Below are 288358 nucleotides of genomic sequence, written 5' to 3' on the forward strand. Positions count from 1 at the left end.
TAACATGCATGTTGATAAAGAGAGGTGAGTGTTTAAGCATATACTGCCACGTGTTCCTTATAAGATGCATATTCTGCTTGATTAGTGTTGTGGATTCAATATGGTAATTCAGTTTTGATTACCATCCAAGTATCCAATAAATGCTTCCTGCTAGTGAGATGTGCTGATTAATTAAGATGAAGGTGATAATTGGTTTGGAAATATTCCTTGTTACTCCTCAGCAGTGTCCATATTTTGTCTATGTTTGTATTGTTGTGGCTTCAACTTGGTATGATTTGGTGAAATGTCAAGTCAGCACATTTTAGTATATCCGTGTAATGTGATGCTGAGGCTGTTCAAGCCATTAGGATAAATAAAAGTCATGCAGCTAATCAAATTGTAAACTGGAGTCTCAGCTGCTCCTTAAACTTTTCTTTCCTGAAGGGACAGAATTTAGGGTGCAGTGCTTTTCCCTTAGCAAACCCCAGTACTGAGCTTGATACAGCTTCTGTAGAGGCTCGGTCAAAGGCATCCTCCCGTCAGCCCAGGTTCCATGACTGCTACTGCTGCCATGTGACTGCAATAGTCCCACTGTCCCAAAGCACCTGCAGCATCGAGGCAATGGCCAGTGGATCAACTGGGCTTGTCTCCCAAACTGAGCTGTGTCCCTGAGCTCCCTAGCACATGAGAAATATGGGCCCCTGTCCAGTCTCCTCAAATCCTACTTATACAACAGGAGTATACTGGATCCTCTGTGGCTGTTGAGGAGGTGGTGAGATTTGCCCTTTGGTTAGCTCAGCACTCAATTTTACAGTGATGCCATCTTGCGCACCAAGGGGGAAGGTAGATTACTATGTCACAATCAAACTGCAGTCATAGCTCCTCATGTGACTCATCCCTTCCTGCATGCTGGCCAACCACCTTCAGCCTTTTAACCTGGCCTAAACCTGATGCTTGCTTCTGGGCTGTTACCTCCCACAGGACCTGTGCTCCCATTCTTGGAATAGTAGTAGTAATTTACTTATATTTGGTGTATTACATACAATGAATCCCACCAAAATGTTTGGCTTGGTGCACAGCTCGCATTTTTCTCAAATTCAGCTGAAAAAAGGGCTTTTGGCTAAACCTCAGTGATGTGAACTCTCTGACACTAAGGATTGGAGTCAAACTTCATTCATTGCAGGCAACTCCATGCATGTCACAATGTCAGTGTGAAGCTCTGTGCAGGGACACTGGGGTGAGGAATCTATTTTTGACAGGCTTTGGTCAACAATGGAGTAAAATCCAGTGCAAGGCATGGGGTATTGGCCCATGTTACTCCTGTTAATAATGGCTTCAGACCTTGAGTTGGGAATTAACTTTATTTTATAAGGCATTACAAATCTAGGGGTCAACAGCCCAAATTTTGTACATAAACTGTAATTCAGAATTGGAAATGAAAATATATTTGACCATGGTGAAATGAGAACCAGTTCCAAACTTAACCTGCCTTTCCCACCCAGTTCACTGAATAACATCACAGTGCATTTTTGTGTCCTCACAGTTCATTGCCATGGAAGCAATTGTAATCTAAACCTTGGACTGTCATCCCCAAATGAATCTAATCCGCCTGTTCCTCTCATCAAAGTGACAATAGAAACTAACTCTCAAACCCACCAATGCAAAGTAGGGAATTAAATTCTATATTAAATTCTATGGTGTGTGCCTTACTGTAGTAGATCTCAATTAAAGAAGAGAACTACTTAAATCTCTTCATTCTAATTACATTTCTTGCTGTAGAATTACTTAAGCAGTGCAGGACTTCAGTTTAGCATTTCACCTCAAAGCTATTATATTAGTCCAAACACTAACGTACTGATAGCACCTCTCCTGTTTCTCTGCATGTGCAACTTGCGACGGATACTTTCAAATGTTTGAATTCTACAATATGAACCTTTGGCTGCCTATGAGAAAATGAACAGTCAGTCCAAATGGGCAGACACTGCTATGTCTTAGAAGGCAGCATTGTCACATGATGATTGCAGTCACTAATGTGTTGTGGGTGATATGGGGGTAGGGAATACATATGTGCAATGAGGGAGGGAGGTGAGCTCGCTAACATTCCCAGAGAAATGCTGGGAACACTTCCAGAGATTGTTCGGAAAATATTTTTTCTCTTTATTCTAGCACTTTTACCCAGGCATCTCGGAGCACTTCACAATCACTAATGGATTCAGACTCATGGGATATACATCTCAGAAAGGAAAAGAATTGTGGCATACAGATTAAGTGAATTTGACCAGGTTCATGCAGGAAATCTGGCAGAACCAGTATTGGAACCCAGTTCTTTGTACAGACAGTCCATTAGCAAAGTAGCCAGTATGCTCTGGCTTAGAGAGAAGCTGTCCATTCCAGTGACTGATAATGGAGTGGTGGAAGATAGATGAGTCAATTATATTACAAAGACCTCAGAAAAACTAGCTTTTAATACTGAATAGATGATAAATTTTAACTGGTGTGAAGTCCACGGCCTAGACTATTTGAAGTTTTCACTGTACAATAACGAACGGGAATATTTTCCTCCGCTAAATATGAGCGATCCAACTTCTAGTATCTTGTTCATTAAATTATTTGATAGCTGCATCAAATTGTTCCTGGTCGGGAGAGAAAAGGAAACCCAAAACAATTGTGACATTGTTTTTGGCCTTTAATCTTTGAATTTAAGAGCAGCTGCCTCTTTTGATTTAGCAGATGTTTTCAACTATACCAAACAATGCCAAATCACATCTTCGTAATTAATCACCTTAGAAACAGGGAGGCATGGTTGAGGAATAAACTTGCACTTCAGGGAATAGTCGGGGTTTTTGAATATTTCCAACTAGTTCAGGTGGAGCCTCACTTTACCTGACCATTGTGGAGAGTTCTTCTGGTGAGCAACATGTTTCAGCCACAATAGCACAGTTAAAAGGAGCAGATGAGAGGGAAGTGCCTTCATGCAAAGTAAACCAGCTGCTTTAGTTCATGTTGTACTACCCAGAAGAGTCATTGGTCATTCGGTACACTGGATTAAGCCAGCACCAAATGACACCATGTGAAAAGAATCCTGTTCTTTGTCAAGAATTCAACAGAGGAGATTAGGTTATAGTTTAATACAATTTTTCCTGAACAGCAATAGTGGATATGAACTTGTATACTATCTGGGCCTGTTTGCACCTTTTGTACTCAGTTTTACTATTGCAAAATGCCAACAGTTTTGCATTAGTCTAAATCACTCACAAGGAGCAATGGAGAAGCAGGCCCTGTATAATTTTGTAAGTGTCTAATTCTGCCAGCCTCACTCAAATGAAGTAGTACTGTACTCTGAGCAATCCCATTAAGATAAATGGGACTACTCACACAATATGGTTCCTCTCAGCATACATAACGGTGGCAGAATCAGGCCCTCTATTTTCACTGGATACAAGCATTCAACTGATTGCTTATATGCAGTTGTATAATAGATGATATAAGTGTTCAGTTCAGACTGCCGTGCATGATACTGTAGAGGCTTCTAGTCCTATGATTATAACCAATGAATTGGAGCACATCTGTGCTATATGAAGTATAATGTTGCTTCCAGGATGTTTGGTCCATGAATATTAAAATGCGTTGAAATCCTTGAACAGAAGGCATTATATAGAAGTGCATCAGTTTATTGTCTAATCACAGCTATATACCTCATAGTACTAATGGCGCTCTAAAATTGATCATAGGCTGTAATCCGAGGGTTCTCAACTGTGCTAAAGAGCAATGACTTTGAAATAATAAATGTCTAACATTTCTGATCTTCATGGGCACTGGCTACCTCATTGCATGGTGCTGAATGTATTAACTCCCATTGATTTCAGTGGTAAGTGAAGGCTCAACACCTTCCAAGTTATGCCAATCATTCAAATGCTTTATGAAACAGTGTGATACAAGCAATGAGGAAGCCAGTAGCTCTCACAGCCCTGGATGTCAAACCTGCTTTCTTTAATTTTATACAAACATAATTGTATTGTTTTTAAACCTGGAAGGAGGTCACACACCAGTTAGATTTACATGTAGTATAATATAGTTGCCGATTGAAGAGTGCATCTAATTGTGCTGGGAGAAACTCCATTTTATTATTTGGCACTATCTCCAAAAGCCGGGGGTCAGAATGAAAACTTGCAATTCACTTTCTGATTATTGCAGTCCTTTACGGAGCACTTGGCAATACTACAGCTATATACTAATGAGGTCTGCAGCCACTTTGTGGGGGATAGGCACTGTGCACGGAGAAGGCAAGCAGGCCAATTTACAAAATTGGTATTTTCTTAATCTGAACTGAGTACAAGTGTTAGAATCTCTAGTCCCATGCATTGCTTTGAAAGGCACGGTTGGTGCTTTGTAATTAAATCAAATTATTCCCATTTTGAAAAAATCAGAGACTTGAAAACCCAGGTTGTACAATAATTCATTTGCTCTTGAGCTTTTTGTTGGAGACTGGTGTGTAAGGAGTATCCAAAGATTATCCAGGGTCATATTGTGGCTAGGGTGACCAGACAGCAAGTGTGAAAAATCAGGATGGGGTGGAGGGTAATAGGAGCCTATATAAGAAAAAGACCCAAAAATCAGGACTGTCCCTGTAAAATCAGGACATCTGGTCACCCTAATTGTGGCTAACTCTGCACAGGTGTGCTTGGGGGAACAAGGACACAAGGAATTCCTTCCTGCCTCACAACCCAGGGCAGCTGAGATGGAGGTAGCTGTAATTTGGTGCAAAGGGTCTGGTAGGCCAGCTAGCTCTGAAAATAGTGCTGTCAGGCCCACAGATGTGTCTTGGTGGACCTATGGCCAAGCCACTTAACTCCCTTTCCTGTCAATGAAGCATGAGCAGTGGAGCACTGAAGTTTGTAACTTCCGAAGGTATAACAGTTGTCAGTCTCATCTCTGTTCTTCCCTCACCCAACGCATCATGGAGATGTGATGGCTGCTTTCGACACTGTTACACTATAAGCTCTCCCAAGACCCCGGAGAATCACCGGCTTCCAGAGGTTCATACTGTAACACCTTAAAAGGTATAATTTGGAGAGAAATCTTCGCTCCTAAATGGCTTTAATTTCTATTCTTGGTGGATAAGTAAACATCCAATCATGAAGGACTGTGGCAAAAAAAGTGTTCCTGTCTTTAATTCTAAGTTCTAGCACAGCAGCCCAAGTGACATGCACATGATGCAGTGACCAGCCATCACAATGCTATGCTATGACGTTTGCTTCAGTTGGTCTGAATTCTGTATCTGGCTGGCTTGGACCACTTGTTACTGTGTGAATTCAATATTCCAAAATATCCTGTGTTTAGTCACATCATCTGAAAGGACTATTTTATTGATGATTAATCTGGAAGGGGCTGGATGCGACTATCTTTTGAGACGTCTGCATGAACTAACTTTGCTGTTGCTGTTTTCTATAGGCTGCCATGAAATAAAACACGGGCCACTGATGTCTAAGTGCCAGCCATAACAGGAGGGGTGGGGCATGCTCAGAATCCCAATTTTGAGCCAATTGTTGGTTTGAAATAAAGAAATTAGTTACCTTTGTGTTACAACTGTACCTTTATTGTAGAGACTGAACATTATAGGTTGTGTACCCATTTTCAACATGGAATTTGCATTGTATCATTTTGGAGTGATCATTCAGTTCCTTATATGCAGGAAGAAAAAAATTATGTAAATTCTGTCCCTTAGCTAAATAGTTTGGAGATCTGTGCATCTGGTTCTTAGGGGTTTGAGATGAGTGGTGAGTATGCCTTTACAATCTAGAAATCTGTTGAGCACTGCAGGATTTAAATCTGCAGAATGGAGCATTTTTAAAGGCTTCTATAGGGAATCCAGAAGAGGCTGATGTATTTTTATACATTGCTCAGATGGGAGGGAGGTTTAGTGGAACGCTGAGAACTGTTCACAAACCAGCATAAAAACAAATTTTTGAATTTATAAAATGCTTTGTGTGCATTTAGAGTATGTTACTAACCTAGAATTTCACAGTGCGAGGTCAGCAAAGTGACACACGCTGTTTCTAGCTAAGAATATATCACAGTGTAAATTAGCATAATACAAAATGTACTATACTGTGCTTTGTGTAAGCCAGAAGAACCGACAGAGATAGTATTTCTAGGCAGTTAATGACTAGTTAAGAGGAGGCTAGGGCTCAAGGAAATTGGGCCATTCACTATAAACCAATAATTAACAGCTTCTGTAAGAACTTCTTGGCCTGAAGGGCCCTATTGTTGCTATAAGTCGTGCAAAATTATGTCATTAAATTCTGAAACAATTACTATTTTTAATGTCTGTTTTGCGTGTCTTGGAACAGGAATCAGAGGGGAACCAGAACCTTATTCTTAGTATTCTGCATATAATGGATAAGATAGGTCTAGGCAGAAATGATCCCAGGTGACCATAAATTAGTCTCCCCTTACACTGCCAACCACTCAGTTCAGAGTTGCAGTGAGATTGTTCCCACAAAGTCACTTGGGAAATAAAAGAACTGACTTTTACCAATGGAGATGACCCCACACAGCCTCCTCCTTCGGTGTTTGCTTTTCCATTCCTGCTCACTACTCTGCCCCAGTTTAAATCTCCAGGTTTGTGCCTGTAAAAAGCATGGAGAATTGCACTAGCATTTTGCTATAAAAATTTTCTGATATCCTCCCCATAAAATTGTTCCCAACAGGTGCATCTGCTGCTGTGGTACAGGGCTACTGGTAAACACATCCAGGGGCCACGCAGGGGTGAGACAAGTAATGGAAAATCAATGCTTTCCTTCACAAAGGTTTTGTTCTCCCCACAGTTGCTATAGAAGCTATTAGTGAGTGCAGTACTTTAAATTGGGTGACACCCCAGAAACCCCATTGTCTTGTAGGAGCAGCAAGGTCACACAGGGTCAAAAGCTGCTGTAAGAGTTAATTGCCAAGCCATCGGGATTCCACAGCATTCAGCAGCAGTCATGGAGATGTTCAGCATTCACTGTATTCTGTAGCTGCACTTACTGTCGCTAGCTGCTGTAGCTATGAGGCTATGCAATCGCGGGGGTGGGGAGGAACCAGGATGAAACTTGACAAATGCTATTAATAGGATTGTCAATCTGTGGAGCTGTCAGCAGCACACAGCCAAGAAAGGGGTTGAGGAAAGAGTCACAACCAGTTTCAGATACTATCAAATCACAGTGAATGATGTTTAAACTCATATTTCACCATGAATTTGCATTGCACCTGTGAATTTGTTGTCACATATTCAGAGTACAGACAGTAGGCATTAAATAGCCAGATAATGAAATAGGAGAGAACCTAAGGAAATGAAGGTTTAGTAGTGAAATAGTGAATAAAGGTCTCTGCAAACATGCCCAAGTCCATTTATTAGCTGCTAGTGCCATAGAACTGCCCAGTTGCTATTTAGTCTTCAAATTAGCAAACTACTTTTCAGTCCTAGGGGCTGCTAGAGCATATCCATGTGGCCTGTTCCTTGCTGACCTATACTGGGATGTATTTGTCTGGTTATATACCCTGAGACAAATTGTAAAACTTAAAATCGCAGTATAAAGAAGATAGTGGTTTTGCTGATAGGCCATCATAAATATAAGGCAGAACCTGTGACACATTAAACATGGAAGATAAGACAAAAACCAGCAACTTCCTTGCGTTTAATAAACTTAGTATGTATTATAACTAATGTAATATTGTGTCTCAGACATTGATAGTAGAAATGAGAGGTCTCCTCTCCTCTGCCTCTTTTGCAAGCCAATTGTAATTAGTGTTAACAAGCTGCTATTCACATTGTCACACCAAAGCTGAGCAAGATTAAGCTTCAAAAAAGATAGTCTAAAAGTTCACATTTACCACTAAGCCCAATTCTCCTCTTGCTTGCACTGGTAAATAAGGGATTCCCTTAAAGCTGGTGGATTTTGACCAATGTAAAATTGAGAAAGGATGTAGAGAACTGGGTCCATGTATGCAGGTTTGTCACTGGTGCAGCAGTTTGTAGATGTGAAGCTTTAGTTAAGACTTTGTGCTAGGTATTAGTGTGACAGTTTTAATAATAACTGCAGTCACTTGGCATAACTCTCCTCCTCAGTAAGGCTCTGTCCATGCTAGGCCACCACTTAGCACCACATTTAAAAGCCACATTAAAAGTCCCAGTGTAGATAAAGGTACAGGCTGCAGTTGGCATTTAACACCATGTCAGTTTATACCAGGAGTGTGCAAACTACGGCCCAGGGCCACATCCAGACTTTCAGACATTTTAATCTGGTCCTTGAGCTCCTGCTGGGGAGCAGGGTCCAGGGCTTGCCCTACTCTGATGCTCTAGCCAGGGAGCGGGGTTGGGGGCTTTCCCCTCTCCACATGTGTTTTGGCTCCACACAGCTCCTGGAAGCAGTGGCATGTCCCCCCTCCAGCTCCTACACATAAGGGCTCCACATGCTGCCCCCGCCCCAAGCACTGCCTCCACAGCTCCCATTGGCTGGGAACTGTGGCCAATGGGAGCTGCCTGGTCGCGCCTCCATGTAGGAGCCAGAGGGTGGGCATGCCGCTGCTTCCAGGAGCTGCTTGAGGTAAGTGCCAACCGGAGCCTGACCACCTCCCGCGCTCCAACCCCCTGCCCCAGCCCTGATTCCCCCTTCTCCCCTCCAAACCCCTCGATCCCAGCCTGGAGCACCCTCCTGCTCCCAGAACCCCTCTTCCGCAGCCCCACAACAGAGCCCACACACCCAGGCAGAGCTGCACCCCCCACCGCACCCCAACTCCCTGCCCCAGCCCGGAGCCCCCTCTCGCACCCTGAACTCCTAATTTCTAGCTTCACCCCCTCCCAAGCCCCAAGCCCCAATTTCATGAGCATTCATGGCCCACCATACAATTTCCATACCTAGATGTGGCCCTTGGGCCAAAAAGTTTGCCCACCCCTGGTTTAGACCTATTACAAGCAAAGTTCCTTTGACAATGTTCAAAATGCGAGTGGCAACTGATGGTTCATCTTCACTAGAGCTCCCAATATTGCTAACACTGGCAGAACTGAAATTAGATGAAGGTTTCTAGCCATCAGAGGAGTGAAGTTCTGGAACAGCTTTCCAAGGAGAGCAGTGGGGGCAAAAGACATATCTAGCTTCAAGACTAAGCTTGATAAGTTTATGGAGGGGATGGTATGATGGGATAGCCTAATTTTGGCAATTAATTGATCTTTGACTATTATCAGTAAATATGCCCAGTGGCCTGTGATGGGATGTTAGATGGGGTGGGATCTGAGTTACTATAGAGAATTCTTTCCTGGGTTTCTGGCTGGTGAGTCTTGCCCACATGCTCAGGGTTTAGCTGATTGCCATCTTTGGGGTCGGGAAGGCATTTTCCTCCAGATTGGCAGAGGCCCTGGAGGTTTTTCGCCTTCCTCTGCAGCGTGGAGCATGGGTCACTTGCTGGAGAATTCTCTGCACCTTGAAGTCTTTAAACCATGATTTGAGGACTTCAATAGCTCAGACATAGGTTAGGGGTTTATTGCAGGAGTGGGTGGGTGAGATTCTGTGGCCTGCGTTGTGCAGGAGGTCAGACTAGACGATCATAATGGTCCCGTCTGACCTTAAAGTCTATGACTCTAACTGAACCAGTGTTGGTGGTGGGGAACTTTTTAGACAACTATCTCTGATGTACACAGGGCCAATGTGCTCCTGCAATGGTAGCATCCAGAATACATCTGTACACACTGCAACATACTGACCTTTATTTGAGGTCATATTTTTGCTTCACTCTGGCCTAGTGGTCCAGAAGGTTCTAATCTTTTTCTGCCACAGACTTGCTATGTGGCGGTGGGCAAACCACTGAAGCTCGATCTGTTATCCTGCCTGTAATATAGGGAGACAAGGTGCGGGAGGTAATATCTTTTATTGGACCAACATCTGTTGGAGAGAGACACAAGCTTTCAAGCTACACAGAGCTCTTATTCACACCTGAGCCTAAAACAGGGGTAATAGATTTGAGAGGGAATAGTCCATTCCCTACCAAATCAGTGTTGCCATCACTCTATTGATGGCTTATTATGAAAAATGCTTGAAAGAATGTACCGGTTCCTTTTCCCTCCTCTTTTGTCTCCTATTTCTCTGCACTGAACTCCCCTGTCTTTATGTTAGAGTTGTCTATTTTTCCATAAATTAGATTATAGTGGGGATGCTCTGTTTTCCTTTGGCAATAATCCAGACCTACCTGAAGACTTTGAATATTAACTTCACAAGAACATAATGAATGTCTTTAAAAAAGGGGCAACTTTTCTAATATTTAAGCAATAAGAAAAAAGGCATTTTGGATGGCTTAATGAGATGGTGTTAGCCCCGTGCAGCTAGTTACCAGAAAATGTCCTCTATGAATATTATGTAATTAAACTTACAGAACAAAACATGAAGCATTGCCTATTTACAGCTTGATAAAGCTTCAGCCGATATATTCAAGTCCACTCTACAGAATTAATCCTGTTCATTAGCCAATTGGATTACTCCATTCAACTCTCCTTTGCGCCATAGCAGATGGCTTCTGATTTGCTGTGTGACATTGAGCAAGTCACATGCAAACAAATTTTCAAAAGTGGCCACTACTCTTGGTGCCTCATCTAGAAAATCCAGATTCAAGGCCTTTTCTGAAAACTTCGGCAATCATCCTCTCTAAACCTGTTTTCTTATCTGTGGAATGAGGTTAATGGTTAGATTTGGGGCAGGAAGAGAACTGTGAATGTCTTGGAATTTTTTTCCAGTTTTCATTGGAGTTTTTTGACCAGCTGTAATATCTCTGTTTCAGAGATGAAAAGCCGAGGCACAGAGAGATAAATGACTTGCATGGGATGGAGCTAGTGGGACTCAGAAGACCCAACTACTAATCATGGTGCTAACTCATTTACTATCGTGGCCAAGGCACTTAAAGTTTCTGAGCTTCTGTTTCCCCATATGTGCAATGGGGAATACTGATCTAGGGATGTTGTGAGGCCTAACTGAGGCCTTGTCTACACTACGACTAAATCGGCACTGCTGCATCAATTTAGCAGGTCTGGCAAAGAAGCGATAAGTCAACGGGAGAGCGCTCTCCTGTCGACTTAATTAACTCACCTCGATGAGAGGTGGAAGCTATGTCAACGGGAGAGCGCTCTCCTGTCGACTTAATTAACTCACCTCGATGAGAGGTGGAAGCTATGTCAACAGGAGAGCGTCTCCCATCGACGTAGCGTGGCACAGACACTGTGTTAAGTCAATGTAAGTTACTTTGACTTGAATTACGTAACTTACGTAGCTTAAGTAGCGTAATTTACATCGATTTACATCACTAGCATAGACTAGGCCTCTATATTAAATCCAAGCAGTACCAGATTTCTGGGATCCCAACTCCATAATTCTAGGCCAGATAGTCTTCTTCAAAAATTCACATGATTGACAGAACTCACTCACTTCAAACCAAATACCATTCGAAATTATGCATTATCAAAGCTTCACAAACTCTAAAGACAGCAAATTGTGTCAAAATCAAATTTCATGAATTATTTCGCCTAGTTCTAATAAACGCCTGTCCGTAGTTTTACGTGATGCAAAATTCAGCAGGAAAGCTTTGGGGTTGAATATTGTCCTTTTGCCTATCTTTGCTCTGAATGAAACTATTGTGGTCATTTTTTGTCTGTCTTGACCTATTGTCTTCCTGTAGTCTCTTTGTGCCTTTTTATATCTGATTTAGAACCATTTGAAGATACCTCTTGACCACATTCACTTCTATGAGGAGATCTGAGAGTGTTGTTTGAAACTTTGCTAACTATGGGGATGTTCATGGTTGGCTTGTGACCATTTTACTGCAGCCCTGGTGGCATAAACCAGCTGGATGATGCCTTCAGTAGGGGGTCTCCTCAGCAGATGTAAAGCCTGTATAAGTACCTGTATGTCTGTCTCCCGCTCCCTGGCCATAGGCCCTGGTGCAGGGGACATTTTGGGAATGATGCAGGAGACTGCATCAATGGCCTATAAAGCCATTGCAGACAGGATTAAGCTGCACATGGGCTGAACCAGTGCCTTGCCTCGCCTTCCAGGATAGCGGCCATTTGGTCTGCATGCTGGACTCACTTCCCTGCTCTGAGCCCATGCAAGCCAGTGAGTTGTTTAGGTATGACTGAAATGTCAAACAATGTAACTAATTGTTCTGATTGCCCTGGTAGTTTTAATCTTGCATGGCTGTGCACAAGGCCAGATTCCTACCTACATCTCCTCTAGTCAATATTGCATGTTGTCAGTGAAATCTCCTCTAGAGGATAAAATAGCAATCTTTTTTGAGTGAATTTAGAGTAGCAGAAAATTGAAGTTCATTAGGACTCCAGGTGAAGCTGAGGACATTCCCATAAACATAAACAAATCTACTGTTGTCACTATGACTGAGCCTAACTCACAGTGTTATTTATGACAGTGTCTTGTGAAGAGCTGGGATGAGACAGTACAGACTCATTTTCCCTAAATCTGCCTTCAGTCAGTTGCTGGAACAATCCATTTTAATCCTGATTGAAAAATGCAAAGGCAGGTGAGTAATCCAGTGAGCCATCCGGTTCCAAGCTTGTAACATGGGTAGCTCCCTATGAATCAACTGAGATGCTCCTGTGAAAGAGGGAAGGTGCAATTAGTAATGGTTCATTCAGATTCAGTCCTGCACCCAGAGTCCTGAAGGTTCAGGGATGAAGTTCTTGCCTAGTTTGGAAAGCTGTTGGTCAAAACATATGCCACACAACTCTCTTCACAAAGTATTTTAATACTGTTGGCCAGATCCTCATTTGATGTATCGGCTAGAAACTTCAGTGGAGCTATGCCAATTTAAACCAGCTGAGCATCTGTGAACCCATCTTTCTTAAAAGATTTCGAACAGTTTGTTCTGAAATTATTGTGGTATCTTTCCCCATTTCTGTCCATTTGCCTCACATTTCACCTGCTTCCTAGCGGGTTTTTTCAGAGAGTTCCACTCTGCTGATGAAGTGGTTTACCTTAATCACAGCTTGAGAGATTTCAAAAGAGGGATGTGATAAAAATGGTGCTTATGGCTTGATTCTTCAACATCTGACATCTTGTAGTGTAGTTTACACCTGTGCAAAGTGGGTACAAAATGCTACTAACTTAATCTTCACTATTATGCTGGTGGCATTTTGTACCCACTTTGCAATCACTTGCACTTGTACAGTATGCAAAGGTTCAGGGCAGTGGATCATCTGGCTCATAGTCTTTCCCATTCCTGTTTTGGGAAGAGGTAGTGCTGCTAAAGCAAATTATGACTATTAGCCCTCTAGAAAAGTGCAGAGATGTTGTCGTCTGTGTTAGTTTAGAGAACTTTTTCCTGGATTTTCTTCAGTCCAGGATAATCCAGAGTCACCTGCTAGTTAATGCTTTATTCCATCCTCATCTATGGTAAAAATCATGTCACCTGTGGAAGTTCCCTACACTGCTGCATGTAAAATTCTTTGTCTAATGAGGTGTGTGATCTTTGTATTCAGAAATAGACCAATTGTATGAACTAATGGGGTTTAGTTAATGGAGGAGTTTGTTGAGAAAGTGGATCTTAAAACCATTTGCAGGATGTATGCAAAACTCATGCTGGTGAAAGACTTGGATGTGCTTGTGGTATGACTTTCCAATATGGCTTGCAAGCCAGACTTTTGAAAGGCTTTTTTCCCTTCGTATTGTACCAGTAATGGAATGCTGCACTGTAACTGGAACGGTCCCCAGAATTTGGAATGACACTACATGTGCTTGTGTAAAAACCAAAAATGCCACATTAAGGCTATTGTATAGCAGCAGTATCTAATAACTTGATATTTGGTGGAATACACTATATTTATTTTTACTGTGTTTTCCATACTCTTTGGTTCTTTCCAGTGGAATGCCATCTACTGTCTTGATGATTTCTCCATATTTCATAGGAAGGAACAACACTTTTCCCATGTACTGACTTGCAAGCCTGATGTAGGAAAGGGTGGGGAAGGAAGGAGGTTTGGTTGAAAATTGCTGTACATATTGCTTTGTCACATGTGCTATACACAGTAAATAGCAACATATTCTCTGACAACTGGTGTCTTGAAATACAAACCAATGAATATGGCGCCTGTGAGTCTTTTACAGCACCATGGAATTTAGCAGACACTTGGCTAAAATATGAAAAATCCTAAAACTTATAATACAGGAACAAAATGTTACCTTAGCCCAAGGAAAGAATCCATGAGGGACTGAATCTCCACTCTTTAGGCAAATGGATGGTCCAAAATACAGCAAGTCCATTTTAAATACTTGGACAGGGGAAGGCTGGCAGGTCCAGTTCTAGCAGGTTGGGAGTGTGAGAGAAGGATCTCCATTTTACACACATACACACACACGTTTTGTAAGTGTGCACATATTTGTGATGGGATATCCAGGCCTCACCCATTCATTGGCATGGAAAGGATTAATGCTCTTTGTCTGAGCTGAGAGAGCAGCCCAGCTGCTTGTGTTGAATGCAGGGATTGCCATGAACCCCAGCCATGAAAGAACTGTGGCTATGCTTCACTGAGTGAGCTGGGATGGGATCCTCAAAGGGGATTTCTCTTTGCTAGCCAGGCCCGCATTATAAGACCATAAGAATAGTCCTACTAGGTTAGTCAATCTAGCCCAGTTCCTGTCTTCTGACTGTGGCCAGTGTCAGATGCTTTAGGGAGAATGAACAGAACAGGGCAATTTTGAGTGATCCATCCCCTGCCATCCAGTTCCAGCTTCTGGCAGTCAGAGCTTTAGGGACACCCACAGCATGGGGTTGCACCCCTGAACATCTTGACTAATAGCCATTGATGGACCTATCCTCTGTGAACTTATCTACTTCTTTTTTGAACCCAGTTATACTGTTGACGTTCACACCGTACCCTGGCAATGAGTTCCACAGGTTGTGCGTTGTGTGAAGAAGGACTTCCTTATGTTTGTTTTAAACCTGCTGCCTGTTAATTTCATTGGGTGACCCCTGTGTGAAGGAGTAAATAATGCTTCCCTATTAATTTTCTCCAGACCATTCATGATTTTATAGACTTCTATTGCAGCTTAGTCATCTTTTTTCTAAGCTAACCAGTCCTAGTGTTTTTATCTCTACTCTTATGAAAGCTGTTCCATACCCATAATCATTTTTGTTGCCCTTCTCTGTACCTTTTCCAGTTCTAATATATCTTTTTTGAGATGGGGTGACAGAACTGCATGCAGTATTCGAGGTGTGGACATACGATGGATTTATAAAGTGTCATTATGGTATTTTCTGTTTTATTTTCTATCCCTTTCCTAATGGTTCTTAACATTCTCTTAGCTTTTTTGAATGCTGCTGACACTGAGCAGATGTTTTCAGAGAACTATCCATGATGACCCCAAAATCCCTTTCTTGAATGCTAATAGCTAATTTAAAACCCATCATTTTGTATGTGTAGTTGGGATTGTGTTTTCCAGTGTGCATTACTGTGCATTTATCAACATTGAATTTCATCTTCCATTTTGTCTCCCAGTTACCCAGTTTTGTGAGATCCCTTTGTAACTTTTCACAGTCTGCTTTGGCCTTAGCTGTCTTGAATAATTTTGTATCATCAGCAAACTTTAGCACCTAACTGTTTACCACCTTTTCCAGATCATTTAAGAATATGTTCAACTCCACAGGTCCAAATACAGATCCTCGGGGAACACCATTATTTTGTGTAGTCTAAACAGGATCTGTTGTGTTTTTTTTTTTTTACTACTGTCTAAGTCTAAGAGTTGATAACTGAGTCCAGTATAGAAACAAACCAGAAGATTAACTGATTTGAAGCTCAAAGCAATCACGCAGCAGAGTGCAAGTGGGCAACTAGATTCAGCAGCAGGCATGGATCAAGGGGTCCCACTAGCTGGCTTAGATGACAAAGTGGAAAAACTGACTGAATCCTGTCAACACTACAGCTGCACCAATGGTGAACTATACTGACTTTGTGCCATTGTAGACACCCCCATGGTTTCCTGGTTTCCAGTCCTATTCTTCTACCTTTGGTCATGCTCCCATTCTGTTGCTATATTGTTGCAAAGATGGGTTATCTCCCAGCAAAATCCAACAAAAGATCACAGAAAGGCCTCTAAATTGAGATCCCACAGTTAATAGCTGACCCTAGCTTTGGAGATACAAATATTTCTGATTATATTTTATAATGGGAGATCATTTATATCATGCTTAGTCTGGGCTATTTTTAGACAAGGATGTGGGTGGCATGTGACACACATGCCTTGTCATCCTATGAAAATCACACACATACGCATAGGTATGTTGCAGCCTGCTGGAGAAGCACTCTTCTTGGTGATTGAGTATAATCAGAGTGTTATAGAAATGGAAGATTCTTTCCTTGGACTTAAAAAAGAGTGAGGACAAATGAAATGATAGTAATATTTCTAAATGCAAAGGCTGTGGCACAAGGTGACATCTTACATGGGGGGAAAGGTGAATTAGGGCTTCCAGAAGCAAAGGTCTGAAAGCTAGGATCTGTGACATTGAAAGTAGGACAGCTGTCGCTTTGAATCCCCAGTCACTGCAGCCCTGCTCTTCTAGCCCCCGTCTCTTGGTAAGAAGCATGCCTCAGTGACATTTGGGGATTGTTTTGCTGTGCTGTGGGTGATCATGAGAAATTAGTGTAGAACCAGTAAACTTGGATTTCTCGTGTGATGCCATTTAAAAGTTTAGCAAGTTTAGGTTTAGGATTTTGGGGCCATACAACAAAACTGCTTTGGAGGAGTGTTGGCATTTCTTACAGCTCTTTTCCCGCATCAAATCCATTCATTTGCCTTCTCTTCCCTTACTCCTTTTCCCTCCTTCCCTGTTGTCAGAAAGGGAGGAACAATGCTATTTCCGGTTCAGTAGTGTTCAGGGCAATGAGGCGTTAAAGGGTGGGGTTTTCAGATTACAAGGTGTGGATCAGATGATAGGGAGTGACTGTAATATGTCACTATGCTGACTAGACCAACTCTTGCACAGAGATGGTGGGAGTTACTATACGCTACACAACATTTTGACAATGAAGACGGAGGACTCAAACCATCTCCTACCACTGGCATTTTTGCCAGGCCCAGGAGAGCCCCCAGTACCCTGGTCTAATTGGCTGAGGGCTTTTGAGACATGGCTGAGGGCAGCTGGATTGGAAAAAGCAGAGGATGCCCAAAAAAGAGCTCTTCTCGGTCACTCTTTGGGCACAGAAGGTCAGAGGGTTTTTGCAATGCTGGGATCGGCGGCCTCCTTTGAGGAGGCGGTGAGGAAGCTTTCGGAGCACTTCCAAGGCAGGCGAAATGTGATGGTACAGAGGTTCCAGTTCCGACAGCGAGCACAACTGCCTGGGGAAACCTTTGTGGTTTTTGCCTCAGTGCTGCGGCGGCTGGCGGCGGCCTGTGATTTTGGACCTCTGCAGGATCAGCTGATCCTGGGTCAGCTAATTGAGAAAGCAGCAGACTGGCGAATTCGGGAGCAGCTCTTGTTGGAACCTAACTCACTGACTCTGGCCAGGGCAGTGGAGCTGGGGTCACAGATGGAGGAGGCGTTCAAGGAGGTGCACACCAGGGTGATTTCAGTCGCAGTAAAGAAGTGGGAAAGCTGGAGCAGTGGTAACAAGAACTGGGGTATCAGAGATTTCAGCTACTCTAAATTATTGCACCCCCGCGGAGGGGAAAAAACTCTACCATTTGCAAAACAAAGCTGCCAGAGTAAGCAAACTCGATCCATCCTGTATTCACACAGCATGGGGCCAGCCACAGCATCAACAGCGATGAGATGTTTGGGCCAGAAGGAGGGATGTCATGCCCCAGCAAAGACCGCACGCCTGGGAGTAAAGAACTTCCAGGTAGGTCATTGTTTGGTAAATGAAAAGAGTGGGAACAGATCCTGCAAACTGAGGTATGCTGCTAGTGGAACAATCTAACCAATTATAAGAAGGTAACAATAGTTCCGGTTAGAGAAGGGCTAGTGGCTGTTAAAATCATCTTCATTTGGAGTGGGATGCGGGTAGGGTTTGTAATTCTGAGGCAGCGATACAGACTTTTGGCACTGGGAATAGGATGCGTTTTCTCTCCCTCCTTTGTGGACAGGTTCAGACGTCACTTGAAGGCTTTGGGAGTGCGTGAGCTGATAGATCTAGTCCAGCAACACTTAAAAGCAAATAGCTGCCTCACAGCACCTGCAGCAATATCTGCTGCTGCGTCTGGCAATGATGCATCACTGAGTTAACTGGAGGCTTCTGCTAAAACAATCAGCAATGCAATAGTTAATTGTATTAAGTTTGAGTTATTACACACCTCTCTGCTATTTGATGGGTCTGTCTGAAGTCTCAAGGAAGCTCTTCAGTTTACACTGGGAAGGCTTTCTTTGCGGGTTAAGAGTTTCCTTTCTGCAGGGGTAACTTCACAGCTGTGGAATGATGGAGCACAGCGCCTTGCTAACAAAATGAGATGGTATGAGCTAGATTGGGTGGAAGTGTGGGGAAGAAGGGGAATTATAGAGAACTGTAAGTACAGTATTAGCATGGCAGGGAGCGGAGGATGGACAAGAACGAGAGGGAGGGACTAACAGGTGTCATATTTTTGAGTCCATATTATACTGGAGATGTCTAGGGCACAAGATTCAACCTTAGAAGCTCCTCTGGGGCATATCCCTATCCAGAGTAATCTGCCTTACAGCCGAGCACTCCATTTGCTCCTTTTTAGCTCAAATGCTTGATGAAACTTCCTCTTTCTAAGCAATGACAGAAGGAAGAGCCAAATTCCTCTCCTGTCTGCTTCTTGCTCAGTAAGAGGCATAGATGAAGTTGGCACCTTCCTCCTCAACTCTAACAGACACCAACAGGCTGGGGGAGAACTGGACTAGTGGTGTGAACAAAACAGGATGCAGAAAGATCTGAGAACAAGGAAGTCTGAATGAAGAATGTTGGCGAAATTAGAGGCCTATAAACTCAATAGCTGAAATAGTTCTCCTTAAAGACTAGGTGCCCTCAAATAGGCTGTGCAGAAATAATACACGGCTTATCTCTCTCTGAAGGCCTAGAACACAGCAATGTGGAAGAGTTTGATTAGAATCATAGAATATCAGGGTTGGAAGGGACCTCATGAATCATCTAGTCCAGCCCCCTGCTCAAAGCAGGACCAATCCCCAATTTTTGCCCCAGATAGATCCCTAAATGGCCCCCTCAAGGACTGAACTCACAACCCTGAGTTTAGCAGGCTAATTAGTTTCTCCTACTACTACTTGATCTGACCTCTTTCCCATTAATAGAAGAGGTACACTGCTGTCTCTCACAGAAGCCCCCTCTGGAGAATTCCCCCAAGGCAATTATATGGGAACTACCATGAGGAGAACCCTTAGGCTGACCCAAACAATTGAGTATCTTGCCTATAACGCAACCAAATGTAATTATTCCGTGACATGCAGCAAAAAGTCTACTGAAATTAGAAGGAGGGTATAAATATTCAGTGCGCTTTCCAAATTGTGCTTTGAGGCTGGTGAAAAGGCTGGTTGAAGAGAAATGAACTGTATTGAATGCCACCCTAATCTGAGGCAACGTTGGCAGTTTCCTCAAAGAACTGAAGATGCAGGATTTGCATGTTTTGTTTAATGCTGCTCTCTCTCTTTCTGGTTAAAATGAAGCTGACAGCTGTCTCCTTAGCTAAAGTGTATGTCTTTTTGGATATTTGATAGCCATGTGTGCCATTTGCCTCAAAAAGACCTTGAAAAGGGTAGCAAATGAGATGCAGTTTCTGCAAGTCATTTGTTGCCCTGGTCATGCATGTAACTCAGTGCTTTGACAAACAAAATTGCCTGTTGGTACATTATGGTTATTTTGTTCCTGATTCCTTAATGCAGTTGCTGAGAGCTGGACTTTGACTTAAATAGCATTACTTTGGTTGACAAGATGATAAACTACTGAACCTTTTAGCATGTTTTGGTTTAGCATTGGCTCTCTGAGCTGTCTGTCTGACTGGGCATCCATGGTATGGGGCATGCTGCTGTTAAAAGTATATCACTCCCTATATGCTGGATTTTGGTCCCATTTGAATGTGTATTTCTTGACAGATCTTCTGTATATAATACCTGGGTGGTTACTTACCTGACTCATTGCAGAGTTCTCGCATGTAAAAGGTAATTTTGAAGTCTGGAATGTGCGAGGGCTGATTTAAGCACACCCACTTTAGCAAGGGACTTCCTTGCCGCACAGCCAGTCAAGCTGAAAAGGCTGTGGGTGGGGCAGATCATTGGAACTTCACTTGCCTCTCATTCCAGAGAGGTCGGGGAGGGGAGGGTTGCACTTAAAGCCAGATCCTTTCCTGTGACCGAAGTAGTTTCTGGTCCCAGGAGGCGATATATTCTCACAAATGGCACCTTGTTCAGACAGCAGCTTCTCTTTAGTCTGTCCTTTAGGACTACAAATGAAGGCTGCACAGGTCAGCACTGAAGTCTGCAGATGCCAAAGCTGAGGTTGCACTTGTAATCTTAAGGGCTAGATTCTTGCTCGATGTGGGATGGGGAGGGAGCAGGCGTTGGAGCACGGTCCAGCTTCCTGATATTCCGGGCCAGTGCAAGTCCAATTTCTGCCATTAGCTTAGGGTCCATAATACCGCCTTGCCTGTGAAGAATTACTGTGGCAGAACTCCGCCATGCCCACTATTCCCAGTGCACCCCTTACACAGGGGTGGGGGCAGAAGTGTCATACTGCGGTGCAAATGCACCAACAGGGAGTTCCCCTACACCAAGGGAATTCTCTGTTGGGCATTTGCAGCCAGACTACAGCTTCTCTACACCACCCAATAGCATGAAGGAGCTGTCCCCTTGTGCCAATACATTACAGTAGAGTAATGGCATGACCACATACTACTTCTCAAATACAGTATAATGGAACTTCCTCCTGCAGCCTTAGATTCCCAGGTCTACTATCTTAGTGCTGTGTGCCGCTGGATGTCAGACAGTACAGGAAGGTCACATTAAACAGAAGATGCATAGCAAAGGAGGCAAGGGATCCTATGACAACTGTGCAATAGCTCTGTGACTGCCTGTACCTCAAAGTATTGCCATGGTACCCCGGTGCAGCAACTAGATAGGAATCATATACATACAGTAACCTTACTGACACCTGTGCAAGACGCACCTATTAACAGTCAATGGGGTTGCACAATATTCTGTGAGGACATAGACTAAGGACAAAAGGGTTACAAAGGGGAACCCTAAAGATGAAGGACTTTGCTATAAAAAAGAGAAACTGGTTTAATTATCAGCTCCCAGGCTGACAGTGTCAGGCAGGAAATGATTTAAATTTACTTACAAACAGTGCAAACTGGAGTTGGAAGTCATCAGGACAACCGTGAAATGCTGTAATGCTCCTTTTAGTCACATTCCATGGTAGAACTGCACTTGAGACATTTGGTCCTAGTAAGCTGACTAAACCCATCCCTCCAGGTACACGATAAAATACTCCATTTGCTTCATTTAATCTCTGCCTCAGATCCCTATCTGGAAGATGAAGATAGTACTTCCTGACACCCTCCCTTTAACTTTTCTAATTAGCCTGTAACTCCTTAGGACAGAGACTCTTAGCATGGATGTACAGTAAACAATGGGGCTGTGAACTTTGTTGTGGCATTTAGTTGCTATGTCTTGTGCTCCAAGAAGCGTATTTTAAATTTTCAGAGGATCGTTGGTATTGAATATTTTATATCTGCAGATCTGTCAAAACAGTACAGCATCCAGCATGATGGAAATAGGCAGTGTGATCAGGATAAATCATTTGAAGAGAAAACAAATGTAAGCAGGAGTGGAATGTGTTAATAAGTGTATGCAGCAGACTTCCTTGATGGGCAATAGGAGGTGAAGGTTCCTGTTAAAGAATCAGGGAGGTTATGAAATGCAGCATTCTACAGTCTCACAGTGCTTCTTTCTCCTTGCCCACATGTCCCTCCTTTCAAAGTGTTTTAAGAAAGAATGTGAATGAGTTGTCACTTTCTGCCTGAATTAAAGCGATATTGCATATATGGGGTCAATGGCTGGACTCATGTATAATACAAGCAGGCCTGTGCGAGCTTCCACACGCAATTTGTCACTCCATTGGTGCTCCAAGCCTGGGTCTCTCCTGATCAGACTGCCAGTCATGCAGGGAAACTTAGCATTCTGCACAGGGATACTCAAGAGAAAAGGGACTCCCTGCACCCACCCTCAGTTCCCACAGTACATATACACATGGGCAGTGCTTTGAAAATACTAGGCTCTTTGACTCTGCTCCAACTAATCTGAAAACCCAAAGCAATCCAGGTAGGAGTCTTCTCCCTAGTTCAAACCACTAGTTGTACTGAAGGAGTTATGTGGAAAGCTAACTCTTTAAAACAAAACAATGTATGGGAAATTCTCTGGAGTCTGATGGCAGAGACATAGTTCTGTTAAACTCTGCACAGTTCCCTTAGGCATTCTATGAAGGATATTCTGGATTTCATTCTCAAGGTCTAGAAGAATTCTTGTAACACTCTGTTGGCTTTGGACCTGTTAAATTATGTAGGATATTTCCATATCAGAAGGAGGAAGGATGGTCTCATGAACTGGCACTAACTGAAGACAGGGATTCAGTTTTTGGTTCCACCATGGATTTCCTTTGTGTTCTCAGGCAAGTCAATGAAACTCTGTTCCCAGTCAGTAAAATGTGCATAGTACTTTCTCTCTCTTACCCTTTCTTACCTATGTAGATGGTAACTCCTTACGGCAAGGATTGTCTCCCTGGGTGCACAGTGCCTCACATAATGCGGCCTTGCTCTCTTGGGGTTCTAGGTGTTATGGTAATTTAAATAAAATAGTAAAGCTATGGAAAATGTATTTGTAAGGCAAAATCTTGCATGGTGCTTAGTAGCCTTATCACTGGTGCCCTATAATGGATTAAAAAGCAAATGTGATTCGGGGAGAGGAGAGGAGGAAGAGGGCAAGAGAAGACTAAAGAGCATAAATGAACAAAATAGCTGGCATAAGACTACCAGGTATATTAGTGTTGGGGGCTGCACAGTTCATTTAAATTTATTGGGATGCCTTACTAATGAACCATTCTTTAATGCAATTTTCTTGAACTTTTGGCAATTAACATAGCTAGCTGCTGAGCCTTTTTCATGGATCTGACATGTTGGAGCAGATTGTTGGTATATTGAGAACTGTCACATTCATGTTATTGGTCTGATTTTCTGTCTTTAGCATTTCAGAAAATTATCCCACCAGGATATTGAAGAAAACACACCAAACATTTCACATAAGGAAGGCGGTTAAAAAACTACTAGTCATATCAAGATTTATTTTCAAAAAAAGGTTCAACAAGGTTTAAGAAAATGGATAAGCCATCAGCCATTTAAATGCCTCGCTTGCTTTGGTTCACCAGAATCTATAGACCCACATTTATTTTACCCTGGCCAGTTAAGGCCTCAGTTACACAAAGTATTTAGGCATGTCGTTAAGTGCTTTGAAAAAATACAAGAGTGTTTTATTCATTAAGGCTCCAATTCAGCACACAGCAATAGGCCTAGTATAAGGGGACTGTTGCCCCCTTACTAACATTCAGTGGGGGTGTTTTAGTTGCTAGCTCCCAGTACTAAAAGGGGAAGGGTCTATGGGAAATCAGGACCCTGAGACTGACAGTCCCCAGGAACAATGGGGAGAGGCCAATGCTCCAGGTCAGCCTGAATGACAGGGCCAGCAGGCTAATCAGGGAGTCAGGAGGCCAGGGAGGTCCCATCCTCTGTGTGAGCTGGATTTGCCTGGGTCAGACAGAGGTGGGGCCGAGCTAAGGAGAAAGCAGGGGCCCAAGCTGAGTTGGGGAGTAGAGCTGTGCCAGATCCAGAGGGATCAGAAAAACAGCCCAGAGAGAGCAGACCCTGTGCTGGGAGCAGAGTCACAGAAGCAGCCTGCAGAGCAGACCTGTCCTGGGAGCAGAGCTGCAGCAACCAGAGTCAGAGGGGCCAAAGAAGCAGACCAGGGAGCTGGAGGCAGAGCAGCAGAGACAGAGTGGTGGAGCTGGGGCTGGAGCAGTCTAGAGCTGGGTGTGGTGAGCAGCTGGGAAGACCAAGGGGGACCCCTGGGCAGCACAGGGAGATGCCTCAGCCAAGAGGCTCTGCAGGCCAGGCTTGGATCGTAACTCCCACAGGGCGGGGATGACACTGGGAAGAAGGATCCTACCACTTAGAGTCTGAGAGCGTGTGGCCACCACTAGAGCCAGTGTCCAACCCACAGCATCCCTGTAGCACAGCCAGGGCCTGAGAAGAAGGCCTGGGACTTACAAGGAACAGACTGTGAACTGCCCTGACATTCCAGAGACACCATTTGTGATGTTCCCTGCCACAGAGCGGGGTGATGTGTTTCCTTTAACCTTTCCCATTATTTCTTATTCTTTTTAAAATTAATTGTTGATTAAATAACTTCATTTGCTTTAAATTGTATGTAATGGTCAGTGGGTCAGAGAAGTGCTCAGTGCAGAGAGAGTACCCCGGAGTGGGGACACCCTAGCCCCTGTCCTAGGTGACCACAACAGGGTTGGGGGTCAAGCCCCCCATGAATCCTGGGCCCAGCCTTGTTGGGGTTACGAGGACTCTGCCAGACAGGAGAGTGGAAGGGGAGTCCTCAAGGGCAGGGAAGCCACTGGGTAAAGGAAGTGGGAGCGAGGACGCAGATCCTTTCGCTAGCCCACTTCACCGGGGTAGTGCAGAAGCCAGGAAAGTTCCCCGCAATATTGGGACTATTCCCCCACTTACACTAGGGTAACAATTTCAAAAAGGCTAAAATGATGAAGGCCAGGTGCGCACACATAGAACTTTTGATGGGATAAGTGATATCTTGTAGGGGTGGTGGTGGTATTTTTACAACATTTTTATACCAGAAAAAACTCTAGTGTAGATACAATTGTACTGGCAAAGTCCCTTTATTGGTAGAGCTTATTTCTTTCTGAATCTGGTGTAAGCTATATGGCAAAAGCATGCTAGGCACACAAGTACTTTTGCTGATCTATGCTGCGTCTACACTGGGGGTTTGCCAGTATAGTATACCAGGATAGCTGTAGTGCACACCTTTTCTAGCCTAGACTAGGCCTTATGTCACTCTTGCAAATGGGACTTAGGTCTCCTAGATCATGTAAACACTTATGAAAATGTTAGCCTCTATCTTTAGGCTGAACTGTTACTTCCAGCATGACTCCTTTAATCATGTCTTGGCTATTTTTGGAGTATTTCTTGAAGAAAAAAGAGAATTTACTCAGTATCATATTGTATGCAAAAATATTGTTAGTTTTAAAAAAAAATAAAGATAGACGCTAAGAATGGAAACCTTGCTGTGTATTAAAGCTGGAATTAAGATGTCAAAACATTTTCTTGTTTTAAATTACCCAGCAGAGGCAGCTATTGCAGGGCAACGAACGCATCAAAACAATTCAAATTGAAGACAAGTTGTGTTAAACGTTCAAATTCCCCAAATGTATGTGTACCAATTTTTATTTTACTATCTTTTTGACTAATAAGACTGGCTGATAAAAAAACCAACAACTCAGAACAGTTCAGGTGCTGATTATTGGTATAACTTGGAATTCTTTACTGTGAATTGATCTGCTGAATTTCTTCTGATCTTTTTCCTCCCATTACTTAAGCCTTGATCTTGCAAACAGGTCATCCAGCTCGGAGCCCTGCATCTTGTGCCAAATACCATTGAAGTACCTCGGGCTCCTCACTGGCCCAAGAGTTTGGCTCTCCAGATCCGATTCCAGCACTGGGGCCTTACTTAACAATATCAATATTTTAAAAACAGCACTTCTGAGTCTCATTGCAAATATTTTGCACAGCTTTAGAGTTTTGCATATCATTGTAACTTTGCCAAATAGCCTAATTTTTCCCAAAACCTCTGCTTTTGCTAAAATATAAAGTCATTTTTGAGTGAAAATGAGCAGTTGTTCTTGGCTGGAGCTGTTTGAATAAACATAGCAAATATTTTTTTATAATATTTGCATTTGAAAGTTCCTGTAGTTGAAGATCAACTTTGGCACTGAAAAATATTAAAAAGGAATATTTACACATTTCAGTGCAAAAAACCAGCTAGTGAAGCTTAATGCAAAACAAAACTAGGCAGTCCTAGAATTGTCCAAAACACAATTGCAAAAATATATGAAATATTTAAGGAAACAGTTTTGCACAGCCCTATTTTACAGTTTCTCCGTAGCACCACAGGATGTGAATTTGATTATTTTAATTCTCACATAGTTGTGTTGATAGCTTAGCTCATGGTACCTTGTGCTTAACACACATGTGTGTACACTCCTTTGTGGATCCTCCACCTGCTCTGCCAGATGATCATTATTCTGTTAACGCTGATGTAGTCAGTGGGATGGTAGGAAGTATCTTTATGTCCGGCAGGACGGGATGTGGCTGGAGTGCAGTCAGTATTTACTAGAAAAGTTTTAGTCCACTAGGTAAACTGAGCTCAGACTGTCACCTCATCCCAGCCTCTACCTGGCACCCATGGGTATTAGTAGCAGAGACTCCTAGAGCCTGTCTGAGAGAGTACACCTGGCAGCGGCACAATTAGGGTCAATGAGGGCAGTAATGTCTCTGGCCTCACGGGAGAGGAGCAGCTTCTAGGTGTGGAGTTAGTTTGCTGAGTGGAGTCTGAGGGAAGCTGCATGGTGTCTGCTATAGTACAACAAGGCTCTCACCTGTGGTCTTTCACTGATGCCAGCACATGGCAGCAGTCCGCCATGTATCAAATGGCTCTTCTGCATCAAGATATTGCTTGGGTCACAGCAATCCTGCACCCCACAGGGGAGTGTCAACTTTTGGGGCTTGCCCAGCAGCCCACTATAAACTAACCTGCATTGTGTTGGATTCTAACTCATCAGCATAACCAAGTGTAATTTAGCCAGCTCCTAACCATCTGCTGTGCATAAACGGGATGCTGTGACTACAGCTTGTGGGAGAGGGAAATCCATTTTTACTGAAGTTGGGATGATAGTATTTTGAGATTTCCCACTGCTTTACATCTGATTCAAATTCTTTGTGCTCCCCACCCTCATTCAATAAACATACACCTTATAGGATGGCACTTGTTAATAGCTAAAGGCACTGCTTGCAGATTGTAATTATTCTGCGACAGTCCACTCCATTTGGTAGTTAATTCTGGAGACTTTCCAGTGAGGGCACCAGGTGCAGTTTAGATTGTATCAAAGGATCACTTACCCAATGACCCTAACTTTGTAACATCACCCCTTCCCCTCCTCCCCACTGGTTGTCAAAGAACCCAGGACCTGCAGCATCAAGAGGCCAGGCTTTGTGAGTTACTTCTAGCTCAAAAGGTTGCTAGCTGGCAGTGGTAGTAGACTGTTATCCTCTATGAACCAACCACTAGAGACCTAAGTAATGTAATAGTTTAGTGATTTGATACATGAATGGCTAAATTTTCAGAGACTATAGCTTCAGCATGCATTACAATGCAAATAAGTACACAACTCTACATAAACATATAAATTAAACTAAACAGTATAGTCACAAAACTGTTGAAGATCTTACGGTCAAATTTAGCTCTTGGATGCCTATATACATCTCCCACTGACTTCAGCAGGAATCTGTCAAGGGGAATGTTACTTTCCTGCTCTGATTCTGTGGATCACTGAGCTCTTATTAGTCCCATTAAGTTCAGGCAGCTGCTTGGAATCAAATTTAGTGCAACTGGAAGGAATATTTCACCACTTAATTAAGTGCACAATGCTTTGAAGATTTCAAAGTGAGCATTCTTGAATATTCGCTGTACATCTACCATCTCCAGCATCTGCAGCAGAGACATGTTGGGAGGGGCAAAAGATGTGGCCAGGTATCCGTTATTCCCTGGCACTGCCTAGTAGCCAGAGTGGCTCCGCTTGTGTAAATCAGAGCATCCTGAAAGAGTGCTGGACCAATGCCAGGAAGGCCCCAGCATAAGGGGCTCAGAAATGTCTTGAAGCCACTTTTTTGCTCCCCTCCCTGTGCTTACAAAGCACTTAGAATTCCATTGGCGTGCATTTGGCACACTTAATTAATTTGGGTTTGTTGGTGGGGGTTGACTTGCTTTTAACTTTGCCAGGGTCCAAGTCTACTGACACCCAGAGCTGTAGAGATCTCTGCCATTAGCAGGACTCCGAATAAACATAGGATACCTTACAGCTATGCTTCTCTTCAACCCAGCTCAGCATGCCTATGGGAAGCCCTTCCCAAAGAATCCCATTTTATCCTCTCCAGTGGATGAAGCTTTTCTCTGGAATTCATTCCTCACCCAGAAACCCCGGTGTCTGACCTCTCAGACCATGAATAATTGTGTGTGAGACTGTTGCCCAATTTGTTCTGAAGGATGACTGTAAAAGAGCCACATTTCGTTTCAATGTGGGGAGGGATGGTGAATTGAGACCACAGTTGTATCTCTGTGGCCCTTGCACAAGTCTGTTTAAAGGACTCTTTCACCTTCAGTTATCTTCCTGTGGTGACTGAGGCAGTGTGATGTGTGCAGAGAGGGCAGCCGTGCTCCATGGTTCCCAGGAACCACATTTGAACTCGGTGACTGAATTGCTTGTGAAGGGAACTTTCTTTATTGTGCGTAAAAAGAGGCAGGTGCTTGCCTGGAATCTAAGAGGCTAATCTGATCCCCAAAGTCATTACTATGGCGGCTTTTCAGAAACTTGTTTGAAGGAGTTGGTGGTCTTGGGCCCTGTAGTCCATTTGCTACTCAACAGGTGTCCAAGTCACCACAAAGCACCATTACTTTTGGCACCCTTTGACAGTCCCAGCTGAGAGACCAAGACTTAAATAGAGCCTGGAGATTGAACTTCCCCCTGACATTCAGGGCCTGGTAAGTCTGGGCCAGAGCTGACAGGTGTTAAAGGTGTGATGTGGGGAAGCTGCCGTGGCCCATGCTGTGCCTGTTCCGTGGATATACAAGACTTCATTCTTCACAGAGTGCCCTCAATCCAGCAGCGTTCACAAGCACTAACTAAAGGGTGCTGGGGCCAGTGCTTTCACATTGGATTATCTAGATGAATTTAGGCCCCATAATCCATATTTAGTTGGGGATTGGTCCTGCTTTGAGCAGAGGGTTGGACTAGATGACCTCCTGAGGTCCCTTCCAACCCTGATATTGTATGATTCTATGATATTTAGGCACCTAAATAAATAGTCTGATTCTTAAATGCTGTTGAGCATCCACAACTCATTTTGACTTCGATGCTACCTGTGGGTGCATAGGGGCTACTTTTTTAGGTGTCTAAATATGGGTTTAAAAGCCTAATTTAGGCACCTTTTGAGAAATCTGTCCTGGCTCATTATCTTTGGGGAAACAAAGAAGGATTGTAAATGCTTACAATCTTTGTAAAAATCCCATTTATAAAATGCAAATTAGATCAAACTGTAGTTCCATACCACAGTTCTCAACTAATGCTGTCTGTCATGTCAGGAACTTCAGGTTGCCAGACAGTCTTCAGACACATCTACTTTTCATTCTATTCTTTTTTTCTGTCTAATAATAATAATAATAGCACTGTCCTTCTCAAAGAGGGAGGGAGAGAGAAAGCTCCCATTGGCCTGGAGCAGCGAACCGGGGCCACTGGGAGCCGCGATCGGCAGAACCTGCGGACGCGGCAGCTAAACAAACCGGCCCCGCCTGGCAGGGGCTTTCCCCGCACAAGCGGCGGAGCAAGTTTGGGAACCACTGTACTAGATAACCCATAAGCAGACAGTTGAGGGCAGTGGTGCAAGTAGATTTTAACTCTTTCCGGTACTGTACCAATCCCAACCCCCCTCACAAAAACTGTTCTGTGACTAGAGCCCTGCGCGGATACCGATTTACCTGTGGATGTGGTTATCCACAGATAGAAGTCAGTATCTGCTGAACTGCCGGGCTCTCCTGGGAACCGCCGCGGTGAAAGGAGCAGAATGTGGGGCTGCCGCTCCCGGGAGCCAGCGCCCCGCACCGGCAGCTCCTCCAGCACGGCTGTCCTGCCTCCAGCCCTGTCCTCCGGTGGGGCTGTACAGACCCCAGACAAGAGATGCAGCTGCATGGAAGGGCTGGGGGCGGGGCTGGGGATGGTACAGCTGTGCCGGAGGAGCTGCCGGCCCAGGGCTCCTTTTGCCACTGTGGTTCCTGGGAAAGCCCTGGGGTTCTGAAAATGTGCCTTTCCGGTACGGCATACTGGCATAAATGGCTTAATGGTATGGCATACCTGACCATACTGGCTTACTTGCACCGCTAGTTGGGGGCTTTCTCTGTGTTGTTCTGGTTTTGGTGCTGAGTTTTCTCTCACACTGATAACAGTGGTGGTAAGAATGCATAGCACCACACAGGATTGGGCCATTGGTAAACAATACCCATATGCCGATCTTTATTTGCTTAATCCAATGACAAGTGTAGAGGCTCAATGAGCAAAGAGGATAGTTTAGGGTTACCAATTTTGGTTGACTGTGTTCTTGGAGATTTCATCACATGACATAGTCTTTAATTAAAGATTAATCTTTAATTCCTGGAGGCTCCAGGCCAATCCTGGAGGGTTGGCAACCCCATGATAGCTGGCTGTGGTGCTATTAAGTATTGCATTTCAGTCTTATCTCATGATGAACTATAAAAACAACCTTATTATTAGAGAGTGGTGTCTGCACGTGAAGCAGTGCCGGGTTTATTACCTCGTTCAGTGCAGGTGGTAAGTATGCAACAGTGCCACACACCGTCTTCCATTCACGCAAGGAATAATAAGGATTTGTGCACTGTAATGGGCTAATTCAGGAGCGGTGGTTACCATCATATCCATTGGGAACAATGGCCATCAGAAGGGTCAGTTGCCACGTTATAATGAAAACGTTTTCACATTGTTCTGACTTGGCACGAAGAACTGACCTGTACCTGTCACTGCAGTAGTAAGACAACGTGTAGGTGGGAGTGCAGTCTAGTGCTTAGGGTAGGGGTCTGTGTCAGACTTGCTCTGGGACTCAGAATAAAATGGATACAGTAATATTTACCTCCCGGGATGGATGTGAGTCTGAATTGCAAAAACAAATCTGTTAGGCTAAGTGACAAGTGTCACTGGATCCCATTGATTTCAAAACAGAGGAAAGCTAGGAAACGGATAGTTAAGGACTTACAATGCTCACATCATGAACACATTTTTCCTATCAAGTATACAGAAATGGTGCAAGTGGAGAATGTGATCCATAGAAATTCAGCCCATTCCACTGCAATCAATGGCAAAAATATCTGATTGTCATTGATGAGAGCGGATGTAACATACTGGCAGTGTTCTGTCCCATTCAAAGTGGTGGTCTGCATAGTTGTACCAAGAGTAGTCCCTTCTCTTCCTACAGTTATTCCAAACCTCAGGTGTTAGAAGCCTTCACTGCAAGGCTCAAGGTAGGTCATGCTTATGCATGGTTATGCATTTTACAGGGTTGCATCCACAACACCATCCCCAACAAAAACATTAACTCTGTTAATTTCAATCTGTTTTCTTCACACATGTAAGGTCCATCAGTTTTATCTGTATGGAGTAGTGACAAGGCATTGTAGAGCTAGAGGAAGACACGGAGATATTAGACAAGTGAAAACTTTCAATCAGTCCATTTTTTGCCATGACCTGTCACTCAAAACCCATTGGCAAATGTTCCTCAAATGCTGCTGTCAGGGTTCCCTCCCCACTCTGAATTCTAGGGTACAGATGTTGGGACCCACATGAAAGACCCCCTATGCTTATTTCTACCAGTCTAGGTTAAAAACTTCCCCAAGGCACAAATTTTTCCTTGTCCTTGGACGTTATTGCTGCCACCACCAAGTGAGCTAGCAAAGATTTAAGAAAAGGACCACTTGGAGTTCCTGTTTCCCCAAAATATCCCCCCAAGCCCCTTCACCCCTTTCCCTGGGGAGGCTTGAGAGTAAACAAGGTGAGCACAGACCAGACCCTTGAGTTTTTAGGACACTAAAAACCCCGATCAGATTCTTAAAAACAGAACTTTATTATAAAGAAAGAAAGTAAAAGATGCACCTCTGTAAAATCAGGATGGAAGGTAATTTTACAGGTTAATAAGATTTAAAACACAGAGGATTCCCCTCTAGGCAAAACTTTTAAAGTTACAAAATCCAGGAATAAACCTTCCTCTTAGCATAGGGAAAATTCACAAGCTAAAACAAAAGATACTCTAACGCATTTCCTTGCTATTACTTACTATTTCTGTAATTTTAGATGTATCGTTCAGTAGGAGCTGGATTACTTGCTTGGTCTCTCTCTTTGTCTTGGAGAGAACAAACAAAAACCTCCCTTCCCCCCCCCCAGATTTGAAAGTATCTTCTTTCCCCATTGGTCCTTCTGGTCAGGTGCCAGCTAGGTTAGTGGAACTGATCAACCCTTTACAGGTAAAGGAGGGATTTTATGCTACCCTTAGCTGTATGTTTATGACAGCTGCAGAAACATTCTCCTGTTCCTGGATGCTCCCTGAAGGCGTCCTTAAACCAAAATAACTTTCTTTGAACTAGCATGCTCCAGTTCAAATGAAGATTTTAGCAAGAATAAATATAACTTATTTCAAAAGGGGAACAATTAAGCAGCACGATTCTTGCATCTTAAAATGCAATCAGCAATTGTATCCTGTGTTTTCCTTGCAGAATGTCACTAAAAGGTAACATTTTATTCCTAGTAAAGTGAGTGTTTTGAATGGAGCTATGTGAATAACTGATTTTTTGGTTTGGTAGCTGAGATGAAAACTAGAAAAATAACAACAAAGAGTTTAGGGTTAACAGGAAGTTTAAATTTTTTTAGTATTTTTTGTGAACTAAAAGTTTATAAAAAATTAATTCCAGGTCAAACATAACATTCTGTTTAACCTGAAATGAGATATTTAGTTTAGTGTTTGAGATTATTTTTACTTCAATTTTATTAATTTTTTTAGAAGTAAAATTTGAAACAAAGTCGTTTTGAATCAAAAAGTCAACATGTTGCATTTAGAAAAGGTTGAAACATTTTGACTTCTTTGGAATTTTTTTTGACTGAAACAACGTGGCAAATTTGACATGGTTTGGTGAGACACTTCAGTCGACTCGAATCTGCATTTTTCAGTGAAAAAAAATTTACACTGAAAATATTTTCCCAGCTCTAGCGGACGTGCAAAAGCTTTATATTGCTTTTAGTCTTTGCACTCTTGATAATATGTCTCGTCAAACTGAGAGGATGAGCCGCCTTGAGAACCTTTTCCTATTGGCTGGATACATGTGGTGCTTTAGCAAGTCCCTCCACTACGTACAAGTCAATGAGCCAACTATCTCCCTCTGAGGCATCTTCTTTTCTCTTTCCTATGAAACTATCTTATTTCCATCATATCCACCTTTTCAGCCTGTGAATTTATGCCCCTGCCCTTCAGAGTGTCGCTAATGTACTGTTGCTCGCCCCTCAGTACATGCTATTTTACTGCTATTTCTTTTTTTGACGCTAGGTAGCTATTTCGATACAATCTATCCCCCGCCTTCAAAGCTTGCTAGTTTTTTCTTTTCACAAGTTTACCGTCGCTTGCCTGGTTGATGCATCTTCAACAATAGGAGGAATGTCTGTTGAGTTTCTGATACTGGTGGAAATGAGAAAATAATGCACGTCACAGCTGGTCAGGATTGTAAACCTTTTGCAAGCCAAGGGTCTAACTGTGCTGCTGCTACAGGTTATTCTCAGAAAAGACCAGTGTCAAACAGTGTCACAATGTGGTTCTAACCATGAGTCTTGCATATTTCTTCCATACCCTTGCCTTTACATTGCTTCTCTATTTTTACATTTCACATAAATGCTTAGGGCCACATTCTGTCCTTAGAATTTCAGTAAGGAGCCCTCTGGGTCTGATTTGGGAGCATCATTTGAATCCTGAAACAGCTGGTCCTATTGAATTTACTGGCATCCTAACTCACTGTTGATCAGCTCATTGTTTGAGGAGTAGTACTACATGGCTTGTGTTGTCAGTTCTCAAACCTGTTGCTTGGGATTGTCACCGCAGGGGGGAGGAACTTGTACTCACTACAGGAACTAAGGGCCATTAGAAACCTCACCACCTTCTGTTCCAAGTGCAAGAAACACTTCTCCAATATAAACGCATAGCATATACATAGTAAAATAAAAACATTTCCAAAGGCTTACCAAAGCACACCCCTCCACTCTACATACAGTTCTCTCCCTGAGAAGAGGAGAGAGAGAACAAACCATGTGTGATACATGTTAATCATGCAGATTAATGCACCACTGGAATGCACTCAGATTCTATAATGGTGGGGTGGTATAAGAACCTATGTAGAATAGAATACTTGCTGTTGAGGTATTTACATAAATACTTGTTTGTTTGCATATTTGCATATAATTGCTCTGTGGATGTTCATGCTGGTGCATGCATAACAGAGCTGGAGAATGAAGCCCACCACACTATACTTGCCCCAATCTGTCTTCCTTTCCTCATCACCACAGAAAGTGCTGCTGCCCCATGACAGTCCAGGGTAGAAGGCAGCAGTTCTGGGCCTGCTCTCAAGCATTGCGGGGGTGGCTGCTGCGACAGACACGGGAGGAGGTATGGCCTCTGAGCCACCCTTCCCACTAGTGTGCAGTAGCTGGCTCTGCCCCAGCCCTGTACATGTCTCCACAAAGTGGCTGCCAGCTAAAATCTGGACTTCAGCAGTCCCAATCAGCAGCTCTGTGGGACAGAGCACAGGTCATGCAATTTTGGGACTCTCCCATGAACTATGAATGAAAACAGTAATCCATGCCCTTTGTATCTGGAACTGTCTTCCTCATTTGGTATGTGGACTGAAGTCAATAGAAGGGCTTGTCGACCTTGGTGCATATTGAGTAAGGCCCATAAACACCAAAACCAAAATCGGGATACACTGGCACATCTGTATTTGTAGTGTAGATGGACTCTAATTGATCTGTGTCATAATTTGGGTGTAATTTAATTCATAATTATTCTCAGGACTATCAGGTGTCCTCATTACTCAGACCCCACTTGCTTGAATAGTTTGTAGCTGACCTCAGTGCCATCTGTAAATTTGTTTAGTGCATCATTCAAGATTCAGCTTTGCTAATGCTGAGCAGCTGCTCCTGTATTCATTGCTGCGTGAGCCAACTGCTCCTGATGGCCGACTGCACCATTGATCAGCATGTGACATGTAAGCCTGTACTGTTGGAATGCTGGTCATTTCTGTCCTGTTAATAGCAGGGCTTGACATTTATTGAAAGACCTCAAATGACACAAACCTCCTCCCATCTCCTCTAGCCATACTTTCATCAGGTTCCAGTCTGTTCAGACAAGGATCTCCTTCCTCTGCCGAATAACCCCATTTTACTAGCTTCCCTAGTTAACCTCCAGCTTTGTCCCTAAACCATCTTAATCTCTGTGTCGTGGTGGCAGGGCTCAGAAACTCTGGCATTTCTCCTTTGGCTCTGTTTTTTTAAATTTGGTTCTTCTCTAGGGCTTCCATTGAGTTGTGCCCCAATGGAGCAGCTGTGGACATCCCTCAAAGCTATATTGACCCGGAATCCTGAGTTCTAATTGCACCTCTGCTATTCATCTTCTGTTTTGTCCCCACCTCTTCTTGCCTCTGTTTTTCCATTTGGAAAGGTCTGAGGTATAAGAACCTAGGGAGCCATCTACCTCACAGGTGTGCTGTGTGAGAGTTAACAGGATACAGATTATATGGAGCTTAATTTGTTGAAGTACATACATAGATATATGAGTCTGAAACCATATGTACCTTGATCAGTCTCAACCATGTAGAATCGTTGGATGCAGCTATAACCAGTGATGGCAGTGGGTGTTAGCTAACATTTCCCCCTCATCCAGCTTTATCAGGATTGGCTCTTCTCCTTTCAGTTTGGGGAAGTTTCAGCTTGCATTCTGATGGTAAAAAACGGAAAAAGACGAGACCTCTGAGATTTGGCCCTTTAAGCAGGGTCATTTAGGACAAAGACTTATCCCTGAGGTTGACAGTGTTGTTTTGATCTCTCTTCCTGTAAGCAGCTGAGCTGGGCTTGATTCACTACTTGGTATCTTCCCTGAACTGAGTTCAAACATCACTTTCAAACTTGGTTCACATTCCAGTGTCCAAATAACTAACTACACTGTGTTCTAAAGAGTGTTTAAAGTGGTCTGAAAAAAGTAGGGGGTCTCTGATAATCTCGGAGCATCAGCTTTGGTAAGACAGTGCTTAAAGTGCACCCTTGAGTGATTGGCTTGATTAAAAAAAAAAAAAAGTCAGGTCTGCCCCACCCACATGAAGCACTGGTTACATATTTGGGTAGTAATATCTATGCCCATGATTTGTGCAGTAAATCTCTACTGAGATTCAAAGGTGGATTCACTAATAGTTTTTACATGGAAGGAATTATGTTAATTTAATTTATGTAAAATGTGAAAAGTGCCCTCGGATTGGAAGGGTGCAAAAGATCATAAGTCTTTGGAGCTTCTGCTGCATTTTGGATGCTATATTAAAAATAGTTTATAGTAAAGCTGTAAGGGCATCAAGTCCAACCCTGTGTAAACATCAGATATAATCCCTGAGGAAAGGGGTATACTTGTATTAAATGTATCTTTATTGTGTTTAAATCCCAACACGTTATTTTTTTCTAGAAATATCAGAGAGAGAAACATTCCACTGAATGCATCCGATGCAGTGGGCTGTAGCTCACGAAAGCTTATGCTCAAATAAATTGGTTAGTCTCTAAGGTGCCACTAGTATTCCTCATCTTTCTCTCTGATACTCAGCTGCTGAATTCATTCTTGACTAATTTTGGTCTCTTTATTTGCAGACCCCAGAGCCAACTGAAAACTACATCACTGAAGGAGAGTTTGAAGATGACCAGAGTTCTTCTGCCCCAAGCACGGTAGAGTTGGAGATACGCGGGTCAAGCCAGGAAACAGATGAAGATTATTTTGAGACACAGTCGCATCAAAGTGAATCCTTGTCAGACATAAAGACTGAGCCTTATGAAAGTGTGTCAGACACAGAGTCTGTTGCCAGTGACATAAGTGGAGAAACTTGCTTTAGTTCAGACTGCCTTTCCTCTGGAAAAAAAGAACCATGCCATACTTTTCCTGATACCAATGCACAAATACCCCCTCATAAACTTCATTGCATGAGCCAACTGGAGTTGAGTCAAAAGGCACAATTGGAGTTGTCTTCTGACTTAAAAGTAGCACCAAGTAGAAGTGAACTTTGGATACACACTACAAAATCGAGAAAAGAAGAGGAAGAACTAATATTAACTAGTGATCCCTCCAATACAGGGTCTGGCACTAGTGGCGAGGACACTATATCTAAGACAGAGACTAAATTGGTAGTGGATGGATTGCAAGGTGAAGCAAAGTCTGAAAACAATAAAGTGCAATCCTGTGTCAGCTCAGAACCAGCTGAAGATGCTATTGCAAGGAGTAAAAAAAGTCCAGCAGGATTAAGCATTGCTTGTCTGAAAGCAAACTCTGAAAGCTGTTTGACTTTTCCCGAGACTCAGCAATTTCCTTTGCAGCCAGATGTAGGATCAAGCCATAGTTTGCCTAATATTAATTTTGAAACAAATAGAACTGACAGTAAAAGAAACTCTGAGGCATTTGAATTTCACTGTGAACTAGATTCTAGACCCCACATAAAATGCAATTGGAGGAACTCAGTTAACAATGAGGAAACTACAGCTATAAAGACAAGAAACAGAACTCCCGGGGCCACCCTTAAATCAGAATCACTCTTATACCAGCACTGCCTAAAATCCAAATTTCAGCTTCCACACACAAGGCCAGAGATGACAGAAAGTAAAACATGGCACAGTGCACCTGAAAACATAAATGTCGGGGGTGAGAGAGGCTACTTGGGTAACTGCATTAAGCTTACAGATAAATTAAGGTTGTCATGTTCCAGGATACATCTTGAAGGGTTGGGGTTTGAGTACACCTGGAAAAACATAGAAAGGGTTGGTGGGAGCTCTGAAAAAGCAATAAAAGTGGAGGGGAAATTTGGCATAAAAGGATCACTTCTTAGTACCTGCCTAGACTCAAATAACAGTAAGCTATCTCATCCAGTGAGCTCCCAGCAAAGTGCTGAAGTTAATTTGCACACTGAATCAGAGACATGTGGCCTTAACACCGAAGCAGACATGTGTGCTGATGGCTTATCTTCAGCACAGGTCCAGCTGAGAGAGATCTCTGAGTGGGATTCAATAGAAAGGGAGACTCCCTCTGCCTTGGCTTCAGAGCCAATGAGCGTAAATGCTGAAGGAGAGGTAAGAAAAGCTAAATGCAAATCTGAAAGGGGTTTCAAAGTGCATGGGTTCTCTCACAGCATTAACTCTGAATCTGGCATCAGTGAGGACCAAGCAACTTGTCTTGTAGCTGTTTCTGCTGTTGCAGAAAACAAAGGTGATAACCATTTAGCAAACTATGGCCCAGCTGGTAGAACACAGCTGAACAACTTGGAGGAGATCGGCCCTGAATCACCAGGTACTGAGGCTTGTGTGGGAGAAAGAGGTTCAGAGGATTCTTCTGAACTGAATTTGGGTTGGAAATCCCTGGAGACTACACTGAACTCCGGTGGCCAAGACATTGCAGGAGAGCAGAATGCTTCAGTGCTGCAAAACTTGAATTGCAAAAACAATGCCTTACAGAATCACTCTGAGCTTGTAGCAATAAATGGACATCTCGCTGTTGCAGGAAAAAAGGATGAGAATGATGGTGGTGATGCCTGTTCTGTTGAAATAACTACTAAACCACATTACATGCACCAGGGGAAAAAGTTGATGCAACTTTCAGAGTTAAAACCTGCTCTGATTATAATATCTGTGGAGGAGAAAGGCTTGCAGTCCAAGATGCTGAATGATGACCGTCCTGCTGAAATAATAACTGGAACATTAGGAGAACTAGCCAATGAGGATTTGGGGTCTCATCCCATTGCCATCAAAGAACCCAGTGAGTCACAGAGAGGTCTGAATGCATATTCCAGCTGTGAAGAGCACACTCTGCCTGTACAGCCCCTCTCTGGCAGTGAAGAGGTGAGCGCTGCTGGGAGCACAGGGCAAGAAGAATCCAAAATTGCGCTGCAGCAAGTGGAGAGAACCGATCCAGATTTGTCTTTAAAACTCCGCTGCAGTGGCTTCCCAGTAACCACTATAAAAAATGAATCCAGTGGAGTAAATTTACAGTTGGAAGATGCTACCGTTCCCTTGAAAGAAAAGGCAGGTGCACGCACTGGAGCACATTTGAAATCACCTCGCCTAACTAGTGGGGGAATCTCTCAGGTAGAGCCCTGCAGAACTAACGGTGGGGTGCAGTCAGAAATGGAGCTGCTAAAAAAATCACGCTTCGAAACAAGAGACAGCGAAGTGACTGAGGAAAATGAGTTCAATATAAGTCAAGGCCTAGAGCAAGACATATGTGGAACTAGCGCAACAGCACTGGAAACTGACAGGATTAGTGGCCTGTGTCAGGGAGATGGTGCGGATGGTGACACCTTCGGGAGCATTGTCTCTTGCGTACAAAGGCTAGAAAAGAAAGAAACTGAAAGCTGTAATATGTCAAAGGAACAAATAGGCATTGGTGAAGAGTCTCCCAGCAGAGAACTAAAGCTGGGCTCTGCTGTGGGGGAGCTGGTGAGCCTTAACAAAGACAATGAACAGAATCCAAATGTGACCGATGCCTTTAACTGTATAGTGAAAACAGAGAGCCAAGAGGCCTCTGCCCTGGGTCTAGACAATGTGAGCACTAGCAGTGCTAACAGTGAGGAGATGGATGAGAATTTGTCCCATTTCTTGGGGAGTAACAGCAGTCTCTATAAAGCTGTGCAGAAACAGACCAAGACTGGGAAACCTTCCAAATTTTTAGTGTTCTCAAAAATGGCATCCTTCAAGAAAACCAAGACAGTGGATGCTGAAAACCAAGGTAGCAGTAGCTTCTTTGGCAGCAAGACAAAGACAGAAGAACTTGACACTGGGAAAGAGGATGAAGACACAGAAAGCTTGCAGTCTTTTAAAAGCAGTTCATCCAGTTCTACCTTCCAAAGAAAGGAAAGCTACACCTCTGAATATTCTGACGATGATGACTTATTTTATGTAAGACCTGCTGGATTGTTCAGCAGAATCAGTCTGAGGAAGGCTTCTGGCTCTGGTCGGATACTGATGGACAACATAGACACAAATTCTACTTCCCCCTCATTGTTGAATGTCAAACACTCTGAAGCACGAGTCTTAGAATCAGTTGAAAATAAGGACAGTGAAGTGCCACAGTATTCTGGGGTGAGGAAATCCCTGAGTGAGAATGAGTGTAAAAGAAACAAAAACCCAGAGGGTAAAAAATTCAGGACAAGGCTGGCCTTGGCGCATAAATCCTTCTCAAATTTCTTTGAATCCAAATCCCTAGAGAAGGAAAATCCTGAACAAAGCCCCAAAGGACCACTGAAACTTGAAAAGGAGAAAGCCAAGCTTCGCCAGAGCTCCTGGAAAGCATTTCTGAAAAGCAGGGAGGCTGATGGACTGAAAAAGCCCAGCCTTGCAAGTTTATCGCCATCACAGGAGAGTCTTAAAACAACCAGGGGCCACCAGCAAGGTCCTGGTAATGTTATAAGAAGAACATCCACAGAGAAGCAGGAGATCTCTAATGGACAAGCATTTTTGAGATCATATGAGTCTAATGCCACCTTCACAGATGCCAACCATTCTGACACCTCTGTGGAATCCATTGAGGTCTATACACCTATAGATATGAGAAGAAAAAGAGTACTATCCTATGATCTGACTGTCAAATGTCCAGAATATCCAGACTATGCTGAGCAGCAGGAAACAATGGTCAACAGTTTAGATACTTCTGAGGAATACTGGCTGAGATCTCCCTTTAGCCCCAGTGACCCCCAATCACCGTTTACTCAGCTAAGCCCCTCTTGCCCCCAGTTATTGATATATGAAGGTAAAGACATGCCCTGTCGGCCCATGAGCCCTAAACCACAAAGTCCAAGACCCAGCTCTCAACGCAAGAGTTTCCGTTATCCCGGGAGAATAAGTGCCACTTCCATGATTTCTCTTGGGAACAGCTCTGCTATTGACAGCAATTTAGAGGCACCCGAGAGGCCAAAGACACTGAAGCCCAGAGGTACTCTCTTGCTTTCTGTGCACTCATTGGACAATGAGTACCTGAGAGAAGACAGTGGGATAAGCAGCCAGTCACAGATCAGCTTAAACACTGCTTCTTCAGTTAGCGATATACTCAGAGATGAGGTGAGTTGCTCTGTAGGAATTATCAGACTTAGTTATGGTTTGCTTTGCAGTGCTCTCCTGCTGGGGTTAAGGAATCCCAAATGCCAAGAGTGGTATTCCGTTAATAGAAGAATGAGCAAATTAGTTAGATTTTAGGATAAACACATCTTTGTGTAAATACAGTAGTTCAACGCTAGTGATTGTTCCTTGCGAATAGTGGGAGATGCTTCTTTGCATCTAAGCTCATTTACATCTCCTTAAAGTGAAGCTTTACTTCAAATGGTGACTGTGTGAAATTGGCATCATGATTCTTTATATTTATTGCCTCGCAATGCCTTTAGATTAGAATTTACTCCTCTTACAAGTAAAAAGCTCAGGGTTCTTTCTGGCTTATGCATCATACAAATTGCACAGATCAAATACTTCCCTCTGTTACACCCATGCTAAGCCATTGTCTTCAGTCAGGTCTTCAAGGCAAAACTGGGCCCTGTAATTGGCACCTGTAAACAATTCTATTGATTCATAAGGCAAAATAGAAATTGACTCACTGTTAGCTGTGTTGCTTTTGCAGGCTAACAGGAGCAAAAAGAAGTGAAATCTTATTTTAAACAGTAAGCTGCTATCATTCAGAATACCACAAGGATCTTACTGTCACTATGGCTTCTCTTTAAATACCCTATATGGACACTCCCCTGCCATCCCTGCAGCAAAAAGAAAATAAATATGGGCTGTATCTCCAGCTGATGTGTGTGGATAATTCTAATACTGGTAATGAGAGAGGTATATAATGGCTGGAGAATGGGCCTCAAAGTGAAGAATATATTTCCAATAGGGACAGAAGAAGGGGTTTCTATTGAAACAGTTTGGAGCCAATGCAAGTGCAATTCTTGTGTTTCCATTGGTTCCTAATCACCCATTTGATTTTCCTCATTGGCAAAGCAAAGAGCATACAGGAGAATGCTTGCACTAGATCCGTCTGCGGAATGCTTCGGAGCAGGGTGTTCAGAAGCTGGTGTGGCTGAGCTTCATCTTACAGTTATGCTGAGGCTGAGAGGACTTGCTAAAACTCTGTGTTGTTTAAGAAAAAAGCAACATGATTTTGTTGAACCGTGTTTTCAGCACCAGCGCCACTACAGGGTTTAGATGTCAGATTTTCTGTCTTGTCCACCAGCTCTGGCCAATGTGCATGCACATACAGTTCTGAGTCTAAAATTTGTTGATCCGCCCTGTAACCCAGGGTTTGTTGTGTCAATCCCATCTCAGCAAGTGGCTCTTTGCAAAGGACTCTTACTGGCCCTTGTGTGGGTGCACGCTGATCTAAAGCATTGATCTTTCACTGCTGCTGTCCCAATTCAAAATCTGAGTTTGAGATGTATAAAATGAGTTTGCCTGGCCTCCTCCCAGTGGACATTTCATTTGTGTTCCAAACAACTGCAAGATTTTGCAGCTAATGCTACCTGGAAACTGGGAAAGGAAGCTGGTTGCATGTCACAATGAGGGGCACAGTACTGGAAAAGCAGTGTGTAGGAATTTGCACATCCCCAAGTTACTCTATGCCTTACTCTAGCCAGTACTGTGGGACTCTTGTTTTCACGAGCATAAATTCCTTCACACAAAATGTGTAATAAATACAATATGTTTCAGGTAACAGAAGGATCTCCAAACACTCCGCAAATAAGGGTAAATTCACATCTCTCCAAAACATTTCAATAGCGACTCAAGAAAGAGCCTCTAAGGGGCTATTAACGCACATTGCCAACAGATGAGAGCCTTCTGGAGGCTGAACAAAAAAGCACTGGTAAATGATCCCAAAGATCATATAGCTAGGATGGCGAGAGAAGGCATGTAAAGCCTTGACTGTGTGAGCCTAAACTCTGAAATCCAACCATTAGGAGCAAATAAATAATTACTTAAAACTGGGGCTAAATTAAATAATTGAAAGGGAAGTATGGAAATTAAAATTGCTCCCAGGCTATAGTTCGGATGGTTTGGAGCAGTTATATTCTTCCCTCTGGTGGCTGTTCTTCATACTGCAGAATATAAATAGGTGGAGTTATATTGTCTTAAAGAAATTAAAGTCCTAGCTTCCAAGATATGAATTCTGACACATGAAAGTACATAGGACCTTTGACTGCTACCAAGGTAGATTTATTTTATGCACTGTGGTTTGATTTGGGACATTGTGAAATGAGGGTAGCCCTGAACCCTGCATTATGGCTAAGGGGGTTCAACATGCAGGGTGATTTTCACAGGGGAACTCTGAATATCCAGGACAGGTGCCGAACAAAGTAAATGTTAATAAGATACATATTGTAATAAAATAATAGAATTAAATCTCTCCAATATGGGTTTGCCAATTAAATATATATTCAGGACTATATCTCTGGACATCTGTTGCTATATAAAAATGTCAGAAAATACAGCCAACAATAGATTAAGACTACACCCCCCCCCACCCGTATCTGATTAGTGGGTGTTATAACTGGAGGGATGGCTAGACAGATGGATAAATGTAGAATTCTTGTGTAAAACAAAACAAAAAACCCCAAAACCTCCAACTTCCCCTCAAAAATTGTTAACAATTTCAAACTTATTTCTAAGACAGAAGAATTTATGCTGAAAGTATAGAATGACTCACTTCTGCACTGCTGACAGTTTGCCCTGTGGGCAGAGTATCACATTAGATGGGTCTTCGAGTGACTTAATCAATCTGAATGATTGTTTTTGACATGCTTTTACTTATTTATGTAACTGTGTTCTCAGCAGGCAATAAAAGGCAGTCCCGATACATCTCCTCTTCCCCTCTGCAGCCCTTCCTTAAGGCACTGGGGTCTAGGGCCTCATATATCTCAGGCAGATACTTCTTTCTCTGCATTCCCATTGGTGTTGGTAAGGATGTATACTGTTGCCAGGCTGTGGCATCACATGCCACTTGGAAGCAAGAACTGAGTGGGCACAGCGCTATTTATGTGGGGGCCTGGTTTAAGAACAGATGGAAAATTACTATTTTTTTAAAGTTTTCCATACTTGAGTTCTTCAAACAAACTGGGGGATAGCAGGGAGACCCCAGTCACTCTAGAAATCAACCCTCCCTAACATGGAGGATAAACTTCACCTCCTTTGCTCTGAGATGATTCCTGCCCTAAAGTCGCTAATCTCTTACCTTTCATATTATCAAACTTTCATTGATATGGCATGGATTAATGGTGAAATGCCTTGTAACAGCTCCATTTTTACGTAGCTCCTATGTAAAAGCTGGGGGGTAGCCAGGGTTTTCCCCAGGAATTGAAATTAGGTGCAGTGTTCAAATTGATGGGGGGGGGGGGTGTCAATGAGGGGTGAGACCGTGAGGGTGAAGGTGGGCTGTATGGCACCATAGTAAAAAACTAAAAAATGTTTCATGACTATTTTATTAGATTTTAAAATCCTCACACAAACTAACGTTGGCTATTCAAGCCTTCTATGAAGCAGTACATCTACATCCTTCTTGGTTTCTTGTTATAATTTTGCACAACTCTGTTAATAAACTTCTTGAATGCAATGCATTCATCTTTGGTGGCTTCTCCTGTGTCCGGTACTTCCATTCCTTCAGTTGATATGCTCATTAGTTCATTCACATGATCAGGCAGAAGGCGACTTCTTTCAAAACACAAAATTCTATTCAATGATGAAAAAGAATGCTCAACTGTAGCTGTTGTGACTGGGAGTAGCAAGAGATGAATTCCTACTTCTTTCAGCCCAGGAAATATAGCATAAAGATCGGGTCGAGCCACTAGTAATGATAACAAAGAAGCTGAAGTGAAATCTTCATTCATTCATCGTATGATGTTCCACTCTGTGTTCAAATTCTCTGTTCTGTCCTGAGCACATGGCAGCCCCATTACTGGTAGTGCCTTACTCCACTCAACAGTCGGTGTTTTATAAGACAGGGATCTGTAAAAGCTAAGTAGCCGTTGAGTAGAATCTAGAAGTTGCTGTTGTAGATTTTTAAGAATCAAGTCTGTGTACTTTTTCAGTTGTCTTAAAAAAACACTTCTTGTCCTCTTCACTTAAGGATTCAGTATAAATGCCTTCATTTGTCAACTTCTGGAGTGAAGTCTTTGCTTCTTCCAATACTTTTTCAATGGATAGCTCTCTGATTGATCCAAATGTAGCTTCTATTGCTGGACAAAGATCTACTACTGTTGTAGCAGATGCCTGGATGGCATTTTTAATGACCCAAGTGGTTTCAACACTAGACTTAGAAGAGAGCGAATGGCAATTGTCTTCTCTGAATGTAGTAGCAAAAGTAATCCACCAGCCTCACTACTTAGATCCATCCCATCTTGGTAGATACTTTCCAAAGCCAGTAATAATGGCTGGAGTAATTTTAAGACAACAGCCAAGGATCGCTCATGAGAAAGCCAGAGGGTTTTCCCAGGTTGGACTAATTTGAACTTCAGTCCCAATGTATCTTCCATATTTTCCAAAATATTAAGTCTTTTGGACTCTTGCTGAAAAAAGAATATAATGAAGACATTAAATTTCTAGCGTTTTAAATGTCTTTTGAAGAGTCTGCAGCTCGTACTAGTTGGAGTAGATGTCCTCTGCAGTGTGTATAGGAGAGACTAGGGTTACACTTTTCTCTGAGCAAAGCTTGTGCTCCACCAAGTCTTCCAGAGAAGTTTGCAGCTCCATCAAATGCACAGGCAGCCATCTGTTTGGGGTCCCATTGACAAGCATGTAACTCTTCTGAGATGTGGGTTATCACAGATGCAGCCAATCTGTCTTCTATAACTTGAACGTCTAGAAATGCATCTATTAGCCTACAACTGACATCAAGATAACATACACAATGACTTAATACTTGATGACCATTTGCATTGGTGCATTCATCAGCCATGTATGCAAATTTTTTGAATATGGTGAGAGGTCTTTCACTGTTGCACCACATGCGTCTAGCCAGTCAGTTGAGTTTCTTGCAGAAAGATAGTGAGCATTTGCTGGTCTTGTTCGGAACCAGTGTTCAGCTTCAGGATGAACAAGTGACAATGCACTTAACGTTGGCCTCCAGTTTGTTGTGTGTGGTATCTCTTGCCTAAATAGAAAGTATGATGCCACAGCCATGTTTGTTCGCATGAACTATGTTGTGTAACAGCCTCATTAACGCTCACCGGTGTTGTCCTGGGTCAGTGGAGACTCAGAGTTCAGAGGTGGGCGGCAAGAAGGCACCTTGCTCGTTCCTCCAACTGCTCACTGTTCACTCTGGCCACTATTGTTCATTGTGCCACCGTTCACTCCATTGCTTTGTTGCCAATGGCCCTGCGCCGTCACCTTCTGCTGCCACTGTGACCTCTGCAAGTTGGTCTCTTGAGGTTCCACCCAGCTCTCAGTGATTTCAGCTGAGCTCTCAGTGGGGGAACCTCACTGCTAGTGCAGTCTGGGCCGTCTCTTCCACAGAAACACTGTCCCACAGCAGGTCTTAGCACTTAGACCTGATTATCAGTGATTTCAGCTGTAGTGGTCACTTAACACAACGAAAGACTATCTATGGAGCCTAATCAGCTCTGTCTTTAGACAGTGGAGAGGGCCAGGTCAAATAGTACTTGTGACTCAGGCAGACTATCAAGCAAAACACCTGTTCCCCACTCTCTCTCTTGATGCCCTCAATCAGCACAGGCTAAGTACAGTTCTGCTGCCCTTTACTCATACAATAAGAATAACAACATTTCATTAACACTCGCATTCAAGTGATTTATAACCCAACCCCAACCAAAATCTATCACTTGGGCAACACAGCTCTGTTTGCTGGATACCTAGGTAGATTAGGTGTGAATGTAAATACAAACTGGTCCTGAAGCCTTTCCCCCCAGCTCATCACTAGCTGTCAGGGAGAGCTCATTTAGACTTTGCTTACAAATCATAATATGAAATTATTAGGTTGGCCAACATCACCGAAATGAATGCACTGACATGGTCATAAAAACAACAGCTGTATAAGGAAGCTAGTCTATGTTCATACTTTTAAAATCTATTATACTTTTTCAGATACGTGTATTTTTTCATACACTGTATATACTTTTAAAGTGTGTATTAATGTTTCAATTTCAATTCAAATTTCCTAACGATCACTAAATTGGCAACACTGTATGTAACTAGTTCACAAAACTGGGGGGGTGGTGTTGGGGAAATTCAGGGAGGGTGAACACTCCCATGGGGGGCGTGTAGGGAAATCCCTGCTGGTAGCACGATTGTAATAAACCACAGGACTACCATTGTGACTGGCCCTGTATGAGTGCACAAAGATGAGTATACATGATGATTCTTTCCCTGGTGGCTCTGCGCAGGGAGCAGAGGCCATGCACTCAGCTAGTGGGGGTTGAGGGAGGTATCGCTCAGGGCAGAAGGGAACCTGCGTTACACTCTATCAAAGGACAGCAAAGCTGCCGCTCCAGGGTGCAGTTCCTTGAAAGCCCTGAAGCACTCCTAGCTAAGTGAGTCAAGCTTCCTCTACTGTCTACTTCCCCTGCATGTTGGCTGTCATTTGTTGTCTCAATCTGGCCTATAGTGTGTGAGGCAGCTACTAAACGGTATTTTAAAAGGGGAAAATTTTGGCAGGCTCAGAACATTACTGATCATTTTCCCCATTAACTCTCTTTTCCAAAGCCAGCAAATGACCCATTAGGTGATTTTTGTTTTAACGCCACAGTGTTTTTCCTTCCTTCCCACTTATGGAACCCGATTTCAGCTTTAAGCTTCTGCTGGGCCTTTAAAATAAACCAGAAAAATCAAATCTGTGCAAAACCTTGGTAGCTACCTCTGTACGATGCAATCGTTGCTGCTCTGGTCAGGTTCTCAGGTTTGTGTGTGGAGGTGGGGTGGGTAGGGTGGGATTTCAGTCTTCCAGAGCTCAAGTAAAGACTCAGCCCTCCAAGTGGTTCTGGGCCCTGGCACTGAGCTTTGCTGTTCAGTCATGATAAAAAAAACCACCCTGTGTTTTCACCTGCTGCTTATAACACAGGATCCCCAACAGCAAAGTCAAACGCCACCTGAAAAGAGGCCCAGTGAGAAATGGGTTCTACATCGCAAAAAGAGGTCTCCTCAGATCCTGCTGTCCCCACGGCCATTTTCCAGCATTGAGAGCAAAGTCTGGATGCTCCCCTTCCTCGCCCCAGATGGAAAAGCCAAGAAAACATCGCAGAGGAAGAGACTCAAACCCCTGTACAAGCGCTTCAGCTGTGACGATATGTGGCTGGACAGGTATCGGAAAAGAAATCTAGAGAAGGAGACGCAGCCGGAGAGAGAGATTCAATTGAGGAACCTCCCAGAGGACCAGTTAAAAGTAAGCAATCGGACACCATCCTTCCTCTCTTCTCTGGCACTGTCCTCCTCCTCCTCCTCTTCAGCTGCTTCTTTCTGCTGTCATCTTCTCTCTTCAGGCTGCGTCTCGTGGCAGCACTGTCTGCTTCCCTTTGGGCCTCTGGTCTGTGGCAACCAAGCATGTAAAACGAAACTCTCACCAGCCCAGTGACTGTCTTGAAGACAGGAGGCTTCTGTTGTTGCTAAAAGCATGCAGCTTCTGCTCTGTCACATGGTGTGTGATGGGGAGCGACAGCATCAAATCTTTCTCTCGGCGGGTGGGGAGATGGAAGGAGGGGGGAACAAATCAGTCTTCTAATGTCAATAAAAATACACTCATGAAATCCGTTACTATGCAGTGTTATTCCCTGGGACCTGCTGCGTCTCTTCAAAGAGAGACCCCCCTCTGTTCCATAACCTCTGAGTCAAATGCTGCACTCCTTATTCAGGCAAAATTCCCATAGACTCCCAGAGGGAAGGAGAGCAAAAAGTGCTTGACAGAAACTCTCCATGGGAGCCAGTAAATTGATACTATTAGTTTGAAAACTGCTCTGATTATTGCCCATCAGTAGCGTCTTTAGGAAATGTGTTATTGCTGCTTGTGACAGAGACCATCTGCCACTTCGACTCATGCAGACAACACTGCTCGACTCCCGGCAAAAAGACCAAGGTTTCCATGAACTTTAGTGAGAGCCAAGTATGTATCCAAGAGCAGAATTTGGCCTATATGTTGAGAGAGCTAAAGTAAGCTCAGAAAGGAGGCATCTGTGTGCAGCTTTCTGCTAATAAAATGGAAACACTTCAGGCCTAGCTTTGGAAGCAAGATGTAGGTTTTCAAATAAAAAAGCTCCTGTCAGGGATTGTGTGTTGGTGAGTTTGCTGCATTTATTATTTCCCTTTCTCTGTGTAGACTCTTAGAAATGCTAATAGAATGTCTCTGACTGCCATTGTATTAAAGAGATCTTCTTTGAGAATTTAGGCCTTGATCCTGCAAACCCTTAAGCATATGCCTAACTTTATACGCATGAGCAGTCCTGTTGAAGTCAGTGAGACTACTTGAATGCCTAACATTCAGCGTTTCCATTGCTAGCAAGATTGCAGGCCTTATGCCCTATATTTGATCTACCTTAAAATGATTAAGGCAGCCAGATTGATTCTAAAAATAGTTGATGAAAAATTATCCTCCATTCTCTCCTCAAGAACTCTGCATGCCAAATTTCTGTAGGCCCACACAACATGAGCTCATCTGCTGGGGCTACCACAGCTGGGTCCTAACAAATATTGGGCCAATCCTATGATGTGCTGTAAACCCTTAGCTTGCCATGGGCAGGTTCTGCTGACAATGGGTGATGCTGCTGGCTCTGAAGATGACATTCTGGGCATATAGTGTACAGTGACCTTGCTGATGTTTTTTAGTAAAAGCGATCATGTCATTTTCAGCATTGTTTAAAATGCTGGGGAAATGACTGATTGTTTTCAAGGGGAAAAATGATTTTCAGACTTACATAGACTCCATTCTAAACAAAAGGCAGTAAAATGTGTTAAAAAATAATTGCTTGACAGTGTGGACGGCAGTAGAAATGTAATTAATGCTACAAGAAATGTTAGCCAGCATCTAGAATATTAAAGTTTGTAGAAAGGGTGATGAATTATTTCATCATCTTTCACTTCTCCCTTTAAGCCCAGATGCTCTTCGTTCTACTCATCTGTTCCCTAGGCTGAAAACTATTGCTACCAATAAACACTGTCTCCATTGAATCTTTCCACTTTCTTTTTCTGCTGCTAACTTTAAACTGCAATCAGATGTGTAAGTATAAGGGCTATTTATAAATCCGTTATTCCTTTAAGGGAATAATTTGTACACAACTTGTTACCCCAAACGGAGTTACCCAGACACTTTAACTTGAACGCACTGGCTTGGATAAAAGAGTAAAACAAGTGTATTACCTACAAAGAGAGAGATTGTAAGTGAGTACAAGTAATGAGCCGTAAAAGTCAGAAATGGTGACAAGAAAAATAAAGATAAAACACTTACTGTTGCCTAACTTAACAAACTATATCAGATTCAAAACAGTTTTCTCACCACATGCTATTAGCAGTCTTACTTACCTAACCCTTTGGGTCAGGACCCCTCCCCCAGAGTCTAACAGCTGCTTCCTTTGTCTCCTCAGGTGCAGTAAATGAGATGGGCAGGGAGAGAGAGAGGGGTGTCCTGGGTGTTTGCCTCTGGATTTTAGAGTTTCAGTCCCACTGTTGAAAAATATTTCCAAGACGACAGGCAGTCTGTAGGGGAAGAAACTCCATGCCGTTTCTTTGCTAAATTGTAGATTTTTGCCCCTGCCCCCTTTCCTGCCAAAGAATGGCCACTTGTTTACACCTGTCTGTGGTGTCAGCTTGCCCTTTGTCTCTGAGGAAACGGTTTGGTCACTCCCCAGACTTCTCTGGAAAACATACTTTTAGTCATGATTTCAGCTTGTGTTTATATCTTCACATATAATGCAGCCACATGGATTTTGCCATGATACTATTGATCAGCAAATTGAGTTTCCAAATGACACCTCACACAGCATACCTTTTACAAACATTATTATGAGTAGGATGTGAACACAGGGGCATAGTCTGTCACAGTTGGTCTTTGTTTTGCTCAGGACCAGTAAGATGCTGACCTGCCTTGAATGGGGGGGAGTCTACAAAAATCCCCGGAGTCCAAACATGAAGCTGGACTCAGCTGTCACTTACAATGAAATACCACCCATAATAAGCTGAGTATATGCCGATCTCCTGTTTTAAAGTGTTAACATTTAACTGGTCCCAGCTAGCCTTTGAAGTTAACACTGCCTGAAGTGGAATGAGAGAAATTCACACCATTGTTGGTAAATCAGTTTCATTTTGCCTGGCAACCGACTTGCATTAATTTACATAGTACAGGGTCTCTCAATGCAGTCTGGAGTATTTCAGATGTATTTTAATGCAATCCTATATTCAGAAGACTAGAGAAAAATCAGTGTCCAATCCGCAGTCCTGTGTAGTCCATTGATTCTTTAGGGGCAATCCAAACCTGTGACCCCCCACTCCCCATCTGTTTTCAGAATTCTTTTTGGAGGAGCTGTTTTAGCAGCATCTAGTCATTCTCTCTTCCCCTCTCTACTTCAACACATCGTTAAACCCTAACTGTTGAACTTGACTGCGGTCAAAAGTGCATCTGGTAGCACACAGCTTCTGGGTAATTCAGCAGAACCCAAATCCCTTGTTGCTGGACTTCTGAGGAATCCAGAAACGGGACAGCACAGGATGGTTATGCCAAAGAATTCCATTTTATACTCTCAATGGAAATAACAGTGGGAAAAGCAAATCCAGTCTCTCACCTTGCTAAGCAGACTCCTGTCAGAGTCCCCGTCAGAGCCTCATGCCAAACACATGCATTTTACATGTGTGAAACAACAGAAACTTAGGGTATGTCTACACTGTGTGGTAATGCACACTATGGGGATGTTGTGATTTCCAGAGCAGACTGTGTTGCAAATTAATTGGTCTGTGTAGACCCTGCTGGTGCACTTTAACGTTTGAAACAGTATTACATCAAAGCATGCTAGGGCACCTTCAGTGCACACCAGCAGGGTCTACACAGACCAACTGATGCATAACACATTAGTGCCTTTAGAAATCACACTCTTATAGAGCACATTGCCCACTGTGCAGACAACCCCTTAGGCTTGTAAGCAACAATTGAAAACAGCAGAATGAAGAAGACTATTATAATTTTAACAATCAACACCAATAACGTGCAGAACATTTTAACACTGTAATCTCCCTTTTCATTGCTAACCAGCTAAACTCTCTACACAGAACACAAGGAAACCTATCTTAATGTAACAAATAAAATATAGCACCCATGTTACAGGAAATGTATGTACACATACAGGCCCAAATTATCTTCTCAGTTACGCCGTTTGCAATCCCACTAACTTCAGTAGTCAGTTAAATGGGGAGAGCCTTTGGCCCGGAGAGTTGTTAAAGTGTGCAAAAACGTACAATTTCCCATTGTAAAGAGGATGTGTCTCCTTTAACACACAGAGGTATCCTTCTATAAAGATCTGTGATTATAGCCAGATCACGTGCATTGTGGTTGTATCAGGTTCACTCTGGGAGGATAACCAAGTTGTTTGGGAGCAGATCTTGGACCCAGGTAAGGTGCCTCTCTTGTGCATCTGAGAATCACAGAGATGGGGATGTGGTAAAAGGCCTTTTCCAAATAGGTATAGAATTCCTTAGGGGGGTATTTAACGGCTTGCTGCCATAGGAAGAGCCCAGCTGGAACAAAAGCTTGCATTTTTCTAAGGAGCAGCATTTGGTCCATAGCGTCTGCTGTAACCGTTATGAAACTACAGCGTGTGCACAACACAGTAATGCCTTCTACCCTGTTTACAACTAAATATCCTAGACGTCATGCTTGGTATTTGCATTTCTGTGCTTTGCCTATTTTGTGCTGTCTTGTCGTCATTTGAAGTGGGTGTGCCCCCGGTGGGGCTTCATTGTTATTGTCTAAACAAACAGACACTGCTTAGGTTAATTTGCACAGGATTTACTCTGTTACTCTGGAGATGGCGATTGGTGCGAAAACATTGGCTCTGTTCTGTGTATTCCAATAGAGTAAACCCCATGGACTGGAACGGAATAGTATTACTTTCAGCTACCTGAGCAGTGTGGTTGCTTTGCTTTTTTTCTTTCGGAAGAACATTTTGCTAAGAACCTGTTTTCTTAAAGAAGCCATTGGCAGGAAGCCAGGTCTGCATGACACCCTTGGTTACTTACGGTATTGTGGGTGAACAAGGAAGCAAAGATTATGCTTTTGGTGACAGACCAGTGTATTAGCAGGAAAGAAGAAGGATCCTAGTTGGAATACTGGACTTCAGTATCCCAGACCTTTGTTTCGGTCATGGATGAGAATATTGTTGCTGTGAAAAGCTCAGAAGTAGTAAAGGAAAAGGGCAGTAATGGTAGTGGGCTGGGGGCTTGCCATACCCATGAGACTAACCCTTGCTGGCCTGCTGCTGTCACATTAATTTAATTTACACTTGCAGTCACTAATAGTCTACCCAGTGAGCAGCAGCGAGAGACATGAGATGGAGAAATAATAAAAATGAAGTAGAAAAAATATGCAGTGAAAGCAAACTTAGCTTGTGCTACAGTAACTCCAGCGTTTGGTGTCTTTGATCACACTGTATATTGTGCTAAGATCTTGGATGATCTATAATGTGATAGGGTTTAACTTTCATCAGTTTGTAGCACGGTACATGTCATCTGTGTTCCCTGATGAATTAGTAGAGGGATACTCAGTTTGCAGCATTCCTTTGGCTCCTTAGTGGACTGAGTATTCTGGCTCCAGCAGGTCATTTCCATGTCCTATTGATCCAAAGGGCTGCTTGTTCAATCTCATGAGATCTACCTATGCTATCTCATACTGAGTTCAGCATACTTTCATCGCAAATCATGATGGCCAGGTCCTCCAGGTCTGTTTCCTCCCCACCTATTGAATTGCTGAGCTTTAGTATGAATTCTACTGGGAAGAAAGGACCCATTCTAAGACTAATACGGCTCAGTCTACCATATCCCGTTTCCATTACCAAGTTCAAGTTGACAGCTGGTAGTTCCTATTTCAAGGTAGTGGGGGATGAATTGGGAAGAACATGTCTTGCTATGGAAAAAGTTACAAAAAAAATAAAGTTCTTCTTGCAATAGCAATAAACAAAGCAAATGAACATTCCTTTCAGGATTTTTTGTGGGGGAGGTGGTTTGGCAGGTGAAAACTGCCTTTTCTCTTGGTGAATGTCCCTCTTCCATTTTTATCCATGGAGAAAGCTGCTTGCACTGGCAAAACTGGCTCTGATTAATTTTTATTGGGTAAAAATGTCATGGGATGAATTAGTCCATATTTGGGACTAATATATTAGTCCATCTATTGCTCAGTTTTCAAAAGAAATCTCTTGTCTTTTTTCTTCTTCTTCCTTCACAAGGTGTTTAACAGAAGGGAAATAATTTCATGTGTTTCTAGGGCAAAATAGATGCTAATTAAGAATGACAGGGTACCTATTAACATGGTGACTATACCTGTGCAAGATGTCGTCATGGCTCAGTTAACCTTTCCTTCTGTCCCTTGCAGCTCTGTCCTCTCCATTACTGTTTAAATCTCCATTTTAAAGAAAAGGCTCTTTTTGATGGTACAGATCCATCTCCCTAAGTATAAATCACCTGATCCTGAAAATCCTTACCTTACTTACACTAGCAATCACTACAGCTGGAAGGAAATGTTTCAGGATGAAGCCTATAATTCTGGGTACCTAAGCTTAATGTCTCCTTTGTTTTCCTTTTCTTTCTTGCAGGCTAGAATGAGTCTGTCCATCACTTCTCCAGTTGCCTTTGAGATTCTTCCCCTGAAGTTGCATCCATTTTCCCAGAGCACCCCAACGGGCTTAGACTGCGTGGGCTGGAAACGGCGTATCTCATTTCCTGGTGTGTATGCTGCGTCCTTCTTACTTTGACAACTATTGTGCAAGAATTAATTTCTGTTTCATTGAATACAGACACTGTATAGTATCGGTAATATCATCCAATTCTGTTATAGTAATATTAATGTCTGTGCCTTTACAGTTCACATACCTTCAGGCTAAAGCTGTGCAGTTAAGTCTCTTTCTGCAGGTGGCTACTACTACCAGCATGTTACAGATGAAGAAAGTGAGGCATAGACAGGTGAAGTCTGGGTTGCACAGGAAGTTAGTGGCAATAGAACCCAGATCCCCTGACTCACAGTCCACTTTTCTAAATACTAGACAACAGTGTCTCCTTCTCTCATTCAGTTCCTTAGATTGCAGGCTTAGCATTGTTTAAACTCACTAGAGAATCCAGCCCCTCACAAAGAGTATTATGGAATAGAAGGGTGTGTCTACATTGCAATACAACTCCTGCAGCTGGTCTGGGTCAACTGACTTGGGCTCAGGCTAGCAGGCTGTAAAATTGTGGTGTAGACATTCAGGCCTGGTCTGGAGCCTGGGCCCTGGGACCCTGTGAGGGGGAAGGGTCTGAGAGCCTAAATGTCTACACCACAATTTTACAGCCCTGTTCCCGAGCCTTGTGAGCCCAAGTCAGCTGACACGGGACAGCTGTGGGTGTTTACTTGCAGTGTAGACATACCCTAAGGGCCACAGTGAAGGGAGTAGTTGATAATAGTTTTCTTTGCTTTACTGTGCCTCATTTAGTATAACTCACTATAGCTATGTAGATCCTGTCAGTGGACTTGAAAGTTTGAATGCATCCTCAGTACTTACAGCCCTTGTAGCAATAACAATGCAACCAAATGTCATCTTTCATGGTATAAGCTAATCACTGTGGGGGGCAGGATGGATTTTTTTCTCCATCTACACATTGCAAAGTTAATTAGGTGCACCTTGCAAGCTTTGCATCAGGTGCTGGATGTGGCTGAAGGCAGGATACTTGAATGAATGGTCTGATGCAGTGTAATAAATCCTACTTTTCTTCATCAGTGGGTTCTCTGTGCTCACTCAACTAACTAAGGACACGTCTCAGTAACTCTCCCAGTGCATCTTGGGAATGAGTATTATGTCTGTGAGTGAAGAAGAGGTTTAGGGGAAAGGGGATGCTCCTAATACTTGACACAAACACAGAAGTTCTCTCTCTTAGGTAGTTCAATGGCCCTGGTTTTTGTAGTATCTGAGCACCCGACAATCGTTATTAACTTTATCCTCACAACACCCTTGTGAAATAGGGATTCCCCATCTATCTGCATTGTATAGATGGGGAACTGAGGCACTAAGACCAAGGGACCTGCCCAAGGTTGACACAGGAAAGCTGGAACAGGACAGGTAATTGAACCCAGGTTAAACCTGGGTGCCAGGCTAGTGCCCTAACTAGAGGACCATGCTTCCTCTCAATTTTGAGGCTTGTACTTGGCCACACCAGCACATTATACACTTCCAGAGCTTCAGGCCCTGCATTCTGGTGGCTGCAGTGTACTGTGATGGCTTGCGCTGAGAGACTGAGAAACCCTGAAGAAAACGTCTCTGACCCAGGTGCTCCTGTCTGCTTAGTCAGGCGGAGATAACCATAAAGATATGGAAATGGAGAGGAAAGGGGGCCTGATGCAGCAGCTCCACTGTGAAATCTTTCCATCCTGGAGAGATTCCAGAGCTGTTGCCTGCCACCCTACACCAGATATTGCTGGGGCTCTTTGGCTTTTGGGTGGGAATGGAGCAACACTGGGATATGGAAGGGTTTGGAGCCCCTCTAGGTGGCCTGGTCTATCTTAACGTTGTAGGTTTCGGAGCAGAAATCTGCACAAGAGATTGCCACATGCAACATTAACTTCCCCCTGTGATTCCCCCCAGCTTGCAGAAGGGGAGTAGTGCATAGCCATGAGGGTAATGGTGAGGTGCAGCACAGCTCCTAACTGAGTCTTGCTGCTGGAGGAGAGAGGACTGCAGAGGGCAGTGCAGAGGAGAGTCCAGCAATGGGGATTGCCTTAGGATTCTGATACTTGCGCTGTGCTCTCCCAGAGGATCTGCACGGTTTGTCAGCCATGCCATCTCTGCATGGCTGCAAACCCCTCCGATGTGACATTGACTCCAGAAGGGTGAACCTTGCAGAGTTGTTAACTGCATTGAGTCCTCCCTGTGGGGTTTCTGTGGGAGGGAAGCATCGGGACTTGTTTGAGTTATTTCTCCCGCAGCGTGAAGCAGAAGAATGCACTTTGTCCCCGATTCGTTGTAAGCATCCCTCATTGCAAGTCACATTGTAAGTGCAAAGTGTGAACCTGCAACTGATAGAAATAGATCAATAGTAATAATGTATGGCAAGACTTGGGTGGTGAAAGGGGATGTTCTACTGTCGCACGGGAACTCCAGCTAGCTCAAGATGATCTCACCTAAATTGCAGGTTTAATTAGGTTCCAACAAACATAACGGAGTCTCTGCCTCATGCTAGCTGGAGATAATTGGGGTAGGTACAGTAAGATTCTCTAAATTGCTAAGTAGGCACTAAAACAGCTAAATGAGCCTTGAGGACTAAATGTCTCCAGTATTTAAGAGATCACATTAAAGAAGGATATGTGCTGTATTTTTATGTGGAATATGCATGAGATCAGATGTCTACTTAATTTCCAGTTACTTGAATTTTTTTAAAATTCAAATACAAGCCTCACACTTTATTAACCAGGGAAAAGTATCCCTGCCAGGTTCTTGTGTTCTCCAGATAACCATATCTGCAGAAAGATAAGCTGATAACTGTAGCAGTTTCAGAGTGGGATGAAGAAAGAACATTATGTAGAAGATTTTCAAAGGCACAGTTGGTAGCTAGGTACCCAACTCCTATTTACAGTCAGTGGGAATTGGATGCAGAAATGCTGTTTGTGCTTTTGAAAATCTCCCCTGTGATTTCAGCAATATAGTCACCTGCTCACCTTAACTGATCACTCTCGTTATAGTGAGTGTGGCAACACCCATTTTTTCATGTTCTCTGTGTATATCTATCTATCTTCCTACTGTATTTTTCACTGCATGCATCCGATGAAGTGGGTTTTAGCCCATGAAAGCTTATGCTCAAATAAATTTGTTAGTCTCTAAGGTGCCACAAGTACTCCTCATTCTTTCTGCTGATACAGACTAACATGGCTACCACTCTGAAACCTATATACTGGGTATACAGATTTTAATCCTTATCAGGATGACCGACATCTGCACTAATCATCTACGTAAGCAGAGTATTAGGAACAGTTGGTTTAAAAATTGTTTGCTTTATAGTGGTTAATAAAATTCAAACACAGAGGCTGCAGATTAGCCCTAGAGACCAGAAAACAAACTATTTCTTATCGCAATGTCACCCCCTTCCTCCTTTGCTCTGCCAACAATGATGGCATTGATTGCCGGCCTGTGTGCTATTCCCACAAGCACCTTTGCGATTTCTCCCCTGCTGCCCCTTAGGCTTGGGAAGAACTCCCCAACACAATTCACAAAGCTACTGCCTTAGCCTGTTTCAAATCCCTACCTTTTCTGAGATGTCTACAGATCACAGGAGCCACCTGGGACTACTGACTATAACTATAACTCTGTTACCTTGTCTTGCCTCCATCCTGAGTGTTGGTTTATTCACCAGTTGTATATTGTTTAAATCTTAGGCTCTGATTGTGACCATTCTGGAGTTTGTCTGTGTTGTGCCTAGTCAAATAAAGCCCTAATCCCTGTTTGGGATCCTTTAGGCACTGCCACAATAGAAATGAATAATACTGATGTTCTGTGCGCAGTTGGCTCAGAGAACTTGAAATTCATAGTAGCCCCCAGTGGGGGTTATTTATATTGAAATAGTAGCAACTTTATTTATTCATTTATTTATTTATTTTTTTAAGTAAAATGAAAAGTGAATTTGGAGTGACCAATAGGTGGTGCCCTGGGTTTTTAGAAAACACTTCCCTAGCAAAACGGACAATTAAAGTTGCATCTTCTGGGAGGCACAGAACATTCTGAGATCAGCAGTGAATATGAGTGAATGTTTAATGTTATGACCTACACATGAACCTCAGGAATTCTGCTTGAAGCTGCAGCAAACTGGAATGAAATTCCACAACGAAACCTTTTCATATTAACAAAATCCTCTGGAGAGAGAGAGAGACGCTTTTCCTAGCGTTGCCATCTCAGTGATCAGCTACTAGTAGGGCTTCATGTAAAAGGGGTGTGTGTGTGTGTGTATGTTTGTTTGTGTTTGCTTGCCCATTTTCATCCTGGTACGATGTTTCTCTGAAGACATTTGACTGGGCAATGCTCCAGGCTCACTGGTGAATCTTAAGATCAAAAACATCTTGGATGCGGCTACAGTATAAAAATATGTACATTTCATTTCTTACACAGCTCTGGTTATTTAATTGCTGCCCTGGACAGAGCTGTGGGTTATTTATAACAAAATCGAATATGACCATTTACCAGATCTTTTTAATATCATTTAATAGTTATTCTTGACTCTAAAGTTTTAATAGCTTCTGTATTAATAATCATTTAATGCATGGAAAGCTACTGTATACACTGATGCAAGGAAAATGAAGGCCCCCTGCGGTTGTGTTGTGTGTGGCCACGTGGTGGATTTTGGTAAAATCCCACTTCCAGAATCTGCTCCGTGCGTCAGGTTGGGCAGGGGGCACTACAGAGGCTTCTGTGAGTTTGGAAATTTCCTAGACTTCCCTCCAGTCCTCCTTGTATGGCAGGATGATGGCCATGATGCATGGCATTCATTGAGGGTGCTTGATTAATGCAGGAAAAATTGTGTGATCTTCATCCATGCTTCTGTTGCTTGTACTAGGACAAGAGGATGCTGTGCATGGTCTTCTAACAATTTAGAAGGTGCGAGACCAGCTACTCCCAACTAAGACATGGCAACTTTGCCAGAGAGGAGTGGAGTGGAGGAGGTCGTGACCTATAATGCCAAACCAAGCTTCTGGTTAGTTGAAGACCTCTTCCAAGCAGTCTTTGATATTGTTGACCATGAGGCAATGTTTTGCCTGCCTGCCATTCATGTCTGGGATAAACAAGATGCAATAGTTTGATTCTTTTCTCTTAGAGACTCCGGAGGTTGGGGTCGGACAGTTAATTGCATGTTCCAAGGGCAGTTTCTTGTAAAGTTCTGCAAAGTTCCAATCTGTCACCCCTTTGTTCAATGGGGCCACTAGGGAAGCTTATGAGAGACTATTAGGTGGAGGAGATGCAGCTCTAACTACTTTTTACTAAAAATCAGTTGCTTGTGTATTGTTTTCCCTATGTGCGGTGGAGTCTGAATGAAAATATGTGTGTTGAGCCTGAGTCCAGACAAGTGTAGGGTGATACTGGTAAGTGGTTGTGCTCTGCAAAGGTTATTGAGGGAGATAGGACCATGGTTTGTCAAGGAGATTTGCAATCTGAAGTGGAACTCCTGGCTGCTCTGGGAATCTAAGGTGGCATTGGTTGCTACACTAAGTGCTTTTGCCATTAGTGTTTAGTTAGATGGTTATGACCTTTCCTCGCCAGTTGATGCTTGGCAACAGTTACCTGTGCTGCTGTAACTGGACTACTGCAGTGTACCACAGGTGATGGTACATTTGAAAAAAACGAATTGGGAGCTTCGGTGAGTGCAGTACATGGATGTCCACCTGCTTAGCAAAGTCGACCATAGGACATATAACACAACTCTTCTCCAGAGGCTCTACTGGCTTCCTACCCCTTACCTGCTGCAATTCCAGGTATTGACTTTGATCTATGAATCCTTTATGTTTTGGGCCCTATATTCCTGAGAAACTGTGTCTCAGTATGCTGCCTCAGAGGACAAGATCAACTTGTCTGGAGACTGGGAGCAAAATTCAGGTTCTGATCCTAGTTGCAAACATCTTAGATCCACAAACAGTTTGCAGACCTGGGATGAGATTAGTTGAAAAGTACATTCCCCTCCCTGTCAGCTGGCCCATCTCTCCCTCCCTCCTTCAAAGCACCAGGGCCGAACCCCAGCATTATCGTTGCTCTCTTCAGGTGGGCCAGTTGCCTCTCGCCTTGCCAGCACCTCCCAGTTTTGAGGCTGAGTACTCTCTCCCAAACTTTCAGGGCGTGTTATGTGAATTGTCCTCCCATCATTTGGCTTCTGGGGTGGCATCCTGGCATAGCCCACTGTGCACACACAAACTGCTGGAGTCTTTGGTGTGGTCCAGGAAAATACCTGCCTCATTCCATTATAGGGTGAGAGAAGAAAGGGAACATTTCTTCTACCATGACAGCTGGCTCACCACAGGAATATTGACACTGCACAAGACTTAATGTATTCTCTAATATCTGCACACTGGGCATTATGGGAGTCTATGATGCTAGCAGTTTCCTAAAGTAGAAAAGGGAGTGTTTTCCCATCTCCCCCTCCAGTGTGTGAGTACAAGGGACGACAAGGAACACCGCTTTTCCTCTCATCAAGACTCTGGTGGTTTGGAGAGAGCAGCCCAAGCCTGGTTTCTAGAAGATGTGAAGAAGCAGCTACTTGGCACCCTCTGAAGGTCCCAAAGAGGGGCTGCTGGGCCCAGTACAAAGAAGGGAAGGAGGGCTGGTCACTGACCTCCTAGAAGAGAGGAATGGTGACATTTTTGGGGGCCATGGTTTGAAGAATGGATGGATAAAAGCATTAGGAGAGTCCTGAGGGGATGGCTGTCCTGATGGTTTTGGTCCAAGGAAACTTGTTAGGGGTTGTTCCACTGCCAGACTGTCATGAAACGTTTGGATGATGTAGTCCAGGTCAATCAAAATCAACAGAGTTTGTTTTCTCCTCATGGGGTGAGTGTAGACAGGTGGAATGTCAGATCAAAAGGCCGCCACCGAAACCAAAGTAAATGTTTTATAAAAGGATGCATCTTATGCCACACTTGCTGTGAATAATAAAACAGGGCTGTGTCTAGAACCAAGTGCTGGAACTCAGTGTGAACAAAACAAAACATAATGGCAGCTGGAGAGTTCCTACCCGAGGAATGGTCTAAGGACTTTCTGAAGTAATGTGTTACCGCAGTGGCTGGCATTGCCTTGCCTCTCTAGGCAAATGAAACATCCCTCATCTTCTCGAAAACAGCAGACAGCAGCCTTCAATTTGAAAACCTCTTTCAGCTAACCAAGACAGCAAGGATATCATCTACGCTGTTTGATAAGGGCCTGTCACACTGGGAAAATTTCCTCCTAAATTCAAACTGGATCTGCTAAACCAGTTTTAAAACTGGTCATGGTTGAAGTGTAGACCTGATTTAGGGGGATAGGATCACTCTTAGTGAACCAGATGAGACCACCTTATTCTTGTAACCAGTTCATACCTCTTAAGCCTGGTCTACACTATTTCTCCAGCAAGTTTTAACGCTGGCCCAGCTGAACCAATTTTAAAACCAGGTTGATTTTTTTGGAAATTTCCTCCATGTAGACCAGCATTAAGAGCCAAAGGATATTTAACTTAACTGCCCTGTGACAATCCAAGAGATGAACTAAAGAATGGTGCCTCTGGGTACACTTCAGCTGCTCACCAGGGTGCACTGCAGCATCAGTACTGATGCTGTAATGAGCCCTGAGCTCGCTCCCTTCTTTCCAGTGGCCACATTGCTCTGGCCATGGCACCTGGGAAACCTGGCCCATTTTTATTTTTGTATAAGCCCCATGTAAAGTGAGTTTTTACATCTGCATTAAATAGACACACAGAGAGCAGTGTCAATGGAAGCAAAGTTAGGGATTCGCTTAGTGAGATGATCTGCTTGGGGTACAGGAAAGTGTTTTTTCAGCAGAGAGACTGTTTGTTTACTCAGCATCCTGTGGCTGACTTTCATCCTGGTTTCCCAGCTCTGGATAGGCTGTTATGCTCACACTGGGCAACAGTTAATATGAAGATGTTTGACAACTGCTGGAGAAATCTATTCAAGGGGGGAAATAATAGCTTAATAAGAGGTCTTCATCATATTTTATAAATATTTAGCAGTCTTGTAGTTTAGCTAAATAACAAGATGGGCTGTTTTACTTACATAGTTTTTTGTCCTTTTTCTTCTTGAAGGGCAAAGTGGTTATGAAACTGACATTATAGAACAAAAAAAGTGTGTGTGTAGGAGGGGTGTGCACGTGTGTGTGTGTGTGTGTTCTCACTCGCACAACTTAAAAGCTAGTGCTGTACCTTGAAATGTCAATTCCTTCCTCTCTTAACCATGGAGAGAGTATTATAGAGTTTAGATGGTTGGAAGCTAATTGCAATGTCATCTTTATTTTGCACTCTGCCTATAAATCATAGAAAGATTAAATGGATTTAAGATTGACATACTGCGTCTAATCTTAACCACCGGTGTTTGCTCTGGCAATGTGTACTCTCTCAAAGATTGCCACATGTATCCTATATTGAAAGCTGTGCTAGCTGGTTCCCAGTGTGAAACATTACTGCGTACCTGCGTATAAGAGAGGGTTTAAATGGGAACGTGCGCACAACCTACCTAGGGAAAAATGTTTTTGTATATCCACAAAACCTTTTTTATCCATTTTTTTTTATGGGAAAGTGAAAGCAAATTCTAGAAAACTATAAACGGCTCTGTAGACAATCCATTTGCCTCCCTCCCCCAAATTAGCCATCTTCAAACACAAAAGACTAGAATAGGTAAACACAGGGGATATTTGATTAAGGTCTCCTGGACAAAGATTGCCTTCTTGTTATGTGTGGTATGGCATCTAGCACAAAAGGGCCCTCATTTGTGACTGGAGTCCATTGGCCCTGCTACAATACAGATAATACTTTATCCCATCTTTGCGCTCCCCCAAAACTCTCAGAAGAAAACCAATCCAAAGAAAAAGTTTCTGCCAGAAATGTGTTAGTAGATGGCATCTCTGCAAGGTGGGATGGGGTTCCTGAGTGGGATTTCTGCAGCCATGCTTTATAGTATTTATATATTCCTTACATTGTATTAAAATGTGCCTATCCCCTGACACCATGAGGTCACTATTTTATTATTACTATTACAATAGCACCTACAGGTTCCACCTGAGATTAGGGACCTATTGCGATAGGGGTTGTACAAACACATTTTAAGAGTCCCTAGCAGCTTTCAGGTTAAATAGAAAAGACAAGCAAAGGGTGGGAGGGTAATAAACAAAGGCGCACAGAGAGAATGATTTACAGTGGATCAGTGGCAGAGGTGGGAGTAAAATCTAGGTCTCCTCATTCCACATCAAGTGTCCTCCTAGACCGCACTGCCTCTCTGATTCACTCTAGTTATACTTAATATGTGTAACCCCACTATTGATATTGGTTCTTGTTATATGTCCCCATCAATCAATGCTTCTTTTAGTGTGTGTTATAATATGAGCAATTCTGGTTAGATTTGACTGGACAGCAAAGAGGAAGTAGTTCTTTTTCAGTCAACCTGAGGATGCAGGGACATTTCTATATTGAGAGACACAGTAGGGTCCATGTATTCAAATATGATGAAACCACAGGTGTCTTTCATTTTTCTGTATTTAAAAGATAATTTAATGGAACTCCCTCATCCCCAGTGGAAAGGGAACATTATTATTGCTGCTACTCCAAGTGCTGCTTATTATAAAGACATAGTGGTCTGTTCAAGGACAAGCTGTCTGAATGGCTGGACAATGTTAAGTGCTTTGTCATAACCAGAAGTGTTTTACAATAGGTTTTCCATTTGAGAAAGCATCAGTGGAATAGAACTCTATCCCAGGAAAATATTCTCCTGCCCCACTACTGAGGCAAACCCAAAGTGATTTCTATGTCAAAGCAGGAGAAAGTGATTGTGGGATAACATCTTTATTTCCCTTTGATAGAATTATTAAAGCCAAAAATGTAAAACCCTGGTATCTAAAGTTAGGGTCCTAGATCTGTATTTAGGAATCTCAATAATAGTGGCTTAATCTTCTAAGGAGCTACCATTAATTTCAGTGGGATTTGTCAGCACCTTTGAAAATCAAATTACCCTTATTAAACCTAAATATGGTTTTAGGAGAATTTAGGAAAATCTTGACGTAAACATTGATTACTTTATCTGATGGATGTTGATATCGTAGAGTAACCTGCTGGATTTTGACTGGCTTAGAGCTGATCTGTTGTGTGCTTCAGCTAATCAGAGCCCAGATCAGCTTTATCCATAAATTCATTGTTCTGACTTTCCTTTATCACTTTCAGAGATCCTCACCATCGTTTTGCTTTTTCATATACAAAGGCCAAAGTGTGTGTATTTTAGTCCTTGTATCTTATGTTGGATTAAGAGAACAATGAATGGAGAACAAACATAAAGTCTTATGAGAGAACACTATGTTCACACTGTAACATTCTGCTTCTGAACAGAGGCACAAAATGGCAGCTCACAGACTCCTCAGAGAAAACAAAGGCATAGATTATATAGCTGCATGTACCATCATTATGACAGATATCTTTTCTGAGAAAGAAGGATGAAATGACGTAAGGCTAGCCTCTCCAAAAATTTGGAGTAACCAAAGAAAAGTCTGCCTCTAGAGAACCATCCAAGGTTTTACACAGAGCCTGGTACATGCTGGACCAGGACCCTAGGAGGAACACCAAAGGGGAAAGGGCAAAAATAATCACACTAAAGAGTTGTTTTCATCCTTATGGCCTGTTATAAACAGTAATTCTCATAGACCCAGTGAGGGGGGTAAACGTTATCCCCATTTTTCAGGTAGGGAAATGAAGGTGAAATGTCTAATCCAAGGCCAGAAAGGCAGGTGGTATCAGGGGTGGGATTTTGAACTCTGGGATTCCTGGATCCAATGCCTGTTCTCAGACCACTAGACAACACCTCTTTTTAAAATGTCTTTCCTCGGCAGGGATTACATGTGAAGAGTTAGAAAACTTTGTTTAAGGTTTGCTGAACCAAATCCCCAGATTTCATCCTAGTCTAATAAAAACCCTAGAAAAAGGGCACTTTTAAAGACGTATCCGTCTGCCCTACTAATGGAAGCATGATGGGGTGGCTGTCGCAGCTGACCCATCTGGTTGAAGGCTTGTCTTTTTTGTTTTACTACAGGGGCCCTTGCCACTTCAGAGCTCTGCCCAGGGTGACTGATATGTCTATTACTAATGTCAGCCACGAAGCTCTACATATGAGAGAGATGTGCCTCCATCTCTCTGCGTGTTACGGGAAATGGGAAGCATTAAACTAACAGGCAATTTCCCTGAACATCCCCTCCAGAAATATCTTACTATCACTGGCAATACAGAGCAGAGGGGCAAGATCTCAAGTTCCAGTGGTGTAAATCTGGAGTAACTCCATTCACTGCAGGAGCCATAGTGCCTGAGGCTCCCTCAGCTGCCACTAGTGCCTGGAACCTTGTGGGCAGAGGAAGGAGGCAGCCGACTGTGGGCCTGATTCTGGTCTTACACCCGTGTAAACTAGGAATAACTTCACTGAAGTCGATCAGGTTCCACTGATGTGAAATAGTTGGAGGTAATGGGATAGTCAGGCTGTCTGTCTGCAATAATGTACCTTCCTTTGACTGGTAGGCTTGAGAATTTCAGAACCCTCAGCATAGCTCTCATGGGCTGACCTGGCCCTGTGAAAATACTCGTGATACACCTTAAAGGGTGCTGGTTTTGCTAACTGTGAGTTCCCTTCTTTTTACATAAACAAAAAATGTGAAATCCTCATTTCTCACCGGTGTGAGCAGTTTTGCACAATCTCTGCTACAGTGCAAACCGTGTGCTCACTGCTGGCTTATTTTTAAAAGTGTTTGACAAAACTGCAGCCTCAAGGCAGGATTTTTGATGGGTATGGCAAGGAGAGGCTGGTCTGGAAGTGTCCCTTTGCACTGGAACCTGTCCACAAGAGCTTTGAAGCATGGCACAGAACAGTTGTTGCTTCATCATCCAGGAAAATGGCATCCCTGCAGATCACCTCTTCTTTCCATGCTATCGACATACTCTGGCACTTGGAAGCTAACGAGAATATTTTAATTAACTAAGACAAGGGAGTCAATCATTCAGTTTAACTTGGGTCTTCTGCAAGCAATCACATAACTGAACCGAGAGACCATCCCAGTTCTATAGTATGGGAGCGGATGATAAATGATATTATTCAAAGCTCACATGCTCGCAGCAGCAGCCTCACTGAATCCCAATCTTCTGTTCCAGCTTTGAGCATTTATTTTTCATTTTCAATTCTTTTTCTAAGTACTTAAAATAGTTTTTAATAGCAACAGCAGCAGCAGCCAGTACTGACCATGATTAGTTTGCATGTTAAGTCCTTTCTGAGTGTTCTCTGGGGAAGCAGATAACACAAGGTCTTTCTTGCTTGGGCCTTTTAAAGATGTATGAATTCTGCTGTCCCCATTTGTGGTTTAATCTGACAGTTCTGTGGAACTGGAAACGAAGATCTCTGTCCCGCCCTGGGTTTTTTAACGCATTGAGACTGGCTTTAGTACAAAACTGCTTCAGGAAACTGCAGCTGAGAGCTTTTCAGCTGCCACAGAGGGAGCCTCCTTAGTGGACCCCTATGATGTCAGGTTGCATCGTGCAGCCGACTAGCGGGGAAGGGGCTAGGAATGCAGCTCAGCCCTTAGACAGCAGTACCAGGTACCACTGCCCTGAGTGCAGCCACAGAGTGCTCAGCCTCTTTCCTCCTCCAGCCCAGCAGAGCCCTTGGCTCTCACTTTTACCTGTCTGCATGAGGACCCAGCAATGCCCCAGCGAGTCCAGTGGGGCACACAGTGGAGAAAATTGCAGTAGCAGTGGAAGCTCTGGGCTCTCTCCGGGTTCAGATTCGGACAGCAGCGGGGTAGTGTGTGGTGGTGGTGGGATGAGAGGCGTACTGTCAAGATACTGGAGTCTGGAGAGTCTCCATTCAGCTACAGGTAAGAGAAACTCTTTTATTGCTACGTGATATTGCACTGACCTTGAGAAACAAAATCAGACCATCTGGGGAAATTCCATAAGTTGGAAGTGGGCTGCGTGGTCTCTTAGTTGTAAGTGAAATGTCAGAGAACCCTGGAACACTTCTTGGATCAGGTAGCAAGAAATGGGTTCTTAAAGGCTGCAGAAACATTGCTTAGACTCTCACCAACTCAAAGCTATCCTTTCCCTTTGGAATGGTCTTTCTCTTTGCACTATTAATATACAGAGCTAGTCTCCAGTGCGGTCATTTTTCTGTTTAAATGACAGTGTGGAGTGTATCTTCTCTTTTATAAAATGCCCAGATGAGAGGGACAGCAAGGTTTGCATTCTAGCACACAGAGGCTAGGGAAAGCAAGGCATTTGAGCTGACTGTACAAGTTGTGCATCTATTTTCTCGACTCGTGGGTCGATTCTCTGTGTTCTCAGGATTTTTCAGGGATGTTCACTCCTGCCTGCATATGTAATTCTCGTTGTTTGGTCACTGTCTTGTGTGTTTAGGGTTTGGACACATGAGTTGTGAGCCTGGGAAGAAGACTGTCATTCCTGGCTGACAGTTTAGCAGGGAGACCGCAGCGGAGATCGCCCAGCTGTTCGTTTCTTCTCACATTTGTTGCCTGACTGTTGCAGGCTGGGGAGATTTTTAGCAGGGCTGCAGCAAACTAGTTTCTTCCTTAAGCCAATTCAGACAAGTGTCTCCAAGCATGTCAGCTGACTGCCATTTTCCAGGCAGCATTGCTCTGTGCTACCAGCCAGAGGCGTGTCTAGGTAGAAATTTTAGCTGTGGTGGTATATCTTGCCTGAGGTGTGTATACTGTTAGATCATGAAGGGCCTTGCAAAAGCGTCACTCTGCTGTAAATGGCATGCTGTTCAATACAATCTTTTCATCGCTGAACAGAGCATGGCTGCATCTGCACTGCCCTGTCTGAGGCCCTTGAGCATTTGTCCCCTCAGGTTTCCTCTTTGGGAAGAGCACTCAGAACGGATCAGATTAAATCAACAGGTGTGAATCGTGCCTAGCACTGGGATGATACTTTTATTTTTAATTTCAAAGGGTTTTTTATACACATTCATTTGTGGTACAGCCGTACGTGCGGCACAGGGCTGTTTTGTGGGCACCACATGCATCTAACAGGAAGTACAGAGGTGAGTGAGGCACGGAGTCAAAGTTTGAGGACTCTGAGGGAGAAAAAAATCTAGTTTCATCATTATGTTCTTGATGTAATAGTTTAAGAGAAGTAATTCACTGAAGCCTAGGACTCTCTGCTCCTCAAGAATGCTACCATTAATCCTAGTCATAGAGTTTAAGGTCAGAAGGGGCCACTAGATCATCTAGTGTGATCTTCTGTATATCACAGAACATCAGTACTCCCAAGCACCTGCACCCTGAACCTAACAATGGAAAAGAGACCAAGTAAATTAGACTCGTAGGAGAGGTTTCAGAGTAACAGCCGTGTTAGTCTGTATTCGCAAAAAGAACAGGAGTACTTGTGGCACCTTAGAGACTAACCAATTTATTTGAGCATAAGCTTTCGTGAGCTACAGCTCACTTCATCGGATGAGTAGATTGCTATATGTTCTCTGCCTTGGTACAAGGATGGCCACACTGTGTCAGACCAATGATCCATCTAGCTGGGTATCCTGTTTTCCAACAGTAGCCAATGCCAGATGCTTCAGAGGGAATGAACAGAACAGGGCAATTATGATCCACTCCCTGTCATCCAGTTTCAGCTTTGAGCAGTCAGAAGTTTGGGGAGACCTGAGCTTGGGGTTGCATCCATGATTATCTTGCCTAATAGCCACTGATGGATGTATCCTCCATGAACTTATCTAATTCTTTTTTGAACTCCGTTATAGTTTTGGCCTTTCCAACATCCCCTGGCAATGAGTTCCACAGATTGTGCACTGTGTGAAGATGTACTTCCTTATGTTTGGTTTGAACGTATTGCCTATTAATTTCTTTGGGTAACCTCTGGTTCTTGTGTTATGTGAAAGGGTAAATAACGCTTTCACTTTCTCCACACCATTCATGATTTTATAGATCTCAATCATATCCCTCCCTCAATTGTCTCTTTTCTAAGATGAGCAGTCCAAGTCTTTTTAATCTCTCCTCATGTGGAAGCTGTTCCATACCCGTAATAATTTTTGTTGCCCTTCTCTGTATTTTTTTTCAATCTTAATATATGTGTTTATTTTAGGTGGGGCGACCAGAACTTCATGTGGTATTCAAAGTGTGGGCGTACCATGAATTTATATAGTGGTATTATGATATTTTCTGTCCTATTATCTATCCCTTTCCTAATATTCCTAACATTTGGTTAGCTTTTTTGACTGCTGCTCCGCACTGAGCAGATGTTTTTCAGACAACTGTCCACGATGACTCCAAGATCTCTTTCTTGAGTGGTAACAGCTAATTGAGACCCCATCATTTTGTATGTGTAGTTGGGATGATGTTTTCCAATGTGCATGACTTTGCAGCTATCAACATTGAATTTCATCTGCCATTTTGTCACCCAGTTACCCAGTTTTGTCAGGTCCCTTTGTAACTTTGCAGTCAGCTTTGGTCTTAACTACCTTGAGTAATTTTGAATCATCTGCAAACTTTGTCACCTCACTGTTTACCCCCTGTTCAGATCATTTATGAAGAGGAGGCACTGAGGTGCACTAGAGCTCAAGGCCCCTGAAATAGCAGGAAAATGATTAAGTGAGATATACCCAGATAATCATGGCAAGTGACCTGCATCCGCATGTTGCAGAGGAAAGCAAAAACATCCCCAGGTCGCTGGCAATCTGACCTAGGAAAAAATTCCTTGCTGACCCCACATACAGAGATCAGTTAGACTCTGAGTATGGCAGCAAGCACCTGTGAGAGAGAGAAAGAGAGAATGCTTGGTGTCACCTCAGAGCCCTGCCCCATCCCGTCCAATTTTCTGACTTCAACCATGGCCTTCCCTGTTGATTCAGAGGAAGGGGATAAAAAAAAACCTCACAGAGTACATTGGGAGGGGATACCTTCCTGACCCTTCCTGGTGGATGGCTGAAACCCTGAAGCATGAGCTTTAGGAACATAAGACATAAACCAGAAATGACCACAAGGCTGTTGAACCCTATCCCCACCATCACAAGCAAACCTGCCAAACAGTTGCACTCAGAAATTTGTCCATCTCTCTCTCAAAATGTATGAAGTTATTTGCCCCCTCAATTCCTATTAGGAGATTGTTCCAGAACCTCACCACTTCTGATGGTTAGAAACCTAATTTCCAGCTGAATTTGTTCATGGCTAGTTTGTATCCATTTGTTCTTGAGCCAACATTGTCCTTTAGCTTAAATCGTTCTTCATCCTCCCCGGTATTTACCCCCTCCTGTATTTATAGAGAACAGTCCTGTCCCATGTCAGCCTTCTTTTTGCAAGACTAAACAAGCCAAGCTCTTCCAGTCTCCCCTCATAAGATAGGCTCTCCGTTCTCCTGATCATCCCAGTAGCTCCTCTCTCCACCTGTTGCAGTTTCAGTTTATATTTCTTGAACATGGATGACCAGAATTGTACACTATTCCAAATGAGGTCTTACCCATGCCTTGTACAAGGGCATTCATACTTCTCTGTGTCTACTGGAAATGCCTTGCATAAGCATTGTTTCCGTTTGCAAAATGTGTTCAAAGCCACAGAAGCAGTCCATGTCGGAGTTAAGATTAGAACTGTAGACCATGTTTCCCCCTAAAATAATTTGTTTTACTCAGATTTTATTATCTCATTATTCCTGACTGGGATAATGCTGAAGCTAATGTGGCCAGGAGCACCAAAGTGCTGTTATGGAGCAGCAGGAAAATCAAACCTCAAAGATTTGCATTGAAAGTGTGTGTTTTAAATACTTTAAAGTGCTATCTACTGCAAATCTTAATATTTCATTTTTAAAAAGCACCTGGCCAAGCATGAGACTGCTAGAGTCTGGATTGTAAACTGAGGTTCAAGGCAAGAGTTCTGTCATGGTTTCATGTCATCTCAATTGGTACATGAGGAGATCCTGCTGCGTCACTTAGGGAGACCAACAGAAGAATGAATAGGAAGTGTGTGTATGCACCAAGCGCGTTCAGATGCTTCAGAGTTGCAGAAATGGAAGGTTGGAAGATGAGTCAGCCTACAGAGAATTAATAAAGGTGTTACACATTTCCAGAGTCGACCTCAACAATTTTGGGTGGACCTGGGGAACAATATTTCTATCCCACTGCAAAATGGAGTAGACTTTTGTCCATGATGATCTCGCTGCTTTGCTTGATGCTAGTCTGAGACTTTGGGGAGGTTTACCAAGATGGGATCCAGCCAGAGATAACTGATAAAGTTTTGGGGGGATCTTCAGGAAAAGTGGAATCCAACTGCTTGTGTTGGGTTCCATGCACAGTCACTAACATTTAAAATAAATAAATTAATTGTTTCTTTTAATAAGCTGGAGTTCAAGGGGGCCAATCGAGGTTTATGTGAGACTTCTGGTGAATTTTAACACTTTAGGGAACATAAACAGACATCTCCTCTGTGGAGAAAGTAAATAGCAGTATTTCCACTTTACAAATTGAGTAAATCTAGTCTTGGTAGAAATCTCGCTCTAGTGTGATCAATAAAGGGAACAGATTTTTAAAAATTTGCTATTGGAGGGGGAATGACTAATGAGAAAAAGATCTAAAAGACAAAAGACCCACTGTAACAGCATAAAAGTGCACACCAGTGTTAGCTGGAGAAGCTGTGCAAAGCATTGTTTGGACTTGCGATAGGCTCAAATATAGTAGTCTTTTTTTATTGTCAGACCTTGCTATTTTTGGTCTGAATGTCACTCTCCATTACGTGGAGAACCTCCCTCTCTAAATATAGAGGAAGAATGCTTTGCAATTCTATCAAGCTTTTCATTCAAGGATATTAAGGGGATTTAAAAGCATAAATGAATTCAGCCTTACAACACACCTGTGGGGTATTACTGTCCTTATTTTACTTTACAAATAGGAAACGGTGGCACCAAGAGCTTGAGACCCAAATATTCAAAAGTAGCCTTTAATGTTGGATGATTCACTGTTTGGGTGCCTGCCTTAAAATATGTAAAGGTTGATTCTTCCTCATGTGCTGGTCCTTATGTGTATTCCACACTCGGGTACACGAGCACTCCATGTGCCTCAGACCAGAGGTTTCTAGCAAGTCATGTCCATTGCGCTGAACCTGCACAGCTGCCCTCTTCATGCTCCAAACCGAGGGCATAAGAGGCAGGTCGGACCAACACCACTCCAGTTCCTTCTGACCGCTACATGGCCCAAATTGGAAGCTTTTGTGACCGTAACTATGAATTTTGGGCACCAAAAATTGAGGCACCCAAATTTTAGAACATAAGAACGGCCATACTGGGTAAGACCAATGGTCCATCTGGCCCAGTATCCTGTCTTCCAACAAGTGGCCAATGACAGGTTCTTCAGAGGAAATTAACAGAACAGGAAATTATCAAGTGACCATTCCCTGTCATCCCCTCCTAGCTTCAGACAGTCAGAAGCTAGGAACACCCAGAGCATGAGGTTGTGTCCCTGACCATCATGGCTTATAACCATTAATGGACCTATCCTCCATGAACATATCTAATTCTTTTTAGAACCCCGCTATTGTTTTGGCCTTCACAATATCCTCTGATGATGAGTTCCACAGACTGACTGTGCGGTGTGTGACAAAGTACTTCCTTTTGTTTGTTTAAACCTGCTGCCTATTAATTTCATTGGGTGCCCTCTCTTTCTTGTGTTCTGTAAAGGAGTAAATAACACTTCCTTAATAATTTCTCCACATCATTCACGATTTTAAAGATCTCTATCATATCCCCCCTTAGTCATCTCTTTTCCAAGCTAAAAAGTCCCAGTCTTTTTAATCTCTCCTCATATGGAAGCTGTTCAATACCCCTAATAAATTTTGTTGCCCTTCTGTGTACCTTGTCCAGTTCTAATATACCTTTTTTTGAGATGAGGCAACCAGAACTGCATGCAGTATTCAAGGTGTGGGCATACCATCGATTTATATAATGGCATTATGATATTTGCTGTCTTTTTATCTATCCCTTTCCTAGTGGTTCCTAACATTCGGTTAGCTTTTATGACTGCTGCTGCACACTGAGTGGATGTTTTCAGAGAACTATCCAAAATGACCCCAAGATCTCTTTCTTGAGTAGTGACAGCTGATTTAGATCCCATTATTTTGTGTGTATAGTTGGGATTATGTTTTCCAATGTGTATTACTTTGCATTTATCAACATTGAATCTCATCTGCCATTTTGTTGCCCAGTCACCCAGTTTTGTGAGATCCCTTTTTAACTCTTTGAAGTCTGCTTTGGACTTAACTATCTTGAAAAGTTGCTTGTGAACACTTGGCAATAAATGACTATGTGGTATCATGGGGACTAGAAACCAGATTTACTGGTTGAGAATTTGTATTGCATCACGCTCTCTGTCCAAACTAGTGTGCCTCTCCAAACCCATTCATTTTAATTTTATTATCCAGCTGAAAAGTTTGGATTTGCTTACTGATATTTTCAGTTTCAATTTTGCAGGTAAGTCTTTTTGCTTTTCTAGTCCATTTGTTGCTGGCTTAGTCCTTCATTTTATGAATAGTGCTTCTTGTTCGTTCAGTTGTCCTATGTCTTGAAAAAGAGCATGGAAAAGTGGTGATCACTGAAAACCAATATTTTGACTAAAGGAGGCCACTATGGTTTCACAACAAATCCTCCTTGCCTTTGTGCCTGTGTTGCAATTTGCTTGCACAAATTGTGCATCTGTGTCCAGATTTCCATAGGTATATACTTGATTGTGTATGTGCATGTGGGAGTTTTGAATGCACCCACCATCCCCTCCTTGAAAATGTGGTCCTTTAAACTTGCGGGGGAGGGGGAACCATGAAGTAATTTTTTCACAGCTAGAAAACTGCGTAAGTGAGAGCTGAGCTATTCATTTCTCTTTCCATTTGTTGCATTATTGTTGCTGACTAGGGACCCGTTAGCAGAGCTGCAGCAAACTGTTTGCATATTTCTTGTTTGGTCTGAGAGATTTCCTTTTGAGGCATCTTTCTTTTTCCTCTGGCCCTTCCCTGCAGCACTGATATCTGCAGCTGTGTTTGTGGACGACAGTGTATAATTTCATTGACCCCTTTTCTCCAGGGTTGTGTAGTTAGCTGCAGTTGAAGAGGTTACGCAACAGGAGATTGATTTAAAGTTCAAAGTCTTTCAGCACGTTTCAAGAGACAAAAAGAAAAAAATACATTCATTGCCTCAAAGCATACACTAGTGCATGTTGACATTGTTTTATGCTCGATGTAGCATGTTGTGAGTTAGGAGATTTCAGTTGGATTAATCAACTCCATCCTCACAAACTCCCCAGATGTGTTTCTTTATATATTTCCCCTGCATTGCTCTATGAGCCACCTGCCAAAGTAGCTCCCACTAGTGTTCTAAGTGATCAACTGAGGTGCTTAAAATATGGGCAAAACCCAGGATTTAAAGAAACAAGCCATGCCAAATTAACTTGGATTTTCATTATGTGCCACAGTTTATATCAGATGAGTTAGGCAGGAGGTAAACAGATCCTGAATGCTTTGGGAAACATTGCAGGGATACCTCAGCCTCCGGATGATGATTTGCTGGCCATTAGGTAAAACTGATGTGGGGATAATTTCAGATAATTACATAGAGGTACTGTTCATTAACCAATGCTGAACTGCAATTGGGAATTCTCATCAAATACTTAGGGCATGTATATTAACACTAACTGAGTTACTTGTATTTAATGTTATCGCAATAATACTAAATCTATGTAATTGACTTGGCCATGTTGCACATTGGATATATTTTTCAACACAAACGGTGATTTAGTTGAATATTTAACCATAAAAACAAGAATAGAAAATACAACATTTCTGCATGGATATGCAATAGAGCTGAGTGAATACTGATTTTTGGAGCTTTAAGAGAAGCATTCCTTGGCTTTCTGTAGTTTTAACTATGTATTAATGCGGGGGAGGGGTATTGCATTGAATTTCCCTTCTTTTTTTTTTTTTAAAGGAGAAAATGCTTGTTTTTCACAATGTGCCAATTCGGCACTGGGGATGGGGTGGGAAGAGTCCCCACGTTGCAGCGGCTGTGGTTGCAGGGGGAGGAGTTATGCTTCCAGTTATACTCCCCTTTGGCTCTGACTGGCCTGCAGATGGCGAGGAGTGGCAGCAAGAGGTGGGGGAAGTGGAGCAGTCCTTGCACTACTGCTGCAATGGAGCTGGTAAAACAGCTGTAGCATCTTCGAAGCTCTTCCGACTTCCTGCTGTCCCTTCCATCCTGCTGTTCTAGAAGCCTGAGCTTCAGGCCGTGGGATTAAATCATGGGGGAAGGCAGCCAGCTGTCCAAGGGAGCAGTAGACACCCATGTGAATGGGTAGAGCTCCCAGAGATGTGAAGAGGGGGTAGAGAAACTGGGATTTGGTGAAGACCTGGGGAGAGCCGCTGGTGACTGCAGCTCGACATGAAATGGGGCTGGATTATGAAGACTGGAGTGAGGGGGTAAGGAGAGAGTGGCACATATGGTAGGACGGCCATTTTGTTTGCATGGCAAAAGGAGCAGGGCAGGGGACGGGGGGCATTTCAAAGCTGAATAGGTTTGTTGGGCGGAGGTGGATTCTGAATTTGTACTAGATGCAATCTTAATGTGTCCCCCTGCATGCGTGTGTGTGTGTGTGTGTTACTTTTCCTGTCCTCTGCCCACACCTTTCAGACCTTGTTCTATGTGATTTAACATACCTTGCTGTTGGGTCTTGTGGAAGTTGGAAGTCAGACTTTTTGTAAATAAGAGGAGAGGCTGAACTAGACAAGTTCCTGCCAGTGCAATAGGAATAAAGTGATGTGCTTGTGACCTGAACCTTTCTGGGCAATTGGAAAATGGAAAAACCCACACAAGGTGAGTTTGGTGTGTTTTGGTATCATGGTGCAGGCTAGCCCCTCTCACCCATACTCCTTGACACAGTAAATCCGTGTATAGCTAGGGTATTCTGCTTCTGTATCTTTGCCCAAGTCCAGTTGAAATATAATAATGATACCAAGTATCGGGGGTAGCCGTGTTAGTCTGTATCCACAACAACAACAAGGAGTCCGGTGGCACTTTAAAGATTAACAGATTTATTTGGGCATAAGCTTTCATGGGTAAAAAACCACTTCTTCAGATGTAGATCTGATGAAGTGGTTTTTTTTACCCATGAAAGCTTATGCCCAAATAATAATGGTAGTTGCACATTTTAAGAATTAGAGAAATTTAGGTGGCCCTCGGGTGGTTCATGCTCATCTGGAAAGGCTGCTGGCTCAATAGTTGGCATCCTGTCTCATCTAAGACTCTCTGAATAAAAACAACAAGGAGTCTTGTGACACCTTAAAGACTAACAAATTTATTAGAGCATAAGCTTTCGTCGGCTATAACCCACTTCAGATGTATGGAGTGAAAATTACAGTTGGGTAAGGCAACTCCCATCTTTTCTTGTGCTGTATATTTATGCCTGCCTACTGTAATTTTCACTCCATTCATCTGAAGAAGAGGGTCATAGCCCACGAAAGCTTATGCTCTAATAAATTTGTTAGTCTTTAAGGCGCCACAAGACTCCTCGTTGTTTTTGCTGAAACAGACTAACACAGCTACCCCTCGGAAACTTCTCTCTGAATAGGGTTCGTTAATAGCCAACTGTTCAGTGGTATGTCTACAGGTGCTGAAGGTTAAGGGGATGTTACACAATATATTATTCATCTGAGTATACCTGTAGTTCAGTGATGAGCTGCAATGGTAAGTTTATGTACTGAATGCCCCAAATAGCAGGGACCATTCAACACAAAACTGAAGTTAAACTTATTTGTTGTTGTTTTCAGTCCCCTGAAATCACAGAGGCAAGAGCAGGAACTCCCCTGGACTATGGCCCATAGGAGCTCAGGTTAATAATGCTGCTAATGATGTGGTGCAATCTGGAAAGTTATTAAATTGTTATCCCAGAGTAATTGAACTCTTTCCAAACTGTGCCATAGTCTCAAGAACCCTTATGCAAGCTCGAAGTGCCAGTGACAGTGTCTAATCTACCAGTACCTTTCAAGCTGGGAATTGACAGTGTAACAGTAACTGACTTGTGTTTCATTGGAAACTACACACACGTGTGCATGTGTGCGTACAGACACACACAAGTTCAATATCTTTTATGTGGTAAATGCCCTTCCGCTGCCTAATCTTTGGAGCTTTCTATATGGTACATAACCGTTCAAACATTAAACGTAAAATAGTTTCAGTGTTTGCCAGAAGCTTATCTAAGCCTCTTCAGTATGCAGGTTTGGGTAGGAAATCTCCAAAGCAAATGTAGGTCCCTTATATACTAGACCTAAAATTATATTTGCTGAATCAGCAGTTCAGGTTAACTAAGCGTGGACATGAGCAAACTAGGTTTAAATTGAGTTTAGAAGCTCTGGTTGACTGTGTTTAATTTACGTGGCTTTAGCTCCTGGATAGACAAAGTCTTCCTCATGACATTTTCATTACCTCCTTATTTCAGTTGGATGGAACATAGCATAAGACCAGCCTTTCTCATAGTATTTCTGCCCTTCCATTTATTCAGACAAAAAGTGCAGAGGGGAAAAAGTTATCCCCATTTTTTCAGCTTTCTAAACAAGTTTGGTTTCAATTCTGGATGGAGGCGTTCTTAATTTATGCAAACTTGTTTTTCGCATAAACAGTAATGAGAGACTGTTCTCATAAAATTTCAGCACCATTTGCCAAAAGTAAGACGTTTAGCTAAACTCTGACTGGTTATCTGAGCCAAATCATTTTTTGTCCATAATCTGTATACAAGAGACGTTTCTCTCTCTAAGTGGCTCAACATTAAAAAGCGTATATTGTCAATAGGTATTTCACAGACATGATGGTTGTCAGTTGTTGGTAGAATTGTAGACGGCCACATTTGTTTCATAATTTCCAAAAAAGGGTCGGGAGGAGAATCAACATTAAAATCCAAACACTTTCTTCGGAGCATTTGAATTTAACCCTTTAGAGTCTGCAAAGATATATATTATATCGATAATATATACACACACCCCCCTATGTCCTCATAACTGTTCTTTTAGCCGATAGTGTGAAAAATCTCAGCATTCTAGGAGTTTAAACGCCTTTAGAGGGCATTAATATTAGGCTCGGTTTTGAAAATTGGCTTCTAAAAATGCATCTGCAGTTCTTGCGCACGCACACGGCAATCAGGTTTCTGAATCAAGTAGTTGGTTGGATGCTGTAACTTGCTCTCATCATTGCTGTTTACATTCACAAATTTAGCTTTGTGAATACAAGCAGAAGCACGCAAATTGTGGGCACAGTTTGGAAGCCTGTTTTGATGTTGGCTGAATATTTGGTCTGTTACATGCAAACTTGGTACTGTACCGAATCTACAATGTGTATGAATGTAATTCACTTATAATGGAATTCGCATGAAATATGCTGAGCTGCACATAAATATGCACCATTACACGCATAAGTTATAGGGGTTTTGTGTTGCCATAACAAAAAAAAAAGTGCTTCAGTTTTTCAGCTCGTAATATGCAGACTATTAGGACATAATGTGCATTAGATGTATCCATTATTCTAGAAATTAACATAAAAGTGACCAAGACATTTATTTTGCATCTGTTTTTTCTGATTCAGAACATTTTTACTTTGCTATGACTCAAAATATTTTAAATGAATAAGTGAATAAAATTAAGCTATTGCCGATGTCAGTAGTGAAAAGACAGATCTGGGGACAGAGCAAGATGCAGAAGTTAACTGTTGCACTTGATGCATTCTAGGGCAGTTTTATAACAACATGTGTATTCCCTGGACGTTGACGATGATGATGATAGGAATATTGCCACTGATTTAACACATTGCAAAGAAAACTGCCTGTTCAAGGTTTGTAAGAGGTGTTTGCTGGAGTGAAAAGTGGGGTAGCAGAGCTCATTTATGGAAGAAAGGGATTGGGAGGCACTCTTGTCTCCATCACCCTTGGATGATGGTGCTTGGGATAATAAGAGATGCAGAAAATCAGCTATGCGGCCTCCCTCCCCTATAACTCACTAAAGTGACTACCAGGTTTAGATTGTTCAAAGGCCTCGCAGTAAGGTACAGTGGAAGGGAACTGCATTAGCAATCAGGGAATCTCTCTACTCTGTTGTACTGTTTTGTCTTTAATTATGAATCTTGGACTCATCATACAATTGCTGCACTCAGAAGTGCTTCCAACCGAGTCTAAACTTGTTCCCCCCACGAGTGTATAGAGGCTTCGCTCTGACTTACTTTTATGGGCTCCTGATATTTTAGTTTAAATCCATTTTGAATGTACTCTTCTGGGAGGATTCCTTTTTAGACACTCAAACAAAATTTAAGATAGGCTTGCCTTGGGACGGACAGGAACCAAGGATTCACTGCCTTTATCACAGAACAACACAGTATCACAAACGTGTCTCGTTACACAGTAAGGAAAAATACTAAAGTGAAGGCTACTTTTGTTTTAAAGCAGCTGGCACAGACATATTTCTGAGTAGAAGTGAGATAGCCGGGCAAGAGTTTGTCATCCTGATAATGGAAACATTTTCCACATGGTAGTTTTTAATTAGTGTTACAAATGTCTCTTCCCTGTTGAAAACTGCCTTTATAAATGTAGGCAAAGAGGAGTAACTCAGTGACTGTTCTGCTGCAACAACGGGGATAGGGGGTGTTTTGTATTAGGTTATTGATGGTCATTCTGATTGCCAACTAAACATTCCCACGATGGATGCTGAAAGCCTTCAGCTGAGCATGGGCCAAGTTCATGACTCAGATGAGACACTTGCAGAAAGGCACAAATTGGCATTTGGAAATAGCAATACATAGAAGGCTTTAAGAAGAAAAGGAAATATAGTATGTACAGTATGTTCTATCCCATTGCTGGGGCCAATGTGCAATTTTAGCATAGACTCACTGAAGAATGGGCATTTTCCTTGCAGTGCTATGTGCCTCAGAGGGGGTGGGCGGAAACCTGTTTATCCTTTACAGTGTAAGAAAAGGGTAAAGAGTTCAGCTCTGTAACAACAGGACTCATATAATGAATGCAGTCAGAGTCAATGTAACCTGCTGAGCAAGTATCCATCAGGCATATCAAACCTGCATCAGTTTTGCTGTGTCATGAAATATCCACTCTTGTGCATGCGTACACAAGCATAATAGCTGGCCTTTTTTTTTTTTTTTTTTTTTTTTAAGATATATTGCAGTGCACACCACAGATCTGGAATGGGGCCTGACCCTGATCATATCATATATAGTGCAACAGCACTTAGCTATTGCTTTTGGTCCTGCCTGAATCTTAAAGGCATAATTTCAGCTGTTCAGCACTGTCCTCGTTTTTAATCAGGACTGCAAAAATACAGTGGAAGCCTGAGACTGGGAGGAGAGTCTGGACATAATGCGCACTGTAATTCTAGAGACAGATTATGTTTGTGGAGCTGGGAAGATCATCTGTTAGCACATAAACTTTGTTGTGATGCTATTGTGATTGATATGGCAACTTCCTGCCATATTCTTGGGAGACCTTCTTGAATTAAATTTAAGTGTTTTGGGGGGTTCATTTTATTAAATGAATGGTTTATGACTGGTTGTGTTCTACTGTACAGGGGAGGGCTACCACAGTACCACACTCCTGAGAAGGCTCACATATATCCATTCAAACTGGATTCTCCAGAGACCAGGAGACAAAGAAGGGACTTTTGGAGAAGTAGCCTGAGTTTAAACGGACTCGGGGCTCCTCTTCATGATCTAGCCGATGGGCAGGACTTTCTCCTGTAGGGCTATGCACAGTGTATTTGCCAGCAGTTACAAGCTACCACACAGCTCTTTCTAAGCAAGCACCTTTTTTCTGTAGGTAAAAGCATTACAGAGAAAAACACATACAAACCCTTAAACATTCCTTTATGCTTGCTAAAAGCTTACCAGAGGTTACCCATCCATCGTATGGGGCCCTAGGTGGCTAAAGTTTTTCCAATCCTTCCTCAAGGCTTGTCTGAAAATAACCCTGATTTGTAAGAATTTGAAATTGGTAGTTTTATTGTTCTTAAGAGCATACTTAAGTTAAAAATACAGAGAAACCAGAAGTAATGCAACTTGTTGATCAGATCTATAGCAAGTTATGCAGATTTTTTTAAAAATTAAGTGTCTGGGCCCACTTCTGGGTGGGGAAGAATTCTGAATTCTAACCCTAACCTTAAACCAAACCCTAACTCTGAATTTGTGATCCAAGTATGTAACATAAGGCTCACAAAGAGGAAAGGAATATTTCACATTGGTCTGTTAAGGCAGTTGTTCTCAGAGCCCTCTGAGGGGCCACGAGCAGGTTTCAGGGGTCCACCAAGTGTGGTTGGCATTAGACTTGCTAGGGCCCAGGGCAGAAAGCTGCTACCCAGGGTCCAGAGTTCTACCACCCAGGGCTGAAGCCAAAGCCTGAAGCAACTTAGCTTCACGGTGCCCCCTGTTGTTTGGGGTCCCAGGTAATAGCCCTCCTTGCTACCCCATAACGCCGGCCTGGCTTTTATATGCAGAAAAACAGTTGTTGTGGCACAAGTGGGCCGTGGAGTTTTTATAGCGTGTTGTGGGGGAGGGAGGTCTCAGAAAGTAAAAGGTTGAGAACCCCTGTATTAAGAGATTGAGCTAGGTGTTGGGGCAGAGCACTTCTTCCACCGTGCAGCTGCAACTGAAGTATCCATCTTATTGGGCCTAGGGGGTGCAGTTCAGCCATTTACTCAGAGTGTAGCCGAGCAGGGGGCTCAGATGAGAGCTGTCTGGCTCAGACTCAATCCTGGTAAGGCTGAGATGATTCTTAAAGACAGGGGGAGTAACAAGAACAAGCGGCAAAGATATTGTCAACGGCTTCAACAGTCGTTACACAGGTTCACTGCCTGGGAATAGTGTTGGATCATTGTCTGCTTCCTGACCTGGTAGCAGCAGGGACAGAGGACCTTTATCAATCTGTGCTTGTCAAGAAAGTTGCATCTAGTTTGTTGTTTGTTTGTCCTCAGTTACACATGTTTTTGTCACCTACAGACTAGAAAGCTGAGTTGTGCTCTAGAGTGGGCCACTCCTGGAAACTTCAGCTAGTACAGAAAGTAGCTGCCTAATGCAGGCACTTCTTAGGGGGGGCATGTTACACTTGGGTAGCATAGTTTGCGCCAGCTGCCAGCTGGTTTCTGGATGAGGTTTAAAGGACTGGTTTTGACATATAAAGTCCTAGTCTGGTTCCTGACTACCCCAGGAGACAGCCTTTTTCCTTGTGGGATACCATAGGAGTTGTGATCACATTTGTTGCTTAACCTATCAGCTTCTCTGTTTAAGTGGAGGGGGCTGGTATAAGGGCATTTCCAGTATGAAATTTTGCCTCAAGAATACTTCCCAAGCTTGATTTTAAATAACTTGGTATTTGTTGACCGTGAAACATGCTGCGGGTCTCCCTGCCTTTTTCTGGGGCGGTGTGTTGACCAGGTGAGTACACAGAGGGAAGAGGAGGTCTGTGGATATGAGGTGGACTGAAGAGGGACAATTTTAGTGAGGCTGTAGGGTCATATGGCTCTTGATGCATTGGAATTTGTATATGCTCTTTCAAAATCTGTGTGGGGCCTAGAGCTCTGAATAAACAATGTTAAGTGGAGAAGCAAATTGGAATTTGTAGGCTTGGATTTTCTTAGTGTAAAAGTAAGATTGTATATTTTTTGTGTTGGTTTTGCTGTAATAGTTCTGATCTCCTCTTGTTTCTTACTGTCCTGTTCAGACAGGATGTTGTATCCACAGATAAATCATTCGGTGTAAAACAGTGGCAGCTCTTCCCCCTTTTCGGTCCATGAATCTGATCATGCACATTGCTATGCATCTCCTCTGCTATTCTGCATGGCCTCGCTTCCAAATTGACTCCAGTGGGTACTGGAGTCCCTGAGCAACATTAAGAAGGTGCTCAGCATTTAGCAGACTTAAACCATGAATGAATTGAGATTTGGTAACTGCTATAGAAGTGCACTCTGATAGAAGTGCAGGCTTTTACCTGAGCCATAGCCTTGGGCAAATTCCAGGCCAGATTCCGAGGTCCACCAGAAATGGATCCTGGCTATGAGCAGATAGATCTGTATGAAAAATTACCTGGAAGTACTGAGGTTCTACCCTGAGGTAACTAGATGGTCCAAGGATAAATTGCAGTCTTTAGAAGAGAGCAACACAACTGATAGAAGGTTCAGAAAACCTGACCTTTGAGGAAAGGTTAGAAAAGCTGGGCATATTTAGTCTTGCGAAAAGAAGACTGGGGTGAGGGGGGACCTGACAGCAGTCTTCAAATATGTGAAGGGCTGTTTCAAAGAGAATGATGATCAATTGTTCTCCATCTCCACTGAAGGTAGGACAAGAAGTAATGGGCTTAATCAGCAACAAAGGGAGGTTTAAGTTAGATATTAGGAAACCCTCTCTAACTATAAGGGTAGTTAAGCTCTGGAATAGGCTTCCAAGGGAGGTTGGGGAGTCTCCATCACTGGAGGTTTGTACTGACAGGTTAGACAAACACCTGTCAGGGATGATTTAGGTCAGGGGTGGCAACCTGTGGCTCTGGAGCCACATGCGGCTCTTCAGAAGTTACTATGCGGCTCCTCGTATAGGCACCGACTCCGGGGCTGGGGGGGTACAGGCACCAACTTTCCAATGTGCTGGGGGGTGCTCACTGCTCAACCCCTGGCTCTGCCACAGGCCCTGTCCCTTCCAGCCCCCTTCTCTGAGCCGCCTTGCCCTCACTCTTCCCCCCCAGAGCCTCCTGCATGCCACAAAACAGCTGATCGGGAGGTATGGGGAGAGTTGGGGAGGTGCTGATTGGAGGGGCTGCTGGTGGGTGGGAGGCGCTGGGAGTGCGGGGGGGACGGACTGATGTGGGGCTGCTGACATATTACTGTGGCTCTTTGGCAATGTACATTGGTAAATTCTGGCTCCTTCTCAGCCTCAGGTTGGCTACCCCTGATCTAGGTATACTTGGTCCTGCCTCAGCGCAGGGAGCTGGACTAGATGACCTCTTGAGGTCCCTTCTAGTCCCAAATGTCTATGATTCTGTGTTTAGACACACAGATTTTATTTAGCCTCTCTGTTTACAGCACTCAATAAAAAACAAGTCATGGAATAGAAGAGAACTGCCATGTTAGACACAGCTGCCCATTGTTCCACTGCTGCAATACTGTAGTTATTTGTTAATCCCCAAAAGCCATGTTAAGGCCAGTGTGCTAGTAAGAATGGGCACTTATGAGTAAATTCCATGGATAACCCAATTTAAACACGGCAGCCCTCTGTTATGAATGGAGTCCTTTGTCACCAAGCATGTGGTGCATAAAGAGTGTATATACATGCGATCTATCAATAGTTGTTATGGAATTAAGACCCTTCCAAGGACAGTATTTAAATGGTGCCTTCTTTCTTAAACACTGGTCCAATCTTGTTCCTTCCTCTCCCTGCCCAAGCATGCAAGGAAGCATCAAGTTGGGAGTTCTCCTGAAGATCTGTTCTCCATTTGAAGGCAGAACAGAAGGCGTGGCACAGAATGTCCTTGATAAGCATTTACTTTGCTTACTCTTTCCCATGCCAGTAGGTGCCATGAACTTCATACTCCCTCTACTTCCCTCCCTTGCAAAGCCTAAATAAAAAGGAACAGGCTGACTTTGATGGTTGTCCACTGCCCCTATGATAAAGAAAAGGAATGCAGGGCTGGGCAACAAACTGAAAGCTCAGATCTAAATCCAAACACCCAAACCATCATTCTGACTCATATCTGAATTTCTCAAATTGGCCCCATCTCAACTATGAGCTGGGCCAGAACCCAGATTCCAAACACCCCAAATTTAGGAGCGTTCATAGTTTGGATTTGAATTTGGCTGTGTGAGTCCATTTCCAGTTTTAAATAAACAAATAAAACCAGGGCTGGCTCTAACAGTGCTGTCAGTCCTCCAGCCACAGAGAATTTACCTATCATAGCGGGGGGAGGGGAGGGTCCCAGTACTCGTGTGATGTTTACTACTCAGGCTGTCGTGCTGAAGTGTGAAGAACAAGGCACTCTATGCAGACAGCGCTCTGTGGTGCTCATCACTTGAGCCCTGTGTACATGTTGCCCATTTTACTCCCCACCGTCATAGCACTGAATTCACCAAGCTAACACAGCATAGACGAGGTCTCGTGCTGTATCTTGGGCTTTTCAGCTGGAGACCTAGTTGTAACTCTTTGCAGCGAGACCCAGTTGTGCTTGAATTGACCCTGCCAGTTATGTTTTCCAGAAACTCAAGTGAAACCTGTAGTAGAAAATACAAAAGATGTGTCTTCAGGAAAATGTTGGGCTTAATCTAATTCTGAATATTTAGGCGGCCCAGGCAATTGTCTGATCTCGTTAGTTCAGTAGAGAGTTGTGGCCTTTGTGCATCTCTTCCTTCTCTGTGCAGTGAAGTCACACGTCTATATTTGGAACATTCTAGTCTGTTGTCATGGAGATGATTGTATTGACACAGATACAGCAGTGTGACTTCATTCTGTGGAGAAGGATCCGAAAGATGCTGTGTGGGAAGGATGGAGGTTTGCTCTAAACACTCAGCCATCAGCGGTATGGGTGCTTCAGACCAGCGGCTGCATTTGGAGGTGTGTGATGCGTGATTAACCATTCTGAACTTGAGTGTGGAGAGAGCTGTGTAAAGTTATACCCAACATGTAAAAAATAGTATAATTTAAAGCTGCACAGAATAGCAAACAGGTAAGACCCTGGGGCACAACAGCTACGTCCCTTCTGCTGCTCCTGGAAGCCATAATATGCTACTGGTAGTAAAAATGGATTGGAATGGTTGCAGTTTAGAATTTCCAGCGGCACCACACATTTTATGCTCAGAGTTTAAGGATTTGTAGGCAAAATGATCTCATTGATTTCCCTAAATTACCGAGGTTTACCATGCCTGGCAGGCTGTAGGAAGTGACGGAGGAATAACCTTGCCCTCTTAAACTGACACACAGCTGTGAAGCTATGGGCCTGCACATTGGCAGGGTTCCATTTCCAGAACACAACACCCTTTCCAGAACACAACACCCTGTCCACTGGCACCAGCCATGAGTAGTGGAATAAGGCAGGCCCTGATGAAGTCTCCCGAGAACGTTAAAGGGCCTTCTATCTCAACCAGGAAAGGTAAACCATTTTCATTTGAGGTACTAATTGATTTTATTTTAAAATAAATGTATACCTTATGCCAGTTACAAACCACTTCATATCAGTAGATTTTACCAAGTATTTCTAGCTTAGATCCAATCTCCTTGTATCACTGTGGTTATGCTGAGAAAATGCTGGGTCCTGTTTTCTCATCACTTATGCCCCACATCTCAATACTATACATAACTGAACTCTTTGGGGATTGTGGTCATGTGTCTTCCTTAGCTTTAATTTGTCTGGAAGCCTGGAAAATGCTGGTGTCCTAAGGGTTAATCAAAGAGATGTTATGAGAATCATTTAAAAAATACAAATTAGTTACTTAGACAGTCAAATTTTATGACTCTTGTGGGCCTTGCAACTAGTGCTGGAGAATTGTGCACCCTCCAAAGAAAGAGCTCAAGGAATTAGAAGTGGGGTTGGGGGGACATGGGGGCTGTAACAGGAATGTTGCATTTATTTGCCTCACATAAAAAGCATTGTAACAAGTCATTGCTTGGCTCAACCTCTTACCATGAAGGAGAATCTCAAGATAAGAAACTTCAGAAGGAAAGAGAGAAGCTGCATCCTGAATTTGGGAACTTAACTCTGCAGGGGGTTCTTTCTTCCTGTGGCAGCATCTGCAGGAAGTGTCCCTTTGTCTTCCTGTGCATATTCCAGACACACTGTATAGGAGCCTGTTCTGTAGACTACAATGTGCTGTTTGCATTTTACTGCAGAAAGCAAGTCTTTCACCCTGAATCATAAGTAAGGAAATAGATGAGATATATGCCTAGCGAAAACCTTGCCCTGTTCCCAGTACAGCCACACATTTGCCAATTCAGAAAAAAGGCATGTGCCAAAACTAAGATCCACAAGAATCAAAGACAGAGGGTCTCTTCCCAGGTCCATTTCCGAACCCCATTCTCCATGGTGGCCTCTGCAGATTTGACAGTACATCTGCGCTACACATAAATCCCGAGGCTGCCTGGACAAACTGCCATGGTTCTGCACTGGGGTCTTCCTAGTCCACTTCAATACTATGGCTCCAGCAGCCAAGCTCCACCATGCTCAGAACCACTCCATCCCCTTTGATGGATTTCATCTTTAACTTTGATGCTGAATGTTTGCTATTTAATTGTATTTCCAGCTAATGGAAATAGCACTCTCCCATGGTTGAGCAATAGATTGCAACTTTGAGGTATGCAACGTATTCGTAACTACAAGTAAAACCCCCTCCAAGTTGTGTTTTCGTATTTTGCAAATCCTAACACTGCAAATGTTGAAGGGAAGACTCCGATTTTTATCTGGGAATGGGATATTGTGATTGAAAGGAGCCTTTGAGATTTTGTGTGGCTTTGATGTACAAAGCCATTTAATGACTCTTTTTGGAAGTCAAATCTGAAGAATATGAAAATGGTGGACAGCTCTAACTGCAGTGTAAACATTAGAGCTGTGTGTGAGAGCTGTTTTGTCCCAGAGAAGACCTCTGGTCTTCCTCAGGGTGTTATCTTCCTATTTTACAATGGTCACCCATTAAATACTTAGCACTTAACAGTATTCATGGTACTGCAGATACTCTTTGGATAAGGTCAAATATTGAAGACTCAATACTAAGCCTGAGCCTGAAGTAAAATGACAAGTAGCTTAAAAGCCATTCAGCTCCCTGGCTACATAATCAAGGGTAGATTAAATAAGGCAGCAGTTTAATTTGTTGTTCATATTTCCAGGAAGCTAGCCCTCGATTTGTATTAGAGAAGTGGTTCTTAACCTGGGGTGCACGCACCCCCTCGAGGGTGCAAGATGCCCTTTCTGGGGGTGCGAGATATGCCAGATTTTTGTAGTAGGTAAATCATCAAAAACACATATGAAGCACAGACACTTAAGTACAACTACTTTGTTTAATCAAATCTATGTTTATATGTATATAATTCTATCTCTTTCATTCTATAGTTATGATATATCTAGGTTTAAAAACCTGACCTACTTCAACGATTTTTGATAAGGGGTGCAAGAACATATTTGAGAACCAAAGGGGTGCAGGTTGCAGTAAAGGTTAAGAACTACTATATTAGAGGATACTAGGCTTGTTTTAATGGCCTGGGCACAACTGACCAGAATCTCCTGGGGGCATCACCTTCAGGATATGGTTATATTGTACAACTGTGATGAACAACTCTAAAATGTGAAATATTGTCTAATCATAATGAGTGCCCAAGCAGTTTTGAGTGTAAAAAGCTGGGAAAGCTGCAGGCAGAAAGACTTCCCTTCAGAAAAAAAAATGTGTCTTGGGGAACAGCCCAGTTGCAGACTATTTTAGAGAAACAGAGGTAAAATGGCTTCTGCTGCAGCTCCTGACCTCAGGAAGTAATGTCCCCCTATCCGGGAGCTGTATCTAGTACTGTGTGACCAGTACCAACCCACATACCTCAACCAGGTGCATTTGAACAGCTGCATTTAAACAGTTGCACTTCAAATGGGTGTCTTGGCAATTACACGTGCAACACTTCATTTTTTGCACTGTGTGCTCAGAGAGACAAACGTCAAGCGAATATTTGATATTGGTCTAATCGCCACGTTGATAGGCTATTGACCAAAGAGATGGAGGGATGGCGATGAAGCAGGATGCATATCTCATTTGAACTGTGTGCTTTAGTCTAGTACAGTGGTTCCCAAACTTTAACAGCCCGTGAACCCCTTTCACTAAATTGTGAAATCTCGTGAACCCCCTCCTAAAAATGAATATTTCCAGGGATTTAAGTTTAAATTTCCTCTGCACTCCGTGGGGCTCCTGTTGCTGGACCCCGTTGACCGTCCTGGTCAGCTGAGCTCCACTGAGCTCGGGCTGCAGGTCCCACTGACAACCAGGACTTGGGCTGCCAGCCCCAACTGCCCGGCCCCACTCTCCCCGGGGCTCGGGCTGCCAGCCCCGTGCGGAGCACTGGGGTTCGGGCAGCCGGCTCCCCCGCTCACGGGGGCAGGGCTTGGGCTGCCAGCCCCAACCGCCCGGCCCCGCTCTCCCTGGGGCTCGAGCTGTCTGCCCTGCAACCGGGTTCCACCTGCTGCCTCCAATGCCCGAGGTCCTCTGGCCGCCATTAGTGAATTTTTTTCTGGTGAACCCCCTGTAACGTTCTGCGAATCCCCAGGGATTTGTGAACCTCAGTTTGGAAACCACTGGTCTAGTAGAAAACTGAGGCAGTATGCAAAACAACCTTTTTGTAAAGTTAAAGATAACAAAGGCTGCTGTTGGCCGTTATCTGGCTTCTTTCAGCTGAAGCAGATAGAAATCTTACCTGACACTGTAGTGGAAAATATGATAAAGCACAGGAGCAGAAAATGCCAAATGCAAAAATGTCATTGTTGTTACTATAGAGTGCCAACTTGGCTGATTAAGAAAGCCCAGTGTGTATTTAGCAGTGTGAGTCATTTGACATATTAACTGGTTAGCTGGGCCAAATTCTGCTCAATTACATAATGCAGCTCCCACCAGTTTCAATGGGAGTTTCTTCTCTGTTACATAGTGAATTTGTTCTGCTGTGTGTGTTTAATGGATGCAGCAGTGGCAGGCATCCAGTCCAATCAGAGCTGCTCACAAACAAGTTTTACTGGCCAGAGTTTGAGGTTGGGAGCCCATTCATAAGGAGTACTGTAAAGCTTTGTAATCAGATTCTCCATAAGCAACGATTTACCACTAAAATGTTGTGATTGCTGGCTTCTCATTAATAAGGCAGAACATTTCTTGGACACCACAACTTTTGCAGCTAGAGTGGGGAAGGGAATATTGGGAGCATTAGATATTTCTGATTTAGCATTAAAGTCAAGTGAAGTCAACATACTGAAGTCTGATTCCACAACTGGATCTTATGGTTATGGTATCTTCCCCTCACGTTTTCAGTGGGGGGAATCTTGTCCTCTCCGGCATCTGTGCCATTCCGTGGTGGCTCTTTTTCTGCCTCATTCTCCATGGGGTCTACCTCTTTTCTTCCTTCACCCAGCTCCCCTCCCATCTTCTCACATGGCTTCAGTTACCATCTTTATGATACTGGCTCATAGATCTACATTACTACTTTTGATCCCTCTTCCTACACTCAATCCTGCATCTCAGCCACTTGGATGTCTTGTCATCAGTGTATATTAACACGGCCAACTCTCACCCCATTTTTCCTTCCCAAACTTTCTCCCTTCCCCTGGTTCAGTCACGGTTGTCACCAGCCTCATCCCAGTCACCCAAACCCATAATTTAGAAGTCATCTTCAACTTCTCCCACTCTTCCCCTCTCACCCCTCCTCCTCCCCATTCAGATTGTATCCAAATCTTGCAACTTCCTCCTTCATAACTTGTCTATGATATGCTCTTTCTGTCCAGACAATGATTCCTGTCCAGGCTTCCCATCCAATCTGTAACAGCTTCCTCCCTAACATGCACATCTGCCCTCTCCCATCCATGCAGAATGCAGCTGCTAAGATCACTGTTTATTGCTCTGATCCGCACTCCTCAGGAGAACAGCAGATAATTGCTGTGCTCTTTTCCTCCCCAGGAAGAAGTAGCAGGGAATTTACTATTCTCCATTGTACTGGTTGGAGGGAACAGCTGGTAGTTTGAGACTCCCAAGTGTCAGGGGTTGGGCTGGAGGCTGCATGCGCCTTGTCTTTAGACCATGCTGCTCCTGCTGAGTTATAGTGCTACCACTATAGGTGAGAGGTGGGGGTCCTGTCCAACAGGTAATCTCACCTCTGTCAGAATCTAGGAATAGCAGGCCAATTTAAAGTAACAGATATTTTAGTGGAAGATGTTGTCAGGGTTGAGCATCTTCAGCTGAGCCTGAGGACTAGTAAGACCAGCCTCCAGGCAGCTAAATGAGCTTTGCAGAACTCAGCAGATGTGCTTTTATGGTCAGCAACAGCAGGTCACTGGCTGCTCAATGCTTGAGCCCACAGCTGCAACTGCTCTTGCTCCTGTCCTGAATCAGCACCGGCACTACTTCTGTCCTGTTCCATCCCTGCTCCAGCCTTGCCCTTGCCCTGAGCCTGGTTCCTGACTCCAACCCTTAGTGCTGCTTTCCTCAGCACGGTTCTAACCATTGAGTCAGACTGCCCATGCCCAGGCCTGGTAGATATGTCTGAATTCTAGCTTCCTTTGAAATTCTCAGCGGTCAGAGTTTTCTTTTAAGCTTTATGTTTCCATTAAACAAGAACATAATGGTTTGTGCTCTGTCTGCAGCAGGTGATAACTAGCACATGCTGTTCTCACCTGCAGTGAGTTAGCATTGCTGATTATGCTAATTCACAAATCAGGACACTCTACCAGGGGTCTGTGTAACATAAGCTAAAACCCACAGGGCTAAATTCAGCAAATCTGGCATAAGGAGGTATGATGCTATGGTACCAACCTGACTCATTGTACCTGAGAGCTGAATTGTCCCTGAGAAAGGCAGGATGTTTTTCCAACTTTACCTGTCATTGAAGTTCTGCTCAGGACCAGCTCTAGGCACCAGCAAAGCAAGCACATGCTTGGGGAGGCACAATGCCAGGGGCGGCCTTCTCACCATCCTTTTTTTTTTTTTTTGCTTGGGCAGTTGTGCACTCGGAGCTTGGGGCAGCAAATTTTTTGCTTGGGGTGGCAAAAAACCTAGAGCCGGCCCTGGTTCTGCTAATTGAGAGCTCTGAGGAAGACTGCTTTAAATCTGCTTGGGTACATAGGAGCTCTACTACTAGCAGACTGAAGAAAGTGGCTTGATTAACAGGTTTCCTAGAAACATGGGCCATACCTTCGTTTTGGCTTAGGATCTCCCACTTTTGGACCCACTTATAGATCGCCCCATAGTAAAGTAAATTTATTAAGATGTACTCCACCCAGCTCTTAACATTTTTATGTGACTAAAAGTATCCCTATCAAAAGGTGATTTCATTCCAAGACCTTCATGTTCTGGAAGATCGGTCAATTATTGACTCTTTTTATGGTCAAATTCTTTTATTTAACAAGTGAGTGGAGTTGACTAGTAGCACACTAGGTAGGTATGTCTTTATTCCAGTCATAATTTCTTTCTACATCATACATTAAGGTCATTGTCTCTTGCTCTGATCTTAAACATCCCACTCTGAATCTGTGATTTTAATGCCTTTGCTCAAATACAGGCTAAAAAAACATATGAACCAATCTGCTCAGTTGTTTGGTGTACAAAGCTGCTTTTGTTGGCCTTCAGGGAAATACTTCTGAAATGGGTGACTTTCTCAGTGATTAGGCCCATGTTTTTAGAGAGATACATTAGCCGCCACTTAAGTGCATGGAAGTGATGACTTTCTGTGGAATCAACAGGAAATATTAAATGCTAATACACTCTACAGTGGGGTAACTTCTTATTGTTAATATGATGAAATAGGCACTAGTTAAATGACAGGTAGGAAACATGGGCAGGCCCACAGAAGGGCAATCTGAATTAAATCACTTAAGATACTCTGCTTCTCTCTAGCACTGCAATGTTAAACAAACAGACCATGCCTGCAAAATGGCTTTTATCTTCTGGCTCCTTAGAATTCTGAGATACATTGGCTTTGTGGTCAGGTAATTTGCAGTCAACACTAATTCATGACATAATTCTAGCTTATCTAGCTTTGATGTTGTGTGACAGCTTTGCTGGAGACATAGTAAGAGGCAGAGAAAAAGCAAGGGCATTGTATGTGACATGCAAGATGGAGTTTGAAACAGACAGGAGTCTCTCTCCACCAGGTTAACCTCTTGCAAAGCAGGTTGGGGTGGATTTGTTCACTGTGATGCTGGGATAGCTGTCTTGTGTCTCCTCTCCCAGACAACACAAGCTTTTAACCCTCTGGCATTGCTCGTGCAGAGAGAAAATCCAATGAGAGGTAGCTGTCCATTTCAGATACTTATTGAGGCCCACCGTACTGAGGGAAACAGAAGAGAGCTATGGAATACTAAGCTGCATGTTTCTGATGAGTAGTGTGCTTTCATCTGCCGACTCCATTCTTCTGTGACATACAAGGCTTTTGGACATTTCAGATTCTCTTTTGTGATAGACAAGGTTGTGAGGTAGAAAGACTATAAGCACTTGTCTTTTGTTGTCCGTGGCAGAATAATGAGCACATTTATGGCACAACATTTCATTCCCACTAGAAACATGGTGCCAGAATCAGATACATCAGCAGTGAGTGATTTGAATGCCTAGAGTTGGTGATATTGTAAACTCGTGAGTTTGGACCCCAAAAATCATGATTTTGAAAAAAAAAGCATTTTGGGTGTCCTTATTTGCCTTCTGGGGTTTATTTTATTTGAGTCTTTATGTTGCACTTGGGTCACACTGAGACTTTGATTCATTCAAAGATTCTTCTCTTTATACTTTGCTCCCTCCCCTGCTGCTTGGACACTTGCTTCTGCATTGGTATGTACTGCCCTTAATCAGTCCATGTGAGGAAGCAGCTACCTCCCAGCTTCAGCTGGTGGCACAGCTCTCAGTGAAAGGAAATAAGAAAGCACTGGGAGCCAGGAGATTGCCATGAATTTCCTCCATAACCATAAACAAATCACTTAATTTCTCCATTCCACAGTTTTTCTTTCTGTAAGCAAGCAATAGCATTTACCAGACCTCCCGAGGCTGAAGTGAGGTTTCGTTCATTAATATTTGCAGAGTTCTTGAAGATCTGGAGATGGAAGGAGTATTATTTAGAGCTCCTTTGTGCTTATGTCCATGGAAGTTCTGTGCCAGATGGTGAAGTGCAACAATAGCCACAGTTGAAATGCTGTCCTTGAACCTGGTGGTTGAACTCTGTGACAGTCCTTGGCTCTTGTTGGAGGTGGGTTCTGTCATTCTGACTGGGTGCGTTGCATGACTTTTGATGGCTGCAGTGTTGTGAGTGTGCCTTAGGGCTTCCTTAATATGCACCAGTTTATGTAACCTTTCCCTGTGCCACTCAGGATGAACATGGATGCAGTTTGCTTGGAGTATGCCTCTTTTTTCAATGAGGCCTCCCTTTTGGGACTTGCATTTGCTACTCACACAGCCCTGGCGTAAGGTCATTTGTGGCCCCTTTGCACTACCACAGGATGCCTCGCCGTTTCAGCATACACGCCACAATCAGGTACACTTTTTGGGTGACGAAGTTGCATCTGTCTAAGTTCTTAAGACTTTCTCCACCACAGGATTGGCCCATCGAGGCTAGGCTATGGGATGGGGGGTTATATAGTCCATGCCAAAAACTACATCCTGCAGTTCCGACCCAGGCAAAACTCCCACAAGGAATTTTGCATGTCTGAAGACTGCAGGATTTGGTTACCTTTTTCCCAGATGTCACCTAATGTAGTCAACACGTCTGTGATTCTGAACAATTTTGTTTGAAGGCCTACAGGAATTTTTGGTTGTGTGTCTTTTATTCTAGAAATTAATGTTAGGGCATCTTGAAATTCTGTGTTTGACAACCTGAAATGGAGTACAGAGAAGAGCAATCATCCCAATACCTAAAGGAGAGATTAATGAAAGCTACGAAGTGTTAGCCTCTTAAACCAGCCTCTCTTTAGAAATGGCAATGAGTCTCTCCTCAAGTTTGTTCATTTTCTGAGGCTAATTTATTACTGTGATCAGCAATATTATTTTCCTTAGTACTCTGGAATTTGGTTATATTAACAAAGAGGAAGAAGTCCAGGAGGTGTATCTCGGGCCAGTTATAATTTATGGAAGGAAGAAGCTCAGTGCGGAATCCTAACATTCCTGTTGTCAGTGATAGTCAAATAGTTTTCTCCTCTTGTGTCCAGATGCCGCAGCAAAATAGAGCCTTGGCTTCAACAGACGTGAGACCCAGAGATAATGTCCATAACACCCAAGAAGTTGATGCACTGTTTGGCTCTGAAAAATAATGAGCCTGGGAATCTTTATGAAAGCATATTTGGAAAGAAATTGCTTTAGTGAAGTTAAAAAAAAAAAACGAACACATCAGGCAGCCAACCAAAGCCCGAGTGAGCTTAGTGTGTGCTTAGTGGAAAAATAAAGTGGAGAAAATGTTTTAAGCAAGAAGAATCTAAGAGGTATACTATGAATCAGAACATTTTCTCTGGAGGAAATTCTATTACTGTACTCATAAGGGTGAGACCTTGTACTGTCACCAGAGGCAGAATTACCCAAAACAACACATCCTGTTTGTTTTTTCCCCTCAGAAGAAATTGTTTGCTATTAAAGCATAAAATAGCACTTGGTTACATATTGCACTGAGTTATATAAGGGGAAGCAAGGGCACAAGAACATGAGAAGTTTGAGATCTGATTTGATTCCTATGGGGAGAAGGAAACTATTTGACTGTCACGTAAACTGGAATGATAGGATTTCTCACTTAAAGAGAAATCAAACAAGCTACATTTCTCAGAATAAACTTCTGCCAAATTTTTGCTTTGAATCATTTGATATCATTGGACTGAAGTGCTGTGAATTCTCTCTTGCTCTCAGCTTTTCTAATCTAGCTCCCATTAACTTCAGCTAGAGCTGTGAGTGCTCAACTAGGTGCCAGGGCTGTCAAATCTAGCACCAAAAATCAATGGGGCATTATAAAAGTTGAGTCCTTAAATTCAGTGCCTCAGTTTACCTGTAGATTTGTGCATGGGATTCCGTAATACATTCTCAGTTTGAGAACAAGGATGGTAGAGCTGCAAGTGCTACCTGGAATCTGAAAGTCAAGCTGAAATTTCTCTGGGCTGGTCATCAGTAGGAATAAAGATTCAGCAATTAGGATTTAACTGACAATTCTGTTGATTATGTCTGAGTCAGAATAGATTCCAGAGACCTTCCCATGGCTGTAATAGCTCTATAGTGCTAACAGGGGTGTCAAGGTTCCTTCCCTATGCTGAACTCTAGGGTACAGATGTGGGGACCTGCATGAAAGACCCCCTAAGCTTATTCTTACCAGCTTAGGTTAAAAACTTCCCCAAGGTACAAACTTTGCCTTGTCCTTGAACAGTATGCTGCCACCACCAAGGGTTTTAAACAAAGAATAGGGAAAGAGACCACTTGGAGATGTCTTCCCCCAAAAATATCCCCCCAAGCCCTACACCCCCTTTCCTGGGGAAGGCTTGAATATTAAATATTAAATATTAATCCTCACCAATTGGTACAGGTGAACACAGACCCAAACCCTTGGATCTTAAGAACAATGAAAAATCAATCAGGTTCTTAAAAGAAGAATTTTAATTAAAGAAAAGGTAAAAGAATCACCTCTGTAAAATCAGGATGGTAAATACCTTACAGGGTAATCAGATTTAAAACATAGAAAATCCCTCTAGGCAAAACCTTAAGTTACAAAAAGACACAAAAACAGGAATATACATTCCCTCCAGCACAGCTTATTTTACCAGCCATTTAAACAAAAGAAAATCTAACGCATTTTCTAGCTAGATTACTTACTAACTTAACAGGAGTTGGAAGGCTTGCATTTCTGATCTGTTCCCGGCAAAAGCATCATACAGACAGACAGAACCCTTTGTTCCCCCCCACTCCAAATTTGAAAGTATCTTGTCCCCTCATTGGTCATTTTGGGTCAGGTGCCAGCGAGGTTACCTTAGCTTTTTAACCCTTTACAGGTGAAAGGGTTTTGCCTCTGGTCAGGAGGGTATATACAGAAAGGTGGTTACCCTTCCCCTTATATTTATGACAATGGGGAAATAGTATTTTAAAACTTAAATCAGAAGTTGCAACTGACTACAGTCAGTAGACCATTGATGGAAACTATCTTACCTTAAATTCACATGCAACTCTTAATTTTAAAATCCAGTGAAGTCTTTGCATCAGCGAAGTGTAAAGGTGCCCCTAAATAATGATTAAAAATGTACTATGGACCAAAGATGGACTTGGTGATAGTAAGCAAAAGTTGTTGCTGTTTGGTGATCTATGTGGAGCATATGAGCTGTTTCAGCCCAGTTCCTAGTGGCTGCTGTCCACATCATAATTAAGAACAAGCGGTGTTCCTTGTTATCAAACTCTGGAGAGGCCAAGAATTGAGTAGGCATGACACCTCAGCATCTCATCCCTGGGAGAGTTCCCTCCTGAACAGTATTAAGACACACTCAGCTTTTGCTGGCAGTTTACATGGCTACCATCCCTGCTGCACTTGTTCTGCAAATAAGTGATAAATGGACTTCACATTTCAGAGCTGCTTTCCTTCTTTCTCAAGCATGCTGTTCACTTTAGAATTAAAGTTACCATTTTGTACATGAATGAATGCAATTTGCACATTAGAGTGAGGAATACCTCCCTTTTTTAGCTGACCTCTTTTTGGCTTCTCAACTTCTTTGACTTGTTTAATAACTAGAGACAAGCTCCATCTGAAATTCCCGCACACACACACACTCCCTCTACTCCCCCTGAATCCATAGCCACCTAGAAAGCACTTGCTATTTCTGGATTATTTGTATTAGAAAAAGTCTTCCAGAGAAACTAGAGAGAAATAGCATTTCAGAGTAAAAAGAGGGTTGATACAGCAGTAATAAGAGGTGGGGTTCAGCAACCAAGGGTCTGAGACTATCAAACACCTGTCAGATGGAACCAATGCTGAAAATACAGCATGACTACCACACCCTGAAATGTTCTTCATTATGTCACTTCAGTCTGAAACGTCAACCTCTTGAGTGCCACATTTACAGGGTAAATGTAGGCGCCCCAAGGTTTCCAGTAGGGCTCTGTAGCTATACTGTACCAACACAGGACAAATGTTTCAAAGTTTATGCCTTTCTGGATTTTCAGACATCCATAGATTTCCTAAAGAATATAAGTACACATTTTGGACCAGATGCTGATACCCGTCCTCATGCCGAATAGTACCTTATGCTCTGAATAGTCCTGTTGATTTCAGTGGGACTACATGAGGAGCAAAGTCCTTCTCAAATTGAGTAGAGCTGTCCAAACTTAGTGCTGTCACTTCCCCTTTACATTAAAAGGAAGAGAGGGAGAAAAGACTGGTAACGTGTTCTAGGATTTCTTTCCATCTTTTGCACAAAATAATGAGTGAGATTAAGAACAGGAAAATAAAGTAAATATGGCATTTAAATCCAAATTTTACTTTCCAAGCATTTTAGAAATGCTTAGACTGGGCTGATTTTTGCCACAAGTTCAACTGACTTTCTAAGCAAAGTTTGTTTAGTTGAGTGGCATTTTGTGCACCGAAGAATCTATTTACCAAGACAAATTCATACACATGCTTTAGGTTGACTATTTATGACATATCTCATCTAACTTCATTTACAAAGCACGCTATTTAATAGTGTTCCGAGTACATGCCAAATCATTAAATCTGGGGAACAGTTTCTGTGACAACAGTATTTTCAATAATTAGTGAATCAAATGGTAAATTATAAATGAATCTTTTAGGATGCATGCCCTGCGCAATATCTTTGATCTTAAAACCTAGAAAGTCAATCTTGCAGTCACAACTCCTGATCCTGTTCTAAGTGGTAGGGTCCACTTCTAAAACGCTTTTTGGGGGAAAACATTGAGGTGACCGAGGAAAAGTGCTGAAAAAAAAAGCAACTGGGAGTAGTTAAATAGCTGGGATATTTTGCATTCTCCATCAAGATTCCATCTGAGCGTCGACTGCTTATGTACCCCCAGTACAAAATTAGACCTTAAAAAAAGATTGCACAAAGGGACTTGGGATATTTGTATTATTTTGTGGAGACGAGATACGGAATATAGGTCAGCATTTTGGAGGGGAAAATGGGTTAAAAATGTTGTTGAAATCACCAATGGTCCCTTGATACTGTAGGTATGCAAAATTGATACCATAGACTGTATGTCTGGCATTTTCTAATTATAATTGCTTATGGCTTGCCCAGCTTCTCTCATCCACTGAATGTGTTGGCCCATCCAGGTTATAATTAGAGGACCTAACCCTGCATTCTCTGCACATCCAACAGTCCCATTGACTTTATAGAAAGTTTGGGATGTGCAAGAATTCAAGATTATTACCAAGTGGTATAAAATGCACAAATGACATTCCCATCCCAGAGACCTTTGTCTCAAAGACGGACACAATTTGCACTGGGAAATGCAGAGGTAGACACAGCTTAGGAGCTCTTTTAGTTTCATAAATGTAAACTCACTCCTTGGACATCACAGAACAACTGGTTTTAGCATAGCTGTGTGGATATTTAAGGATATATGTGTTTTAGGGAATTGAGATTAATTTAGTCAAACGGCATCATTGACTTTGATTTACCAGTAGGCATTATTTTGTTAGACATTTTTTATACCTCCAGTTCCTTAACTTTGAGCTCTTTTCCTGTTTTTAGCAATAATGAATGAATCCTTCTGACACTGCAAATCTATTTGTATTGCATTGGACTCCTATTCAATATGTATTTGTGGGTGAGGGGTGTCATTAACAAAATAGAATACTTCCAATCATTTCCCCAAAAGAGGTGCTTTTCTGTCCGTGGATGGCAAAATAACTTATTTCTTCTTGCCCCACCAGAGACTGTACTGGGTGTTCTCTCTTCCCACAATCCTCTCCCTCACCACAGAGTGAGAGAACAGTGGACAAAAGCAGTGAACTTTCAGTGGTAAATTAAAACAGGTGCTGGCTGAGTGTAGTCTTCCCAAGTAAAAAGAGACTCCCCACAGGGTACGGTAACAGCTGAGCTTTCCTGGACTGTCAAGACTAGTGCTGACATCCAGCTGCAGAAGAGCTCTTAAAAAGGTTTAACCTAAAGTCATATCAGCATGTCTCATGAGAGGCACTGCTTGGACATGACTTAAGGCACGGCCAGATATTAGTGAGATTATAGTGCTGGATTTAGTTAGGGACTAGAGTATCTTTACTCTCCAGGCACCTATACTCCGCTACAGGTCCTGCTCATGAAAGCCAAGCTCGGCACTGTTATCCAGCTTTGAGGAAGGACCTCAGTCTAGCTGCTTAAACTCCTACGTTTATACTTGTCAGAGACACCGTAGGACAACATACCAGGGTAGAATTGGAGGCAGTTCTGGTCAGAGATTAGATTCCATGTTGACAGATTGAGTGCTGCCCAGGGTAAACTATTCAGACTATGTACATTTGTTTTTCCCCTGAAGGGGTATCCTAACTCAGCCTATCAACTCTATTTTCTATACACATCATCACTAAATGCATGATTCCAGGAGCTGACTGTATTTCCTTCATTTGCCCACCAGACACTGTGGGAGCTGAGAGAGTCTGATGTTCCTGTGGCTAAAGCTGTAGGCTGCAAGTGTTCTTAATTAGTAGACTGCAGATGACAAGGGAAGTCTGAGGGAAATTGTGCTGCTCAGAAGGACCCTGATGAACTAGGATTTTTTTCCTTCAGACAAACATTTTTTTCCCCCTTCTTTGTCACAGTGTTAGAAAGCAAATATAGTACTGATACAGATCGCTAGAATAACAATGCTGGATACTATCTGTGCTGCTCCTGTTCTGTGAGTAGACAGATGGTTTTTGATACAACTATCCCTCATTTTTACCTCCATTTTGATCTGGAGGGACCATGTCTTGTGGTGACAATAGCTTAGTCTTTGTGCCAGTTCAAATCTTGGCTTCCTCCTGAAATTGCCAAGAAGAGCATCAGTGTCTATGGCTTGAAATAGACATCTATCCCCTAGGAAATGGAATGAGACCTTCCACTCATGTACATACCCAAGCCCTGGTGCGTGGGTCCAGCCAAGGTGTGCTCAGTACAGGGTCCAAGAATAGAACTAGGGGGCAAAGGGGGCTTTCTGCCATTTTTGTGGTTCCCTTATTCTGAGGCTAGCTGAAGGCTAGTTAAATCCCGCATGTAAGTTAGAGTCACAATGGGGCTGCTTTCATGTATGCCTGCCCATAGCCCCAAGGGGTCTTTCGAGGAGCTGGGGACAGCCATAGCGAAAGGGCATTCTGACCATGCTCCCTGCCCTAGGGTCAGTGTGTGAGAATAGAGCCAGGCAATTAGAGGCAACTAGATAAGGGCAATTCCTGGGCAGCTGGTTAGACAGGCTTTATGGTCTTTATGCTGCTGGAGTGACCATAGCAGACCCAAGAATCAGGCTCACAGACTGCCAAACAACAAATAGATAGCAGTAACTTTCATTTTCCCTCTCAGTTGCACAGTACTTCAAAGCTGATAATTTTATCTTCTCAGGGAGCTTCCACAAGTCCAAGACCTTGTTACCAGCCCCTCAGCCAAATTTGAGCACCTGTTCTCTTAAAAAAAAAAAAAAAAAAAAAAAAAAAAAAAAGCAGCAAGCATTGAAATAGAGTTTCTAAGCTCCAGAAGATATTGGAAAGCCTGCCTCTCTGCATGCAATAGACCAAGCCTTATTAACGTCTCTAGGCCTGTAAAGCAAGAGAATGAGTGATGTTTGGAAGTGATCAGCAGGGATTTAAATATTCTGCTCCAATTCACCATAAACAACTTTGCTTTAGAAGTCAAGCTGGGGTAGAAAACTACCGGAAAAGGGAGGACAAAAATGAGAAGCAAGTAGTTGGAAGGTTTTGAATTATTGGCACTTATCAGTTGTAGGCCCACTGATTTCTCTTCAGCAGTGGTCATGCTTGGTAGTGCTTGAAAATATATCATTCTTTTCAACTCTAGCAAGACTCAGTGAAGCTTTACTACTAAGCTGGTAACATTAAAGTGTGCAAATTCCTTGCTAGCAAGTGCTATGTTAAGAGTCTGCCACCGAGGAGAAAGGAATTAAGTCTGTCCTTGGGTGGAACTTTTTAATAATTGTTCTTCAGAGGAAGCACAGAAATTCTGTGATTTCATAGCTATTTCTGTGAGCTCCCACTCAGCTGTGAGAAATGGGTCTTTGTAGCAGTTTGTCCACCTATGTTTATTTGGATTTATAAAACTAAATGGAAGAAGAGCCTTTCTCAGGTTCTAGGTGCCCTTGAGAATGATTGAGAAACACAAATTGCAACACAAAGACAAATCCAACAGCAAACTCCACCACATATTACCTTATAGCAAGTTACCAAATACCCACCCTAGTAACTGTTCATTTCAGGGATAGGCTACTGTTGGATCTGCATTGGAACCCAACTCTATCAAAACTATCCCCCTTAAGAGCCTGTGCCCTGTGGAGGGCAATGGGACTACTGTGCTTAAAGTTAAGCATATGCATAAGTCTTCTCAGGATCAGGATCTTGGTGCATAAGGAGAGAAGAGGGTATCCAGCGAGCCTCATCCCTTTTTGTACCCCATCTCAGGGTGGGCACAGTCCTGTTGGGGAACATATAAACAGTTCCCTGGTGGTGGTGATGGTAGGTGACCAGAAAGGGTGAAGTGAGGGTATGCCAGTCCCCTCTTCATGGGTGGGGAGGGGAGTTTGTGCCACAGCCATAGCTAGGGTGATGGAGCTGCCCCAAGGCATGCATGTCCTGAGCATTCCACCTGGGCTCCCTGGATGGTTCATTCCAAGTTCTTTGGGTAGATGGTTACTCTGCTGAAGCGTGGCCCCTCCAAATCCCTTCCAATGTGCCTATTGCTGTAGGGAGAATCTCACTCTTAGAGATTCATTCGTTATATGAAGAATGAAAACTGGGACTCCAAGGTATTTTTACGCAGCTTATTACAGCATTGGATCCATTCTAGGAATTTGACAGCAGCTGATATAAATTACATTGAAATGTAAGGGGTGGAAGATGAAAGTGATCCAGAATAGTGTGATTGTAAAGTCCAATCTTGTCACTCTCACATGCCATAGGAAACAACCTCAGTTCCCAAACAATATGGATCACTCATTTCTAGCCCTGGTTGCTTGTAAGGAGTCACATTCTGACCTGTCACTGGTATCTCAGACTACCAGGTTTTTTGACTGAACATAGCAAGTGCCTGCCTTTGAACCAAATCTCTCCTCATAGGAATGCTCTACCAACTAGAACTTGCAGGTTGCTCTGGGATTCATCCCAGCCACTGGAGAAGTTTGAATCCAGTATAACTGTACAGTCTGACCTTGGCTTGGAAGGTAGTGAATGGGCATAACTTTGTTACTTTACTAGAGTAGTACACAGCAGAGTGAATAAAGAGAAAGAAACATTAACTGGGAACCACTAATCACCACTGCTAATTTAAGATCAAACTCCGAAGGGTGCTGACTACCTGACGTTCACTTTATATTCCAAAGGAGATGCAAGCACTCCGCACTTCAGGATCTGGTACAAAACAATTGAAAGTCCATGTAGATGTTACCTTGAGCAGCACCCAGATCACATTTCTTATAAACTCACTAAGGGTTTTTATGTTGTCGAGAGACTATTGTGTTCATGACATGCTAGAATTTCTTACATTGTGATATTGACATGTTTTCTTTTATTATGGACCCAACCCATAATACTTCAATAGATGTTGGATTGTGCCCTGTGTGTTTAGCATCCCATACTGAGTTGGCACAATGCTAGCAGTGAAGTTAGTAACCAACCCTTTAAATGGCTTGTGAACCAAAATTCACTCCCTTCCCCACCCAGGGCCTGGTGTTTAAGATGCCCATCAGGAGCAGTTTACTGGTTCATCTGGAATTTACATGAACATTTTGTGCAAGGAAAGTATCCAATCTGATAGCAAGCAGACAAATGAGCTAATAGAGCAGGTTAATCAGCAGATAAAGATGAAAACCAAGTATATGGCTTCTGCAGAGGCCCCAACCCCAAATATTTTGGAAATTGTTTAGGAGGCAAAATGCTAATTGAAATTCTTATTGAAATGGTCACAAAAGTCGATTAGTCAGCTAGTTCTGGAAAATAGACATACAGTGCTTTTCTGCAGTGCTGTTAGCCTTGTGCATCACTATTCATTATAAAAACGTAGCTCTTTAGCAAATTGTTAATTTAATTGGACTGCAGAGATACAGAGACAAATACCGTATCTTCCCCTATTCTGTTCTGAGAGAAGAGCTATATATCCTGAGGAAGTCATGATGAAAAGTCAGCCAGGCTGCCACTGTCTCTTCCTCCAGGGAGAGCTGGAGCCAGAGTGCCACACTTCATTTGTCCACCTGTCTGTTACAATGAATCCTTCCCTTCATTTATTTTAATTTTAGAATGATTTTTACCATCCATTTCAAAGGCCGCAGTGCAGCCTGGCAGTTTTCTTTTGACTTGGTTGAGAGCTTTTAGTCGGTGCCAGGATCCATTTGGTTGATTGTTCTGGGTGTATCACCTCTGTCGTGAACCTATTACAGCACCTAATGTGGAGAATAAAGACAAGAACAGGAAATCAGCAATGGTAACAGCTGCTATTGTGGATTTAATAGTTTTAAATGTTGTGGCAACTTTTCGAATCTATTGAACCGCAACGTTGTTCTACTCTCAGCTTAGGTATCTTTAGCTAGATGTTGTACGAACACTGCTGCAATCACTTTGAGACAGAACCAGATTGCCAATCAGCATAACTTCATTGATTTAAATAGAGCTGTGCTTATTCATACCATTCAGAGATCTGGCTCATTGTATCATCTAATCAGGCTTTCAAATGTCAATTAAGCAAAATTATCAAGGAGACTGAGGAGTTTATCCTGTAACTGAACTCTGCAGTTGCAACTCCCAGTGACCATGGGACATTGGGGGCAACCTGTTTTGGCCAGTATGTAGTTTGTCTCCCGGTAAAATACGCTACTAAATCCAAATCAGTGGGGTAGTGTGCAGATATGACTTACATAGTGTTGAACAGCAGTTTGTAGTCATCTCATCTGCCAGCTGGGAAGTGCCAGACTTACCCCTGCTTGCCTGTCTCCAAATAGTTTCAGTATAGTTTTATAGAAGATCACTGTCTCTGAATTGTCTCTACAAACAAGGATCATTGCTGGACCACAGATGTGTCAATCCTGCTCAAACAAGACAGGAAGTAAGGATTGTATTATACAGTTTGGTTTTCAAGTCATGTTATCAAGAACTTCCCTTGAGTGCCAATGTGAAGTAATTGGGCAATTTGGAAAGCAAGTAAAATGAGCCAGGACTTTGTGAGCTTACTGGGAGTTCACACCCTTGGGCGGCTAAATTCCAAAGGCCAATTAAAAGAAAAAAGGCAGTTGCATTAGACAACTATGTGCTATGCTATCTAGTTATACTTGACCAAAGTTTCCCTTTACATCTATCACTATCTGTAGAGCTGCTTGACCGCTCAACTTTGAAGTAAAAAGCTGTTATCTGAAAAAAGTTGACTTTTCATGAAAACTATTTTGTTCAGGATATATTCCTCAAGGACCTTCACAGGCCTTTTAGAAAGCATTACAGTTAGAATTTTACAACTGAAGTATAGCCAGCGGTACTGTAGATATGTGGCGAACAATCTGTTAGTTTGTTTACAACTTAAACCAATTCAGGTAGTATTTCCAATTCGATTAGTATAAAAAGATCTGAGTCTACATTTAGTCTCACTTGCTGTCAGTAGACTCCACCTTATTTTTTATTATATTTACCTTGATACAATAAAGGTCTGTTTATTGGGTTTTGTTAAAAGTTGGGGACAAAACTAATTTCAGCCATCCAGTCCCAGATGTCAGCTTTGTTTATTTTTTCTTTAATACCTTTCTTCATGTGGGAAAATGTTACATTATTTTAGCTTCTAAGGCACAGATGGAGCCCTCCCTCACCACACTAGAACATGCAAAACATGATTGCTATACACAACTAATTTAATGGTAGAAATCTTCATAGTGCAAAAGAAGCATTAGTTTCAACATCAGTTTGATTTATGCATTTTTGTTGGAGGATGAACTGTGATGTGAAGACACCTACATTGTGCCATTAAAACTGGATGCTAGCTAATAGAAACAGCGTGAATTTAAACACCTGTGAAACAGACAATTGGCTCTAAAAAAAAAGTTTCAATGGAAAAAAATGGCATGGTTGCACTTCAGTGAGTTCATTACATGGAAATTATCAGGCAAACTGATCTTTTTGTACTGGCAGGGAATGAACTGGCAGGACAAAATTTGACATATGTTACGTGTTTCGATACATTTAAAATCAACAACTAAAATAGGTGAGCCCTACTCGGAAGATAGTCTGCAAATCTGAAAAAGGGAAGGCTTTACCATCACAGCATGTCGTTAATCAGAATTATTTGACATAACTATTACCAGAAAGGGTAATATGTAGCAATGTTCTTCCCAGCTAGGATTCAAGGCTTTTCAGCTACTCATACTGTACCTAAGGCATAAATCTGCCCTCTTTTGCATGTGTACATTACTGAGGTTAGAGGGACGTTGGTTGGCAGCCACCTTGTTAGGACAAGCGGAATCTCAGTTTTTATTAAAAATATGTTAGCCTGTCCTGACCGAGAGAGTTTTGGAAGCCGGAGGCTGATGTAAACTGATCACAGGGCTCCTCTTCTGCAGCAGGTGGCCTCAGAATCTTCCTTCCAAAACCCCCTCCCCACACTTGCAATGTAAGAGGAGTGTTAGTCTCGCTGTTAGTCCAGGCCTGTGACTGTGGTAGATAGAAATTAACTGCATTTGGGTGGAGGGGGAAGGAAGCAATCAGTTGTTTCCCAGACCTGCCCTAAAGATGCTCAGGCAGATTCTTCTTGTTGAAAGTTATCATTTTCCCTGATGCTGGCACTGAGCTGGCTGTTGCTCTGACAGCGGATGCACCAGGAAGCACCCGCTGTTGCTGTTTCACTGGGGAAACTCCTGTCCTGTGTCCCTCACCAGTGCCTATAGGAGCCCAGAGGACACCATATAGTTCCTGTCCTCTTTGCCTGCTGCTCCAGCAATGGATGTGGTGCTGGTGGTGGAGCTAAGATGCTTTTGCTGTTATATTGGTGGGAGTCCTGCAGTAGCTATTCCTCACATCTCTCTTCACCAGTGCCTTCTTGCCAGGAGTTTGAAGAACCAGTAGTCAGGGAAGACCCACCACCGCATTGATCAGAAGTCCATTTCCCAGCTGACCAGAAGGGGGGATCTGCTCTAATCCACCCAGTCACCCAACAACCAGAGGCTGCCCCACCTATTGCTCCTGCAGGGAACACTTGCCAGGTTAGGAGAACTATCTAGAGCTGTCTAGAGCAGCGTCCATGAGTTGCTGCGGGGAAGCTCAATGGGTGGGAGAAGTTGGGACGCATAGACAGACTCATGGATTTTTTTTGTAGAGCAGAAGAATATACAAGTGAATGATTTATTTCAAGGGAGCAAGCTTCCTTTAACCAGGCAGTGTCAGTTGTGCTGATGACTGAGGCAGAAAATTGTTGCGGTAAAACCCTTGTGTGTGACAAAAACATCACTGAAAGAAGGTGCAGGAGATTTAATACACTCACACAACAGCTGATCAAGATTCTACTCTAGTGTCCTGTGGGGCACCAGCCAGAGATATTGTACCTAAAGGCATAAAATGATAATTGCCTTCTTTAACCTTCTGTGGGATGGGTGAAGAGGCCTACATAAAGAATATGGTATCAATTCAATTTCAGTAGGAGACTATTACTTTCATCCCTATTAAATTCTAGAGAAGTTTCCTTTAAAGCAGTGGTTCTCAAAGCCGGTCCGCCACTTGTTCAGAGAGAGCCCCTGGCGCGCCGGACTGGTTTGTTTACCTGCCGCATCCACAGGTTCAGCCGATTGCGGCTCCCACTGGCCGCGGTTCGCCGTTGCAGGCCAATGGGGTCTGCAGGAAGCGGCGTGGGCCAATGGATTTGCTGGCTGCCCTTCCTGCAGTCCCCATTGGCCTGGAGCGGCGAACCGTGGCCAGTGGGAGCTGCGATCAGCTGAACCTGCAGACGCGGCAGGTAAACAAACCAGTCTGGCGTGCCAGGGGCTTTCTCTGAACAAGCGGCGGACCGGCTTTGAGAACCACTGCTTTAAAGGACTTATAGGTTTATGATATTTTATTGAGTTGGCATTTTACACAAAGTAGATTATAATAATATTTGTAAAATGAACAGAATCGTATCCTGGCATACTTATATAAAGTGAAGATTACATTAAGTTATCATGAACCTTTTCCCTATTCTGTCTAGTATAATTTGATTACTAAGAGGTCCATGTGAATACAAATGTTCAATAGCCACCATTCTTCACCTAGCCATTTCATTATTTCAGGGTAGTCACAAGGGTTTTGTTATCAGTTGTTTCTGTGATTGATTAACTGTAATGTCAGAAATCATAGATTTTAACATCCCAATGAATTAAGGAGAAAGTTGACAATTTATGAAAGATACTATATAGAGATGCTCTTGTAAGTAGTAGGGGTGGGGAAGAAATTATATGACCATTCAGTAGGTTTAGTAAAGCACTGGACTAAGGGTTCCATCCTAGAAACCTTAGCAAACCTGAGTTTGCATGAAACACTGAGTTGGTAGTTGGAATGCTCAGCCATACAATGCAAATAAAAGTCCAGGACACTCTATGAAGTTATGTGAGTCCCTGTATAATAAGGGGGTGTAGTGGATGTGTGTTGTAGAGGGATTGTGCTTAATCCCTTGTAGAGGGATTGTGTCTACTCAATCCCCTTTGTACTTTACTATGTACCATTAGAAATCCACCCTGTTCTAACATCTAAACAGTCCTTTGCATTTAGTTTGTGCTTTTCATCCGAGGATCTCAAAGTGCGTTACAGACACCTGTTATCCCTTTTACATATGAGGGGGCTAATGCAGAGGTTTAAATGGCTTGATACAGGTAGTCTGTAGCAGAGCTAAGCATACAATGCAGGAATGATAATTCTTGGTTCCCTGTAATCGATAGATTTTAACAAAATGCATGGCCTCCAAAAATAGCTCCACTATGCCTGAGAGGTATATTATGTTCCTTTGTAAGAAGGGACTAAAGTACTCCTGATCACACCAGAACTGATGTCCTCAAAGATAGGGTTATTCGGCTACTTGCTAGATAATGATGCTCCACAAACTAAAGGGAAAAATTGGTATTCTAACAGCACTGCATGTGAACAGTTGGCTAGTGCTGTATGACCAGTCTTAGGGACATCTCCAGTGTTAATAACCTTAACAGAACTTGGGTCCAGAATACGGACTGCCTTTTTCATCAGTGGTAGTTTTATAATGTAGGAATGTTGTGTGGAAAGTTGGCCAGGACACCAGTGTTGCCTTATGTCAGTGGAGTTTTATGAAGTGGATACATTGTTTTCAAAATCTCTGAGATTTGTTTCCTGCAGTATTTGACTTTGCTGTCAGACATCAGAGCATCCTTGGGTAACTTGCAGCTGAGGTATTTCCAAATGGAGCAAATGTCTGAGTGCCAGAGTTTCAGAGACGTAACAGTGAGCTCGTAACTAACTTTACTCCTGTTTAGTGGTCCTTCTGTGTGTGCAAGACTCCTACGCTTATATTTGCATAATGAGTGTGAATTTGTTCTAGGAACAAGGTAAGCAAATAAGTGGTTTGGGTTATCGCACCTGGCAGGCTCTTCCTTACATACTTTTCTGATAATTATAACTAATGGCAAAGAAGGATCAGCCTTAATATTACACACACTCTTAGAGCTTCTGAGCCCTGTATTGATGGCTCTGTTTAATTCTTGACATTCCTTGAGGATTGTTATGCTTAGGAAGGTTAGACAGGAAATGAAGACGTATGCTGAACCAGGCCTTGCAGGTCAAGATCCTAACCCAGGCAAACCTTCATTGCATAGGATTGACTTGTGCTTTGATTGGGACCACCCTCTACCAGGGAAAAGATGATTCAGCAACAATAATTCTCACTCCATGCTAGCAGAAGTTTTGTACATCTCTAGAGCCATTTGTGTGCCAGCCACAGAATTCTAGTGATTTTAATAGGAAGATCACAGTGTAAGGAAACTCAGATTTGGATTTTGCTTAAAGTTGATTCAGGTAGAATGTAAAATTAATGCAAAGTTGTGCTTCATGTGCACCCTAAAGTTTAGGCATGCGATACTCATGGCCAACAAGGGGAGTGTGGACAGTCAGTTCCTTCAGAATGAAAATGTGTGTGTGTGTGTGTGTGTGTGTGTGTATAGATAAATGGAATGTAAGAGCTATATTACAGTGTAATCGATATCGGATGCTAAGGACACACATTTTCCTCTGCAGTTGCAGACATTGGCTCAGGCAACATTAAGAAACTGCAAGTCCATTTATTTCCACCTCCCTTCACCTTTAGACAAAACCTGAACTTTAAAGGAGATTTATTTTTGTCAAAGGTAAGGGGAGAACAGACCAAAAAGCAGGAGGACAGAAAGATAAAGGAATGGAAGAGGAAGGGAGGGAGGTAGGGAGGCGAAAGGAGAGAGACACCTCGGTTTCCATCTGCCCAGGATTAATCAAAGGTTTGTAAAAAGTTAGATCTGATCTTTTCAAATTTGTCTGAGGCCCCTCTTCGCTTTAGCGTTTTAGGTCAGCCAAAAGCAGATCCTTTCAGTCTCACAGAACAATATTGCATGACATTTATATCATCAGCCTATAATAGCGACGTTCTATATATATACCTGAGTGAATTTGGCTTTTTAAATGATGTTTTGCCCCCATTTATTTCCTGCAGGCTCTTAAAGGAGACTCAGCAAAACAAAAAAAAAACAAACCTAAAACCACTTTAGGATCAGCCAGTCACATGTCCTTCCCCTCCCACAAGGAAGGACTTTATAGACCAATCACAAAACAGTTGAGACAACATCAGAAATATAATGAAAGATGTTTCCAGCCTGGGGTTTCTAATGCAGACTCTCAGCCCTGGGGCTTCTCTCTCCAGATAGTGTCTCCTGTTCCTGGAGCACCTGTTTTTAAGTCTGAGGTATTAACCCTTTGCTTACCAAGGAAAGGGTGATGCTTTTGTACCCCATCACATTGCCTTTAACGAATTAGTTTGTGTGATAATAAGTTGCATTCCTATAGCAGCATATGCTAGTAGCATCACCAAAGAGATTCTTTCGCCAAACCATCTTCTGAGTGGTCTAATGTAAGACAGGCCAGAAGCTTTGCATTTCCACTAACCAGCCTTTAGAATTGCATTTTCTCACCAAAATGAACATATTTTTTTAACAAGAAGAGTAAAAACATAGGCAGAGCTTTACCCACACAAGTCAGTTTCCAAATATCTCCTCTTTAAGATGATGCCATCTTTAATTTGCAATCAAATACACTGCACTTTTCTATTGACTCGAACATTCTTATTTCCTTAATTTTACAAATCATTGCTTTTGACACATGAATTCACAGCATGGTTTGTAAAGGCTCGTCAGAGTTAAGTTATTTGCCATATAAATTATATTATATTTATTATGGCCAGATCATACTAGTAATGTAAAAATATATATCTGAGGGCAATGCATATCCAGCTATGTGGAAAACGTGTGATTGCTCCCCTGAAGGAGCATAAGTCACAACATACAGAGCTAGTGCAGGAAGGGGCCAACTAAGTAGCCACCTGCTTATATGGTGATGTTTATTAAAGAGTTTCAAACCCTACAATAAACAGCATCTTGGCAGACTGAGCAAAAGGTGTCTGGGGCAGAGCTGGTTGGAAGAGGGAAAATTTCATTTTTCAAAGCAGTTTTGACTTTTTCCTGACCAGCTTTAGTCTGGGATAACTATAGCCTCATGGCCTACAGAGTAGGGAGGAAGGGTGCTACTTATACTTCTAGTGTCCCCATATGCAAGCCAGACACGTTCTAGGCAAGGTCACAGGGAGCATCTGGCCTGGCTGTGGGTTGAACAGAGAATGTGGGCTGAATGATAAAGGTGGCTCTGCAAGTACTCGGAGACAGGACAGAGTGCTTATCCATGTGCTTGCATTGCACACTGGTTGACATTGGGGGCTGCCTCTCTTCTTTCTCCTGTGCTCATTTCTCTTTTTCTTATGTCTGTGACGCAGTTGGCTAGTTCCTCAAGTGGCTGTGTGTGATGCTTCCCTCCTTCGCCCTGCTCTCTGCCTGCTTTGGAGCACTCAGGGGCAGCTTGGATTGACATGTTCCCTGTGACAAAGCACGGGCATGGGAGCAACAGGCACTGAATGCTGCAGCCATGCAGCTCCTCCCTTGCATGCTGGACAGCCATACACGCTTGAGGCAAACGGCACAAGCAGATGGCCTTGCTCCCATCCAGGGCTCCCTGTGCAACTCAGGAGTTCAGGCTCCTAAAGTTCAACAAAAGTAGCTAATTTTTATTACTTTAAAACTTTAAATTGCAGTAGCAGCAGGGGCCAGCCAGGCCAGAGCCCCATTGTGCTAGGCACTGGACCAACCTCTGCATCTCAACTGTCTGAGTTGGGCAGATTTTTTTTTTAAGTACTACAGACAATTGGACCATATAACAGACTCCCACTGTTGACGTGATCAGACAATAGCCAGATCATTACACAGCCTTCCTACTGTGGCCAGATCTTTCGTAAAGCTGCCTTTTCATTCCAGCCATATAGAAATTGGAGCTCCTGCCTTGGTTATTTTATTAATATTTTGACAAGAGGTGGAAGAGTAGCCTTAGGCTAGTTTTTACTCTCTGCCTCTTTAAGGAATTAATTTGAAGGGATGCTGTCATGGTTGATAGCTGCTGTATAAGATGATGAAAAACAAGTCAGATTTTAGGCCTGTTTACAAAGCCCGTGTAGTTGTTAGTTTTCCCCCAAAAGGTAAGTGCTTCAGTATCTATTTTAAAAAAATCAATAAGCAACTCTACCTTAGGGCCTGAACCCAGATGAAGATGCACAGGGAGAGCAATGTGGTCCAGCAGAGAGTCCTGCAGTGGGACTCAGGAGATCTCGGGTCTGTTCATTATGGGCAAGTCACTTTACCTCTCTGCACTACTTTCCCCCTTCACATTTCATCTCATCTTTAGACTGTCCTTGCACCAAAGAGTATCTGTATTGTGCCTAGCGCAATGGGGCCTTGCTCTGTATTTAAGCCTCTCGACACTATGGGGATAATACAAATATTAATCAAAACCCAGTGAAGTCTATGGCTTCAAAGACTCCCATTGACTTCAGTGGTCTTTTCATCAAGCTGTAAATGAGTAACCCTATTTAAAAAAAAAAAAAAAAAGCACTGTTCACACTCATGGAGTGAGAGCAAATGAGGAAACTGATTTCAGTTTCAAGATTCCAAGGAGTGATTATAGACGGTAAATAAAATGCGACTTTAAAACATGATGAAGTGTACCTCCGTACCCTTTTAAAGCATGTAATACATTCACAAATCAATCTAATATTCTGTAGCATGGGCATCCCAGATATTATTGAGCATAACAGTTTAGCAGCACAGTGACAATTTTATTTTAGCTGACCCTATAAACAGCTTTGGGATTATATTACAGAAAGCTCTGTTGTCCCTGGATTTTATGCACTCACATTAAAACCAAGAGATTCCAGGAGCTGGCTGAGTTCTTGTATCGCTGATCATTTGTCATGTTCATTCACTGAAGAATATATGGACGAGAGCAAGACAGTAGTTATGGCTTAAATCGTCTGAGCATGCAGAGGGCTGTCTTCCCCAATTACTTTGAAAATTAGTCCGCAGTCTGAGCAGGCTTCACAGGCACTAACTCCCAGGGCTTTCAAGACACTGATTGCCTAAGCAAGGTAAAAAACAACAACAAACAAACCCAAATGGTCTTGTTTTTCAGGGCTCACGGCCCAATTCTCCTCTCCTCTGACTCCATCAGAGTCTGAAGCACATTTGGAACTGGAAATATAGTTGTACAATAATTCTAGTAATAAGTATTAAGGTATTGGATCAGCTGGGGTAGTCTAGTGCAGGGATTCTCAAACTTCATTGTACCGCAACCCCCTTCTGACAACAAAAATTACTAAACAACTCCAGGAGGGGAACCGAAGCCTGCGCACACCTGAGCCCCGCTGTCCCAGGTGGGGGGGCCAAAGCCAAAGGGTTTCAGCCCCAGGCAAGGGGCCTGTAACCTGAGCCCTGTCACCCAGGGTTGAAGCCCTCGGGCTTTGGCCCCAGATGGTGGGGCTTGGGCTTTGGTTTCGGCCCTGTGTCCCAGCAAGTCTAAGCGAACCCTGGTGACCCTATTAAAACGGAGTTGTGACCCATTTTGGGGTCCTGACCCACAGTTTGAGAACCGCTGATCTAGTGTACTGAACATGGGGAGTCAGGAGCCCTCGGTTCTGTTCCAGACCCTGCTACTGCCTCGGAGCTAGTTGGGACCCCTTGCTCACACTGGTGAGTAGTTACTTACTGAGGTAGTCTCACTGGTTTCAGTGGGACAACTCTAGTGAGTGACCGCACACCAGTGTGAGTAAAATGTGCACCACCTGGTCTTCAGTGCGGGACTTTAGACATCACATAAAGCTCTGTTTCAGTTACCCTGTCTTTAAAAAAAGGAGTACTTGTGGCACCTTAGAGACTAACCAATTTATTTGAGCATGAGCTTTCGTGAGCTACAGCTCACTTCATCGGAATCCAATGAAGTGAGCTGTAGCTCACGAAAGCTTATGCTCAAATAAATTGGTTAGTCTCTAAGGTGCCACAAGTCCTCCTTTTCTTTTTGCGAATACAGACTAACACGGCTGCTATTCTGAAACCTGTCTTTAAAATGGAGGATACTATGCTTATTCACTTCATCAGGGAATGCTCCTACCTAACCAGCGATCACATGGTAGCCAACAGCTTCGATGGCACAATAAGATCACTAATGATTGACATAAACTGACTATCGAGCCAGACCCACTTAAGGACCTAGCTAGAGATTGACCCGAGTGGCATTTGATCTGCAAGAGGGGTACCTCCCTTTGAAATTTGCCATGACTATCCACTTTTTGTAAGGCACCAAGAGATCTGTGGATGAAAAGCTTTTAAGTATTAATCCAATTTCCAATGTGAAGTTTTCTGTAGAAACCCCCACTTTCCAGAGCACTGCACCGCATCAGCACCTCACAATGTGAGGTGCTCAGACTGCAAACACTCTTCTTGAAAGCTCACAAGGTGTTACCGAAAGTTATTTAGGAAATGAGCCTGGTGCCAGACGTTCCTCCACCAGCCTTGTTCTAGTGCCTACCATGTGCTGGATCAGGGGTGGGCAAACTATGGCCCGCGGTCCAGTTCCGACCCGTCAGATGTTTTTATCCGGCCCTTGAGCTCCCACTGGGGAGTATAGTCGGGAGCTTGCCCTGCTGTGCCCATCCGGCACTCCCTAGCCGACTCACAATTCCCTTGATGAGCACCATCTTCTGGCACACAGAGCCACACTGCTCAGGCGCGACTTCACCACGCTGTTTCCGGGATCGGAACTCTGCCCCTATGCAGCAGCTCCCCCCTCCCAATTCAGCAGCACACCCAATCCCCTCCCGGTCTCCAACAGCCCCACCTTGAGAGCCTTGAAACCGCTCAGGGGCTGCACCTGTCCCAGCTAGGGTGCCTCTGCCCATGGTGATGCCTGGTATGGCCGCCTTGGTGTCACTGCCGGCAGGACTCCTAGGAGTCCCTGGTACTGCCCCTGTAGAACCCCCCCCACCTCAGTAACATCCCTTATAGAGCCCCACATGCTACACCCTATAGAGTCCCCCTCCCACACTGGGCATTCATGACCCACCATACAATTTCCATATCCAGATGCGGCCCTCAGGCCAAAAAGTTTGCTCACCCCATGTTACATGGTCTCTATTCTGTCTAATAGGGATGTTGCTGCATAAGAACAGAGTTTATGGGGCAGATATATGGAGGGAGTTAACTGTGAGCCCAAACCCAACCAGAGCAATTTTTTCACTGGTATGTGGTAGAGAAATGCTTGGAGTGAGAATGGAAGTCACTCTCCATCTGTGTACTCCTGTATTTCCAAGACTGTCTGCTAATTAGCAGGCACTCACTAATTAGAACAAGACACAATTCACCACCACAGCTACTAAGTCATCCTTCATACAGCTGAATTTCCCTAAGCGCAAACCAAACATGGCTAGAAACTGTAACTATTTCTTAGAAACACAGTGAGTGTTCAAGGTTAAGAGATTTTCCTCTGTTTGCTTCTGGCTTATCTGCTTAGCATCCCCCTGTATCAGGGACAAGCATAAGTGGGAGTAGTCTGCTAGCATGAATTCCTGCCCTAAACATTCCTGTCTCTGGGCTGTGACCCCTGTTGACCATTTGATCTGCTATATTTTGTCAGATATTCCTAATTCCCTGCTTCCCACGTCCCTTTGCCTCTGGGGCCTTGGGGAGCTGATGTGAGTCGCGAGCCCTTTGGTCTGAGTGAGACAGATCGAAACCCTGCCAAGAACTTGGGACTAATTACTGAGCCAGCTCTCCCTGATGTAGCCTATAGTGCATGAGGAGTCAAGCAGCAGCCTCTAACTCCAGCGCCCCAGTGTCTCAGAAACAGTATTTGACAGCCAGTGTCAGAGGCCCACGTTTCTGACCACACAGGGAACTTTAACCAACACAGATAACAGCAACATAAACAATTTTGCAAGCAACTGATAGTTAAAGGCACAGTTTGTCGTAGGACTTTGTGGGCTGTGCCTTGCCTGAATACATATTGTACGTGGGTTTGGTGGCAGCAATTAATTAGATAGGGTAAATTACTTCTAGCTGTGGATGTTTGCCAGTGCAATTGTATTTATACCCAGGCCAGCCTAGTGGTGGGGAGAGGAAGGGAGTACTCCAGGTGCCTTTTGGGATTAGGCAGAGCAGAACATCAAGCTGTACAGCTCTTTGCAAGACAGAGACATTGCTGTGTATTTTCCCCTGAGAGACTCACTTCTCTGATAAACAAAGCACACAGCAGTGAGAGAGTCCTCTGAGCTGCACACAACCACAACTGACAGGCCTTTTTCTAGGAGCCAACTGAGCTGCGGTAAATAAGAGAAAATGAGAGACAGCCTGGATCAGCAAAGCTCTTGGAAGGGATGTGTGCAAAATTCAGGACAGAGTGGGTATTAGACAGAGACTATGCTTTGGGTGTTCAGCCCGAGACAAGATAGGCACAGAGAATGAGAGGGGCTTCTCTGTATTTAGCATGCAACTTGGTGAGAATGTTTTCTTCTGGCTTTGCTGAGTGGGTGCGTGATTATGGGTGGCACCTTTTTGAGAATGTATTGCAGAACCTTGGGAAAGGGGCAACTCCTGCCAGTGCCCAGGATTAGACCCACAGCATTAGATCAGAGCTGCTGGAAAAGTGTTCCTGAAAAATGTGTCCCAAGTGATCACAAAGCTTAAATATTTTGACCAGCTCTAGACTTCATTTGAAATGAATGAAGTCAATTGGAGTTTTGCCCTTAACTTAAATGAGAGCAGTTTTACACCTATGGGCCCAGGTCCTGCACTGACTTATGCACATGCTTAATTTTCAGTGTCTGAGGAGTCCCATTGTAGTCAGTGGGACTACTCATGTACATAAAGTTAAACATGTGTGTAATTATTTACAGGCTTGGGGCCATGGTTGATATTGGAGTTCCACTTATGCCCCTATAAGTTACAGGGTTTTAATTGCTCTGAGGTGCAAGTGCAGCAATTTTTTTATTATTATTTTATTTTATTTTGACTACATGGGTAAATAATTTTGGTCACTCCTCAAAATCCTTTAAATGAAAAAAGCACCAGTAATTTCACTACAAAATACTGACGACCTGTAAGTCTTTTGCAGTCTTGTATGTAAGCAGAGTCAGGATGAGCTCCACCCTGACCTCTGGTGGTGAGGTGTGGCAATTTGTGGAAAAGAACTTCAGGGGCTGATCTCATTTGCATAGGCACACCCACCCCGCCTAGCATGAGCCCATAGCTGCCCAAGTGGTCACTTTGTCTGCTGTGGGATCCCCAGTGTCTCTGTTATTGGGGCAGGAAGAATAAATTGTTATTACCCTGATTATGGGAACTGTGCTTGGAACTGTACTGGGCCTTTTGTTATGATGGAGGGACTCGCCATCAACTAAGTAGCACTCGCTAGGCAAGGGACATGGGTTCCAAAACTCTGTGAATTGAGAGAGGCTGGGGATAGGTATTTATACTTGGTGGTATGGGCCCCCTGGTGAGGGCCTTACATGCTAATTGCACTTCCTCCTCTCTCCACTGTGGAATATCAGAGCTAATGTTGACTCCATTAGGAGTCTAGTTACAGGCTGCTGAGCTGAATTCACTTTGGGCTAATGGTGCACCAGCACTGAGGCTCCCCTACTACAAGCAGAAATCACTGAGTGTTGTGTTAAATAGTGGGGGAGCCTGAAGATATATTGTGGAGCAGTTTGTGGGACAGCTGGAGCGGCTTGTGGACCGGCTGGTGGAGCAGTTCATGGGATGACGGGAGCTGCTTGTGGGATGCGGAGCCGAGCCGAGTGGAGCAGTTCGTGGACCAGCTGGTGGAGTAGTTCATGGGACAATGGGAACTGCTTGTGGGACGCAGAGCAGTTTGTGGACTGGCTGGTGGAGCGGAGCCCTATGGAGCTGTGGGGCAGTCAGCTTCAGATCATGTAAGGTGCCCCTTACCTCTTCCCCTTCCTCCCGCCCCATTTCCACCCAGGTTGGGAGGTAAAACTCTGCAGATAAACTTTCGAACTCTGGGGCTGCCCTGACCAGGGACAGAGACTTTTGGGCCATTGGACTTTTGGGACTTTGGGTGATTTCGGGTTGCTGGACTCAAGAACCCAAGGGAAAGGACACACCCCAATTTGCTTGGGGTGGGTTTTTGCTCATGGGTTGTGTTATGAATCCTGTTGGTGGTGTTTCCCCAACATAATGCCACATTGTTTCTCTCTGTTATTGAAAGGCTTTTTTGCTACACTCAGACTCAGTGCTTGTGAGAGGGGAAGTATTGCCTCTTGGAGGCGCCCAGCGGGGGTGGTATATATTTGTCCCAGGTCACTGGGTGGGGGCTCGAGCCGGTTTTGCATTGTGTTATTGGAATGGAACCCCTAGATACTGAACCCGGCCCTTGTTGCTGCCAACTCTGATGGGCAGAAGGGTTACATGTACATATTACTCCCCTGATTATAAACAAATTGCTGCAGTTCTCACAGTGGCTTGCTACACTTCATTGTAATGGTTGTGGAAGCACAGCAATGGTGCTGAGAGCTGTCCTGGAGAAAAGGCCTAATCTTTTCATTTTGAAACAGTTATTTGTATTTTAAAAAGAGACACAGGAGCAATTTGCAAGCATCCACCCTCTAGTAACATCTTATCTACGGCAGTGGTGGGTAACCTGTGGCCTGTGGGCCGCACGTGGCCCATCAGGGTAATCCATTGGCAGGCCACGAGATTGTTTACATTTGCATGGCTGCCTGCAGCTCCCACTGGCTGTGGTTCACAGTTCCCGGCCAATGGGAGCCACAGGAAGCAGCGGCCAGCACGTCCCTGTGGCCCACGTCACTTCCCGCAGCTCCCATTGGCCGGGAATGGCGAACTGCAGCCACTGGGAGCTGTGGGCGGCTGTGCAAATGTAAACAAATTACCCTGACAGGCCGTGTGCGGCCCCTGGGCCAGCTACAGGTTGCCCATCACTATTCTATAGTTTTGAACAATTTAAAGCCCAGTGGAATATCCATTAAGGATGGGCACATTGCTAAACTAGGAGAAGGCCATGTAGTCCAGAAGCTGTGGCACTGGACACAGAGTCTGGAAAACTGGCATCTAGTCCTGGCTTTGCCACTGATCTGCCATGTGATCTTGAGCAAGGCCACTGTTTACCTTCCCGTCTTTTGTCTGTATTTAGACTGCAGGATCTTTGAGCCAGGAACTGTCTCCTACTGTGTGTTCATACCTCATCTTAGCATGGTGGGGCCTCAGCCTCAGTGGAAGCCTCTTAGTGCTACCATAATAAGAAAATAAACAGTTTTGCCTCCATCTCAAACCCAACCTTTGAGGTTCCAAAAAAGGGTTGTTTGCAAACCTGGTCTTCTAAGATTTTTAAGTCAGTGTTTGAGACCCTGTAGGGCTGGTTAAGTATCTAGACTTTGGGGAATTATCTAAAGCAAGTCTCCATACTTTCTGAAAATCACTCATCACATGATACAACTTAGCCCACTTCATGGCATCACCCACTCCTTGTGCATTACAGACAGAATCCAGATGCCAGAAGTTATCCGGGAACATTTCCAGCAGCATGAGTTTCCTGCTTACTAAACTGTACAGGCTGCTTTTGGTAGCTGTGCCACATATTGACAATCGGCTGGCTGCCAGTGCCTCTGAGTACCTTTGTTCTCCTGACCCCATTATTTCTTCAACACATGCCAATGGTTGTTTTGTTTTTATCCATTCAGAGTAAGGGTTCTACATCCTCCCATGATGCCTCTGATGCCATCTGTACAAAGCATTGTTGAATGTTTTCTGTAAGTCTCTGCCTGCAGCTGCAGAGTCACTCTTGTTGCAGTGGGGATGTAATTGGTGGAAAGTGGAAGTAGATTAAAATCAACACTCTTGGGCAAAAAAGAAAATTGAAACATTGTTTCAACAAACTCCTAATTAGAGCCAGTGCAAGCTGCTTGCAGGACCTATGAAAGGCAATTTACAAGTCCCTCTCAAGTTGAAGTTCACCTGTTTATGCTTGATCATCATCACTGGATGAACGTCACCCATTTGTCTGAGCATGAAGAGTTTTGCCTTGTCTGTGTCATTGCAAATTGGTTTCTGGCACAATTTCAGCCTGCTCCAAGCTCTGAATTTCTAACGGCCAGATCGTCCTCTCTTTCTCCGCATACAGAGGGAGTCCATCTCTGTTAGCTATGGAATGGATGGCCTGGTGGGGAAAGGGGAGCGGAAAAGTACCACTCCTAGAGCATTAGAGGTATGGCGACAGTCTGGACCCTGTAGATGTGTAATGTTTGTAAGCCCCAGGAACATGCCATCAGTGAAGAGGGGGAAGGCTTGTGGGAAAGACTTGAGTTCTGGTATCATCACTCTGAAAACCCATAGGACATACAAGAATAAAAATTATGTTGAGCCATTCCAAGTCACCTTAGTTCCCCCTCTGCAATATACAATCCCTTGTCCCCAGGGGACTGTACGTTGGGAAGAACGGTGGAGGGCCCTGGCTTCCAATATCCCAGGATCTGCAGGTTTAGTAGGTTGAATTCTCTACCTTTTTCTTCATGGATGAATCCCAATGGAACAATACAGTGGAAAAACCATGAGTGGAAACTGAGAGTTTCCTGTACTCTATGTAAATTTTTTCTGTACTGGGGATTTCTAGCTATGAAGCAACAAGGTATAATATTCACAACAATATTACATGTAGTGAACAAGACCAGTGCAAGTAAGAAGTGCACAGAGGGTGTCAGCAAGAAAAAAGAAGTGCATGGAAGGAGATGTAGAATGAGCACAAAAGCAGCAATTTTAGGGTCCATTTCTCCTTGATCAGAAAAAGCTTCAGATTGGTATAATTAAGTTATAAGCATGGGCAAGAAAAAAATACTTGATTCTACAGACTAGAGTAAAATAAAACAATGCTGTGCAGGATTCCACTGCTGCTGCCACTCCCCCCCGTCCTGCCTGGGCCCCTTTTTAGAAATATTTTATTTTGCTCTTCTTTGTTCACATTAGGGAAAGCAAGTCATTACATGACTATGATATTTCTAGTGCGCCAGTCACTATTAGCTGGATGCTTAACACAGTATTCAGGAAAGCAGAAGACTATTGTAATGGATTTTTGCTGTGTGAGGTAGGGCTGGTCAGGAAATTGTGGGTGAGCCACTGCCACAAGAGAGAGGAAAAAAAGCTGTCCACAGCTTGCTTTCTGGTAAAAGAAAAGACAATAATCTGTGTACCAGATGTGCACATCTGTGTGGGCACTTCTGTTGTTACTAATTCACCTGTAGATGACACCATTTTCAATTGCTCGGGGGTAGATTTTTCTCACTACCATGTTTGTATCTCCTGTAGTTTCAGCTTTTGTTAGCTTTATGGCCTGGAAGTAATGCCAGGAATGTTTATATAAAAATTCGTCCCAACCCCGACTCTTGTTTTTTCAGTAAATTAATTGGTATCATAAGAACATTGAACAACTGATTTTCCTGACTGCAAGAGTATTGACTAAGAGGTCAGTTAGGTTTACAAAAGCAAAACCCCAGAACAAATTCTTCCCTTCCTGTACATTATATTTTTTGCTTCATGATAACAAGAGATGATTGTGATTGTTCTAGAAACCAGAATGAACGAGACTGACACTCCAGTTAGGAAAATAGCATTGTTGGTGGTTGGGAGTTCTCCAGTCTCTCTCTGTCATCCCTTTCAGTCCCCCAAAAGAGCTCGGTTGAACATGCGAGGGGAGTGAGGAGAATCAAGCCAAACCGTCCCCACATAGGTGAACCAAACCTGCATTGTTATCAAAGGTCAAAGAGTCCAGTTAACTTTGAAGATTTTCTCCTTATGTGTCTTTGCACTCCTTGGTGCCAGCTGGGACCAGAAACACCAAACGTCCAACTATGTCCTCATATTTCAAGTTCAGCCGGAAGGATGTAGCATCAGGAATGTCACCACAAGGAAATTGTTCCCCAAGATACCCAGAACAATTTTGCAGACTTTCTTGGTTTGGAACTAAAAGAAACATGTTTTATTCCTTCATCCCCAAACTCCACTCCGTGAGTAGGCTTGGGGGTTGGACTAGATGACCTTCTGGGGTCCCTTCCAACCCTGATATTCTATGATTCAATTTTTATTTTTTAAAATAATTTTGATTAATATTCATGTTTATTTTTAAGCATTTTTCTATTTTTATTTACATTTTCACAGTTGTATGACATAGGTTTTAAGCATATTTCTCAATGGTTATTGATTTCAGTTTTCACAATTGTGGAAACTTATGGGGGGAGTAGACAATGAAGGGAATCACACAGTCATTAATTAATAAGAGTAGATGTTGAGATTCCCAAAGTTAAAGCTTTACAGCCATTAAAATACAAATTGTCAATATCACATGTTAAATATATGACGTTACTATCCTTAAATCAAAATCTAATATGTTCTCAAGCAGCATTTTTCTTAATTTGCCTAGCTATAAATTTCAGTTAGCATTATGGAAATATTTTTTTGAGTGTATACAGTGAAATCAACGTTTACTGACATTTACCAATAAAAATTCAATCCTTCCAAGCCTGCCCATGATATATCACTCAGTGAGTGAGGTCTTGACAATAAGCTCCTTAAGTTCAAGACTGATTTAAACTAGAGTTGGTCCAAAGCAAAACCCCACATCCAAACACTTCTGGACTCTGATGATCAGAGTCCAAACTCACATCTTGAGTTACAGATAGTAGCCAGCTCCTAACCCTATTGTTTGAGACAAATCATCTGAGCAACCACAGCCTTTAATGAACATAGATGGATAGAGGTGCAGATTTTTCATTTAAGGCCCATCTAATTTAAACCAGCTTGTTTTCTATTACCTCCTACTTTCTGTGTTTGAACTTCAGTTACCACTGACTTCAGATAATATTATTTGGCCTGGGATTACTAATTAAAACTGAAAAATCAAGCTAGCTGGCCAGGCTATTTTTTCTCATAAACTCTCACAGCTCTGCTAATACTCTGCATGGTTGTGACTCTTAGTTTCCCCTCCCTCTTGTGTCAATCTCTTCACCTTTGAAAGAGATGTATGTAAACAGAAAGGCATCTTTCCTTCACCGCTCAGAGATAATGATTTCCAATCTTTATCAGCTTGGAAATGTCATGCTCTATGGAAACCAAGACCAGCTCAAGTTGTGTTTGCTTTGATTGCTTTGGTCTGTACTGCTGACATTTTCAAGATTATGCAACTGCAGGATCTGAGCTGTTTGACAAAGGGAATGAGCTCAAACTTTTAAGGTTCCTGTTAGGCTCGAAATGAGAATTACACAGCTATGGAAATGTGCCTTGGAATCAATTGGAGAGAAGATGTTGGATGGAAAGCAATTACGGCTCAGAACAACATTTTACTGTTCAAACAAGCTCAGGGTTTACTTATAAAAAAGGAATATCAGAGGCAGGGAGATTGTGTTTAAATTTTGATACACTTTGATGACTACCATCAAAGTTTCAGCAGGAAAGACAAGCAGACACTGGGAAAATTTCCTGCTTTCAATGGAGCTCTACCTGCTGAGCTCCAAAGGGGATTTGGCACAGAGACAATCCCCTTTGTAAAGTCTCACAATTCAATTTATGTTAAAACGGAAAGGAGGCAGACACAAATGTAATGACTCAAAGGAAAGATGGTAGAGAGCTTTATGGACATCAGATGCATGCTGGGCCAAATTCGGCCCTATGCTGGTGCTGTGCAAAGGGAGCGTTAAAAGCTGCCCTGGACAGGCAGCTGGAGATTCCCTTTGCTTGGGGGAGTCTGTGGCTGGCACAGAGTTGGTTCTAAGCAGCTGCCTTTCATCACCTCCCACCAGTGTCAAGGCGCATGGCGTGAGCACAGTGTTCTCCAGCTATCCATGGCCAGCCAAACAGCCCTGGTTGGGGTGGGGGATTTACAAGCTAATGGAATTTAGTACAGCTTTGAGCCTGCTCTAAAGTGTGCTGGGGGATGAACCAGTGACAGGGATTGGGGAGCAAAAAAGGGTTGTGTGCCTCCGAGGATCAGAGTCACAGTTTTCACATTACTATTATTAATTATTCATTGTATAACATAGCTCCTATGAGCCCTGGTCATGGACAGGACCCTACTGTACAAACATGGAACAAAACAAAGGTTACCCTTAAAGGGAAGTCAGTTGTCTTCAGGCCATCTTGTGGGCAGCCCCTTCTCAGTTGGGTGGCCCCAAAAGACCAGTCTTTTGCCCTCTCCACCTACCCGGCAGAGGCCAGTCACAACTATTGACCATTCACTGCCCCGCTTCACAGAACTAGTGCTGGTAGCAATGCTGGGCACGCTCAGTAAGGTTCAGGAATGGTGGCCTTTCAGCACTGTTCCTCTCCAAGCTCCCACTGCAGTGCACACTTGTACACCACCGCAAATGTGGGGCTGACGCTATGAGACCATTCTGCCCTAAATCTTTTATGCACTATGACAGATCTAGTATGATGTATATGTCTGACGGGATGTACCGGGCCTTCATGGTCCTCTACTGGAGGCCCCGCAGCTCTACTGCACCCCACCCAGGAAAGAGTTATCTTTGGGAGGGAAAGAGCAGCCATTTTGGAAACCAGTGATATCTGGTCCTCTAGCAGTGAGAAGGGCTGGGGATCCACAACAGCCAATCAAGACAAACACCTGTCAAGGATGGTCTAGCTAATACTTAGTCCTGCCATGAGTGCAGAAGACTGGGCTAGAGGACCTCTCGAGGTCCCTTCCCATCCTAGGGTTCCATGATTCTATGAGGCCGTGCAGGCAGAAGTAAAAGGAGCTGCTAGCTCTCAGCAGGCCAGTTCCTAGATGGAGCCAGAGGATTGAAGAGGGATGCTTCCTAAGCTGTTGCCAGAGGAACCAGGCTGGGCCAGAACGAACCCTGCTGATTCAGTCCTGGAGAGGGAACATAACACAGAAAGGGCAAAAGGCTGTTTTGTTTATAATTGGCCTGGAAGGGAAGGAACTGTTTATATCTCTTTTGCGTTTTATACCCCGGAAGAAGTTTTGGACTGCAACATCTGATCAGAGGGCTGAGTCACAGAAGACCTATGGAGGCAGGCCGACAGCTTTCAGGAGGTGCTGGTAGCCGAAGAGAACGACAGCACTGTAATCGGACAACAAGGGGGTGCTCAAGAGGGGAGTGCAACCTACCACAATATATATATAGGATATCTGTCTTGATTGCACCTGCATAGCCCTATGGACTGATGATGCATCCTGAATTTTCATTAGTTTTGCAGCATGATAAACCTCATGATCATGAGTACACACCACTTGCCTCGTTCTCAGGTTTAATCACATGAATAATCAGCTTTTAAAGCAGCGCAAGCCCTGTGAGAACAGAGCTGCAATTCTACAACTAGAGTCCTTCGGGCTGTTGAACTCAGAGTTTCACACTATTCAGTGGGCCAGATTTGTCTGTCAGTGACACTGGGGTAACTCTGGAAAAGCTGGTGGAGTTGCTTCAGACTTGCACTATTGTAACTGACAAGTTACTGTATAGCTCTCACCACTATTTTTTCCTAATGATCATTGTATTATGATGTAACTCCCCTTTTCTGATACACCATACTGGTTGTCAAGTAAAACAAATGCTTTAGGTGTGGAGCATCATCGGTCACTGTCTAGACAGAGACAGGCGGCGTTCTGGAAGGGATGAAAGGGTTTGTTTTGGGGGGTTATTTTTCCTGTCTGAAGGAAGAATTTATTTATTTTGACAGCAACTCCCTTGGGAGCTTTTTCATTTACTGATACTTCAGTGCTGTCCTTTAATTTAATAGTCCTGCATCGCATAGGCTGTCACTCATGGATGATACAATCAGGCTTCTGATGCAGGATAAATACCACTGAAGTAGAAGATAAAATAATTATTTAAATATACAAGACCCGTGCAAGAGCTGTGCTGTCGGGGAGAGAATGATGTTACTGACATGAGCGTCAAAGGACAGTGCATGTTAAATATGAACACTGGCCAACAACCTGATTCCACAGAAATAAATTATAAACAGATGCGGATTTTATGTTTACACTCAATTCAGGCTAGTCCATAAACCAATTCACCAACGCACAGATCCATATAAATAGCCCTTTGACTGCATGACAGTTTTTAATATACCTCTTCCTTCATTGAGGCAGATTTCCCTTTTGCAAATACTGTTGCTTTTCTTGGAACCTTACTTGGAAATGTTACAAAGGTACCAAGACCACCAGCCCCCTGGGTATTGAGCCCACTAAAGCTATTTCATTTTGCTGGAATACGGAACTTGGGTCCAGACTTTAATGGGGAGCAGCAAAGCATGTGTCTTACTTTCCACAATGCAGAGATGATGCCGTTCATTTCCATGTAAGTCTGAGACCTCCGTGATCCTCTCTTTATACATGAAGTAAAATTAGAAAGTCATAAGAATGTGGTTGTTACGTATTTGAATCTGAAAATGAGTACACAGCACCTTTTAAAGTTATGAAATTTGTATTGAAAATATGCATAGACTAAGGCTAGCTCTTCTGTCATGGTCTGGGCTAAGTTTCAAACTCCAGAGCCTTAGCTGTTGGAAGTCACCATAGATCTGTTTCAGAGTAACAGCCGTGTTAGTCTGTATTCGCAAAAAGAAAAGGAGTACTTGTGGCACCTTAGAGACTAACGAATTTATTTGAGCATGAGCTTTCGTGAGCTACAGCTCACTTCATCAGATGCATACCGTGGAAACTGCAGCAGACTTTATATATACACAGAGAATATGAAACAATACCTCCTCCCACCCCACTGTCCAGATAAGCTAATACCAGCAGGACAGTGGGGTGGGAGGAGGTATTGTTTCATATTCTCTGTGTATATATAAAGTCTGCTGCAGTTTCCACGGTATGCATCTGATGAAGTGAGCTGTAGCTCACGAAAGCTCATGCTCAAATAAATTCGTTAGTCTCTAAGGTGCCACAAGTACTCATTTTCTTTTTGCATAGATCTGTTGGTTTCTGTGAAGCGACACAAGTTTACACCAGCTGAGTATATGGCCCACTTTCCAAGTCCTGCAGATAGCACCTTCTCATCTCATGCTTTCTTTAGCATGGACTATGAGGTAGCAGAGCCTGTATTATACTGAGCCGCAGCTTCTCCCATTTCCTGCTCCCCTCCCTTCACTCTTTCTGTGGAGAGAGCCTGCTCCGTGTCACACCCCGAGTTTGTCTGTGAGGTAAATGTAAACTTTCCAGGGCTCCTTTATTCTTCAAAGAAAAGTCAGGTAGCAGGGAAAAGGGAAGCTCGAACCCTCCTCTACCTCTTTGCACTTGCAGCAGGGCCTCTGCAACATTCAGCAAGAATACAATTACCTTTTTGGAGAGCACACAATTTTTGAGGAGTCTCCTTTTTCCAAATGCTACATGTTCTGTTATGTTTCACTTGGTGCACCCTAAAACTTCAGTGCCTAGAGGAATGTTTCAGTGAGATAATAATTTTACTGGGACTGCAGGCAGAGGGTCTCTCTTGATACTTGTTTAACAGCTATAGCAAGGATTTCCCCTCCTGAAGCCACCCTTGTGTGTAGGACTCGAGGGCTCTCACTCTACCCACAAACATCCCATCTGGGGGTTGCTGTCTCCTTCCCTCCCCAGAAGGGTGGATTTGATTTAATCAGGAAGACTCGATTTAATCATGGATTTATACATAAAAGTGTGTTCTTGTTGGTTGTTATAACCTTAATACATATTCTTCACAACTCAGAGATAGATGTAGATTTCATTTTTAGAAGGTACACACGATACATTTTTAAAGTGATTTATTTTGAAAACTTTTCAGAGTAGTTTTACAGCTATATCAGAAAATGAATGATTGATTGTTTCGTTACTTCATTTACCAAAGGTAATTGAAGCAGATATTACGAAGTCATTAGGAGGTGAACTATCTCCAATTCAACAGGTTAATCATTAATATTTGAAGTATTTTCTTGCCATGCTGTATTAGGAGAAGAACATCACCAGACAGACATTTAAATTGTTTTATTTAACTAAAACAACAACATTATGTATTCTGGATATTTTTCTTCAACAGCAAATATATCATATTTTAACAAAATAAGCAGATGAATGTTTGAATTTAGCTAAACATTCAAGTTTTTTAAAATCAAGTTTTGTTTTTGTTAAAATTGTTTTTAACTAAAATAGTTAAATGAAATATCTTTTTTTTTTTAAACAAAAATTAAATCTACTATGTCAGCCAGGTCAACATGAGAAACTTAAAATATTGGCTTCTGCAACTAACTCAGTCATCTTCACCTTCATTTTCCTGTTTGTTCATAATCTGGAAAAGAAAAACAAGCTTTCCTGCTTTTTCAGGTCCCAAACGATTTCTCAATTTGGAATGAATTAGTCCAAAGGAAGAAAATATTCTTTTTACACCAGCAGAAGAAGCTACTGCTGTTAAAAGTGAGATTATCACTTCAACGGTCTCTGAATCCAAGTGTTTAAGTGACTTCCACCAGTTCACTGGTGTGCCTTTCTTTAAAACATCATCAGCAAACCTATACTTCTTGAATGGTTCTTATTCCCAAACTGGGTCTCTCTTATGGCCTGCTGCCATTATAGGTTTTCCCTTCTAGTGAGAGAATGGTATGGTAGATCTCAAATCAATGAAGACTACACTGAGAAAGACCTCAAGACTTCTGGAATATGCTGCTCAAACAGTTTCATTTTTGTTTCTACTGCCTGTCCCTCCCTTCTCACATTTATCTCCAGACTTCTTCTCCTTGTCCTGATCTATTCTGCCCCAACAATCTTTTATTCATTGAACTTTTTGAAACTTTGCACTTTTAGAGAGAGGTAAGGGTTTGATTCTGTGTACACAAATTTGCAGAGGGACAATAGGGTTCAGGTCTGTTATTTTTCACCTCTATATATTATTTATTTATTTTAAAAATATTCTTGCTGTTAACAAGCCTGTTTTCTCTGAAGACACAAATCCACAGTTTGTGAACTGCAAAACTAAGCATCTCTGATGGTATCTTCTATCTAGACTAAGCACTGAGTCCCATTGGGTAGATAGAAAGATTAACCTAAATAATCTATACAGAAGCCCGTGGAACCCCATAAGATTGGGTCCCTAATCCCTGAACTATTGGAACTCATTTACAAAATTTTCCTTAAACATTACATGAATATATTGTCTCATGCTATAGAATTAGAATTTATAATCCCTGTTCCATGACGAGATATCTTTGAGCTATAATGTATCTTAATTAAAACTATCTTTAGATACGATTTTTCCTCAAAAAGCATTTTATCAAAAAAATCCAGTTTAAATTTTAAAAAATCCAATTTTTTTTAAATTGATTTTTATCCATCCTGCTCCCCTGTGCACCCCAAAACAGCCAGCTAAATCATACCTGTTTTTCTGCCCAGTGCTCTAGGTGAGTGGATGGTGCTTCTTAAGGCCTAGGCTACACACAGTTTTTGTACCAGTTTATGTATTTCTGTTAGAGGCATGTTGGGTTTTTTTAAACCAGTATAGTTATACTGGCACAATCCCAAGTGTGGATGTAATTACAGCAGTAAAAAGGTACCTTATATCAGTATAGTTTATTCCCCTTCCCATACAGCAAAGGTTATGCCGGTAGAAACACGTTTATATCGGTATAACTGTCCACGCTGATGGAGTTGCACTGTTTTAACTATACTGGCATAGTTAAATTGGTACAGCTTTTGTGTGTAGACAAGGCCTAAGATACTTCATATCACTTAGCTGTGGTTCCCTAATGTGACTTCACGTCCTGAAGTTCCAAGCTGTAGCATGAGTTGTTATAAGAATTCTACATGCAAACTGCATACACATAAGTGCTGTGTGTGTAGAAAATTGTTGTGTGTTAAAAATGCCAACTACTGTCAGATGGCAATATCTAGGATTGACGTTAAGTTTTTAGGTTCAATGAAGTTGTTATTATCACAGTGTAAAATGCTTCCTGATTGCAGAACTAACCCCTTCTCCTACATCCTCCCTTAAGAATGATTGATAGTTGAAATATAATCATATAGTATGCAATCTAGAGGTAGAACAAAAAGTTTCCTCAAAGGAATGTACAGTACGTGTGACAACACAGCATAATAGAAATGACATTCAGATGAGTCCTTTCTAAACTCAATGTTACCAGCAGCTGTAGTCTTCTAAGCTGTAATTCTAAAAACTGCATCAGGGCCCATGGGATAAGGGATGAAATATTCAGGGCCATGTCTCCGTTTTCACAGATGTCCATGGGAGTTCAATGCATGGAATGACTGTGGAATGTGACTCTCGGTGGCTGTGTCTAGGATGTTTTCAAATTGACTTTTGACACATGAGAATTGTCCTCTTTTCCAGCTTGGAGAGGAATAGGGAAAATGATCCTCTCCTTGATTTGCTCCCAGATTCATTCCTCTCGACCAAATTCTGTTCTTTGTCACATGGGTGCCTCTCTCCCAGACTTGAATATACTTCAAATAAAAAAAACATATAACACCTAGGGTAGAACTATTCATACTTAAAATCTATTTGATGAACTCCACCCACATCTGTGTTCATGATTTGTTCACACACAGTTTGATTATTACAAATGTTCAAAGATTTTATGTGAACACATTTGAGTCTAACAGCCACCTAAATATTATAGGATCTTTGGTCCAGGGGCTGGTGGACACCACAATATTCCCCTTTCTCAGTTGTGTTTACCAACCATTGTACTATTTGTAACTACTTATATTGGTCACCAGCACACATGATGAATGATGGATAGAGGTGGAGACAAAAAGAGATCTGCTAAAGAACATGCTTAGGGACAATTTTTATATGGATATATCCACATAGTTTTGTCATCACAGCCTGGCATGTCTGCTAATGGTAGGCGATGACAATGTTCTGAAAAGAAACAGAAGGCATCTTGTGCAAATGAATAGGAGAAGTTAGAAATCTACTTACGCTTCTTACCCAACACAAATTTTGTTTCTCAGTCAAGCAAATTTCAGCTACAGGAAACTATGGAGAATATCACTTTCATTTCTGATTTGCAAAATGCTTCTTGAATAACTCCTTCATTATCTGCACAGCTTTACTCTTGGTAACTGTGTATTTAGAACCTTCAAGAAAAAATAATGATTGTATCACCTAGCAAGCTACAACAGATCCTTCAGTGCATTCCAATGTTGGGGAGTAAATGTGTATTTTATTAAATGAGCACCTCTTTGAAAGCTAAATCTAGTCAGACACATTTATAGCTGATGGGATGTGTTTGGAAAGCTAAAAACATGTCTGGCACTGATGTATGTATGGCAGAGATAGGAGGGAGAGTGACTTACAATTACTTTGAGTCACTCTAGACAGATAGATTGGGCTCAGGGAAACTATCATTACTATCTCAGAAGAGCTACAGGTCCAGAAACCAGAAATGATTGAAGAACAGTTTTGTTCAGTTAGTTAGATAAATGTGGCTGGAGAGATTACTACAATTGATTTCCTGAGTTAAAACAAGTGTAGGCATTTGGCATGTATATTTTTTATTTAATTATTTTCTCGTTGGCATCTGTATTTATTTCATTTTTGCCTCTACCGGACTACTTACCAAGGGAATCCAATCATTTTTCATCTTCATCCATAGGACCATGTATTTATTGGTTCTTGGATAGACCCCACTGAGGGATCTGTTGAGTTCACTGCTTTGAGTTTTGGCTAATCACGTGATAAATTTAACTTCTTATCTTTGGATACAGAATAAATAAAATGCGCTCAGAGGCAGACTTTGAGCATCCTGCTGATTATTTAAAATTACAAAACAAAACACAACACTATATGTTAGACTTCACTATAGGCGGCATTGTTCTTTTTCAGCATGCGTTTTATCCCTTATTAGGGTTGCACTGTTCGATCAAACTTGCTTACATTACCTTCACTGCTGCCACTTTTAACAGATATTGCTTTGTATAGGGCCCTTTTCTTACCTTTTATGATATTAGTGATAGTTCAACCAGTCTGATTTGGCAATTACCTCTCATTTAGTGGTGGGGTTACTTTGCTGTTTTAATATTTTTTTTGCTATTTATTTTCCCGTCTCCTAGCATTTTTTACTTTCAGCCAATCTCCAAAGCTTTCAAACTATTCACTGTCATTATGTTTAATGATCTGTAAGTTGCAGTGTGTTATTTTGAACTCCTGGATGTGCATATTTAGCATCTCAGGCTAAACACTTCCATAAAGTGCTGACCCTGTCAATTTCACTTTTCTTAATCCTGTGCTGGAGCCTTCAGCTAACATCCTAAGTAATACATTTCACAATTGGAGGCAGCCTGACCAGCCTGGTGACCTTGCCAGAAAGCTTTCTTTTTTCCAGGATTATGATTAATAATCGGTCTGAATGGAATGTTGTATTTTATTGTACTTATTCCACTAGGAATACATCCTCTACTTGGGAGAAATTTTGCTAGTGCCAATATAGATTGTATCTAACATATTTAGATTCAGTTCAGACATTGTATAGAATATTGTGAAAAGACCACGAATAATGTGACTGTCCTTTTCACTTCCATTTACTGGAAAACATGCACTTATTGAATGTAAGTTCTGTTTGTAAGGCTCTTGTGTTTGAGCCCGTAAGTCTTTTATGTTGCTTTTAACCCTGTTGTGATAGTTAACCATTTAAATGCCATGTTTCAGCATACTCGTTTCAGTCAGAACCATGAAGAAATGACGTATTCTGCATGCCCTGAGATCCTCGGGGACTAGCCCTTTAGAGTGAATTTCTATTGTCTCCTTACTTCTCTCTGAACAGAATTGAATGCCTTAGTGACTTTGGACCAGCCTTGGAAGGTTTTTTTAAATATACGTTAAGGCTAATTCTGTCCACTTTACACTTCATTCTGGACTTTGAAAAGCCTTGAAAAAAAGTTGCATACATGTATTCATTAGGAAGGAAAATTCAGGTTTTTGAGAGAGTGCAAGGGGTGTTTACATAGTCCACAGAGCTGTTCATTCTAGCAATCTGTTTGTACAACTGGTCCTAAACACATGAAATTTAGGGGTGGGATTTTCAAACTGGTTATTGTTGGACTAATTCTACTCCCATTGGAGTCTACAGTAAAACTCCCATTGACTTCAGTGGGAGCAGAAAAAGCCATCATTTGAGTACTTCTGAAAATTCTATCTTACATCTGAATTAGGTCCCTCTAAACTAGGTTACTGTGGCAACTTGTTTTGCAATGACCTTTTATTGGAGAGACACTTGCTGGTTTGTCTAATTAAAAGACTGCATTACTTTTGGTCACAATGAACAGCCATCCTGCAACTCACTCAGAATAATTCTTCCAAATATCTTTAATTGTCACACCATTGCTTTACAGGGCCCAATTCTGCCACACTTACTCATGTGATGCTTCATAATTCAAGTGTGTTCAGTTCACAAGGGTTGAGATCCCTTCTTCATAGAACAATTGTAATATACTAACCCCTAATCCTAAATTTGTTTTTCCACAAAAATGTTCTCAGAGCTTGATCCCAGGGATTTTCCTAGAACTGGGATATATATATCTTAAGACTGGACAACTTCTCAAAAATAAAGAGCAGATCTTATATTTGAGGTGCAGAGTTCTGCGGAGAAATTCAGGCCAAAATTTTCAAATGTAAGGGCTACAGTTAGGTTCTTATATCCCTATTTAGGTATCTAAATAAGTGGCCTGGTTTTTCAGAAGTGCTGAGCAGTCACCACTCCTACTGATTTTGCTGGGAATGGTGTGTGTTCAGCACTTGTGAAAAAAAGCTCATTTGTTTATTTAGGTGCCTAAATATGGATTTAGGTGCCTAATTTTAGGCATTCAAACTTAGTAATTTTGGTTCAGAATGTCCAAGGCTGGATGTGCTTACAAATGTGAGGATTTTTTATCATTAGCTAACTTTTCATTCTTTGTTTACTTGTTGAGTTAGAACACTTGGATTTATGAATTTCTGAAAAACAAAATGTATCTTTGCTGTTCTCTGAATCTGTCCATTTTTGAAAACACTGAGAGAAATTAGATATTTCCATGCAAAGTACATCATTAGGATGCTACACTTGAAAGGTGCTTTATAAACAATATTTTATAATATGAAGCGTTCTAGGGTGCATAGGAATGACATTATGGGCTAGTAAATACATGCTTCAATGTAGCTGTACACTACCTGGGTGTAATTTGTAAAGTCAAAATGGCTGAGAATTTACCAGCTGGACAGTAATAGACTGCGATACCCAGTGACAATTCAACCTGATGATATTCTGAACAACAAGAGCCCTTGACCATGCTTGTAGCTGTTTCTGTCACTTCACGCCATCTCTACAGACATAACAGGCTTCAGAATAATGCACAGACCATTGTGGAATCTTATTATAGAGAGGCTTTATAGAGAGACTGTTTCCAAGCAAGTATGGAAGGCCCAATATGCAGCAGAACCACCGTGCTTCCATTGTGTGACTTAAGATTGAAAAATACTGTGTCATTTAGATGATGAGATTTTGTTGCAGAGTTGGCTTCCAAGCCCCCAGTGCTTCGGAGCAATAGGAAATAAAAGCATAATAAAAATGAAGGAACTCTTGGAATACAAACCAATCAGATTTCTGCAAAGCATGTTTGCACTCTCCACTCTATTTAATAAGGTAATGGGTACAAGAAATCAAATAGAAAAGTAGAGTCCTTAATAGTTTGGATTCCTTAGTAACATGCTCCCCCATGCACACTTAGGAAGTGGTTTTAGAGCAGAAACTGGTCTTAGAGAACCAAACATCACATTTGGATCAATATAATTAAAACAGACAAGAGCTGTGCCACGTTTTGGGGAAGGGGGGAGACTGGGAGAGTAACTCCATCAGAGTTAAAGCCCCACTAAAGCCTTTGAGAGTAAAGTAAAGGTGAAATGAATGACATTTCCACAAGCTTCTACAGTGCACTTACAACCCAAATTTTCCCATGCTAGGCTGCATTCTCTCTCTCTCTCAACTTCTATATCCCTTGCAGTCAGAAATGGCTGTAAGCTCCTGTTTATTCCCTGATCTCATTTGAGTTGTTTTCTGATAAATTTAAAAAGAATAAAATCAGCTTGACTGGATTTAACTTAAGCTCATTTGAACTGAAACATTCAACTGGGATGAAATAATGGCACAGCAGTAAAGCTGTATGGTTGGTTTGTTTGTCTCCGTTCCCCCCTCCCCCCCCCCCCCCATGCAAACAACCAGTTTGAAAAGAGACATGGGAAGCATAAAGTGATCTCTAAGAAATGAAGAGGAGTGCTTGATTGAGGGCAGGTATTCAGATCAGCTAGGGAGATTCCCCTGAAATAATCCTTAAGGAAACAGATGTGTCTGACTCCAACACTGTCAATCCTCTCATTTGTGGACATGTCTGTAAGGCTTTGAAAAGCTGGACAGATGCTCTTCTAAAAATACATAAATAAAATGCCCACGATTTTGCTGGTAAGTCCTCCTTAATTCATATACCAGTTAAAATATGTTAGGTTTGTCAGCTGCACTAAACATGTTTGATCTCTGTCCTCCCCTCCTACGTTTGCCTAGTGTAAATAGCTGTTGTTCTAGTTTCCCAGCTCATTTGCTTTAATTTCCTTGATCGTTTGTACTGATTTTGGTAGAAATGGATGGTTAGAGACGCAAGTTGCATTTTCATCTATGCAGATGCATTGAAAACTCATCTGGGGCTCTAGCTGAGATGAGTTGGCCAAGTTTATTTTCTACTGGACAATATCAAATTTATGTATAACCCACAATAACCAAACCAGCAAGTTGTGGAGGTTTATGGGGGCTGGTTAGTTGCTAGGTTGTTGTGGGGTTTTTTTGTTTTGGTTTTTTTTTGGCAGGTTGGGAGTTGGATATTTTTTTTATTTTATTTAAGGCTCAGCAAAATCATGGAGCTAGATTTTTCCACCCTTTACTTACACTAAATAATAATTTACTTCACAGTAGTCCCCTTGATGGGAGACTAAACAATGTGGCTTATATCCTAGTGAGTATGTCTCACCTATGACACAGCAAAGAACAATGCCAGAACACAGGAGGAAAGGGATTGCTTGTACTGCATATTACTATTTAACATTCACACTGTGATAGTACCTAAAGGCCTCAACCACATGGGCCCCACTGTTCTAGGCACTGTGCAGACATATCGTAAATGATAGGCCCTTCCCCAAAGACCCTACAGTTGAAAGTTGAGATATAACACATGGATGGGGACAAATAGGCATGGGTGGGCAAGGAGAGACATGGTAACAAATAAAGAGAACAGGATGTGTGTAATGCTTCAGCAGGATGACCAGACAATGTAAAATATATGGACAGGGGGTGAGGGGTAATAGGAGCCTATATAAGAAAAAGACCCAAAAATCGGGACTGTCCCTATAAAATCAGGACATCTGGTCACCCTATGCTTCAGCAGCCAATAGGATTAATAGCCTGGCCATTGCATTATGGCAAAGGTGAGTTTTCAGGAGGGACTGGGCTGTGGATCAAATAGAGATACAATTGTTTTGATCTAAATGTTTGTTCTGCTTTTCAGTTTATCTAATATTTCCATTCTGTCTCAAGCTTCTGCTCTGTCAATCACCTGCTGAAAAGCAGCTAAACCCAGTGTTCCCAATCAAATGCAAGCACCCCAGACCTCTTCTCTTCCTTGTCATCTTTGATGTGTGCAGGAGCAGAAGCATATGAGCTGGAAGCAGATTGCAAGCAACAACCCTAGAGACCAAAATTGCAGAACCATTCTTAACCTGTGTTTCTCTGTTGCCCATACTTATCTACACTACACATGAGAGCCAAAAGCTCCCTCAAGCCTCATTGTGAGTCATTTAGAATTCTAATTGGGATTAAAAAACTCTTGAAATCTGAGTGGGTGGCTCAGTGCATTACAGTTGATGGATGTTACCCTGAGCTACCAACCCTGCAGACCAATACCAGACCCCACTATGTTTTTATTAAAGAGCTGCACCATTTTTTTGTTCCAAAAAGTGGATTTGCACCCTGCTTCAGCTAATTAGTAACTAGCTCATGCACAACAGTGCTGGGAAATGGCAGTTTTACTGAAAGGCTGATTTCATTTTGATGGTTTTTTTTTCTACTCTTAATTTGTGTTTTAATATGAGGGGTTCTATTCATCATTTGCTTTCTCTGCGTATTTTGTGTGCATGTCTCTCTCATACGTAATTTTCTCTCCAAAGATTCCTAAAATCTTGTTTCATGACCAGCATGTAATTGCACATGGAATGGATTAACTCCACGAGGCTTTATTTTGCAGGACCACGCTTTCATTTTTCTCACAAAGCAACATTATTGGTTCCTCTGCCCTTGTCATCCATTTCCCATCAGACTACCCTCTTCCTGTTCCACCAGCCCACAACCAGGAGGACAGTAATGGAAGAGGGTCCATTGGAACAATAAAGAGCCAGAGGAATTGTACTGATGGAACAGAAATGGGATGACATCACTGTCTGATGGATTTACTGTGGGAGCTGCATAGGGATCACAATATATCAAGCAGATGATAAATGAAGCACATAAGTCAAAGCAGTATTGCTGAATGCTGTTATACACTATTTCTAAAGGAGACCAGAATTTAGCAGTCTAGATTGCAGAGAATAGAGGCCTTTAGCTCAGCTCAGCTGAGCAACTAATTCTCAGTTTGGCCTTTCTTTTCCATACATTTTTTTTAGCCTCCTGGGCCATGTGAACTCTAACTGTAAACTGTTTCACCCTGACAGCTCCAAAATCAAGAATCACCAGCAGTCTGGGGGCGTGAGGCATGGGGGGCGGGGAGGGGGGGAAGAGAGAGAGTGACGTCCTTGGCTCTGAATTCATTTGCTCTGTGAGTGTAAATTGGACTCCTAATGTTATTTCTGTGCATTATTTTAGATTTAATGCTGCACAGAGATAAATTAAGCAGGTGGCTATGGTACCCAGAAAACAGCTTCTATCAGACAGCCTTCCAATGAGCAAAAAATCAAATCCCCTTGGAGGTTATTTTTCATTCATTTGTTTCTAGTTAAATATAGATGCTCTTGGATAATTATCAGCCTTGAAAGCAACCCATAACTGTTGTGGAGTATTTCCCTTGCATTCCTATAAAACGCCCTGTGAAAATGAATCTGATGGTTATCAATACGGCTTCTTTTAACTCACTCACCATCAATGCTGGATCACTCCCCACATCCCTGGCCCTTATTCTCAACTGGAATGTATCAGCATAGTTCCACTGAAGACAATGAAGCCACATCTATGTACACCAGCTAAGCATCAGGCCCATCTGACTCAGAGAGTCAATTATGATGAAATTCCAGATTTTAGAGTACCCCTTCCCCCGCCCTAACAAGGAAACTCCCCTTTAGAAAATAACCCTGCATGTTCTCTGGGGAAAGGGGGACCAAACCAATGCATTTGAATAATTAAATGGTTTACTCTGTTTTATTTGCACTTGTAAAATGTGGTTTAAAATACCTGCTGAGTAGCTGCAAAATTAAAAAAAAAAAGATGACTGCCCGGGAATGTTTGGCCCTTGCATTGTACATTCTATAAACATTGCCTTGTGACTATGAGACTGGACTGGGGCTCAGGAGGTCTCTGCCACAGCTTCCCTCTGTGACCTTAGGCAAATCACTTAAACTTGCTGTGCCTTTGTTTCCCATCTAGAAAATGGAGATGAGGATGCTTTTTCTCCCACCCTTTGTCTGTCTTGTCTGTATTGGATTATGAGCTTTCCAGGGCGGGGACTTGCGCTCTCTCACTAGGTGCGTGCACAGTGCCTAGTGCCCTAGCCCCATCTCAGATGAAACCTCAGCACGGCTATAAAACAAACAAATAACACTCTTGTGAGATGGAGAACTATATATCCATTATATAGACAGATGCACATAGGCTGTGTCTACACTTATGGCGGCATGTAGAGTACATATGCCGCCTAGCACGGGTATAAATAACAGTGTAGACAGTGAGGCATTGCTTAGGCGACTAAAGACACACCTGTACCCTGTGGCTGTGTGCCCTACGCAGCTCTGGACATGACCAACCAGTGCATCCCATGTCTACACTGCTATTTTTAGCAGTGTAGTGTCCCATTGCTTTTTCCACCTCGGTGAAAGACTTCAGCTGTGGGAAAAATCTCTGGCGGGGAAGGCAGTGGAGAAAAGCACCGGCAGCTCCCCGCTGCCACAGACTTTCCCCACTGCCTCCCCCTGCCAGAGACTTTCACTTCCATGTGTAGCTACACGCCAGTGTGGACTGCAGCCTGTAGCTACATGTATTCTACACTCCGCTGCCAGCATAGACAAGGCTGTAGGCAGAGAGAGTAGCTTGAAGTCATGAAGTGAGCGGTATTGGAGTTGGGAATAATTATGTAATTATAAGTCTCATCATCATCATTTTAGGCTAGACTGACCTCTCACCCACTGCAGTGCCCTGGGAGGTGTTCCTCTGAGGCATAATTCGTCCATTTGCTCCTCTATAGTGCTGTGTGTGGGAAATAATCTGCTACAGCCCGTTTAAAGAGCACAGCATGCTCCTTCCCCTCCACCATCTCCCCCAACCCCCCCATTTCTTCACACTGCAGAGAAAAATAAATCACTTTTACCCAAGCAGCCGGAAGAAAGGTGAACCATTTTTCTTTATTCCACTTTTCTGTTTCTAACATATTTAATTAAGCTTAATTTTTATCAAGCCACATTCGTATTTACTCAAATGTGTTCTCGACTCTAACCGTCTTCAAGGTAACGGTGAGTGTAACCGGTGGCAGCCAATGTAATTAGTGCTATCAACACTGATCAGTGTTCTGAGTTTATGACGTTTATTGTAACCCCCCGCTGTTGCTCACGTGTGATGATGGGGCTCAGATCCCTGAACCCTCCTCCTAGTGCTGCTGCTTCTGGTTTCGGCAGCACACAGAAGGGTTTATATGGTTTTGTTCTCCTCTCTCCAGAGAATGTCTGCTTCAGGACTAAGAAGAATAACTTATGAGCTAGCATGACAAAGTTTTCTATTTGCCGTAGTATTTTTGTGACATAAATCCTGAGCTCAGGTTCAGACTTGCAGCAATACAAAGCAAGATTTTGATACTCTGGCAGGCAGCCGTAGTGGTAAATCATGGCCTCCTTCCCTCCCCATGTTCTGCAGAGTAGAATCTGTTGTCATAGTTAGTAGGATTTATCTGTACAGCCATCTAAATTCTGGGGAAATTGGTTTAAAATTAATTGGACATATTTCAGAGTCTTGTTTTGGGGTGAAAGTTGTTCTTTACTGTTCTGTGTTTTCCCGTGACAGATTAGATTATTGGGCTCAGTGAGAAAAGGAGACAGCCAGCTGTGACCACATCAGTGCATTCAAGTACAGATGAAAACAAGCATTTGTTGTGACTGGGGAGAAGGGCGCAGCAAGGCTGCGTCTGCTTCCTGTGAAGCATAATGGGTACCTGTCCAACTAGTACTGTGCACTTGATGAGACTAATGAAGAAACCAAATTACTGTTTTAACAATTTTTATCAGGTCCACTTAAAAGATTTTTAAACTCAAGCTTACTTCTTTCCTGCTTGACCTAATTACGACTGTGCATGTTGAATCATTACCTATATTAAGAGCCTTCACTTGCCCTACTTCCTTGACTGATTTCTAGTGTATTGGGTCACTGTTTCAGAGGGTGTTTTTGTTTTTTTATTTTTTTATAATCAACTCTCAGGATTCTTTTTTCCCTCTTGAATAAGCTGCTTCAGAACAAAGTCTCATTCGTCACCATTTTTCTTAACGCTTTCTTCCTGCCTTCTGAACCATGAGCAGTTTTGACAAAATATCATGAAAAAATTCTTTCCTGGACAAATTTCCATCACAGATTAAGAACCAAAAACCTTTTGCATTATTACAAGCAGTTGAAACAACGAGGAGTCCTTGTGACGCCTTAGAGACTAACAAATTTATTTGGGACCAAATACATTTTTTAGTCTCTAAGGTGCCACAAGGACTCCTCGTTGTTCTTGCTGATACAGACTAACACGGCTACCACTCTGAAACCTGTCACAAGCAATAGAGTTCTCTGGTGAAACTTGCCTATGGCTTTTTGTTTGTTTAGTTAAGTTTGGACAACCAATACAAGATGTAGTAACAGCTTTCAAGGCTAATGAGGCTGACCCCTGAGTCAAAGTTAAGCAAGACATGGTAAGAAAAACAAATCTATATAAGAAAAATAAATAAAGTTGGCCAGAGATTTTCCTGAGGTATAGAATATTTTAAGTAATAGAGCTATTCTCCATGAAGCTTTTTTCCCCCCATATAAAACGGATCATAGTACAACTGGGAAAACATGACAAAATCAGAAAGCTTTAAAGATGTCAGGAAACATTTTTTCAGGCTGAAAATTATACTCTATGTAATGCAACCAGTAGAGAGGGGGTATAAAGCAAAAGCAATGAAAGCTTGCAGGAATCAATAAGGTACCATGCTAAGGGAGACAGAGCACAAAGGAAGAGGAGCTTTGATGGGCTAAACAGTGATGCACTCCTGTACAAAGCAATCCATTATGTTCTTGAAAGTGTACCTTTTGTTTCTGTCATTACACAAATTCCCCCAAAATAGTTCATTAACAGTACAGTGTGTAGCACACGCTATCTGTTAGCGGTTCTCAAACTATGGTAGATGTATCAGTTGTGGTAGATTAGTTGATTTAAATAATATCAGAATAGAATCCTTTATAACTGCACTGATTACAATTATGAAGGTGGCAGTTTCAGTACTTTTGAGTTTTATATGTAGTATTCTAGATGTGAGAATGGCTCTCTGTGAAACATATACTTTTAACAGACATTCAGTAGGGTGCTGGTAGCTTATATTTGAAATATGTTTGATGTATACTCAGGCTTTTGTCAAGCATCCCTTAAAACACTGATTTTTTATTTATTTTTTTTTTTTGCAACGTCCACGGGTTTTTTATTAACACAGATACATTTTATTTCTTGGGCAGTTAAACCATTCCACAGCAAACTCTACTTTAATTGTAAGGGCATATTGTCCCCAGGCACATAGTTTCCACTAAAATTAATTGAAGCTTTGTGTGCAAATGAAAGTGAGAATCAATAGATCTTTCAGAGTAACAGCCGTGTTAGTCTGTATTCGCAAAAAGAAAAGGAGTACTTGTGGCACCTTAGAGACTAACCAATTTATTTGAGCATGAGCTTTCGTGAGCTACAGCTCACTTCATCAGATGTATCCGATGAAGTGATCTGTAGCTCACGAAAGCTCATGCTCAAATAAATTGGTTAGTCTCTAAGGTGCCACAAGTCCTCCTTTTCTTTTTGCAATAGATCTTTGTCACCTTGCAAATTTCTGTTGAATTCAGTAAATTGTCATTCAAAGGGTAAACTTTTCAAATGTTTCATTCAGATCTGATGTATACTTCAGTCATTATGATGTAAAATAAATGCATTCCGCTGACTACTAACATGTGAGTTTCAACACAATGTGATTGGAAATGATTGCATTGTGAAACCCTGACAAAATGTGGTATACAATGGAAGCACTGACGGAACTGTCATTGCAGTTGTTGGTGTAATCTCTGCTGTGCAGGAAATTTACAACTATATTTCCAAAGCACTGCCTTGGAATTACAGGGACAGATCCTAAGCTGGTGCAGTTGACTTCAGTGGAGTTACACTGGTACACATCGGTTGAGGGTCTAGCCCATAGAGCTATTAAGGACCTAATATTGCACCACTGAATTCAATGCGTGCTTTGCCATTGGCTTCAAAGACCACAAGCTCAGCTCCTTTGGGGTCTTAGTCATATGGCTAAATTCCCATGTTTGGGGGCCTTTCAAAATGTACCGCATGGCATCTGTTACTTTGATTTGAATTAGAGGTTGTTCACAGTGATATATCAGATTACATCTTTGGACCTGCTTCTGGACCACCTATCATTGCAGCTTGTGCTTTGGATATTATTGACTTCTTTTGGTCAGGCTGAAGGCTTCCTACATATTTCCTGATGATACTAGAGTGTCGCTTCTGGATGGTGGTTTTCCTTGGAAAGCAAATAAACTACAAGAAAATACCCTGTAGGGAATGATTCTGGACTAGTTCTTGGAAGATGGACTAGATTAGGGTTCTGAGCCCAGGAGTCATACCCCGCTTGCCCTTCCCCTACTGCAAGGATTTTGAGTATTACATCTTTTGTAACTTGGTCAGTGAGATCACCAAGAGTTCAGATGGTGTTATCTCTTGAGATCTTAATTTCATTTAGCTTTAGTACTACAATACTAATGAATCCATTGAACTGACATCTTCCATCAGGTGTATTTTATCTGCATTATGTTTGTAGGCATCATGTTATTGCCTTTGTAGAAAGACTCCTTGGAGTATACCTCTTTGTCATGTAAACGCGTATGCTTTATTCTAACACCAGTTGCTAATCACAATACAAATGCCAATCAGCATTCAGTTATTACCATTGTTATTGTCTCAGAAAAGCAGGAAGATGATATCCTCTGAGTTTACAAATCAGAAAACATATACACAATATCTTATAAAAGCATAGAATAAGTGAGTGATTATCGGTCAACACCCAGGACATGCGTCTCAGAATGTACATGGTAAAAAGAGAGTTTCAGAAAATTGCAACTAACCTTGAGAAAACCATACAAAAGGGTTCTATTCTTTAAAGAAGATGACCAGTTTTTCCTTGTGTAAAAGTAGCATAAATGACATTTATTCTCTTCTGATATCTAGTCTGTATTTCCACTGGCTTCAGACTCATGCTCAGGACTTTAGCACTTGTTTTATCCAATAGAAGGAGACAGCCTTTCAGAAGATGTGCCCTCACTTACGTAAAGTTGCAAGAGTAGAATTACATGCCTATGGTGGTAATAGATACTCCTTCAGTGGCAAGTGCTTATTTAGGCAATGAAAAGTGCTATTAGATGTTTTACAAGATCTATAGAAGATCCACCAAGACAGAGCTTGAGACATACTGATTGTGCCCATCTGGCCAAGATAGTTCTGGTTTATGGATCTGCTGAAGCTCTCAGTTCACCCTCCCAAGAACATCCCCACATTACCAGACCTTCTAACACAGCACAGGGCAGATTCAAGCACCTCAGTCTGCAACTCAGGGCTTGGTATTTGGATGGACATCAGAAATAGAGCACTCATGTTCTAAAAGGGTGCAATCCATCCTTAACCAAAGCAGAAAAGCTTCTACAAGAAGCTGTTACTCAGCAAAATGGAAGTGTTTCTCCTCTTGGACACACCAACGAAACTCAGTTCCAGAATCAGCTGGGATCCCTACTATCTTAGAATCTTTACTTACCCTTAAGTCTTCAGGTCTTGCACTCAGTTCTCTGCGAGTGCATCTAGCAGTAATCAGTGCTTTCCATCCTCCGATGGATAACCGTACTGTATTCACTCATCCTGTCACAACGAGATTTCTGAATGGGATTCTCAGATCCTTTCCACCATTGGTGAAGTTCATGCCTTAGTGTAACCTTAATTTTGTTTTATCGTCTCTCACACCCCACCCCATCTTGGAACCTCTAGCTACATACTCTATGGCCCATCTGTCCATGAGGGTGGCTTTTCTAGTACCCATAACGTCAGCCCAGAAGAATCAACAAGCTGGGAGTGCTCATGATGGACCCATCATATATTGCATTCTATAAAGAAAAGGTCTTGTTATGACCCCACCCTAGCTTCATTCCTAAAGTAGTTTCCAAGAGTCAGTTAATTCACTTACCAGTATGTTTTCCAAAACCCCATGCCTCAAATGAAGAGAGATGACTCCATTCTCTGAACATCCAAAGGGCTTTGCTGTATGTCTGCAAAGAACAAAGTCTGTTAGAAAAACATAAACTATTTGTTTCCCTAGCAAAGCGATGAAGCAGTCAAGTTATATTGATGCAGACAGTTTCAAAATGGATTTTGGGTTGTATTTTCTAGCTCATATTCCCCCTCAGAAGGGGGGGTGAGAGCTCATTCCACTAGAGGGCAAGCTACTTCGGCTGCATCTCTGAGAGATGTTCCCCTTCTAGAGATATGTAGGGCAGTTACTTGGAGTTCTGTGAATACCTTCGTGAGACATTATGCTCTGGTCCAGTCGTCAGCTGCAGATACAGCAGTGGGGACAGCAGTACTACAGTCAGCTATCACTTCTGCGTCCTCACACCCACCCCCCATTTGACTACTGCTTGTTAATCTCCCACAAGTGGCATACACATAGGCATCAACACTCAAAGAAGAAATGGAGGTTTCTTATCTGTAACTGGAAATTCTTTCAGATGTATGGTCCCTATCTCTATTCTACTACCCACTGTGACGGGGCAAGGCCAGATGGCTATAGAAAAGTAGTGGGAGATAGATATATTAGCTCCAGGCTAAACAAATCCCTGGTACCAGGTTAAGTGAAATGGAAGCTGCTCCAGGTCAATTAAGACACCTGGGGCCAATTAAGAACTTTCCAGGAGGCAGGGAGAAGGCTAGGTTGATTGGGACATCTGAAGCCAATCAGGGGCTGGCTGAAACTAGTTAAAAGCCTCCCAGTTAGTCAGGTGGGTGTGCATGTCAGGAGCTGTGGGAGGAAGTTGTGCTGTTGGAGAGGCTGAGTAGTACACACCATATCAGGCACAAGGAAGGAGGCCCTGAGGTAAGGGTGAAGTGGAGCTTGAGGAAGTGAGGGCTGCTGGGTGGGGGGAGGTAGCCCAGGGAATTGTACATGTCATGTTTCTAAAAGGTCAGCTACTATAGCTGATACTATTAGGGTCCCTGGGCTGGAGCCCGGAGTAGAGGGTGGGCCCGGGCTCCCTCCACCACCTTTGCCCCTGATTAATCACTGAGACTGGGAGACAAAGAGACTGTGCAAGGAAGGATAACTTCTCCTCACCTCCCTCACTGGCCTATGATGAAAATGGCTCAGTAGACTGTGACCCTTGTCTCAAGAGAAAGAAGGGTTATGGGGGGGGGTCACAGTGAGCCTCTGAGGCTAACAAAATCCGCCAGGAAACATGGGACCCACGGAGGCAAGGACAGAGCTTTGTCACACCACCTTCTGTCCCCGCTGCTGCAGATTATTTGAACTGCAATAAGAATGGGAATTGGAGAGGTGTTGGCGCACACCACCTTTTGTGCCCTTGCTTCAGATAATGAAGAGAGCTATGGTGCATTTGTGGGCCAATGGACACTGTCTATAAAATATTCCAGACTCAGGTGCATAGTGGGCATGCGTATCCCATGTGTGGAATACAGATAGGGATTGTGCATTTCAAAGAACTTCCAATTACACGTAAGTAACCTCCATTTATCAAAATGAAAGAGCAAAGATGGTAATAAATTCAGATGCGTATAAGCTGGTATCAGTCAAGCTTTAGCAAAGGTGAAACAGCTCTGACCACCCAGGATTTCTACCTGAATCCAAACTTAAGTTTACGTTCCCTTGACTTTCCTATTTTTTTTCTGACTAACTCTATGCATTGTTTGCCAAAATAGGAAAAGGATGATGATTGAGTTCTTCACTCACCTGCACAGAGGTTGAGATTTTGTGTGAAAATAGCTTTTGTTTTGCTCTTCACTTAGGCTCCAATCCTGCAAACGCTGGTGCATGTGCTCAACTTAATGGGCATGTGAGTAGTCCTACAGATCTCAGTGGGCGTATTCACGCATGTTCATAATGGTTTGCAGGATCAGGGCCATAGTGAGATAGAACTTGAAATGGGCATGAGTAGTGAACTGTCCTCTTGCAGCACTGGTAGTTCCTTTACATTGTGTTTTAGCCATTTTTGTGCGGCTGCTTGTGACAGTTTGCATTGTTAGTGCCTTTGCTGTTCATGGTCTCTGTATAAACCCACAATTTTGATTTCTAGTGACATCAATCAGCACCTCTCAGTCATGCTAGCAGAACAATTTTAAAATAATTTACTTTAAAATCCAAGATTAATGATCTTTTCCATTTGCTGTCATTCATGTCTCTGCTCAGCAGTGTTGTTAAGCAGTTCATTTCTTGTTGTTGCAGTGATCACTGATGGGGCTCTGGATAAGACAGCTCTTACAGACGATGTGGGAAGTGAGGAGGATCTGTATGAGGACTTTCGGAGTTCCAGTCACCGCTACGGCCATCCTGGAGGAGGAGGAGAACAACTTGCCATCAATGAGGTATTGCAGCTGTAGGTCTGTGAAGAAGCAGAAAGGAGGCTGCTTTTGGTTTTTGGTAGTGAGGCATCACCGTTGCAATAGGGTCCTGGTTAAATGGGTACATCTTCAGTATTCACTTTCTGTGGTCACCATTTTAATTGCATTATCATCCCAAACTCACATTTGGGTTTTCCATATAGCTGCTGCCTCCAGCATCGAAGGAATGCTGATGTGATATAAAATGGAACTGCAGCTCCCTAAACTGCAGGTAACTTCAGTTAGGAGTTCATCTCTTCTCGTGTGTTTTTAGGCAGAAAGGGAACATACAGACATGAGTGAGCAGCACAGCTGGAATACTTTCTGGGGTGGTGTGATCTGAAGTGTGGTAAGCATTTTTACTTAGTGGGGCTAGAATGATGATTTTGAAGTCCTTGAAAGGATTGTTCTGAACACGTGTTCAAACCTTTCACCTTGAATGCAAGCGTATGTCCAAACAAGTAGCACATTAGTGAAGGGGATGCTTTTAGCAAAGGGTTCTTATAATGCTGACATCAATTTAATTGCGTGTCTTAAATTAGAACGTGTTCCATAGTCTAACTGGGGTGATGAGTATTAGTCAACACACAGGATCTGTCTGGCTGCAAAAGTACAATGCCCTTGTCTAGTGCATTAAAATAGGTGTCGTGCTTTGCAGTATTACACAATATATAGAATGCTCTTTCCTTTGGGTGAATTAATAAACATTTCATTGGAGGAGCTGAGGACATGCTCCCTATGAACTATAACACAGACTGCTGTACTGAGTGTGCTATATGCTCTGCTACCTTTTTGTGACCTGCACAAGATGGAGGGCCACCGATAAAAGATGTATTATACTTTCTCAGGGGTCAGCTATGGCTGGAATGGTGGTGGCTCCACCTTATGCCTGTGTCAGAGGCAGCCATAAAGCTTCTAGGAGCTGTATGAGGTACATACTTAGAAACAACACGTACAACACCCTTTTAAAACAGTACAGCATATACTTCTTCCAGTACCAGTCTCCCTGTACTATTGGGAAAGTGGAAGCCTTAGAGCTGCTCTAACTTCCACTCTGCTTCCCACAACCCCCTGTGCATCATAGGGAGCAGAGAATAATTGGAATACAGCATGCTCCAGCTACACTGCTACAATGGGGGTGGGAGCAGGCCCGTCATAGGGTCTCTGTGGTAGCTTTATACCGGTGAGGAGGCTTCTAATGAAAGCGGCTTACCAGCACCGTTTCCACCCACTTTACAGCCTCTTCATGCCACCACAGCAGCATAGAACTAAGAATTCATCCCATTACTGGTTTTCCCCTTATTATCGGCAAGTAATCATAAAGAATCTAGAAGAACACCAAGGCATCTACTGCTGTGATACAGATGGGAAAACTGGTAGGATAAAACAAGATTTGCCACAAAACTACTCTCTTGCTCAGTTTCCTGTGCTGTTACATCCACTTCACTTTGTAATGAAAGGGAATTGGAAGTGACATGATACATATGACAGCACTAGGAATGCATTCACCCACATTTAGCTGGTACCTGAGGTGTATTTGGCCAGTAGCCTCTGATATGTTTAGCAGCACAGGAAATGTATTCCACACATATATTGGATACATTTCGAACTATGGAAGGTGTTTACTGCATTTTCTGATTTTTCAAGTGCTTGAGTATGCAACCTAAATAACATTCTTTTAACATAGTTTTTGTAGGTAACTTTCTAGTTCTTGTGAGGGGAGGGAGGTTAAAGGAAAAGGATAAAATATAATATTGTAGGGATTACAGATATCCTTAAAGAAATCTTTATACCTTGTGATAAATTCTGAAAAATATTTTGTTTCACTTGGAAATGGTTCTGTTTCTATATCAGATATTCTCTGTATTTCATTTTCTTCATTCTTTATTACTGAGGACAAGAGATTTTTTTCTTTAGAGTTCATTGTCTTTGTTAACTGCTTATGTAACTTTGGGTGAATAAAGGATATTGATTTGTCCAGAGCAGTTGTAACTTGTGAAGGTCTTGAAGCATTTCTGGATCTGTTGGCATTTCAGATCCATAGACTTATCAGGTCAACCAGTCAACACTGATTATTTGTTTATTGGCCTGTGCCCTGTAAGCTTCTGTATTGCAACTTGTTTTGTTGGCCCAATAACAGGTAGCTCATTATTTACCTTGTCCACTGGTTCTGATGGATAATGATTCCATCATTTAGCATCAATTAGCATTAGCAAAGTGCCTTTCTGCATGATGGACTTCTGGAATGGCACAGTATGATGGAATACTAATTTCTAATGCAGGAATTTTAAATGAACAAATACCTGAAAATTTAGAATGGACATTTCTAACATAAACCTTCCCAGTTCCCAACCATCTTGATGAACTTCAGTGGTGCATCAAAGCCCATAGCCTCTATAAAATAAAAATATTTCTAGGCAGGATCTTCTTGAAGGTTTTCAGTAATAGCCTTGGGGGAATTACAAGTGAAGAAGCTAAAATATAATCATTTAATAAACTTTTCCAAGCTGTGTTTTCCCTGCTTTATTGCATCTCCACTGGTATTTCATTGGTCTGGGGGAAGGAAACCATGCCAATTTCCTTGCAGATATCCTCATTCTTAGCCATCTTTAAATAAACAGAGAAAGATTGAAATGTATTTTTAAACGTTTGGCAGACCAAATGTTCCTTATTTTTAACTTCAGTTTTTTTCAGTTTGGGATCAGTAGACAATGGTTGTGAAATGACAATGAAGCCTTTCATGGAAGTAGAATGACTTATTGACAAAGGGGTTTGCGGGTTAGAAGAAAAGGGGGAAGGCTTACAGAGCCCACCTAGGAAGAACTGGTCGAGGATGTGTAGGAGCCAAGAAAGAAACCAATCAAAAAGTAATAATAGAGGATGGGTTTGAATTATATGAACCAATTCCTAAGAAAAGAAAAGGGGAAAAATATTTTCTTGGAGGCCCTGTCAAAGCTTTTTCATGAGCAGAGAGAATGTACTTAAAAGAGATTTTTGGTTGAGATTACATTTTTGTTTGGGGTAGTTCCAAGCAACAGATCCACACAGATCCAAAGTATGATCAGCTGAAAAATATGGTAGGGGGAAGCTGTATTACTAATGCTGTGTAGTTTTTCAGTCCTCCGATATGGAAACATAATAAATTGGACACTTGTAGCTATAAATTACATGAAATTGAAGCATATGTATTTAATTTAAGCACTGTAAAATTATCTAAAACTTTGACTGGTTTAGGCACAAAATCTACTTACTCACCCGTACCATGACGGTGACAATAGTGAAGAAAACAATAATACTTTATTTGCTCATCAAATAAAATTAATCAAACTGGGCAAGTAGACTTAGGCATGACTGATTTAGAACATATCAGATCTTAGACAAAGGGCTCATTCCTACTCTGTGCTGTGGGGAGCATGTTTCTGCATAAATTGGAAAATTCACTATTGTACCTGAGCATATCTTTGTTTACTAGATGATTTTTCCAAGATCAACAGCATTGATAGGTTGGGTACAGAGGAAGGAATCAAGCCTCTGGAAATGATCTTTGAAAGCAATGACTAAACTGGTCATTTTTTTCTATTTATTTATGTCAATGGACTTAATATATTTTTATGACATCCTGGCCCCATTAAAGTCAATGATAAATCTAATACGTATTACATTACAGTCAAACTGGGGAGAAGTATCTAGTGGGGTCTTGCAGGGAATCTATCCTAGGTCCAGTACTGTTCAATATTTTTATTAATGACTTGGATAATAGAGTAGAGTATGCTTGTAAAATTTGCATACAACACCAAGCTGGGAGGGGTTGCTAGCACTTTGGAGGACAACATTAGAATTCAAAACTACCTTGACAAATTGGAGAATTGGTCTGAAATCAACAAGATTTAATTCAATATAGACCTATGCTTCAGTTAAGAAGACTTCCGTTAAGAAGAAAAATATCAAATGCACAATTACAAAATGGAGAATAACTGGCTAGGCAGTAGTACTGCTGAAAAGGGGTTATAGTTTATTTTATAGTAACAGAAGTGCCATGTGTAAGAAATGGAAGGTAATTGTCCAGCACTACTCCGCATTGGTGAGGTCTCAGTTGGAACACTGTGTCCAATTCTGGGCATCACACTTTAAGAAAGATGTGGACAAATTGGAAAGAGTTCAGAGAAGAGCAACAAAGATGGAGGGGGAAAAAAAGGTTTAGAAAACCTGACCTATGAGGAAAGTTTAAAAAAACTGGGCATGTTTAGTCTTGTGAAAAGAAAACTGAGGAGGGACCTTCAAATATATTAAGGACCATTACAAAGAGGATGGTGATCAACTGTTCTGCATGTCGACTGAAGGTAGGATAGTAAGCTTAATCTGAAGCAAAGCAGATTTAAGTTAGATATTAGGAGAAACTTCTTAAGTGTAAGCATAGTTAAATTTTGGAATAGGCTTCCAATGGGACCCTGTAGAACCCCAGTCACTGGAGGTGTTTAAGAACAGGTTACACAGACACCTATCAGGGATGGTCTAGGTATTCTTGGTCCTGCCTCAGCACCAGGGGCTGGACTAGATGACCTCTCCGGGTCCATTCCAGCCCTATATTTCTATGATTCTGTGATCATGCCATATAGTTTAGATCAGTGATTCTCAACCAGGGGTCCATGGCCCACTGTGGGGCCACAAACCATTTCAGGGGGTCTGCCAAGCAGAGCCACTCGGACACCCAAGTCCAGGCACCCAGCTGCTGAAGCTTGGAGTCCCGAGCCCCAGCATCCTGCAGGGTGGAAGCCCTGTGATCCCTGTGAGGCGGCTAGAACCCGGCGCCCCATGGGGCTGAAGCCCCGAGTCCCAGCACCTTGCAGAGCTGAAGCTCTGAGCCCAGGTGTCCCGAGGCCGAGCAGAAGCCGCCCTGCAGCGCAGAAGCCTGGAGCCCCCCATCCCACGGGGCTCCCAAGCACCACCCCAGTCCTGTGGGGCAGAAGCCTCCCCACTCACAGCTGAAGCCCAAAGGCCTCCCCCCGGGCCATGGAGTTTTTATAGTATGTTGAGGGGCTTCCAAAAGAACTCCTAGTTTAAATCACCAGTTTTGCAATAGTTTGAAATATATTTTATTTGTTGTTTCATTGGCTTCAGTTGAAAAACACATTGATCAATACATCCAGAAAATATATATAATGCTTCTAGTTAACAAAATAACTAATGCACAGAAAAGAGATTTCTTTCACGTTATGGGGTATGAATTATGTGCATCACTCTATAAAAGAGGTAAATACTAGGGCTGTCATGCGATTAAAAAAATGAATCGCAATTAATCGTGCGATTTAAACGTAATTAATCGTACTGTGAAGCAATAATAGAATACCATTTATTTAAATATTTTTGGATGTTTTCTACATTTTCAAATATATTGATTTCAATTACAACACAAAATACAAAATGTACAGTGCTCACTTTATAGTTATTTTTGGTTACAACTGTTTGCACTGTAAAAAAACAAAAGAAATAGTATTTTTCAATTCACCTAATACAAGTACTGTAGTGCAATCTCTTTATCATGAAAGTTGAACTTACAAATGTAGAATTATGTACAGTAAATAAGTGCATTCAAAAATAAAGCAATGTAAAACTTTGGAGCCTGCAAGTCCACTCAGTCCTACCGCTTGTTCAGCCAATCACTCAAACAAATTTGTTTACATTTGCAGGAAATAATGCTGACCACTTCTTGTTTACAATGTCACCTGAAAATGAGACCAGGCATTCTCATGGCACTGTTGTAGCCAGCATCACAAGGTATTTCCGTGCCATATGTGCTAAAGATTCATGTGTCCCCTCATGCTTCAACCACCATTCCAGCGGACATACATCTGACCAATAACAATCCAAAGCAGTGCGGACCGACACATGTTCATTTTCATTATCTGAATCAGATGCCACCAGCAGAAGGTTGATTTGCCTTTTTGGTGGTTCAGGTTCTGTAGTTTCCTCATTGGAGTGTTACTCTTTTAAGAGTTTTGAAAGCATGCTCCATATCTCGTCCCTCTCAAGTTTTGGAAGGCACTTCAGATCCTTAAACCTTGGGTCTAATGCTGTAGCTATCTTTCGAAATCTCACATTAGTACCTTCTTTGCATTTTGTCAAATCTGCAGTGAAAGTGTCCTTAAAATGAACAACATGTGCTGGGTCATCACCCAAGACTGCTGTAACATAAAATTTATGGTAGAATGCGGGTAAAACAGAGCAGGGGATAAAATTCTCCCCCAAGAAATTCAGTCACAAATTTAATTAACACATTATTCTTTTAATGAGTGTCATCAGCATGGAAGCATGTCTTCTGGAATGGTGGCGGACGCATGAAGGGGCATACGAATGTTTAGCATATCTGGCACATAAATACCTTGCAATGCCAGCTACAAAAGTGCCATGCAAATGCCTGTTCTCACTTTCTGTTGACATTATAAATATGAAGATGGCAGCATTATCTCCTGTAAATGTAAAAAAACTTGTTTGTCTTAGTGATTGGCTGAACAAGAAGTAGGACTGAGTGGAGTTGTAGGCTCTGAAGTTTTACATTGTTTTGTTTTTGAGTAACAAAAAAAGTCTACAGTTTTAAGTTGCACTTTCATGACACAGAGATTGCACTACAGTACTTGCTATGAGGTGAATTGAAAAATACTATTTCTTTAGTTTTTCTTTCACAGAGTAAATATTTATAATCAAGAATAAGATATACTTTGATTTTCAGTTACAACACAGAATACAATATATATAAATATGTAGAAAAACATCCAGAATTAATATGTTTGAATTGGTATTCTATTGTTTAACAGTGCGATTAATCGCAATTAATTTTTTTTAGTTAATCGCATAAGTAACTGCGATTAATCAACAGCCCTAGTAAATACAGTAATGGAAGCTGTAATTTGATTCTAAAACTTAGTTTTTAAAATTGCATCTTCAGTCATTCCATGGGATTCAGCACTGTAACACTATTACTAAAACAGGTTAAGTTACCATCAAATAATTCAGGTAAATTTCAATATTACAAAAGACTGCATAAACAGTAACTAATGTACAGAGTATAGTCCATTGCATTTAAGAATAATACATCTAGAATCATTAAGATATTTTGTTTATTATACATTTGTCATACACTTCATGAGCGAACAATATGAAAAAAAATAAGTCTTTAAAACATACCATTCTCCGTGTAACATTTTGCCTCGGAAGGATATAATCAATCTCAAGGATACAAAATAACCTGGGAAAGAAATTGTCAGACCAGACTTCCAGCTACAACATACATAATTAGATAGATCAATCTTTTGGAAGTGATACACTATATTCATGCATATAGTCTAGGAGAGATGATTTATTGCCTCTTTTATGTCTTCATGTGAGTATATTCTCCCAACTGATAGCCAGACTCTAAAGCAAACGTAGCCGGATAACAAATGCCCTCCCTCCCTCCTTCTGCTGGCTCAAGTCCCTGTTTGCAGATCCCACATGTTACTGTGGCCAAGATTTGAACAGAGACAACTATGGTTTGGAAGCGACAATCATTTATTTATTAGGTACCAAGGGTGCTCAACGCTGTAAAGGACAAGAAATTGACAGTTTCTTCCCTGAGGATCCTGTAGTCTAATGCCCAGATCCAGTAAAGGTGTGAGCATATAAGTAACTTTACACATGTGAGCAGTCTGATAGAAATCACTGGGACTACTCATATGCTTAAAGTTAAGCACATACATACGTACACGTTTGCAGCATCATGTTCTAAAAACTCTGCATTTTCAGATTTGTGTGTGTGTGTGAGAGAGAGAGAGAGAGAAAGAGAGAGATTCTTAAATGTGCAAACTTTTAATATTGCATCAGAGGTATTTTGCATTTTATTTAAAAAAGTTTCAGTATATGCAAATACTTCATAGTGAATATGGTATATACTGTGAGCCAGATCCTTAGCTGTACTCCTCACATGTCCAGAGCACCTGATTAGGGAGGTAGAACAGGTTTCCCAGGTAGCTGTCGAGACACCTTTCTGCACTCTCAATCCTGGCGCAGCCACAGTTGGTTCCGGGTTGCTCTAAGTTACACTGTCTGGAGGAATCCCACAGGGACCTCTCTACCAGCTGAGGATCAGACAGAACACTGTGTGCTATGGTCCTGCCCAGTTCTGCTCCTCGTTTTGCTCCCTCCTCTACAACAAGAGATGAGGAGTTGGTGATGTAAAGCGGACTATGCCTGCTTTATGTGAGTTGAGGATTATCCTGGGCTCTTTAGGGCAGGCTGATGGTTTCTTTGCACCCTTCCAGTCATGCAAAAGACCATGTGTCTTGCCCTATATGTATATACACACATATTTGTATGCAGGTATATGAGATTTCTGTATACAAATATGCACAAATTGACATTAATTCCACCCAATCAGTGTTTTCATTTTAATGACGTAGACAGTTTTGAATCGAGCTTCACCCCAGGCTTTTCCTCAGTAGCATCCTCATTCTCTCAGATTCCTTCCAAATAAAAACAAGACACCCAAGATAGAGCAATGTATTTTGAAATGTTTTTGCCAATCTCATGTGAGCTATTAAATTGTGAAGGCTATAGCAGCTTTGTTAGGCTTGTCAAGGGCAATGCAAGTACTAGGGGATACTGTTAATAACTTCTGTTCTTTGCTAGTATTAAATGCATTCCTAGTTTGGGGAGTTGGGGGAAGAGATGAGCACCCTATCACAGAATACTTCTTCCCTTTGGGGAAAAATATCCAAACAGATTTTTGATTCCAAAAGCTTTTTGTGCCAAAACACCTTGCAGTCTCTGTACGTTATCCAGTATTTCTATAGGTTTGTAAAACCAATCTCTCAATTATATGGGACTCCCCCCAAAATTTAATCTAACCATTGCCACAATAACAGAATCAGAAAACTGGTTTGTTAATTGTTCAAAACTATTACTAGTGCTCTGGAGAGATGGTAGCTTCTTCACAGATAAGGCTGTAGTCAACTTCCATTATAAAACTTCATTTTCACACTCCATATAAATCTCTAGTTTATTCCCCAACATTGGCTAGGAATATTGATTTGGGCTGAAAATCCCTAGGTGTACTCTGTAGCAAAGACTCCCGTGTGTGGAGTGGCTACCCAACCTGAACCATCCTGCTGTGCGCTAGCAATTTGTGGTTTGGAGCCCTATGTGTCCACACTGCTCTGTCACAACATTACACCTAACATCAAGGGAAAGATTTCTTCTTAAGAAGGCAAAAGAGTTTGGCCCTGTTTACCTCAGAAAAAATAACATAACCATAGTTAGGTTTGTAGTACAGGGGTAGTGTACTATGTGCAACAGGCAAGGCTAGCTTCCAAGTTATTACTGATACAGCCGCACCCATACTATGCCACTACTAAGTAGAGTTAGTAGAGTAGGACGGGTCTCCTAGTTCAAGAAGCGCATGAAGTGGCTAGTAGGAGCACAACAGGTTTGGATGTTTCTGCACATATGGTCTCTGAAGAGATGGGGTTTTGGAAGTGATTTGAAAGAGTGAAAAAGCACTTGGTGAAGGTTGATTTAGGCAGTTCCAGACATAAGTGTTGACATGGAAGCAGGAGGGAGTTTCTCTGGAACAAACTGCTTTTCATACCAACTTTTCTATCTCAAACTTCCTTTGGGATGGTTTTAGTGACAGAAAAATTCTGAGATTATTTTTCCTCCAGTTCTGACTGAGAAGCTATTTTTCTTTTTGCACTGTAGAATCTGTTTGAATCCTATGGCAGAGAAACAAAAGTCTTTGACTCATTCCCGACTTCTGGAACTTCAGAGAGTATTATTTATCCCCTGGCAGACCCTCCCTTGTGGCTTTGGTGACCTTTGGGACAAAGGGCCAGTGCTGTGTGGACTGAGGACAATGGAAGCAGAACTGGCCTGAGTTTGGGGGCAGAGGAGCAAAGCTCCAGAGCATTTTAATATAATAAAAGGATTAGAAGGTGCCTTTATCATATTTGATTCTTTTGATTAAAGCATCAAACTGTAGGAACTGCAGATCAGAGAGGGTGTTAATGTCAGTTCTTCAAGGGGTGATCCAGTTCTCATTGAAGTTAATGGAAAGATTTCTATTCCCTTCAGCGGGCTTTGTTTCAAGCCCCATTAGATTACCCTGACCATATGCTCTGAGTGTCATTATTCTCTTGCTGGTCACGTGATTCATGTCTGCTACTCCCTTTAGAATGAATAGAAGTTCCTTGTATTAACCCAATTACTCCCCCACCCATACACATACATACGTGACCCTGAGGGGAGAATAGCTTCCTTTGTCTCTGCCTGTATATAACCTTGGAATAGATTGGCAAATCTCCACATGTTGCATATCTGTGAAGCAGACTCATGGAGACATTTAATCATTGTCCAGATCCTCGGGTGGTGTAAATCGAGCCTCAACTGCCTTTATTGAAGTTGCACTGATTTATGCTAGTTCAGAATCTGGTCCCCAATCTCTTTGTTTAGATTTAGATGTTTGAGGTGGATGACAGTGGTCCTGTAGAATGTTTTGTTCAGTTCTGTTTTGTTTTCAACCCTCCCCCCCAACCCATTTCAAATTTTATCCTTTCCCAAAGTCCTTGCATCTGGCCAACCCATCTTCTCACCAAGTGGACCAGTCAGTCTGACTCTCTGAACAAATGGAGGGAGGTAACTCACTCCTTCCCCTAAATGTGCTGTCTCAGGGCTAGTCTACACTATACATTTAGATCGACCCAGGTACGTCACTTGGGGTGTAAAAAACCCACACCCTGAGCAGTATAGTTAAGCCGACCTAAGTCTCCAAGTAGACAGCACTAGGTGATGGAAGAATTCTTCCATTGACCAAGCTGCCACATCTCAGGGAGGTGGACTACCTATGCCGATGGGAGAACCCCTCCCATTGGCATAGGTAGTGTCTACCCTGAAATGCTACAGTGGTGCAGCTGTGCCATGATAGCATTTTCTGTGCAGACATACCTTCAGCAAATTTCCCAGCCCCTCATGGATATTTTGCTAGTAATACAAACAAGAATGACTTATTTATTTACCGTAGGTCAGAGGAGGAGTTGTGTATCAGTAGAGTCACAAAGCAAGAATGTCTCCAGTCTGCGTTGTTGACCTGTTTGAAAGTTACATTCTGGAGTGTTTATGGGGGAATCATCAAGAGTTGTGTGTCTCATTATTGTGTTTCTTGGGCAAAACAAATGGGGCACATTACCAGGAACCACCTGTCATTATTTGTTCTTCAGTGCACATTACTTCGCTGCATTTTCCCTAACTTGTTGGCCTGAATAGAGGCATCAATAGTTGCTAGACTAAAATAGGCCACTTGGACCAATACATTTGTCTCCCTCAAATTTCTCTGAGTCAAGCTTTTTTGCTTTGTAACATTTCCTCCAGTCTAGTAGTCTCTTTTTTGAACACAACTCATTTATGTTATTGCCTTCAAATATCCTATTCACTCAAACACTCCAGAGAACTCAGACTTTTTCCAGTTTTTTTAAATTCCATCAGAGGCTGGTGAAAAGAGTTACCACGCAAACTTTACTGTATATTTAGGGCCCTACCAAATTCACGGCCATAAAAAAATGCGTCACAGACTGTGAAATCTGGTCTGCCCCCGTGAAATCTGGTCTCTTGTGTTCTTTTACCCTATGCAATATAGATTTCACAAGGAAGACCAGCGTTTCTCAAATTGGGAGTGCTGACCCAAAAGGGAGTTGCAGGGGGGTTACAAGATTATTTTGGGAGGGGGTGTCATGGTATTGCCACTCTTACTTCTGTGCTGCCTTCAGAGCTAAGCGGCCGGAGAGCGGTGGCTGTTGGCCGGGCACCAGTAGCTGTGCAGAAGTAAGAGTGGCAATACCATACCATGTCACCCTTACTTCTGCATTTCCACCTTCAGAGCTGGGTGACCAGAAAGTATTAGCTGCTGACTGAGAGGCTACTCTGCTGGCAACAGTGCAGAAACAAGGGTGGCAATACCCTACCATGCTGCTGGCGGCAGCTCTGCCTTTTGGGATGGGCTCCCGGCCAGCAGCCACCGCAATCCAACTGCCCAGCTCTGAAGGCAGTGCTGCCGTCAGCAGCAGGACAGAAGTAAGGGTAGCAGTACTGCAAACCCCCCTACAATAACCTTACAGCAACCCCACAACTCCTTTTTGGGTCAGCATCCCTGCAATTACATTTCAGATTTAAATAGCTGAACTCATGAAATTTATGATTTATAAAATCCTATGACTGTGAAATTGACCAAAATGGACCGTGAATTTGATAGGGCCCTATCTGTATTACTATGATGGTTCTCGGGGTACCCAGGTCTGTGAGTCACCTTGTTACACCCCTGCCTCCATCATTAGGGAGACTTGCTTGTGCTTAAGTGGGTGTCAGCTTCCTGATGCCACTAGCCTGTTAACCTCACAAGCACTCTCCTCAGGACAACATCAGCCCTCATTTTGCTTTGCAGGTTAACAATAGGTGCACCCTTAGGTGACCACTAAGCTCCTTTGAAGCGTTTTCCTGTAGTGTTCAGCCCCTTATCCACTGGACACGCTCAGAAATACCAGGTCTGCTGTCCCTGAGGAAACAGTGTGCACACCAGCTTGTAAGATTCAATTTGGGATCAGCACCTATCTTAATAGCACAGTACTGAGATATATTTATAGTGAAAACAAGGATAAGTTGAGCAAAGGTTCAAGAGATAGTGAGTGAGGATAAAAAGAAAAGGAGTACTTGTGGCACCTTAGAGACTAACCAATTTATTTGAGCATGAGCTTTCGTGAGCTACAGCTCACTTCATCGGATGCATACCGTGGAAACTGCAGCAGACTTTATATATACACAGAGAATATGAAACAATACCTCCTCCCACCCCACTGTCCTGCTGGTAATAGCTTATCTAAAGTGATCATCAGGTTAGGCCATTTCCAGCACAAATCCAGGTTTTCTCACCCTCCACCCCCCCACACAAATTCACTCTCCTGCTGGTGATAGCCCATCCAAAGTGACAACTCTTTACACAATGTGCATGATAATCAAGTTGGGCCATTTCCTGCACAAATCCAGGTTCTCTCACTCCCTCACCCCCCTCCAAAAACCCACCCCCATACACACTTGGTGGGTATGGGGGTGGGTTTTTGGAGGGGGGTGAGGGAGTGAGAGAACCTGGATTTGTGCAGGAAATGGCCCAACTTGATTATCATGCACATTGTGTAAAGAGTTGTCACTTTGGATGGGCTATCACCAGCAGGAGAGTGAATTTGTGTGGGGGGGTGGAGGGTGAGAAAACCTGGATTTGTGCTGGAAATGGCCTAACCTGATGATCACTTTAGATAAGCTATTACCAGCAGGACAGTGGGGTGGGAGGAGGTATTGTTTCATATTCTCTGTGTATATATAAAGTCTGCTGCAGTTTCCACGGTATGCATCCGATGAAGTGAGCTGTAGCTCACGAAAGCTCATGCTCAAATAAATTGGTTAGTCTCTAAGGTGCCACAAGTACTCCTTTTCTTTTTGCGAATACAGACTAACACAGCTGTTACTCTGAAACCTGAGTGAGGATAATGGAAACAAAAAGTTACATATAAAACAAAACCATACCATATTTTCTAGAGACCAGACTTAACAGGCTAACCTTCTGTCTCGAGTTTCTCACCCCAAATATCCTCTGCAGTGTTTCAGCCAAGCCTAGTTATGATTCTATTTCTATGACTGTATATGCACTGCCCATTTACTTCTTAGGGGCCAGATGACAGCATTTCCTCTTTGTTCCCCAAATACAGTGTAGCAAATCTTTGAAGTGTATCACAAGATAAGGTTCTCATCCCCTGCTGTGTGCCCTTCCTTGTTGACATCATATTTCGCTGTTGAATTCATATGTAAATGTGCCTCCATTGTGTTTGCTTACAATGCTTAATATACATGTTGCTGCTGCTTCTTGTGTCCTTGTCACAAACTAGATGTTTTTCCAGAACCATGCACAAGCAATGGCTTTTTCCATCGCTGCAGCAAGGTCCTCCTTTGTACAGGTCTCCCTAAAGAGTCAGTAAATGAGCAGGTGCTCCATGGTCTGCACCCTGCCACACTCGCTTATATCATGTCATTAAAATAGTCCCATTTATTCATATTAGTCTTTGATCTGCCAGTTTGCATGCACAGGTGGTTCAGGCATAGCCACATTGACCAGTCTATATTAGCCCCTCCTGGAAAGTCCTCCTGGAGTTCCAGATCTATTTCAGTGCGTCCAACTGTGCGTAGTCTTTCATTCCATAACCTCAGTCGTATCTAAAGGCACAAAACTGGTTATAAAACTTTTTCACGATTTAAGGCATTTGATTATTCCTGTGTGACCGTATAATGGATGCTTTGGCTCTTCCATCTGCCAAGATCTTTCCCTTTGACTTGCTACCTTCCTCCTGATATCAGGTGGTGCAATGCCAGCCGCCAAGGATAGGCTATCCTTTGCTGTTGGCTTTAGAAATCCTGTTGTTCCACGACACCTGTTGCTTAAAACAGAGTCTAATTTCTTAGCATGGACAGATTGTTCCCACAATGGACATGCATACTCTACTATGGAGAAGCACAAGATGATAGCAGTGGTTCGCAAAGTAACTGTACATGCTGACAGAGAGACAGGTGAATAAAAATCTTTTGTCTGACAGGAAACCTGCTTCTGCACCTCTGCTGTGACACAGAAGATAAGAACAATAATCATACATAACTCCTGCATAGTACCTCTGTACATACATTTCACAATGATATCCACAACCAGCATGACCCTGGCTTTCATTTTAAACCTCACGTGACATTCTTTGGTGAACCAGAATGTACATACCAGTATCAGGACCTTCTTGTAACCCCCTTCCTGATTGGCATTGAGGGGTCCCTGGAGTCACGATAACATGCCAGTTGTGCATTCTTTACAGCATTGTTCGGTGTAACGGAATTCAGTATTTTTCACATACAGAACTGGCAAGATTGGGATATTCAGAGGTGGGCAACAAGACAACGCAGTGAGCGCGTCATGGCAGTTCTCTGACCTGAATTGTAGTAAAACACATTGTGTAAAGAAAAGAGATACACAAATGCTCATCCTTTATACTGGGTAGTGTCATTTAAATATGCTGAGCATCACAAAACTAAATGGCTTGCTTGAAAACCCTTATATAATCAGAGAGAGCAAGAGGGAGGGATGGAGGGCAAGAACTATCCCTTCAGCAGAACTTTGAAGACTTTCTACTACAGAGGTCTGAAGGTGAAAGGTCTCCTTCAAAACTGATTCTAGCTTCTAGATTATCCCCAGTTAAGATTTTTTCTTCATACAAGGGATGTCCCCTGTAGAGAACTGCTCCAAAGTGGGATTATTGCATCTTCCTCCAACCTTGAATAAATTGTTTGTGGGCTGGAGTTGTTGTCACTTTCAGAAAGTGTTCCATTCTGAGGAAGTGAGGAGGAACAAAGGTACGGAAATGTCACCAGAATCCTTTAATTTTTGAGGATTTCAGTTACAACTACATGGTTGAAATGGCTGAACGTCATACCCTTCATCCCCCACCCCATGCAACAATCTCTAAATCTGTGGATCATACAGAGAAATCTGTGGACTAGCTTATTGTTCTTTGACAACCAATGTACCATATCTTAGCACTCTAGTAATGAAACCATCTGTAATATACTAATGGTAGAAAACCTGTAAACTGTCCAGTGCAGTACTGGCTGTAGAAACTGAATTATGCCATGTCATACTTGCTGGAAAAACACGCTGTGCTCTATCCGGAATGATGAGAAACAACTCTCTCACAGTGTACTCATAACATAGTGGCCATGGAACATTACAGGCTGTAAACTTCAGAGGGCATTCTGGACCTATAAAAATCGTTTTCCATTATGGAAATGTTTGGCCATATGCAATTTAAACAGCTGAACTTTTTCCATTCTGACACTTTTAGGCCCTGGCTCAATCGTGAATTACTAGTTACTGCTAATTACTAGTTACATTGATTCCTGAGAGCTAATTCAGCACACGTACAAAATCTCACTGTTACACTTTGCTCCACTATCTAGCCTTAAGCAATGATCAACATCCCTGTAATAAGGAAACATTTTATCTTTCTTACAGGTGCTGTAGGTAGCACTGCCTATGATTAAGGTTACCTGACACTTTCAATTATAAGTCTCTGTTTTCAGAAACATGACTAGATCAAAACACATTAATAAACTGTTAATGCCTGTCACCAGGGTCCACAGACAGTTAGACAAGAGCAGCAGGCTACTGTGCGGTAAATTCACACCCCAGCTTGCCATGATTGATTGTGTGGACAAGCCCTTAATTGTAGCATTTCTTTACTTTGACTGCTTGGCCTTGCTACCTTAATATTATTTTAATATAGTTATTTTTATGTAATTGATTTTTAATTGTGTGTTAATAAATTCGACTGTAAGCCTGTTTCATCTGATGATTTGTAGAGCACAAGTTATTTAGAATCATAGAATCATAGAATACCAGGGTTGGAAGGGACCTCAAGAGGTCATCTAGTCCAACCCCCTGCTCAAAGCAGGGCCAATCCCCAATTTTTGCCCCAGATCCCAAATGGCTTCCTCAAGGATTGAACTCACAACCCTGGGTTTAGCAGGCCACTGCTCAAACCACTGAGCTATCCCTCCCCGATATTTGTAGTACCTGAAGTATAAAGGGGCCCAAACTAACCCCAAATAAAATAAATGAAAAGTCAATGGGATTTGGATCAAATCCTCAATCTTTCTATTTCCACTTTCTTATAGGAAGCTCTCTTCTTCCCCCTTCCGATGCCTTCTCCCATTTTATATCTAACACAGACAATCCTAGAAATTCACTTTACTACGGTACCACAAATGACTCCTAGGGGTTCTGTCCCCAATCATTATTTTGCCTTCATGTTATTTACATGCTGGGCCAAATTCTTAGTTGATGTAACTTGGCTTCATTGACTTCAGCAGAGTTAATCCAAATTACACCTTCTAAGGGTGTACTTAATTTGTAATGCAAGAGGTTCAGGGCTCAAGTATCATGCAAGCAGCAGCGCAATGCTCCAGGAACGTTCCTCTGGCAGCTGAGTGACGTGTGAGTGGAGGCGGAACATTGCAGCTTGAAACTCTTATGTGCCCAAAAAACCTGATGCAGCAAGCCTAGAGGTACCTGGGGCTCAGCCCTGGCAAGCCCCGGCACAAATTAAGCACTGATCTAAGGATCTGGCCCACAAATGTCATGTTTGTCTTTCTAGATTGAAATGTTTGTGCGAAGAGGAATAGAGGAAAGACTTGTGGTTCAGCATCATGCACAGTACTACCACATTTTTTCCCTTCTAGCTCTGTTGTGGATAGAAGCAGAGGTATTGACACCAATATTTGTTCTTACTGCACTGTTTTATTCACTGGATTTGCAATTTGCAACCCATGCTTTTTGCCTTCACAGTTCAGTATAATTGAGAAGACCAATAATAAAGTTATTTAATCCCCTTTTCTGCAGAAGCACCTGTGCTATTTATTGCAGTTATTAATTTTTCATATTTATATACAGCTGCTTTTTATGTCCCAGGGCAGCCGAGACAATATTGAAATTTTCTCTTTCATTTGGAAAGCAAGTGGTTTTGTTTGTTCATTACGTCTGACTAACAGGCCTTGCAAAAAGGAACAATGAGCCAAATCTTTAAAGGCTGACACCACACTAAGTGTACAGAGAAACAATGAAGAGCTGGAGGAATAATTTAGCAAAGATTGATTACATTTTTTTTTTTACTTTCTGTTCCCACGTTACCCAGTAACAGATTTTCATTTTTCTTGAATGTATTCGTTGTTTGAAATTTTAGACACTGAATATCTTCTGCAAATACAGCTTGGTTGGTAACTTGTTTGTGAACAGGTCATTGGGATTGATCAGTATTCCCAATTTGAGCTGTTTTGAGTGGACACATTAATCACTTGGCATGTTTCTGTTCCCTGATTTGGTGGATCAGATACACTATCTGATGTGGATTATTGCAATTAAAAAATAATTTCCATGAATATTCTGCACTATTCACTTAATATGTGCTGTTTTGGTGAACATTAGAAGAATAACATTTTAGAGTATACCAAATTGCAGGCTAATATCTTAAGTCATTTCCTCTGACAACGACAACACCTACCATATAGGCATATGCATGGTCAGTGATGAGAAAGAACCAGATTTCTGTAATGAAAAGTGCACAAAATAATAGCTAATAACTGAGCGATTGTATTTTAGCTGTCTGCACCAGGGAAACAGTTTAAGTTGCCATGGAAATTATTTCCAGGTACAAATTCTCCTGATCAAGAAATGTTGTTGGATGGTTTGGATGACCTGCCAAGGTAGTAGAAACAAGAGATGTATCACAACCAATGTCAGATTGCAGTATCTGTGCCATTCATGCCTTCACAGTCAGATTATCCATTATGTAAGGTCAGCAAGGAGGCTGTGTGACTTTATTTGAACTTTAAGACATACAAACATTAAATACATTATACCTGACTCATGCATTCCAGCTTGATGCAATAGGGGTTGTAACATAAAGTAAGAGGCATGACAGATATGATCTTTGGGTTAGGACGTCTTCTAAGCTCTGCTGTGATGACAGTTGTATGCAAAATATATTTTTCTTCCACAGACTTTTGTGTTAAAAAAATTTCTTCTTTTGTGCCTGCATCCTGTTTTATGAAAATATATGTAATCATTCTCCTACCCTAAAGAAAGTTCTTCCACTCACTCTTCTTAGCCTCTCCAAAACTTCCCCAGTCCCCACAAATAAGATTCATCCCCTTCATTTCACTTGTGTCCAACCCCAATCCACTCATGGAAAGTCTACAAGAATAAATAAGCTTTGCAGGCTGTCCTGAAGGTCAGCAAATCAAGTGGGAGAGTAAGTTCTGGAGCTGAAGACCCCTCAAGAACAAATCTGCACAGACACACCTGGAACCCCAACCTGGGGTATTCTATCTGCTACCCAACATCCATAAACCTGGAAATCCTGGACGCCCCATCATCTCAGGCATTGGCATCCTGACAGCAGGATTGTCTGGCTATGTAGACTCCCTCCTCAGGCCCTATGCTACCAGCACTCCCAGCTATCTTCGAGACACCACTAACTTCCTGAGGAAACTACAATCCATCGGTGATCTTCCTGAAAACACCATCCTGGCCACTATGGATGTAGAAGCCCTCTATACCAACATTCCACACAAAGATGGACTACAAGCCATCAGGAACAGTATCCCCAATAATGTCACGGCAAACTTGGTGGCTGAACTTTGTGACTTTGTCCTCACCCATAACTATTTCACATTTGGGGACAATGTATACCTTCAAATCAGCAGCACTGCTATGGGTACCCGCATGGCCCCACAGTATGCCAACATTTTTATGGCTGACTTAGAACAACACTTCCTCAGCTCTCGTCCCCTAATGCCTCTACTCTACTTGCGCTACACTGATGACATCTTCATCATCTGGACCCATGGAAAAGAAGCTCTTGAGGAATTCCACCATGATTTCAACAATTTCCATCCCACCATCAACCTCAGCCTGGACCAGTCCACACAAGAGATCCACTTCCCGGACACTACGGTGCTAATAAGCGATGGTCACAAACACCACCTTATATCGGAAACCTACTGACTGCTATTCCTACCTACATGCCTCCAGCTTTTATCCAGACCACACGATCCATTGTCTACAGCCAAGCTCTACGAGACAACCGCATTTGCTCCAACCCCCAGACAGAGACAAACATCTACAAGATCTCTATCAAGCATTCTTACAACTACAGTACCGACCTGCTGAAGTGAAGAAACAGATTGACAGAGCCAGAAGAGTACCCAGAAGTCACCTACTACAGGACAGGCCCAACAAAGAAAGTAACAGAACGCCACTAGCCATCACTTTCAGCCCCCAACTAAAACCCCTCCAACGCATCATCAAGGATCTACAACCTATCCTGAAGGACGACCCATCACTCTCACAGATTTTGGGAGACAGGCCAGTCCTTGCTTACAGACAGCCCCCCAACCTGAAGCAAATACTCACCAGCAACCACACACCACACAACAGGAGCACTAACCCAGGAACCTATCCTTGCAACAAAGCCCGTTGCCAACTGTGCCCACATATCTATTCAGGGGACACCATCATAGCACCTAATCATATCAGCCACACTATCAGAGGCTCGTTCACCTGCACATCTACCAATGTGATATATGCCATCATGTGCCAGCAATGCCCCTCTGCCATGTACCATTGGTCAAACTGGACAGTCTCTACGTAAAAGAATAAATGGTCACAAATCAGATGTCAAGAATTATAACATTCAAAAACCAGTGGGAGAACACTTCAATCTCTCTGGTCTCTCGATTACAGACCTAAAAGTTGCAATTCTTCAACAAAAAAAACTTCAAAAACAGACTCCAACGAGGGACTGCTGTATTGGAATTAATTTGCAAACTGTATACAATTAACTTAGGCTTGAAAAGAGACTGGGAGTGGATGGGTCATTACACAAAGTAAAACTATTTCCCCATGTTTATTCCCCCCCTCCACCCCCCACTGTTCTTGTCAACTGCTGGAAATGAACCACCTTGATTATCACTACAAAAGGTTCCCCTTCCCCCCGCTCTCCTGCTGGTAATAGCTCACCTTAAGTGATCACTGTCGTTACAGTGTATATGGTAACACCCATTGTTTCATGTTCTCTATGCATATAAATCTCCCCACTGTATTTTCCACTGAATGCATCCGATGAAGTGAGCTGTAGCTCACGAAAGCTTGTGCTCAAATAAATTTGTTAGTCTCTAAGGTGCCACAGGTACTCCTTTTCTTTTTGCGAATACAGACTAACACGGCTGCTACTCTGAAATTCCTCAAGAAATGGGCTCATTCACTCCAGCTGATGTGCTGTCACACATACAGAGAAATGGGCTCTTATGTAGTCAGCATCCAAACCGCTTAGGACTTTAAAGGTCAAAATGAGTTGGAAGCCAGGAGAGACTCCAGAGCATAGTTGTAACAAACAGGCAGCCATATCCTATTCTCGCTGAAGTTCAAGTGTTCATGCAATGCATGTTGCAGGTAACACAGTCTTGAGGAGACAAAGGCATGAGTAACCTCATCAAGGGCAGCAACCACCTTTCCCCTCCCCACCAAAAGTAGCATCCTTTAGTGTTACAGTTAGGTTTGCTCCATAATGGAGCTCTGCTCCTGTTGGGGAGGCACCCCAGCAAATTGGTTATGCCCCAGCAAATTGGCTTCAAATACTATCCCTTGTGTTCTCACTCATTCTCTGTGAGCAATGAGCATCAATGGTGTTTGTAGTGCCTCGGGAAAGCCGACGTTGCTACCAGCTGCACCATCTCCCACTTGTTTCTTCCCCGAACATGGGAGGCCAGCGAACTTTGTCCCCACAAGTTCCTTATGGAGCAAGCTATATGTCCACATGCGCAGTCACATCCAGGACCAGCATCCATCTCTGGTGGCGAGCACCCCTCTGTCTACCCCTCAGATTCTGGTTCCATCGATACCGCCGAAGTCCAACAGGCCCCGCCATGAGCACAAGAAGTATGGCCATGGGCATAAGGGCAGACCTGGACTGCCCACAAATTGCAGTGTTGCCAAGTCAAGCCAGGTTGGGTGAGAAGTCGCGTGTTGACTCAGCTACTAGAGGTCCCAAGCGGCCCTGGACAGAGGGCAAGGACAAGCATCGGCGTGATCCACCAGGACAGCCACTGGCCCCAGTCAGCACTCTGGCATCATCACCGATGCAGCTGCCACCTGTGCCATCTGCACTGTTGACAGCACCCAGACTCTCCAGCCTGCCACACTTGTTTCTGCACACGCCCAGCCACCTGGAACTGCTACTGCCCACTGAAGAGCGACTGCTCCCATATCTGGGTTCTCCTCTTTTCTCTGGATCCCTGGACACCTCATTACTGCCTTCTTGTGCCACTCTGTGATCTCTTGGCATTTACACCTCGGCCCTGAGGCAAAGGCAGCAGAAGCAGTCCTTCTGCCCCTTCCCCACATCTCCTACCTGCCCTACTATCCACACCAGTAGGAGACACCCCGCTGCTGCCAGCGACCTCAACGATCACACTACTCCGCCTCCATCACCTCCACCTCATCAATTCTCTTGCAACACCAGTCCAAGCATCAGATTTGACTCACGGGTTGAGAACTGTAAACCTTCTCTCACCCTTCCCCTGGTGCCCTGTATCATCTTTGGGGACTGTCTTGCCCTGATCGCCCACAATTGGGGAAAGATCACCATGGACCATTGGGTACTAGAGATCATCCATCACGGGTACTCCATAGAATTCCTCTTATTCCTCCCCATATTGTCCACCCCACACTTACCCTGGAGATCCCTCCCATCGAGACTTCCTCTGATAGGAAGTGCATGACCTCCTCCTCAAGGGCGCCATAGAGCATGTCCCCCTTCCTTATTGGAGACACGGTTTTTATTCCCCATATTTCCTCATTCCAAAAAAAGGAGGCAGACACTGTCCTATTCTGGACCTTTGGGTACTCAACAGATTCATCAGGAAATTCAGGTTCTGGATGGTGGCACTCCCCATGATTATCCCTTCTCTCTCCCAGGGTGCCTGGTTTGTGGCTCTTGACATGAAAGAGGCCTATTTTCACATCGACATTCACCCAGCCCACCAGAAATTTTTCCATTTCACAGTCAGACACTCCCATTACCAGTTCCATGTCCTCCCCTTCGGTATTGTGGTGGCTGTGATGACCCAAGGAAAGTCTTCACTGTTGTCAGAGTGTAAATGTGACATCTCGGCCACTCTGTATTTCCCTATCTGGACCACTAGCTCCTCATTGTGCCTTCCCACCAACACCTTTTATTGGCCATCCTGGCCTTTCACAATCTCCTCAACACTCTTGGCAACACTCGAGGCAAAGTCGGTCCTCGTCCTGATCACCTTTATTGGTGCACGCTTGGACTCTATCATGGCCTGAGCTTTTCTCCCAGTAGACCGCTTTGCCACCCTTACTTCTATAATCCTGGATTTGCACTGCAACCCCCGCACCTCCATCTGCTGATGTGTCTCCATCTTCAGCCACATGGTGGCATATACCTCAGTACCATGCCCACCTCCATATGTGTTGCCTTCAGCTGTGGCTCCTGTCCATCTACGGACCACAGACAGATCATTTGGACAAAACCGCCCTGCTCCCCCCAGATTGTTTTGGCCTCCCTCACATGGTGGATCGACCCTTCTAAGATCATGGTCAGTACTCCCTTTACACTTCCCACCCCGCATGCTAGTCTCACCATAGGTGCCTCTGTCACCGATTGGGGGCCCCACCTGAATGGTCACACAGCCCAGGGCATCTGGACACCATGAGAAGCCAGGATGCCCATCATCATCCTGGAGTAAAGGCCATCTGCCTTGCCTGCCGGGAGTTGCTCCCCCCATACGATCCCATCACATTCAACTGCTATCTGACAACATGGCAACGGTAGTCTATGTCAACAAGTAAGGTAGCACCAAGTCCCCCTCTCTCTGGGCAGAGGCCATCTACCTGTGGAACTGGTGCATCTCACACTATGTCACACTCCAGGCCACATACCTCTCAGGCTCCCACAACTCCGTTGCAGACATGCTCAGCAGGTCCTTCTACATGGACCACAAGTGGAAACTGCACGATCTCACACTCCAATCTGTCTTCCACAGGTGAGGCACTCCGCGATGGGACCCCTTCATGACCAGCAAGAACCACAAACTCCACTTTTATTGCTCCAAGGGGCGCGTGAGGGAGGACTCATGGGACAATGACCTTCTCCTCCCCTGGACTGGTAACCTATGCTATGCCATTCCGCTCATCCCACAAGTCCTGCATAAGATTTCCCAGGACTGAGCGATGGTTATACTGTTAGCTCCCTTTTGGCCTGACCAGTGTTGGCTCACAGACCACCTCCGCCTCTCTGCTCACACCCCGCTCCTCCTCTGCACACACCTGGAGCTCCTCACACAGGTGTGGGGCCAGCTCTGATACCCCAACCCAAGCCCACTGCACTTCACAGCTTGGTATTTGGATGGAGCTTGCACAGAAACAAGGCACAATATCCTCATGCAAAGCAGGAAGTCATCTACCAGGGCCTTCTATCAAGGAAAATGGAAACAATTCACCTCCAGGGATCATCGCCACCATTACCCGCTGGACTTCATAGCTGTTCCTGTCGTACTGTACTATTTTCTCCACCTCAAAACATCAGACCTCGCCCACAACTAACTCCAAACGGGTCCACCTGGTGGCACTCAGTGCCTTCCAACCCTCGGTGGATGGTATCTCTGTCTTCGGACCCCCAACCACAGTTGGCTTCTGCAAGGGTCTGCTGAATATATACCCCCCAATACTCAACCCCACACATTCCTGGGACTTTAATCTTGTTCTCTTTGCCTTCACAAAGCCGCCCTTCGAACCCCTTGTAACATGCTCTCTCTCCCATGTCTCCATGAAGGTGATCTTCTTGGTGGCCATCACATGGGCAAGATGCGTTAGTGAACTGGTGGCCATGATGGCCGACCCCCCCTACACAGTCTTCCACAAGGACAAGGTTTCCTTACGCCTGAACCCAAAATTCATACCAAAGATGGTGTTAGAATTCCACCTTAATCAGTGCATTCACCTCCCCTTCTTCTATCCCAAACCCCATGCCTCCCACAGGGAAAGAGAATTACACTCCCTCGATGTCCGGCATGCACTGGCCTTCTACATGCACTGGCCTTCTACATCCACCGCCCCCGTGCCTTTTGTGCATCGCCCCGGCTCTTTGTTGCCATTGCAGTCTGATGCAAGGGACAAGCCCTCTCCTCACAGTGCATCTCCACATGGATCTCCTGCTGCATTCACGAATTCAACATACTCACCAATGTGTTTCCACCTCCTAGAGTCACAGCAAACTCCACGCAAGCATATGCGGCCACGTCAGCCTGCCTTGCAGACGTGACATGGCAGGACATTTGCTGTGCAGCCACGTGGCACTCCATCCACACCTTCACGTCTCACTATTTCCTTGCCCGGGCGGCAGCTACAGGTGCAGCCTTGGGCCACACTTGCTATAGACAATAATTCCTCACGAGTCTTCACACCTTTCTCCATGCTGATCACTGCTACTACTCACCCAGGTCTGGAATCCATAGCAGGCACCATCACTTGAAAAAAAAAGAGTAGTTACTTACCTGTAACTGGAGGTTCTTCAAGATGTCATCCCTCTTTGGATTTCGATACCCGCCCTCCATCCCTTCTGCTTCAGACGACACTGCTTATTGGTGGTAGGGATGCTGGAGTAGCATTGATCCACACGGCCTCTTATAGTCTCAGCTGCAGACATGAGAATGACGCACGATGCACGTGTGGATCAACGGACCCTGCTACAAATCATTCCAGCGCCTGGCCTGCGTGAGCACCTACATTTAAAATTCATATAGGGACCACACATCTGGAAGAACCTCCAGTTACAAGTAAATAACCTACTCTTTTCCAGTAAGGCATCGTACCAGCAAATCCTCATGCTGAAATGCACCAGAAAAAAATAGATTGTGGAGATCAACAGCGTAGATCTGACAACCTCAAATAGATTTTCAAATGTGATATGGATACACAGCCCCTGGTATGTGAGGCAGTGAATGGCAAAGCTGCTGATTCCCAGCCAAAACTGCTAATGGGGCTTGAAGACAATATGGAGCATTATATGCCATGTACTAAATATACATTGGAGTCTTAAGCCCCCTCCACCTGGGCGTTGTATATCTTGCTCTCCATTTAGGTGTCAGTGATGATTCACAGTACTCTTCACATGCAGATACCAGTGAGCTGCCGTTGTTACAGACTTGTTTTTTATAACAATATCTGCAAAGGACAGATATTTTACACACTACCAAAATATAACAACAGAGAGGAAATGATTTCTCTGGACAGCAGTTCCCACCCAAAACCCGCTTTCCCAAAAGTAGCACAATTTAAAAAAAAAAAAACAAAAAACCAAAACCAGATGGCAACTCTCAGAAAGGAAGTTGAGCAATATAAATCCTCAAGAAGAAATGATGTTCAATGTTGGTACCTTCAGTGAGGTGATGTCCTGATTGCAAATCTTGCCAACAGCTGAAAAAAGGTGGTTTGTGTGTTATATATATCACAATAATGGAAGCAAGTTGAGCATTTATCAGCATCCTATTCTTCCCCTCCTTCCCACACCCCTCCTCTGCTTTGTTGTTACTGCAGTGGGAGTCCTGATCTTGATTAGGGCCTCCAGCCACTGTTGTAATATAAAGAAAAAGAATAAATACAGCTGTGGGGCATTGGGGCGGGGGGCGGGCACTAGGGCACTACATATTTTCCTAATTTTTTTAAATTTCTAAATTTGAAATCTTTCTAATTTGTACACAAACTGAGTAAGAGACAGCACCTGCCCCGAAGAACTTTCCATCTAAATAGAAAAGACAGACACAGGAAATATTATTATTCCCATTTTAGAGATGGGGAGCTGAGGCACAGAAAGGTTAAGTGGCTTGCCTGCCACACAGAAAGGCTGTGGTGGAAATTGAACCCAGTTTTCCTGAATCCCAGTCTGGTGCCTTAACCCCAAATCCATCCTTCCTCTAATCCACACCTGTGCTTTTAGAACTTGGATTTAACTGAAGCATCCTTGCAGCCCTAGATGTGCCCCGCCTCTGTGCTGTCACACTGTGTGGACATTAGTTACATAGCCCCTATGAGGGAGCTCCATTAGCCTTCTCTCCGACTGTGGCATGCTCTTAGCACGGGAGCAAGGATTTAAAAAAAGCAGCCGCCTAATCCACTCCTGACCCTCCTTAGAAGAGCCCTCACCCCCCACGTTTTCCTCCCTGCTTTCCTTGTTGCTAGGGCCTGCATGTATCCTGGATACCGAGCTGAGCAAATAGCTGAGTGGCTCTTTGGAAAGCCAGTATCGCAGCTGGGATCGCTGTGCACCAGCACGCGCAGGCTTCCTGCAATAAGGAATTTAATGTCTTCTTTCTGCTAACGCAGCGGAGGCGGTTGCTTTGCTGAAGAAGAATTGGAAACCCGTTGCTGTGCTGAGTTAGAAGGAGATAAGCTGGACTGCTTGGTGGGAGGAAGTGGGGTTCTGGCACATGTGTTCTATCTCGTTATGTACCGATAATGGCTATACCGAGTCCATTAGACTTCTCCTGACAGCTGCAGAAGAGCTCTATTGTGTGTAACTCCGTTCTTCCCTCCCTCCTCCCTCCTTTCCCCGCCCCAGGAACCGTGCAGTAATCAGCTAAAGAACTGTTTTTGTCTGGGGGCTGAGCGGGCCATCGCTGGCCATGGCGAAGGGGCCAGACCGAAGTAGGCATAAATGGAGTGCGCTTCACACGTTCCTCCGCTGCAACATGAACCCGGAGACCCAGCGGGTAGTGGTCTTTGTAATCCTGCTCTTCCTCATCCTCATTAATGTGGTGCTGATGTTCCTCTTGGCGTTTCACTGAAGGAGGACAGTTGTTGCGTGGTGGTGGTGGATTGGGGGTTTCCAGGACTGGGCGACAGATCAGCAGGTCAGCTTGTCATTGTCTGATTCTGGTTTGCCTGTCTCCCATCACGGTGCCCGTGTGTCTGACAGTACCCCTTGTTGTTTTGATTAGTCAGCACTCCTCCCCCAACCCCCCACTCCTTGTTGTCATCGTCTGTGCCTTGCTGTCCGGAGCACCGTTACACCACTGAAAGTGAAAGAGGTAACAGAGCCAGCCCTGGCAATTGAATAAGTGCTACCCATGGTGCTAAACAGCCCCCATTCAGAACAATGGTGATCCCATACTTGTGCGTAGCACTTCTCAACCCACAGGATCCCCAAGTGCTGTACAGACTGTGCACTCTCTTTGCTTGTTGAGTGGCAATCATTTTATAGCAAACCATCGTGCAAGCAATGGCTACAGGTGCTGTCAAAAGCCTGATCCATTCAAACCTGCATTGCTTTCTAATTGCCACTGTGAAATATGTGCTGTGTGGTGGGATGTGAGTAATGTCCAATTAACTGTAACTGATTAATAATGGATCCTGCGAGTGCATCAGGAATCCATGTTTGACACAAAGCTGCAACTGTGTGGAAAGAGCATTTTGTTGGCTTTTATCCTGTTTCTTTAATTACCACCCCTTGCTTGTATAGATGTGCATGTCTGCTAAAATGGCTGGCAAAATCACTGGACAGAAAACGGCTTTCATGCCCCTTATTTCTCGTAGAAACACAATATCCCTTCACAGCGTGATCATTGGCTCCAGGAGCACTGAAATAGGCCTGTTAGAAGAGAAGGGGAATGAAGCTGAGCCCCCGACACAGCTTTTTCAGCTTGGTGATGTCATATCACCAGGCTTGTTACTTCATGAAATTCCAGACATACGCAGTGGCACGTAAGTGGAGCAACATTCTAACTGGTAGCATTAAAGGCAAATGAATCTCGAGAAGACACACTAGAAAGGAAGCCATGGGACTGGTTTTTTACTGGCACAGCAAAAGCTCAGTAAAATGCCCAAGCCCTTAAAAAAATCAACACGCTCCCTCTTCATTTTGCAATTGCAAGCAGCATGCAAATGAGATGCAGGTTTCATAAGGGCAGTGCATTTCCCTGTGATGTTATTGGAGCTGCCATGATCTTTTTCAGACCTGAATATTAATGACTTGTGGAGTCTGAGCTGATATTTGGAGAGCTTTGGTTGTGGTGTTGTATGTGTCATATCACGTATGATGTTCTCTGTACTGATTATTTACATGCATATGAGTAATACATAGATGTTGTGCCAAAATCCTGCCACTTCAGCACACACAGAAATGAAATGTGTATTTCTTTGTCTTTCATTGTAACCATACCTGACACCCATATATTATCCCATGGATCACAGGGCTGAGATACTGCAAATCAGATCCCATGGTGCTTTTCTGAGTACCATCCGTGATCTAATGTCAGTGATCAAAATATACAATCATTCCTTAGAGGACAGCATGGTGAATCCAGCTCTTGGAATTCTCACACATACATTGTTTTCTCAAGCTGCTTAAAAAACAAATCTGCTTTTCAAAGAGCTCTCCCCATTCTAGCTTTGCGATTATTCTGTGATCGTAATTTTTTTTAAAGTTATAACTTTACAGAGGTATTAGGGAAAAGGGATTGTTTATAGGTAGGGGTGAATTATAGATACAGCCAAGCAAATCCCTCAAAATATTAAAGGTCCAGCGTTAAACTTTGTTCTCGGGTGCACAAGTCCCAACTCCCAGTGAAGTCACTGGCAGATGCCTTTGAACGAATGAGAGCAGAATTTGATCTTCATTTTTCACCAGGCTTAAGCAAGCTTTGATGCCTTTGAGGGCTGGCTCCTGCTCCTCCTGAAGTCAATCCGAGTTTTGTCACTGACAGTAACGGGAGCAGTACTGGGCCACAGGGTATCAGAACTGCTTACAGAAAGTTAGAAGTCTCAGCTATTAATACCTGTCCTGCTCTATGCCTTGATAAGGTGCAGTACACCTCTGGCGTTTTTGGATAAGAACCAAGGATATTTATGGTGACTCCCTCGTAGAAATATAGCTATAGATAATATTAGTTAGAATTAGGGCTGCCAAGCAATTGCGCAATTTAAAAAAATTTATTGCGATTAATCACGCGATTAATCTCCCTGTTAAACAACAATAGAATACCATTTGTTTTAAATATTTTTGGATGTTTACTACATTTTCAAATGTATTAATTTCAATTACAACACAGAATACAAAGTGTACAGTGCTCACTTTATATTTTTATTACAAAGATTTGCACTGTAAAAAACAAAAAAATTGTATTTTTCAATTCACCTCATCCAAGTACTGTAGTGCAATCTCTTTATCATGAAAGTTGAACTTACAAATGTACAATTATGTACAAAAAATTGCTTTCCAAAATAAAACAATGTAAAACTTTAGAGCCTACAAGGCCACTCAGTCCTACTTCTTGGTCAGCTAATCACTCAGACAAACAAGGTTGGTTACAATTTGCAGGAGATAATGCTGCCTGCTTCTTGTTTACAATGTCACCTGAAAGTGAGAACAGGCGTTTGCATGGCACTGTTGTAGCTGCATTGCAAGATATTTATATGGCAGATGCGCTAAAGATTCACATGTCCCTTCATGCTTCAACCACCATTCCAAAGGACATGCTTCCTTGCTGATGATGGGTTCTTCTTGATAACAATCCAAAGCAGTGCAGACTGACGCATGTTCATTTCCATCACATGAGTCAGATGCCACCAGCAGGAGGTTCATTTTCTTTTTTTGGTGGTTTGGGTTCTGTAGTTTCCACATCAGAGTGTTGCTCTTTTAAGACTTCTAAAAGCATGCTCCACACCTCGTCCCTCTCAGATTTTGGAAGGCACTTCAGATTCTGAAAATTTGGGTTGAGCGCTGTAGCTATTTTTAGAACTCTCACATCGGTACCTTCTTTGTGTTTTGTCAAATCTGCTGTGAAAGAGTTCTTAAAACGAACATGTGCTGGGTCATCATCTGAGACTGCTATAACATGAAATATATGGCAGAATGCGGGTGAAACGGAGCAGAAGACATACAGTTCTCCCCCCAAGGAGTAGAGTCATAAATTTAATTGACACATTATTTTTTTAATGAGCATCATCGGCATGGAAGCATATCCTCTGGAACGGTGGCTGAAGCATGAAGGGGCATACGAATGTTTAGCATATCTGGCATGTAAATACCTTGCAACGGCAGCTAAGTGCCATGCGAATGCCTGTTCTCACTTTCAGGTGACATTGTAAGTAAGAAGAAGGCAGCAGTATCTCCCATTAATGTAAACAAACTTGTTTGTCTTAGCGATTGCAGAATAAGAAGTAGGACTGAGTGGACTTGTAGGCTCTAAAGTTTTACACTGTTTTTTTTTTTTTGAGTGCAGTTATGTAACAAAAAAAATACGCATTTGTAAGTTACACTTTCACAATAAAGGGATTGCACTTCAGTACTTGTGTGAGGTGAATTGAAAAATACTATTTCTTTTATCATTTTTACAGTGTATATATTTGTAATCAAAAACAATAATATAAAGTGAGCACTGTTCACCTTGTATTCTGTGTTGTAATTGAAATCAATATTGAAAATGTAGAAAAACATCCAAAAATATGTAATACATTTCAATTGGTATTCTATTGTTATAAGTGCGATTAATCACAATTAATTTTTTGAGTTAAACGCGTGAGTTAACTGTGATTGACAGTCCTAGTTAGAATGCATCCATTGATCTCCCAATCGTTTGTCTTAATATACACAAACCATGTCTGGGCAGGGTGACATGCATATACCCTGAAATATTGATTACAATCTTTGAAGACCAAACACAGTCCTGTTTGTTAAGGTAGAGTCATGAAACCAAAATAATTCTGTGCTGATCAGTAGTTGATCATGCTATTGGTCACTTAGCCATTTGCCAGCGATCCTTCGGCTTTTCCCCACCTCCTTTTTCAACCAGTCAGCAGTTGCTGGAATTCAATATCAGGACTCTCATCACCCAGTTGCAGTCTGTTTTTGTCCATTACACACTGCCCAGTGATGTGCCAGAGGGAGGTCCCAGAAGCCCCCTTTTTAAAATATCTACCACAAAATTGGCGGGAGAGTTAGAATGGTTTCCCTGATTCTAAAGGACTCTGCCCTCCTCTAGATATTGCTCAGTTGTACCAACTTGATTTGCTCAGTTGTACCAAAATGATTTATTTCTGGGGGAGTTCATAAAAATACTTCTGTAGAGTAAGTGTAACACCAATAGACCCCAGTCGTCGGGACCATGGGGATCAAACCTGGGACCTCCGGAGCTTAGTGCATGAGCCTCTGCTGTGTGAGCTGAAAGCCAACTTGCTGTTAACTAAGGCTGATGTCCATCTGTCTCTTCCTCCTTCCCTGCCTGCCTGCCTACTAGGTGGGACAGAACACCACATCCAGGAGGTATGTGGGTTATATAAGCCTTTGCTTGTGGAAGGAATCAGATTGCAAAATATGTCAAAGAAGAAATAAAAACCCACTGCTCCTCACTCCCTACCAAGGTCTTCACCCCACCCTGGTGTCCTTCAGATCTCACAAGCTGAACACTGAATGCAGGGAATATACTCATTATGCTTTTCAGGAAGTTAGAATACACTTAACGTTGCACTTAACGATTTGCCAAGTGATGTTACCTGTTTTCTTGGTTATAAGAAAGTGTTTCTTGACAGGAAGGAATTCTCCAGTCACAGATGGTGTTTGTCACAGGCTAAATCCAGGGGGAAATTTGTCCCTTGTTAACATATTAGTGTTATGTTCCACTCTTCCACTCTTCTCCCATCCACTGCCACCACCAGTTTCATATCTGTCCCGGGAAGCAGCTTTTGCCCTTTTTTGCTCAGCCACAGTAGCTGATGGCTTTAGGAGTGAGATGCATTCTCACTCCAGCTTCCATGCAGGACACACCACACGATCCATTGTCTACAGCCAAGCTCTAAGATACAACTGCATTTGCTCCAATCCCTCAGAGACAAACACCTACAAGATCTCTATCAAGCATTCTTAAATCTACACTACCCACCTGCTGAAGTGAAAAAACAGATTGACAGAGCCAGAAGAGTACCCAGCAGTCACCTACTACACGATAGGCCCAACAAAGAAAATAAAAGAACGCCACTAGCTGTCACCTTCAGCCCCCAACTAAAACCTCTCCAGCACATCATAAAAGATTTACAACCTATCCTGAAAAATGATCCCTCACTCTCACAGATCTTGGGAGACAGACCAGTCCTTGCTTCCAGACAGCCCCCCAACCTGAAGCAAATACTCTCCAGCAACCACACACCACACAACAAACACACTAACCCAGGAACCTATCCTTGCAACAAAACCCGATGCCAACTCTGTCCACATATTTATTCAAGTAAAACCGTCACAGGACCTAATCACATTAGCCACGCCATCAGGGGCTCATTCACCTGCATGTCTACCAATGTGATATATGCATTCATGTGCCAGCAATGCCTCTCTGCCATGTACATTGGCCAAATCAGACAGTCTCTACGCAAAATAAATGGACACAAATCTGACATCAGGAAACATAACATTCAAAAGCCGGTAGGAGAACACTTCAACCTCTCTGGCCACTCAGTAAAAGATTTAAGGGTGGCAATTTTGCAACAGAAAAGTTTCAAAAACAGACTCCAATGAGAAACTGCTGAGCTTGAATTAATATGCAAACTAGATACCATTATCTTGGGTTTGAATAGAGACTGAGAGTGGCTGGGTCATTACACATACTGAACCTTTTTCCCTATGTTAAGTATCCTCACACCTTCTTGTCAACTGTCTAAATGGGCCATCCGGATCATTGCTACAAAAGTTTTTTTCTCCTGCTGATAATAGCTCATCTTAATTAATTAGCCTCTTACAGTTTGTATGGCAATTTCCACCTTCTCTGTATGTGTGTGTGTGTGTGTGTGTATATATATATATATCTATCTTCTTACTATATGTTCCACTCTCTGCATCTGATGAAGTGGGCTGTAGCCCACGAAAGCTTATGCTCTAATAAATTTGTTAGTCTCTAAGGTGCCACAAGTACTCCTGTTCTTTTTGCCGACACAGACTAACACGGCTGCTACTCTGAAACCATTCTAATACCATTTGCATTAACTTTTGTGGCCCTTCAAAGGTGATGCAGCAGCAGCCAATGGAGTGGATCCTGGGGAGCGTATGAGTCCTAAAATTGCTAGCGGTCATTGCTTCTGCTAGCGGTCTGCTTCTGGAGACAACCAAGATGTCTGGTTGGAAGCATAATTCTGGCAGATGGTGCTTCCAGGGCACTGATATACCCCACTGCTGACTGCCATGGCAGCTCCCTTGTTCTTGACATGCAGCAACTTCTGACACAAAGGTTCCTGGACCGCTTCTGACTTGAAAAGTGCTAGCTGCCATTAGTGAGCAGTGGAGAGAGCCTAGCAGAGTTGTGGAAATAGGGTTGGGAGCAAGCTAAAGACAAATAAAGGAAAGGCTTCTTGCAATGCAAGCTATTATCACCCATGTTTTTAAGCTAGTAGCAGAATTCTTTAACACTTGACTCCGTTGCATATGTGTATTGTGTGTGTGTGTGTGGTTGTATATCGAGAATGTACAGTATGTATATGTGTACACACACACTATATACTGGATATAAAACTACATTACAGCAATGTTAAGATTGCAAATTTAAACACACAAAATCCAGGAGATGGAATAATGAAGGTTCTTACAGTGATTTAACATACCCAGTCCTGAATATTGAGGCACACATTTGACAGCATAGCTAGTTATCCAGAATACTACACATGTGCACCCTTGGGCAGTTTAATGTTGCTATGAGAACCTTAACTCTGGCATTTCTTGACTGTTGATGTTTAAATCTGCAATCTTAGCACTGCATTAACTCAGCCTTTTACATTAAAATTCCTTGATAATGTTAATAAATGCAATAAAGAGAGAGAAAAACAAGTCAATGTTTTTTGTGTGTGTGTCATAAAAATTCTCCCATAAAGCCTGACTCTGCCCTCTGTAATTGGCTTGGGGAGAGCCTTACGTCACAAATGCCCCCTTGAAATTATTGAGACTACATGTGGAGTAAGGGTATCTCTCGATGTGAATAACAGTGGCAACCTCCGGCTCCAACTATAGTTGCCTTACCTTTTAAGCCATGAGGTGCTAGAATTGTATGTGTGCGTGTCCTTTTCTTTATCTCAAATTGGATCCTTTGTAGGAAGAAAATCCTCAGCTCAGCAAGGCTGTGGTCCCAAGTGCTGGAGTGTTAAGGGGCACACTTTTCAGTAAAGATAGCAGGGTTTTTAGCAGGGTTGGAGTTTGTGAAATGTGTACAAAGGCTTTTCCTGCCTTCATCTGTATGCTGCCTTTGATTGTTCTGTAATGTCAGTTAATCCACTTCCTTCTTTCCGTAATGATATCCTTGGAAGGCAAGCATTGCTGTACCCAGAAAAAGATTTCTGGGGAAAATGTCTTGGGGCTGAAAGCACAATACTGAGAGTCAGGAGGCCTGCTGCCTATTCCTGGCTCTGCCATAGATTCTGGGTGACTTTGAGGAAATTGCTTTAGCTCTCTGCCTCAGTTTCCCTCCACAGTAAAATAGGGATAACAAGACTTCTCTCTCACAGGGGAAGTGGGAGACTAAATGAATCAATGTTTGTAAAGCTCTTTCAGCTCTTCAGTGGAAGGAGCTAGGTACATGCTGTATATAATTATTTCACAGCGTAGATGGGAGTTGAAGGGCCCAACAATCCTTATGTCAAAAAGGAAGTTGTTACAAAGACAGTGCAACTCTGAAATCCTGGAGCAAAGTGCTAATTGGAGGTACAGACAGTAACTCCCCTCTTAACGTCCTCTCGCTTAACGTTGTTTCAATGTTACGTCCATGCTCCATTACAGAACATGCTTGTTTAAAGTTGTGCAATGCTCCACTGTAACATCATTTGGCCGCCTGCTTTGTCCATGGCTGGCAGCCCCCCATCAGCTCCCTACACCCCCCCCCCCGCAGCACCTCCCGCCCGTGGATCAGCACCTTCCCCCTGTTCCCCCTGCCTCCTGCCCACGGCAATCAGCTGTCTTGCGGCATTCAGGAGGCTGCGGGGAGGAGCGAGGACACAGCACACAGCCTCCCTCCTCCCTCCCCTGCCTCCTGAACGCCGCAAACCAGCTGATTGCAGCAGGCAGGAGGCAGGGGAGGGAAGGGGGAGGCACTCATCTGCGGGGTCCGCTAGCGGATGGGAGGCGCTGGAGTGCGGGGGCATAGGGAGCTGATGGGGGGCTGCCAGCCATGGACAAAGCAGGCGGCCAAACAATGTTAGAGCGAAGCATTGCACAACTTTATTAAATTGCTTGTTTGAAATTGTTTAAAATGTATATAATGCCTTTTGTCTGGCAAAAAAAAAAAATTCCCTGGAACCTAACCCCCCTATTTACATTAATTCTTACGGGGAAATTGGATTCGCTTAACGTCGTTTCGCTTAAAGTCGCATTTTTCAGGTACATAACTACAATGGTTAAGTGAAGAGTTACTGTATATCTCCAGACTCCAGCAGCCCTGGATGGTTGTCAGGGAATACAGGGTAGGGGTCTGAATCTGGGTCTTTTGCCCCTAATATTTAATGAGGAAATGATGGATGAATTTTTTTGGGCATTTCCATCTCTTTATCCAGTTATTTGTAAGATGGCCATTTTCATGGTATCTGGGCATAGTTTTATGGTTGGAAGGGGAACACTTATATTTGTTTCTCTTGCTCCACCCCAGCCTTGCCTACAGTCATATATACAGTCTCAAGCTGGGTACAGCTAATTATGCCATCACATCTGTTTCTGAAAGTGGGATTTCTCACCTTGAAATCCTCACTTCTGGCCTATAGAAGTTAATCAACCTGTATTTAGAAACCGTGACTCATTCAAACCTGCCTCAAATCTCAGTTTAAGAAACAACCCGGAGAGATGACATCAGGCCAAGGATTCCGGAGTCGTGTTGGGTGCGAACAGCATCGGCAATGCTGAAAAGACTGATGGGAAAGGAAGGTGATTTGGGATTTGAAGGCACAAAGTTGGCATTCAGTTTTGTTTGTGTGTTTGTTTTTTGCTAGTTTCACTTAATTGTCATCAAAGGTGAAGACCCAGCAGTGAGACTGTTTGTTTTCTTCACTGCAGCAATGCAGATGTTGGGCTCAGTTGTGCTTTTGGGCACAGCCCTGACTGAGGAGCAGTGTGGAAGCGCAAGGGGGAACACCCAGTGATGTTGAGCCTCAGACAAATTTCTGAGGCACAGTGTCTCTACTGGCTCTCTATTTGTGCTGGAGAGTAATGCCTTGATGCACCTTTTGGGGTACAGTGCACTCTTCCACACCCCACAGCTAGCCAGCTTCTCTGGTCCATACATGGGGGCAAAAAGCCATAGCTCCCCTCACTCCCTACTCACTGTCTTCCTTGTTGCTCCTGGGGGAGAATGTTCCAAGTGCAACCTCTGTACTTACCCAATTGCAAGAAGCGACCCGCATGGGCTGCACAGAGGTGTGTCCTTATTGTCTTCCACTCCCCTACACAGCAATATGGGACCAGGAGAAGCGGTCTAGCTCTAATGGACCAGAACATTTCACTGGCAGTGGCCTGTCCAATGAGAGAGCAGGGCCTGCTAAGCTTGTTTCTTTGCTTTAAATGTAGACAGTACAAAAGTTTGCTCCCTTCCGTTGCGGAGTACTGGACCTATGTCAAGGAGGGAGCTGTTTGCTTTTGATCATGTTTTGGTCTACGTCTATTCTCCAAGGCTAGATTCATTTTTGTAGGGTGACTTTTGATAACCATCCGCTGTCTTTGTGATTTATTCCTGGGCTCTAAGGCATGGAGCTGGCCAGATAAGAAACACGTTAAGTATTTAGAATGATACCATCAACTATTATTTGTAATTTATGCTTTTGCTGTTCTGATTTTTAAAATGTCCCATTGCACAGATTAGATAAGATTAAAAACTGAGGAATGTTTGTATTTATATTGCATCCCTGGGCATGTTAACTAATGAAAAAGCTGCAAAGTATGAAATAAAATGGCATTTCTCTTGTACCTATTGACTTATTCCTCAGTACAGATTTGTGCTGGGGTTACTTCAGGCATTCCAAAACAGCCAACACTTTCAGCATTGTTGTAATACACCAAGTACCAGCTCCTCCGCTGCTGTAAATTGGCCTAGCTCTGTTGCGTTTAAGGAGTTATGCCTGTTTACACCAATCAAGGATCTGGAACAAAGAACCTAACAGAGAAGATTTTTTTTTCTCCCCCATCAGCCCCTCGCCCCCTCCCCCCCCCCAAAAAAAAGTTTCATAAGTGGATAAGCAAAAGCAGGATTTGAAAATTACCATGAGGAATGTGGTAAGAAATTGTAACTGAACGTTTCAGTATTTATTATATTTCTATTACAGTAACACCTAGAGGCCCCAATAGGAATCAGTGTCTCACTGTACACATATATAGTAAGATGCAGCCCCTTCCCCAAATGGCTCACAGTCTAAACAGACAAAGGGCAGGAAGGGAAGCGGACAGAGAGAAGGGAAGAGACGTTGCCCAAGATCACACAGCAGGTCCATGTCAGAGTTGGGAATAGGGCGGAGGTCCACTGGGTCAGTCTAGTGCCCTAGCCACTCAAAAACACTGCCTCTGATTGCCTTGCAAAGCCGCTTATTGCAAGGCCCACGATTCATTTTGCAACCTCTTCCATTGCTGAGGGATTCAGTCCCATGGAAGAGGAGGAATCTGTTGAACACTTGTGTGTTTGGCTAGGGTAAGGAAATAGTGTTACACAAGAGGAGGAAGAGAACCTGTGATCTGCCCCAGCTCAGCTGCCTTATTTTCCAGCACGGACTAGAGGCAGCAATATGGATAATGGACCAAGGGAAGCCACTGGCTTTCTTGACCAAAATGGCAATCGAAACCTCAGATGAATGAGGAAAATGGGAAATATTTAAATGGCATAAGCATGAGAGGACCCCAAAAGATTCCAACCAGCTGCTACTTCTATCTACCCATTACATGTACCATCAATAGGATTTTTAAAAACAACAACATATATTTACTCAGAGAAGGAGTTAGGGAGAGAACTTGATTAGAACAAAGGAGCTCTTGTTAGAATAAAAAAGGAGAAAGTGAGTGACTACATTTTTACTCCCACAGAAACCAATCAGATAAGGAATAATAAAAGAATGACTAACATTTGCCTAATGACGAACATGTGAAACGGCGTCAGTTCTGATTTCCCCCTCCCCCCCCCCAGCCCTGCTAATATTGAGATTTTATTATGGCCACCTAAGAAAGGAAGAATGGACAAGGTCTATTTGATCACTAGCATAATAAGGTGAAAGCCTGAAGTATATGTTTGTGCGTAAGAGAGATACAGATAGAGAAATTGCCACTATAGCTAATTTTTTGGGTCATTGGGCACTTGCAGTTGTTTTTACAGAAGAAGCCAAAGGAAGAAGGCAGAGGCTAATTCTTGAATAGTTCTTTGGGGGCCGGGGAAATTGCCACTAAGGGTCAAATCCTGAAAATTCTGGGGCTCCTCCTGTTAGGTGCTGAGTGTCCTCAGCTCCCATTAACTTGGGGCAGGATCTGGCACATGACTGTTAATCCAAGGGGGATTTTTTACAGACGATCGTAGCAATAAAAATCATTTTAGTGTGTTCCTTGCAGCATGTTCCATTAAAATTAAATTACACACAAAGACAAATGAGGGCTACTTTCTGGCAAGCTGCCTATCCCAGAACCAGAGATATGCTGACCTTTTGCTGATTTGAAGTGGTTTGCAAACACCACTGTTATATTTGCTTCTTGCAAATGTTTCCTCTTGCCTCATTTGTAAAACAAATTTAGATTAATTTACCTCCAACCTACAGCTGATTCTGTAAGTTACTGAGTCTCCTGGGGAAGGAATAAAGGTCTGGCTCAAAGCTTAGAGCATTGTGAGTCTTTCTGGTTCACTCGTCTTTCCACAGATGAAGAGCTAAGGCCAGGTGTTTATGCCCAGGAACTCTTTGGCTGTGTATCTACCAACTTTTTGTTTTTTTGGTGCAGGGGATTCCTGATCCATTAGTGGAGTAATTGGACTTCTCCCAGTGGAGATAAGAGCACTATGAGCTTCTCAGGCAGTCGCTGCTTTTCTAAAACTGAGCTGGCGTCTCCTGAGTTGTCAATGTGGCCTCCAGCCAGAGGGGGCGGCGGTGGTATGGGGGAGCCAGCTAAGATGCAGGCTGCTGGCCCACAGCTAAAGGGCACCTGATCTCCCCACATGTCAAAAATGGCAGCAATACCTTGCAGAGGGAGAAGGAAGCAACGGGGGGGGGGGGGGTGTACAAAGGAGGAACCTCAAAATTTGGCAGCAGCCCACTTTAGGGACAGGAGTTTAAGGGGAAGTTTGAACTCCAGCAAAGAGACAGAGGGACAGGTGGTATCATGGAGGATAGTAAAGGGGACATTGGTAGGAGAGGCTCAAAGAGAAATTCAGATCCTCGAGGAAAGAAGAAAGCGGGGGATGGGGAAGGACCATGGAGAGAGACTAGAATACAGAACACAGCAGCATGTATATGTAGTATAATCACAGGCACATAACATTAAAATGAAGACAATAACTAGCATTCCCAATTGTGTCCTTGAGTAAAGATAAAATTAAAAGTTGCAACAATTTTGCCAGTCACAAATAATTAGAGGTGGGCTGAGGAGGTGATGTTTGGATCTGGATTCCTTCCTGTTAGGTATAGGTTAGGTTTCACAGGGTTTGAAGCCAGGTGTAAAGTAAGGTTCAAGTTTGAAGGTGCCAAAATCTTTCAAGCTGCTGTTGTACAATTAGCTACTCTTGTGAGATTCCCTCTGTTTGGGCTTCAAATTTTATGAGGTCAACCAACATTTTAGCTGTATCCAAGCTAGAACTGGAAAATAGGTCCCTTATTGTCTGGGATCTGACCCACAATCAAGACCACAATGGAAAGTTCACATATGGGGATTCAAATCCAGTCCTCCTTCCTTCCCATCTCCAGAGAAGAAAAGAGAAGAAACTCACAGGTGTTTTGATTTCAAAGTTCTAGTTGTGACTGCTCTCTAGTTAATATTGTAATACACTGACTAGCTCCTATGTGTTGCTTCCCTCTACTGGAGAGAATCAGAACAGGTCAACTGTATGCCATTGGCCCTACACTTAGAACAGCGACTTGAGGTTCTACTTGTCTTCAGCTCAAGGGGCAGGAGGGTTTGAGTTCTGTCCTGGTCTCATGTTGAGTTTTAGAGTGGCTGTGGTGTGCAGCAAAATGTCAAAGCTTAAGAAGTTCAAAGAGACCTAAGGGAGTAAGGTTTCCACTTGCCATTCAAAGTCAATATGAGTTTGGCATGTAGGATACTTTGAAATCCCAGGCAATGCTTTTAGCAGCTGGTGCCTGTTGCTTGTTCCCAAACGGTATGGCCAGAGAGGTTGGGTGTGGGTGCATGTGTGTGTGTGGCGGGGGGGGAGGGGAGGGGTGGGGCAGGGCAGGCTAGCCAAAATTTGAAGCATCTTAAGCCACTTAAAGGCCTTAGACTGGTATAAGCTGCGTAAGTCACTTTAAGGCTTTAGATGGGTTTAAAATTAAGCTGATTTAAGGCTTTAGAGCAACTTAAGTTCTTGGGCCCTGTGGTTTTAAGATGGTGTGGTCCTTTAAGCAATCACTTAACTGCCAAAGGCCTTTTGAACATTTTTGAACGACACTGTATTTTCTTAGTTTTATACGCATGCCTACTTGTACTGTGCATTCATAGATAGGAGAGTGTTCCCACTCTGCATGCTCCACAGAGGGCATTTTCAAACCCTCATAACTACTAACTGATGAACTATACATTTTCCAGCCTAGCACAGGTTCTGCTATTCCTCACTGAGGAGCCTACACATCAAGTCTGAATGTTCAGAGTTCGGCCATTTGTTAGTACAATGATGGTCAGAATGGGAAACAGAAAATTGCTTTGGTTTTGTTTTTACTATCGTCTCATTCAAAAACAGTTGAACAAAATTAGTTCACAATTACCAGAAAAAAATACGGCTTGAGGCTGGGAAAAGAGTATGGAAAATTTCATCTTCAAAGAATAGTCTTCTGGAAACTTGAGTGAATGATAACAAGGGTTTCTGGAAGCCATTTTACAACCTTAATTAGAGTGGTAACTAACAGCAACTTCTGTAATAAATTAACATTTTGTTACCTGGCGTGATAGCAGGAACTGTCTTTTATAGAATGATGATAACCTTGGGAAGGATTCAGTGGTATTTTATCTTCTGTGGTTTCCTTTGCCTAAGACTGAGGATATTAGCTCTAGAAAGTTAGCAGACTCTGTTACGACGTAACACATGATAAAAACAGGAAACTCCCATATCTCTACCAGGAGTGAATGGGATTTCTCTGGGAGAAAGCATTACCGAATTTGTTTCTGGTTGATGAAAGTGATCGGTCATGGAAGGTCAGAGGGGAAAGTTATGGGAAATCTGTCCTTAGAATGGATGTTGAAGAGAAGACTTCCCCCAAAAGGTGCATGTATGTGCTGTGTAGTGGATCCCTAACCTGCAAAGCACTGCAAGTGATGCCTGGGTTGTAGTTCTTTCCTATAACCACTTCCCCCAACACACACACATAGCTTCAAATAAAGGCGAGCACCGCTCTGCCTACTCTGCTAAAAACAAGGATAGCATCCCTCTTCCCCCTGGCTTGGGTAACCTGTTTCTCTACAGCTCCCCTTCCTCCTTGGGTGGCGCAGTGGGAGCTCCCCCTCCTGTTTCAATCTACTTTAACCACCTACCGCTGCATATTCCTTGAGAAGGAAATTACCGCAGGGAGCAGGAAGAATTGGAAGCAGGATTCAGTAGGTAAAGCATTAAAGGATAGGAATATAATTAATGACAAGCAATATGCTTTTATGGAAAATAGGCCTTGTCAAACAAATCTGATTTTATTCTTTGGTGAGATTACAAGTTTGGTTGATAAACATAACTGGTAAATGTAATAGACTTTTGTAAGGAATTGGACTTAGTAGCATGTGACATTCTGATATTAAAAAATTGGCACTATATAATATCAATAAAAAAGGAGTACTTGTGGCACCTTAGAGACTAACCAATTTATTTGAGCATGAGCTTTCGTGAGCTACAGCTTGAGCTTGAGCTCACGAAAGCTCATGCTCAAATAAATTGGTTAGTCTCTAAGGTGCCACAAGTACTCCTTTTCTTTTTGCGAATACAGACTAACACGGCTGTTACTCTGAAACCTATAATATCAATAGAGCACATGCTAAATAGATTAAGGACTGGCTAACAGACAGGTCTCAAAAAGTAGTCATCAATGGGAAATCATCACATGGGGTTGTTTCTAGTGGGGTTCCACATGGATCAGTTCTGGGCCCAACACTATTCAACACTTTCATCAAAGGTCTGGAATCAAATATAAAATCACTGCTGATAAAATCTGCAGATGACACAAAGATTGGTGGAGTGGTAAATAATGATGAGGACAGGTCAGTCATACAGAGCAATCTGGATCACTTGGTAAGCTTGGCCCACTCAAACAAACTGTGTTTTAATACAACCAAATGCAAGGCCATATATTTAGGAACAAAAAATGCAGGGCTGCACCTACATGGGGGGCTATATCCTGTAAAGCAATGACTCTGAAAGGGATTTAGGGGTCACAGTAGATTAGGGTGACCAGATGGCATGATTTTATAGGGACAGTCCCAATATTTGGGGCTTTGTTTTATATAGGCATCTATTATCCCCTACCCCCATCCCGATTTTTCACATTTGCTGTCTGGTCACCCTATAGTAGATGAGCAACTCAACGTGAGCTTCTAGAGCAATGCTGTAGCAGAAAGGGCTAATGTGGTTAGTATGGCTTACACTGGAATACTGTGTCCAGTTCTGGTGTCCATTTTTTAAAAAGAATTTTGAAAAACTGGAGAGGGTATAGAAAAGAGCCACAAAAATGATTGCAGGGCTGGAGAAAATGCCTAACAGTGAGACACTTAAGGAGCTCAGTCTGTTTAGTTTATTCGACAGAAGATTGAGAGGTGACATGACTACTCTGTATAAGTACCTTCACAGGGAGAAAATCTCAGATACTAAAGGGCTCTTTAATCCAGCAGTGAAAGGCAGAACAAGAACCGATGGTTGGAAGCTGGAGCCAGACAAATTCAAATTAGAAATTAGGCACAGTATTTTGGCAGTTGTGGTGCTGAACCATTCAAACAAACTACTGAGGGAAGTGGTGGAGTCTCTATCTGTGGATGTTTTCAGATCAAGGCTGGATTCCTTTCTGAAAGGTATGCTTTAGCCAAATACAAGTTATTGGGCCAATACACAGGTAACTGTGTGAAATGTAGTGCCTTGTGATATACAGGAGATGAGACTAGAAGAGCTAATGGACCTTTCAGGCCTTACATGCTGTGAATAAATGACCGTCTAGAGGTTCCCTTCTTAGTAACAAAAGGGGAAGATGATTTCTTAAAGCTCCTGGGTAGGGGAATGTTAATTGCCTGGGCCTGGCCCATGCCAGGAGGCTGGTTCTTTTTTATTACTGTTGTTTTTGTGAAAACCAGCTTGCACAGTCTCTGCTGACCTTTTTCTTCTCTCCTCTCTCCTTCCCTGAACACAGAGAGTTGGAGGGCGGGATGAGGGGGATGGAAGCGTTGAACTAAAGGAGAAATTTTTAAGTCAGGGGCAGAGATTGGCTAGATTACACCTGTACATTTACAAGAATCTCTAGAGTGAGTGCAGCCATGATTCTGGGCATGATGGGAAATAACATGCTATATAAAACTCCCCTGCTGCACTTTCCATAAAAGCGGGAAGGTGAGCTCCTCCATAGGGGAAGGATTAACAGAGTGAAGCAGCTGGAGCAGTCTGTGGGTTTTGCCTTTTGGGGGGCTTGCTGACTTGCAGACTGGTGGGACTGAAGGCTTAATATGTTTGGTGTCATGACCCAGTTATTTTTTTTCTGTTTCTAATACACGTGTTCGGAGAGATCCAAAGAAATATTCAGAAAAATAGAAGCAACACTTTTCAGATGTATTTTAATTCATGATGCAATGCTTGACTTTATAGCTACTCTTGATTAGAAAGTATTTGTTCTAGGGTCACAGAGCAGAAAATGTGGTTCCTGTGCCTTATCCTCTCTCTTGACTGGAGGCTGAGCTCCCCTGTGCCTGATTGATTGCCGATGCACCTGGTATAGGCAGGGCTGCTTTTTCAGCTTTTAGTGCTCAGCATAAGCAAAAGAAGATTATTACTGTTTTATTCAAGTAGAACTAATCAGCTGACAGATAAATATTTCCCAAAGCAGCCTCCATCCCTGGTTTCATAGGGTTTCTACACAGTTCACAGATCTTTTATCTCTGTTAGTATTGCCTGGAGCTTCCGCGAGAACAAGCCTGGGACATATGAGGCAATTATGCTGAGGTATACAGCCTTAGACCAACAAGAGCTGAACAGTCAAAATACAAACATGCATATAGATGCAGTGCTTGGCAAACTCAGTTTCTTTGCATACATATAATTGGCTTAATTTCAGTGTAATTATGTGGATTTGCAGTGGACCCCGGGCTGTTTGTTCGCCCCTCTTGGTCATATTTGTTCAGCCCTAGAAGAGACAGAGCTTGGGATCCTAATGCAGCAGCCTCTAACGTACCTTATTGTTCACTTTTGTGACATATCAAGTAACATACACAGTGCTTCTTTGGTGAACTGTAAATGAGCAGCTAACAAATTACAGCCGATTGTAGCTATGTGGACAGTTAAAAGCAGCTGCAGATGAATAAAAATGCTTATGTAGTATTAGAGCACCTGCAGTACGGTCAATATTCAGTCTCAGTGGTACACTGATAATATTGCATTTGGCTTGCTGATGTATCTTTGCACACTCAACCTGGGTGTAAATAAAGAGAACTCCCTCGTTTCTGTTCATTTACAGAGTTGCAAACAAAACTGAGAGCAGGTCTGAAGAAGGCAAGGTTTGCATTCTGTTTTCTATGATTTCCCTTCCAGAGACTCTGGTTCACACGTTGCTTAGGTCTAAGGTGAGCAGGTAGCAAGTGTGAAAAATCAGGTCACTTTTTGCGGGGGGAGGAGGAGTTAATAGTTGCTTATATAAGACAAAGCCCCTAATATCGGGGTATCTGGTCATCTTACGTAGGTCACAAGAACAAGTTTAGCTGTAGGAAATGCAGGCCTTTAAGAAAAGCTCTGGAGTGGTCAGAATGAAAAGTTGCCGAAGTCACAGAATGGACCAGTTAAACATTGTTTTGTATGGAAACTGACCTTTGTTTCTCAGTGACTATGGTAAATAGCAAGAGTAGGGCATGTGATGTGGTAACTGTGAGCCTTTTCAATACTCCATCTAGCGTGATGCTTCTGTGGAAGGCAAGAAGCGCTTGTAATTTACCTGCCTAACTGTGCAGTGTTCTTGGACATCTTGCAGAAAACCCTTCTCCTCCTATTGTGCTTCCTCTTAATTAACAAAAGGAGAGTCTTAACCATCCCATTCTTATCCCAGCCACATGTCTCTGCCAGAACAAGCTTTGTTGAATTCTACAGTGTCCATTGTGGTTCAGTGCCATGTCTGGAACAGCTGCACTTACAAGTCAGAGAAACTATGTGAAATAATATCAATAGTTTAATAATATTTATGGCAATGACACCATGACTGATGTTGAGTAGTGGCACAGTCTACTCTTAAATGATCTATCTCAGAGGAGGGTCTGTTAAAACAAGGAGTCATTTACTCATTCCATGAGAGTCCAACAAAATATTTTTTTTTAAAAAGCTGCAGATCAAAGACATGATGTACTAAAAGGCAGTACATAATATGCTGGTAATAATCAGTGAACTATTGAATTTTTCAGTACCTGTCCCCTCCCAAAGGCCAAATAGATCCCGGAGTTAAAGTGGCGTTGAATCAGGGAGCTGTAGCCTTCAGTCAAGGTGGTGTTTCAAATATTGCGGGACTAAATGGGGTGGGAAAGTCCAGAGCCTAAATAAAACATTTTTCTCCTCACTCTTCTGCCTTAATCTCCTCTCATTGTTCCCTTAGTGTAGAAATGGTGTTAACTTTTGATGAAACAATAGTTGGTCTATAATCCCCACCACCATTTTTGAGTAACTACTATGAGTCCCAAACACCTTTGGCATGGATTTATCTGCCTACTCCTGGGTATTTGGTAGTTCAGCTGTGACTCTGTAGCTACATACACAACCACCTTTGTAGCTACATTCCTGAATGTAGAAGACTTCAGGTATTAATACTAGATGCTGCATTAAACTAAAGGACAGCTTTGCCATCCACCCATGCCGAAGCCTGAGCTTTTCAAAGCTGATTAAGCGTTTTACTGACACGGCTCCCATCAATTTCTATAGGAATTCTGTGTGTAAAATCCCTTCGTGAGCTGTCAACAGCTCAACCCAAGATCATTGCTAATGTTGGGTCTGATTGGTGGGTCTGATTGGCCATACTGTCTTCTTTATAAAGATAGGCAGTTCTGACTGCCTGGTGCTTACAGTGTTAATTTATTAACGCCTGCTGAATCTTGCTTGTGTTGCAGCAGCAATTTTGTAAAGAAGCGTCATATAGCTGTGTATGGCCCCATTCACGGACTATGACGTGAATGTCTCTGGTCCTTGATTCTACACTCAGAGCAGGGGATTTAAGGCCATAGTGGAGTTATTTTATCTTATGAGCTCTTCATAACTTGTGTCTTGAGAGGCCCTTTGAATTCTGTTCTTTTCAAGGATTTCTTAATTAGTCTACTCCATAGCTATGTGACAGTGGAGCAAATGAGTCATGCCTGAAGGGAGAGGAGACATTTCAGCAGTAGGCGTCTATTCCCTTTTGCTATGTGAACCACGAGTAAGCAGCGTGGTAAATAGCCCTAACAGCATTATTGATTAATTATCAAGCCTGAACGCCCACACACACACAGCTTAATAGGACAAATTGTATACCATGCATTTAGAAGTGTGAAAAGAGCTCTCTACTGCTGCACTAGCTATGGTAGCAGTTGGTTTTCTGGGTCACCCACTACCACTATCTGATCCTTGCTTTTCTTACCTAGAAAATGGTCCCATACTAATACCAGTTGTATGATCCAAACTCATCCTAACTCAGTGTAGATGGGAAGTAGTGAGGTCCAGTAGATAAGACACAGGACTGGGATTTGAGTCCTGGATTGTATTCCGGCTCTGTCATTGATAGAGTGTGTGACCTTAGGTATGTCCCTTAACTTCTCTGTAACTCTTTTTTCCCATCTGTAAACTGGGGACAATGATGCTTGTCCACTCTTATGAGTCCCTTTGAGATGCACAGATGAGAAGTGCTCTATTCCTGCTAAGCATTATTATAATGCACCCCCAATAGCTGGAGTGCTGAAAAGACATGAGGCATGGCTGAAACATTTTGGACCATTTTAGCTGCTATATTAATTCTAGGGATGGTCAGAAAAGCAACAATTTGATTTCATGAAATATGTCACAGTTTGGGAATTTGTTTGTGAGAGAGCAGAACAAAATGGAGATATTTCAAAACATGTTGCAAAAAACCTCCAGAGAGAGTGAGCCATCCTCTCACCACAAGATAGCCTACTGGTTAGGGCACTCCCCTGGGATGTGAGAGACCCAGGTTAGAGTACCCACCCAGCCGTATTCAGAGCTGGGACTTGTCCCTATGTCTCCTACCACCTAAGTGAGTGCCCAAACTAATTGGCTATTCCAGGAGTCTTTCTCTCCCTCCCTCACCTGGACCTGAGAAGCCTTCCGTGCAACATTTTGGCGAAACCCATACATTGCCACAAAACATTTTGGTTTAGATAAAATAGCATTTTCTGTCCAAAATAGTTAGGTTTTTTTTTTAAAATGCAGCCAGCTGTAATGCCTCCTGTTCTGCATCCTGTAGCATGCAGAAGATCCCCTGCCTTTTTTCTTTATGTACTATTTGTATTGGTACCAAGCCAAAAAAACAGTAACACAGGATGTGATCAACTGTGCCTGGAAAAATGTAATCAATCTCAGGTGCATATCATAGCCAATGTTGGGCTATACAGCACAGTGGATGGATACGGAGACAATATTTCAGAAGAGGTTATTAACATGACTGAAGACAGAGTATTGAAGACAGGGTATAATAAGTAACTTTGTCATGGAACAATATGTAATGCTGACAGACCCTGGTCATTGGCAGGTGGGATTGAACCGGGGACCTCTGGAGCTTAGTGCATGAGCCTCTACCACATGAGCTAAAAGCAAACTCACTGTTAGCTAAGGCTGTAGATCAGACTCATTAACTGCTCTCTCTCTAAGTGGTTTCAGTGCCACTAGATGGGACAGAACACCACACCCAGAAGGTGTGGGGATTACACGTACATACAAGTTTTCTCCTTTCCGATCCTCCTTGGGGCTGTTCATGCCACCCAACTTCCAGAGGCTAGCACTGCACAATGGGGTTACAGAAAATCAGGATTCACACGCCCCCTACATTGGATTGACTGTCTGATGACACTTCCCTAACCAATCGTAATGGGAAGAGTCCAGTGTTTTCTTTGACCTCTCAGCAAGGGAGCCCCCAAAGGTTCTCAGAATCGCATAGATGTCTAAGCCGTCATTCATAGTCATGTCCAGGCCCTGATGAAAGCCCATAAGTGTTATTCTCCAGAGGTTAAGGTTAATGGGAAAGTCTCTGACCCAACAAATCAGGATGGACTTGTAGGGAAAAGTCAGATGGACATTCCTTTGGTAGTGACTATCACAGTTCAGGATACAAAGATTTCCCGTATGTACAGTAGTCCCTTGCTTTTATTTCTTCATGCATTTTTTAAAAATGATCTTTTAGGGTTGAAGTATTCCAGGCTTGGTCTCTGCCTGAGCATAGCTTTTACTTTGAATGTTTGAAGTGAACCTCCTCTGATGTTACTTAATCATGAGTGGGTTCAGGGAGGGGATATTGTCCCCATGATTATAAGGACTTGCTGCTCTGTTTTATCACACAGATCATTGAAAAATGACTCAACCATGGCATGTAAATAGTCCCCAGTGAGGAGTATGTCCAAGACTAAGTTTAAAAAATATTGTTTGGAAAGTAAGAAAGTTGGGACCATTTGAAAATTACACACTGAATACCCGTAGTAGAATCATTCCTTAAATTCAAGTGATTGTTCGAGAGATGGGTTGTGCATGGGTGCATTTTTTCCAAAGTAAGCACTTTTTGAGATATGTTAATAACCAGTTGACCCTAAGCTTAAGCATTTGTGTTACTTTGAGGACTTATTTAAAGTGGCTTAAGTGCTAATTTTAACCACCTTAAAGACTTAAAGCAGCATACAATCTTAGGTCACTGTGGTGTACGTTCTGTTCTGAAAAGTGGCTCTGTAAAAATGCTACCATTGGGTTCCATTTTTGTATCTCAAGGGCTTCTGTAGCAAATATGACCTGGTGCCACAAATGTTCTCTGAGATCTAAAGTGCATGCTCTGTTCTTTCTGGCTAATGCATAATCACCAATAACAACTCTTTGATCCAAAATCTGCCTCAGTTACCAAGCACCTCTCACTGTCTCAAACTGGGGTGGAGCAGATGCAGTAGAGGGCACAATTTGGCTGAGCAGTTGGCATGTAGTAATTCTGTTGATGAAGCATGAGCCAGAATGGACTTGGCTTCTTGTCACTTTGCTGCTTCTGAAGGGCTCTAAAGCAATAAAATCTGATTGGGGGGAGATGACTCTGAATACAAACAGGGTGCAGGGCAGGTCATTTCAGCAAGGAGATGCCATTTGAAATAGTCATTATTCAGCCCTATGAACTGCACTAAGAAATGAATGTGCTTTAAATTCTTGTGCTACTGCAAGGATTTGAAGGTTCTTAGTCACACTAGAATAAGAACCAGACTGAGGCTTTAAACTGGGCCTGTACTGGGACAAGGAGGGGCTACACTGCAGCATGAACCCCTGGAAACCAGGAGTTCACACAAGAATGGCAGCCTTCCAAAGCTTGCAACATGCTGTCTTCTCCAGCCAGATTCACTCTGCTGGACAGTGTGAGTGTGTGTGCAGGGAAGGTGACATGGTTCTGTCCTCCTCCTGTTCACAGTGGGGTGACTTGTGCCATTTGTGGCAGTGATCTGGAAGGCCGGTGCTCAGAGAGTGCAAAGACTGCGACTGTGGCTAATGTCTCCCCCACCTCCCATGAGCACCCACACAGAGCCAACTACAATGTAGCCTCGAATATTTGGATGGAAGCTCTCTGAGTGTCCATGTGGGCCTGTGCTAGTTGAGTGAAATGCTTCTGTTGGAGGTAACAGGTTGTCAACGCTTTACTTGCTCTGTTCCCAGCTCATCAGCGATGGCAGCGTGGTGTACGCAGAAGCCCTCTGGGATCACGTCACCATGGATGACCAAGAGCTGGGATTCAAGGCCGGCGATGTCATTGAAGTGATGGATGCTACCAACAAGGAGTGGTGGTGGGGGAGGATCCTCGACAGCGAAGGCTGGTTTCCAGCCAGCTTTGTACGGGTAAGGACCTAAACATTGTTTTTAACCCCAGTCCATTGACACCAGCTTCCTGATAGGAGTGCCCCAAGCACTTCCGTGGCTGGAGGTGATTTGGTGTAGAATGCACTGGTGATCAGAGCCATGTACATTGTTGCTTCCCTTTAATAATGCTGTGCTAGGGTTGTCAACCCTCCCGGTTTCACCAGGAGTCTCCCGGAATTGGGCTCTATCTCCCGGAGGCTACTGAAGCCAAACTGAGGGATTTTAGGCTGCTAAAAGTCCAGTGGCACAGCATGGCTAAAGTGGGCTTGCTGCCTGCCCTGGCCCCGCCCTGCTCCCAGAAGCGGCTAGCATGTCCCTGCTGCCCCGGGTGGCGGGGGAAGGAGTCTCCATGCGCTCACCCTGCCCCGAGCACTGATTCCGCAGCTCCCATTGGCCGGGAACTGTGGCTAATGGGAGCTGCGGGGCAGTGCCTGCACCCCCTCCCCCATCCCACACCCCAACCCACTGCCCTAGTCCTGAGCTCCCTTCCAGAGCCAGCACCCCATACCACATCCCAAACCCCCTCCCGCACCCCAACCCTCTGGCCCAGCTCTGAGCCCCTTCCCAACCCAAACTCCCTCACAGAGCTTGCACCCCACACCTCCTCCTGCACCCCAACCCTCTGCCCCAGGCTTAGCCCGGAGCCCCCTCCTACACTCCAAACCCCTTGGCCCCAGCCCAGTGCCCGGACCCCCTCCCACACCCCAGCCCCCTGCCCTAGCTCTGAGCTCCCTCCCAGAGCCAGCACCCCACCCCACCCCACTCCACCCCACACTCCAAACCCCCTCCTGCATCTCAACCCTCTGCCCCAGCCTGCTGAAAGTGAGTGAGGGTGGGGGAGAACGAGTGATGGAGGATGGAGCGGTGCAGGAGCGGGGTCGCGAGGCGGGGGCAGGGCAAGGGTATTTGGGTTTGTGTGATTAGACAGTTGGCAACCCTATGCTGTGCTGAACTGAAGCCTCAGTGGATCTCTCCATTTCTCAAGGTAGAACCAAATCCCCAGCGAGTGTAAAGCATCATAGTTGAATTGAAATCAATGGAGCCATGCTGAACCTACACCCCAGCTGAGGATCTGGTCCTACAAGCCCCATTTATTGGATGTGACAGACTTGGTGGACAAAATGCGAGGTCCAGAAGTGTAGTCTGTGGTTTGGATAGTGCAGAAGTGGGATTCATTCCTTACTGCTAGTTTGCCAGGACATCCGTGTTCTCCTTACTTATGGGGGAGAACAAGAGTCCAGGCAGATTCAGTGCATGGGCCCCATATTTTCCTTCTCTTTCCAAGTAAGAGGGAATTTAAATGCCATTGTGTGAGCTGCAGTTCTCAGTATGGAATCCCGGCTCTGCATTCACTGCTCATGGGCAGTCTCTTCAGCATGACTACATTAACTGAGAATTTATATGGGCAAATTCAGATCTGTCAGGACACCTGGATTCTCAGTCATTTGTCCTCACACAAATTACTTGACACAAATTATGTATTTATGCCTGTAGCAAAAGTCCTGGTTGGGAGTCTGACTGATTGGGACATAAAAGTTTTGAAATCTTTTGCTAGGGCTGTGCAGGAGGCAAAGAAGAAGTTCCTTGTCTCCTCCTTAGCATCCTTAGTCCCTAGCAGAAGACCTGTTCCAGATGATAAAACGTTGTAGTTTGTAAATAATATCACTTGGATGTGGACCTAGCTCTGACCTTCTATGGGGACAGAACTGTTTCTGGAGAGTCTTTTCTGCTTGAGCACCACACTGAGGTTGCATTGGAGGAGCTTCAGGTTGTTGCCTATAAGTTGGACCCATGTCCCTCCGGCGTGGTAAAACCCTGTGGTGAGACAGCATATCTGTTGCTGACAGGCATTGTCAGTGCTGGCCTTTAAAAAGGCAGGATGCCAACTTCTCCTACTGGAATAATTAACGGCTCTTTGCTCCAGCAACTCAAGCATTGCCAATTATCACTTGACCTCTGATCTATTTCAGGGAAGAGCTATAGGGAATGGAGTATCAAAGCAATTCCAGCTAACCTGGGCTTCTCAGACTTCCTTGATTCTACGCAATCCAGTTTTAGTTGTGGGTCTAACATGGAGATTGCACTGGTTTTCCTGGTCCATGCTCTCCTGCTAGCAACAAAGGCAAATCGGCGTCCCACATCTTTGATCCATCAGCTTTCGTCAATAATGTTGACCGGAATGACTACATTTAGCTATAATTGAGTACACATAGGTCGTATAAATGTGGATGTGTGCAATGTGTGGGTATGGATGTGATAATCCTATCTTAACAAATGTTAACTACATAGAAATCTAAACAGACTCTTTGTATTCACTGCAATATCTGTAGCACTAAAATGGCTGAAGTGGAATGGACATTTGCAAAATGATGTTGCATGTTCCTTACTTGAATTTTCTTTATTCTTTCCTAAGCATTTTGTTTGATACTTTTCTAAATGTTATTAGATATTCAAATGGGGTAACCTGAGACCAGTTAAATATGCGCTATGGCATACTGAACTGGTATGAACTGAATTGAAAATTGCCTGGAATTACCTAACAGTGGTTTTAGTACAGCTGATGAGGTAGACTGTGTACAGCAAGTCTTCTAGGAAAATGTCTGATATTTTTGCCAATATTCATGCTGTGCTGCCATCTAGTGGCCATTCTGAAAGGCACATGAGTCTCATAACCTTGAGCTGTCTCTTCATACGGAATTACTTTCCCATTGGCATCTATATTCAATTTATATAAAGAAATGTTTTATTACTGTTATTTACCTTGTAGTAATGAGTGTCCCCTAATTTACTCCTTAACAAAGACTATCAAAGCAGAATGTATCTAGTGATTTATTACCCTAAACCAGCCCCATAAAAAACCTTCAGTCTTGACTAGTAAATCATTTACTGAGGTGCTTGCCCTTGATTTATATGTATTTCCTCACATCACACCTGTGATCCTTCCATCCAAGAGGGAGCCCATCAATGTCACACCTCAGTTAACGGGAGCAGTGGCTGGATGATGTGAAGGCATCCCCCAAGTGCTGAATAGCTATCCTCTGCCGTATTCTCAGCCCCTCCAAGGTCTACAGAGCAAACGGCCAGGTCTACTGACTGAACCTAGTTATCCTATCACTAGAATTCCCTCCACCCTCCCGTGGCCAATCTCTGGGCCCAGGTTCTGGATATTTCATAGAATTAATTCTGGAGGACACTGACTAACCAGTGTGTGGGCTCTAGGAACGTGACAGGGAGGAATTGCTGATCACAACAGCCTTGCTGTCCTCCAACATGCCCTTGTTGGTGGAAGAAGGAGCTGAATTAGTGACGCAGGCAAGATGAGAGAGTAAAAACAGGGAATTGAGGGACTGTTACCCAATGGAAACCCATGTGTGTTTGACACAGCTCCGAGTGAACCAAGATGAACCCATGGAAGACTACCCTATGAAGGCAGAGGACGGCAAAGAGGAGGATGCCAGCACCGCCGCCCGGCGTTATGGGGTGGGGCAGACAAGCAAGGACCAAATGAGGACCAATGTTATCAACGAGATCATAAGCACAGAGAGAGACTACATCAAACACCTGAAGGACATCTGTGAGGTAATCAGGCTGTGAAAGGAGAGAATGAGGGGCATATAAAATGGGTGTGACCCAAATGCATGAACTGAACCCACTTCAGAAGGGAGAGATCCCCAACCCCCACCCTACTAAGCTGTCTTGTGCTCTTCTTTTCTCTCTAGCTGCAAACTACTTTTCTTCCCTTAAGAAAAGAACCCTCAGTTAGCAGAGTTGTCTATCTGTCATATACCTTCTGCCTACCCCCTGTGTAATCACCGTGCATGTTCAGGAAATGGAGAATACTGATTCATTCCAGGAATATCCCAAATGCTCCTTTATTTGGAACACACAAAGGAGTCCTGATTAAATGTAATTAACTAAATTTCCCAAGCCAAGAAGACTAGAATACTAGCACCACTATATTCTTTATTAATAAATGGTGAGAGGTGGCATGATCAGAAATACCCATCTTCGTGCAAATCATATACTCACAGACCCAAACCGTGGGGACTGTTCGGCCTATTAGAGCATTCACTTCTGAACATGCTGAATATTCTGACATCTCCTTTCACAAGAGACATGCCATGTGATGCACCGAATAAGTGATAATTGGTGATAACAGCTTTGCATGGACATAGCACCTTTCCTCCCCAAACACTTCACAAAATACATACCTAAAACACCACTGATCTGCAGCCTCCTCCAGGATGGAGGAAGGAAGCCAACTGGGGAGAATCAGAGCACCCAACAGGGAAAACAGAGACAGTTTTATCTAAGGACTCTAGCATATTCAAGCCCAGATCCTCAGCTTGTGTAAAACAGCATAAATCCATCAATGGAGCTATGTCGATTTATACCAGCTGAGGATCTGGCCCTTTGGGTTTAACCAGAGTATCTGGTACCCATACAGTCAGCTAGTTATTTACCGGAGAAGATTCGATAGGGCAGGTCGTACCTTTGAGCATGGGTTACGGTATCATCCAAGGCATGTTTTTGACTATGGTTTGATTTCCAGGTGTGCCATTTTTAGGCATGGTACCTTCAGAAATAGTAATAAAAGCACAGCAGACTCATACTAGAAAAGTATAGGGTTTTGCTCTAAAACCCACTTTCATTGACTCCAGTGGTCTGTGGACCAGGCCCTTGAGCAAGTACCCAACACCCCTTGAAAATCTGACTTCCTTCCAGGGTTACATTAAGCAGTGCCGCAAGAGGGCTGACATGTTTACAGAAGAACAGCTGAAGACAATCTTTGGGAACATTGAAGACATTTACAAATGCCAGAAAAAATTTATAAAAGCTCTGGAGAAGAAATTCAACAAAGACCATCCACACTTGAGTGAGGTCGGCTCCTGCTTCCTGGAATATGTGAGTTGATTTACAGTGTCTACGTGGGAAAAGGCTAGTGGGCCAGATGTTAGCTGGGGTGGACCAGAAGAGAAGTCTGATATTTCTCTGATGGAATTTTTAAGCTTTAGGTTTTTTAGAATTAAATTTATAGCCCTTCTGGTTGCCAAGAAGACCTTCCCAATGTGACTCACTAAAAAGCTGCCTTGCTGAGTGCAATACCTCTCCATTGGGGGTGAAAACTCTGTAGCCTAATGTTGCCATTTGCAGGCCAATATTTTAAGTGTTTCACTGCTGATCATTTCATCAGAAACATCCATCTGGGTAGGGGATAGAGTGGCCTGTGGGGTACATGGGATGTTGGACGCATCCTAGCCTGTCTGATAAGTAGCAATTACCATAATTTTTAATTGGCCTCGGCCAGGCAAACATATAGGACATGTATCAGATGGGCCTCTTCTCCCTAAGAGGAGACTGCGGGTTGGCATAATGGAAGTGGCCTGAGGGGCACTTGTAAATCCATCATTGAGCGTATAGGCCCACCAGGGAGAGAAGTATATCAGCGCACCTGGCAGTACCCACTACCAAAAAGCACCACTGCCAAGGCCAGGGTGAGGTGTGGAAGAGACTAGTGGTTGCCTACCAGGATAGGTGGGTGGAGTCCCTTTATTGTGAAGCAGTGTAGGTACTGTAGTTGTTTTGGGCAGAGGGGCCTGCAGTGGCTGAGATCTGCACTGTGCAGCATTTTCAGGCCCAGACTCTGATATGAGAGAGATGACTACTCGGGGTTGCCTTTTCATTCCCATCACAGCAAACAGAGTTCCAGATTTACTCCGAGTACTGCAACAACCACCCCAACGCCTGCGTGGAGCTGTCCCGACTCACCAAAGTCAACAAGTATGTCTACTTCTTTGAAGCGTGCCGCCTGCTTCAGAAGATGATCGACATCTCTCTGGATGGGTTTCTGCTGACCCCAGTGCAGAAAATCTGCAAGTATCCACTGCAGCTGGCTGAACTGCTCAAATATACCAACCCCCAGCACAGGTAGGTGCAACATGTTGGGGAACGGCTTAGATGCACATGGGAATGGGCAATTTGAGAACAGTTGTCTCAGAGTTACAGAAAAAGGATACTCGTGGTAGCTGTATGTTATATTCACAGTTGTTTAGCGTGCCCTCTTACCAGATAGATCCTTTTCTATTAGGCAAACACTGAGCTTTCTCTACCTGTGTAGTAGGTACCACCCTACTGTTTGTTCAGTATCGCGTTCACTTCCTTATTTGAGCCCCAAGAGTGATATTAGCACAGCCAATAGGCCTCAACGGTCAATTTTTGCTTCCTTTGCTGGCTGTGCAGCAGCACAGCACAAAATGCTGTAGGTCCTACCAAAACAGAGGCTGTTTTTATGGGAATCTGAACAAAGCCTGAGTTAGAAGTATCATGTCTGAAAGGATGGGTTCTTTGGCCAGAATTAGCTAGGCTGTCTGAACAGCTGGGCTGTGGCTGATACTGCAGGGTATGAGGAGAGTAGTGGACTTGGCCTGCTGCTGTCCTATGGCCCAGTGGATTCATAGTGAGCACAGACACTCACCTTCAGGTATCTAGCCTGCCCTCCCTGCCTGCAGGAACTGTGTACCGTTATGGAGATCTTCTCCATAGCATCAGGGGTCATGCACAGTTCATATATTAGGTCTGGGCTGCTTCAGCGCCCTCGCATAGTCAGCCCCCAGCTTTGAAACCCGTTCCTGGGACACACTGCATGGGCACGTTTGTTCCATGTTTTCGATTTTATGGAGTCAGGGTAATAAGCTTAAAAAATACCCAGCTATCTGTTTAGGACCAGATCCTCAGTTGGTGGGAATCACTGCACTTAAAATGTCTTCAGTGGGGCTATGCAAATTGCTAAGGATGTGGCCCTTTGGCTCTAGAGAACTTTCCCTAGGGCATCATAACAATTTTAAGGCACGGCAAACTTGGGGCCTGTGTTTTTAAACAGAATCTCTTTACAGTTTTGACAGAATCTATTCAAATTCTCATAGTGCAACCATCGATCAACTGTTTTTTTAAGGAATCACAGTAATAGGAACATATTTGTGCCTAATAAAATGTGTCCCTAAATAATGCACCTGGTATAACTAGAGTTACACAAATAAACCTGACAATCTGTATTGGAGGAAAGTGATCATAGTGACACACTGTGAATTGAGCTGGACTTTCAAGTTCCTAATGACCACACTGCTGTTTCTCAGAATTACTTTATGTGTGTGTCTTACTAAATTTTTAAACACTGTGTAGTGAAAGTAAGTATATCTGGAAGGGAGTACATGGTGCAGTGGGTGCTCTGAGATTTTAGAAATGGTGTGTGAGGCAAGACACTCCAGCCGTCTTCTTCCAGGGCTAGTTTGAACACTAAGTCCCAGAGGAAGTGAGTGAGATGGGGGTAGCAGATGGTGTGTGGGTTGGTTGGGGGAAATTCTGTCCTACCACAAATAGATAATGCCTCCTGTTTGAAAGGGACCCAAGCATTTCTAAATGGTCTTGCCCCATGCCTGACAATTAAAACTTTCAAATTTAATGGCATGAAAACATTGTGACTTTAACAATTTCACTTAAAGAATAGTTTGCACCTGCTGGGTCAGATTTTCAGATACTCGGCGCTCACCATTCAGGCCTGGCTTTCGAAAGAACTCAGCTCCTTTCAAAATCTGACCTATTTTCATGCCTAAATGGGAGATGAGTTCTTCTGAAAACATGGTCCACAGGGCTCTTTGTGTGACATTCTCCAAATGCTTTAGAAATACAACACAAGTGAGTGGCAGAACCAGAAATGGAACCCAGATTTCCAGCTCTGTGCTCCAGTTCACTAGACTCTAGAGTTGCAGCACTTTTGGATTCCCGTCTGCTCATGTAGGCATGCCTAACGAAATCTGTTTCACCCTAGGGATTTTAAAGATGTTGAAGCTGCCTTAAATGCCATGAAGAACGTTGCTCGACTGATCAATGAGAGAAAGAGGAGGCTGGAGAACATAGACAAAATTGCCCAGTGGCAGAGTTCCATAGAGGACTGGGAGGTGAGGGGACTCAAGTGCCCCACAAAGTGAATGGGGCCCCCAAGTGATTATTTTATATGGCTCACTAGCCCAATCACATTCTGTCACACTCATGCTTGTTGATTCACCTTCTCCTGATAGGGATGGAGGACCTCTGAAAGACCTGAGCTAGCCTGATACCCTTCTACAGCTTTGTACAGCTCTCTGGGTGCTGTTTACCATCCGTCCTTGCTCTTTGCAGAAGGAAATTGGCACAGCTGCTTCCTGAAATTCCAATCAATCATTTACTGTTTGAACAATTTTCAAGCATTACTGAGGCAGGCAGACTTGGCATCTAGTATTCTAAATTATATCTATGAGAGGGTTACCAGGCCCTGACAGATAAAATGGCATCTGAATTTTCCTATAGTATTTGTACATGCTCAGAAAAACTCTTTTTAAAACCAGCTTTATTTATTTCTTTATTTTTAAGATAAACAAAACTGCCTGTTTTCTAGAGCTGAACAAATGTATTTTGATTAAGTTATCCTTTCCGCCTCCCCCCTCCCCCCCATCAGCTGGTGTAAACTAACGTAGCTCCTCTGAGGGCAGAGGATTTGGCTCAGAATATCTACTGTGAGCAGCTGATGCAGATCTGGCAAATGGGGCTGAATTCATAACAAAATTTCCTTTTCTGCATATGCCCAGCCAAATTGGTGCTGAATGGATGTGAGAGGGACAGCATCCCTCACCCTGATGGGAGTCAGGGATTGTGCTCCAGTGTTGTGGTGGAATGAGATCATGCTGTGGTAACTGGGCCTACAGATTTACCCTAATTGAGAGCTCAATTGTAAAATAGTGTGTTTACGTTCATAAAATGTCACAATAACCTAGAACAACAAATATTGATGGGAAAAGGTGTAACAGGAAAACAGACTAAATCAGTCCAAATAAAAAGGCCTCCTGATATAACTCAAGGAGTGTGTTTAGAGAAGTATGCAACCAGAAATCAGTGAACCAAAATTGGTGTGTCAGAAACTAGGCCTAACTGGTGGACAAAATAATGAGGGGATGTACTATCCACCCATAACTCCCTTTCAGAGGTCCCTAAAGAAAAAGATGTTGCGGGGAAATTGGCTACTGGAGCAAGTTTTACCATCATGGCTGCTACTCCCCACCATCTCCTGGGACCCTGAGCCTTCATCATCCTGATCCTGGAGATGCCCTGACAGGCCAGGGAGAGTGACTGAGGGGATGTCACCACCACTGCCAGCTCCAGCTGAATCCCAAACACCACCTGAGATGAAACAGGATTGGACTTTAACAGCAGCAGCAGAAGCTCATCTCCACTAACTTCTTCTCTCTTCCCCAAAAGGACAGTTATGACCATCCTTGATGCTATCTAAGAGATGTCAGACAATGGGGCTTTTCCTTCTAAAAACTCTCTCCAGCTAAAGGGAAAGAGAACAAGAAATCTTGTTAAAATGAAAGCCTTACGTAATGCTTTATATTTCAACCGCTTTAACTGTTTTTCCTTCTTCTCTATGTCTTTAATGAAAGCCTAAGGATTTTTAATGGTGTGTTTGCCATAGTACTACGCAGGCAGAGGTCTCTGCATACCAAACCCTGAACCTTGTTTAATGCTGTTGAATGTTGGACAGTGACTGGGTTATGTTAACACCTTTGGCCCATTTATTCCATCTAAGTTCATACAACAGCCCTCTCGCCTTTTTCACTCCATCCACATTCACAGAGAAGGCCTGCATCCAGGATGCACCAATTTTGGTTCACTGATTTTTGGTTGCACATTTCTCTTGTTTACCAAGCATAATCTTAACACACTTCTTGAGTTATATCCAGAGGCCTTTTTGTTTGGAGTGATTCAGTCTGTCTCCCCTTTGCACCTTTTCCCATCAACATTTGTTGTTCTAGGTCATTGTGACATCTTATGAACTTTCACCTCAGATCCAGGACGGTAGGTCAGGACCACACTATTTAACCAGTCAAGCCCAGGTGCTCAAGTCAGCTTGAATTCTTGTGATTCTTGGTACAAACTGACATGCTCTTTGTGGTGCTGCTGCCGCCACCAGGGTGAAGACGTCCTAGTCAGAAGCTCAGAACTCATCTATTCTGGGGAATTAACCAGAATCTCCCAGCCTCAAGCGAAGAGCCAACAGAGAATGTTCTTTCTCTTTGATCACCAGCTGGTCTGCTGTAAGAAGGTAACTTGAAGAGCCTGTCTCTACCTCTGTTGATTGATATGTCCACTGAAGTCAAATCCCAGCTCAGTTCAGTTTTACTTTTTACTTTCCCCTCCCCAGAATATTTTTAAAGAAAGTCAGTACGTAGGTTGGTAGGCTCAAGCTAGACATGTTGGTCTATCAGTCAGGGGGCTGGGGTGGTTTATGTGCATACACAGCAATTTTTTCCTACCATGCTGGTCTACTGTGCACTTGATTGCAGATGATAAATGGAAGTAGCAGGCTCTTGGCAGGCAGGTCTCTTGCAGTGAGAGAGGACAGCTGGGCATTGGCTTTTGTAGGATCAGTATGAGGCTTAAAATCAAATGCGTCAACATTGCCATCATTATTTTCGCTCTCCTCTAACACGGTTGTCATCAGCAGGAATTTAGGGCCAGATTACTGAAATGGTACTCAGAAGACAAATATGGCTGTGGCTGTGTACCTAACTTCCAGCTCAATTAGTTTGGATATGTTGCTCTCAGAGGGAAAGTGTGGTGTGTTACTAACCCAAGGAGATGGCCTATTTAAATAACAGGAGGGATCACAGGACTTAAAACTGTCTGTCTTCCCTTTAGGGGCCAGAGCCAAAGCCCACTGAAGTCAATTAGAGTCTTCCATTGGCTTTGGCTCAGGCTCTAAGTGAGGATGGAACAAGACATTTCACTTGGGGTCCTGCCTTTTGGCACTTTCCCCTGGATGGGCTGTATTGAAAGATCAGTTTTGTATTTTGTTCAGGGGAAGCACAATGTGCCCTCCCCATATGTTGTTCTTTATTGAAAGCTCTTTCGGAGTTGGAGCTAATTCACAGGCCTGATTTTCAGGGTTGCTGAGCTCTCCCAGCTCCAGGTGATGTCAAAGAGCTCAGCACCACTGAAAGCCAGGCCCCCACATCAGTAGGCCAAGCATCACTTGGCTTGTTTTCATTGGGAATGCTGGCTGGTCACAGCTACACGTGTAAGTGCAAAGACTCAGCTGTGGTTGTGGCCTAGTGCGGAGGAACTTTCTACAGCACGTCAAGTGACCACACCAAAGCTTTTCACTGAGCACATGAGCCCCTTCACTTTACCCACGATTCCTTACTCCAAGTGGCTTAAACTAATGAGGGCCTTGCCTCGGACACTAGAGCTGGCTGTATTTTTCACCAGTGACGTTAGCAGGAAAATCCAATCCTGCATTGTGTGGCTTCTTGAGATAGATTGTGGGGGCCAAATCCTGCTCCATTACACTGTCTGAAATCTGGAGGAACAACGTCGACTAGTTGTCTGGCTTCGTAAGTAACTAGAGTCACCGTGTCAGGGCAGTGACAGGAATCTGAGCTTGCCTTTCAGACATTGTGGGAAAGTGACAGTGAATTACAGAAGCACTCTAGTGCAGTTGGCAGTAGTGCAGTACATATTATCACACTGCTGTAAGTATAGTCCTGCCCAGACACATGCTCCAGCAGCTACAGAAACCATTCCTGGGCCCCACCTGCTTGTTATAAGACTGCAGCCAGCATCAGAAAGAGAGTTCCAAAAAGCCACAGTCAGGGCGAAGAGGCCTAGGTGTCATTGCTTTTTCCCATAAGGCAGTAGTGCTCATCAGCAAGGTAATGGGTCGTCTGTTGTGGCTAGGAAGAGAAAGGAAGTGTGTGCGTGGAAATTGGATATAGTTGCAATGAAAATAATCTCTTCCAGGATCTCCTGCGCCGGGACATCCTCTATTATAAGAGTCGGATCAACATGGATGACATGGAAATAGTGGACGTGGAGGATGGGAAGGATAAGGACTTCAATATCAGTGTTAAAAATGCATTCAAGCTGCTCTGCAGGGACCCTGAAGAAGTCCACTTATTCTGTGCGAAAAAGCCTGAACAGAAACAGCGCTGGCTCAAGGCATTCGAGAATGAAAGGAAACAGGTTCAGCTTGACCAGGAAACTGGTATGGAAAGGTTGTCTGTCTAGCAGGGCCCTCCATCACACTGAACACAAATATGTGAAAGTGCAATACATGCCCCTCTGGCCCATGGCTGGGCTGCAGATGTATATATTTTGCATGATGTTTCTTTTCCCCTCTGCTCATCACACAAAGAATAGAGCAGAGAGCAAGCCGTGAAATGAGGTCTTAGGGAGCTGCTAAAATCTTTTGCTTAGCCTGCTTGAACCATTAAATAGAAAGGTATGCTAGTTTTCAATTATTCTTCCCATTGGCAGGGTTGGAGACAGACTCGTCAATAGCCCAGCACAAGATCGATCCAGGATTCTATACATGACCACATGTTCTCTAGGGGGCAAATTCAGCTCACCATTTTTATACTTGGTCTAATGTGACTAGGGCCACACAAGCAGGGCCAGCCCAGTGTGCCAAGAGTGCAGGCCATATGGTAAGCTGCCACTGACCATGCTAACCAAGGAGGCAGGGAGAACTGAGTGGGGGCGTAGCTGCCACAAAGTGAGACACACGTTGCGTCTTGCAAAAAGTTGGCAGAGCACCCTGTGCAGCATACACTCTCCCGCAGCGCCGGGGCCAATTCTGACTGAATTCTACCCAGAATACGTCCCGGGGCTCCTGCGGCAATGTAGACCCCAATCTGGAGCTGTGCCTGAAGAGCACAATCAAATCCATAGTGATGTGTTCATCCTCACACTTCCCTCTTCTGATCTGTGCGTGAGCCCTGCTGTTTGTTGGAGGAACTAGGTGGAGCCCTAAGCGGTACAGCTGCTAAGCGGTTCGGTTTTGTCTTTAAGGTTTTTCAATCACAGAGGTGCAGAAGAAGCAGGCGATGCTGAATGCCAACAAACAGCACCACACCGGAAAGCCTAAGGGTGAGTGTGGCCCTTTCTTTTTCTCCTAAGCACATGAGTACCTCTAAAAGTACTGACTTCAAATAAGCTTGGCCTGATCAATGCATTAATTGCCCCCTCCCCCAGCTCGTTCATCTTTGGGAGCTTGGTAAGTGTTACTCTTCTCCTACCACTGTGTGGAGGGGTAGGTTTTAAGATCTTTATTCCAGTGGCACAGGGGTCACTTGGTATGGTGGAGAAAAAAACTGGGCAGGGAAATGAATGAGAAGCAATTGCCCCTGTTTTAGCAATAGCCATTCTAATTTTCTGTCACTCTGGGTTTATGGAGCCTAGGAACAAACTTGATCAAAATGAAGAGTAAAAAATACAAGCTGTAAATCGGATCAGCACATACAGTTCGGAAAACAAATATTTTAGTGAAGTCACGTTTAAATAAAAATCCAGATTCACCGATAAACATGCCTCCCTATTAAGCAATCTGAGCTTGTCAATAAACAGGTGAGCAATGTTTCAGCGTAACTTCCCAGTGACGGTATTTTTGTTTATAACAATATTTACAGTTAGTTATTCCACGGGTTAAGGTAGAATTTCAGTATTAAATAAAGAACACAGTGTTAATTCTGATTCCAGTAGGAGTCCATAGCTAAACACAATGCTAAGGAATCTCACATTGACTGTAGACCTTGAAAATAAATCAGACCCTAGTGCCATCCAGTCAATAACCCCTCTTAGCTGGATGGGAGACGTGACTTGTCACAAACTTTGATCGAGCTCCCTACTCATACTGTTAAGAGGGAAGTGCCTAAGGATTTCCACTGGTTGGTCTTGTTCCACTGGGGTTGAACAGGAACGCTAAAGATGGAGGTGACTAACACCTCACTAACTGCCTACTACCACATTGAGAGCTATTGTCTCCTAGGTGAACTAGGAAATGCAGTGATATGGGCATGTAATATTTTTGCTGGATCAGGCCCTTCATCACTGACTGATGAGAAAGAAAATACAGAGAAAGAGTCTTGACAAGGAAATAGGATCCTGGTGAAATTAATTGAACTATCCCCAAGCTGTGGAAATTACTCAGCACTGTATTTTTCTATTGCTTCCCATTATATGGAAATTTTCCCTGAACAAGCTGATTTTACTGCATGTGATTAGTGTCAATCAAGTGACGATAACAATGCTCTCGGACAGGCCAGCTGGTAGGCTCAGAGTGGTGGGAAATTGCAGGACAGTCCCCAGCAGCTCTCACCAGGTTGAAGACTTGGCAGCCTTAGCTAGGCCAGTGAGATTCAGCAACCCAATATTTCCTGGCTACAAGGGTCATTCTGTGTGTCTAATCATTGGTTCATTTTCCAAAACCCGTAGTGTAGTTCAAGGTAGCTAAATACAATTGGCAGCTTCTGCTTATGAGACTGTTGGATGGCATCTGGCTGGAGACTGGAATCCCCCTCTCAGCCCTAGAATCCAGGTCTCCAAGCAATTTGAATGGGGCAGCTTGCAGGAATAATGATGAGGAGTTTTAGGGGAACTCCTGGGAAGTGAAAAGGGATGTCTAGGTTGAGGTCTTTGGGGCAGGGACATTCTCTCTGTATGTTTGTGTGGTACTTGGCACAGTGTTGGTGCTATCACAATAGAACAGTTAATTAAATACCCGCCCTTTGCTGTACATGGGGATAGGCTAGATGCAGATGATGTGTTCTTCAGTAGTGTCTGTAGGTGCCAAGGACAGAAAGCAGCAGCCTAACAAGGGAGGTTTAGCAGTAGCCGAAGGGAGAATGAGCTCTATGAGTTGCAGGGAAGTTTCCCCTCCTTATGCCTGTCCTGTCCTTCATCATGGATGCTACCTCCAGGCGAAGATTCACATAACCGCCCTGGGAAACCAGACTTTGTGGCTGCACTCCCTCTACTGTAGCTTGCCAAGGAATTCAGTCTCTTACCTTTCTATGGTTCCTCCAAAGGCGACTGTTTAACCCTGGGTACTGGGAGGGGAATTAAACACAGGCTGGCAGTTTATTGCACAACCCTGCGAAAATCCGAGAAGGACAGTTTGGCTGTAACCTAGACTTGGAGCCGGATATTGCCAAGTATCATGGGAGTTTGGAAACAGGAGCCGGATCCAGTTGGCATAGGCTGCCCAGTCTCTCTCTAGTGCAGCGAACCAAGGCCCGATCTACACCGAAAACTTATGTCAACCTAGTGAGGTCGCTCAGGGATGTGTAAAATTCACCCGAAAGAAGTAGTTAAGCTGATCTGAGCCCCATTGTAGACAGCACTAGGTTGAGGAGGAATTCTTTTGTCAACCTAGCTACTGCCTCTTGGATTAACTACAGTGATGGAAAAACCGCTTCCATTGTTATACTGTGACACTACGGCTGCAGTGCCGTAGCTGTGCCATTATAGTGTTTGTGGTCTAGACAAGCCCCTAACTCCAAACACTACTGAACCCCGAGGGCTTCCAAATCCAGATCTATATCTAAATGCTGTGGACTGGGCCCACTGTTCACTAAGACTTTGCAATGTTTAAACATTTACAAATACTTGCATATTTACAACCTGCCACACAACCCTGGTTAACGTGCACAGGTATGGGTCAGTTAACCAGTCTCCCAAGCATTCAGAATTGGGTTCTCTTTAAGTTTGTCAGCAGTAGACCACTGTAATGGCATGTCTACACTGCAAAGAAAAATTCGTGGCAGGCCCGTACCAGTTGACTCGGGCTTGGGCTTTGGGGCTGTTTCATTGCAGTGTAGACTTCCAGGCTCGGGCTGGAGCCCGGGTTCTAGGACCCTGCGAGGTGGGAGGGTCCCAGAGCTCGGGTTGTATCTTGGAAGTCTACACTGCAAATGAAACAGCCCTGAGAGCCCAAGTCGGCTGGTACAGCTTGCTGAGGGTTTTCCTTTGCAGTGTAGACATGCCTTAAGTGTCAGGCTTTGTCCTCGCATTCCTGAGCGTGGCTGCAGGCAACAGTCTGAGGGCATGTGAGCAGCTCTGAATTCCAATCAACATTTGGGGCACTCCCAGACTATTGGCTTAATCCCGGAACTGCCTTTGAGGTTAGATAACTCAAAACAGAGTCATCTGTAACTGGCTATTACTTATTATGGCTAACTCTGCCTCCGCTTTGAGAATGACTGTGTGGGAATCAGCCACGGGACTGTACCAGTCTAATGTTTGCTCTTCCCTGTCTCATTGTCTGAACAGCTGTCACCAGGCCCTACTATGACTTTCTGATGCGCCAGAAGCACCCTACCCTGCCTACCAATCTCCCCCAGCAGCAAGTCTTCATGCTGGCAGAGCCCAAGCGCAAGCCCTCGAACTTCTGGCAGAACATCAGCAGGCTGACGCCCTTTCGGAAGTGAGGGGCAGCCCCCTATTTGTGCCTGAATCCCTTCTGAGAAAGCACTTTAGCCATCAGTTCCAGCTGACGGACCCCCGGCTCTTCCACCCCTCTGTCTGCAAAGGATGGCGCATGCTCCTTCCTTCCCTATTTATTCTGCAGACTGACTGTACTTGAACGGGTCCGAAGTGGGACACTTGCGTGTTTTTGTGCCGGTCGAAGTGAGCCATCCCTGCACAACGCTCGGGAGCCATACAAACCCCCAGGAAGAGATCATGACAGGATGGAGCCTGAACTATTTTTCATCTTACCCTTGTTGTCAGCTGCATCTTGACCCAATCCTCCCAGCTGTGAACATTATTGCTGTCTGACAACTGCCAGAGAGACTCTGGCCTTCAGCCAACACGGCTGCCCACGCAGAGATGGCAGTTTGTCCATTCCAACACCTGCCTGCTTGGTGTCTACTGAGCATGCTCAGAACCATGGTTCATTGTTGCTGATGTGATGCACTTTTGGGGGCACTAAACCCTTCCTTTCACTGCCCCAATCCCCGAGTTCATCTTCAAAGAAATGATCTTACTACACGGACTGATTAGCCTTTACTGGCACTCAGAGAAGGCAACAATGATATCGCTGTGCCCTTTTTCTTTCCCTGAGGTCAACACACCGCCGAACCATAGTCTGGTAAATGGTGCCAATCAAACCCACAGCATGAGTGAAGTACACGCAGCTTGCAATTGAGTTGATTTTCTTTGAGTTATGTAAAAAAAATGAGTTAGGGAAAAAATGTGCCTAAAATAAGTACTGTTTTCAGCTCCTTAGACTTTTCCCACCGTCACCCTGCCATATTTCCTGGCCAATGAAAATGCTAAACGTTTGTAATGTGTTTATTTATGGCAAATACAGAACTGTGTATTTTGTAAGTTTGTAATCAGTCCCGTCAGATGTTGTTAACTTGATGCCTGTTTCGTCTGTCTTTCTTTTTTTCTGTTAACAAAAAACAAAGGCCAATATTTGCAAACTTAATCCCCTTAAGGTAGGGTCCTAACTCCACAGCTGAGCACCTTCATACAAAATGGATGGATTTTTCCAAACCAGAGAATACATCCAAACCCCTCATATCAAGGTGTATTCCAGGTCGCCTGCACCTTTGAAAAAAGAAATCAGGCCATTTATAAGGTGCCTAACTGTGGAATTGAGAGTTTAGCAGTAGGCATGCAGGTTTGTAAATTGTGGCCAAAAAGAATTCATTTAATCCGTGGTTAGTAAAAGGAAAGATTCGCCTTACAATAGTGAAAGAGTTAGAAGCCATAAGGACTGAATTCCATAGCTTAGGAGAAGTTGTGGGTGGTTGGAAGGAAAACACCCATTCGTTCCAGTGCGTTGCTATTGTGAGTAAGCACTAACTGTCTGCAAAGCTCAGAGTTCCAATGTTTGCTGATACTGTAGCTGACTGAAGTCTGGTTATCCAGGGATATCTGAATTCAGTAGCATGTACAAAGTCATTCTTGCACTATATCTTTCCCCTCACCAGGGGCTACATTTAGTTTCATAAAGAAACTTGTAAAAGTGACTTACAGCCAGTGTTTGTGTCTTACGCATACATGTCTGTCGGTGTGGTCCTCGTTCGGCCTCCTCACAATCCTAGCTGCTTGTTCTCCTTGCTACATAGGTGGCCATGTGTCACTAGAAGCCACTCTGGAAGTGGCATCTTTCAAAGTCCTCCTGGGGATGGCATATCTGTCAAGAGATACAGAGGAGCCTGGAAATATGCTAGTTGGTTGGAATTGAGTGCTCAAGGCTGCCAGTGGAATTAAAGGCCATCTTCCAAATTCCTGTCCTATCCCTTGATAGGTTACAGCACTGAATTTCCTGACATCAGCCGGGCACTTCAAAGCAAGTGCATCATTTGTGATGGTCCATTTCCTATTGATACGTTTTATTTAAATAAGTGGCAGTGGGTGCCTTAGCCCTGGATTTCTGTTTTGCCTCTCACTCCTGTGAGGAATGAGATGGGAACATTGTTCCAAGATGTAAAAAATTGCCTAAGAGAGCTTATATGTAGCCATGCAGCAGCTGTATAGCCCAGTACAGAGACTGTCATGGGGTGTGGCCTTTCCGTGAACTTGATGCAAAGGTCACCACCCTTTGTAATTGCAGACACGCGCAATTTCCTCAGGCCCAGGAGATCCTTATTTTGCAATCCTTTCTGTGAAAGTTGAGCTTTTCAGCTGAAGGACAGATCTCTGCACAAGGTAATTTTTCCAAGTCATGGGGAAAGCGTAAGGTTTAAATACCATGAAAGAGCCAAATTTCAAAAGGGTCCTCAAAACTGACCTTCTGATTGTCTGGGCAACATTGCAGCAATGCAATTAATTGCAGGGCCATAGTCTGTCACTTTTGCAAATGCATCTTTAACTACAGGTAAACAGGTCCCTTAGAAAACTTTACTATATTCAGAATAACATCCTCTGATGACTACTGGTGTGAACAAGCATTCCTTTTCATACTTGTTTGTAGTGTTGCTGTAGCCGTGTTGGACCCAAGCTGTGAGACACACATGGTAGGGGAGGTAATAGCGTTTATTGGACCTAACTTGATTATGACACTCTGGTTACCTTCTCCAGACCTGAGGAACAACTCTGTGAAGCTCAAAAATGTGTCCCTTCCACCAAAAGAAGTCGATACAATGAGATGTTACACCTCACCCACCTCCTCTCATTTCTTTTAATAATCAACTAACCTAAGCTTACCGCAGGAAATATTTAATTTACTAATGCTTTGGCCTTTTGCTTCTCTTGGTTGCAGTACCTGACGATAGTCTTCCTGCTGGTTTCCTCTTGCCCATCCAACTTTGTACTCCGACTCGCTATGGGAACCAGAACTAAGCAAGCTACAGCCACGTCCTAACACCAGGGCCATCTGCTTGGAGCATGCATGGTTTCACTGGCCAGGAATGGACGTGGATTTTTTCCTCAGCCAGCCACTCTGCTAGAACCCAGGCATAGACTTGGCCCCTTAGCAAAGACTTGCTAAGAAGAAATGTCTGTGCCAGCAGTTAGAGGCCTAAAAATGGATTTACCACTGGCCCGACTTTGTTCAGAGTAGGTCTAGATGGCATACTGATGAAAACACCAGCAGCCGGTCTACATTAGTGCTGCTGCTGTTGAATGCTTAAGGCTAGTATGGCTTTTACTGAGCCTGTCTCTATATAAGCCAAACTCTGAAGCGTTATTCACTATTAACTTGCCCTAAGGACAACTAATGTGATCCAGCCTCAGGCTTTTGAGTACATTGTGGACTGTGAACATGCATGCGTAGGCCCTGTCTACGTTAGGCCCTGTCTACATTTTCTAATCATGTCTCATGGTTGCTTACACAGGTACCCCTGAGTTAGCAACCTAGGAGGCGCTCACGGAGCTGGGCTGCTGCACGGTTTCTTTTAAAAAGCGTGTCCTGAGTAGGCCTCACGACTGTGGTACTAAACACACTGACAGCAGCCTAAAACCAATCAGACCTGTTCAGCACTGGCTTACCTGAGATGGTGTTAAAACCTGCAGCCATCACACTAGGGCCCCTAACGTTGCTAACATTGGTGGAGCTGAAGAAGCATTAGCAATGGTATTTTCAGTGCATGTTCCCACAGGGCCTACGGCTGGCATGATTACAAACCCTGTTAAGAAGCTGGGCTAGACTGTATCTACACTAAACCCTCCATCATTGTTACCACTGGTAGAGGTGAATTATGTAGATACCCCAGACTACTACAGCCACATTAGAAATTGGCTTTCAACATGATCACAAGTCCCTGTAGGGTGGGGGCCTGAAAAATGCGACTTCATCCTAACATTTTGAACCACTCATCATTTGCCTTGGTAACAATCCTTTCCTCTGGGGTTAGTGTTCTGCCTGCTGCTTTATCACAGCAATAACCATGTTACTGCTGCACTGAGCTTCATCTATGACATACAAGCTTCCAATGGATGTCACATGAGTCATCGTTCCCCACACACGTACTGCCTTTGGGGTTCACATGGCTAGGGAGCTGAATCACATTATAGCAATGGAATTACTCACAGAAATCAGGATTGTAGAAAAGGGCCCTTTATCCAACAATTAGAAGAGGAGTCATGTTGATCTCCCAGTTCCCTAGCTCGTTTAACTGAGCTGATTGATGGTAATTTCCTGCCTTGAAGCATCCTTGCGGCATTTAGCTTGCCACACTTCACTCCACGGGATTATCACAGCCAGAGCTGGATTGTGTTGCAGAAAGATTCAGCTTGACAGACGGCACTGTTCTTTTTCTGTTTACCCTTCGTGTCTGCATCTCTTCCCCTTTCCCTCCAGCCCCCGCAATATGTCTGTTTTGATTGGCCAGGAAGAAAATAGGTTGGCATGTAAGTGATGATTTTCTGATCATGACTGTTTCATAATACATAGTCTGGGGAGCTGGTTTGGCCTGGTTTTAAACTCGGTTTTAATTTCTAAAGCCAGTCAGCCTTGGGATGTAGGCTAACTTCGTACACTGGTATAAGTAGCGGTAATTCCACTGAAGTATAGAACCAGTCTAAGGGAGAGGAAGAGTCTTGAAAAAACAATTTTTTAAGTGACTTGCTTTCCTATTGTCCTCATAGACATAATCTGAAGAGTTTTAACTGTTTTACCTGTCTTGGTTCACACCTAGTTAGCGCACACTACAACTATTTGTGACAAGAATCCTTTTCTAGACATCTCTTTTCTAATAGATGCCAAGATAGATTAGTGCAGCCAAATGCTATCCCTTTTTATGTATTGTATTGAGTACTTATTTCTGGTAGAGAGGAGCGTTCTGCTTAATTGTCTGCTGTCACTGATAATATTTAAAGAGTTCCTTCAGCTGTAATTTTAGCCTTGTAAGAAACATCAAAGACTAGAGGCTGACCTCAGTTTAAGCCTAACATTAGGGATACATATTGGTTACATTGAAGAAGACGGGAGCTTTGCTGTTGAGTAGAATCAGAGTTTAGCTCTATATTCAGTGGAGTTCCAGCACTGATAATTGTATGACTGAGACAAGGATTGGACTCATTTTTTTCCCACGATTTCTTCCCATGCACCAACATGTGTATATATGATATAGCAAATTCACATAGCAGCTAATGGATAGAAAGCAGTTTACATGGGCAGAATTTAGCAAGTAACTGTCAACCCATGTCTTCTTTTATATCCCGTAATAATTCAGTGTTCTCTAATCATACAAGACCTATTCCTTCATGAATGGACCATTGTGTTATCAGATACCTATGTATGAAATAGACTGGTTTGCTATGATTAAAGTCAGAAATTTTCTCCTGCATTATTGGGTAAAGGTCAAAAATCACACAATCATCCACATTCTCAAGGTGAGTTTTATTTTCTCCTCCCACGCTGGAGCCTGATACTTGGGTAGGAGTTATCATTCAATTTACTGCCAACTGGGGGGTGGGAGGGGCGAAGTGTTTGTATATACCCAGCAGATTTCAGAACATTATCTACTTTCTTAACAGTGGAACATGTTTTCTAGTGTATCAGCAACAGTTCAGTGGAAAAGAGTAGCTTTTTCTTCAAGCAGTCACCAAGGATTATTTAATATAGGGGAGAGGGGAAAGGTGGTATGAACAATTATGTTGACAATTATGCCTGAGAAGAACAAGCCACGGCTTTTGACTGTTGTTGGTTGCATGCAGTGGCACTTAGAGGCCAGGACCAGATTGTGCTAGGCACCTTATAAGAATTTGGGCAATCCCAACAGGGCCCTAGGAGCTAGTCTTTCTCCTCCAGAGATGAGCCTGTCACCTTAGCAAACACAGAAATCTGTATTTTCACATGCCAGTCCTATCTGGACAGAAGCACCTGTCTTTAATATCAGGGGCCCATTCAAGACTGCAGACCAAAGAGTCTACTCCTTCATGTACTGCAAAACTGGGTTACTCACTTGAGGAAGATAAGAGGGATTTGGCCTGGCTTAGAATTTTTCTGAGCCATTATCTTGGAAAAAACGCTTGCCATCTGGTTTTTAGTGAGACAATTCAGTGTGCTCACCAGGTGGGACCTCCTTGTCAGAAGCTACAGGAAAAATATGTATTAATAGTAGAGTACAACTGGTCCAGACTTTACTGATGGTGGAGAGGAGGAGGGGGAATGGTTTAAATGTGAATTGGTTAAAAGACTACATAAGAAATTCTTGAAGTGGCCAGTGTAATGTGGACTTTGTGTGGTTACCAAGAAATCTCTCTTCTGTTTAGAACATATGACTGACTGATCTTCCCACATAAGCTCACTAGCTGGGAAGAATGACTATGTGGACTGCAAATGTTAGAGTAGGTGCTGTAGCCAGACCCAAGCTTCATGGTTCCATAGGTTCACCACAACTTTCTGGAAGATGTACGTTAGAATGAGACTTCCTACCAGAGCAAAAGCAAAGAAAATAATGAACTGATGAATATCCATGGCAAATAGGAGCTGAACTTTTACATGTATCTGCCTACTCTAAGTAGTGGAGCTTTTTGGTTTTGTGCTGCAGCTGAAGAGCATGGAAGCTTGTGCTCTTGTCTATTTCAAAAAGGCATATTCCCCATCCGTAAAGTTCCAATTGCTCAAGATGCATCATGCTGCAATACTTGCATCCCATGAATTGTTACCTGTGACCCTGCGATGCAGTCAATTTTGAAGTCACCACACATTTAGATGTCCATCTTGAGGCCCATTGGGCCCGTGACTTTGAGGAGTGCTTCACTTAATAATAGCTGTGGGGTCAGGAAGCTGGGCCGCAGTGGGTCAAGTTGGTCAACCAAGAATGGAGGCAAATAAAAGTAAGAGGCACTTTTGACTAACTTTGTGACTTCATAAGCAGAAATTTCCACTCCTGGTTTAGTAGTCCGGGGCGTTTGCCGTTACTCTATCCTCTCTGGAAAACTAAGGGTTTTCATTTTGAGAACTGAAGAAAAATATCAGGGCCCCAGGTTGCCCCCACTGAATTGCTGTTCCATGCAGCAGGATTAGATCCTTTACTAGCAATGGAATTAAATATGCATTGCAAATCACTGTTGGTGGGTTATATTTTCAGTGAAACATCCATTATATCGATTGCCTGGGATTCAAATTTTTTTTTGTTTTAATTAAAACAAACTGATCCCGTGAAATAGATTGCTTTGTGCCAGGGCTAATGCAAATTTCAGAGCGCTAATACATCTAATTTGACCGTGTTGTTGCAACTACCTCTCTTTGCATTGCTCTCTTGGCAAGCTTAGCCACATGCCTGCTAATGAGATTATTGCATCACATTAAATGTTGGAACAGGGAGTTTGAGATTGCAGTAACCTTTAGTGCGCTCAGAACAGCCCTTTCTGCTCATATTTCTGCTTTAAACACTCAGGTGTGATCCTGCAACCCCTCCCTGTTAATTGCCCAATGTAACCTAATGGGACCACATATAATTATTCCAACACAAAGGTGGTCCCTGCCCCACAGAGTTTACAGTGCTAAACAGGGCTGCAGGATCAGGGAGTTCGTAAGTAATGGATTAAAGAATAAGGTCTTGAGTTGATAGATTCTTATTTAAAAATAAGTGTTTGGGACACTCGTGTGAGATGCAATGTTTGATTTACCTAGTTGGGGGTGAGGGGAAATCAATTTCCCAAAGCAGCAGAGTGAAAATCAGTGCAACTCATTTCAGTCACCACTTGCTGCAACTCCACCATTTCATAATTTCATTCCAAAGTGAACCAAAAACATTACTTGGCAGGAACCGGAGTGTCCACATCTGCATTTCCATCACATGCTGCTTCAGAGGAGTGCTGTGTACAGGTTCCAATTTGGGGGTGATGGGATGGGGTTTGCAGTCAGCATGTTTAAAGAGTACATTTCTGAGCCACAAACTCTATTTCACTTGTGTTTTCTGTGTTAGCTGCTGCATAATTTCAGACTCATGAGAAGCAATAGAATTCTGGTTTCCTGGCCTGGTTTATACCCACTCACTATCCACAGCTTTCAATCTCCTTCCTGCTGTGGGATTAACATCCCGCACCACATTTAATCCTTCTACCCACCCCATCTCCTGTCTCCTTCCACAATCATGAGCTGTGATATTTTAAAAAAGCACGGCTTTGACAGGGACTGTGTTCTGCTGAAGGCTGCTTGTCCTGCTTACTTAGATTGACTGTCATTTTTGTCCCTGCAACTACTTTGTACTCCCACCCCAGTACATGGTGGGCTGTTATTCTGCAGTGCTCTCCTAGCAATGCTGCTCTCTGCACTGTTTTAGAGCCCAGTGGGTGGCACATGCATGATCCTTGACCGAGACATGTACATATGCACTCATGAGATGGGAAATGAACAAGGTGTCCACATTTCCGCCTGTCTCTCACTTTTGTAACTTTCCACACAAGTGACCTAAAACCAATAAACCAAGCAAACATCAAGAGCTGCCTGTGAGTCAGGGGGGAGGGGGATATGATTCTGTTTGGGCTTCTCCCAGCGTTGTTTACCTTCAGGGACAAAGGGCTGTTTGCTTGGTTCCTTGGTTCGTCCCACAAGATCATACTGTAGCCTGCAGTTGTTGTCAGCAATGAAATCACTGGTTTCCCACAAATGCTCTTCTCGGCAAGGTTTCTGGAGAGTGATTTGCCCAACTGAGAGCTATTTGACTTTTTAATTGCAACACCAGTGTTGCTGACTAATTTCTGTGTAAAGGCTGGCAGGTGCTTAAAGAGTTAACGTTGCAGGGCTCACTCTACTAGGAAGTACTGCTACCTATCCATGATAAAGCATTTACCTCTGCTGTAAGACTGATGCGCAGATGCCCCTCAGTGCTCCCTGCTCCTGTCCGCATAGTGTCACAACTGGCCGGATCCTAGTGCCAGACACAAGGGAGTAGCCCCCATTACAGGCTGTGTTGTCAGGGCTGAACTGAAAGAAAGAGGCAGCATTTCTTCATATACACTGTGGGAGAGGAGGTAGGCAACATACAGCTGGAATCAGGTCAAACTCCAGATCAGGAAAGCATGGAGGGAACAGTGAACACACTGATGAACATTCCATTAAGCAACACCCACAGAACACTAGCTGGGGCCTGGAGAAGCAAATTCAGATGCAGAGGTTCAAAATAAAAAAGCTCAAAGATGACAACTCAACCCAGAAGGCTCTGGAGACAGACAAGCAACAGCAGACTGAAAACCACATGAGGAAGATAGACCAAGAATTCCCAGTTTCCTCAGTGAGCATACCCAGAGAAACAGAACCCCTAACATCACAGAAATCATGCCACTAGTCCCAGAAGATGCAGGTGATGGTCTCTGAGAGAACAAGGAAGTGAAGATAGCATTCCTGGGTGAAATGGCCACATTGGACCCTGATACAGAACTGCCTGATCACTGGAATGGTGAAAGAGAACTAGAGAGAAAAAAACAAGACATCTGCAATAGAAAATGCTAGAACTGCCAGTGTCTGATGGTGCAAATGCTGAGAATAATTTTTCCTCTATCATCACAATCTCATTTTGGTCAAGAAGTTCTAAATGGAGAGGCAGTCTTGGCTATAAGGTGTAAAATTTTAACAGCGAGACTAATTAACCATTGGAACAATTTACCCAAAGTCGTGGTAGATTCTCCATCACTGACAATTTTTAACTCAAGATTGGATGTTTTTTTCTAAAAGATCTTCTCTAGGAATTGTTTTGGAGAAATTCTCTGGCCTGTATTATATAGGAGGTCATAGTAAATGATCACAATAGTCTCTTCCGGCCTTGCAATCTAGGAATCTGAAACATCAATCAAATAAAGCCCAAGAGGAGGAGGAGAAAAAGAAGAGGCCTAGAATCAGAGAAAAGGCACTCTAAAGAAGAAATGAATAGTATATTAATTGAGCCATCTAATTCTAATAATATTCAGGATAATCCTCTCAGTAGGCTTGGGGATCCAGGTAGTCTGCCTCATCCTCCAATAAACTACAGCATGGGACCTTGTTGAGCTTTTCAGTATTCAGTGTTTCTAAAGTTTAAGGAAGGGAGATGTGCCAGAATTCTGTAGGTGTCACTACATCTGCATCACTTCCAGATTATTGTTTATAAACCACTCACAGCTTGGTTATTAGCCAAATGGTTTTCCCCCTTGCTCCCCTGCACCTCCACATCAGGGGCCTGCCGAATCCTGGACACACAACTTTCAAACACTAACAGACAAACAGGAATCCAGCTGCCCAGCACAGCTAGTTCCAGAAGAACATGGTTTCATTTGCCTACTAATTCCTCTTTCCATGCAAAGATGTGCCACTTTAGCAACCTAACTCGTAACATGACTATTTGAAGCTGGCTGGAGGGGTTAATCATGACATTACAGTATTACAAGGAACCAAGGAAGATCATGTAGCACTCTGGGGAAAAGCTCCTGGTCAGAGCTCATAACACCATTTATCCTCTTAAATCCCTCTTTGCCTCATAGCCCCTCTTCTGTAATGTCTTCAAATCACTCCTGGGTGGGCACAGTTAGCTCAGTGCTGGGTTGCGGTTACTGCTTTTCTGCTAAATTCTCTTTTGTTATCTCAGCCTCTCAACCCACCTCCTTCCTGTCTGTCTGTTTCAGTCACCTGTTTGCCATGCAGCCTGGGAGAGCAGCTAGCACAGTGGGCCCCAGCCCTCAACTGTGGTTTCGAGATAATACTGGACTGTAAAACAACGCCTTAAGGTTTATTGTATACCCAACAACAGGTTAAACTCCCTAAGGATGATTAAGCGCCAAACCCACCCACACAACAAGCCCTTGAAAGCAAGGAAGTGACGAGCTGACGACTTTAACACCTACACATCCATCAACCAGTATGGGGCCTGGTCTACACTGAAAATTTAGATCACCCAAGCTACATCACTAAATTCAGACCCTACCCCGAGTGCCGTACTTAAAGTCAACCGAGCCCCTGGTCTAGACTCAGCTAGGTTAACGGAAGTATTCTGCCATCCACCTAGCTACAGCTGCTCAGGAAGGTGGATTCACGACAGCGACAGACAAAACCCCTTCTGTTGACGTGGGCAGCAGCTACACTATGGTACGCTACAGGGGCATAGCTGCAGCACCTCTAGTGCAGGGCTGGCCTTGGTGACAGACTCACCTCCACCAGGAGCTCCCTTCCTCCTCCCCTGTACCGCCCTGCACACAATTCACACACCCACTTTATCCAACTCTGACCTCACCAACATTACCATTTGTGCATTAGAGTATCCACTGCCTTATTTGGTCATGGGGAAATTAGGTGGTCAGTTTGTTTCAATTGACTGCAGCATTGGCCAAGCCTTTGTTTTTCGCTCCTGTCCATTACAATCACAATAATTCCTGTGTTAGCATCAGCTTTAGGCCATGAGGGTGGCTCTGTGCCTGACTGCATCCTTGTGCTGTAGAAAGGCTCCTGCTAGTTCTGCACTCAGAACACTCAGTCTCGCGGCTTGCTCCATCAGTGCAGTATACAGATTTGAACCAAAGCATAAGTCAGAGGAGGGGTAAAGATTGGATGTTACTTCTCCAGCATTTTAGTCTCTTTCCCATCCCACTCAAGTGAGTGACTTCAGAGAGGAGATTCATCTTTTTATAAGCAAGTATGTTTATTAGGTTTCTTAGCTTTGGCTGGTACCTTTACCAACAGCCTTATGTTTCTCTTCTCTGGTCCAGAAAGCAGCAAGCTACAACAAATGACTGCAGAACAGCTGAAGGTAAGAGTCCAAACCAAGCAACAGGGTGATTGACATGCTTTCAGCAGATATTTAACTGTATGACTTGGCAGCCTAAAATTTTCAGGTCCACTTTGTTTGGCAACATTTAGTTGGCCAAATAGGAATAATAGTTGTAGCTGACAAATTTGATTCACCCATCGCCAAACAGGCCAGCAATACCCATCACGACAATACAGGTAGCAGAGAACAGCTTCTTCTAACTACCAGAGACCTCTAAGTATTGTGTAAATGCTTTTGATCTTCACAGGACCCAGATTCTATGCCATTACATCTGAAGCCACATAGCTAATGGCTTGATGTGACCCTGAAATAGGACAACAAAAGCATCACACCTGTGGTGCTTGGATGTGGGCTAGCTTGCTACCCATGTGCAAGATGTAGCTACTACATCAGGACCTCGCATCGTCATGTATTACGGCTGAAGCCTCTCAGGGAACTAACAGTTCAGGCCTGTTTTTTTCCAGGTTTTACAAAAGCTACTACTTGGATTTTACCAATTTTCACCCAAATGTCGGACCGCTCAAGTAAGTGAAGATATTGATTATGTTAAGAAAAGCCAGTACATTAGATAGGTGTGTTTAGGTTAATAATAAATTAGCTTAAGTGTAAATGTGAGGCTAAATGTGAGGGGAAGGCAATGTAGTGGAAGCTACACACAAACACGCATGCGTGTGCATATATAAGTCAGTCTGGGTAGATGCAAGAGTGTGATTTTTATTATTATTTTTGCATTTTGTCCTAAATAGACACAATTACACTATGCCATGAATCCATAAGGAATTGGCTCCAGCAGCTGTTTCCATTCGTTCTCACAAAGTGTGCTTCTCTGGGTGGAGAAGGCTGGCCTTTCAGTTCAAATCAAGTGCCTTTTTCCTTTGCTTCCTTTCATTTTCTTTGAGAGGTATGTCAGCCCTAGAATAATAAAGGACCTTTTCCCTATAAGCTGAGAAGGGGTTACCTTAGGTCAATTAGGGATACCTGAGTCTAAAAACCCTCTTCTGGTGTGGGAGAGAATGACAAGCTGCTGCAGGGATAATAGCTGCAGGGTGATGGGCTTCTCCAGGGTGAGAGGCTGCTACTCTCCAAGGGGGGCGGAATAACCAAACTGACTGCCTGTTTAGGGGAAGGACTGACACCAGGGAACAACAGGACAAAACCTCCCCTTCCCCTCCCCAAGATCCATCCGCCAGAGGTCAGGGAAAGGCATCCCCCTTTGTTTTGTTTGCAAATTGGTTTCTTTTTATTTGCTGGAGGAGCACTCCTTGGGCTTGCCCTGGGGCCTACCTTGAAAATACTGCTAAGAGAACAGAGGGGGAAGCCAAACACCAGTCAGAGTGGTCCAAGCTGCACAGATATGTTTCTAGAATGTTGAAGGCTTTGTCTCTTAATATATTTAAACCTGGGCCAAAAAATGGATTTTCCTACCCTGGCCATTACCCCTGGGGGGTGGCCCACGCAGGAAGACTCCTTTGCACTAAAGTGTTTGTTATTTTAATTATATGAGATGGGGGATTAGCAAAATTGTACATCACCCCCACACATACCATTCATGTTCTGGTAGTTTTGTGAAGGGTTTGTCTTCACTAGTTTTTCCTCCCTCAAGTTAACTGACTGACAATTAACTCAATGCAGCTAACGTGTGTTTGTAAAAACCAGTCTGGACACTCCCCACAACCATCCAAACATTTGTAGTTTACCTTATCTATTGGCAATCAATTAACTGGAGGTAAAAAACTCATCAAGACACATCCTAGAAGTTAAATGCCCAGCCACAGATGCAGGAGTTATGCTGGTTGGTAACTGCAGAAGTACATAATGGAACAGGGAACCCTATGCAATTTCAAAGTCCAGACAACTTACACTTGCAGTAAGATTTCCATGATGTCGTACTACCTTCCCGTCTCTCTTCAAATGCACATTGCTTTGATGGAGTATTATCAAACTATTTCAGGTCAAAAACCTAAAATAAATACTGATCCTCTTGTATGAAACATTATACCCAAAAGTCATAATGTTCAAGTTTCACTCTTTGTCTTGCTTCCTGACTATGAACTGAAGAATGTTTACAGCCACCTGCCCTCTAAAGGACTAGACTAGCTGTCTTCATCTCTCCTACTCATGAATTTGCTTGTGTGGAAAGCCCAAAAGAATAACCTAATTAATCCTAAACTTCCTCCTACTCAAGGCTTGTTGCCTTTCTTTAAGAGATCACTGAATCCCAGATACAAGACAAACACTAAGGCATTGTGAAAATGCATGTGCATTTCATTGGTTTCACTAAGTTATACAGTTACACATTTTCCTTATGCTCTAAGGACTCAATCATACCAATTAGACAGAGATGTCAAAGGGGACAACATGGAGCTACACCATCCCTGCTATATACTCAGACGGGGCAGCTTATTCCCACTCTGCTAAGTGAAGTGCTCCATTGTTTCTGGTGGCTAGTTGGTGGCAGGGCAGATTTATCTCTTCTGCACTCAGGCCCCTTTGGGCACCAGGCACACCCAGGGCTGAAATTAGGAAGCAATACCTGCAATTGTGGGTAGCCCTTGGCAGACTACGGAGCCATGTTACTCTGGACCCAACTGGACAGCTACAATTCTAGCAGGGATTCTATTAATTTAAGCCACCACAAGAGAGTTTATTTGTTTTAAGTGTAGCTAACTGATGGAAGGGAAGAAAATATTCAGCTAATCAGTTAAGTTCAGTAACCTGAAAATTCATAAGGAAGTTATTCTAACATGTTATATTTGTTATGCTGTCAGCAATTAAATAATAAAAAATGTGACCAGTGTTTTTAATAACAAGATAGCGAGACCATAATAAGCAACACAAGTCAACCTTTATTGAAAACTGAAGTATTAATACATAACAATTCTTGTTACAATAAACGTGCTTTTAAGAATTTAAATCTGAGCTCATCTACTCGTTGGATTGCATAAAAATAAAAAAGTATGAATTTACACATAATTGAACTGGCTCAGAATGGAATCTCCACTCCTTTGTGTGTTGATGCAATAGTTCAATGCAGAAGTGAGTGATGCTTTAAAACTTATTCTGGAAGACAACATTTACCTAAACTTCAAAAAGTACCAATATAACTGCTTGTAAGACAGTTTTAAAAAAAGTCATAAAAAAGGAAACCTGTGCCTATTTCGTAACAAACAGAGAGCTATTACTGGGGCCTCTTGTACTTCTGTTACATGCACTCACTTCCCCCCCCCCCCCTTTTTCAAATTGTAGGATCTGAGGGCAGCCAATAATAGCACTACAATTAAAAAAACCATTAACAAATCCATTCTACTTGAAACAAGTCTGTACAGCAGCCAGCTAAAGAAGCTTTCCCCATTTGCCTGTTAAGTCCCAAAAGGCACAACAGGCCTGGAAAGTCACGTTTACTTTTTTGATGTTGGAGCTTCAGGCTATAAACTGTTCAGAATATTTGATATTACAAGTGGACCTGCAACACTGTGGTAGTCCAATAATCCCAAATGTCACATTCAAGAGACAAGGGAAGAGGTTTTTCTCTCCCAGCTAAGCATTGTTCCTCCTCCACAGCAGCCCCCTCCTCCCCTCAACGTTAGTGGCCTCATCACTTCTCATCCCCTCCCTACACACTCACAGGGTAAACAGCACCTGCTGGAAAGTCCTCACTAGCTTAGAAGAGGAAATCTTCAAACAGGCCTGAACATTCTGAATGAGGCATGTTAGTGAAAAATGATCCTGTCTCCCTGCACTGTTTTCCTTATTAACATTCCCAACTGTGTGTACAGATGGCTTACAGTAAGTAAAATTTATCTGCTTAATGCTTCCTTAATTAGAAATACATGGACAAGTTTAACTCTTCCTTATGTTTTCTAACCGGTTTTCCATTAACAGAATGCATTTTAAACTGGGGATTAATGGATTGTTTCAAACCTCCACAAATAGTCACTATAGGATAATTTACACCTGCCGGAGAAGAATGGGCATAAAACGTGTGTATTTTCTACAGACACTGGCCCAAGCTTCTTTCTCTGGTTAGTTTCAAGTTATGCAAACAATAATCAGGACATCTGTCCTCTCTTCCCAGAAGTTTAACTGAAGTATCACCTCACTGTTTCTGTGCCTGTAAGTGAGGATTTCACATACAAGGTATTTTCTATTCTCTTATATGCTTTTAAACCTACAGTTAATGATGGTGTCAAAAGATTGCTGCATTTCTCCATTCTGGCAAAATTAACATGTTTAAGCCAAAACTAATGGTATCCAATACTATGTCCAAGCACTGGGGGAGCTATTGAGTCAAAATTCTGAAATGTTTTTGGCTCAGATACTGTAAGAGGCCTATTCCCTCTGTAGACATTAAGCTAGATTGCTCTGTAAAGACTAATCAATGTGGAGTACCCTGCTGTACATATCTGCACCATGAACTATAAGTCAGAAAACACTAAGACATGGTGATACTGAAGGGGCTTTTCAGTGAGTGAGGTCGTAGGAGGAATGACTTCAACTTAATCCCAAATTATGAACTTTTGTCATCTACTGCTGCATCTAAGCCCTTAACTTGCATAGTACACTCAAAAAGCTTTCAAGAACAGCAATTCCGTAAGTCTTCTAAAACTTCAACAGGAAATGGTTGGTTAAAATAAGTTAATAAACAAGGTTTAAAATAATGAAGTTCTATTTCCTTCCTATTGGCTGGTTAATGACCACACTACAGATTAGGGCTACCAGCTTCTGATGCCAGTTATTTAGCCATTTTCAAGAATATGACTTGATTTCGTTGCTACATTTAAGAGACACAACCAGATGTTACTAACACAGGGAACTCCTGAGCCTTAATACTTTGTTTAAATACAACAGTTGAAGTTAGATCGAAAATGTATGTTGGACTTCTCTCGTATTATTGCTGTAATAGCCGTCTTCAACTACACTTTTAAAGTAGTATTCTTTTTTATTCTATTATATGAAGCTGCCATAAAAGTTTCAGAGAAGCTTGATTTGAACTGGTTTCTACTGCACTAGAGCCCTTTCATTTTCTGGAAATCTCCAATGCAGCCACATACCGTGTCTATGTCTATGTGTGTGTGTGTGTGTGTGTGTAAAGCTATACAGGATTTTAAATAGGGAATGTAATAGAAAATGCAGGAGAGAATGTTTCATAAGACCCCCACTGTGTAATGTATGATTTTTATCCCAGTTTCATATCCATGCTTTCCACTATTTGCAACAAAATGCCATTACGATAGTTTATATACACACCGCCCCCTCCCCCACCACTGTGCTTTTGGTTAATCCCTTAAACTACTGGAGAACAGATCAAACCTCCCATTAGTTTATATCACATCTGGAAGGTGCAATACCTTTTCCAAGGTACAATTTCCCCTTTGTGGATGAATCCCATAATGCAACTTAGAAAAAAGTGCTCAAGCGAGACCCCCTAAATGTTATGGAATAGTACTATTAGGAGACAACAATTCCAAGGAAACATTTAGGAATCTAAAATCAGAGCAAATATATAGGACTTTATATTCTTTCCATGACTATTTATCTATCACAGCATTCATGAAAGTTCTCTCCTAGGGTTTCAAAGCTTTGTTATCACTGGGAAACAAGACAGGAGACAGCAAAGCTTAAAACTTGTTCTCTATAGCTTCTCCCCAAGACAGCATTGTTTCTTACCTCACAACTATTTTTATTAAAAACATACAAAGACAATGAAACTCTCACTCTAAACTAGCTAAACTGTATTAATGTTCACTACAGCTTCTGGAGCACTTGACCAGTCAATGCTGCAAACCTACTACACGAATGGAATTGTTAAACAGACTTGAACAAAGCAGTACAGATTCAAATGGTTTGTTTGGGGTAATTCTCTGCTCCATATATAAATATATGGAAATCCTTAAGCTGTAGTAAGTGCTCACGAGTAGTTTTAAAGTACTTATAGTTAACACCATAGTTATGTTAAAGGCATTAGCAATAAGGGGTAGTCTGTTTACAGTGATCCATGCAAAATAATCCTAAACTTTATAAAACAAAACATGGAAGTAAAAAAATACGAAGAGTGCTTATTGTAAAAAATAGTTACTGAAGACTCTAACCTCTATGGGCATTCAGGTGCCCACACCTCCCACCAGGGTAGAGTATGGGAACGGCAGCATTAAATCAGCACTGATGCTACCCTGAAGTAGCTGCCAAACCCGTAGAAGGAGCAGACCACCCCAACACAAAGCCCAAGTAGATACACAACTTTAAAAAAAAAAAACATTACTTTTGGATGGAAATTAGACTACAAACACTACAGCCTGACATACCTCTATGTAAACTCTTAAAAGGGAACAACATTTTATAACCATTTACCGCATAATTTATTGCGGGCAGAATGTATCTGGAAAAAAATTGCATCTTACTGGAATCATAAATCAGGCAGGTTTCAGAAAAAACCTTGATTTTTTTGTGCAATATTCAAATTTAAAAATTTAAAATCTTTCCCATAATGATTTTGGTATACAAATGGGTTCCAAGGCTAGCCCTTTATCCTCACAGCATTTGCTTTGAGGTACTTTTTAAAAATTGAAGCTGCGAGCAAGAACACCAGAAATGACTCATTGCAATGAAACACTAATCTGCAGTCAGTCTTAATTTGCATGCTTTCCAAGTGCAATTAAGGAGGTAAAAAAAGGAAAACCCAACAATTACATCAACAATTTTGTAACCAATGAATGACTCCTACTATGATCTATTTGTTTTTGCTTAAAAAAAAGTTTCTGAAATCTCTACATTCTGACAGCCCTGCTATACTGCACCCATAAACCACATTGGCATGTAATATAAGCTAAAAGGAAATTGTGTTAAAATGGTTTGTTCCCCTTTAATACACTTAACAAGCACACAAACTTTCTTCAGGATAATATGTAGTTGAACTCCTCCTGTTGGTTGCGGAAAACCCTAGCATTTCTTAAGTATTAGAAAAGCAAGCTGCGTCAACTGCACATACATTTTCAGCTGATTAGAACATTCTTTAGGGGAAAAACAGAATGGATTTCCTGGACTGAAGCCAAAAAAAATCTGATTCTATCACCATGTATTTTTTTCAGGAGTCAGAATTCATTTTTATACATACATATATGGTGTTACCTCCTCATATAATGGCAGAGATTTGCCTTAAGGATGTGGGCAGCTTGGAAGGCTGCTTTATTCACATTTTTCATTGACTGGCCACACAAAACTTCATTTATCATTCCATTCTGATCCTTAAGAATGTCCGCATAACACTGCATCCACACAATAGAAATGAAAAGGTAAATGTGGTAAACTAATTCTGTGCAGGATTTCTACAGCTCATCAGACTATTTCCAGTCGCTCCAATTTGTGTTAGCTGAATTTAATTAGAAAGGAATACATAACTTAAATAATTTTCCCCCTCCTTTTAACTGGCAACTGCATCAACCCAAAAAGGTTGAAGCAGTTATCTAATGTATATTATGGTATTCTATAAAGAAATTCACTTTTGCGATACTACCTTTTAAGACCCTGCATATGTTACAACAGTGCATTAGTGATACAAGTTGTAAAACACTTTTCGGTTCCTTTGGATTTTGCATATGGTTTTTGCATCAGTCACTGCATGAGCAAGCTTTGTTTTTTTGTTGCCTTTTTTTTTTTTAAACATGCATTCAACTAGATATGGATCAGAATAAGTTTATACTCCCTTTTTTATCATTATAATTAGCTAAAAAATTGCAAGACAGTCCACAAAACAGGATTTGCTTTAAGACTAACTGCTGGAGTTCCAAGATGTAAGATATGCCGCACTGGAAAAATCTTCAGTGATCTGGAATTAGTAGTGTTTAGCAAGTGTTGAAAGCATTCAGAAGAAAGAAAGTCCTGGTTGGAGGCATGAGGGCTTCAGCACCAACTTTTAAACCTCAATTACTTGATTGCATATCTCCCATCTTCAAACCTACATTCAGAGAGAAAGAGGCAAGATAGATACTCAAGTAACACCCCAGAATCTAGTTTAATGCTGCAAGCTCTACACAGGAATGCATTTAAAACAGACTATAACCTAATGCTACTTTGTAGCAGTTATGCTGTAAACCCACCATCCACTCACAGCCCTTTAAGTCACCAACTGGGGTGAATCAGGGACAGCAGTTTTTATTACTAGAATATCTTACGTTGACTAGACTTTTTTTTAAAAAAGGTCACTGACAAAGTATTTGATTTAAAAAATATTTATTGTTAGCTTTTGAATTTTCCCACTGAGGAATTTGTAGCGCACTCAAGTACTTCGTACTTTACTGCAGCAATTCTGAATGTAAGACCCTTTGTTTTCCCTCATACACCCAACATCCACGGAGGTGTTATTTTTGTGTAGCTTTGGCAGTGAAGAGGTTTTCCTACAAATTTCATAGCCCAAATTCTGCCTCAAATGCTACTTATAACATGATTGCTGGCACAGATCTGGTACAAAAAAGGACTAGGTTTTAGGAAGCAAACCCCTCACTGACATTCCACGGACTTCACAAGCAAAAGAGAACAGACATTCCAGATTTGCCAAAATCCACATAAAATAGCTAACTGCTCCAAATGCAGGCAGTTTTTAATACTGCCACCGAAATGTTTTAAGTCAAAGCATAATACTTTTCTTTCACATCTCATTTGAAGAAAGCTGCTAAGTATTAAAGGCTAACAAAGCACTGAGCAACTGAAGAAATTACCTTAAGAAAATCCGTAGTTACTTCATTCCAAATATATCAGTTTTAGTAATAAGATATTTACAGAAAGACCTGTGCACACACTGTGTTTCATACGAATGACACTCCCTTCAGATAAGCTTATACTGGTGAAGTTTAACAATCATTCCACTGCGATACTGCAGAAATTATACTGGTCACAACATGGTCCAGTGGCTATGATGCTGGCCAGGAGTCACAACTTATGCAAAAGCCACATATATAGGTCAGCAGAGCTAAGTGTTAGTCCCTGCTCGGCCAATCATCTATTGTGGGACCCTAAAAGAGTCACTTTACTTCTTTGCCTCAGAAGAACAGAACAAAGGAAAGCATAAAATAAGATTTGCAGATGAAAAATGCTAGATGAGAGTTTATTATAATGGTCCCAATCCTATAGCTTACTCCAGCAAGGTTTCCCTGATGTCACTGGAAACTTTGTGCAAGCAAGGATTACAGAATCATTCCCGCACCCTAGCTGCATATTGAAAGGTTATTGGTGGACAACGTGTACATTGTTATACGCAACTTAATCATCCTTAACAATTCTGCCCTTGTGGTCACAACACATTGTCCCTTTATGTACACATATAGCATGCTTAGCTGAAATGTGCTATTAGTGCAAACCACTTCAGATATTTAAGCCAATACCACTGAGGGGGTAGTGGTAGCTTCTTTTTACAGATCTGAGAACTGAGGAACAGATATTAAACGCCTTATTCAAAGGGCACACAATGAGCCCACGGCAGAACCAGAACATATCAGCAAGCTCCTGACTTCCAATCATAGAAAGGGACACCGAAAACAGGGGACAGTTAGATTTTGTCTTAACTTGTTATAAACATTGAACAGAGCAATAAATGAAGGGAGCCAGCCCGATTCTGCTCTCACACTGGTTTTATAAACATGTAATTTACACTAGTGGAGTTACTCCTGATTTGCACTGTTGAAACGTGAGCAGAATCAGGCCCCCAAAAGAGTAAGAACAATAAGCCATGTCAATTTTAAGCAGCGCTCCCCCATTAAAACTAAAAAAAAATGTATAATATGCTGGCTTCATACATTAGTTAATTACATTGTTTTATCAGTAGAAATCTAAAGCAGATTTCACAAGTCTTTTTTTCTCCATGTATAGTTTAAACTGTGCTACAGGCTGTAATGATTTTTCCATGAAAACTGTAAACAGTTCAAATTTAAATTTAAACCCACCTGAATTTGGGTGATGGGAATTATCAGTTTCTTACGCTTACTAGTTAGCAGCCTCTCTTTCTGGGAAATGTTCATCACGAAGGAAATATTAAGTGCCCCTTTATTTATGCTGATCCAAATAGCCCCCTTATTTAAGCTGATCCAACTTCCGTGTTTTACATATTTTTTCCACTCATGAATCAGAGTGTTGTTGGATTCAGGAATTGTCACAAAACCCAAACTGAGCAAACTAGTCTCTGTTTCATATGGACCCAACAGGGCCTGGGATTCATCAAACCTAACATTTCTACAGCTGTGTAAATTAAAATGCTGTATTTTGAGAAATAGATCATTTTGAATTCTATATACAGGCACCAATCAGATGAATATGCAGAAAAAGGAAGTCTCAGCAGAAGACAGACACACTGTGTTTAAAAAACATCCTTCCTTCTACACAACTTAATCAAAATGAACTGACATTTATATACAGGTCACTGTTTCAACTGTAGGCACTGGTAACTTACACTGCCAGAATAATCACCACTGGGGGGGCACATAGCTATAGGTTGGTGTTCCTGGAGCCCGATATGTGGGCATAGTAACTGGATGAGGGGCTACTGGAGTTGGGGAATGAGTTGTCAACAAAGTACCTAGGAGAAACAAAACATTTTTATATTAAATATTTTTCACAAATATGCCTTTCAACACTTATTAAATGGTCAACTGAAAACCAAAACCATATTAATCAGAACTTGTACATCTTTTGACATATACCAATATGAAACTTGTGAATCTGTATCTTAGCATTTTCAATTCCATCTACCTTCCTTCAAATGTTTATGCAACAAGAACACTTTGATATTCTCTCCAATGCATGTTTAGATACTTTTAGCGAATAACTACTTAGCAGCAGCTCCAGATCATAAGCACACATTATACACCAAAAAATACTTTTCCTCACAGCAGGCTCTGTGTGCTGTAGGAACACCTGATGCAAAAGAAAATTCACTAGAGTAAGTATAATTTAGTTCCTGTCTGTGCAAATGGGTTTTATAGATGGAGAGACTGTAGAAGGCAACAGACTGGGACCCCAGAATCCTAACAGTTTCCTTCTACAGCACTTCACATACAAATTACTAATGTTTAGTTGCTGCAGCTTACCCCACACTCAAAAAAGAAACTGGGAAAAATACAAAGGTAATGAAGAGAGCACACAGTGCTGGTCCTGAAAAAATATCCCCACCAGGGCTGTGGGATACCGGAGGTTAGAAAGCTGAAATCTGTAGTTGGAGTAATCCAGAAGACTACCATGTAACACAATCATTAGTTCACCTTGGTTTGCCCATCTGAAAACTTGTAAGTTATCAAAGAGCAGCAGTGACGCGGGGAAAAATAGAATTCTTACACTGTTGATCATTAAACAACAGCATCACTCAAAATTCTGGGGAGAAGCACTTCAAGTGTATAATTCTGTACTAGAAACAGACTTGTTTTTGAGACATTCAATCAAAGACACCAATTTCTTCAGATTGACAAAGTCGCTCAAGTTCTAACAAAGTTTAGGACTAATACGGCCAGGACTGCGTGTTCTGTAACTGTTTTAGGGAACAATATTACAACCTAGGTCTTAGTTATAAAACTATGTTGTTCTGACAACACTAAAAAAACATGTTAGCACATGGGCACCAGTAACTGACAGTCAAATGTGCTGACCACAGATGTCCTTGCATTATGTCCAGGCCCTAAAACCTTCCCTCTGAAAGTGCAGCTTGGCATCACTCTTGGCAGTTCTGACCAATGATTCTCTATCTGATTAACTAGAATGGAGAGTTTACTTAGTACTCAGCCTGGGAAAGAGAACTGTACTCTTTAATTCCCAAACCCCAAGTGACTAGAGGAACAAAAGCCCCTCGTGCTGCAATTAGAATGCCACGTCAGATTTCCTTGGTTTCAATGTTTCTATGCTGCTTACTTGGCCTGATCCAGAGTACTAGGATTTTGTCGTTAGAATGGCTTAAAATTCATATACAAGCACACAAACATCTCAAACAAAATTAGTGGTTGTGGGAAACCTGTAACTGCAGTACATTTCTGGTAAGGCCTTAACATGTAATGCATCCATATTGTACGAAATGGACCACAAACCCAAACTATACTTCATCAAAAAGTGTAAGCAATATAAATCAATCTACCTGCTGACATTGCCATAGTGGTCCCAGCCACCATTCCCATAGTCACACCATTTCCTCTTGGTGGTGGAATTGGAGCAGGATACATAGTTGCTGGCATGCCATTAGGCTGCACAACTGTGGTGTGATGGATTACGTGGGGTGGTGCTGCATATAAAGGCTGTGTGTAGTAAGTGCCTTGCTGTTGGAAAAGAAAATAAGTAAACCTACTAAGTATATTTTCACTATCACATGTACTGAAAGCAATAATTCAACCTTTGAGATGTTCACGGCAGCAATGTGTTATTCCAGAAATAGGAGTCTGATGTATGTCAGGGACTGGAGACAGAATACTTAAAACTCAAACAGAGAAACTAAAACTTCAGGGTTGAAAAAGAGGGTTTTTCAGCAACTAACTACTGGTTGGGCAGCCAAAAGTCCCAAATACAAGCTCTCTCTAGAATTAAGCTGTTTTGTCTCTTCTCTGCATCTGGATTTTGTGGTTTTGTCCCCTCCCCTCCCCTCTCATGCCCTGGGGATCCTTCAAGGTTGCTTTCCCTAAAGGCAGTAAACTACCTGGCTGAGGATTGGGTGTGTCTTCTTCCAGAATCAAAAGCCCTAAAAGGTTACTAGAGTGCAACATGGTGAAGCTTTCTTCCCGCAGGGCCCAAGTAGACCACTTCAGAGTACTGCCAAGGCCCTGCAAGCAAGTTTACTTAAATATTACAACATGCTGTACCCTGACTCCGAAGGGCTGCTCACTTTTCCGAGTCAGTTTTCATCTAGCCCTGCCCCAGCTCTTTCCTCCTTGCTTCTACTTCTGACCTCTCCATAGCATCACACTTATGCCACTGTATCCTAGATACTTGTCTAGTGATGCAGAAGACTGAAACTGATGCTATCATCAGTTTCATTATGCTGCTTCAGCTGGGTCATTGGGGAAGTACTCTGTATGGAACCATCACTCTTTGGAAGGTCAGGAAAAGGTAAGAGACCTCTGTCTCTACCCCACAACATTGAACAATCAGGCTTCTGTTCCTGTTTTCACCATGGCACAGTAGAAGTGGAGTGAAACTGACCAGGACAGCATCAGTGTGATCCTGCTATTCCTGCATAAAGGAGCAACAGCAGCTGCCACAATCCTCTCATAGCAGCACTTTGAAACAGGGGTTAAGAACTTAAGAAAAGGAGTGCCCAAAATTTATTTTCCAAGTCCAGACACAGGCACTTCTGTAATTTTACCCGAAGAGATTTGGAAGCTAACGTGCTATTTTCATAAGTGACTTAGGCACTTAGACTCAAGTCTCACTCATTTTCAAGTTTCCAACTTTTGATTTTCATGTTTCTAACTTATATAATGTGGCTTAAACACTTTTCAAAATTAGGTGACCTATTTAGATAACTAAAGCTAACATTTTCAAATGTGCTGAACACAAGCTCACATGGACTTTAATGAGTCTCTCAACATTTTTGAAAATTAAGGCCATATGTTCAGATGTCTAAATCTGGACTCAGAAGCCTAATTTTAGGCACCCGTTTTTTAAACTCTTGACTTTAGTGTACTAGTACAGGATCGTAGAACTGGAAGGGACCTCAAGAGATGATCTAGTCCAGTCCCGTGGACTCATGGCAGGACTAAGTATTATCTAGACCACCCCTGACAGGTGTTTGTCTAACCAGCTCTTAAAAATCTCCAATGATGGAGATTCCACAACCTCTCTGGGCAATTTATTCCGGTGCCTAACCGCCCAAACAGTTAGGAAGTTTTTCCTTATGTCTCACCTAAACTGCCCTTGCTGCAATTTAAGCCCATTGCTTCTTGTCCTATTCTCAGAGGTTAAAGAGAATAATTTTTCTGCCTCCTCCTTCTAAACACCTTGTGTACTTGCACTTATGTCCCCTCCCTCTCAGTCGTCTTCTCCACACTAAACAAATCCTTCCCTCCACCTCACCTCTCAATCTTCCCTCACAGGTCATGTTTTCTAGACCTTTAATAATTTTCATTGCTCTTCTCTGGACTTTCTCCAATTTGTCCACATCTTTCATGAAATGTTGCACCCAGAACTGGACAGAATACTCCAGTTGAGGCCTAATCAGCGCAGAGCAGAAGAATTACAAGGGAGAAGCCCATCACTGTGCACAACATAAATTTACATGCTGGACAGGGAATTAAGTTTTTTTTTATATATATACATGAAGCATTCTGGTAACAAACCCTCAAAACAGGTAGAAATAAGCAGTCATCTTTATTTCATGAAACAACATTTAGAGTTTAAAAGTTTACAATGCATGCTGAAAGCAAGATACTATTTGAACTGGCACAAAACAGTTGAGCTTTACTTTTTACCTGTGCATATGGATTCTGCTGTGGATAGGCACTTCGAACCGGATACACAGCTGTCTGGTAGGGATTGGGTGATGAAGAATAAGGTGGCACTGCACCACTGGTGGGTGAACAGGATACTTTATATGGTGTTCCTGGTGTATAACCTGAAACAAAGGCAAGTCTGCTTTAAAGCGCCATAGGTAAGAATGAACAGAGTACTGTGTACTAAAGTTTGAGACTAACATAACTGAATTTATTATTCTTAACCCTCATGTTTCACATTTATCTTATTCAGTATCATATTTTATCATCAATACCTATGCACAAATTCTTAAAAGGTATTAGTCACATAAGGACAGATATAGTCAGTAATACCTGACTGCCTGTTGATCAACTAATTCACATAACTCACCACTTTCCAATTAACTAATGGACATAAGGAAACTGCTTTCCTACAGAAGACTATGAAAAATCCAAAGACCCTCCCGGACTGAGTCAAGTGCTCCAATGAACATAAGGAAGGTGGCAGAAGGGAAGAGTTGTGCCAAACGTGGCCACACTCTGATGTCGGGGAGAGGAATCATAGAATCTCAGGGTTGGAAGGGACCTCAGGAGGTCAGCTAGTCCAACCCCCTGCTCAAAAGCAGGACCCATCCCCAATTAAATCAGGAAGGAGGTTGTACAACACATTTGGCTTTTGGCATCTAGAAAACATGTCTTAACTAGGATCTCTTTCAAGTCTACTTCATGCTGTAACTCACATTTGTTATGACACTGATGAGAAGTTTAGCTCCACCATAATGGGTACGTCTGTTTTGATCCAAATGGCTTGGAATGCATCAAATGCTAACCAAGTTCCCAGCACACACTAATAATCATTACAATCAGTGATCTCTTTGCAAAGAAGAAATCTCAGCAGAAAACTATGCAATGGCAGAACTACCCTACTCTACAGGTTAGAACTATTTTAAATGGTTAGAAGGGCTTCTCAAACATTTTGGAGGGGTGCAGTGACACCTCCCGCTTGCATCTTCCATTTTTAAGTTACCTTTAATGATATTTCCTTGCCACTTAACAGCAAATACCAACATTTTCAGACTTGGATGCCTAAACTAAATTTTTAAAATTTGGACTTCAGTGGTTAAATGCTAAAGTAAGATACAAGTAACACAAGCACTTAAGTCACTTAAGAGCTTAAATCCCATTTTAAAAATGGCACTTGTGTCCCTACATTTTATTGGTATTCAGTAATAAAGACCTTTATATAATTTGTGTGCAGACCAGCTCCTAATGATCTCCTATGAATTTTTTAAAATAGATTGATAAAAGGCTTGATGCCACCAGAATGCTTTTACACATCTCGTGAGGTCCATAGAAGTGAGCCTCCCTCTCAGGCATGTTAGGAGCTATGCAGTTATTACCCAGATATGCAGTGACTGAGGCATATGCTCTTGGCTCAGACTCCGAACACCTAAAAGGCATAGGTTCTTTGGGCCTACTCAGTGGGTAAGGAGACTTAGGATAATGGAGCCAATGTCTGACAGGGCAGGCAGGAAAACAGTGAGAAGCAGCAACCTAACTGCTGACAGTGGGCCTTAATTGGCAGAAGCTAGAATATGAACGCCCTCTGCCAGCAGTGCATACCTCTGCCAATGGAAGGTGGGGCCACACTATGAACAGCCCTAGACTGACTGCTCTGAGGGGAAAGGGAGGAGACCAAGGCCTCAAGTCACACACACAAGTCCCTCATGCTGAACTATATAATCGGCATTCCCAGTAAGGGCACTTTCTGGTCTTGCCTCATGTGGTATGGCTCCATGGAGCTGATGCAAAGCGCTGAGTGTTAACTCTAAGAGAGCCACCAGCAGGTGCCAAAAACAGAATCTAGTGACTGGTCCATCTTGCCTTAGACGTTAGAAGTCCATTGGTTATAGTTGTGCAGCTACTTAAAACTTGAGTTTCTGTATCAGATTTGTGCAGTTTAAGTATTTGCTTCAAAGAAAGAGGATATTATGTGTTAATGTACTGATTTGCAAGGGATCGGTGACTGTCATCCTCCTTGGGAAAGTTAGGTTTTTTTTTTAAACAGGAATTTCTGGCTAATACCAAGTGCCTAATGAAGCTATGTGTCTTAAGTAGAAAAATCTGGACTTAATATTTTAAAAATTTTAAAATAATTTTTAAAAAGTAACCAAAAATGATGGCTGACTATTACTTCTGAAAGAAGAGCTCTCGGTTTCCCCATTCAGCAGTAAAACTCATGGTGTTAGCGTTCAGTAAAATTAGTATGCTTGAGGATGGTGAACAAGGAGGTAGTTCTATCCAGTTTTAATCATTCCCTACAAAAGTGAAAAATATTTCCTTCATCAAATGTAGAACAAGTTCTACCTTAATAAACATGTTGCAAGTTCAGCTCATTCAATAAAGCATGTCAGAAAGACAAATGGCCAAATATTAAATGAGAACGAACTGAAGAGCTGTGGATAAAAATTAATCAAGACCTTAATTTGGTAAGTATATTATATGCTGTTTACTTTTATATAGGATAATTATGCCTGATTGTGTGTGACTATCCAGAGCCCAAATCTACATATACAACGGCTCTTAAACCACTGTCTGCAGAGAACTAGCAGTTCACAGAACCAATTCCAGTCATCCGTGGACCCACATGGTGCTTCTGGCTTCTTCTCCTTGCTTTCAAGGAGAAGCTAAGAAGCCTACAAAGCAGCAGTCCCTGGAGCCACTATAAGGAGTTGCAACAGGACTTGGATATTAAAACTAAACAACAGAGGTCTCTTAAGTTATCTCAATGGTCCTTAACACTCCAACGCATAGGTATTTCTCAGCAAAGTGATAAGAGTTTTGACCAGGACATGGATGACAGGTCTCCTGCCAGGGTGGATAGAAATCAATGATTTAAAAACAATAATAATCGGAATTTTATAAAAAGGTTTTTTCCCCCTCAAAAAGCAATCTAAAGACAGTTTTAATTAAGATACATTGTAGCTCAAAGATATCTCATCATGGAATAGAAATTATAAATTCTAACTCTCCAGCAAGAGACAATATATTCATGTAATGTTTAAGGAAAGTTTTGTAAATGAGTTCCAATAGTTCATGGATTAGGGACCCAATCTTATGGGGTGCCAGGGGCTTCTGTATAGATTATTTAGGTTAATCTTTTTATCTACCCAATGGGACTCAGTGCTCAAGCTAGAAGATACCATCAGAAATGCTTAGTTTTGCAGTTCTCAAACTGTGGATTTGTGTCTCCAGAGATAACACGCTTGTTAACAGCAAAAATGTTTTTAAATAAATAATATATAGAGGTGAGAAATAACGGACCTCAACCCTACTGTCCCTCTGCAAATTTGGGTACACAGAGTCAAACCCTTACTTCTCTCTAAAAGTGCGAAGTTTCAAAAAGTTCAATGAATAGAAGATTGTTGGGGGTGGAATAAATCTGGAGAAGAAGTCTGGAGATAAATGTGAGAAGGGAGGGACAGACAGTAGAAACAAAAGAGAAACTGTTTGAGCAGCATATTCCAGAAGTCTTGAGGTCTTTCTGAGTGTACCCTTCATTGATTTGAGATCTACCATATCATTCTCTCACTAGAAGAGAAAACCTCTAATGGCAGCAGGCCGTAAAAGAGACCCCGTTTGGGAATAAGAGCCATTCAAGAAATATAGGTTTGCTGATGATGTTTTAAAGAAAGTCACACCAGTGAACTGGTGGAAGTCACTTAAGCACTTGGACCCAGAGACTGTTGAAGTGACAGTCTCACTTTTAACAGCAGTAGCTTCTTCTGCCAGTGTAGAAAGAATATTTTCTTCCTTTGGACTAATTCATTCCAAATTGAGAAATCGTTTGGGACCTGAAAAAGCAGGAAAACTTGTTTTTCGTTTCCAGATTATGAACAAACAGGAAAATGAAGGTGAAAATGACAGATGACTGAGTTAGCTGCAGAAGCCAATATTTTAAGTTTCTCATGTTGACCTGGCTGACACAGCCTATTTAATTTTTTTAAAAATATATTTTATTTAACTATTTTAGTTAAAAACAATTTTAACAAAAACAAACCTGATTTTAAAAAACTTGAATGTTCAACTACATTAAAAAATTCACATGCTTGTTTTGTTAAAATATATGTCAGCTGTTGAAGAAAAAAATCCAGAATACATAATGTTGTTTTAGTTAAATAAAACAATTTAAATGTCTGTCTGGTGATGTTCTTTCTCCTCCTAATACAGCATGGCAAGAAAATCCTCCAAAATTAATGATTAATGTGAACTGGAGATAGTTCACCTCCCAGTGACTTCATAAATATCTGCTTCAACTACCTTTGGTAAATGAAATAACCAATCATTCATTTTCTGATAAGTTGTAAAACTAATCTGAAAAGTTTTCAAAAATAAATCACTTTAAAAATGTATTGTGTGTACCTTCTAAAAATGAAACCTACATCAATCTCTGAGTTGTGAAGAATATATATTAAGGTTATAACAACCAACCAGAACGCACTTTTATGTAGAAATCCATGATTAAATCGAGTCTTCCTGACTACTTATTTAAATCAAATATACCCTGTCTCCTGCCTTGTACATACAAGGCGTAGAGTTATCACTGAGGCAATCTCAGGCATGGGGGACTTAACGGCAAAGCATCTTGATAGATATGTTCATCTAGGGTTGAAGGTGCATAGACAAAAACCTGTAAAATCAGAATGGTATTACTGAATACTGAACTGCAGGAGTAACTACAACCATACTTTATGTAATGAGAGTCATGAATAGTACAAATGACAAGCCTCCCAGAGCCAGACCTAACATCTACTGTCTACTTCCTAGAGCAGCAGTTTGCAGAATGTCAGGCATCACTTAATTTTTTTAAGGTAAATTTAAGAGTTAAATTAAGATTAGTTAAGCTTACACTGCCTGAAATAAATTGTTGTGGAATCACACTGTGTTGACGTGTCCAGGCTGGCTGGCCCTTTAAGAGGAGTTAGGCTCAGCTTGGCTTGTGACATAGCATTTAATCTTCAGCTCATCCTCATCTGGTGACTCAATTACAACAAATGATCCCACCTATGAAAAGGTCAGGGAGAACTACATAAAGAGGGAAGAGAACTCACTGAGGGAAGAGTTTCCTCTGTCTGGGAAGTGCCTGGCGAAGGCAGGCTGGAGAGACAGGGAGCAATTAGGTTCCTCTGGGAGGCTGTGGAATAGGGCCTGTAAGAAGCAGAGAGGTCCTTGGGAAAACTGCTGGAGTCCTTGGGGAGGAAAGGCAGTGAGGAAACTTGCTTGGAAGAAGAGCCTCCAGGGAGGGAAAAAAACATGGGTGGCATTACTCAGCTAAAGGAGCAAAGAAGGAATTCTGCAGTCCCCAAGAAGAGGGGTGAAGAGCAGGGAACTTCAATGTAGCCCAAGAGAGACAGAAGAATCCCTGTTGTTGATGTGGATTCTTTGGTCGGACTTTTGTTACTCCAGATGGGGACACAACTTGAAAGAGGTGACCTAGCTGGAGAACAATGCTATGGAAGAGGTAGCCAGACAGGCCATTGCATAGCCGAAGAAATGGTCAGCAGGGGGCACTGGAAATGAAGACCCCAGCGATAGCAGGCGCTGAGACCAGTGGTTTCTTACATGGCCCATTTATGAATTAGGCTCTTCGTACAAATTCCTCTCTTTCCATCCTCCCAATTAATTTGTCATTGCTGCCCTCCCTTTCTCTTCCCCCTCACCCCCAAGTCATCTTTGGTAGGCGCTACACATTGATCGATAAATCCTACATTTTTCTAGATAAGTTGTATAGCAATATGCAAACCAACAAACAGGCTACTTTTTCTCCACTCTCCTTCTTCCTTTCATTGCTTATGTAGATTTATGCAAGCCATAATATTTTACAAAGGACAGTAAGCAATTTCTGCAATTTCTTATCTGAATGTAATATCCCTTTTCAAAGAGAGTCTATGGTTCCCTTTCCGAGTGTATCCTTCTGTTGCGACTGGAGATTAATTTAACAGCTACTATCAGTTTCTCATTCATTCCAATAGCAATAGTATGCTCATCACATTGAGGGATTCTTCCAGAGATTCTCTCACTTCTGTTCGTTGGCCCCTGTGCATTTCTTCTTTCCTCCCCAAATCCCTCCTCCTGCCGGCCCCTTAGCTGAGCAGTATGAGAGTGTTGTTCCTAAACACCGCTCTTTCCCCACAACCCAGTAGGAACACAATAGTAAAGCTGTCCAGAATCATAGCTGTTTCATCCTGCTGCTAGAATTGTTGGACAATCACTGTATGCAGGAGCATGACAGGCACGATCCTGCGGTAGGAAGGGGCACGTAGAATTTAGGAGGTGAAAGATCAGAGGAGGTGATAAAAGGGTATATTCCAGACGCCTTTCTGAAAGGGGAAGGGAAGAGACTTACTGAGGGACATGGAAATAAAGGGAAATATCCAGAGGGTCAGGTCAGAAGGGACTAGGGAAAGAGGTAATCAAAAATTTTTGTAAGGATTTTAACTACCTAATACTTGTCACTGGCAATTGAATAACTCAAACCTCCCCAAAAACAAGTTAAAGTCCTCCCTTATCTATAACAGGGGACTGCATGTGGACACTGTGTAAACATCCCTAGATGCAAAAACTGAAGTCACCGGTTAGTTTGGAAGACCACCATTTTATGCTATTTTCAAAGTAAAAGAAAACTTTATGCATGTCTCCTCACCCCCAATTTTAAATGCTTCTAATGTAGACAGAGTTTTTGAGTATTTCTAAGCAATAAGTATTTTATGCATACCTGTTTGGAAGGTAGGATTTGCTCCTGGGTACATGTTGGGGGAATAGGCAGGGGCAGCTGCTGCATAGCCCATTGGGAAACCAGCTATGACAAAAGAGAACAATTCCAGGTTATTTTCTAGATAAGCAACACAGTGTGACTACATGCCTTGTTCTCAGAGAATTTGTTGTGCATGATACTTTTTGACCAAAGATCAACAAAACATTGCAATGTTTCGAAATTCAGGTGACCACTAGTTGGGAAGAAAAGTTAAGAAGTGTAGTAAGCCACAGTTCCCATTTCTCAACCCCTCTTCTGCCCCAAAACACACTTTCAGCAAAAGCCTGAATTAGCCAGCTCACTAGTAACTGCAGACAGATTGCAAGCTTTAGTATAAAATAATCAGAAAGAACATCAAACACTAAAATGCAATAAGACTACTGAACTCAGAGTGAGCCCTTTTTTTTACTGTGTAAAGAGAAGAAATACAAGCGTGAGTGACTCATTTCCTGGATCACAGTTTCCCAAACTGGACAGTAAAAGCCAACTTTAACCCTCCAAAATATCTTGTTTTTATTTGACCTAGATCTGTCTCTGCTTTTAGATGTCAGTTATACTCCTATTGTTTCAACCACCCACAATGACACTCAGCAGTTACAATCTGTGATTCACTCTGGCACAGTGGCAAAATGCTGTGTTGACACCTTGACGTTGATCTACACAATTACCATAACTAAACCAATGGCAAGAAAGACAGGAAGCAAGTTCTAAGGTGATAACAGAAAGATCACCAGGGTAGACTGATTTAAATAATAATTAAAATTGATAATTTAAACCAGCAAGCAGGAAACCTTGATTTAAATCGTCCATTTCAATAGTGTTTTGCATTTGTATTTTGTAGTTATTTTCCTTGGTCAGTAACCATTAAAACATGTTAACTTACAACTAAATACAGCCTTTATGCTAAATTTGGTGCTTCTTTTTTGCTAACCAGGAGGATACCTATATCTATACACTTATTAAGCAGTAATTGCTTCAGTTACATTTATTCAAATTCTTAATTTTTACATTTTTTGTTACGTTAAAAAAGGATTCATTTCTTCTTTACTAGATAACTTTTTACTTGTGATTTCACAGAATCATAGAATATCAGGGTTGGAAGGGACCTCAGGAGGTCATCTAGTCCAACCCCCTGCTCAAAGCAGGGCCAATCCCCAACTAAATCATGCCAGCTAGGGCTTTGTCAAGCCTGACCTTAAAAACCTCAAACGAAGGAGATTCCACCACCTCCCTAGGTAACCCATTCCAGTGCTTCACCACCCTCCTGGTGAAAAAGTTTTTCCTAATATCCAACCTAAACCTCCCCCACTGCAACTTGAGACCATTACTCTTTGTTCTGTCTTCTGCTACCACTGAGAACAGTCTAGGTCAGAGGTGGATGAACTACGGCCCGTGGGCCACATCCGGCCCACGGGACTGTCCTGCCCAGTCCCTGAGCTCCCGGCTGGGGAGGCTAGCCCCTGACCCCTCTCCTGCTGTCCCCCACAGCCTCAGTGCGCCGCCAGCGCTCTGGCCCGCTCCTCCTGCCGGGCAGCACGGGCAGCATGGCTGGCTCTGACCAGTGGGGTTGCGAGCTCCTGCTGCTCTGAGCAGCATGGTAAGGGGGCAGGGAGGTTGGACAAGGGGCAGGAGGGTTCCAGGGGGCAGTCAGGGGTGTGGATAGGGGTTGGGGCAGTCAGGGGACAGGGAGAGGTTGGATAGGGCGGAGGTTCTGGGGAGGGGATCAGGGGACGGGGGGTTGGATAGGCATGGGAGTCCTGGGGGGCCTGTCTGGGGGTTGAGGTGTGGATAGGAGTCGGGGCAGTTGGGGGACAGGGAGCAGGGTGGGTTGAATATGGGGTGGAGTCCCGGGGGGGTTGGTTAGGGGTGGGGGGTCCCGGGAGGGGGCGGTCAGGGGACAAGGAGCAGGGGGGTGCAGGCGGTTGGATGGGTCAGGGGTTCTGCAGGGGGTAGTCAGGGCACAGGAAGTGGGAGGGGGCCAAGCCACTTGGGGAGGCACAGCCTTCTTTACCCGGCCCTCTATAGAGTTTCACAACGCCGATGTGGCCCTTGAGTCAAAAAGTTTGCCCACCCCTCGTCTAGATCCATCCTCTTTGGAACCCCCTTTCAGGTAGTTGAAAGCAGCTATCAAATCCCCTTCTTCTCTTCTGCAGACTAAATAATCCCAGTTTCCTCAGCCTCTCCTCATCTGTATCAAGCTCTATTTGGATGGAAATCCAAATGCAACTAAATGCACAAAAACAGCATTTTAAGCTTTGTATTCAATAAAACTAGCTTAAATGTGCTGGACACAAGAAAATATTACCAAAACATGGTTTTCCTTTCAAAAATGATTAAACAAAGAAATATCAGTGAAGTGACTGTTTTTGGTCCCCATGTCTTTCAAGATTTTAGCAGCTCTCATCCTCTCACTTTGTTTCTATTCATAGACTGGAGAGGAAAAAAGCTTTCTTGCTTTTCCAACTCCCAACTGGTTTCTTAACTTTGAACCAGTCACTCAATTTGTTCCGTTCAATAAACTGGAAAGAAAATATTCTTTCTGCATCTGCAGTAGAAGGCACTGCTGGCAAAAGCTTGTTTGTCACTTCAGCAAGCTTTGGTTCCACGTGTTTAGCCAGTGACTTCATCAGTTCAGTGGTCTGACTTTTTTTAAAAAATTGGCAGCAAAAACTACTGCTTTTTTTGTATTAGATAATAATTGTAGGCCTTGACATATGTTGTCAATTTCAAACTTTAGAAAGTTTTTTAAATCTGATTTTAAAATGATTTTTTTTTTATTTAAAATCAAATATTTTTATCCATAGTGTCAGCAATTGACTGAGGGTTACAAAACTATGTTATTTCACTGACTTCAGGTGTTAATTAAAAACCAAATGTTTTAATTATAACTTGCCACCTAACACTACTATTTTTAAAGTTGTAAAAAATGTATCATCGATCCTTATTTTATAGGTTTAGCTCCTATAAAGAGGGCTCCTTATAGGTAAGAGTTCCTACTGAGCTAAAACAAGACACTCCTAGAGGAAATTACTTGTGTGAAATGTCAACAAACAGCACAAGGTAAGTAGCAGATTAAACAACTTCTTCCTACAACCCACTAGTCTTTAAATCAAATGTTTTTATTCTTGACTACTCATTTGTTACTGTAATCCTGCCTAAATACCCTTCTTAACAATTTTAGTCCCAAAAACCCTTCCCCGTGTTTGGTATTTATACAGACATCACTGCCTTTAGATAAAATGTGCCTTCTAAAAATAGAAACCAGTTCAGCATCAGAACATCCTGCTAAATTCAGCAGTTTTGAACAGAGAATCAGTGGTCTTATCAAAAAGGAGGCCAGAGATGTTTTAGTCATGCAGTGACTAAATGTGTCTATTTCATTAAACACATCCCAGCCTCCATCATTTACTTAACAGAGCATGTTTTGTTCCCTTTAAACCTGAACTAGACAAGATATAGTAATTTACTCTGTTAATATACCACTTTATGGCATTAGATTTACATGTGATTTTTATAAGTCATTTTATCAATTTAACTGAATTCATCCTGTTTAATTCCCTGAATGATTAACTGAAATATGAAAAATCCATATTCATACAACACAAAGCTAAATAAAAACAGTAAACAAAGCTTGGCACTAAATATATATTCAAACACTAAAAAGAAAAAAATCGTAAAAGTTCTGAAGTTACTATCCTGTTTAAAATTAAATGATGAAATTGACAATTTAGGTTACTAACTAAATGTACTATAATCTACTAAAATCAATTAAATTTGCTACATCAGAGAGTCATCAAGTATTAATAGATTTTCAGGGTACAGCTTTAACTACCATATATACTTTTTCATTAGCCCATTCTTTTAAAAGCCAACCCCCCAAGATGGATAGGTAAAAATAGTAAAAACTATATGACCCTTTCATAAGCCGAGCCTATGTTTCAGGGTTTGGCAAACTTTGACTCCCAGCCCATCAGGATAAGCCACTGGCAGGTTGGGACGTTTTGTTTACCTGGAGCATCTGCAGGCATGGAGTCCCAGAGTTGAGGGGTTCCATGCCTGCAGATGCTCCAAGTAAACAAAACAACAATGTATTAGATATTCAATTCAGGTTTCAGAGTAGCAGCCGTGTTAGTCTGTATTCGCAAAAAGAAAAGGAGTACTTGTGGCACCTTAGAGACTAACCAATTTATTTGAGCATAAGCTTTCGTGAGCTACAGCTCACTGGATGCATAAAGACTTTATGCATCCGATGAATTGAGCTGTAGCTCACGAAAGCTTATGCTCAAATAAATTGGTTAGTCTCTAAGGTACCACAAGTACTCCTTTTCTTATATTCAATTCAATGATTTCACAGAGTTTAAAATCATCAGATTTTGGTGTAGACCCATTTATAAGCTGACCCCTGCTCTTTGATGCATCACTTTTTTACCAAAAATATTCAGCTTATGAATGAGTATATACGGTACATACATTTTCGAAATGTATATACTTTCTCTTATACAGTAAAGATTTTGCCTCAATTTCTTCTGGCTTCTGTTTAGCTAGCAGGTGCAGAGAAAATACTCTCTATTTGGACTAGTTCATTCACAGTTGAGAAACTGAGTTGAAAGAACAGCAAGATTGTTTTTCCTCTTCCAATCTATGAATAAAGGCAAGTGGAAGGGGATGAGATCTACCAATTCTAAAAACAAAGTAAAGGAGCAGGGCCAGATTTTCCCAAGGTATTTAAGCACCTAAAGATGCCTATAATACCAACTATCTGTTACCTTTTTCATCCATAGATCCCAAAGTCCTTTACAAAGGTGATCAATATCATGGGGAAACAGATAAGCACTTCTAAAAATCACATTAAGCTCCTAAGCATGTCAGGAGCCTAAAAAACTCCCACTGATTTGAATGGGAACTCAGCAACCTCTTGCTCAGGTGCTTCTGAAAAATCCCACTGTGCACCTATCTGCAACCTGAGGCATCTAAATACCTTGAAAATCTGGCCCCTGGTGATCAGAAACAATCAACTCACTAACTACAGTTAATATTTCCTTTGTTTAAATGAGTTTTAAACATGTTACACTTTTTCTTTAGGTATCCAGCTCATTTAAGGTTATTTTATTTAACAAAAAATTTTAAAATACCGATTTTGTAAGTTAATTCCAATTTCCATCTCATGTAGCCTGACAAATTCTAAGTAAAAAAATCTAAAATACATAATTCACCATTTTCTAACAGAATAACGTAAAAACTAGATTCTGAATAAACTTGTTTAGCTATAGAATTGCTTAAACAAGTGTGTGTGGGTATCTTGTACACTCCTAGTTAGCAAAAAGTACCAAATTTAGTGTTGTAAAGACCACATTTGGTTGCAAATATGTTTTTATGGTTGTACTAATCAAAAAATAAACCTTTTCTTACGAAAATAATTGAAGTACAAATGCAAAACATAATTTAAAAATCAATTATTTAAAAGTCTGCTGCTTGCTGATTTAAATCATGATGAAAATCATGCACCCTGGATGGGAAGCTGTAACATCAATTAATGTAGGTAATATAATAACCAATAAAAATGATGGCAACTTTTTTCAAAGACTGTTTCTATAGCCGTTCAACTCTGCAATATTCTGTACAGCAACCGTTAAATTATTATTTTAAGTTATTTCAATAACCTTAAGTCTTACTAGTCACATGAACTTTGTTATAGTGAGGGCTGGCAATTTCCCAGGGAAAAAACTAGTTCAGGACAGGGTGCTGGTAAATACCAACTTAAACCTGGTTCAAAGAGAGAAAATTGCATCAGTATCCAGCAGGTTCAGCAAGTCTTCTCAAACTCCAGATACATCCATTCAGAACTGAGAAATAGGCTTGGTCTATCCCAGGGTTTGGCAACGTTTTAGAAGTGGTGTGCCAAGTCTTCATTTATTCACTTTAATTTAAGGTTTTGCGTGCCAATAATACATTTTAACATTATTTTAGAAGGTCTCTCTCTCTAAGCCTATACATTATATAACTAAACTATTGTCGTATGTAAACAAGGTTTTCAAAATGTTTAAATTAAAATGCTGATCTTACGCCGCCGGCCCGCTCAGCCCATTGCCGGCCTGGGGTTCCATTCACCTAGGACGGCAGCGGGCTGAGCGGGGCCTGCGGCCAGGAGCCTGGCTGGCAAGGGGCGGGCAGGCAGCCAGGACCCCAGACCGGCAGCGGGCTGAGCAGCTCAGCCTGCTGCCGCTCAGCCTGCTGTCGGTCTGGGGTTCCGTGGGCTGGCTCTTGCCAGCCCGGGTCCCGGCTGCCGGCCCTGCTCAGCCCGCTGCTGTTCTGGAGTCCCGGTCCTGTCCACATGGCAACCACCACTAAAAATCCTTAACCTTTTATTAAAGATACCAACTTTTTTGTTCCCTCTTCCTTTACCTGGAGAGTTTTAAAAGGAAAAACCCTTGCTTAGAGGGTAATCACTGTCCTTTTGGGTAAAAGAGAAGTTAGTGGAGATGGGTTGGAGCTGTTGCTGCTGCTGAAGTCTAATCCAGTTTCATCTCTGGTGGTATTTGGAATTCAGCTGTAACTGGTAGGGATGGTGGTGTCACCTGGATTCCGCTCTAGCCCAATCTGGTCAGGACATCCCTCTACATTAGTATGAAGGCCCAGGGTCCCAGGAGATGGTAGGGGTGGCCACCATGATGGTGAAACTCACTCCAGAAGGTTCAATCTGTGCTTCCCTATTTCCCCCCCACCCCCAAAAAAATCTTTTTTAAGGACCCAAACAAGGAAAGATATGTGGAATAGCCCTACCACTTTTTGTTTCGTCCACTAATTAAATCTAATATTTGACACACTAATTTTGGTTTATTAATTTTCAGTTCCACATTTTGTTTTCCAAGAGTGATCTTAAGAGTCCTTGAGTGATCATCAGAAGCCTTTTTTTGTTTAGACTAATTAAGTTTCTCATATTTTTTCTATTAACATTTGCTTTTTATAGGTTATTGTGACATTTTACAAATTTACATACTTTTTACAATTGAGCTTGCAATTACAGTAAACCTGTAGGCCCAATTATTACAACAGTACCTCAGTGCAAGAAAGATATGTAAATTGAAAAAGATTCAGAGAAGAGCAACAAAATTAGGGTACTGGAAGAATTTAATTATGAGAATTTTATGCATAATTTGGCTAAGCAGAGACACAAATACCTATATTTGAAGGATGTGAACACAAATAATGGATTTAGTAAGACTGAACAGCATATAAATAAATAGGAAAAAAATAAAACAAGTTCCCGACAGTAACACTTATTAAATTGGAGAACAGTTTTCAATAGAAGTTATAAATTGTATCACTTTGAACATTTAAAAGCAGAATGGACAAAGCAACAAAAAAAATTATGTAGAGAGCAATTCCTGCCCTAAAAGGGTGTACTTCTCATATCTGTAGTTACGTAATAGTAGAATAATCATTTGAAATACTTCATAGCAGAAAAACGTTTAAATATTTCTTCACATCACACACTTTCACTGAACTCTGGATAGGCTTAACTAATGGTTTTATTTCAGAGTAGCAGCCGTGTTAGTCTGTATCCGCAAAAAGAAAAGGAGGACTTTTCTTTTTAATGGTCTTATGTTACTTCTGAACTCCTGGAGGCTTCAGAAGCCATGCCTACTCAAACTAAGCATTGGATTGTGAGAAAGGAGGAGGGCATGGGGATGAGAAGCAGAAAGAAAACCTCAGAACAGGAGTGGAAAAAGAAAATAAGGGAAATGCACAGAACCCTATAATTTTGGCATCACTAAAATATTGTTTAAAAATCTTTGGCACTGGCACTGTGTCTCATTTTTTGTTTTGTATTTGTGGCACACGACTGTCAATGCCTAATAAAAAAGAACTATAGGATATAAAAGGAAATTGTCAGCCAACAATGGGGAAATAGTCGACCAAATTGTTTCCCTTCAGGCCACCAATTTTAAATTTAGTTACAACCCCTAAGGTAACTTTTTTCCAGACTAGTTTAAGGAACACAAAATACAACACAAAATCACTTAAATGCCCAATCTATTATTGATGTGATCGGTGCAATCTATACGAAGGCTGAAGGACCGATCGATCAAGGTGATCTATTCTTGAAGTATAAGCTTGGTGACTGAAAGTTATCAGAAGGTATGGAAACATTCATAAGTGAGTCACCTGAGTGTCTACGCTGACTGGGTTATAAACAACAACCCACAGACATCCCTTTGAAAGAAAACTTAGAGCAGAAATTCAGTTGTTTACCTGGATAACCAATTCCTTTGGCATTTGCATAGGGAACCCCAGAAGATCCAGGGCTATAAACAGGATTCATGATTTCAATAACTGAAAAGGAAACAAGAATATAATCAGATCAACTTAACCAAGCAAATGGAGTCCCTAGAATTCTTGTAGGAGTTTAAATGCAATTGGTGGGAAGGAAAGTGCACATTTCTACCACCCATCCCAGCCATCAACATTTTAAACTGCAGCTAGAGAAACACACCTGTATAAAAGTTTCTAAGAATGTTTTTTCCCCCTCAGTCCACTAAAGGAGTGGTTACTAATGAGCAAAGTATTTCCCCAATGGTTGAGTGTATTATTTTCAAACTGTGCCCATATCCCCTGCTATCCAAACAAGCATAAAACCACCTAACTGTCTCAAACTAGCATTCACTACCATTAAAAGACGGCTTCAGCTTCCCACTCGCCTTGCCTTCTCCATTTATGTGCACCCCCACCTCAATCTTGGCTTTCTTTCTCTACTGTAAGATTATGTCGGTGATATCCGAAGAGTTACATTCTGCTACTGCTTCTCTTGGCACTGTGGAGTAAGTGCTATGACATAAATGAATCTCTTTCGCATGGAATTCTAATCTCTCAAATTTAAGTTCCTGAAGCGTCAATAGCCTAAGAAATAAATAAAATAGCTGGAAAAAAGGTTCTACACTAAATGGCTCAGAATTAGTATGAAAACAGCACCACAATTTACATGTTCAAGTTTAGTCTACATCAGTTCCGATCAAAACAAAGTTATCTACTGGCTCTTCAGAAGTGATTTGGGGTTTCAGGCCAGTTGTTTTTGGATAAGTGCCCAAATCTCAAAAGTAGCCATAATTAGCAGAAAAGAAAAAGCTTAACAGGTACAGTTGCTAAACCATGCTCCCACTTCTAGAGCTGATATTGTAAGGTTGAGGTATTAGCAAGACAGAAAAATTAGAGACTTTCTTGCAATTTATAAGGGATTGCAGTCTCAAACTGTCAGTTTGGCACATTCTAAAAATAAAATTCTCTTTATTAGAGGTTTTTAGAATCAAGACTATGTGTTCAGTTAATTGTACTGCTTTTAATTTTTAAAAAATTGAGTTTCTCTAAGTTTGTCACATTATTCCAGTCCTCTGTTTTAAATATGTTTGCAGCTCCTCTTTTCAGTCCATTAGTGCCAATCCTTCACTTAAAATAATATCTGATAGCAAAATGGGCATGCTACCAGAACTAGCCATTCCATTATCCTTGTGTCCCTCCCTCTCTCTGTTGCTTGACCTGTAAATGTTATATGAAGGGACACACTACTAGTTTAGGCCCAAAACTGTCACAAAACTTTGAGTATAGAAAGTTTATGAAGCTAAATAAAGAGCTTCAGTAACTAAAACATTATCTGCAGCATTGAAGACTCACTGTTATACTACTATAGGGGAGTTAAAGTTAAACTGGCCACTGTAGCGTCACTACCTAAGATGAATGAGTACAAGCAATCAAACAGTATAAATAGCAAAAAGAAAAAAAAAAAAAAAGTCAGCCGGATTAAGATGAGTAAAGGGTATAGTTCATTAAAATACTGTTTCTAGAATACAGCATGATAAGCAAAGCAGCCCCTTGAACTTGTGCAAACAGAAATTCACTATGCTTTCCACAAAAGCATCTACTCTATCAAGTTTAACAGAAAATCCAAAATACCATAGAAAACGGCACTATATGAACTCAACAATTTTATCTAATACCAGTACAAACATTACTTTTTCTAAAAAGAGCAGGCAAACCTCCAACAGAGAAAAATCAAAACATCACTCAGGATATTGGAAAAAGTCCATTTAAAAACTAAGTTAAACAACAGTAACCCACAATTTACATTGCCTATTAAGGAACATTACCTGCAGCTGCATTTACTACCTGCCAAACTATAAAGGAGCAATTTGACCTAATTCCCATTAGCAACAACATTTCTACAACACTTCCTGACTCATCCTCTATTCCACATACAAAGCTGTGGGATAGTTTACATACAATCACAGTAGGGTTTAAGGATTAATATTTCACTAGCCTGTGCCATTTTACTTTGTCTTTCTCACTCTTCTGTAAATCAATTAACTTTCATCCACTTACACATCAGCACATCTTTCCTGTTGTATGTTCTCTTCTCATCCCTGCACCTCTTTGCCTTCCTATTTCCATCTTTGTCCCCCTTTTAATGTTTTAAAACATTCTGCCTTTTTTGGCCTTAAAAAAAAACGCATGAGATCCCAGCTTTCCTTTAGTCCTGGTATTTCCAGATCATGGAGTGAATGCCCTGGGAGATGGCCACTCTTCTGTGTTCACACCTGCAGGGCTACCACAAATCTCTCCCTTTCTCTGGTGCCCTCAGCCCTGTGACCGTCTCTTTCAAAGTGCAGCCCTCCCCAATCTCTATAGTAACTGGGAGGCAACAGTGCTAAGTAGCATGGGAGACTTCTGGGGAAGGGAAGAAACAGTAAGAGTATTCAATGGAAGGGTGATGGAATAGTAAAAAAAAAAAAAAAAAAAACCCAAATAAACGGCATGGTCATAAATAAGCAAGAGAGCTGAAGAACATGCAACCTGGGAAAAGCTGAAAAACAAACCCAGAGAAGAGAATTCTATAGAAACTGGACAAAAACAGGTGAGAGAGCAACTCCAGCAGGGCATCACATCAACTGAAATGCAGAGTAAGGAGTCAGCACAAAGGGGACTCCAGACAAGTAAGGCCTTAAATTGCATCACACAGCCTCCTTGTGGGAAGTACAGAGCTGTTATTAATACTATGTCAAGTTCTTCCATTTCGGAGGCATCCATACTTGGAAAGTTTGTACACATGTATCTGAACCAATGTAGGCCCACCCATTTGTGCTAACAACAAAGGAAGCTGCAGTTGGACACGGCAGGTGTTTGTACAATTGTGGTGTTTAACCAGCAGCTTCCACCACTGGATGGAGCTATATCAGTATAGAAAAATGCTTACAGGTCTTCCAAGCACGGACTGAGCCTTAGACACAACTCAACTCAGTGAAAAATAATCCTTTCCACATCTTCAGTGAAGGACCCAACGTGTTTGTGTGCTAGAAATCACACAGTCTCCTCCTGGGGGTTGCAACCCCCCGGCCTTTTCTATATTGCTAGCTTTTATTCAGTCATTTTATACGTAGCTAATTCTGAAGTATGCTTGGAAATGTTTAATAGGGAAAAATTTATTTCCCCCCTTCCCTTTTTGCTCAAGTTTGCCAAATCTCACCTTTGGGCACAGACCAACACGCAGAAAACTTTGTTCCTCTTCTCCTCTCCCCACCCCAACTAATGTTCCAGGAAGCTGAACACACGCAGACAGGCTGCTATAGCTGAAACTGTTTTGGTTAACCTGATTTAGGTGCTGGAAAATACCTCTACTACAGTTAGAGCTGAGAAAGTGTTTCTAGAATGGATCATAGGATTTAAGAATGTATTTCTAAGACTACTTCTACACAAAGATACATGAAAAAACAAAAACTATAAGGCTTCTAAAAAGGTTAGTGGCTTTATTATATTTAACCACAGCTTAGTATTCAAAAATTCGGCTACACCTCAATTGCAGAACTAGAACAATCTGCTAAACGTTGCTTTGTACTCATTTCATTAGATGCTCCATATCACAGGAGTTGGGAAGAATCTCACTTAAACAGGCTGCTTCCCAAAGGCACAAGCGTACTAAAATCCACTATATTTTCATTCAACACCTGACCTGTAGAGTTCAAGGAAACATTAACATTCAGCTATTCTGGATCACTTTTAGAATCCACGTTGCAAATTCTAAGTTTCCACTTGTGATTTGTGTCTGTTGGTCTGTCGATATATTTCTGACTACAGTCAAACTTCCACCCTTGCCCAACTTTACATCAGGTGTTTTCAGATTTGCTCATTGATTTCACCTCTATGAAGAAACCAAGAAATGTAAAGCTTTAAATAATACAATGAACTTCCAAAATCAGCAATACAATGTTTAAAGACCTTTTAATTTTACAAACCAGTTCCTTCATTCTCTACAAGCAAAGACTAGAATTCAGGATTCTTTTGCCCTGAAACAGCGGACGTTGGCTAAAACCTTAACTACGTGGTGTTTTGCCAAGACTTCAGTCACTGAGGTCCATGCAATTGTGCAAACCCCTATGCATGCTGCAGTCATGATTTATTTTATCACTACTAGGGGGTTTGCACTGGTGGAAATTTCCAACATAGGCAAGGCCTAGGAGAGCACTTCCTGCACTGTTTTAGATGTTTAGGGATACTTTGCATTTATATAGCTCCATCCAAGGACCTCAAAACACTTCAGAAATATTAAGCCTCCACTTCCCCCCCATGAGAAGTATTATCCCCATTTTTTTTTAAAAAAAAAACCCCAACCTTTAAAAAATGTAGAACCACTAAAAAAAATATGGAGGGAGAGGGATTAAGTGACTTCCCAAAATTGCACAGAAAATGTGTGACACAGGTGAGAACAGCACCCAGGTTGAATTGCAAAGCTGAAACACAAACTAACGTTATCTAGTCTCTATTTGCACTCGTATCTGAGAACACAAAACATTATGATTATGCATCACAGGAAATTTTAAAATTACAGGAAGCCATTTACATGTACAGATTTACCCCATCAGTTACTAAAGCAAATTGTGGTATAAACTGACAAGCAGTGCAAGAACCTGAGGATTAACAAACACCATTTGTAATTTATTTACATTATTATACCTTTCCAGCAGCGTAAATACGTAATGCAAAAGAGCTGGAGGATAGTTTTCCTCAAGAAGAATGGCAATGAATCTCCCTATATAAGAAAAATGCTAACCTACTCAACTCAGTACTTCATGTAGAATTTCCATTAGCTACATTTGAAGCGAAGTCCTCTCAGACTAGTCCAGTGGTACACCGATCGCACATAGAATCAGAGTTTAACAGGACTTTTTTTTTTTTTGTGCCTCATGAGATAATTGATGAGATATGTTATATAATTTGTGAGAAAGTATGATTGGGTAATTGAGCCTCCAGTTCCTTGATAATCAGAGTCCTACAAAAAAAACTACCCCCTCTGCTGATTTTGGGCAGTTAACAGATTTTCAGGTGGAAGGGAAAAAATGAATACTTAAAGAATGAAACCCTTTCAATATATGTATACTTAAGACAACATTTCTTCTTTTTGGTAAGTTATTAGCCTACAAGGGTGCTTTTCTAAAGTCAGTTTTCACTTGATTCTGCACACCTTTTAGAAATGAGAAGCAACTGTCATGAGTTCCCCACAGAGATGGAACCAAAAAAAGCATTTCTAATTCTTCCTGTCTTTCAACCTGGAAGTTGAAATACATAATTACTGCCACAAAAAGCACAGGTGGGGAAGCTGTGTGTTTTATGACACTTGCAATTAGAAGACTACAAAATTATATTAATTCAGACAAAATCTAGTCAAATTAGATCACAAACATCTTAAATTTATTGTAAAATAATACATATTAAAGTGCAGTTCTACTATTGATCTCTGAAGCAACAGCACTTTACTAAAGGGACAAATAATTTCTCAGATGGAATAATAAAAACATTTTTCAGCAGAAAATCGTGATGTGTGTTTCAAACACTGCAGGGGAATGTCTAATTAAAGCACAATTGGTATTAGATTTTTTTTTTAAATCATGGCTGCACATTCAGCAACTGCAAGCAGATTCTTCAGCATGCACTGGAAATATTTGCTGTAACTATTATTTACATAATTTTGCTGACTCTGACCACCTGGTAGCATGCAAATCTCATTTTCATAAAGGTCCTGGCAGGACTGTCATTTAGCCTACATCAATAGAGGACTAACAATATGTTGCAGGAAAGCTTAAAACTTAACTTTTTCTCAGACTTTACCCTAGGGCAGTAACTTTCTCTGGGGGCAGGGAGAGAAAAACGAAGGGCCAAATTAAAAGTAGACTTGGCCTAAGAAAAGAACATGGCTGACAACCACTGGATGCCTTGCCTATCACTTGGCCACTACCATCCTCCAGGCCAAGCCATTTTTGACACCTGTTACAGAACGTGCCCAGGAGCCTCCTCGGACCGCGAATCGTGCTTGCTGCCTGCGATGGCTGCTGGAAGCGGCCTGTCCCTTTGATAGCACCCGAAGGGTTTTCAGCCCCAGAGGAGGCAGCCTCTCCGGCCCGGGGCCTCCCCGCCTGAAGGGCAGAGCGCCCGGCCTCCCAGCCCTCGGCGGCGGGCGCTGGAGAAGTCCGGCCGCTGTCACCCCCGCCAGCAGGAGGGAGGGGAGCGCAGGGGCTGGCCGCAGACCGGGCGGGGGGCGGCGCACCCGGGTGCACGGAGGTAAATAAACCTCGGGCCGCAGGCGATTCCCCCTTCCCGGACATCGGATCCGCCGGGGCCCCCCAGGCTGTGCGGCTCGCGCCTCCCGCCCCCCAGGCCGCAGGGGAGGCAGCGGCCCCGGCTCCGGCCCCCTTCTCCACCGGGGGCGGGAGGGGTCCGGAAGCCGGCGCCATCCGCACTCACCGGGCTGCGGCGCTTCGTGGTGGCGGCCCCGGCCCTGGCTCTGTCGCTCGGTGTCTGCTGCGGGCGGGGGAGTGGGCGGAGCCTCGCGGTCGGAGGGGGCGGGAGCTAGAGCGGCGGCTGGGGCCTGCGTCTCCTGCGGCTGTGTCCCGGCGGCGCCTTCCCGTCCCTCTCCGGAGAGCTGCGCAGCAAGCGAGCGGCCGCACGTCACTTCCGCACGGCGGGGAGGGGGTCGCGCCTGGCCCGGAAGCCTCCCAGGGAAGGAAAAGGAGGGTCACGTGCAAGGAAACGTCTGAGGCGCCCCTGCCACGTGACAGGGAGATTCCCTTGGTAAAATCATAGACATTGGAGCTGGAGGGGCTGTCCCATTTGAACTGCAAAAAGCACCCCCCGCACTCCCGCCCCGCCGACAGCCACTTGTAGTGTCTCGAGCGGTAACACAGACGTCAGGTCAATAACCTGGTTTTCTTATCTCGACCATCGTCCTCGAGATGATTTTCCCCGGACGGCACTGATTCGCTGTATTCACTACGGGTCTGAACGCGACCGCTTTGGCCCTTCACACGTAAAGGCAGCCCCTCGGGTCTGTGTCTGGGATTTGTATTTGCTGTTTCCAGCCATTTCTTATTTTTAACAGCGACATCGTAGCATCTTTAGCTGGACGCAGAAGCCTTTAACATTCAATATCCCAGTGTATTGTGATAATAGTGAAAAGCTTTGAGACCTACATTAAAAAAGTGGAGGATTAAATTATTTTTCCGGCAAGTGGCGAATCCACAAAAAGAACATAAGAAGGGCCATACGGGATCAGACCAAAGGTTCATCCAGCCCCGTATCCTGTCTGCTGACAGCGGCCAATGGCAGGTGCCCCAGAGGGAATGAACAGAACAGGCAATCGCCAAGTGATCCATTCCCTGTCTCACATTCCCAGCTTCTGGCAAACAGAGGCGAGGGACACCATCCCTGCCCATCCTGGCTAATAGCCATTGATGGACCTGTCCTCCATGAATTTATCTGGTTCTTTTTTAAACCCTGTTATAGTCTTGGCCTTCACAACATCCTCTGGCAAGGAGTTCCACAGGTTGACTGTGTGTTGTGTGAAAAAATACTTACTTTTGTTTGTTTTAAACCTGCTGCCCATTAATTTCATTTGGTGGCCCCTAGTTCTTGTGTTATGAGAAGGAGTAAATTCCTTATTTACTTTTATTTACACCAGTCATGATTTTACAGACCTCTATCATATCTTCCCTTAGTCGTCTTTTTTCCAAGCTGAAAAGTCCCAGTCTTATTAATCTTTCCTCATATGGCAGCCGTTCCATACCCCTAATAATTTTTGTTGCCCTTTTCTGAACCTTTTCCAATTCCAATATATCTTTTTTGAGATGGGGTGACCACATTGGCACGCAGTATTCAAGATGTGGGTATACCATGGACTTATATAGAGGCAATATGATATTTTCTGTCTTATTATCTATCTCTTTCTTAATGATACTCAACATTCTGTTAGCTTTTTTGACTGCCGCTGTACATTGAGTGGATGTTTTCAGAGAACTATCCACAATGACTCCAAGATCTCTTTCTTGAGTGTTAACAGCTAATTTAAACCCCATCGTTGTATATGTATAGTTGGGATTATGTTTTCTAATGTGCATTACTTTGCATGTATCAACATTGAATTTCATCTGCCATTTTGTTGCCCAGTCATGTAGTTTTGAGAGATCCTTTTGTAGCTCTTCACAGTCTACCTGGGACTTAACTATCCTGAGTAGTTTTGTATCATCTGCAAATGTTGCCACCTCGCTCTTTACCCCTTTTTCCGGATCGTTTATGAATATGTTGAATAGGACTGGACCCAGTACACACCCCTGGGGGACACCACTATTTACCTCTCTCCATTCTGAAAACTGACCATTTATTCCTACCCTTTGGTTCCTATCTTTTAACCAGTTACCAATCCATGAGAGGACCTTCCCTCTTATCTGCTTACTTTGCTTAAGAGCTTACTTTGCTTAAGAGCCTTTGCTTACTTTGCTTAAGAGCCTTTGGTGACGGACCTTATCAAAGACTTTTTAAAAATCTAAATACACTGTATCCACTGGATCCCCCTTGTCCACATGCTTGTTGATCCCCTCAAAGAATTCTAGTAGATTGGTGAGGCATGATTTCCCTTTAGAAAAACTATGTTGACTATTCCCCAACAAATTATGTTCATCTATGTGTCTGACAATTTGTTCTTTACTATAGTTTCAGAAACTGGCCAGGCTGCTCAAATGCTGGCCAGGTGGTAACCCTTACTGGAGGGGGCCTGAAAAGGTTAGCTAGTCCAGCTCATGCACTGAGACAGGACCCCCACCCCCAGTCCATCCCTGATGGGGTTTGCCCACAGGGGTTCAGGAACAATTTTTATGGTGGGGGTGCTAATAATGGAAATCATCTATTTGGTGTTTGTTATTACTACTTCAAGCTAAGGGGTATGACAGCACCGCTAGTTCCAGCACCACTGTGTGTCCAACCTCTACTTCAAAATCTCCAGTGGTGGGGGCTCCGTGACCTCCCTTGGAAGCCTGGTCCAGTGCTTGAAACTATCCTTAGAGTTAGAGACTTTTCCCTAATATCTAACCTAAATCTCCCTCCCTGCAGATTAAACCTATTACTTCTTGTCCTAGGATGTGGAGAACAATTGAGCCCAGTCCTCTTTATAATAGTCCTTAACATATTGGAAAGCTGTTATCAGGTCACCCTCAGTCATTTTTTCTCAAGACTAAACAAGCCCTGTTTTTGTAACCTTACCTTATGGGTCAGGTTTGCTAAACTTTTTATCATTTTTGTTGCTCTCCTCTAGACTCTCTCCAATTTTTCCACCTCTTTCTGAAATTGCGGCTCTTAGAACTGGACACAGTACTCCAATTGGGGACCCCCCAGTGCCACATAGAGTGTGATAATTATCTCCTGTGTCTTACATACATACAATATCAGGGTTGGAAGAGACCTCAGGAGGTCCTCTAGTCCAACCCCCTGCTCAAAGCAGGACCAATCCCCAATTTTTGCCCCAGATCCCCTAAATGACCCCCTCAAGGATTGAACTCACAACCCTGGCTTTAGCAGGCCAATGCTCAAACCACTGAGCTATCCCTCCCCGTAAGATACTTCTGGTAATATACCCCAGAATCATATAAACCTCTTTTGCAGCTGCATCACACTGACAACTCCTGTTCAGTTTGTGGCCCACAAAACCCCCCAGATTCTTCACAGCAGTACCACCTAGCCAGAGTAATTGTTTATTTGATTTTTCCTTCCTAAGTGAAGTACTTTGCACTTGTCTTTACTGAATTTCATTTGTTGAATTCAGACCAATTTTCTGATTTGTCAAGGTCATTTTGAATTTTAAACTAGTCCTCCAAAGTGCTTTTAACCCTTCCCAGCTTGGAGTCATTTGCAAATTTTATAAGCATACTCTCTACTCTATTATCCAAGTCATTAATGAAAATATTGAATAGTACCAGATCCATGTCTGACCCTGCAGGACCCCACTACATATGCCCTCCCAATTAACAGCAAGCCATTGATAATTATTCCTTGAGTATGGTCTTTCAACCAGTTGAGCACCCATCTTATAGTAATTGTATCTAGACCACATTTCGCTAGTTTGCTTATGAGAATGTCATGCGGAACTGTATCAAAAGCCTTACTATCTAGGTATATCATGTCTACTGCTTCCTCCCAACCCACTGAGCCAGTGATCTGATCAAAAACGAACACTGAGTTAGTTTGGCGTGATTTCTTCTTGATAAATCCATGCTAACTATTCCCTTATAACCCTATTATCCTCCAGGTGCTTATAAACTGATTGTTTAATAATTTGCTCCAGCATCTTTCCAGGTATTGAAGTTAGGCTGATTGGTCTATAATTTCCCATGTCCTCCTTGTTCCCCTTTTTAAAGACAGGTACTTTTTTGCCCTTCTCCAATTTTCTGGGACGTCTCCCGTCCTCCATACTTTCTCAAAGATAATTGCTAAGGGCTCCAAGACTGCTTCAGCTAGTTTCTAAAGTACCCTAGGATGAATTTCATCAAGCCTTGCTGAATACATCTAATTTATCTAAATATTCTTTAACCTGTTCTTTCCCTATTTTGACTTATTCCTTCCCCTTGGTTGTTAATATTAATTGTGTTGAGTATCTGGTCATCATTAACCTTTTTAGTGGAGACTGAAGCAAAATAGGCATTAAGTACCTCAACTTTGTTCATGCCATCAATTATTAGCACTCCTTCCCTGCTAAGTAGAGAACCTATGCTTTCCTTTGTCTTTCTCTTGCTTCTAATGTATTTAAGGAACCTCTTCTTATTGCCCTTGATGTCCCTTGCCAGGTGTAACTCATTTTGTGCCTTAGCTTTTCTGATTTTATCCCTACATACTTGTGCTGTTATTTTGTACTTCTCCTTATCAATTTGGCCAAGTTTCCACTTCTTGTAGGGTTCCTATTTGATTTTCAGGTCATTAAAGAGCTCCTCATGGAACTATATTGGCCTTTTACTATTCTCCCTATCTTTCCTTTGCATTAAATAAGTTTGCAGTTGCGCTTTTAATATGGCCTCCTTGAGGACTGCCACCTCTCTGAACTCCTTTTTCCCTTAGATTTTCTTCCCATTTTCTTCTACCAGTTCTCTGAGTTTATTAAAGTCTGCTTTTTTGAAGCCATTATCCTTATTCTGCAGCTCTCACTCCTTCCTCTCCTTAGAATCATGAAATCTATCATTTCATGATCACTTTCACCCAAATTGCCTTTCACCTTCAGATTCACTACCAATTCCTCTCTGTTGATGAAAATGGCTCTAAAATGGCTCTCCCCTCCCGCCCATTACTTCCTCCACTTTCTGGAACAAAAAGTTGTCCCTGATACATTCCAAGAACTTACTGAAAATTTTGTTTTGCTGTATTACTTTCCCAACAGATGTCTGGATAAAGTCCTCCATTACTACCCGGCCCTGTATTTTGGACGGCTGAGCTGGGAAGTGTGGCCTTCTCCCCGATTCCCTGCTGGGGGTGGTCTCCCTGAGGAGAGGGAGCCATGGACTAGCCCAGCATTGCTGCCCCCTGGCATGCTCCCTCACTCTCAGTGAGGGCAAGGGATGACCTCCCTGGTAGGGGGTCATGGGGAGGCGACCTTCTTGTCAGGGCGGGGACAGCCCCGGCCAAGGCACAGCCATCCTCTGTGGGCAGGGTTTGCTGAGGGGTCTCTGAGAACCAGGCCCTGATTCCATACAGAACCCCTACTTCACAGAATGAGGGGTTGCCTATTGGACACTCGAAAGGTGGGAAGTTTGCATGTGTCCTAACCATCCACCATCACTCATGACAGCGACCCCAGTTATATGGTCACATGTAGCTTCTCACATTGCACCACAGCATCTCACAGACTTTTCTGTCATGATCCTCCCATGAGCTCCACTGCTTGCCATCTGCATACTGCCCATGCTCAGCTCATGGCAGGATCGCAGCCTTAGGAACACATGCTGCATCTTTTACATGAGACTACTCTGTGTACCATGCAGACAAAGTCTAGGACAGTTTGTACTTGCAACCTTAGCTCTGGATTCTCCTGAGTTTCAGCAATTTAACTGTGCAACTATAACAATGTAGGTCTGGAAGGGACTGGAGACAGCCATTCCCCCTGTGCTGAGGCAGGACCAAGTAAGCTTAGAATATTCCTGACAGGTGTTTGACCAACCTATTCTTAAAATCTCCAGTGACAGGGATTCCACAACCTCTTTTGGAAGCCTATTCCAGAGCTTAGCTATCCTTAAAGTTAGAAAGTTTTTCTAATGTCTAACCTAAATCTCCCTTGCTGTTGATTAAGCCCATTACTTCTTGTTATTCCTTTCTTATATCCAGTTAGCATAATTCTTTTTTATGGACTTTCCTAGTGTTTTTTTCTTTTTAGTGTTCATCTATGTAAATGTACAAAATCTGTGTCCCAGTAGGATGGTAGGAAGTGCTGTGTTGATGGATCAGATGAGATGTGCAACTGAGCCCTTGATCCTTTGTAGTCATTAAGGATCATATGACATTTTTTAATAAGAAATACGATCTAACTCTGTTGTCCTAGCCATATTACATTACAGCTAATTATGGCTGCCTCCCTAAATTCACCCTACAATTTCAATTCAATATACTGTTCCTCTTCGTTTGCTGCCCTAAACTGTTGCTTGGTGTTGTAGTACACTGTTTAAAACAGATTACCTTTTGATTTTAAGAACCAACATATCCTGTTTAGGAACATAGGAATTGCCGTAATGGGTCAAAGCAGCAATCCATCTATTCTAGTATCTTGTCCGTGACAGTGACCTGTACCTGATACTTCAAGAAGCCCTGTGAAGGTCAATTATGAAATCACTTACCCATGTAGGGAAGTTTCTTGCTTATTCCAAGGTAGTTAGTTGTTGAGTTATACCATGAATCATGAGTATTTTTATATCTTCTGAATTTATCTATTGTAACAATGGGTGTTCTAATTACCTATTGAAGTATTTTATCAATCTCAAATCTTAAGGTCCAATCCACAGCTAGTGTACATTGTCATGATTCCAATTGAGCTGTGACAATTTACACAAGTTGAAGATCTAGCCCATAGCATGTACATCTTGTGACTATGAGTCCCACTGGATAATTATATATTGTGTAAAAAGTATTTCCTTTCGGATACTAATTAGAAGGATTATGACTTAACATGGAATCTTGTAAAAGGTATTTTTGTTCATCGTTTTGAGTAATTCATAGATTTTAGAGCCACAAAGGACTAGGGTGGAATGATTTAAATCAAAGGACTTTAAATCACCAATTTTAATAATGAATTAAATCAATAAGCAGGAAACCTTGATTTAAATTATCAATTTTAATCATGTTTTTAATTTGTACTTTATAGTTAGTTTCCTAAAGAAAGATTGAGTCTCATTAGTTGGCAACCATTAAAACTAGGGCTGTCAAGCGATTAAAAAAATTAATCGTGCTGTGAAACAACAATAGAATACCATGTATTTTAAATATTTTTGGATGTTTACTATATTTTCAAATGTATTAATTTCATTTACAACACAGAATGCAAAGTGTAGAGTGCTCACTTTATATTTATTTTTATTACAAATATTTGCACTGTAAAAAAAATATTGTATTTTTCAATTCACTTCATACAAGTACAATAGTGCAATCTCTTTGTCATGAAAGTTTTAACTTACAAATGTAAAATTATGTACATAAAAAACTGCATTCAAAAATAAAACAGTGTAAAATTTTAGAGCCTACAAGTCCACTCAGTCCTACTTCTTGGCCAGCCAATCACTCAGACAAACAAGATTAGTTACAATTTGCAGGAGATAATGCAGCCTGCTTCTTGTTTACAATGTCACCTGAAAGCGAGAACAGGCATTTGCAAGGCACTGTTGTAGCTGGCGTTGCAAGAAATTTACGTGCCAGATGCTCTAAAGATTCATATGTCCCTTCATGCTTCAACCACCATCCCAGAGGACATAAGTCCATGGTGCTGACAGGTTCTGCTCGATAATGATCCAAAGCAGTGCAGACCGACAGCTGTTCATTTTCATCATCTGAGTCAGATGCCACCAGCAGAAGGTTGATTTTCTTTTTTGATGGTTTGGGTTCTGTAGTTTCCACATCAGAGTGTTGCTCTTTTAAGACTTCTAAAAGCATGCTCCACACCTCTTCCCTCTCAGATATTGGAGGGCACTTTAGATTCTTAAACCTTGGGTCAAGTGCTTTAACTATTTTTAGAAATCTCACATCAGTACCTTTGCGTTTTGTCAACTCTGCTGTGAAATGTTCTTAAAACGAACGTATGCTGGGTCATCATCCGAGGCTGCTATAACATGAAATATATGCGGAAGGCAGATAAAACAGAGCAGGAGACATACAATTCTCCCCCCAAGGAGTACAGTCACAAATTTTATTGATGCCTTATTTTTTTAATGAGCATCATCAGCATGGAATGGTGGCCACAGCATGAAGGGGCATACAAATGTTTAACATATCTGGCACGTAAATACCTTGCAATGCTGGCTACAAAAGTGCCATGTGAGCACCTGTTCTCACTTTCAGGTGACACTGTAAATAAGAAACGGGCAACAGTATCTCCTGTCAATGTAAACAAACTTGTTTGTGTTAGCAATTGGCAGAATAAGAAGTATGACTGCGTGGACTTGTAGGTTCTAAAGTTTTACACTGTTTTGTTTTTGAGCGTAGTTATGTAACCAAAAAAATCTGCATAAGTAAGATAAGGAAATTGCACTTCAGTACTTGTATGAGGTGAATTGAAAAATAGTATTTCTTTTGTTTATCATTTTTACAGAGCATATATTTGTAATCAAAAATAATAATATAAAGTGAGCACTGTGCACTTTGCATTCTGTGTTGTAATTGAAATCAATATTGAAAATGTAGAAAAACATCCAAATATATGTAATAAATTTAAATTGGTGTTCTATTGTTATAAATGCGATTAATTGTGATTAATTTTTTTAATCGCAATTAATTTTTTGAGTTAATCACGTGAGTCAACTGCTATTAATTGACAGCTCTAATTAAAACATGTCATTTGTGAATAAATATAGCCTTAACACCAAATGTAGTGCTTCTTTTTGCTAACCTAGAGGATATACTATATATATATATACATTTACTGATGCAATCGTATAGCTTACCTTATCTTTATTGAGATTCTTTTTTTAATATATTTTTTATGATAGAAAATGGTGATTTACTACATGATTAATTGTTTACTTGTGATTTGTGTCAAGCTCTGTTTGGATGGAAAATAACATTCAATTAAAAATACACAAACACAGCATTTTAATTTTTTTATTAAACAAATCTACGTTTAAAGTGCTGAAAACATAAAAATAACAGTTTATCAAAACATGTTTTACATTTTAAACTGATTGATTTATTAAACAAAGTAAGTATTATCTGTCATTAATTAATTGAACTGATTGTTTCTGGTCACCATATCCTTCAAGATTTTAGAATTAGTAGATCTTGTCCTTTCACACCTAGTTTTTGTACATAGATTGGAAAAGGAAACCAGTTAGCTGCTTTTTCTACTTCCAATTGGTTTCTTAACTTTGAATGAAGTAATCATTGAACTGAGTTAGTTGAATAAACTGAAATGTAGAATATATTTTCTCTTCACCTGCAGAAGAGGCTACTGCTGTCAAAAGCTGGTTTCACACTTCAACAAACTCTGGTTCCAGGTACTTAGTCAGTGACTTACACGAGTTTAGTGGTTTGACTTTCTTCATAAGTTGGCAGCAAACATGTGCTGCTTAATTTTTTTAAAATTTACTTTAAGTGATTTTAACAGATTACAATATGTTTGGGCCTTAGCATAGGTTATCAGAATTTAAAATAGGTTTATTAATAAAACTCCATTTAATTTAAATTTTAAAAATCCAATTTAAATTTTTAAGAAATCATTTTTAATCCCCCCCGCAAAAGGCCATTATGATAAGCTAGTGTGATCTCCCGCATAACACAGGAGTAATTTCTGCATCAGGCCTATAACATCTGTTTGAGCTATAGCATATCTTTTAAGAATGATGTCCAGTTTTGTCTTAAAGACTGCAAGTGATAGAGAATTCACTGTGTCCCTTGATAAGTTGTTCCAGTGGTTAATTATCCTGACTACTAAAATTTTGCACCTTATGTCTAATCGGAATTTGTCTAGATTCAGCAGCTAACCATTGGATCTCATTATGCCTTTTTCTGCTAGATAAAAGAGTGGTCTACTAACAGAAATCTCTTCCCGATGTAGATTGTGATCAAGTCACCTCTGAACCTTTTCTTTGCTAAACTAGATAGATTGAGCTTATTTTGTCTGTTGCTATCAGGCAGGTCTCTCAGACCTATGAGCATTCATTTAGCTCTTTTCTGAATGCTTTCTAATTTTTTCTACATCCTTTCTGAAGTGCTGACACAAGAACTTGACACAGTATTCCAGTAATTGCCTCCCTAATGCCTAGGGTCGCTAATTTTGGTTGGACGTATCCCTGGAGGTTTCATCACATGACATACTCTTTAATTAAAGATTAATCTTTAATTCCTGGAGACTCCATGGCAATCCTGTAAGGTTGGCAACCCTACTAATACCATAGACAGCGTAATACCACTCCCTATTACTATATGACATTACCCTGATTATTCAGCCAAAGATTGTGTTTGCCCTTTTAGCTACCACACTGGAAGCTGATGTTCAGTTAGTTATCTACTGTTCAGTTGGTTACTTATTGTGACCACTAAATCCTTTTCAGAGTCTCTGCTTTCCAGGATGCAATCTCCCATCTTGTAAATGTGACCTACATTCTTTGTTTCTTGCATTTGGCTGTTTTAAAGTGCATATTGTTAAAATTCATGTTCCTCACCTTACCCAGCAAGACTGGTTGGTCTGTATAATTGACCTGTCCCCATCATTATTTCCCACTTTACCAATTTTGTCTCATCTGCAAACTTTATCATCAATTATTTTAATGTCTTTTCTTGTATTTTAAGAAATAAGGAGAAGCCAGCACCATGTGATCAGCCAGCTCACTGCAGACTGCCAGGAAGTGCTCTGCGGGCTATTGGTGGTCCACAGACCACAATTTCAGAACGCCTGAAATAGGCTGAAATCTGGTTTAAACAGATAACTAAGTCTTCCAAATTGTCTTTAAAATAAATTCAGTTCTTTAAAAAACTAATTTGTTCCTTTGTCTGCTTCTCCAACAGCAGTGACTGTGGTGGGGTGTAGATAGTATATTTTGCAAGTGACAAATTCTTTTTCCCATTATGAAAGATTGGGGATGGGGAGGAAGCCTTTCCATGTGTCTGCTAAGTATTGGATGATATAACCAAAGTGTCAGCCTGTCAGCATATCACTTTCTCTTGTGAGGTGAGAAGGAGGTGATTCACCTGAAGATCTGCCAGTGTTATGTACCCGTCAACGGTTTTCTTTCTGATCTCTTCTGCAGTGTCAATCCAAAGTAAATTATTTACACCAATTATCTAAAACAAATATACTGGAGTAGTCTCATACTGAATTCAAATACTACATAAATGACAAACCCCTGAGAAGAATCATCTCACAAAGGTAAAATTGAATGTAGTTACCCATTTTTGTTTTGTTTTGCTTTTTATGTTTCTGTGAGGTGAATTGTTTTAAAGTTAGTATTTACTTTTGTCACAGGTATACTTTGAAACCATGCAAGATGTTATGGTTTGTCTTTCTAATAAGGCTACAAGAATTGGAGAATAGGAAAGAGAATGCATATGCTTGATCAAACATGTGGGCAGGAGATCTTAATATTAATTTTTGCTGATGCTAATATGAAGTAAAACAATTTGATTTCTGGGGCAGAGGAAAGATGTCTGATTTTTTGTCCTGCTCTCAGCTTGTGAATAGAGATCTCAGCAGGTGGAAAAGACATCAGCTGACTCTCCAATAGGAAGTATACAATCTAGCATCCAATTCTAAGTTGGGTATTGTTTCAAAACATCTTGGGTTTCTTAAAAGCTGTATAATAAAACACGTCAAATACAGATGCAGCTAATGGTGAGAACTGGGTTGTACGTAACAGTACATGAAGGATGGTAACATTTTAGAGAGGCTGATGGAGTGGTAACAATTAAAGAAAATAAGGGACAGTTCTCCTGCCCATGTCACTTGAAAACATTGGCTGCGGAGGCAGAGAGATCCAGAAATTCCACAGGCTGGAAGACATTCCAAGTAACTGTGCTATAACCTAGAGGATCTGGAGGAGATGGGTGTGGCAAGGGGAGTGGCTTCCCAATGTTGTAGAGTTTAGAGATGTAATTAAGGGAAAACGAAGCCTCATATCTGACAAGGCACAAGCCTGAGCCCTCTGTGGTGCTTTTTGGCCCCCATCTCCTTCAGAAATGACTTTGCCATTGGTGAGCTCCCTCTTGTTTGTGTGCCATAGTCAGACCCACTGGCAGTTAATGCTTCTTGAAGCAGCATTGATTCTGACTCAGGTATCTCTTGGGATATCCATGGCCTCCGCAGGAAATGATGTCACAGCACGGCTTGGCCCTGTTTCACCTCTGCAACTCCCTTCTCTGCCTATAGATTTCTACAGAGAATGAATCATGTGCAGCTCTATCTGTGGAACTTCTGCAAGCTCCCAAGGTGAATGGGAGGATTTTGTTTGAGAGGCAGCGCTCTCCTTCTGTGTCAGTCCCCCAAATCAGAATCTCCTCTTCTTATGAAAGTACAATCTAGTTCTGTTTAAATACGGATATAATATCCTTTAGTACCATCCCAGCTTCTATTGCTAATGCAGAGCACAGGCTTATTATTCAGATTAGATACAATTATATAAAAACTGTCTAAATAATAAATATTTGTCTAGTGATTTGTATGTTAGTGAAAAATGTACCCGTATGTTCCAAGCAAAATAACAAACAATCTGAACTCTTCTATTAATGGCACAGATGTAAATCCATCACTCCCTGATATGTCTAACTGATGTTAATAAAGTACTATTTATAAATTGGGTATACATGGAACTGATAGCTGTGGCTAACACAATTCCCACTCTCTGACCCCCTCCAAAAAGCCAAACCCATGAGCGTGGTTGGGAAATCATTTTAAAAAAACTAATAAAAAGGAAGGCTTTTTTTTTTACCCTTTGTGGAATTTCATTCACAGGATTTCATTTCTTCAGTAGCAGAGTTAAATGTGACATTCCTCCCCTCGGCAGTGTTGCAAACCAATTCTTAGTTCTCTGACATTTCTGACAGGCAGGACAATTTTCTGTTTTCAAATAATTCTCCTTGAATGTCTCCCTTTCACAGTACCACACTTCCAGAGCTGATAACTGACATACATCAGTAAGGCTGGCCAGCAGCAGACGGCTATTACAGTAAATTGAGTGTTTATAATATTGACCCACGCCCCGTTACAAAAAGAACATTACCATTACTATCTTTACAAGACTGAATTTGTTGAGGAATCTGGGACATTGTCTCTGGTCATTCAGTGCAGTGAAATTTTATTCCTTTTTTGGTTTTTGAACAGATCTAATCAGTCGTCACATTCACAGAAATCACTTTTTGGAGCAAATATGGTTGAGCTATTCCGGCTCTGGAACTGATGACAATCTCCGTAGGAGGGAAGGAGATAAAGATACTGTGTAGAAAAAGATAATACTTTCCCTTCCCCCCACCATCAAATTGTTTCTTCATCTCATAAAAGAATGCTTCAAAGGTTTGAAAAGAACAGACTAAAAGAATTCACCTCTGATAGCTCAGGATTCCCCAAGCTTCATGCTGACCGGTCTGGAAGGACTCTGAACTTTGTTCTCCTGCACACAGGACATCTGCAACCTGACCCTGACCTGAACAGGGAAATATAAACACTGAGTTGTTTAATCACCACCGAGTGGAATCTAGAAGCTACTGCAGAGCTGGAGAAATTCTAAACAATATCTATGAGTACCATCTTCCAGCCATATGTAGGGAGTCATGAGTGGTTATTGACTGTGGTCTTAATTTTTGTGCTTTTCTATGCCATGCTCTGGCTACCACAAACCATTTAAAATTTTTTTCTAGTGGTAATAGAGCCTCCCAGTGATGAAAGTGTGAGCTAACATGTGCCATGGACTCAAATTAATTTGTGATAAATCTTGATAATGTAGATATTTGGTGCATTTGCCAGGGGAGAGAGCTATCTTTATACTTCAAGAAGACTGGAAAAAGAATCCAGTGAGTGATAAATATCCGTAAGTATGGTGTCTTTAGTTTAAATAATCTCTGAAGAATTTCAGTTGTCCACAGAGCTGGGCAAATACTGCAAAAAGAGTTTCTGAACATTTGTTCTGGTTCTGAGCAACTGCCATTCATAACTCTTATGAGAGGAAGAATGGTTTAGTGGTTAGGGCACTAGCCTAGGTTTTGGGAAACATGGCTTCAATTCCCTGCTCCATTGCTTAGCCTCTCCGTGCCTCGTTCCCTATCTGTAAAATGGGGAATAATAGCACAGCCCTACCTCACTGGGTGTTGTGAGGATAAATGCATTACAGATTACAAAGTGCTTTGAGATCTACTGATGAAAACCATAGGTGTTATTCACAATTGGTGGCCATTCATGCAAATAAGTTCTTGTTCACGTGCTTAATTAGTTTGAAAATCTAATAATGAAAGGTTGGATACTGGACTAATTTCTGTTGCCTGAAATGAACCATTATGATACGGTCAGTATTCAACACACTTATTGAGATTTATTTTAAGCAGAACTGGTTACATCAAATGTGTCAGGGATGCTAAATCCGGGATGGTCTTAATAGGAATAAGCTGACTCCTTGTAGAAGGTTGTTCAATTGTTTGTAACCCCTTCTTTTCATTTTAATCACCGATGATACTGAATTTTTCTTGAAGGCAAAAGACATAAAGGGGGGGATGGGACCTGTCATAAATATAAAGGGAAAGGTAAACCCCTTTAAAATCCCTCCTGGCCAGAGGAAAAATCCTCTCACCTGTAAAGGGTTAAGAAGCTAAAGGTAACCTTGCTGGCACCTGACCAAAATGACCAATGAGGAGGGAGCTTTCAAAAGCTGGAAGGAGGGAGAGAAACAAAGGGTCTGTGTGGCTGTTGGTATGCTGCTTTGCCGGGGATAGAACAGGAATGGAGTCTTAGAACTTTTAGTAAGTAATCTAGCTAGGTATGCGTTAGATTATGATTTCTTTAAATGGCTGAGAAAAGAATTGTGCTGAATAGAATGACTATTTCTGTCTGTCCCCTAAAGCCCCTACTCTACTTGCGCTATATTGATGACATCTTCATCATCTGGACCCATGGAAAAGAAGCCCTTGAGGAATTCCACCATGATTTCAACAATTTCCATCCCACCACCAACCTCAGCCTGGTCCAGTCCACACAAGAGATCCACTTCCTGGACACTACAGTGCTAATAAACAATGGTCACATAAACACCACCCTATACCGGAAACCTACTGACCGCTATTCCTACCTGCATGCCTCCAGCTTTCACCCTGACCACACCACACGATCCATCGTCTACAGCCAAGCTCTGCGATACAACCGCATTTGCTCCAACCCCTCAGACAGAGACAAACACCTACAAGATCTCTGTCAAGCTTTCTTACAACTACAATACCCACCTGCGGAAGTGAAGAAACAGATTGATAGAGCCAGAAGAGTTCCCAGAAGTTACCTACTACAGGACAGGCCTAACAAAGAAAATAACAGAACGCCACTAGCCGTCACCTTCAGCCCCCAACTAAAACCCCTCCAACGCATTATTAAGGATCTACAACCTATCCTAAAGGATGACCCAACACTCTCACAAATCTTGGGAGACAGGCCAGTCCTTGCCTACAGACAGCCCCGCAACCTGAAGCAAATACTCACCAACAACCACATACCACACAACAGAACCACTAACCCAGGAACTTATCCTTGCAACAAAGCCCGTTGCCAATTGTGCCCACATATCTATTCAGGGGACACCATCACAGGGCCTAATAACATCAGCCACACTATCAGAGGCTCGTTCACCTGCACATCCACCAATGTGATTTATGCCATCATGTGCCAGCAATGCCCCTCTGCCATGTACATTGGTCAAACTGGACAGTCTCTACGTAAAAGAATAAATGGACACAAATCAGATGTCAAGAATTATAACATTCATAAACCAGTCGGAGAACACTTCAATCTCTCTGGTCACGCAATCACAGACATGAAGGTCGCTATCTTAAAACAAAAAAACTTCAAATCCAGACTCCAGCGAGAAACTGCTGAATTGGAATTCATTTGCAAATTGGATACTATTAATTTAGGCTTAAATAGAGACTGGGAGTGGCTAAGTCATTATGCAAGGTAGCCTATTTCCTCTTGTTTTTTCCTACCGCCCCCCCCGTAGATGTTCTGGTTTAACTTGGATTTAAACTTGGAGAGTGGTCAGTTTGGATGAGCTATTACCAGCAGGAGAGTGAGTTTGTGTGTGTATGGGGGTGGGTTTTTGGAGGGGGGTGAGGGAGTGAGAGAACCTGGATTTGTGCAGGAAATGGCCTAACTTGATTATCATGCACATTGTGTAAAGAGTTGTCACTTTGGATGGGCTATCACCAGCCGGAGAGTGAATTTGTGTGGGGGGGTGGAGGGTGAGAAAACCTGGATTTGTGCTGGAAATGGCCTAACCTGAAGATTACTTTAGATAAGCTATTACCAGCAGGACAGTGGGGTGGGAGGAGGTATTGTTTCATATTCTCTGTGTATATATAAAGTCTGCTGCAGTTTCCACGGTATGCATCTGATGAAGTGAGCTGTAGCTCACGAAAGCTCATGCTCAAATAAATTGGTTAGTCTCTAAGGTGCCACAAGTACTCCTTTTCTTTTTGCGAATACAGACTAACACGGCTGTTACTCTGAAAAATATTTCTGTCTGTGTGTCTTTTTTGTAACTTAAGGTTTTGCCTAGAGGGATTCTCTATGTTTTGAATCTAATTACCCTGTAAGGTACCTACCATCCTGATTTTACAGGGGTGATTCCTTTACTCCTATTTACTTCTATTTCTATTAAAAGTCTTCTTGTAAGAAAACTGAATGCTTTTTTATTGTTCTCAGATCCAAGGGTTTGGGTCTGTGGTCACCTATGCAAATTGGTGAGGATTTTTACCAAACTTTTCCCAGGAAGTGGGGTGCAAGGGTTGGGAGGATTTTGGGGGGAAAGACGTGTCCAAACTACGTTTCCCAGTAAACCCAGTTAGAGTTTGGTGGTGGCAGTGGTTATTCCAAGGACAAAAGATAAAATTAATTTGTACCTTGGGGAAGTTTTAACCTGGTAAAAGTAAGCTTAGGAGGTTTTCATGCGGGTCCCCACATCTGTACCCTAGAGTTCAGAGTGGGGGAGGAACCTTGACAGGACCCAAACACAAATAACCAAAAAACATCAGGAGGGGCTAAAGTAAATATTTATATGTGAAGTATACTTAATCCTGCCTCAGCACACTGGAGTCGATGAACGCTTAAAGTCCCTTCCAGCATGTGACAGGGTATACCAAGCTCAGAGGCCTGCTGCTGGAGGCCTCGTGTCCTACCACACCATACCCCAGGAAAAGAGCAGTAGAAGTGAGTCTTCCAACCTGTGCAGAACAGCTGTGGGGAAGTAGCCAATTGGAGAGAGATTGCAGAGATCAGCCAATCAGAGTACAGCAAGTTCATATAAAAGGAGCTGTTGGACAGAGCACATTCAGTTATTGGCTGGAGCAAGAGGAGCAAAGTTGGTACTCCTGGCTGGATGCAGGGGTTCAAGAAAGACTTTGGCCCTGAGATAAGGGTGAAGGTGAAGGTACTGGGGCTGTGGGGAACTGGCCCAGGGAAAAGCAGCAATTAGTAAAGGGACACAGTAAGTGGCTGCTACTTATAGGGTCCCTGAGTCAGGACCCAGAGCAGTGAGCGGGCCTAGGTTCTCCCTCTCCTCTTCTCCCTCCCCTGCTCTCTGCCCCCAAGCCACTAGGGAAATGGCTTAAGCCCTGAGAAGGGAAGTAACCGAGGGAAGGGCCTGAAGCCCCAGAAAGAGGGTCAGTATTTGCAGGACTTTTGATAACACCCCAGAAGGGGACTAAACTGTCAAGAGTGACTCAGCTGGAGAGCTGGGCACAACAGATGAAGAGTCTCCAGGGAGGAAGCCATGGGGGCACTGCTCCACACCAGAGCAGGGATAATTGAGAGAGAGCCCAGAAGGGGCTGAGAGACCACTGGGGTACTGTGATAGGCCCTGTTGGACTGATTGAGGATTGAGTTCAGGGACAGGGCTGTAGACAGACTGTACTGAGGGCACTGAGATAGATGCACCTCGCCCGCTGGCAGGGCACTCGCAAGTGGGCCCCATCACACAGCCCTCCATTTCTCTGATTTAGTTCTGAAAAATATGCCATATTGAGAATGTCTTCTTCAATCTCTAACAATATATTAAAATGTTAATCATTATTAGTAAACAATTTTTTTCATAAAGATTTTTTATTCTTGTTCATTAAAACCTATTCAATAAATATTAACCATATTTGTCTATCTATATATTAGAAATGCAAACTTCAGTTTCCAGATATGTTGAAACCCAATTCATTAAATTAAAATTAAATTAATCAATTAAATAAAGGGGGTGCAGGGCAAATTCTGATTTTCAGGGGAGTACTTTTTAGTTAATATGGTATTATCCATAAAGAAAATGCCAAACTCAACATAGGGATTGGTTAATGTAACAGTTACAGGGATGAGGCAGTCTGGATTAACCTGCTGGATTGATTTTTGTATGGCCTAGAACAAGCTATATTTCTTGGCCTTCCTCACAGCACTTTAGCTAATATTAAATGTCTTACAGCAGGTCCAAATCTGGGCTGCTTCACAGCCACGTCCTCTGCAGTCTGTACCCCAAGTACTGCAGCTCTCAGATCACCATTAAACCTCCAGGGACAGGAAACAGCCAATGGAGGATGACAGCTACTAATGTATGTTGGTAAGCTGATTGATATTTTGGCAAGGAGGGCAGTGGGTGTTCAGCTGTGCCTAGCACCAATGAGACCACAAAAATCAATAGGATTCCTTAATCTCTGTGGCTGTAAACAAACAAATTTCCTTTGGTGCTAATTTAGGTGTGGAATATCCTCTGTATCAAAACATGTAAGGTTGGACCATTCTATTAGTAATCTGAACTTCTTAAATAGCTAAAATAAATCCAAAGATGAGGTCAAGAGTATGGCTGTAGTAGCATCCATGGTATTCTGGGTTATACTCGGAGAATCTGTAGCTATTTGGAAGTAACGAACCAGTTGACTGCCCACAGAAGTGATTGAGAACAATATACATGAAGACACCTACACCAGGTGAGAGAACCCAGGCATGAATGGTCAATGGACCAGCAGAACCATATCTTTTGGTCCGTTCTAGGGACACAGGGAAATGGACCCAGGCTCAGCTATCTTTGATTCCATGGCTACCTCAGGCATTGCCAGCATGATGAAAATATCTCAGCTACTCTCCACCTCTTCCTTCTCCATGAGTTGCATCTGTTTATACCAGTAGTGAATTTGGCTCTAGTACTTAACCGTAATATGATTAAAGTAATTAAATAACCAGAAAACACATTGTATCACTGGAATTAAGATTACAACTATGTATTAATAGAAGACATGACAAGAACTTTGTAATTATCAAAAAATAAACATTGGAAACCAGGAATTTCAGAGTTAAGGGTAAATATAATAGAACCAAACACTGAAATACCTGGAAATACACTGTTAAGATCACTTATGCCACCTTTACTATTGTATATGCATAGATAACCTTAAACACAAGGGGTGAGATGTTGACTCAATTGAAGACGAGGGGCTTTCTCTCAGTGCAGTCAGGATTTCACCCATCATGTCTAGTTTTATTGAGGAATATCTGAACATTTCTTATAGACTAAAGATACAGCCCTGCTCAAATATGGAGCAACTGTAAGGCTACTCAGCAAATACACCTCTGTTTGATTTAGGGAGCAGGTCAAATACTTCTCACCATCTGGGCTGTGGTGAGCCTACTCTCTGTGGCTGACAAGCTTCTTATCCTAATACTGTAATAAGAACCCCCAAACACAGGGTTGGCCTTACCATGAGGCTAACTGAGGTGGCTGCCTCAGGTGCCAGACTGTGGGGGGCACCACTAGGACCCAGGGTGTAGAAAATTGTTGTCTGCTGTTGGTGCATATGTATTCTCTCTGCTCTAGATGCACAGAGATGGTGGAGTGCTGTGCTGGAGGAAGGAGGGCACAAGAGACATAACTGGCAGGCAGGAGAAAAGATGAAAGGGAATAACAGAAAGCAGCAGGAGCTGCAGGGAGAGAGAGGAGGAGGAGCCTCTTATGTACCTCTCTAGAACCCCCAGGAGCCTGGAGTGATTAACACCAGCTTCTCAGGGAGCTTCCTGTTTCCTGCTGCTTCCCTGAACCCACTTGAGGAGAACTGGCAGGAAACTGAAGTAGGAAGAGCCAGTTAGGCCCTTAAGATGCTGATATCTTTCCTCCCTTAGGCCCTGCTACCAGCCTGCTTTTTTGTCCCTTTCAACTGAGTGTTGAGACCCACTATAGCTGGCACAGAACAGCAGTCATGAGTGAAAGAAGAAAATGCCCCTCTAGGGCAGCATTCAGAAAAAGAAAGAAAGCAAAGGAAGCTTTTCTATCTAAGCAGGAAGGAGCTCTCATGAGATACACAGACACAAATGTTCATGGTGAGCTTTCTGGCCCCAGTGAGGATGTGAGTGGTGAGGAGATGCCCGATCTTCCAGTTAGTCAGAGTGCAGGTGACCTGGCAGCTACTGCAGCATCCATATCTCCATCTCAAATAGATGTAACCATGCACATTCCTGAAGAAGTGTAGATCAGAGAAGAATGTGGTGAAAGTGCAAGAAACAGCTTCTGCTGAGTTTAGTTCCTTAAGTCTAGATGATCCAGGACTGTGGACCCACTTGAGCAATAGCCTGAGAGACTTCCTTGTACTGTGTGGGCCACAGCAAGTAAAAAACTTCATGTTCCCCAAAGACAATGAAAATAGAAGTTTCCATCCAACACATTACTGGCATGAAATCTCCAATGGTGACAAAGTGGAGAGGCCATGGCTTATGTACTCAAACCCAGAATGCTACATCCTGTTTTTGTTGCAAACTCTTCCAGTCTAATGTTTCAGCCACATTGGGTTCTACAGGAACAAGTGACTGGAAAAATCTGGCTAGAAATCTGGCATGCCATGAGAAGGCAGCAAATCACCAGAGAGCATTCCATAGGTGGAAAGAGCTTGAGATGGGACTAAGATTAAAGGCCACCATAGATGATCAACATCAAGAGCATCAGAGTCTCTTTACTGGCAAAATGTTCTGAAAAGTCTCATTGCCATTGTGAGAATGCTTGCTACCCCAAACCTAGCACTGCGTGGCACTTCAGATCAGCTGTATGTGCCAAACAATGGAAACTTCCTTAAAATTGTGGAGCTGATGGCTGTTTGATGCTGTACTCCAGGAGCATCTAAGAAGAGTCACCACCCAAGAAATGTACACACACTGCTACCTTGGAAAAACAATTCAAAATGAGATCATACAGTTACTGGCAACAAAAGTCAAACAGAAGATTGTGGCAGATCTGAAGTCAGCAAGATATTACTCTGTTATTCTGGATTGCACACCTGACATCAGCCATACTGAACAAATGACTTTAATGGTGCATTTTGTAACAACAACAGAACCTAGTGAAAATGTCCCTGCAATGGTGACTGTCAGAGCATTTTCTAGAATGTATTGACATTGATGATACTACAGGAGCTGTATGACAGATGTGCTTCTTAAAAAGCTGGAAGATACGGGAATTGCGATAGCTGACCTGAGAAGTCAGGGCTACGATAATGGTGCCAACATGAGAGGAAAACGGAGTGCAGACACAGATCCAAGAGTTAAACCCTCAAGCTTTTTTTGTACTATGCAGTTCTCATTCATTGAACTTGGTGGTCAATGATGCAGCATCAGCTTCTAGTGAGGCTGCTGATTTTTTTTTAATGTAATTCAAAGCATCTATGTATTTTTCTCTGCATCAACTCTTTGATGGCAAATTTTGAAGCAACATCTGGGAACATCCTCTCTGACACTGAAACCACAGAGCCACACGATGGGAAAGTCGAGTGGAGGCGATAAAGCCTATCAAACACCAAATTGGGAAGGAAGATGATGCCATAGTTGCCAGTATGGAGGATAATGCTATGACAGGAACTGTTCATGGGAGAACAGTGGCAGAGGGAAATGGAATCACCAGAAATGTACCTAACTCCAAATTACTGTGTGGCTTAGTGTTGTGGCATGACATACTGTCTGAAATAAATGTTGTAAGCAAGAGACTCCAAGGTGTTGACCTTGATATATCTGGAGCAATGGAACAACTGGACGAAGCAAAGTCTTACCAGTCAGATGAGGGATTTCAAAACGTTCTGAAGAGTGCACAGAAGTTGGTAGAGGAATTCACACTGAAGCTATTTTCTCACCCATTCAAGTCACTGAAGAAGACGACATTTTGATTGTGAGACACGGGATAATCCCATAAGAGACCGCAAACAACAATTCAAAACTGAATTCTTTAACCAGGTGCTAGATTGTGCAATAGTCAGTTGAAGAACTTTCATGGAGCTCAAGGAACACAGCAGTATATTTAGGATGTTGTATGATATTCCAAAACTCCTCACTATACCTGAAGAAGACCTACACCAGCAACGCAGGGCACTAGACAGTGACACACAATGACATGCACAATATTGATGCAAGTGATTTAGGTGACGAACTGAAAGCCCTTTCAAGATACATTTCAGCAGGATCAACTCCAAAGGCTGTTCTGGAATATATGTGCACAAATAAGATGAACACCCTCTTTCCAAATGCTTTTGTTTCTCTGTGCATACTTCTAAAACTTCCTGTAACCGTTGCCGGTGGAGAACGCAGCTTCTCCAAGCTGAAGTTAATAAACACATCTACGCTCCACAATGACACAGAGGCTGGTCGGCCTTGCAACCATCTCAATAGAGCATGAGCTGGCCCAGACTGGAGCTTCAGGAAGCAGTTCAAGTCTTTGCAACCAAGAAGGCACAGAAAGCACCACTTTGATTATTCAAACAGATAAAAATGCCAGTGTTTACTATGCAGACAAGAAAAGTTACATTTGCTGTTCAGGCGTTTGAAAGTTAAGTGTTACTTAAAATTTTTGAAGAAGGCATTTTAAGTTGTTAGTTCTCCTTTATTGGGATAGGTAGCAGAGCAGTACCGTGGTGGGGTGGTTCGCCCCTGCCATGCCTTGAAGGGCTTAAAACAGTCCTGAGAGAGGGCTGAGAGGGGAAAAAGCTGGGCTGTTTGGGAAAACAGCCACAGCTGTAGCCTGTGTAATTAGGGCCCAGCTGGCCCTTATAAGAGGGCAGTGGGCCAGAAGGAGAGATGCACTCTCTCTTGCTACGTGGAGAGAGGAGGACCTGGCTGCTTGGGAAGCATGAGGAAGGTACCGAGGGCAGAGCAGTGCTGGGGAAGGGCAGAGGGAGCTGGGGAGCACCAGCCTAGCAGAGCTGCAGGCCTAGGCAGTGCTGGGGAAGGGCAGAGAGAGCTGGGGAGCTCTAGCCTAGCAGAGCTGCAGGCTGAGGTAAAGGCCCATGAAAGGGTACTAAGGCTGCAGAGGAGCAGCCCAGACGTAGACAGAGGCCATGATAAGTGGTACAGACTGCAGTCTGCCCCAGGGAGCAGGGGCTAGATGATGATGGCCAGTAGCCACTAAGGCATGGGAGGGATAGGGGGTTGGGGGTTCCCCTGAGAGGGGAGACCCAGACTGAGGGGGTAATGCCAGGGGCAGAACCCTAATCTAGAAGGGCACCAGGGTCTGGGAGGGGCACAGGGCCAGCGGCAGGTGAGACACCAACTGGCAGAGGGTGCTCCTGGCTGAAAAGAGCTAATTCCCTGGACAACCAGTAGGAAGTGCTGCAGCAGTGAGTTGCCGCCCTGTGACAAGTACCATGAGAGGAGTAGAACAGGAGAAAGCAGAATTGAGACCTTTCAAAGTTTTGGCCCAAGCATGGGGGCATCATTTGAGCTCCCCGCCTCAGTTGCCAAAATGTTGTGGGCCGGCCCTGCCCAAACATGAATAACAAGATTGAGCCCACGTTAGGAGAACCTCTGAGGTGCTGATTAACATAGTTATGAAGCATTGTTTTTATGCTGTGAAGGATCAACGCCCCCCTCTTCCCCAGCAAACGTTAAATTGTTGAAAACCCATGGGACTATCTTCTTCAGTTTCATATGCAGAAGTGGAACATAGCCTTTCCCAGATATAGGCTGTTAGCAGTGATTTCGGCACAGTGAAAACTGGCTGCATTGTTACAGTTTCATAAATATGCCTGGGTCTTTACAAACAAAAGTGACAGATTCCTTTCCACAGAACTTTTCAGTATAAGGATCTGATTCTGAGTAGAGCTGGTTGAATATTTGTTGAATTTTTCAGTTTTTGGTCAAATTTATCTGAATATTATTTTGGGGCATTCAACCTCATATTATTGGTAGAATAGAGGTTGGAGGTTCATGGGTACTATAGAGATTCATGGAAAAATATATATTTTTTTTCTATATTTGATCAGTCCTAATTCTGAAGGCTGTTGAACACCTATATTTGCCAGCATCTCTTAGGATCAGGCCCTAAATGATGGCATGATTGGTGACAGGAATGTTCTATCAGGCAGAGAATTGGTTTGGAGCTGAAAAAAGGACTGAAGGGTATACCATTTTGAGAAGGACGCCCATTAATATATCCTGTCATTGAGCTATCCCTTTTTTATTTGATGCATCTGTTGTACAAGGCAGGCT

The 288358-nt window shown here is 42.6% G+C and overlaps 2 protein-coding genes across 3 annotated transcripts; one reads left to right on the forward strand and one right to left on the reverse strand.

Moving 5' to 3' along the window:
* Window positions 1–67692: 67692 nt before the first annotated feature.
* ARHGEF4 (Rho guanine nucleotide exchange factor 4) lies at window positions 67693–217749 on the forward strand. The gene is given in 12 exon segments (XM_077826938.1): window positions 67693–67965; window positions 148596–148735; window positions 199700–199879; window positions 203285–203479; window positions 204626–204805; window positions 205596–205828; window positions 207726–207855; window positions 209904–210035; window positions 211733–211976; window positions 212783–212860; window positions 216041–216138; window positions 216141–217749. Coding segments are annotated over 12 exon segments (2010 nt in total). The 5' UTR covers window positions 67693–67778; the 3' UTR covers window positions 216354–217749.
* A 12987-nt stretch (window positions 217750–230736) lies between these two features.
* Window positions 230737–264129, reverse strand: FAM168B (family with sequence similarity 168 member B). Of its 2 annotated transcripts, none has more exons than XM_077827357.1 (7): window positions 263932–264129; window positions 257404–257484; window positions 249112–249195; window positions 242337–242479; window positions 240014–240191; window positions 238346–238471; window positions 230737–235861 (listed from the first exon to the last, which is right to left on the reverse strand). In XM_077827357.1, the coding sequence occupies exons 2-6, from the start codon at window positions 257471–257473 to the stop codon at window positions 238359–238361; spliced, it is 588 nt and encodes a 195-aa protein (XP_077683483.1). In that variant the 5' UTR covers window positions 257474–257484; window positions 263932–264129; the 3' UTR covers window positions 230737–235861; window positions 238346–238358. The 2 variants fall into 2 exon arrangements, with proteins under 2 accessions (XP_077683483.1, XP_077683482.1); XM_077827356.1 differs by lacking the exon at window positions 263932–264129 and adding an exon at window positions 262655–262672.
* Between the last annotated feature and the right edge of the window lie 24229 nt (window positions 264130–288358).

The sequence above is a fragment of the Eretmochelys imbricata genome, chromosome 9 (genome assembly GCF_965152235.1).
Source record: "Eretmochelys imbricata isolate rEreImb1 chromosome 9, rEreImb1.hap1, whole genome shotgun sequence".
Classification (NCBI taxonomy): domain Eukaryota; kingdom Metazoa; phylum Chordata; order Testudines; family Cheloniidae; genus Eretmochelys; species Eretmochelys imbricata.

Excerpts from the sequence above, each read along its gene's own strand:
- FAM168B (XM_077827357.1), bottom strand. The coding sequence starts at position 257,473 with ATGAATCCTGTTTATAGCCCTGGATCTTCTGGGGTTCCCTATGCAAAT. Across the intron at positions 242,480-249,111 it reads AAATCCTACCTTCCAAACAG|GTTATACACCAGGAACACCA; the intron begins GTATGCATAAAA and ends CCTTTGTTTCAG. Across the intron at positions 240,192-242,336 it reads AGCAGAATCCATATGCACAG|CAAGGCACTTACTACACACA; the intron begins GTAAAAAGTAAA and ends CTTTTCCAACAG.